Raw genomic sequence first — 277,144 nt, forward strand, 5'->3', positions numbered from 1 at the left:
CTGACGAGCTCACTCCCCAAATCTTACAAACTGCTATTACAACATTTCTGTGTTGTGCTAAGAATACAGTCGGAATGCTCAGAGATTAGGACTCGCCAGCCCCCCCGAGTCTGTGGCCGAGCGAGCAGCAGCACCCCTCTCACCCTGGGTCAGTGTGGCCGGCCACCTGCCCACGTCCCTCTTGGGCCCCTCCAGCCCTGCTGTGGGAATCCTCGGTGGCTGGGCCGTGTGCTTCACTTCCAGAAGCCAGCTGGGCAAGTGACCACACTGTCAGACACTGGTCTCTGAGACAGGAAGGCTTGCTCATGGTCTGCAGAGTGAGAAGTCCCAGGCAGGGGGAGGCGCGCCAACCGGCGGCCACCAGAAGCTCCGTTGCTCTGGCACAGCTCACGTGCCCACCAGACCCGGGACCCCTCCGAACCTGGCAGGCACATGCAGCAGCCCAGCAGTGGCACCCCGTCGTCTCCCTGCCCCGAGCGGCCATGCGAGTGGAGCCTCGCCCCACACAGGGCAGTAAACCTGCTCGCTCAGCGCCCACAGCGGGCAGGAGGGCTCCGTGGGACTTGCTGCTGTACACATGGCAGCACTCAGAGGTGCGTGTGGACACAACCCACGTGTCCAGTTGATTCCTTCTGCTGGTCCCTGGGGTTAGAGCAGGGTACACGAGTCTGGTAGACTTTCTTCTGAACCTAATCAGACTGGACCCCCCGTGAACTTGGCCTTCCAGCCGGGAGACTTACAAACACTGTAGATGGAGCCAGGCCCCGCATTTCTGTTTATCTCCACACACTCCCCCCGCAGACGACTGGTGTCAGGAACGATAAACCCAGACGACCCCCCCCCAGGAGGACCTCACAGTGCTGCGGCTGGGGCTGGGGCGCAGCCTTGCTGACCGGCGAGCCGTGGCCGGCATCCTCCAAGGGCAAACCAGCTCAGGACAGGGCAGTCCACCGACGGCAGAAGTGTCTGCCACAGCCTGCGTCCCAGGCCCACGTAAGTGACCTCACCCTGAGGAAGGGAAACACCTCGTGGCGTCGAGGCTCCCCCTGCCCGTGCACAGCACCACCGAGAACCACCGGTAGAGAGTGCCGCGGGACGGATGCCAAAAGGGCACTGCCACGTGGGGACAGTGATGGGAGGCTCTCCTGTCCTGTGTGCTAATCCCAAGAGGCCCATGTGTCCCAACGTCTGCATTCCACAGTGCCCTGCTCCCGCCCGCACTAGGGCCCTTCACTAGAAGGCACTGGACGCTGTCACTGCAGGTGTGTGTCAAGTGTCCTACACCTGCCTCTGTCCAGGAGGGCGATGACGCCCTGACAGCGTGGGAAGCACAGCCCCGATGGACGTGGGCACGAACACCCCAGCAAGAAGGACCTACGCTCGCTGCGGCCATCTCTCGACTTTGGATGTTTCAAGTTCAGCTCCCAGTCATGCAGTGGCTGGCCCAGAGAGCTCTTCCTGCACCAAAGTGAAACCTAAGTGCCAGAGCTCCAGAAACACGACACATTTCAAACCCCACACATGCACAGACACGCATGAGCGAGACCCAACAGTGCTGTCTGGAGAGGGCCCAGACAAAGCGAAGCGTGAGGGCCGTGAACGCCAAGCTCCCTCGCAGCCTCCAGTTCTCAATAGAAGTGTGGTGGTGTGGCGCTTAACTCTCACTCCTATTAAAATATCTTTATGGGAGGGAAAAAGAGCCTCCAGAACCACTCTGAGGGAAGCACGCAAACTTTTACTGTGAAGTTAAGAACAGGCAACAAAAGCAGGCTGCTTCAAATTTTCCAAGGTGCAGGAGGGGCAAGGCAGGGCCCACAGGCCGGGCACGGAGCTACAGCGTCCAAGGTGTGGAGGCACGACGTAGGCCATGGTGGTGCAGTTTATGTGACCGCCGTCCACTACACAACTGACCATAATCCGAAGCAGCAACACACATTGGTGACACAGAAACGTACCGACTGCACAAAACAACACACATGGCGTCAGAGCAACACCCATGAAACCTACCCTTGTCCTGGCTGACACCACGTGATGTCCTACGTCTGACTCAAGGTGTGAGGCCGGCAGGTACGCCCTCACTCTGGTTCTTCTGCACACTGGGACACGACAGACCGGAAGGGGTCCTGCTCACTAGCCCGACCGGCAACGTCTCTAACATAAAATGCCGCACGATTCTTTCTGAACCCTCTGGGTCTATCACTCCCCAGAACTAAGAGTGCACAGAGATAAGAAGAGACATCACAGCGCCTCACGCTGGTTAGCTCAGTTGGTTAGAGCGCGATGCTCGTAACACCAGAGTCGCTGGTTCGATCCCCGCATGGGCCACTGTGAGCTGCGCCTCCACAACTGGATTGAAACAGCTACCCGACTTGGAGCTGATGGGTCCTGGGAAAACACACTTAAAATAAGTAAAATTTAAACAACAACAACAAAACAATGTGTCCTCCACATCTTCTCTCTACGAGTCCCCACAACACAGGTCACATGTCCAGAGACCTCCATCTCAAGTGCCAGCGCTGACAAGCACGTGCCTCTTCCAGAACCTGGAAACCGTCATTCAAAAGCCAGAACGTACCAGTACTCACTGGCTTGGCAATAGTCCCTATGCTCTGGAAAGTTTCCAAACTCCGGGCTACTCCTCACATGACTCTGCTGTCAGGAACACAGAGAACCAGAATACTCAAGTTTTATTGATTTCAAGGCACTTGTCACAAGAAAGCATAAAGACAAGAAATAACTACCTCTGTAAAACGTTACATTTTAATAAACAGCGAGATCCAAACGAGACAAAACAGAACAATCAAATTATTCTTAACATTCATGGTCTTTAAAGTTTAGTTTGCTCCAAAAAAGTGACAAACGGGAAAAGACTACAAAGCCCTCTCCCTTCCCTCCTTGAAGGAGAGGTCCAGTCTGCTGCTAACAGGTAGGTCGTGGGAACAGTAACTCAACCTCTTAAGTAGAGCAAAAGAAAGCAAGACTAACATCTGAATTCTGTCTCGCCAGCACCTGGCTCACATTGGTCCAGCAATGGCTTATTAAGCCACACACTGACTGAAGTGGTAAATCAAATACCAACACTTGGTCTTGTAACCGCTTACTAACACATCAGGCACGTGACAAAGCCCGTTCAGGCCCCAAAGGTCTGTGGGTAACTCCTGCGTCAGGACTCCCATTACCACACCTCAGACCCTCTCATTTCAAGAGTATGTCAAATTGATTACATATTAATTATGCATGTAAACAATCATATATGTTAGTGACGAAAGATCAGGGATATGCTGAATTATCTGGTGGTTTTCCAAAAATGCAGTTTCATCGCCACCTCTCTCCTAATATTTGTCTTCCACTTTCTGTTGTATCTAAATATTAATTATCCGAAGATTAAAACCCCCTTTTCCCCTCACTTATTTTTATCCTCGTACCCAGAAGAAATCCTACGGGAAGGTCGCACCTGAGATGACTACTGAGACAGTCAGAGTTGAAACTTCACTTCTAGGGGGTAAGGAAAGGACCCCCCTTCACGTTCACAAAATCAAAGGGCCAGTGAGAGGCCAGAGGGTCTAGGAGGACCGCAGGTTTCACCAGCCAATGATGACTGAGTTCCACCAACCAACCCCCCAGGGAAAGGGAATGCTGCCAGAGCTCTACCCCCCGACGAGGGTCTCCCAGCCTCCAAGCGGCAGCGGAGAGCGAGCGTTAGGTGGAGAGCCGCTGGCACCACACACCCTTGATGATAAGTGCTCAAGATGATGGACGGGCTCGGGAGGAAGCTGGCCCTAGCCCACAGGGGTGGACTACCTGCCTGGCCTTGCTTGTCAAGACAAACACAGGCCCCAGATTCAGCTGCTACTGGCACTTGTCTCCATCGAGCCCCGGGAAACAGAACCAGCAATCTGCCAGGGCTGACTGAGTCCCAGCCACTCGCGCAGGTGTGCCGAGCTCTCGGGCACCTTTGTCATCACCTCCATGACACTGGCACTGAGTGGTCAGGAGCTCTGTAACAATCCACAAAATTGACTTCTCGCACCAGCGCTCAGGGGAGGCTGTTGGCACTCCGAGTTACACGGGACTCGTGTCTCACCAACTACACTGTCGTCACTTCCAAGCTGCCCATCCCTGGGCAGGGGACAAATGTGAGAGCACAGAATGAGGACATCTACAGAACTGACTGACAATGCAAGCCGATGAGAAAGCATGACAGGCTGAAGGGCAGGTTCCCCAAGGCTGAGCGCAGCCCAGGCACATGGGTGTCTGCCCTGCTGCCCGCTCCCAAGCACATGGACCGGGCACCGTGGCCTCCAGCTGGGGTACCAGGGAGGTGATGGCCACTGCCATCACCACGGGGAAGCCCCAAAAACGAAAGTTTGTGTGAGATGACTGAAACTTTCCAGAGGTCACTTTGGTCATTCTTGAAATCAAAGAGAAACCTTTATTTTCAATAAAACTGCCTAGAAGAGATGGCTTGTTGATTTACCAGGAAAGAATCTCTCACCACATACAGCACCAAAATATATATTTGAAAAATTAAAAAACACACAGCCCACCCCTCACACACATCCCCTAAAGCCGCACAGCCCAGACGGAAAGGGGAAAGAAATCAAACTCGATACCCTGACACGAAACAAGGCTTTGAGTTAGGATTTACAAATTTATAGTCTTTCCTATGAAAAAGCAGAACCAACAAAAGACCCAGGGGTAAGGACCAACTTCTAGACCAAGGCCTGACGAGGCTTCGGAGAATCAAGGGAATGCTGCTGCCTACAAGCTAACAGAAAGCGCAACAATGGTCAGTGCTTCTCGTCACCTCCGGCTGGGAGGCCGAACATGGACCGGATTCCCTCACAGCACAGCTCAGAGGCTGCCATCAAACCCTTCGGGAGCAGGGCCTCACGAGCGAGCGCTGGGTGACAACTGCCACGCCAACACCTCAGGACACGCCGTGGTGCAGTGGGCCGCCAGGCTTCCAAAGAGATGGACGCCGTCTCTCACCGCAAGCTTCCCAGCACTTACAAGGGCCAGTTTGCCCATTAAAAAGATGCTGGGTCAAAAAAACAAAGTAAAGGGGGGAAGAGTTCTCTACTGCAGTACAAATCTGTCAGTCACAGCGACAGGCCAGCAGGCCCGAGCGGGCGCAGTGCGGGGCCTGCTCCCAGGCCTACTTGGGCTCCTCGATCACACCTTTGCTGAGGTCTGTCATTTTGGGATATTTCACTTTCTTCTGGTCCAGCTCGTTCTGAGCCCAAAGGAGTAGTTTCAGTAATTTCGCCAGCTTGGGTGTGGACTCCCGATTTTCATAGTCTAGGACGGCTTGATTCACTTCGCTCCACACCTAGAAAAGAAACAGATTCAGTGACAACCGCCACACGCGCAGGGCACCCGCCGAAGACTCGAGCAGAGCATGCACTGGGAACCTCTTAGAGACCAATCTGACACAAGCAGCTTGTTACTCATCTAAACCGACGTGGAGCCTGTGACCTGAAGCACCCTGGACGACGCAGACGCATGTTCCCACCCAGGAGCTCACGGTCAGGGCGGGCAGTGTCACATCTGGCCTGGATGGCAGTTAAGTGCCACCAGCAGACTGGAGGGGGCTGTGTGTGAGAAAGACCGGAGCAGGCCGATACCAGCAGAACACCCGCCAGGGACCCGAAGGACGACACAGCTTCAGCACCGGGGGCGATGGGGGACGGAAGCTGCGTCTGGGGAAGTGATGAGCCCCACTGGCTGGCACACAGAAGCAGCAGTGAGAACGTCTCAGAAGCAAGAATGGGGTTTTCAGTAAAAAAATACTAAGCGTCTTCAAAGAACAGGAAGAAAATAAGATAGAGGAGAAAATGGGCAGAGGCCTGATACAGGGGACCCTCGAACCACACGGATTGGAACTGCAGGGGTCACCCTGGTGTGCGAGTTCTCAGTCAGGACACAGCCGGCCCTCCAAATGCCCGGGTTTCACCCCAGCGGTGGGGCCCTGCCATGCAGAGGGCCGACTACATGCTGTTCCACACGAGTTATACGGGACGTGAGCATTCGCAGGGGTCCTGGAACCAAGGCCCTGTGGGACCCAGGACGACTGTATAGTACTTCAGGCTTTGGGGTTTTCCGACTGTGCGCTTAAGCCCAGGGGGCTGATGCCGCCCCACGCGTGTCGCTCACTCTGTCACCTGCCGCAGCCCCGTGCAGGTGGGCGGGCAGGGTCCCGCTGCCGTACCTTCTGCCTCTGCATCATGTTCAGGAGGTCCCCGAAGGGGGACTCCTCGGGGTTGTCGAAGGCCAGCAGAGCCAGCGTGCGCTCCATCTCCGTCAGGCACTCGCGGCTCTCCTCCCCCTGCTCTGCCAGCTGGGTCTGCGCGAACTCCAGCGCGGCCTCCGTCTCCCGCTGCCGGATCAGCTCGATCAAGTGCTGTTGCTGGTCGGGGCCAAGATGGACGGGTCACAGGCTGCAGCCAGGCCCACGGGCATCCCCAAGGGCACGCTCCACACATCTCAGTTACTACGTTGGCACTCTTAAAGCACGAGCGCCTCTGAATACACACGACAGCTACCTCGACCCCTTGCCCACACGGGTGCAGCAGCACTCGTGCCGTGAGCTGAGCCATGGGCAGTCCCTGACGTGGCCGTGCCTGCCAGCCCACTCACCTGCAGGTGGAAGTACAGGTACCGGTTAGTGTCCAGCAGCTCGGGGTGCAGGCTGTTGATCAGGGCGATCGCCTCTTGAATCTGGCCTTTCAGGAGCATCTCACGGATTTTGATTCGCTCGTCAAGCGTTTCCAGGTCCACACTAGGCTCGATCCCGGACTCCATTCGAAACTTCTCCGCGGCTTCCTTGAAGCCCTCTGAAATGACAACTGCCCTCACTGCTCGGAAAGTCAGCAAGACACTGACACAAAACCTCTTCGTCGCCTGTAGGCCCATTCACCTCAAGTAAATAACCCCGACGTGTAACTTCCTCAGGAGTTTGTATTAATATAGCTGCCATTTCCCATTTATGCTCAGTTACATGCAAGAGGAGAGTGTACCCCATTCCTTTCCACATGCTCCCAAACCTCAGCCCCCAGCCAGAGGGGATAGAGAACGCTCGGAAGCCAATGTACTGCTGTGGGCTCCCCGAAGACACTGCAATCCCACGTCCCGGCGACGTGACATGCAGCACCACCTTCTAGGTGGCAGGGACCCGGCCACACCCACCTCAGGGAGGCTGCAGCCTCCACACACACAGGCACACGCACATGCATGCACGCATCTGCACACACCAACATTTCCTCCTTACTTTTCAAAAAACATCTCAACAGAGACTACGGGGGTGGGGAAGGTACTTAGAACTCGGGAAGGAGACATATCCCTTTGGCAACATCTGTGCTTTCTTATCACGTAGAGTCACCCTTTTCATTTTCAATACCCAGGAGGACAGAGTGTTAGCGACAAACCACTTTCGTCTCCCGCATGCTCTGCCCTTCCCCCTGTCCTCTTCTGAGTTGGGTACCTTCTAGAAACAGTCCAGAATAATGGACCAGACTGGCCAGAACAGACCGACGACTTGGACTTTAAATGTACTTCAGAACATTCTTAATTACCCTGATTAACTCCAACAGTGTCAACAAGCCAAGAAATGGTTTTTGCCTTCGGTCTCAGAGACCTGGAACAATGATTTTCCCTCCAGAAGAGGATGTCTTTCACATGATAATGTATGAAGTTATTAGTTAGCACTGCGTTTTTATAAAGCCTGAACAGCGTGTAAGTTGCCAGGGGACCTCAGCGTATAGTTCTGACCATGTGCACAAAGGGACGAGGAGTACGTAGCATCCTTGCTGCAAGCGGTTACCTGTGACCAGGTAGTTCATGATGAGACGATTCATGTCTGCTCGCTGGACATGTAAGTTATTGAGTTTTTCCATCCACTCATCTTTCGTGATTTCATCGGGTTTTTCTGCATAACTCATTCTGATTTATTTCTACAGGGGGAAAAAATATTTAACAATTGGTGAAGAATTGTTACAATTATAATCATTTCAGAAATAAACACAGAGACGTAGTAAGAAGATGGAGCGAGTAGGAAGACGCTTTAAATCTGAAGTACAGTGAGTGCAAAGGGCCTGAGACCCGAACGCAGGGCTAGGGACCAGGAAGGAGGAAGATGATGGAAGAAAGAGCCAAGGGTCTTAGAGCCAAGAGGTCAGGCGGCTGGCTGCGGTCAGACTGAATAAGGCCCTGTTGGCTGGGGAAAAGGCTTAGATGGCTTCTCCCCACGTGCAAAGGGCAGCCGCAGAGATGTAAGCCAAAGAATTACGTGCTATGATGTTCACGCTCAGAAGGCACTCACAATAGACCACCACACTTAGAAAAACAAAGGAGTCTGACGCTACCAGTGTAACAAAGACACAGAGTTCTCCGAAACTGTCACACCGCTGTCAGCACACACGGGCACTGCAAAAACATTTGGCATTCTCTGTACAGCTGAACACGTGTGCTCTGCACCGCCCAGCAATTCTCCTGCTAGACTGACCCCCTCGAAAACTCACATCGGGGCACCAAACACAAGACTGTTCAAAGAAAGTGTTCAAAATGGCAGAAATGTGGCAGCCACTGCCCCGGTGTCAAGAGCAGCACGGACCAAGAGCTGTGGTTCCTAGGCCCCAAACGCTTGGGCAGATGTTTGGGAATCCAGAATGTTTCAGGCTGCACAAAGACCGCACACAGCGCCATGTACAGTATATCACGTGTATACGACACCCTCCCCAGGTGTGGGGCAGAACCCATAACCACGTAGTATTCCCCTGTGAAATGTGACTTTTTGTGCTGAGTGGGACAGAGGCTATGATGCAGCCTTGGCCAGATCGGGCTTTGCTACCAAGTAAGTGAAAAACAAACACACACACTTTTGGTCTTCAGAGCGATTTGGATTTTAGGATTGCTGAGAAGGGGTGGTGATCACGTATGCACGCACGAGAACTTACTAAAGTAGTTAAGATAAATGAACACCACGAGGATGAGTCTTAGAGACCAGCCGGGTGAATAAAGCAAGTTGCAACGAAAGCCCAGATGTGGCAGACACTTTGGTAAAGAACAAAAACAAGAGAAACGACATAAAGTGCGCTTGGGCGGTCGGTACTGAGGAAACATGACACGTAGAAGGCGGTCATGGAGGGAACAGGGGCAGAGAGGTGCCGGCCCTGGGAATGCCAGCGGGCTCTTGAGATGGGTGGTGAGTCCACCACTGTCCACTGTGTCACTGGCAAACACGTCACGGACACTATATGTAGCAAACAAAGCATGTGCCAAATTGCTTCAATAAACTAAAAAAAGTTAAAAGACAGCAAAAGCGGGGTGGTGAGAGTTGAGCAGAAGACCAGTAAGGAGCCGCCCAAACAGGACGCAGGCAGCAGGAGAGCTGGAGACACAGCTGCCGGAGAGGCTGTGACGAGTGTCCTGCCGGCCCAAGGCGGGCGGATGCGGAGGACAGAGGACCGGAGGTTTCGGGCTCGAGAGCTGGAAGGACGGGGCCACAGACGAGGACGGCCCGGGGGAGGAACAGGCTGGGGAGCCGGCGGGTCGGGGCTGAGCGGGAGGCGCAGCTGGAGACGCCAGGCAGACACGGCCCACGGGGCCGCCCTCGGCGCGGGGCCCATCGGGAGCACCCGCCAGGACACTCGGCGCCGGGACGCGCGCGGCTGCGGGAGGGCGGGCGCGGGGAGGGACGGGGCGCAGGGGGGCACGAGACAAGTGCCCGGGGCCTGGGGGGGCCGGAGACGACACGCGCGGCGCACACACGCCGGCGCTCAAGCCACTCGGGTCACGTCGCCGTCCCTGGACAAGCGGAGGCGACGCGGTCACACGGGCGCTTTTCCGTCTCGCTCGCGGCTCAGCCGCCACGCGAGCACCAGTCCCGGCGGTGACAGCGCCGCGGGCCAGCGCCAGCTCTGGCGGGCCGGCCGGGGCTCCGGGCGGGCAGGACTCAGCAGCTGCACGTCCGGCAGGCGCCGCCCGCTCCAGCCGCCGTCGCACAAAGGGTCGCCGCACACGTGCGCGTCGTGCAGTGAGCCACGCGCGGAACCCGGGGCCGCCGCGCGCTCGGCCGGGGAGCGCCACGGGGCAGCGTGAGCCGCGAACGCGGGCGGCGCCGCCCGCAGCCGAGAACTCGCCCGGCTCCCGACACCTGCTCCGACCGTCGACGCCCGACGGCCCCGGCGCCGGCCCGGCCGGGCGCTCCGCGGCGGCACGGTAACCCGGGCTCGGCGCCCGCCCGGCCGCGACCCCCACCCGGGGCCTCGGCGCCCACGCCGGCCTCCTTCCCGCCCCGCCGCGCTCCCGCGGGGACGCTCGGCCCGCCCGCCTGGGCCCGCCGCGGCCATCTTACCGTGCGGATCCCGCCTCCCGCGCTGCGCGGTCTCCGCGGCCGCTCGGGGGGCCGGGCCGGGCCGGGCGGGGCGGGGGCGGCGGCGCCGGGGCGGGGGAGGCGGAGGCGGGGGCCGCGGCGGAGGCGGGGGCGGGGGCGGGGGCGGGGACCGGGGGGACAGACGCGCGGCGGCCGGCCCTCAGCCTCTTCCCGCGAGATCGCGAGCCGGCAGCCAATCAAGCGCTCCCTCAGGGGGCGGGGCGCGGCGGCCGCCCGGAAGCGCGGCAGCGCGGCTTCCGTCCCTGCGCGGAACGCCCTTCGCGGCGCGCCCGCTCTACGGGTTGGCGCGAGAGTCAAAAGGCGTCGTCCGCTGGGCAAGATGGCCGCCGCCGAGGCGTCGCTGTGGGGGAACTTCGCACCGGGACGGCGACGTCGACACTGATCCGAGGCGAAGGTCCAGCGTCCCTTCCGTCGTTTGTGTGAGCCCGGGGGGCGCGGGCCGGGGGCGGGAGGCAGGCGCGGGCGCGCGCGCTGCCCCGAGGCGGGCCCCTCCCGGGCGGTCGCCGGCGTCGCACAGGCCGGGCAGCCGCGCCGCGCGGCCCGCAGCAGCTGTCCGTTCCGTCGGTCGAGGCGGGCCCCGGGCTTACCCGGGCGTGTCGGGAGCGCGCTGCCGGCCGGGGGACCGCCAGGGCCGCCAGGGCACCTCGGGCCCCGCGTGCGGCCGCCGCGCCCGGGCCGTCGGGGCTGCCGGCGTGAGCGGCGCGGAGCCGCGGACGCGAAGGGGCCACACGCTGCTGCGCGAGGGCGCGCCGGGGGCCCTGCGCTGGCGGAGGAGGCAGCCGTCGGGGCGGCGGCGGAGCGCGGCGGCCTGCAGGGCCCGGTCCGGCGCGGCTCCTCCGAGGCCCCTACCCGCACTGCCAGTTGTCGGGGCCGCCTGCCGGTGCGTGCGGGGCTCGCAGCCCACGGCGCCCACGCCGGCGCCTCCCCGGCGGCCAGAGCCGCGGCGTCCAGCTCCTGCAGTCCGCCGGGGGGGGGCCGGGCCGCCGCGAGGCCGCGCCGCTGGCCCTCGGACCGTCGCTCCCGGGCCCCGCGCGGCCCGCCCTGCTCACAGCCCCGGCGGCCCCCGGCGCCGGCCCCCGGCCCCGCGCGGCCGGCAGGCTCGCTCCGCTGGGCCCCGTGAGCCGGGGAGCTTCCCGAGCGCACGCGGGGCCGGGCCTCGCCTCTGCTGGCGCGGAGCCTGAGCCGGCCTTGCCGGCTGTCGGCGGCCTTCGGTCCCTCGGCCAGACGGAAGGCTCGGTGCGCCGCAAGCCTGAGCTGGTGTCCAGCGCAGAGGGGCAGGGGAAGAGGAACAGGCCTGTGTTGGGGAACATGCGTTTCTCCAGGACCCAGGAGGCCAAGTCACGCCATTGTCCTCAGTCTCAGTTGTGGAGGGCGCAGCTCAGCTCCAGGTCCAGTTGCCGTTTTTTCTTTTTTGATTTTTTTTTCAATCTAGTCCTGGGGCGGCGCAGCCCACCATCCCATGCGGGAGTCAAACCGGCAGCCTTGTGGTTGAGAGCTCGCGCTCCAACCAACCGAGCCACTGGGCCGCCCCATACGTACTTGTTGAGAACGTGAAGGGATAAATGAGGGATGGACCTTGAGAAGGACCTTAGTAGAAGCAGTGTCCACAGAAATGGACAACGGGAGGCCTTCAGTGAGGCAGGAAATGAGTCCCTGGTCGTGGACACTTTGTAGAGCTCCAAGAGAGAAAGTCACGAGTGACACTCAGCTGTGTAGCCTGCTTGATGGCGGTGGCACCGACTGAAAGAACCCTCGTGATGCGGAGCGAGATAGAAGGAGGGGAAGCAAGATGATGAGTTCAGTGTGGCTCTCGTTGACTTCGAGATGCCTGCAGCTTAAGGGAAAGAGAAGCGCTTTGTGGCGACACCGTGTGAGAGCTGGTCTCCATAGTCAGGGAAAGGCCATAGGGAGGAGGAGGAGAGTGGAGCCCTGAATCCAAGGGGACAGCGACACATGGCCATTAGCCAAAGAAGGTGGCCATTAAGGCAGCAGAGAAGAAACAGCCAGAGAGTTTGACAAGGACCCAGCCGTTTAGCGGGCTCCCCAAGACTGGGGCACAGTTTCTAGATGTGATCAGCAGTGTCAAATGCAGCAGGGAGGTCCAGCATGACAGTCACCAAAAAGTGTCCATTTGGCAATTCCTGGTGCCGGAGCAAGTTCAGTGACATGGTGGGAACAGAAAGCACTAGCGCGCCATGAGTTGGGAGGAGAGGGGGGGTGAGGTGGAGACCACTATGTGTTGACACTTTCAGAAGTGACGCGGACCCTGCAGCAGGTGTGGGGAGAAGTGAGCAGGCAGAATTGATAGCAGTAAACACTAAAGCAGCAGGATTTGGTGGTGAGGGGGAGGAAAGCATGTCGGGAGACTCCAGGTTTATAGGGTGGGACCATCTGCTGAATAGGGACACGAGGGGCGGTGTGGATTGGTGCCGGGGCTCGGAAGTCAGGAGCTCATTTTGTGTGTGTGTGAGGTTCTGAGGGGCATTGGAGGCATCAAGTGGTGTTAGGGCAGCAGGTGAGTGGACGTCAGGAAAAGGTAAGCGCAGCCAGGTGTGCATGAGGCCCCGTGGAGAGGGGACTGATGATAGAGGCCTGGGCCAGAGTGCCGAAGACACGAGCTGTCCGGGGACTTGGAGCAAGGTGCAGGGCCACTTCGGTTATTCTGCGGCAGGTGACCAGGTTGACCAAAATTTCGGCCTGGTGGGATCACGAACTGGGCAACCTTCTCGTAGGAGAGCTGGGCAGGCCTGTGGAAGGGGAGCCGCCAGGTGGTCTGCCAGCCCACGTGTTGAGTCCCACGTGGGCAGATCAGCGGTTCTGTAAGGAGAAGTGCTGAAGGCGTATTCGTCTTAAGACTTAAGACCGGTTTCAGTGTCTCTGTGGATGTCTTTGTCTTACTCTCAAAATCCAAAACTCTAAAATCAAACTCCGACAGGCTGGAGCCCTGCTCTTAAAGAGACTTGCCGAAAGCAAAACCTGAGTCCTCGGGATAGTGTGTAAAGTGGTGGGTTGCTGTCGCCCAGTCATTAGCACAGGTAGGCAGCACACACCAGGAAAGCCCTTCCCATGCCCGAGCTGTACCAGTATTTCAGTCTCTTTGTGAAGACATTGAGGGATAAGGAAGAATCTATTACTCGTTCTGCACATTGAGACGTCATGTGCCTTAGCTGAATGGAGACCCCATAAAACATGTTTACGGGGGGGTTTGATATGCCCCCCACCTTTACCTGAGTGGATTTCCCGTTAAGGATTATGCCACTAAATCCAAAAGCACTGGTCACGGCCTTCGTTCCTCTGGGTGGGTAAAAGCAAGATTAGTCTTTTTCTTGCTTCCTCTAACTCCTGCTGAGGTTGTGACAGAATGCCCCCAGCATAGTGCTGCCTGAAACCCCCAGTGTGTTCACTTCCACAGCTGAAAGTCTTTTTTGAGAAAGGCTTTATCAGGCCATTGCTAGCCAAAAAGAAAAGAAGACCGGTATTGGGGCACGGAGTCTACACCACCAGCAGCATGGCTAGGTGGAAAGGGCAGACTAGCCATCGTCATCCGGAGTTTTGCAAGCGTTTTTTTATACATCAGGTTGTGGGAGAAGGATGTGAGACCTTCTGGAAGGATTCACATTGGCTGTAGGTAAAGGGTGAGGGAAGGGGAAGCGTGGCCAGTCCTGGGACAGAAGTGTCCGCTCTTGCGGATTAGCTGTGGGCAGCAGCAGATCTGCAAGTTCCTGTGCCAGTCAGGGGCTGAGGCTCCTGGGGTGCCATGGCCTCTGGCTACTCTTTTGGAAAATCATGGAAGCAGTCACCTGGAAATTAATCCTAAATTCCAACAGACATCCAGTGAGCAGTGTTTAGTCAGAGCTGGTCCACAGCTATTCACAGGCTAACTGTTCTGTCTCTCACTCTCTGGCTGCTGTAATTTTAATTTAGAACGTCTCAGAAATTTTTTCTTGTCATAGCATTGGTGACATGGTAGGACTGTGCAAGTGGGATTTACCTAAACTCAACTGTTAAAATTAGCTGGCCTTATACAGAGTAAAAGTGGTGAAAATTAGTGTTTCTCAAAAAAAAAAAAAAAAACCCCAAAACAGTGGTTGAAGCTTTTGTTAGCAGTAAATGACTAGATTTATCTGTTTCTGGGAATTTATATTCCATCCCCAAGGAATGGCAGAGGTATATTTTGTAACAACCTTTCATTCGCATATTTAATTCCACAAATGGTTAAGAACACAGCCTCTGGTGCCAGTACCCTGGGGCCCTGGACTAGGGTACCCCGCTGTGAGTGAGAGGTGGGCCCACATCTGCACCCCTTCCTTCCGTTGTCCAGCCTGGGGGCGGCCGCTGGATGACTGGGACACACGCAGGTAGTATGTCGATCTCCGGCCACAAAGTGCTGCCTGCTGTCTGTCCACCAAGCCCGGGGCCTGGGAGAGAGGCCTGAGCCCTGTAGCCCATGACCCTGGGTCACAGGGCACCAGTGGCGGTGTCCGTTCTGGAAGAATCCTCTGGGTTGTCCCAAACTGCTGACAGAGGCCGGGGAGGAGGAGCGAAGGGATCCGACCTTGCCCTTTCCCCTCCCCCTCTTTCTCCCCTCCCCCCTCCGCCTGGGCCAGGCCGGGTGGGGATCCTCTGGGCCTCAGGGAGGGTGCTGGGCTGCTCTGAGTCTTTGAATTTCAAATGAGAGTGACAATAAAACAACTTGATGCTGTCTCTCCTGGTTTTAAATTGTCCTCGGAAAAAGCCGGGACACTTTGTGCCTGGCCTCTCACGGCTGCAGTTGACCCCGAGAGCGGTGCTCTGCTTTAGGATTTCATTTGGGATTGGGGTCTTCTGCTCAGGACCCTGCTTCCCAACGGGCTTTAACATATGGGTGAGAAGAGTCTGAACGCCAGGAAGCAGTTTTTTAAAGGATTGGTGAGTTCCAGAGCCTCTTCCGTAAGGTGGGGGTAGGGGGTGCAGGACCAGTGTCCACATGTGCTGGTGATCTTATTTTTTCACTGACTCAAACCCACTTGAAGCCTATTAAGCTTCCTGCCCCTCCAGCCTGAGAGACTCCTGTCGTCCATCCACAGGGCTTTGGGATTTTTGTGCATTGGGGGTGTTTAGGGAACAAATTGTGACAACTGGAGATTCCTTTTTAAAATTTGGGTTAGCTATTAAAATAAGTGTTAGGAGGAAGTATCCCTTAGCTGGTAGGGTTCAACTGAAAAAAACCACAACAATCTAAATTGCAGAGATGCCTTTTTCACCAGTGAGAAGCAGCTTCCAGGAGTGGCGGGAACTGGAATTACCTGAAGAGTTCAGAGGGGGAGAGCCTCAGCCGCAGAGCCCGGTCAGAGCCAGCTCCTGCTGGGAGCCTTTAGAAGGCCAGGTGCAGGGGCCCTAGCGGTTCCATTTCCTGCTACTGCAGAAGAGGCCTCCCGAGGGTCACCCCATCCTGCAGTGGCAACCGGTGGGGGCTTCCTGTGGCTTCTCCATTTCCCTCTGCTTGGTTTTCCACTCTGGGCTTTCTTACGCCTCCCGCTCCATCCATAGTGCCTTTCATCGCTCCAAGCACCTGTCCTGAAACTGCACCTGAGAGTTAAGGCCTCACCTTGCAGAAAGACACTGCAGCTGGTCTTGCTTCATTGAAGGATCCTCAGCTAACAGGCTGGGCAGGCAGGTTCCCCCATTCCAGCTCCCACTTAGGGGCCCCTTTGTAGGTCGGCCTCATGTGACCTGCCCCAGCAGACCAGCCCCACTTTACAACTCGTCTGAGATCACACTGCTTGTTCAAGCCAGTTTCAACCCCATCTGTCTGGTCCGTAAACTTCCCACTACGCCTGCCTGGGAGCAAAAGGTAATGGAGAAGGAGGAGTAGAGCCCATCCCTGCAGGTTCAGTGAGGTGGTGGTCCTAAGGGAACCACGCCAGCACTGTTGTATTCTTCTGAAGAAAACTGGCGGGCCTTGTCCTGAGAGATGTCGATGAAAAAGCACCCCGCCCCAGGCCCCCGGTGCTCAGCGCGTGGAAGCATCTGGGCGCTGTCTAGGGTCAGAGGCCCAGCTTTGCTGCCCACAGGGCCGCCTTCCGCCTTCCGCCAGGCCCGTCCTGCTTCTAAGGACCACGGAGGCAAGTGAGGGGGAGGGCAGGGGCCCAGCAGTTCCTGCCGTCAGGCAAGTGTCCAGTGTCCACGGTGCCCGCAGGCGGCACCTGTGTGAGGTCGGCCGAGTATTTGGGGCCAGGCGAGTGCTGGGGTGTCCCCTCGTCAGCACTAAGTGAAGAAAATAGACGTGGAGGGGGGCGGCGGTTGGCTCGGTCGGTGGGAGCTGGTGCTAAGACCACCGGGGTGCTGGTTCCGTCCCGCACGGGCCGCTGAGCTGCGCCCTCCGTGGAAACAAGACACGTGGAGGGCCACGCCTCTGCCAGAGCCCTTTCTCTTTCTGGACAGTTACTGTGTCACCTTTCCCTCCAGCCCCTGGGGCACGTGTGTCCCCGCTGCGTGCCTGTGGGGGCGCCGCAGCGGGCTCGCTGTGCTCCTTGGCCTCGTGGGCTGCGCGCTCCATCCGGTCCAGGAGAAAGTGACAACGCAGCGTGGTGGGAAGGGGGCGTTGCGCCTTGCTCCTTTATCCTCGGGGCCGCCAGCCGACGGGAACCGGGCCGCGGCGCGCTTCCTCGGGGTAGCCAGTCCGCCGAGGCTCGCAGCCCGGGATCCCCGCCACTTCCGCCCTCAGCCGTGGGCCTTGAGAGGCGCGCAGGGGAGCATGCGCACAGGGCGGGGCCTGGACTTGGCCTCCTTCCGCTTGCCACGCGGGGGCGCCGCTCAGGGCGCGGGCGGCCCCTCTAGCCGAGGCCTCTCGATGGTCGGCGTCCTCCCAGCTTTGGGAGCGCGGGCGGGCCCTCTAGCCCCCGCGTCTCAGTGGCCGGCGTCGACCCCGCCCGCCCGCCCGCTCCGCGGCGCTCGGAGGAAATGGCCGCGAGACCCTAGAGGCCTGGGACCCGAGGTGAGTGGCGTCTGGCCGCCGGGCAGAGGGCTGGCCGCCGCGGGGGCGCATTCGGCGGCGGGCGGGCGGCAGGGACGGCGGCGGCTCCCGAGTCCCGCCCGCCCAGAGCCGCGGCGTCTGCGCCAGGCCGCGCTCCCGCCGCAAAGAGAAGATGGCGGCCCGGGGTGGCGGAGGGAGGAGGGCCGCGCGGGGCCGGGGCCGGGGCGGGCGGCGGGCGGCGGGCGGCGGGCCCCGCGGCCCGGTCGCAGTGCGGACGCCGCGAATGGCAGTGGCCGGAGGCCGAGCGGCCCGACGCCGGGCAGCGCCCTCCTCCTGCCCCGGGCCGGTGGTGTCTGCGTCGGGCCGAGGCCGATGCGAGTCACGTAACGGGTGGGACTGAGGTCCTGCGTAAAACAAAACGAAACCCAGCGCGTTCCCCGGACGTTTGGGAGGATCGTGAGGTTCGGGTCCCGGTGTTGTGACAAGTGTGGCTCCGTTCGCTGCCATTTAACGACGGTTCTCGTCGGGCGCCGGCCGCCCCTGTGAAGGACGGCGGGGCCGTCGTGCCGCGTGGTGCTGTCGGAGCCCACGCGCGTTCGGAAACCCGCTGTCACCGTCTTGCTGGGCGTGTGCGTCGTCGTCAAGCCCCGGAGTGGCGCGGCCGCGTCGCGCTGTGCCCTCCGGACTTGCCTGCGCGCGGTCTCCGGTGGCTCTCCGCCCCCCGTGGCTGCCTCGCCCCGGCCAGCCTGGCCCGCGGGGCTTCAAGGGAAGGGTTTCTGCGCCCCGTAAATGAGCTTAGAAGTGCGGCTGGAGGTGACACACGCTGTAGCTGCTTGCAGGTACTTTAATTCTTGCCTGGACTGTAGATAATGATGTCTTTGTCGTTTGCACACTGGTGGAATGAGATTTGAGCCTAACGTATAGTCAGCGGCGTTTTGTAGGAGGCAGAGGTGGATTTTAATGGGAAGGTGTTTGCGGTACATCCAGGTAACCCTTGTGCCCGTAGATGGGGGAGCTGAGCCTCTGAGTGGCACCAGTAGCTGCTCGGTGGGCGCTCCACCAAGGCGGACCCTACTGGGAACAGTTTGCACGAGTGCTGTCTCATTTATGAGTGGGGTGCTTTTTGTGCCCATTCTAATCTCGCTGAAGCTCAAGTCCAGGATCACAGAGCTGCGTTCTAATGGGGCTATGGGCCCACTCCCGACAAATGTTCCGTGGTGTTGCCAGAGCCACATGGCCCTGAGTGAAATAGGCTTCTGGAAAGGTGCTTCTAACTCTGCATTTTAAGGAAATAAGGTCTGTGACCTTTAGGGCGATGCCTTGATTTATTTGACGAATATTCATTGCGTCCTGTGTGCCCAGCACCAGGGCTGAAGCAGAGACCAGGAAGTTGGCCTTCGCAGGCCCTGGTGAGTTCATCCCAGTTCCTTCGTGAGAGTCCAGTGTTGCCAACCAAGCAGCCTGGATCCTAGCGCCCTTAGTGGCTCTTTGCGTTGGCATAGACGTATGTACGTCCCTATGACTAGTCCACTATTTTCCTGTTTTAAACGCAGCATAGACATTTCAGAAAGACACAGCCCCTGGCGGCCCTGCTGACAAACTTTCTGTCTGATGCATTTTCTCAGCATTGTTTCCTTCCAACGTGCTTGTGTTCTTGCAGACTTATTTTAACCACGTGGTTAGGAATAATGTGTAGCTTTCATTTACTTCTGATTTTCCAAGAGCCATTCCTTACTAGCATTTGATGAAATTCAGGCTATTTTAAGTAGAGTGAGTTGAGTTCTGTTCTCATAAGAAAGGCACAAATAAGAAGTTGTAATCGGCTGCCTCCCTGTGCTCCTTACTGTCTGCTAATACCCATGGTTTCCAATTTCTTTCCTGGCAAACAGTGGCACTCACAGCGTGTGTGTGCAGGTGTGAGCCTCACAATGGCTTGTTGCGGACATGTGTCACTGGGGCTTGGAGACCGGCCGCTCGTGCTTCAGGTGGGCCTCGGGCCGATGGGGTTGTCTCTGTGTGGGGAGGGGCGCTCGGGGTGGGCACTTGAGTGGAGTCTGCAGGTCCTGCAGTTGACACTGTAAGTCCTCCTGTGGCCACAGGGTGCCCCATTCACTAGGATTCGGTTCAGAGCAGCCAAGGGCCTGCTTCTTGTAGTCTCTGTGTGCAGAATGTTCCGAGTCTTGATTGTGTTATACTTTCTGTTAACATTGCTCCCAGGATACCCAGTGACTTCCATGTGGCTCTTGCAGAGCAGGGATTGAATATGTTCACAGGCAGCTCACTGGTGTCCTTGGGTCTCTGCAGTGTGGCACTGTGTCCCATGGAGGCCTGATTTGTCGTGTGCCTGGTACACTCAGGAAGTCATTCAGAAAGTTTCCTAAAACAGCCTCGCGTTTGCTGTTCTTCTTATTTTTAAATGGTGGGGTCACTTACAGTGGATATCTGATATTACCCTTTTTATGGTCAGTATCAAATGATGTGTGCTAATTAAGGCTTTGTGATTGACAGTGGAAATGCACTAATCAGGAAAGGAGGTGGGACACGGCCTGAGTGTAGCTCACATGGTCTCTGCCCACACTGACCTGGAGAATAGTCTCTCTTAGGCCTCAGTTTATTTTTTTGAGTAGTAGTTTTGAGGCTAAGTTGTTACATGAAGTTGAATAGGTTAATTGTACATATTTTAATAAGAATTCTTGTAGCCCGGACTGTAAAACATACTTCATCTTGGCCTTAATGTGTAATTTGTGGAGCAGGTATTTCTCTCTGGGCATCAAACTTAGACGCTGTGGTTTTATTTTTCATACAGACACTTAGGTGGCATTTAATACCCTTTTATAAGACCTTAAATGGGAGCCATTACAGCTTTCCTATGTTTTGGGTTACAAAGATACATACATGTTGGAAAACATTAAAATAATATCAAAAAATAAAGAAAGCAGAAACACCAGAGATGGCACTGTCCAGAAGCCCATGCCACAGCTGTTCGTGTGTTGGTGAGCATAGATGTCTACGTGTGGTGGGTTTGTTTAGGGAGTGTGGTCGCTGAGGGCTGACTCTGACCTGCTCTCTTCGCGCCGTGTGTGGGACGGGGGCGCGGGGACCCTTTGGAGGCGGAGAATTCGTTCTCTTTTTTGCAATCTTAATCCTGTTATATAGGATGTTTCTTGATTTTCTTTTTTTTTAAACCCGTCTTCTGATGGTGGACGTCAGTTTGTGTCCCTTTGTAAGTAAACATGGCTGGGAGCCCCTTATAGACACACCTGTACTTTCCAGTGATTTGCCAGGTCAAAATGAAGCGTGCTCACCTGGCCCCTGGGAACGGGTGTGGCCTGCTCTGCCCAGCACGTGAGGGGCTCTTGGTAAATACTTGTCAAATAGACTCTCCTGCAAGGGCCTGTTTTCCCAAAAGCTCACCGACACGGACGCTGCCGTTTGATAGATGACATCTACCATTTATTGCACGCTTGTCGCCTCGAATGCTGACGGGCACGTGACACGTTGTCATTTTAGATATCCTTTTGGAAACTGAGGTCACAGTTGTCTCCATTTCCCAGGCAGGAATGTACTGCCTGGTGAGAGAGGCACTTGCCCAGCATGCCCAGCTGTTAGGTTGGCATCAGGTTGAAGCCAGGGACATGTGACGTAAAAGCCATTGATTGAGGGCCCCTGGCCCCAGTCTGCTTATCAGAGGACTTGTCATGGGGGCATGTCTGCTGTAGTGGGGGGGGAGCGGGCGCTGCTGGCTGCTGTTGTCAGGACCAAGGAGGCTGAGTGGTCCCCCCTGAGACGCCCCCTGCGCCCCATGGAGACACGGGGCTAGGCTAGGTAGACGCCAGCCTTGGCCTCTGGGTTTGTTAGATTGAAACATGGGCAAGTTTCCCCCTTGGCGGAAGATAGCTTTCCTCTGCACTGCTCCACGCTTGAGCAGCAATGCCACGAGTGTGACATCATCTGTGGGTTCAGCTCTGCGTGGGTCTGTGACACGTGACACAGAAAAGCCTGGTAGTTATGTTTTAACTCCTTTATTTAGGCGTGGGCTGTTCCCACGACTCCCCAAAACAAAACTACAGTGGTCTCTGCTAATCTCGGGGGAGGAAAGGAAGATTCCAACCGAAATGCAGTTAATTCTTGACTTGCCTTGTTTCTGCCCCTTGGCCTGTACTTGAGGCCCTGAGACCTTTCTAAGGTGCAGCTCCCTGTGTGAGGAGGCTTTGGTTTTCTCCAGCCACGTTCTCTTTGAACTTGGATGGCAGCTGTGTGTGCTGCAGGCTCATAGATGGAAGGAGCTCCTTCTCAGTGGTCCCCTGGAACTGATGGAGGAAAGGCAGAGGTAGCTTCTGAAGACCAGTACTGAAGCAGAGCTGTCACGGTCCTCTCGTCTTCCTGGCCCGAAGGTCACAGGTGTTGCTTGTGGTCCCTTAAGCAATGGCCCTTTCAAGTCGCCCTGAGTGTAGTAGTAAAGTCAGTGCTGTGTCAGCCCTTCGCACGGTGTCAGAAGCCAAGGCCCTGCACACCTACAATGACCCCGGACACCAGGGAGCTTGCGTACATTCGCTAAGGTTATGTCGGTTGGTTCTTAACCATATTGGGCATTTACCAGGAGACCTTTATGTATTTATAATAATAAACTCTTGCATGTTAACACGAATAACATTTTGGAAACTTCCAAGACAGACGACTTCATGAGAAAGGTGGCAGTGTTTTACATTTTCTGCAAATCTCTTTAATGTCTGGCTTAACTGACAACAGCTGGGTTCTCACATCTGTTTCTGAACAACTACCATATACTCCTAAGAGAGAGTGACCAGTGACAAGGGCGCATAATGTCTTAGTGTTGTGAAAGTATCTTGATGGGGGAGGAGGGCAGAGAACCTCTGCTCTAGACAATAGTTAGAAATGCTCTTAATGTTCAGAAGTTCGAGTTTTAAAAATAGTAGACTTTAGCACCAGGAAATGGTTCACTTTGGAAGACAGACCCTGTCTTTGCCCTTTTTAAATTGGCTCGACCATGTGCTGCTTTTTGGGGGAAAGGCTGTTTTGTGGTCACAGGTGACAGTGGGCCACCATCTCCCTCAGAGAGGACCGCCTGACCCAAAGCCTGAGCCTCGCTGGTGGGAGGGGCCCAGACCACTTTTAGCTTCCAAACCTTCAGCCCTGGGGGGGAGGTGCCTGAATGGGAGCCGAACCGTGATTTTGTGTCGAATGACACTGCACTTACAGGGTGTCTTTTAATAATACACAGCCCTCTCACTGGCTCTGAAAGCATTCTTGCCACAATGAAAACGGGAGCAAGCGGCCTGTATTGGGGGCTGTGGAATAATGCAGGTCTCGGGTTGTGACCCCAGGAGACAAGAGCAGGGTGCAGGCACCCCTGGATGTGCCATAAGGGAGTAGCCAGTACACGTGCACTTGGCCTAACAGAGCAGTGTGGATATGAAAGCAATCGGGTGGCCATTGTGTGTGTGTGTGGGGGGGGGGGTTCCTGGGGGAACAGGGTTGTTAATTAACAGCTTCAGGACCTGGAGACTCGGGAAGCAGCCCCCGAAGTGCCCAACACTTTAGGGCCCACCCTAGGAGCCCACTTTAGGGCTCCTAGGGTCCTGGGAGGTGACGCTCAGTGCCTGGGTTCCCTGAGAGCACTATGAGCTGCCTGTCTGAGGAGGAGACGGGGCTCCGGTCCGGAATCGTGTCCCAGTGCTGTCCTCACAGGAGCCAAACTGTCCCGCATGACAGATTTCTTAAGAAACTGTAGCGGTCAAAGGGTCACTGGGAGTCAGGTGGTGGCCTCATCTTAGGAGCAGTGCCCTGAGCTGTAGGATTCGGATGGCCCCTTTCACAGTGTTTGGAGCCGTGTTTTCTTGTTTACGGAGCAATAAGAGGACGCCGGCTCCTCCACGTGGGCTGCTGTAACACGGCGCTGTGGACGGCTGTTTCTCAGACGCTTTTCCCTGGAGGCCCGAGATCAGGCTGTGGGCCTGACCGGGCGGGCCTGGGGAGGCCTCTTCTAGGCCACCACAGATGCCGAGCTCTCTGGGGTCCCTTTTATAAGGGCACTGATCCTGTTTGTGGGGGTCCACCCTCGTGACCTGAGCACCTCCCAGCAGCCCTGCCTCCTAGTCCCATGGCCTTAGGCACTAGGTTTCCACGTGAATTTCGAGGGACAAAGACACACAGACCACAGCTGCCTATCCAGGGTGGCAGCAGCTTGGGAGAGTGTCCACACCATTAAATGCATAGGCGAGAAGGCTCTGTTCTTTTCCGTCTTCCTAACTCGGACAAGCGCACATGGCTGCTCAGGTTCCTGACTCATTCTGCGAGTTGCCTGCTGAGGTCACAGCCAGAAAGTGGATAGAGAGAGAAACCAGAGGACCCACTGCACCCATGGCCAGGGAGTTGGACGCCCGGCCCCACCAGAGCCTGGCTAAGGTGGCAGCCAGTCAGTCCCTCAGATGGTTCTGAGGGACAAAGTTAGCTTTTCGCGTCCATGTATCTGTAAAGCAAAAATGCCCAAGACGCTGTCGGCAACAGAGTTGTTTCTAGATTTGTCTCTGCACCTCTGGAGAAACAGGCTGGGTTGTGGGCCATCTTTGCGTCATCAGAATAGTTTTAATAATAACGCTGTTATTTGCTCCGCTGCAAAACTTCGAAGGAGCATTTGAAGGGCTTAAATGCAATTTATACAGTTGATTCAGGTTCTGTGAGAGAGTCCAACAGAGGAAACTGCATTTCTTAGTTTACTTCACGGGCCCAAACCTCTCTTCTGTCTGTGTTCAGTGGTCAAGCGATGTGTTTGCTGCTGCAGACCCGTGGGGTCGGGGAGCGGAGCGAGAGCTTTTCTCCTCTTCTCACTCCCTCCTCATCCACAGCAAAGGATCAGTGGTCAGACCAGAGACCCTCCGTGCCGAATATAAATCACTGTAGACTTCGGCCTGGTGTGTCAGTTAAAAATCCCGAGTTAGCAAGAGTCCAAAACCATGAGGTGTTACAGCATCAGACTGTGACTTCTGACTGGCAGGTCCGAATTGTTTCAAAGTCGAAATCGTTCGTTTTGAATATTGTCCCAAGGGTAAGAGGTTTGAAGAAACACAGGCTTCTCCCACAGGTGGGGTTGGGACATGCCGTTTCTTGGTTGTCGTGCTGTGAAATCAGGAGCCTTGATGTGGTTGTAAGACACTCGATGTATTTTGGAGTGTCTCAGAGAGACGGGGCCACTTGGAATGGGCAGGTTGCAGGTAGTGTCCTTGAGACGCTTTGTGGAAGTGGCGCCTTCGGGTGGCCCCTAGTGCTCATGCTGCAGCACTGACCTTTACGGCAGTTTTTAAGGGGCACACACTACTTTGGGGAGGGTGTTTTGGGTTTTGTTTTAAAGAAATTCACCCTGGCAGGTTAACATTTTGAAGAGTTGGAGACACTGAGGGCAGGTTGAACGGTTGTTTAGGAATGGTTTTGTGGTAGGAAATGTTTCTTCTCCTAGCACTTGGTGTGTATGCGGTGTTTGTCCACTGATAGAAATGGCTTGTTACAGACGTTCTCGGCTTCCCCTGGGCCCCGGGGAGGTCCCCCAAAGCCTTCCTGGGGCTGAGAGGTCAGAACTCGCTCCGCCTGACATTGGCCGTTGTCAGCCTCTTTGCGGTGCAGCGGCGGAACCAAGCGGAGGGCGTGCTGTCTGCCTCTGCACCAGGGGCTAAGTGTGCGGGCTCCACTCCAGGGCGGCCTTGGTGCAGCCTCAGGACTGACTTTCAGTGACTCTCAGCCTCCACGCCCTCTGTTTGACACTCCCTGCGATGGAGTGGTAGGGACCCATCAGCACTTCCTCGGCACCCAGAGGCAGGGTGGCTGTCCCCAGGAAGAGCCCCTGGGGGTCACTTGTGACTGAGTAACATCCTTTGCACTTGAAAGGACAGCCGCCCTGCTGCAGTTTCCCTCAGTGGTTGGCAGGCACTTTCGTGCAGATGAAGGATGTGTCAAGGAAAGCAGCCTGCATATCTGTTGTCACAGTAATATCTGCGCTTTCACGTGGGCCTTAGAGTTTTGAAAAGCTTGTAGCTGCCATTGTGAGCGTGATGGCTTGCCAGTAATTAAAGCCGTGGGTGGACATGGGCGCTGTCTTCTGTGTTGTCTGATGGAACGTGCAGGGTCTGGACTCAGCACGAGTCAGCCAAGAGGGTTTCCGGGGAAGCCACGGGGACCAAGTGTGCAGGGCGGGCGCCAGGCAGGGGGGGGGGCGGCGAGCACGGTGTTCCAGTGTCGGGGTTTGATGTGATGTCACAGGACGTCCACAGTTACCCGGAAACCTTTCTCAGTTTTAATTTTGGAAATACCAGCATGTTCCACATAAATGAAAGCTCTTGGGGTCCTCATTGTTTAAAGGTGACAAGAGGCCCCGAGATCAAAGCCACTTTGAAGATGGGCCGGGTCCTGTTCAGCCGTTTGGTTGTACTGCAGGTCACCCCACAGACTCTGTTAACAGAGCCTGTTAACAGATTTTTAAACCTAAGATTTCATAGCATTATTCCTGTCTGGTTAGTGGGAAATGCCGCAGTTTTCAGTTGAGAAAACAAATTTGCACTTAGAAATGTAGAAATGTAATTTTAAATATTCCAGTACATTCAATGTTCACCTCCAGTTTTTTCACTTTCTCAGTTTCAGGGATGCCCACCTTTCTCTTCTTCTTCATAAACATAGTTATTAATACAAAGTGAGTGCGGTCTCCTGACCATACTCCTCATGAAATGTGCAGTAGTGTGTGGGCTTACACACATGTACGTGGCGTTAGGAACTTACCACCGGACTGCAGAGGTTTTGTTTCTCTTTTGTCTTTATATACACGCTTTTGTTTCATGAGCTACAGTTTAGTATTTGAATTTCTGTGTTGAAATTGTGAAAAGAAATCAATTTTGCCAAATATGAAAGTCCAGATAAAGGAAGCAAATTATCTAAAATGATCTGATCTATTCTGAATATGTACTTTATCTCGTTCCACTCAACAGAAATAACTAGATTTTTTTTTCCGATTAATTAGAACGTAGGTCAAATCCAAAAATTTTTCAGAATAACATAAATATTGCTTTCATTTCTGAGAATATCTTAATTTCTTTGCTCAGTGTTGTGAAATAAAAAAGTGAGGTTTGTTTCCAGTTTTTTTGTTTGTTTTTATCCAGTTTCTTCTGAAAAGTAAAGTTTGTGAACTGTTGAAGCCTCATTTTGAGATGGGTTCACCATATTTAAGAGGTTTGGTGGTGGTGGTGGTGATGAATTTAGCTAATCAGGGTGAAACGGTCAGTGTCTCTTTAAAAGGAGGTGTGACAGAATGTTTGTCTTTGTTCTGAGGTCACTAAGGAGACCACAGTTACACAGAAGGCAGTTGGAGTGAGACTTGGAAGAGGAGAGGTGAGGTGCAGGTCCGCTGGGCTCGGGGTTCCTCGGGGCTAGAATCTGAAATATGTTAAAAGATCGGTATTTAGGGCTCACCTCGGAACAGAGCCATAATTAGTGAGGCTTGAGCTAGGCATGGCTATTGAAAGCGATGTAGAAGAAGTGATTTTTAAATACACGTAGGTGGAATGTACCACGTCGATGTCGAGTGATCGTAAACAGTCATCTAAAATCTTCCTTAGGTTTTTAACTGATGGCATAGCTACAGTATTAAGAATTTTTACATAATTGCGTTCATAATTAATTTTGTTGTTCACCCTTTTCGCGTTTGTCTGTGTGTTGGGTTTTATCGAGCTGGGTCCATCTCCAAAATAGGGTTACAACTGGAAGGCAGCTGACATCTGACGCTGGTTTTGAAACCCTCTGTCCCTCCAGGACCTCTGCTCTCTTCCCACCAGTTTGCTCTGTCCCCATGTCGTCAGTATTTTTTCCTTTAAAAGTCTTCTAGGGAAGGGAACTATGTTGCGTGTTTTTCAGGTTTTTTCCCCCAAGTGTCTTTGTAGGTCACGTACAGTACAGATTACTTGCATTGAAGTTTGTTGTTTTAATGTGGTTTCAGTTATAGTTACTCAAGATCTATGAACTGTTGTTTTCCTTTCTTTTAGGAGCTCACTCCGTGGGAGCAGTTTCAAGATAATCCGAGTTGTTACTGGTGAGCAGTGACTGGTCGCAACAGTGTTTTGGGGCCTGGCTATTTACCTGGACGAGGTGATTGCGCCAGCCAGGATTTCTGTTGTATTTAGGACGTCCGTCCGTAAAGTGTCCAAGCTTTCGGTGTTGGGGCAGGTAATGTATCAGTAGTGTTAAATGTCAACAGGACAATTTTAACTTCATAGGTTTGAAGTTTCTCCACCTGTTTCTCAAGGGGCATTCATTGCATGTGAAGACAGTGATACAAGGTAACAGTCATATTTGTTTGAAATACTCTCAACTTCACCCATAAGGTTCTTAGATGAACCGTTGGGTAATGTGTTAAGAATTTGATTCAGAGTATGGTGGTGGTTTTGTTAGTACGTAGACCTTGACATTGTATATTCTGTCTGTGGTGAACGGTGCTTTGCAGAGGAGAGTTCTTCTGGCAGAAAACCATCCTGCTGTGGGGATCAGGCTTCTTTCCCAGCCCTGTGAGCTTTATGGGGTCCAGACCCGACCCTCTGAACTGGAGGGGCTGCACCCCCTGTACTTTCTGGCACAGGCTGGCTCAGGCCGCATCTTTAGTGCCCATGCCAAATGTGTGAAATGGGACTTCCCTTCGCCCAAGATGACTGTCAAATTTGCTACAAGTTGGTTTGCACGAGTAGCAACACTTTGGATAGGTAAACAGTTATGATGACTGGTTTAGTAACAACTCTCCCACGCACATGTGGAGGGAGCACAGCTGTCATCGAGGGTTCATGTTGTTCCTCACATTTCACGTTCCCAGCCAGTGGGAGTCAGCATTGCCTCGCGGAGAGTGGGTCCGTGCCACCAGCCAGAGCACTCTGAGTTGGAATCACCATTTGTACCCCATCTTAGCTCCCGTCACTTCAGGTGACCAGAGAAGTGGTGTGGTCCTCAGTGGCACGTGTGCTCATGCCACAGCCACTCTGGAAAGTTTGAGTGGCCTGAGACTGTGCAGGCCAAGTTTCATGGTGAAGGGTATAGAGCTGGCCAGGAAACAGGAGGTGACAATACTTAGTGAGAAGCAAAGAAAGAACTGGGTTGCATGTGATTTTCAGTTTTGTATGTTTGCTGTTCTGAAGGTTTTTCGTTCTGTCCCAGTCCTTCTCTGAGGATGGAGCACGACATAAGAGCTGAGTCGCCACTAGCATTTCAGTGTGATTAAAGCTGGACGGCTTGAAAAAGAATTCTCAAGGTATAAACTGAGTACAGTTTTCACAAATGTGGCCCTTTACTGCTCTATTAGGAAAGAAATGGGAGAAGAAATGCACATTCAAGCACTTGCCTGGGTCAGGAGTTCCTCAGTGTCGGGGTTACCTGTTGCTGCGTAACTACTGCCCCAGAGCTCGGCAGAACCCACAGCGCCCTTTCGTGTCTCCTGAGTGAGTGGGCAGGACTCAGCCAGGCGAGCCTTTTCCACAAGGCGTCCACAGGGTCACTGTGCACTCGGCCCGCAGCAGGGCCACGTGCAGGGCCCAACACCCCCTCTGCACGTGGCGTCAGGCAGAGTGGTCAGAGTTGTCACACGGCAGCTCGGGGCTCCTAGGCCTTGGCCTGGCACCGCGTTCTGTCCATGCAAGAGTGCCAGCGAGCCAGCGGCTACCTCCGCTCCGCTGCCGGTGCCATGGTGCGTTTGGCATTCCCCGCTGCCCGTGTTAAGTGGTGGGCTGAGCACCTCGCTGCCGGAATTCCAGGTTGGGAGCTGTGTTTTTCTTCTGAACATTACATACGTAACTAGGAACGTTTTCTGCAAGAATCGCCTTGAATTATGTCACGGACCACACTTGAGGAAACACTGGTCAGGATCACTTGCTTTAATAGACACCCACTTTCTGTAGGTGGAACACTGTTACATCTACCGTGTCCATGCCTCCTCCTCTGCTCACGAAGGGTGGTGCCCCCGTGGGAGCTCCCGCTGTGTATTCATGGCGGTCTGCGCCCGCTGATTCTTCTAGCTCTGGTGAATGGCTCCTTCGCCAGGACATGTGGCCTCACTAACGTTGGTTGTGGTTTGGTTGCATTTCACCATTAGGTATGGATGACAAAGGTGACCCCAGCAATGACGAAACGCCCAAGGTCATCAAACCCACCAGTAAAGAGTTCAGGAAAACATGGGGCTTCCGAAGAACCACCATTGCCAAGCGCGAGGGCGCTGGGGACGCAGAGCTGGACTGCGTGGAGCGGGCCCCGCCGCAGCAGCAGAGCCCGTCCTTACGGCGCAGTGGGAGGCAGCCCAAGCGGACTGAGCGCGTGGAGGAGTTCCTCACGCGAGTCCGGCGCCGCGGCCGGAGGATTGCGCCCACCTCCCTGGAGGACCCCAGCGAGCCAGCCTCGTGCCCAGCAACAGATGCCGAGACTGCTTCTGAGGGGAGCGTGGAGAGTGCCTCTGAGATGAAAAGTGGGCCCAGGGCCAGCTCCGCAGCGGGGAAGGAACGAGCGGCCTCGTCTGCCAAGGCCACGGGGGGTAACGATGAGGACGACACTTCCGATAGTGACAGTGATGGCTTGACTCTGAAGGAGCTTCAGAATCGCCTACGAAGAAAGCGAGAACAGGAGCCAGCCGACCGGCCCCTGAAAGGTGCCCAGAACCGCCTGAGGAAGAAGCGGCGAGAGGAGGACCCTGCAGAAGCTGTGGGCACAGAGGCGGGCAGCACTGTGGAGAGTTCCCCGCCCAGCAAGCAGGAGCCCACGGCTGCCCAGGCAACGAAAGAGGACCGGGAGAGGAAGTCGGAAGGGCCAGCGGCCGAGGAAGCCCCAGACGAAGAGCCCGGAGGCTCAGTCAGGCACAAGCCTGAGTGTGAGGTGTACGACCCCAACGCTCTGTACTGCATATGTCGCCAGCCGCATAACAACAGGTGGGTCTCGGGAGGAGCCGGAGCTGCCGACTCTCGCTCGGGGTCGGCCAGCTTGCCATCCACTTCGATCAGTCACAAAGCGGGGCCCGGGAGGAAGTGGGGTAGCTGAAAACCATGAGCCAGTCACTGAAAAGAAGGGGACTGTTGGCTGCATGGGGCTCTTCACTGCCTTGGTCACGTGAGCGTGTGCGGCCAGCAGCCAGTGCGAGGGGCACAGATGACTCATTCCTGTCACCCCAGAGGTCCCTCTTGGGTTGCACGGCTTTAGGCTGTCCCAGAGGGACACAGGCTGGTTGGCTCCCAGTATGGATGTTGGGGGCAGCTCTGAGCCTCCGGTGCTGTTATGGCAATAAAGGCACCGTTGTCCCTTCGTGCAGACGGGCACTCCGATCGCCAGGTGCTGTGGAGCCAGCAGTTCACTCTGAAAGCTCCACTCACGAAAAATAAAGTCGTCTGGTCAAATGTTAACATCGAGAGGGGGCCTCGGATGTGCCTCTGTTCTCTCCACTTTCTGTCCCTTTGCATTTTTTCATGGTAGCGTGTTGTTGAAACCAACTGGACATTAATAATGTGTCTCAGACGAGTGTTTACCTCTTCGTTTTCCATCCCTGGTTGTTTTCTAATTTCAGGTTTATGATTTGCTGTGACCGGTGTGAAGAGTGGTTTCATGGCGATTGTGTGGGCATTTCTGAGGCTCGAGGGCGGCTCCTGGAAAGGAACGGGGAGGATTACATCTGCCCCAACTGCACCATTCTGCAGGTGCAGGACGAACCTAACTCAGACAGCGCAAGCCAGCAGGCAGCAAGACTCCGACCAGCGGACGCCGACGGCACAGACTGCACGAGTATAGGGACTGTGGAGCAGAAGTGCAGCGAGGACCAAGGCATCAAGGGTAGGATCGAGAAGGCTGCAAACCCGAGTGGCAAGAAGAAGCTCAAGATATTCCAGCCTGTAAGTGCCAGCTCCGCGGTCGGCCATGCAGGGCGGCCCTACGGGGCCTCGGGGAGAAAGGCTGTCCTGCACTTGGCTCTCGGGCCTCCCACTCCTCCTGACACCTGTCTGCCTCCTATACTGTTACTGTGGGCGGATCATTTTCCAGTTTCTTTGTGTTACTGAAATGAGTGTGCACCTGTCTCACCTGGCACCATCTTGAGAACGAGGGGTCTTGTACCCGCCTCACTCAAGATGCCGAGGGTGGGGGTGGCAGCTGTCGCATGGCTCCAGGGGGTGATAAGGCGACCTCAGCCCGGGGCCACCCTCACACCTGCCGATCCAGCGTGCGACCCTCTGGTGGTCCTGGGCGCTCACTGTGCCTGAGCTGACTCCGTCTTCCTCCCTGGCTGGTTCTTAGGCCCCTTGAAGGCCACATTCTCCACGAGTCGTCAGCTTTGGCTGAGGGAGCTGTATCGGGCTCTGACAAGTGCCCCGCTTGGCCTTCCTGAGTCCCGACCGGCCAGCCTCGAATGGGGCAGCCCTGGCCGGATACTGCCCACGCAGGCTTTGGGGTGTGCCCGGTAGCCTGGAGTTGTATTAGCTGTGACGTGAGCGTGCTCTGGTGCTGGACCATTTCACTGTCTGTCCTGAGGTGTTCGGTGGCGCCCAGTGGACGTGTATTAACTGTTAACACACTTAGTCATTAGGAAAATTAACAGAAATGTCAGTGGGAAAATTGTCCTAATTTCTCGTCTTTATTGTCCATGTGTTTGGACTACATGAGTTTAAATTCTGTTGGATTCTATGGAGGAAAAATAGTTCTCAAACACTTAACGTGAGAAGTAAGATTTTGCTCAAGTACGATTTCACTGGCAGGACGTGGTCACGTGTGCTGGGTGTTGGCCTGCGAAACACCTGGGGGGCTATGAGCCAGCAGCCAGCCAGCTTGTAGTGTGTCAGTTCCTAAGCTGCGTGCCCAGTTACCAGACTTAGCTCAAAACCACACACATTTCTTAGCTCGGCTTGCAGAGTCAGAAGCCTGGGCCTGGCCTTGCCTCATCCCTCTCAGGGTCTTAGAGGAGAGGGCTGCATGCCAGGGTTGGCGGTCTCATCAGAGGCCCTGCTAGGGAGTAGCCACCTCCTAAAGCTCTGACACGGTTCGGTGTGTGGCTGTGTCCTATGCAGCTTTTGTGGCCTGTTGCTACTGAAGGCCATTGGCTGTGCGTCAGATTCTGGTGAAATTGGTGTCGCCCTCACACCAGAGCACAGCTGTGGAGGCCTCACAGCAGGGCTGCTTGCTTCACATCTTCAGAAGGCCAAGCCCTCTTGTAAAGGTTTTCGCCTAATTGAGTCAGGCCCTTTGGATTAATTCAGTCGTCTCATTTGGGGCCTTCATTACACCTGCAGATACCCCTGTCCATTTACCCTATCGGAACGTAATTGTGGGCGTGACACCACATTGTGTCCTGGGGGCGGGGTCCTAGGGTCCTCTTGGAGTTGTGCCCGCCCCGAGTGGCATGAAGACTGTGCAGGCCTTTGCCGGGGGCCGTAGGTCTGTGTGCTGGGAAAGAACAAAGATGAGTTTTTGTTCACTTTCAAGTACTGTTAGTGTCTCCTGATGAGAAACAGTAACCTCAGTGCTATAAAGTGATTTTGCAAAGTACCGTGACGCTACGGCTATGAGTGTTGTGTGCGGCACGTTTCGTTCTGCAGGTCTCAGAGGCGCCGGGCGCTGCCAAGTGTATCGGCCCCGGGTGTGCGAGCGTGGCGCAGCCGGACTCCGTCTACTGCAGCAACGACTGCATTCTCAAGCACGCTGCCGCCACCATGAAGTTTCTGAGTTCTGGGAAAGAAGCAAAACCCAAACCGAAAGAAAAGACCAAGCCGAAGCCAGAAAAGCTCATTCTTCCGAAGTGTAGCGTTCAGGTAAGCTGAGCAAGAGCAGCTATTTGAGCAGTTGAAGCGGAAAGTGTCCCCGTCGCAGACTTGGCTGGTTGTAGGGTGCAGGGCAGTGGCCGAGGCAAGAGGCACGCGCCGGCCCCTTTCCCTTGGTCCTCCCTCTCTCCACTGGCTCTGTTGTCAGTAACGGAGAAGCAAGTCCTGACGTTTTCTTTGTACCACACTCTAGCTGAGGGGGTAACGGATACAAACGCAGCAAAGCAAACCCAGGCTGCGGCTGCTGCGGGGAAGCTGAGCCCTCTCTCTGTCCACGAAACAGCGGTGACGACGGGGGAGTCGCGTGGGGAGGAGTTGGCAGGCAGCCAGCGGGGTGCGGAGGGGCCGTGGTCCACCTAGCACGCCCGTGGCCCCGTGTTTGTGCCCCGTGTGATTTGGGAAGGATCGAGGGTGCTTCAGAACTCAGGCCCTTGCCTTACACTTGAAGACCCTTCCTGAGGAGTTGGCTACAGTGGGTGTGCCTGTACTGCGACCCCTGTTAATGTCTGTGACAAGTGAGGCCTGAGTGCTGCTGGGATAGTTTTCTTGACCTTGACAGCGCTGTTTATCCTTTAGACGGCTTCATTTTTAAGGCTGGTCATTTTTAACCAGAACTGCCGAAGAAGCAGTTGTGTGCAGTCGGTGACGTGCAGCGTGCCTGGTGGGAGCCCGGGGAGCTCCCCTCGCCCAGCACATGCTCACCCCGAGGTCTTTCCCACCTGCTCTCACCTTGTGGCCCCCACCACGCTCAGAGCTCAGCCGCATTATAGGTCATTTCACGTTGGGCCTTCTCACCACTCAGACACTGGAATCCCGGCTTTTACAGTGGGTTGTGAGGATCAGCTGGTGTGTATGTGCCGGGTAGTGAGGGGGCCTGAAGTGACCACAAGCGTATCCTCTCTTCATTGAGAAGTGAGCTGAGCCAAGGTGAGGTCTGACCTTAATGATTGGGATTTTCCTGCTTATCCAGGCAGGCGTCAGAATCTCCTCCATGCACAAGAGACCGGCTCCAGACAAGAAAGAAAACACCGTGAAGAAGGCACTGGCGGCCCCTGCTAGGAGCGAGGTTCTTATTAAGGAAACGACTTGTGAGAGCAGCACGCCATCCTGGGCAAGCGACCACAATTACAATGCAGTGAAGCCAGAACCCACTGCTGCCCTCTGGCCGGCTCTGTTGTATAAATGTATGTATCACCTAGGGGTAGCGACTGGACCCTTCCCGGGCTTTCTGCCTGGCCCTGCACTCCGGCCTGGCCACAGCCAGGAGCTGTGGCCCTGTGTAGCGCTGCCCGTGAGCCCCGCACCCCTACCCCTAGCCGGTCCCCACAAAGCTGTACAAACCCCCTTGCGGTTGCTGTGTGTCTAATCTCTTCGGTTGTCAGGCTCTGGTAAGTATCTGTATTATGTTCAGCGAGGTCAGACTGAGCAGACACGCTCGCTGCCCAGTGCTCAAATGTATCAAAGTCCCAGCGTCAGTTGCCATTTTGTGACAACCCTGTTAGCTCGCTCATTTTTCCACATTGTCTGCTTTTAGCACATGCAGTCATCACTTCTTTTGTACACTGTGGGAATCTTTATACTGCAGATCACCGTTGATCTGATGTAAAAGACGATTTTCAGCAGCGTATGTTTGACAGGGCAGAAATTTTTTCATGTCCAGTCCATACACGACACACCCACATAGACACACACTCACGTTTGGAAGGCCCTTCCCTGCAGCTCTGTGTTCCACGGTAAGTGACGTGATGTGCTCCCTGAAGTGAATCTGCCCCAGCCTTTAAGTGCCCATAGATCTTTGAAGTCCTGGCTTCAGTTATGCAGCGTAAATTTAGTTTCTTCTTGCATTTCAGCCCAACTCTCCAAAATTAAAATTTGGAAATTTAAATAGAACTATTGGGCACATCTTACTTTATTAAGATTATTGTTAATTTGGTTTTTATGCTGTCTTTTAGACCATTTTGTGCCTCTCTTTACAGCACCAAAAGGTTAAATAGCCCTAAATTGCATGACTATAGACGTGTGCTGTGTTCTCCTGTTAGTCAGCCTCTTAGCAATCACCTGAGGGAGAGCACTCGTGGAGGCAGATGCCAGGTTAGTGTAGTTAGAAAACCTGTGTCTAGATGCTCATGATAGAATGTAAAGGGTCCAAGACCTAAGAAATGGAGTTGCAAGTAAATTGCAAAGCAATAATAGATTTTCTTATTTTAGGAATAAGTTATTAAATATAGAGATAACCAGTTGTATTAAAATAAGTCTGATACACCTTAGGTTGTTTGAGCTGAGAATTTCATGCTAACATCATACCTCAAATCTTCATCAAATTATAACCTCTACAAAGTAGCACTTCCACAGAGATCGTGAACGTACCTAAAAATCCATGTCACTTACGATTGCTGACGTGCCCTAAGTGGTTAGAGGCTTGGGACAGAGTAAGGAAAAGCATGGCCCAGCCTCCAAAGCCCTGGCAGTTGATTTCAAGTCAGTGTCACCCTCTCTGTGGACTAGAACTGGACAGCTGCCCTGAAGCTCCATGAGCTGAGTTGTGGGGTGCAGAGCGGAGTAGGGGTGTCGGTGGGAGGGTGGGACAGCATGGCTCTCCCTGGGCTCTTAACTTCTCACTCTTCTCGAGGGAGCGCAAGCTGGGGGGTGGGGGGTGGGGGGCGGGGGGCGGGGGGCGGGGGGGCGGGGGGCGGGGGGGCGGGCTTGCGCTTCCTGAGGAGGCCAGTCTCTGCTCAGACGGTTTTCTTCTCCACCTCTTTCTATACCAGCTTTTCACTGAAGCTCCGAGTGCTTCGGTTGACAGAAACTTGAAACAAATTAATGACTGATTGCCCTTCCTAGCACATTGACGCCTCAGAATTAAACTTGATGGATATTCGAAATTAATTGCATGCATAAGGGACATGTTTTTGAGCTAGTTGCATTTGATCTTATCCCAGAAATGTCATCTTCCCAAAAGTGATTGGGAGGACACTTAAAGGTTAGTAGCAAATACGACTTCGGCCTTGGTGAGTAGCAGCTGTGTCTCCACCGCTGTCCCCAGACGGTCCTTCACAGTTGTGATAGCGGGATGGTAGCAGAGCACAGTGCACACAGAAGGCTACACCCCATGAGGACCCCACCTGCCTCCCTGGCTGGCTGCGTGTGCTTTTCCGGGTGGGGGGTGGTGACTCTTAAGACGGGGCATTGTCTGCACTGACCTGGAGACGAGGATCCTCATTGAGCCCAGAGAGCCATGCACTGTTGGAGGTGCTCCAGGCTCCCCTGCCCCCCAGTCCACTGGTTTGCGGGTACCAGGGGTTTGGATTGTGGGGACAGGGACAACTTTTCAGTGAACACGGAGGGGACCTGTTAAGCGGGCATGGCCTCGCTGTGCATGGAGGCTTTTTCCTCTTCCTCCCACGCAAGTGTCCAGGAGGCCCTTGTTTTCTGGGTGATGCCAGTAACACAGTCTTCTGAGTAATTTTTAAATTGTTTTTGAGGGTGTCTGTAGTTTCTTTAACTTACAGAAACAATTGCCATTTTATTTCTCCCCAAAATCAATAGTGTTTATATTTTTATAGCCTTATTTTTTCTCTTTTGGTTTACCTTCCATTACTGTCAAGGTATGAAGAGAGCTGAAAATATTTTTCTAAAATTTGCCTGCTTTATTACAACTTGACAGTGGAATTCTGATAGGCATAGGCACAGGTTCTAGTATTTTGGACTCAAATAGCTCGTTAGGTGACTTAAAACACTGAACAGAGTCTGACTGGAAAATGAGGTTTCTACAGTGTCATGTAGCTCTGAGACTTACAGTGAAAACCCTGACAGAACCTGTCCACCCAAATCCAGGTGGCTGGTTAAGCCTCTTGCCAGATACTAGTCACGTGTGTGCCACACAGACTGTCCAAGCACTGTGGTGAGATGGATGGAGGAGGACGCGATTTGCACGAGGGTAACTAGTGGTGTGGACTCCAGAAGCACATTTCACCAATCATAAGAGGAAACAAGTTCCCAGTAATAAATGCCGGGGGAGGGGCGGAGGGACGATTCTGGAACCCAAGCATATTTTGTAGAAATTTAAAGCGGGCAGGCCAGGGGGTGTCTCAGTCAGCTGCATGAGCCATTTTTATCTGCCCCTTCCAGATTGTCTGGCAATAAAATGTGGTTGGCGACAAACCAGACGACCTACAAATTGGTTTCTTCCCCCCCAGTGAGAGGGAAGAAGCACTGTCCAGATATGGGACTTGGCTTGACGGTCGTTTTTAATGCTGTCCATGCAGCTTTTTCCTCGGCTCTCAGTGACGTTCTTTTGTATTCTCTTTATTTTACATTTTCAAGCTTAAAGAAATAGCCATCTGTTGAGAAAATTAGATTGGGGGTGGTTTCACATGAACAGACACTTGAGATAAAACCTTCGGCAGCAGCGTGTGCCTCCCCAGGCGGGGGGAAATGGGCTGCCAGTTCCCACAGGGTGGGTCCTGCTCACTTCACCTGCCTTTTGGTGAACTTGACGTGGCCTAGGCAGCTACGGCTCCACTCCCGTACTGTTGGAAGATGAGCACTAGAGGAAAGTGCCCTGGTGGCATCCCCCAGAGTCCGCAGGTCCACTATGAAGATGCTGTGCCATGCCTCCAGTATGGTCCACAAATCTGCCCTGTTGGTATAAAGTTGTAAAAATGCTTAATCTTGATTTTTGTGTGTTACACAAAACCATGGCACATAGTTATGTTCTTGGCTTCTGAGAATTAAAGAAGTAAACTTAGAAGATGGATAAGAAGTTTTGCCACTTTCATTTATTTAAATGAAGGTTGGGGCAGCTGTCTGCCGCAAGCCTGGAGGACGTCAGCAAGAAGAACGTAAAGGTAACTGCATATCCCGAACGCTGCTCGGCCGCCAGCCTGGGGGTCCACTGATGGGACCCTTTGTGACCAGGAGCTTACAGGGTGGGCAGGTGGACTCATCTGACATGCCCCGAACCCGTCATGTTGGTTGAAGTAAACAATTTGGGCACAAACGAATGATGTTGCTTAAAACGTAACCTTATTAAAGTGACGTGAGTGCCTCGTGCCTGGTTCGGAGACGGTGGGGAGGTGGTGGCTCACTGCCCTGGTGCCTGCTGAGCAGCGAGGCCGGGACTGTCAGTCCAGTGGGGTGACAGCCTTGGTCACATCTCATTCTAGTGGAGCATGTTGAAGTATAATTGGAAAAGTTCTTTTCCATGTTATTAACCCAACATGAATCAGCTTTGGGTGTAGATTGCAAAACACTACGTGAGACTGAAAATAAAGAAGGTGATTGATCTGACGTCCACTTGCTTCTTGCAAGTTTCCTGCGGAGAGTTCTGTGCCCCTCTCCATGTAGGGGGTCAGCCACTCAAATACCACATCAGAAACAAGCCACCTAGAAAAGCTGCGTGACCCAGCCCATGATGGGTTGTGGGCCCACATAGACACCCGGGTGGTCAGGAATTGAGAAACAGCATATGCTTGCTTGAGTGTTACTTGGGAATTTGTGTTTTCTGACGCAAAAGTAAATCAGTACTGGAAGAATACAAAATAAGCAAAAGCACAAAAACAAAATGGTTTCTTGCTATTTACTACCTTTATTTTCCACACATGGAAAGCTCTTGTCAGAAAACCAAGTTGAAATGGGAAACTACACGTGTCCCGCAGAACTGATACCACAGTGAACAAAACGCACCGCTTCTCCACTGTTGGCCTCCACGCCCTTGGGTTGGGTCCCGGTTACGGAGACAGCCCCCACAGTGGTAGCTGCCTCGCTCTTCCTGCTGAGTGGACTCGGGACCCAGTGGGGTGGGTGGTGCATGGAGCTCGTGGGGTGGCAGCGGGCAGTTGCAGGCGGACACCCCTGCCGAGGCCTTCTGGCCCTTGCCTGCTCCATGTGCTTTCACTCGCTCATTGTCAGCAGAAGCTCACTTGGCTTTTACAGCCAATCATTCAGTAGGCCTGCACAGGCGTCTGTGACTGAAGGGCTCCTTTCTGGGGTAAACATGCGTGCTGTGAGTAGGACGAGGTAGCAATTTCCAGCTGCTCTGAGGACCTTCCCCCAGGTCCTGTGCCTGCGCCGAGCTGTCCCCTGAGGCCCTCGCTAGACGTGGGTGTTGGGCAGACCGTCGCTACTGCCCACCCGCTGTAGCTTCCTTTGGGCATCTGCATAGCTTTTCCCCAGGGGCACAGCGCAGCACAGCTGCTGGAGGAGACCTGTGTCCTCCCAAGCTCCACTGAGGCCCGCCAGTGCCACCCAGTGGCCAGCGATGCCACAGCCACCTGGCCATGTGGCGAGGCCCTTAGTTTTATGCTTGTTGGAAATGAGCCAATTGGAGCGTGTTGCTGCTCACTTATCCCCGTGGACACCAGCCTGCTTTGCTCTCTGTTTGGCTTCACCCCAACGATTCATCTCCTTTACCAACGTGGTCATCGGGCAGAAGCAGGCCCATGGGCAGCTTGGCCTCCTAGAGCGACAGGTTTCCCCTGGCTCCCTGGGTCGAGACCTGGCCCGGAACCTGGCAACACTTTTCCCCCACAGCAAGTCTCCGGCGGGTAGAAGCTACCTACAGGCTGCCTTGCTGCCAGCAGCCCAGGCCTGGCACACACCCCTGCGGGGCCACCTCTGCCCACACCGCAGTCTGCTTAGTGCTGCCAGCAGAGTTCGGCAGCACTTGGGGGCGTCGGCTGTCCCCTGAAGCCACTCGGGCATGGGGTGTGCCGCTGCTGTTCTAGAATCGTTTTCTTCTGGCTGGTTACAAAGCTGGTCCTTGCCCTTCTGTAAATTTATCCACACGCTAATACAGTTAGAACTGAGTTTGGATGAAGGGTTTGCAGGCTTGATGTAGCTGTGCTTTAAAATGGTAGCATTTCTCTCACTGTCAGAACATTCCAGCACTGCCCCGAGGTCACTCGTTCAGCACGTGCCACATGCACCTTACAGTGGAGTCATAGGGACCAGTGTGGCTCTTGCTGGAAAGCACTTCCTGCATGTTTCCAGCATTCCCTGCCAAGTCAGTCCACTTCAGCATTTTACTAAAAATTTGTTGGCTTAATTAGACCTGTTTAGATACTCTGGGGAGCAGGTAAGGAAAAGTGGAGGTTGGTTTTAAAAGGTAGCAGCAGCTCATTTTATGAAATGTCCTCCTAGTTTAGAAAGCCATCCCCTCCCTGCTTTTTAAATAGATTACACGTGTTTACTGTTACCATGGATAATGGGTCATTTTACTCACAGGTATTGGGAATATCCTAAAAATCTCTCAGAAAATGTACCAGTTAGACCAGTAGAAGTATTGATCCATTAACAAATGTGTCACTTGAAACAATGAAAGCCACAAGCGACAATCTGTTTTAGGCCACATCACACAGATGTCCTGTATCTTACAATCAGGCATCTTTGTGAGGTTTCTGGAAGCACCTTAGGCCAGCTTTGAGAGTTACTGAAGTGCGCTACCAAAATGCTGTCCTAAAGTTTGTGTTTGTAAAAGGCTGACTGAACCGGCTCGAGGTCCCAGTTTTAATCCTCAGTGGCTCATGCCTCCATGGCTGCCAGTGGTTGGCCTCCCTGCCTGGTGGTGTTACCGCTCTCTGCTCAGGGTTACAGTGTTTTAGACAAGTGCAGCCACCCTCCCTTCCCCGTCCCACTTCCCTGCAAAGAGGTCCTTCTGTTCATCCTTCCGTTTGTCCGTCTCATTTACTGACCTGAGCTCCAGCCGTCCTGCAGACCTCCGTAGCCACATGTGACTCGAAGTCCACTAACTCCTTAGGTATCGGAAGACCTGATGAAATAATACATGGAGAAGTGTAGTTTCTGTTGCTTGTATGTCCCTATTTTTACTTTGTTGGACTTTATAGTGTACTTTACTTAGAAATCTAGCTCCTGAAGGAGTGAAGCTGTGAGGTGTGACTTGATGGTGATGGACATGGGTGGGACCAGCAGGCTGGGTGGCACGTGCAGTGGTCTTTGGAAACCTGGACAGCTTAGGCCTGGGCACGCATGGCATCTGGTAGACAGGCCACCTTAGGCAGAGGTGGGCAGGGAACGTGTGGTTGGGGGGCTTTGAGATGAAGTGATTTAAAGTCAGAATTGATGCTTGGTGACAGTATTTCTCACACTGTCCTAGCTTTTGGGTCCACGAAGTGCTGTTGCAAACTTTGTAAAATTAGATGACTGCGCTTACACTGCAAAGTGGGAAAAACATGAGGTCCCCATGGGCTTTTAGCACCCACCGTTGGAGGAGGAAGGCCTTGAGGGCAACGGTGACGGCTCTGGCTCTCTGCCAAGATGCCCGTGGCTGCTGGTGGTGGCCGCACTGGGGCCCTGGAGCTCACCTACAGGGAGGGCTGGGCCTGTAGGTGGACTCTCACCTCTGCCCAGATCTCAGACTCTCTCCCTTGTTCACTGCGACAGTTAAAAGGAACATGGTTGGCTGACTGGTGATTGACTTTTACTCCCTGGGTTATGTTGGGGTTGGGGGGGTTCACTACTGCAGGGGTAGTTTGAGAAAAACCCACCTCGGGGACGTATCTTCTCCCTGTGTGACTCGACCGCCTGCCCTATGTGGCATCCCCATGGTGTCTTGGCTCGTCTATGGGGCTCCCTGGTCCCCGCCATTCTGCTTGGTGTGCAGAGCACGGACCACCGAGAGTGTGCCATCTGCTCCGCCTTCACAGCTCCGACCTGGCCCTGGTCGGCAGCAGGTCACTGAACCGTGTTCAGAATTGTCTTCTTGCTTTCCTGAGACTTTAATTCTGACAGTCTGACCCAGGGTTCAGTGTAATCCTTTGGCGTATCTCAAAGAAAAGGTTACTGGCAACAGATTTTTGTGCACGTGGAGGTGTTTTGATGATATCTTTTAGTTGTCAACAATTCTTGCTCATTTATTGTCTTACACAATGATGAAATACAACTAGAGGGTTGTAAATGAGTCCATTTATATAACTGTTGAATACCGTATCTTGTCATGTCGTAGTATAAAAAATAATGGGTCTTTCACATGCTGGAGATCTGCCTGTGTTTTATTAGTCGTCTTAGTCACTTGGCTTTTGTCCAAAAGAATGATGAACACCTATGAACAACTGCCCCCCACCTCCCGAATGGACTCGGGGTAGTCCTCCTAAGGCCTGGGGGTGCACATGCATTTAAAATGTGAAGAGAATTTGTCAGTTTGACCCATCCTGAAAAGATCTTTTAAACTCATGTTTACAAAAAGGTTACACTTGAATTCTTAATGAGGTGCTCTTCTAAAATCTGCCTTTTCTTGATAATGTGAATTTGTCCTTCCGTTTTCAAGCCTAGCTGACGATTTATACCAAGCCTTTGATAAGTAGAGTTTGCTGGTTGAAGTAGCAGGTTTCAGTAATACTACAGTAGAACATTTCTTTCTGAAGTAAAGCACTCTGTGATCGTAAGTGCTGACGGAGGCCATAATTACACTCCTTTTCTGAATTCAGCATTAAAAACCCTTATCTCTAAATGAGTATCTCATGCAGTAAGGCCTGGAAAGTGTTTGCTAGTTTAAGCGTGAGCATACTTTTCAGGACACATGACAGCGCGCCTGGGTGTCGTCCTGCCCCACTAAGCGTGTGTGTCTCCTTTGCAGCCGTGAAGGAGGAAAGACAAGTGGAGGAGAGCCCAGCAGCAGCGTCTGTGGTACCCAAGAGAGTGGTCCCTCCAGGTTCGTCGGGGGGCGGCAAGCAGCCTCCAGCCAGAAGGCTCCTTCCAAACAAGGCTCCTTCCGGAAATGTGGCAGCGGCCAAGCCGGCCGTCAGAAAGGGGCCTTCGGGCTTCAAGGGCACCATACCCAAGAGGCCCTGGCTCTCGGCCTCCGTCTCAGGCAGTCCTCCTGCCGCCAAGCAGGCAGGGCTGGTGCCTGGCGCCACCACATCTGCTTCCAAAAAGTTACCGGGCTCTGCCGCCTTGCTGGGGGCCACCAGGAAGCCTGTGGCTGCCTCTGTGCCCGTGGTCTCTCCTGCCCCGGGACGCCTGGGGACCTCCATCGCTACTCCATCGCAGCCAAATTCACAGATTCGGCAAAATATACGACGCTCCTTGAAGGAGATTTTGTGGAAAAGGTGGGCTGTTGCGCTTCATTTCTTACCTGTTCTCCATTTCGAGTGGAATGGAACGTGCAGGTGCCGTGGTTTACACAGCAGCTCCTCTGTGCCTCCTAGGGTCAGCGATAGCGATGACCTGGTCATGACGGAGAATGACGTCGGGAAGATAGCCCTCCGGATTGAGAAGGAGATGTTCAGCCTGTTCCACGTCACGGACAATCGCTACAAGAGTAAATACCGCAGCCTCATGTTCAACCTCAAGGACCCCAAAAACCAGGTGTGCACCTCGGGGTTTGGGCTCGTGGCCTTGCCACAGAAGGAAACCTGCTCTCTGGTTTCTTTAGCTGAGGCACATTAAACACAGCATTCTGAACCATCGCTATCCTTTTAGTGGCAGCTAAAAGGCGCTTTTTATCCCCTTGGATGCTTGCCATAGGCCATTGGTGTGAGATCGTCACTCATCCTTCTGTTCCTTACCTTCATGGAGATCTGGGGGGTCTCACCCACTCCCTGGAGTCCATCTTTATCCTGCCAGCTTCATGTCTCGTAAGCATGGCTGTATAATTGCATCCTCGTCATCCCATTGGCTCCAGAGTCAAGTTCAAATCCTCTGTCCTCGTATGTGGGCATCTCCATGTCTATCTGGGCTGCTTCTGCCAGCCTTTCCTGCCTTGTCATTCCCCATCAGCTGAGCGAGCCTGTCCATTTGGGTTTCCTTAGATTAATAAACTGCCATGCTCACCGTCTGGACAGGTGCTGTGCACACCTGTTTTTGCAGCACTGTGGGTGGGCAGTGCTGTTCCCACAGGATCAAATGGGTTGGCTGCTTGCCTGGGCTCATGGTCGTCCAGCTTCCGGCCAGCCTTGTGGATGTTTACCTGTGTTAGATGCAGGGTCCCACGGAAGGCTCTGGCTTCCATCTCTCCACGTTAACCCCGGGCAGAAAAGGTCTTTTCCTACCTTTATTCCCAACACTGCCTTTTGGAGTTGATTGTTGATTTCTCTGAGGTCTTTTCAGCAGTTGGTGCAACATGGGCTTTGAGGTCAGCTGTGTGACCTTGGTGCCCATGTTTTCTGGGTGCATTTGCTATATTGCAGGTGTTTACTCCTGGGGGCTGTTGTCTGGAAGCCACAAGGCAGGCCCCTGCTGCTGTGTTGTCTCCAGATCCTTTCTAGGATCTTAGAAACAGTCACTCAGATGTTTTTGAACCAGTGAATGAAAGATGTTTGTTCATAGGGACTTTTCCATCGTGTTCTGCGTGAAGAAATTTCTTTGGCAAAACTTGTGAGAATGAAGCCAGAAGAACTTGTATCTAAAGAGCTTTCCATGTGGAAAGAGCGGCCCACGAAACCTGTGAGTACTGGTGGGCGTGGCTGCTGGGGGCGCTGGGCTTCTCCAGAAGCCTAGGCTGTTGGTGGGAGGGCGTCCGCCCAGAAAAGGTGTTGTAAGGCTCTGTGTGTGTCGTTTACACCTTAGGTGATGGAGTCCAGAGTTAGACTGCATAATGAAAGTAAGAGGACTGCCATTAAGCAGGAAGCCATTCCCGACATGGAAGACTCTCCACCCGTGTCAGACTCTGACGTAAGCACTTGGCTACCACTCTTGACAAGAAGCCACTAGATGGTTGGGGCAGACATGACTCTGCTAGTATATGCACTTGCACAGTCCTCGGGAACGTGCATTCGGTGGTCCTTTGGGGTGGCACTTAACCACGAGGTGTTTCTCACGTGTGCTGGGCTGGGAGGAACTGACCTTGGTGTTTTCTCTCTTCACCGGCAGGAACAGGAGTCGGTGCGAGCTGTCCCTGAGAGCAGTGCCGCGCCCCTCCTGGATGTCTTCAGCAGTATGCTGAAGGACACCACCAGCCAGCACCGGGCACATCTCTTTGATCTGAACTGTAAAATTTGTACAGGTGAGCAGGTTTGGGGCTGAAACTTTGGAAGGAACACTTGACTTGATTTCGTTTAAAGTTGTTGATCCTTCTAATGGCAGTGGTATTGACCCAAGTTTAAGAAATTCAAAGGCTAGGATGGTCTTCTGGAGTTTATAAAGTCAGCTCCGAGCTTTAGAGGGTTCTTTTTTATTCTTGCAAGAAATCACGACGTACTCGTAAACAGGCTTCGCCCTCACAAGTGTCAGATTTCTCACGAAGGCCTTCCTCTTTCCTTCAGGTCAAGTGCCATCATCAGAAGATGAACCCGCTCCAAAAAGACAGAAAGCGTCAGTTTCTGCTAAGAAGGAAGAGTCAAAACCCAAGCACGACAGCTCTCCCTCTGAGCCAGTTCTCAGCTCAGCTGATGAAGTGATGCCAGCTCTGCCTGAGAATGCCTCTGAGCCGGACCCAGAGAGCAACTCTCGGGCACCGTTGGAGCGGAAGGGCTTCCCCGGGCCTCCAGGGGACAGCCACCCCGAGCCCTCTGCCCTGGAAGGGCCCTCCTGCCCAGCCTCCTGTGGGGCCGCGGTGCTCACCACAGTCACCATGTCTGGCCGAGACCCCAGGACTGCACAGAGCGGGTCGAGCACAGTCACGACCCCTGCAGCAGCCCACCTGGACAGCGTCCACCCAGCAGAACCACGACCAGACGTCCTGAAGCCTGCTGTGCCCTCTGTGCTGGTGCCCAAGTCCATCCTGGCTAAGCCGTCCTCGTCCCCCGAGCCCAGATACGTCCTGGCGGCCCCACCATCACCGAGCATCAGGTACGGTGTCCGCGTGGAGCGCAGCACCGCTCGTTACTGGAGATGCAGGCGCAGTAGTGAGCGACCCAGTAGTTCAGCCCTGCAGGTACCCAGGAACTGCTGCTCTGCGGCTCGTGGAGGCGTGTAGAGGCCCCCGACTTAGGACCCCTGGCACCACCTCCAAATACCGATCAAAACAGACACCCAAGTCCACGGCCGTCTCACGTCCTTGCCTGTTCTGTCTTTGTCTTTGACTAGAGCACCTGTGTACGTCATTATGATTGAAGCAGTTAATTTGCAAAAGTAAACTACCGAAACCTGGCAGGAATTCACTTTCACTTTCGTCGATATGTAAAATCTTCATACGTGGGAAATTCTTTGTGCAGAGACTGACTTCTTTTCCATGGTTCTGTTTTACAGCATCACAGAGTCGCGGTCCCCTCCAGAAGGAGATACAGCCCAATTTTTGTCTCGACTCGGCACCATTTGGAAAGGATTTATTAACATGCAAAGCGTAGCAAAATTTGTCACTAAGGCATATCCTGTCTCTGGATGTTTTGATTATCTCAGTGAGGTTAGAACCGAGAGAAAGAGAGAGTGTGTGAGTGTATGTCTGTGGGCACACGTGCGTCTGTCACGGGGTTCTGGTCCTGCACCAGAGTCCACCATGGGATAGCCTTCCAACAAAGAGTCCGGATACGCAAGGAGGTTGGTTGGCATGGCGCTCATGAGTCTTCAGGGGACCAGTTTGGACAGCTGGCAGAAATTCCGATGCGAAACAGGACATCCCAGCTTTTGTGAAAAAGCCGAAGTTCATCTTCCTGCTTTCTCTGTTCAGCTCGGGCATTTACCCAGTGCATGCGTGCGCCCAGCCGGGGGTGGGGCCGGCCTGTGTGACCCACCTTGGTGTGGAGTGATACACACGACAGATCTTTTATTTTTCGCAATTAATGAAAACTGAGACCCAAGCAAGGAGCAGTCAGCCAGTCCTTTCTGGATAATACTGAGGCAGTACTGTGTATGGTGTTCACAAGAGATGGCACAAGCGTTTTGCCAGATGTCAGCCTGTCTGGCGGAAGCTTGTCACCACACCAGCCTTGGGTTTGGTGGTTTGGTAGCTCGCAGCCCTGAGTGTTAGCCGAGCAGCGTTCAGTACAGTTAAAGACCATTTGCTCTGGAATCGGTGTGGTTTTCTTGAATGTTGGGTAGCCAGTGCCCTAAATTGACTGCATCAGTCTCTGAACGCGTCCCACCGGTCGTTCATGCACGTGCGTTTTGTTTAGGACCTGCCCGACACGATTCACATTGGTGGAAGGATCGCACCGAGGACGGTTTGGGATTATGTCGGCAAACTCAAATCTTCTGTGTCTAAGGTACCTGCTTACAGTCTAATCTCCATACCCACGGAAGGTGTCTGGTTCTTTCTCTCACTTCTCACCTTCCTAGGTTAATATTCGAAATGTCAGCCTATTGCTTCTTAGATATTTCCAGGTGAATGTTTAAAATGAAGTTTGTAGCTGGATAACTGAGAGTTAGCATAATAACAGCGATGCGCTCCGTTGCTGCTTTATTATAACAGTGCACATGCAGTTCTCTGTTCATGAGAAGGGCTCATTTCCTGGTGTCTTTGTGAGTGAAGGGGTGGGGCTGGGAGGTGGTCGGGTCGCTGAGAACCTCATCTTGGCCGCGGCTGTGGGTCGTGACCTTGGTCAGGGGCTCAGGTTGTGTCAGGTCCGCAGAAGGGTTAGAGCCTGTCATCTGATGCAGCTCTCCCAGTGTCTCCTAACACAGGCGGCTTTTGTAGGTCACACAGCCGATCGGTCGTGACCACACTCACTGCATTTAGCAGAGGCCAGTGTCCCCGACATGGTACTAGGCTGGCACCCACGTGGCTCGACTCGCTGGCACCGAGCTGGGGGGCGGGGGCTGTGTGGAGGCCCCCGGGGCTGAGGAGACTTAGGTCGAAGTGGGAGCTTGGGAGCCTGTACGTGAGCCTGTGCCCCCCTGCACCCCATGACTTGGACGTGCTGGACAGCAAGATGAAAAGGCGACAGCCACTCGGTCTGGCTTGAGAGTGCTTCTGGGGCTGAGGCCCACAGTGAGAGCAGGCGCCTCTCCAGAACGGCCACAGGTCCATGTGTCTGTCCCCTGTGCTCTCACCGTAGGAGCTGTGTCTGATCCGCTTTCACCCTGCGACGGAGGAGGAGGAGGTGGCCTATATCTCTCTGTACTCCTATTTTAGCAGCCGCGGCCGCTTTGGCGTGGTCGCTAATAACAGCAGGCACGTCAAGGACCTCTACCTAATCCCGCTCAGCGCCGAGGACCCTATCCCGCCCAAGCTCCTGCCCTTTGAGGGACCAGGTAAGCCCCAGCTTTCTGGGTGGCGAGTAGGTGCCTCTGATCCCACACATCCCCTCCCCACACGTGTCCTCCTGAGCTGGTGGTGGGCAGGCGCTCATGCCGCCTCGGCACACGTGACTGGAGGACCAGGGGTAGGAGCCACACAGAGCAGCATTTAGCTCGAGGGCACGGCTTCCAGGAGACGGGGTAGGGGTGGGGGCACTAGGAGTACCCCTGCATCAGCATAATTGCCCAGAAGAGCTTGATGAAGCGAAGGGACCCACGGCGCCTCGCCCGCCTGTTTACGGCCTGAGTCGGTGGCCTGGGTCAGTCTGTGCACGGCCGGTGCCAGGAGCCTGCACAGGAGCCTGGGAGGAAAGGTAACGCCACCCTCGTCGGCCAGCACCTGCACTCGGCTTTCTAGTAATGCTCAGCCCGCAGCACAGAGGCAGGCAGGCTGCTCCCTCTAATGCCGACTCCCAGCACACAGGCCACGGCAGTGCAGGGGCAACTAAAGAGTTCCAGAAATAATGACTTAAGTCGACTGCTCAGATTTTCATAAGCTTTTTTCTCTTTTGCAAAATACTTTTTGTTTGCTCTTTCTTTATAAAGTGCTGCTTTTTAAGGATTACTTACAAATTAACCTTAAAAAAAACAGACTCGTCAAGGGGTTGAGGGTGAGTCCCGGGGGACGTGGTCTGTGAGTGCCAAGCTCTTTGTACCAAGAAGAAGTTGGCGAAAGATGCCTAAGCTGAAACATATCCGTGGCCACAAAGTGCCGAGGGTTAGAAATCCTAGAAGATGATGGGTCTAGCACACGGCATGTGCACCGAATGTTTTGTTCTAGCGGCAGTGGCCAAACGCCTCGGTCCATCGCTGGTGCTACCCAGACCCTGGCACCTCTGTGGCCGTGGCCTTGGCCCTGTCCTGCAGCCACATGCTGTGCTCACCCTGCCCCTAAACGACCGGGACCCAGTGGGGCGCCCTTGGCCGGCCCTGAGCCTGACTGGAGCCCACACTTGGCCCTGCAGGAGGGCTCGGTGCCTGTTTTCAGAATTGTGCCCAAAGAGGGATCGGCGTGCCCGTAATTGCAGGGTTGTTGTCACTGGCACGATGCATCCAATCATCTGAATGCTTCAGGGTGCCCTGTCATACTCCTGGGGGTGAAGAAGTACCACATGGTGGGTGGGGGTCTTGGTAAGGGCGCAGCTGGTGAAGCGGCTGGCCAGCTCCCTGGATGACTGTGAAGGGAAACGTCCGTGTCCCTGAAGGTGAGATGAAGAAACTGACGCCTCAGACACCTGTGAAAAGCCTCCGGTTAGTCACGAGTGTAGACACTGTGTGGGGTCTAATGAGCGGGGCATTCTCGTCAGACACACTCCTCCGCGCGTAGAGCACTTTGTGGAGACGTGAGTCGGTGGGTCCTGGAGTCACCCCTCTCGAACAATGAAAACACTTTCTTCCTGGTGTGAGCCCACCTCGCTGCTCCATCTGCCTCCCTGAGCCCAGCGGCTACATCTTGTCAGGTTGCGGGGTCCTCAGGGGTGGTGACCAGGCCAGCGTGCCAGGCCCTGCCGCTGGCACAGAGGGAAAGGGTGCAGCTTCAGGATTCAGCGGGGACGGGAGGGTCAAGGGAGGCCACAGAGCAGCCCCTCCCTTGGTTCTGTGGTGGGAGCTGGGGTCGTGTGCAGCCCTGCAGAGGAGAGGCGAGGGCCACACTGGGTGCTTCCAAGGTGACAAAGCCAGGAGGGCTGGGCTGGGCTGGGCTGGGCTGGGGGTGCGGGGCTCTCGCCTTCCCCACTAAGAGTGATGGGCACTGACCACCAGACACTCGGTAATGGCTGAGTGGACATCGCACTCTGGTCCATCCACATTCCTGAGGCTCTGACACTACCTAGGGGGACGCCTAAAGACTGGCAGATTTTCCTCCCCAATAAACAACAAACGTGTGTTGTTAAAACAGTAAGAAGGATTGTAGATACGTAATCAGTGATTTTTCATTCATGAGCTCTTAAAAGATTTTAATTTAAGGGCTTCTAAATCTAAGCCTGTTCAATTCAGTATACTGTTTCTCATTCTGTTGTCAGTGTTTTTACATACGTTAATATCTATGTTTTATATACGTCCACATCAGCCAAACAACCTTGATTCCAGGCCAGCTGTCTACCTGACCTGCAGCATGTGTTTATTGCGTGACTTAGCACACCCCAGATAACAATCTCCACCTGTCCTAGTGGCGTGTGTGTGCGCGTGTGTGCATTTGGGAGGCTGGGCGTGGGCACGCTGCTCCTGACCCAGGGGTCCCTGCCCCTGCCCCAGAGGGCTGGTCTCGGCATGGCATCCTGTGAAGGCCCAGTCACAGGGGGACAGTGACGTCCCTCAGCAGGGTCCCCAGCAGGCTTCAGCACTGGCCCCACCTCAGGTCAGAGCATTTGTTCTCCGAGGGGTGACGTGTGCTGTCCACAGCTGTCACTCCTGAGGTCACACACCCAGTAAATGGCTGAGCCAGGACTGGCCGCGCCCCCTCTTCATCCAGAGGCCTTGCTCAAAGCACGGGCCTCTGGGAACACAGAGCTCCCACTTGGGAGCTGCCAGCCCGTGTGGGGGCCGTGGAGACCGCTGTGGGAGTGTGAGAAGGTTATGTGGGAAAGGTCGTCACGGGGTAGTGACCGACACACACACCTTAGCTTACGGAGATAACACGAGCTGCGAGCTGGGGCCCCAGTAGATTTGGACCAGATGGTGTCCCCGAGCTCTTGCTGGTCGCACTTGAGAAGCAGGTGAGGATGCCGGCGGTGCTGAAACCGTCTTCTCACCTGTGGAAGCGGCGTGGCCGGCCCTGGTCAGCACTCGCTCGGGACAGTGAACGCCAGGCCCTGGGTCTGCACATCCCTCCCCGGCCCGCTTTGCCTTTGCCCATCCACGTCTCATCTCAGACACCCGCCAGAGAGGGACTTGTCCACAGACGTGCCAGGCCGTCTGGTGTTCCAGTGGCCTTGTGATGACGTGGCAGCAGTGTTTCCAAGGACAACTGCAAAACCTGGGTCCCTCTAATGCAGCTGCGCACCTTTCCCACTGCAGAGGTTAGCTCCGCTCAGTGCCGCCGACATGGATGGCGTCCCCACTGGGGACGTGGGGCTCACGTGGAAAACCAGGCCGACTGACGTTTGCTCGTGCGCGTCCCTGTGGGCCCTCTAGCACTGAACGTGGCAGGTCCACGCCTCCCAGGGGGCCGCAGGCTCAGGTGCTCGGGGGTTCTGAGACCTTGGGCAGGTGCCTTCGGAGGTGTTCCAGCTGACAGGGAGGGCCGTCTTCTTACGAGGTTGTTCACGTGCATGGTGTCCTCTTTCTGTGTTCCCTTTTTAACTTAGCTGGGAAGTTCTCTGCCTGAAATGCTGTCAGGTAAGGACTCGGGTCTCCAAGTGTACCGATAGCTGCAGACTGATCGCAGCGCCTGCTGCCGACTGTACCTTCCTCTTCCGAAACCAATAAAAGTTTTCCGTGGAAACCACTCATTGTTTGTTTGAATTGAACCGTTAGTAGCTCTCAGTACCTGTCCCAGTGTCCCCCGGTGCTTGTCATAGCCAGCACGCCTCCCGTCCAGTCGTGCCGCTCAGCCAAGGGCTGCAGGCCCTCTGGACCAAGATGACACTCGTTCCTGCTGGAGCATCGAGCCCTGTGGCTTTGTCAGGTCGTATGGGTTCAAAATGGGGAAGCGGGAGAGGTGTGTGTGTGTGTGTATGTGTGTGTGTGCGCGCGCGGAGTGCTGGGCGGGCCCACCACTGCCCGTGTTTGCAAGTCTTTCCTGCCCAGTCACACTTAAAGACTGTCACCTAGTAACTCCCACACCTTTTCTGTTCCAGCAGGTGGGAAAATTTTGTTTGCACAGACAGACCATAAGAGAGTTTTCATTTTAAATAACAGGTAGTGAGCATGCCAGACAGATTTAGAGGTGAAAGCAGTTTTGATAGTTTGGGGGTTAAGGAGTCAGCTTTCAGATGGTTTATTAAAAAGCTCTGTCCTGTGATGTGTCAGGTTTGAGATACGTGGGGGGCCCAGGGCTCCCTCCTCTTCCTGGCAATTCACCTTCCCTCACGTCCCTGTGGCTGACACACCTGGACGCGCATTTCGTCTTGTCTCAGGAAACCAGGTGGCACAGCCTCTTCAGATGACCCTGACCCTGGGCTTCCCGTGCCTCCCCTGTGTGTGGTTTAATGGGAACACTGAGCTGAGGCCCCTGCCCCCGTGACCACTCAGAAAGGATCCATGCAGCTAAAGGCTTGTTTTCACCCACAGTCCTTTCCGAGGGTAAACATTTGCTCCCGCGTTGCCTAGGGCGTCAGGTGGGAGTGCCCACACCCTTGTTCTCAGTCTGTCCGACCCTCCTTGTCTGGGATGGAGCAGGGGACCGCTGACACCAGTCCCACTCACCTCGTGCGTGTTTTCATCTGATGCGCCAATTACAAGCCTCTACAACCCTCAAAAGGGAGGTGGGTAAGTGAGCGCCCTGCTTCTAATGGAGAAAGGGAGGAATTTGCAAACTGGAGACGCAGCCCTGGGTTGGAGCCCTAGTTTTCCTTCCTGCAGCCAGCCTAGTCCCTGCGCTGCCCCTTCTCGGGGGCCAGGTCGCGGGGGCTTTGGGAGGGAGAGCTGGGTGACCTTCCCATGCAGACACCCCTTTATACTCTGCAGCATTCCCTCCTCTCTCGTCTCAGTAAGGATTGTGTCCAAGACCCAGCATAGCTCAGTGGACTTGACTTTTTCTCCTGTGAATGTAGGTTACCATTCAAACATGCAGCCATAACACCAACTTATCAGTCGGATGATAAGATTTGACTGCTTCAAAATAGGGATGTGCATTTTTGAGAGCCCCGTTTAAATTTAAAATCTTGGGGGAGATGAGTGGGGAAATTCAAAACAAACCCCCACCCAGCTAGAAGTTCTACTAGACGATCAAGTAATTTCACCATGACCTTTCCCACCATGAATATGACAAAGGTTAAAGTCTGAAGGGTTCTGCTGAGGCTGGGATACAGTCTTGTCTTGAGTAAGCATGTTAAGCCATTAAAAGTTGGAGTTGGCGTGGTACCCTTCACAAGGGCCGGAGACCGTGTCCTGGGTTTAACAGTCACTTCCCATTGCACACGGCTTAGTGACCTGATGCTTGATTCCTGCCTCAAGCCTTGTGCTTTAGAAGCTGGGCTCGTTTTCGTGTGGCATAGCCCCTCTGCATTGAGGTCAGTTTCTGGGGGACCTCCCCACACCAAGGCTCCCAGCCACCCATGTGGCTGCGCACATTCCCCTTCTGAAGTTGGGTCCTTTAGGGAGCAGAGGCCTGGGAGAAGCTCTCCTGCAGGCTCGAGGGCTACTGTCAACAGTTTGGTCCACACAGGCCATCAGAGCCAATTTAACAATTGACCAGACACAAACACTGGGTGTGACTATGCCATAAAACACTCAGGAAAGAGCTGGAGCACTGAGATGAGTACTGTTTCAAGTTAAAATACCCGTAATTCATGTTAATTAGAAAATGGACTTGGCTACCCCGCACATCTGAGCAGGGACACTTGGGCGTGAAACTCCAGACTGCCAGTCCCTGGGCCCTCTGCCCAGCTGCTCCTCTCCCTGGACACGGCTGTTAGCAGCAGGGTAGGGAGAGGACATTCTGGAAGCCATTCTCTAATGAAGGTGGTGGGGCCCTGGGGCATTAGGAGCGCAGGTCTTCAGTGGGCATCAGCTCGCACGCCAGCCTGTGGAGCAGGTCCCCTGTCTTGGCAGTCCGTGTGGTGCGGGGTCACCTGTGGTCCTCAGGTGGCTGGGACATCCAGCACCCTGGAGCTCAGCCTGTCAGCTCATGTCTGTTGGGATTTAGGGAGATTAACATTGCTGAAATCACAGAATAGGAAAAAAAACTGATTTTCTTTTTTAGTAAGTAGGGGAAAAAAAGAATATGAATATATACCACAGTAATGTTAAACTATAAATTGAATTTATACAATTTCATTACAAACTTTCTGTCCTTTGTGTAGCATTTCTCCCTAAATTACTGTTTGGTGACTTGGATTTTTTTTGTTCCCTTTGGCATTCCAGATTTATTAGGAGTGTGGGGGTGGGAGAGCATTACCGAAATACCAGCACTCCTGATACACTATACCACCGTTTGGAATACTGTCCTTTCTTAAGAAAGAGCCTTTAAGAACTGTACCGTGCCCTAAAACCCCCAGTGTGTTTTCTTTGCCACCAGCGTTCCGAAACTTCGACACTTGATTGACGCACCAGGTCCTGTGTTTACAAAGAGTGAGCATTAGGTGGCTCTTGATAAGTGAACTCTCACTGAGTTTTTCTTCTAAACCTGAAAATATTTACTTCAGCCATTTCAGTCAGCATCACTTTTCCCGTGAATTGTAATTTTGACACCAGCAGCTAATGGACTTACTTAGCTAATGGCATGCATTATATTGGTCATTCTAATTGTATTGATCGTTGCAGTTGAGTTGTGGAATTAGGTTCTAATCAAAGCTCTAATATTAGCTTATTTAGCTTAATTCAGGTGTTGGGACTCACAAGTTTAAGACCAGCAGGGCTGTTACCTTCGTGCTGTGCAACCAGAGGCAAATAAAAGCACAGCTAAGTGTCCTCGTATGTTCATGCCTTGTTCCCTGCAGGGTAAGAACGCTGGCCATGTGCACAGTGGCCTGCCTGCCCTGCCGCCTCCCCACCCCACCCCCACCCCCTATTGCTTGAGTATTTCATACCGTTTTGAAGTCTGTAATATCAACTCTGATGACTGGGGCGAATGCACTCACGAATCGGGGCCTTGGTTTCGTGGTTTATGAGCCGGGGATTAATTGCTTCCTGTCCAATGGCCCCTGTCGGCCTAGGCAGGCACATGGGTGTGTTCACGATCTTTTGCAGTAAGCTCTCCAAACACTTGGTTTTATTTTGCCACAGAATTTCTTCCTTCTACTTATTAAAACATTCCCTACTGCTGCCCTTGATCAAGTTCACCTCTGAAGGATAGAAGCTGAATTTAGAGTAAAATTCACACAGTGCTTTGTTTTGCAGGTCTTGAGTCACCTCGTCCAAACATCATCCTGGGGTTGGTAATCTGTCAAAAAATAAAACGGCCTTCAAATGCTGGAGAATTCGACAAGGTAGAGGAGAAGCGGTCCCGACTGCAGACCCAGGAAGAAATGGATGTTTCGGTCTACCCCAGAGTGCCTCCAGCCTCGCAGTCCGAGAAGAAGCCCCCCAAGTATCAGCTCTGCTCTGGGGACTCAGCTGTCGGCACCACTCCCCCGGGGTCACCCCCGCCGCCGCCCCCTCTTCCAGAGCCTCCTGTTGTGCCGGCTTCGTCGGCTTCGTCGTCATCGTCGGTGTTAAAAATACTGTCGTCCCTCAAACCGGGAGCCACGAGCACCGCCAGCACCGCCGAGGCACCCACTGCTTCAGCCACAGTCACAGCGGCCGCTTCCTCTGCATTGAAAACAGCTTCGCCCCTGGAGCACATCCTGCAGACTCTGTTTGGGAAGAAAAAGTCCTTTGACCCTCCTGCCAAGGAGCCTGTGGAATCCGTCCCTGCCGCCCAGCAAGACGCCAAGGCCAAGGCTGAGTGTGGGCTGCCGGCAGCGCCCTTGCTGGATCCGATTGTCCAGCAGTTTGGTCAGCTGTCAAAAGAGAAGGCTCTGGAGGAGGAGGAGGATGACAGGCCGTATGACCCCGAGGAAGAGTACGGTCCTGACAGAGCCTTCGACACGCAGCTCAGCGACCTGGGGCACCGGCCGGACGGCGAGAAGGCCCCTGAGAGTGCCGAGCGTGAGGAGGTGGCCTACGATCCAGAGGACGAGACGATTTTAGAAGAAGCCAAAGTGACCGTGGACGACCTGCCCAACCGGATGTGTGCAGACGTCCAAGGCGCTTCCGCGGACAGGCCGGCCACCTATGCTGCCGACAGCTCCACCCCATCTTTGGTCGAGCAGCAGAAGATGATAGAAGAACTCAACAAGCAGATCGAGGAGCAGAAGCGACAAGTGCAGGAGCAGGAGGAGGCGCTCCGGCTGCAGAGGGCCGCCGTGGGGGCCTCCATGGCTCACTTCTCTGTGTCCGATGCACTGATGTCGCCGCCCCCAAAGGCGGCGCTGCCTAAAGCTGAGCTCTTTCCACAGGAGCAGCCGGCTGCAGGCCGGGCAGCAGCGCCCCCCGCCAGTCAGGGGCCAGGCCCAGGCTCCGACCCGAGACAGAGCCAGAGCCAGAGCCAGAGCCGGGACCCGCGGCAGGCGCGGCGACTGGCCGAGAGCAGCGAGAGCGAGGCCTCCAAGGCCACCTGCACGCCCAGCGCCCCGCCCGGAGGGGCCGCTGCCGCCCAGGGGCCTGCGCCAGCCCCAGAAGAAAAGGAGTCGTGGGCTCCCCATGACGAGGCTGCGTTGCCGGCCCAGCAGGACAGCCCCGCGGGGGAGCCCTCGGAGAGTCCGGCCCAGCCGCCTGCTGAGAGCGGCCCCCCCACGGCCAGACCTGCTCGGAAGGTGCTGCTGCCCACGCCCCCGGGCGCTGCTTTCCCATCCACCTTCCCTTTGCAGAACGCCAGCCAGAATTTCAGTTCTGTGGGGAGGGATGTCTTCTCAAGCCCGGCGTTCACATCTCAGGAGAAATCCTTTGGTTCGTCCCAGTATGAGGACCCAAGAAATGCTCTGTTTGCTGAAAAAAGTGACCGTTCAGCAGTTGAAACTGAAGGAGACAGAGCCCCACAGTCCAGACCTGGCGAGGGGGCCGCTCCGTTTCCCCCACCTGGACAGAAAGGGGCCCCTCTGCCCCAGTTTCAGGGGCAGCGTGAGCCCACACCACGCACCTTCGGGATGTCGGGGCTTCATGGCCCCAATTTCCCAGGACCCAGGGGCCCAGTCCCTCCATTTCAGGAAGAGAATGTCATCTCCAACAGCGATGGGCCGAGGGGACCTCCACCGGCCAGGTTCGCAGCCCAGAAGGGTCCCATTCCTTCCTTATTCTCAGGGCCACATGGGCCACCTCCCTACGGGGACAACAGGGGTCCCTCCCCCTCTCACCCTGGGGGGCCCAGAGGGGCAGCACCACCCCAATTCGAAGAACGCAAGGATCCCCACGGGGAAAAAAGAGAGTTCCAGGACACTGCATACAACGAGATGGCCGGCCCTCCGTCTCAGTTCGAAGGACCAGAACAAGGCCAGTTCATGGGGAACAGGGGCGTGGCACCTTTCCAGTTTGGGGGCCCAAGGAGGCCTCTGCTGTCTCAGTTTAAAGGGCCCCGAGGAGGGCCTCCTCCCGCTCAATTTGGGGGTCAGAGAGGACCAGCCCCTGGCCATTTTGTGGGCCCAAGGGGGCCGCATCCTAGTCAGTTTGAAGGACCCAGAGGCCAAGCCCCAAATTTCATGCCAGGACCCAGAGGAATTCAGCCTCAGCAGTTTGAAGAGCAAAGGGTGAATTCGCCGCCGAGATTTGCAAATCAAAGGGCGCCAGCACCCCTGCAGTTTGGTGGACCAAGGGGTTCTTCTGCTCCTTTTCCTGAGAAAAATGAGCAGGCGCCTTCCCGCTTCCACTTTCAGGGCCAGCCCACCCCAGTGATGAAGCCGGTGCCCAGGCCACTGCTGGAGCTGCCCAGCCACCCCCCCCAGCACCGCAAGGACCGCTGGGACGAGGCTGGCCCACCTTCCGGGGCACCTGGACCAGGCCCCGAGGCTGACGCGCAGTGGGCCTCGCCCGACTTCCGAGAGGGCAAAGGCCACGAGTACAGAAACCAGACTTTGGAAGGGCGACAGAGGGAGCGGTTTGAAGCTGGGCCCAAAGAGAAACCACTGGACGAGCCTGAAGGGCAGCCCGAGGGACGGCAGGGTCGCACCTTCGATGAGAGGAGACGGGAGCGGGAGTACGGGAAGCCCTGGGATCGTGAGCGGAGCAGGAATTGGGGCCGAGAGCGGGACTGGGACCGGGGCCGCGAGTGGGACAGACACCGCGAGAAAGACTCCTGCCGAGAGTGGGACAAAAGCAAAGAGCGGAGCACAAACAGGGACAGAGAGCGGGAACGGAGCAGGAACCGGGACCGGAGGCGGGACAGGGAGAGGTCTCGAAGCAGAGACCGGGACCGTGAAAAGGCCCGGGAACGTGAGCGGGGCCGAGACCGCAAGGACCGCAGCAAAAGCAAGGAGAGCACGCGGGACCCAAAGGCCGACACCCCACGGGCCGCCGAGCCCGCCGCCCAGACCTAGCGGCCAGCCCAGGCCTGCGTTAAAGGCTTGGTGTCAGTCCCTGGCTGGCGTGGTCTCAGCTGGGCAACCATCCTTTTTAAAAGCCAAGTTCATAAAATGTGTCGAACAAATAGTTTTTCAAATAGGTATGAACTTAGATGCAGAATAGAGTAGAATATTCTGGACTTCAAAAATTACTGTAATTTTGTGTATAATGGTTTCTTACAAAATTTCACATCTTTACAATTCTGATGCTTTTTTAAAAAATAAGAACTCTTAATATTTCCATTTAAAATTACTGAAATGGGAAAATGTCTACAAAAGCATATTGCTTTTTTTCAGATTATAAAGTTATCTTTTCCAATAACTTGACTATGGTAAATTTTAAGGGAGTTTCAGTGGACCTTAGAGCCATACCTTGCTGACATCTCATCTGTATTTCTAGGCTTCCCAAGCTGTTTTTACAGGTTAACAGGCTCTCCCCAAAGCGTAGGGCCGAGGGCGAGCAGTATCAGCCGCCTCTGGAATGCTGAGAAACAAAGCTTGCCAGTGCATTTTCCTTTTGTCAAAGAAATTGGAATTAGGAATTTCAACTGGGAAACAAAACACATTTCTTAGTTTTGCTCAGTTTTTATATGTCACCTTATACTTTTTTTTGAAAACATGCTTAAAAGCAACATCTGAGTAGAATTTGTTACATTTTGAATAACAACTTATTGAAAACGGTTTAAATTTTAGCAGCCTAAACAAAGTGAGAAAATAAACCAATTAAGTGTACTTTAAAGGGGGGGGTGGGTTTCTTTGGTTCGAATAATCAGGAACATGTCGGTTGTTGAACTTCATCATCTGAGCAGTTCTTCCTGTATCCCAGGCAAAATGCACTCGCTCTAAACTTATATTTGTGAGGTGATAAATTTTAAAGTTTGTCTTTGAAAATGGAACAATATTTGTATAAAGTCTGAGATGACAAATAGTGATTTTAGTTCAAGAACTACAAACTAGAAAGCATTCACTGTGAAAGACAGTGTATTGCTTCTTGTCATGTATTTTTTGAGTTCTGAAGTGTGACGAAGAGAAAACCTTGCTAACTTATTTGTACAAATTCACTTTGGTAATTTTTTTATATTTTCATAAACTTACTTTTGCAAATGTAAAATTAGAGTTTCATTTGTTCTTTGGAGTCTGTTATTCCCTTGTACGTCACTACAGAGTTTTCACTTTCTAGCACAGATGTTTAAATTTGAAAGGATCGAGAACTCAGCAGTTGGGATGATTGGTATAATAAACCAAGTGGCATAGGCTAAATTACATTCAAGTGGTGTCAAGTTCCAACATCTAATACGATGTGAAGGGTTTTTTACACGTGAAACAAATTTTTCTAATTTAAATACACAAGTGTAAAAATCAAGTGTGTTTCTTTAGGTTTACTTGATAGGAATTTCTGTAAATTGTATTTTATATTGCAAAGTATTATATCACTGTACATTAAAACATGGAACTTCATAGGTTTTGTTACTTGAAGTAGAATAAACATCTACAGGTTTTCTGTCTCGTGTGTCATCACATCTCTTCCACGTGGGGAAGCTGGGGACCCCTTCACACCCAAGCTTGGGTGGACCCAACCGGCATGACCTGCTGACGACTGGATGCCTCTAGTCCGACCTGGAGGTGGTGACCCACACCTACCGCTGTTGTCTTCGGGTCTTGTTCTATCAGAACAGGAAGCCTGAAGCTGGTACAGGAAGAAGAGACAAGTGCGTGGTTAGACGATGACCAGTGATGTGGTCAACGCAGGTCCCCAGGGTCAGCAGGCACGCGGTGGGCCAAGCCTCACCTGACACCTGGTTTAAAGGAGCACGGGGCTGGTTGGGAAGCACGTGGTGAGGCAGCATTGGTAGCTCAGGGCGGTCCCTCGAGGGGAGTGGGGGGCAGTGAGCGCCCAGCACTGCTGGGAGCAGGAACACCTAGATGTTCTGGGCAGGACAGGTAGCCCCTGTTGCCCTGTTGGGTGAAGAGTCAGTACCAACTGCCGCCTCGTTTCCCAGCTGAGCGCACAGCAAACCAGGGCCAAGGCCCTGAGCCTAAGTGCATTTCACTGGGGCCCCGCCGTGGGCAGTCCCTGCCTCCTGCAGACCACTGTCCTCGAGCTGAGCATGCCTGACGACCCGCCAAGGCCAACGAGGGCATGCCGCTGCTTTACTCTTGGAGACAGCGCTACCAAGCCCCTGGTGGCTGAGGTACTGCTAAGCAGTAAAGCAGATTCTTTCAGGCTGGATGCTGAGAGTGCTGGCAGCTGCCCGCTTCCAGACGCCCCACCCACCAGAACAGTTCCCCCAGAACGTGACTGATATGCTCCACTGAGAAACCCTCAGTCCTGTGTGACTGCTTGGACTGGCTCTCACCTGCCTTCAGCCCAAAGCCTGCCCTTCACATGCTCCATGACACCCACCACCCTACTTTCCTCCAGCCTGTGACCCCACTTCGCATCAGGCACACACGGTACAGGGCGTGCTGTGCAGAGCTTGGCTCTAGGAACCTGACCAAGGAGGAGTCCGGCCAGCTGAGGACACAGGCCAGGCCCCAGAAGCCGTGTTCCGGTCGGGAATCCCCCCGGGGCTGGGGCTGCGACGCGGTTGTGTGGAACGAGCCCCTGCGCTTCAGCCGCCTTGGCAGAGGCAGCTGGGGGGGACGCAGGGAGCTGTTTCACCAGAAAACGCAAGACTCCGGGGCCTCCCACAGAGGGACACCAAAGGGGCAGGGTGCTGCCCCTCTCCCCTCCACCCCCAGCATCCAGGAACACAGGGAGGTAGTGTCCCTGGGGAGGGGCACAGCAGGGGGCCTGCGCTCTCCAAGGGGCCTGAGCCCCAGAACACAGCCTGCAGGCATGCCTGCCACATCGGCTCCCCCTTCTAAAATTTCTGGTTGTACCTTGTCCGGTCCGCCAGGCCGTGTCACACAGCTGCCCCTCCTGTAAGGGAGCTAATCAGGGTCTTAGTAAAAAAGAGGAGTTATGAAGCCGCACGGAGGGCTACCACCTTGTATGTCAGGCACTGCGTGTCAGAAAACTGACAGTAACCTGTGCTGGTGAGGACGCGGGGTGACTGGTATGTCCCTCACTGCAGGGAGGAGGGGGAGGTGGCTTGTTGAGTGCAACCCCACAGCCCAGCGATCCCCCTGCAAGACGTCTTCCCCAGACCGTGCATTATTGTGGGATAACATCTCCCAGAGGCCAAAGATTGGTTCTGGGGGCACATCTTGGGTATTGCACGGGGCCACAGCCCCCAAAGTACTCCTGTAGGATCGGAATGTCATGAGGGAGACGGCACTTAAGGAAAATAGGCTAGACAGGCCTCTTAGGGTGCAGTAATTTTTAAAAGATTGAGAAACTGCTCTAAACAAATGAAAACTTACTTTCACACAAGTCTGTAAGCAAATCTTTACAGTGATTTATTCAAAATTGCCCAAACAGGAACCCACCTACATGCCCTTCGATCAATGAAGATAAACGGTGGCCCCGCCACAAGTGGGGTGACAGAAAGGAACAGAATGCTAGGACAGTGAGTCTCAGACGCATGGAGAAAGGGAACGGCGCCACACCATAGGCCACCAGCCAAGGATCCTGTCACGTGACATGCCGATAAGGCAAAACTCTACCTCCAGTCTTGGTGATGGGGCGTCCTCCCTGAGAAGCTGGCAGAAACGCACATGCACACCTGGCCCGGGATGCGAGGGCTGAGCAGCCTGTCACCCACCCAGGTGAGTCACCAGGGGTGTGACCCACCTCAACCCTCAGGGCATAACTGGCAGTGTGTCTGTGCTTCTTTGCTGGCCTCCAGGTCTCATGCACAAAGGTCCCCTCGACCAGGAACACACAGGATTCCAGGAACAGTGGCCCAGCAGTCACACAGCCACACCAGCCACACCACCATGGGCCCAGCACCTCCACAGGCCTTGCTTGCAGCACCCTTTAAGCCATAGTTTCCAAACAAAGACAGTAGCAGTCATGCTCCCACCCAACATGACACACCGTCCCCAAAATGCGCCGCCGTCCCCAGGACACAGTCCCTCTCTGCCTCCAGCCATGTTTAATCTTCTGAGATTCACACTTCCGCATGCTGCCCTGTCCTGCAAACTCTGGGAATAAGGCCAACCACTCTTGACACAGGAAGTAAGAAGAAATGAAAACCAAAGTATGTGGTTAATAAGCAGACAAGCATATTCATATCAAAGTAGGAAGACAGTCATTTTTGCAGTCGATTATCTGGTCACGTCTAGTGTTTATGAAATCCTCCTTCCACTGCTCACACTATGCTCCTCTGGCCGTCAACCAGCCCGTGCTGGGCAGGTTCCGTGCCTGGTGGGACACCAAACCCCCTTCCTGCTGGTCTGTGCTATCAGTAGTCCTGCCTGAATTACAGCATTGTCATTGTTCTCCACTGACTGTAGTAAGAGGAGCTGGAGTGCTAAGAGATGCCCCAGTTCGCCTCCCCCTCACTGGGCAGCAGCAGCTGGCTTCCCCTGGACAGGCCCATCTCCCCAGCCAGTACAGCCTCTGTCTTTGCCCTGAGATTCATTGGTGTGAAGACTGCAAAGTGGCCGAGCAGAGTCTCAGCCACCCGCCCAATCCCAGTGAGTGGTCCCTGAGTCCTCTGGAGGACGCGCCACTGCCCTGGGATTGAGCCCTCTGGAATCCAAAGCTGCAGGAACAGGAGCACAGATTTTGCTGGTGGACCAGTAGAGATTATAGTGAGAGGAGCCACCCTCTTTCCCGGTTAATTCCCTGGTTCCTGAATCCTGGCTTTGGAGTGAGGGCAGCATATGTCAGTTGCTGACTCAGCAAATGTGTCCTGGAAAACATGCCAGGCCCTGCATGATGGTGCCATCTAGCTGGAGCTGTAACTGAGTCTACAGCAGGCCATGAAACCCATCCATCAGGACGGCCACGACCCCGAGCACCGACACCACACGCCGGCGGGGACGTGGGGCCACGGGAACCCTCAGTCACTGTGGGGAAAGCAAACGGGGCAGCCGCTTTGGAGGACAGTTTGGCGGTTTCTTACAGAGCTAAACATACTCCTAGGATCCAGCAATCAGGCTCCTTGGTATTTACCCGAAGGAGCTGGAAGCTTGTCCACACGAAACCTGCACACGGACGTTTACGGCAGCTTTATGCACAATCGCCAGAAGTTGGAAGCCACCAGGATGTCCTCCAGTGGGTGATGGATAAGCAAACTGTCCATCCAGACAGTGGAATGTTACTCAGCACTAACAAGAAATGTGCCGCCGGGCCATGAAAAGACACGGAGGGACCTTAAATGCACGTGACTAAGCGAGAGAAGCCAATCAGAAAAGGCTGCACCCGTGTGATTCCAACTACACGACCTTCTGGAAAAGACAAAACCAAGGAGACAGTGAAGACCGGTGGATTCCAGGGAGTGTGGGGGGGTGCGGGGGATGGACAGGGGGGCACAGGGCACGTTCAGGGCAGTGAACTACTGTGTCCGGACACTTTTCTCCCGTCCACTGTTAGGTCGCAGGGAGACGTCGTGACCCACAGCACACCCTGGCTCCGTGAGCTCGTGCTGGAACGCCACTCGGATAAGCACCTCGCGTACGCGCACCCGCCGGGCTCGGACGGCTTCCCGCGCCGCCCACACTGGGCCGGGGCGGCCGGGAACCTCCCCTCCCCTCCCCTCCATGCGCGCGCAGGCTGGGGGCGGCCGCCACGGGCGGGGGCGGGGCGGTGGGCGGTTGAAGGGCGGGGCCCGCGGGGAGGGCGGGAGCGCAGGGGGAGGAGCTGCCGTTGGGGGCGGGGCGGCGCAGGCGCACTGGGGCGGCGGTTTCCGGCGCGCCGCCCGCCGGAGCACGTCCGTCGCCGGCCCGCCCGCCGCCGCGCGACCCCCGCCGTTGGCGCCGGCATGTCGGGCCCCGGGCCGCGGGAGCCGCCGCAGGCGCAGGCGGGCGGGCCGGCGGGCCCCGAGGGCGCGGACGCGGCGCTGGGCGAGGCGGGGCTGAGCTTCACGACCACCGACCTGAGCCTGGTGGAGATGACGGAGATCGAGTACACGCAGCTGCAGCACATCCTGTACTCGCACATGGAGGCGGCGGCGGCCGACGGCGAGCTCGAGACGCGCCTCAACTCGGCCTTCCTGGCGGCCGCGGCGCCGGGCGCGGCGGCGGGGGGCTTCGCGGCGTCCGGGGCCGCGCCGCCCGTGTACCCGGTGCTGTGCCCGCCCGCGCTGGCCGACGGCGGCTTCGCGGGCGCCAGCCCGTGCCTGGGCCACATCGACTTCCAGGAGCTGCGCATGATGCTGCTGAGCGAGGCGGGCGCGCCCCCCGCCGGCGCCGCCGAGAAGACGCCGGGCGCCGACGGGCCCGGCCCGGGCGCCCCGCGGCCCAAGGCGCCCGACGGCGCCGGCAAGGAGAACGCGGCGGCCGGGGAGGGCGCGCCCGAGGCGCGGGCCAAGTCGGCCGTGCGCGTCCGCCTGGAGGACCGCTTCAACAGCATCCCCGCCGAGCCCCAGCCCGCGCCGCGCGGCGCCGAGCCCTCCGAGCCGGGCGTGGCGCTCAACAAGTGGGTGCCGCACGGCCGACGGGGCGCACGGGGCGGCCCGGCCGCCTGCGCGGGGTCTGGGCGTGGGCGGCGCCCGTGGCGAGGCCTCCCGGGGACACTGCGCGTCGCGGGCGGGCACTGCGGCCGAGGGGGCAGCGTCCGCCGCGGCGCCGCGTCACTTTGTCGGCCCCCTCCCTGCGCTTGTCCCCGGTTTACGGCGTGGCCCCTCGGTTTCGGAGGTTGGCCCCGCAGAAGAGACTGGTGCCGAGGGTGTGGTGGGCAGGGAGCCATAAGTAGCGGCGGCACCTTCCTCTGAGGAGGCTGGCAGCTTGTCCGCCGCGGCGCTGGCCGCCCAGTTTCTAGAGGTGGCCCCGACGGGGCGCTCAGCGGAACAGATGCGAGCCCCCTAGAAGGTGGGGTGTAGCCGTTACGCTGCCGTGGTCGATGGTCGCGGTGCTTCGCAGTGTTGGGAGCGGGACGTGGCTGTCCAAGGAGCAGTCCCACACACGTGCCTTCCCACAATGTCAGACTTCGTTAGAATGAAGCCCTGGCTCTGGTCCTACTGACTCGGTTTCCCACGGGCATTAACCAAGGCTCCAGCCAGAGCATAGCCTCCAATGGTCGAGGGACAGCAGTTTCACTCAGGAGGGTCACACAGATTTGCAAGCAGTAAGGTGAGGCAAGGTGAACCGTCTAAGGAACGAAGGAGGAGAGAGTCCAGTGTCCAGCGAGAGTCCCTTTGGCACCGGGGTGCTTAGCGTCCGGTGTCAGTCAGGCTGGGCTGGTGAGACGGTCAGGAGGCGAGGCTTCAAGCACTCGGTCTGGGACGAGTACAGGTGCGGCTGTCAGCTCGGCTGAGGCCTGAGCCATGAACCATCGGAGAGCTGTGATCTTACGCTCGAGACTGGGTGGGTGCGGTGCCCCCATCTGCAGTCCCAGAAAGCCATCAGATGGTCACACTCCAGCCTGCAAGTGGAGTTATCTGGTTAGAGCGTTCACTGGGTACCCCGTGCAGGGGGTGCTGTGGCATGACCTTCACTTTGTGACTGACAGCTGTCGGAATTATTAGTGTCCATTCTGTGTTCATAATGAATGCTCTGTACGAGGAGGCTGTCTGCCACACGTCATTCACGGTTCTGGGTTTGCTTTTGTCTCGGCAGTTTGGTGACTCTCATTCGACACCCATCTGAATTGATGAACGTGCCTCTTCAGCAACAAAACAAATGTACGACCTTAGTGAAGAATAAGACCGCAGCTGCCACCACTGCCCTGCAGTTCACCTACCCGTTGTTTACCACCAACGCCTGTACCAGCGGCGCGGGCACCAGTCTTGCACAGACACAGGTACTGGGGGATGCGCGTGGCCTCGCTCTTTGGTGTTCAATGAATTGAACTCACTAGGTCCCAAGGATTTGTTTTTTCATTGAGCGTAATAACCTTTTAAAATCGAGGTATTTAGTGGTTTGGGAATATTGAAAAGGCCTGAGGGCACCTACAGTTCTTCACATGGCATACTAATAGCAGCGACGTCACTTCTTTCCAGTGCATTTTGTTTGTGCAGTAAAGAGGAGAGCAAGTTGCATGTTGATAAAATTCCTTTTCTGCCTCATCTTTTCCAGAGTTCTAGTAACTCGTGTTCTATCCTTGACACTGCCAAGCAGCAGGATATCGGATTGCCGAGAGCGTTTTCTTTCTGTTATCAGCAAGAAATTGAATCCACTAAGCAGACTTTAGGCAGTAGAAACAGAGCTTTGCCTGAGCAAGTGTGGATTAAAGTGGGAGGTAAGCCACCAAGCGAAAGGAGATGCCATAAACAACATCTAAAGGCCAATAATAGATTAAGAAGAATATGTGGAAAGGGAGCACGTACTTCTGCTCCTGCCTGACCTTTGCCTGTCTGTCCTTGTGGCCTTAGGCCCTGGAGTGGGGAGAGGTGGTTTATAGACCTGAACAGGTCTTGAAAGTGTCTTTATATGTCGGCCCCTTCCACCCCTCCTAACCCAGTCTTCTCACTTTGAACATTCTTCTGAATTTTGAATGTCCTACTTACGCTTGGTATGGGGACATTGAGTTCAGGGGCTGCTTTTTAAAATTGTAAATTCCGTAAACAGAAAAATGATAAATTTACATAAATTTCCAGCTATCTTCAACTTAACCAAAGCACGTAGTTTTTTGTTTATTTATCTTTTTATATTTTGTGAGCAAGGCAGGAGTCTGAAATCTGCTAGAAGCTTTAGGAGACAATCTGCAGACGGGCGAAGGATTGAGTTGGGGGCACGAAGCTGTAATGTGATTCAGAAAGTCTTAGAAATAAAGAAACTGCTGAAGGCAAGCTTTGCTTACCTTGAAAGTTAACTCGCAGTCCCTCCCTCCCTGGAAGCAAAGTATTTTTCAAGTAGTCCAACAAAATAACAGCTCCCGGAGCTTTTCCAGAGCTAATGAGCCACAGGATGGGTGGGGGCTGCTGCTTTCTCCTGTGGCAATAATTCATTTTCTCCTTGTTTTTGTGACATTTTATGCAAAAGCATATGTTAATATTTGTCAGGTATAAAGGTTAATATTAAAATAGTCACTGTACTGAGCACTCAGCTTGAGGAATAAAATACTACGAGTGCTTGTGAACTCCCCTGTGTGTCTCCCTTGAAAAGTTACCACAAGAAATGTGCTGGGTGATTCTTTGGCTCTAGAGAACTTGGCTTTGTGTGGCTTCTTGGGCATGCACGCCACCACACATGCCATTTAGATGCCTGCTGTTCTGTATTTGGTGGAAATTTGACTTACGTATTTCTGTAGCATCAACAGAAGCTATGATGTGATTACTCCTTCTGTGGGGAGAATCACTTGGAAAGTGAGGGCGTATTCAATCCTAAACCACTTAGGTTTTGTCCTCTTCTGAGAATTGCGGTTAAAATATCAGTTGTCGCGGTAGAATACTTTCAGGGTTTTTTTGCACTCTGAGTATCAGAAAAATCAAACAACTTTTGGGTCTGTCTGTTCGTAGATGACAGTTAATGCCTGTTGGTCAATGAAAGGGCATGACGGGTATACTGATTACATGACCTTCAGTGTTTTAATTGAGTTAGGGATTTATGTCTAGTTTGTGGTTCGCCCCGTGGAGCTGCACTCACCGCGCCCACGGAATTGCTGTGGTGGACAGCTCTTCCTCTTCCTTTCTCTGTGCTCCTGACCCGCCCGTGTTTGTATCTTGGGTTGAAGATGCCAAAAAATAGATTCAGCATTAATGGGGATAAGAAGAATAAAATGGAAACACTGCTGTTCTCTTCTTTTGCAAAGAAGAAGCGCTCTGCAAGCAAGCGGTAAACAAGAGGAATCGGGGCAGGATGCGTCCGTTGGACACGAGTGTGGAGCGAAGAGCCCTCGGAGAGATTCAGAACGTGGGCGAGGGCACCGCCGCCCAGGGCACCTGGCAGCCCTTGGAGTCTGCGCCGTCACACCTCGGGGAGCAGGCTCAGAGTGGGCCCCCTGGGGGCAGGTCTCAGCGCAGGGAGCGGCACAATCGCATGGAGAGAGACAGAAGGTAACGCGTGGCACTGTCCAGCCCCCTGCAGACTGTGCTCTCGGGCACGCAGGTCTGTTCAGATGTTAGTGATGCTGGGCGGGTTGTCTAAAACAGTCGTGGATCGTTTCTGTGTTCAGAGAGAGGAAAAGTGGATAAGCGTAAGCACTGACTGTTTTGCTAGGTGGATCGGGAGCCCTGAGCCCCCAGGTTTGCTCGCTCATTAGGAGAACTCAGGCTTTGGTTTATTACAGAGAAAGCACATGGCAAAATCTGAAAGGTGTGTGGGGAGAAGCCAGGGCTACCAAGTGCAGGCCCCCACTGGCCTCCTGGGGGTGACGCGGGAACATCTAACTTCCCGCTCCGAGTTCTGAGCCGCTGAGACGCTGCTGGCACAGACTCAGTGTCCCAAGAGTTTGCAGGGGCTGATCGTGTGGGCACGCAGCCAGTTCCGGACCCCAGAGGGCAAGCCGGTGTTTAACACTATTTGCACAGTTTGGGCCCCGGGAGCCCCTCTTAGCCAATGGTGGGGGGAGCCCTCCAGAAGTGAACATTCCCAGATTCTAGTCGGGCCAGCCTCTCAGCAGGCCTTTGTGAGAAGAGGGTACGCCTGCTGGGCTACGTGCCCTGCACCCCAAGTCACTCGCTTGGTTCTTTTAAGAATGTTGGGGAAGGAGGAGGTTAAAACTGTTAAGTCCTTTCATCTGTAGATTTTATTGGTGCTACTCGATGTAGAGCTAAAAGGCGTTTGATTTTTCTCTTGCAACTGGGTTTTTATACGATTTTCCCTAATGTAAAATGAATTAACTTAGTCATTTATTGAGCACTTTGTACCAGTTTCTGTTATAGGCTCAGGAAATACAGCATGGAGCAAGACAAGTCATTCTACTCTGAAGCCCCAGTGTTGAGCTAAGGCAGTTTGTTTCTTGTTAAAGGGATACATTAAAGCTGGCAGCCAGTGGGATACCATTAAATATGTGACGCACACACTTGATCTAACTGAAGGACCTCCCTGAAGGCAGTGGGTGTTACAGAGGGTGTTGTTCCTGGTGACATTTATTTACCGTGTTTCCCTGAAAATAAGCCCCAGCATGAGTTTTCAGGGGGACATCCCCTGAACATAAGCCCTAATGAGTCTTTTGGAGCAAAACTTAATATATTAACACCCAGTCTTATTTTTGGGGAAACACAGTAATAAATATTTACTGAATACCTGCTACGTGAAAACCCTGTCCTGTGTGTTTACAGTAAAAGTTTCAGTTCTTACTCTGCCATTTCCTAGTTTAACAAACTAATGCAAATTCTTCCCATCTCGCCTCAAGTTTCTGTCTATAAAATAGAGATATTCTCTACCATGTAGACTGGAGACTAGAATTAGACGCGCTGATATGGCGCCAAGCCTGGACGGTAGAGAACACCTGGTAATGCCAGCTATTTCCCAGACCGAGTCCCCAAAGAATTCCGAGTGTTCACTGGGGAAGATGAGGGGCAAGGACCACCTTGTGTAAGTTGTCCAGTGTCAGCTGCACAGGACTTTGCGTACTACTGGGTGTGATGTGTGGAAGTTAAAATGGTCAAGTCATAAGACTCCAGGTGTGTTTTAAATGATCCTGAACAAGACCAAGTTTCCGGATATCATCAGGCTGGTAGACTGTGATTCCCTTTGAACCAGGGCCCCTTGGAGAATCAAAGCTGGGAATCCTAGTGGTGACTGAGTCCTGGGCACACAGAGGGCAGGTTTATAACTGTCGACTGAAACAAGGACCTGCCCAGAAAAAGCACACACACCGAATTGGGCTTCTGATTTCAGGGTCTTGGATCCATACTTGCCCTGGACACGTGACCCTGGCCTTGCTCCTGGCCCGTGAGAAGAAACTAGGGAACACTCCCCAGGGAGGGTGGCAGGACTGGACACGGAGGTCCTGAGAGGAGGGGGGCCCTTCCCAGGCACTTGGTGGCCAGACCCCTGAGTTCTGATCCTTCGAGGGCACAAAGTCTTGCTCTGCTCCTGCCTTGCTTTCAGCTTCTCCATGTCATTACTTTGGATTTTGACTGTAGGCGCAGAATCCGCATTTGTTGTGATGAGCTGAACCTTTTAGTCCCGTTTTGCAATGCCGAGACTGATAAGGCGACAACTCTCCAGTGGACCACAGCATTCCTGAAATACATTCAGGAAAGACACGGAGACTCTCTTAAGAAGGTTAGTATTTATCAACTTCTCAGTGTTCTTATATGTCATTTTTTCCTCCAAAGATATACCACATTGTCCTTTGTTTCATGAAATCTAATGTCACTCACTGGTCCAGTGTGAACAATGAGCTCTACTCATTAATGGTGTAATTGACACTTATTAGAAGAGTGTGAAACACAGCTTGGATTTATTCACTAAACTACAGCATAGATATGACTTGAGTACCCAGTGTCATAACAGATTGAGCGCCTGCTGTATGCAGTGGGTTATACTGGGGTTTGAAGGGGTCTCAGAGGATGTGATTTTTTTTTTGCCCTCAGAAAACTTTGTGAAAGAGATGAAGCAAGAATAGCAAAAAATAAAAATAAAAATAGGCAGATAAATTTCAAATAGTCTGGGCTTCAGTGCACTCAGAAGGCAGAGAAGAGAGACGCTTGCATGGGCTGGCTGATCGGGGACAACCCGGGGCTTGGGGCCCAAGCACCTCAGTTCCTCTGCAGCCACACGGCTTGGACCCTGTCTGATCTGTGCCCAGCGAGCGCTCTTCCTTCCGTAGGGCCGAGTGCTCAGGGTGACAGTCCCGTCCGCCCCTTTGGTGGCGGTAGCGCTGGCTTCTGCGCTCTGCCGGGGGGCCTCGGTCCCGGGTACTGGCCTCAGAACTCGTGCTCAGGCCATGAGGCCTCAGTGAGAGAGGCCTGAGCACTGGACGGTGTTTTTCGTCTCAGCTCTTGTGTGCCTACACCACGAGTCTGATTAGAGAACTGACCGGAGGCTGGTCTGATAAATGTGGGACCTTTTTTAAAAGAGCCTCCTGTGTCTCGATCCTGGATGGCTGAGAGAACTTGTCCCCCGCCGGCCGATTCTCGGGCTGTGTGCTCAGAGTTTGTCCTTTTCCCCTGTCTGTGTCACATGACAGTTACATCTTGTGAATTATATAATCTCGTTACTTTCCTTGTATATCGAGTTGCATTTTCAAGCAATACTTATGCCAGATTTGTTCTAATTGGATCGTTCATAGTTATTTATAATATAGCTAACTCTTTAATTCTCTTTGTTAGAGGTAGACTATTGGCTTATTTTAATAAAATAAAGCTTTTATATTTTTTAAACGATTGAGTGTTTGGCTCCCTGTACCTGAGTCAGTAATTGATATAATTCATTTAACTACAATGAAGGCATTACAAGAACAAAAACACCTTGCTAACTATATACATATGTATATGCAAAGATGAACTAGATTAAAAACTTATGGATATTATATTTTACATATATTATGCTTCCTGGATATTTCTGAAATTTAATTACATTGAATTTGTAGATTGTTTCTATGTCAGATTTTAGGACCCACCAAGAAACAGGCTGAAGTGATGTCAACTAGCAATTTGTTTGGGGGAATTATAAAGTAAACAGCTTAAACACGTGTATACTCTGCAGTTTTCCTCAGCAACTTTTCCTCCTCTTACTTGCATGAATATTTTTGTTCTTAAGCTACAGTACATGAGAGTCTGAAGTGCTTTTCCTGTTATTTTAGGACACATTTTATTCTACAAGTCTTTCCTACTCTCACCAGGCTTCTGCTCATTCAGGATGTGGGGGTACTTTGAATAAGCCAGAGACACGGGTGGCCTGCGGGCGGCATCTGGAGAAGGAGACGCCGCTGTGCGGTCCCTGCCTGCCGAGGGGCGTCTTAGGGTTTTTCTGGTGTCTTGAGTTGGAAGTTTACTTACTTATTTTCAGTCTTTCACGTTTTCTGGTCAGTGCATTTAAAGCTGATGGCTGTCTTGGTGCTTCTTTGAAAATATCCCACAGGTTGGGATGTAAAGCTTCATTGTCTCGAAATGTCTTTAATCGCCTTGGTTGCCTCTTCAACATAGGAATTCTGTGGAAGTCGGTTCTTAATTTTCCACAGATGTGGGGGCTTCTTTGTGTCCTTTTAAGAACAGCTTTTTGTCTGTTTCTCACATTTATTTATTGCATTGTGATCAGTGAAGATGGTCTATCTGTATAAAAAAGCAGTTTTTAAAAGTTTATTGAGACTTCCATTGTGACTTCTTATGTGGTCAATTTTTTAAAGTTCCGTGGACGGGTGGAGTGCTCCCACTACCCCAGACGATTCAGGAGTTAGACCAGTGACAGCAGAGTACTTACACTGCCCTTCCTGGACATGAATTAAATATAAACCTGCTACAGCCCAGCAACAAAAAGGCAAACAACCTGATTCAAAACTGGGCAAAGGACTCGAATAGACATTTCTCCGGAGAAGATAGGCGAATGGCCCACAAGCCCATGAAAAGACGCTCAGTGTCCCTGATCACCAGGGAAATGCAGATCAAATCCACAGTGATGACACCCCATGCCCATTAGTTGTGGCTACGAAAACCAGGAAAACAGGTGTTGGGAGGATGCGCAGAAATTGGAACCCTTGGGACTGCTGGTGGGGGTGGAAATGGTGCGGCCACATGGAAAACAGTCTGGGCTCCTCAGAAAGTTCAGCACAGAACTGCCACACGATCCTGCTTTTCCACTTGTGGGTACTTAGCCAGAGAATTGAAAACCAACGGATGCTTGTACCAGAATGTTCCAGCAGTATGATTCACGACAGCCCAAGGTGGAAGCGACCCGTGTGCATTGACAGACGATGGACAAGCAAAACGGACATACAGACAAGGGCACACAGTACGCAGCCTGAGAAACAAGTGGCGTTCTGGCACGCGCTCCAGTACAGACGGCCTGGAGGACACTGCTCAGGGAAAGAGACCCGTCACAAAGGACAAATCCTGTGCGACCCACTCATGTGAGGTCCCTAGAGTCGTCAGACTCATGAGACAAAGTAGATGGTAGGTGCCAGGGGCTGGGGAGAGGCGTGGGGACGTAGTGTTTAATGTGGACAGAGTGTCAGTTTTACAAGGTGCAAAAGCTTCGCAAGTAGACCGTGGTGATGGCCACGCAGCAGTGAAAGTGCCTAATGCCCGTGAATTAACTCTCAAATGGTTAATGGCAGATTTTCTGTGAATAACTATTGTACCGTAATAAAACATACATGAGCCTAGATTTGAGTGTATAAGCATGCTATGTTTTACGAAAAAGCACAAAATGGACAGACTGTCCCAGTGACCTCCCATGTCCCTGTCACGGCATCAGGCACACTTCTGTTCTGCCCCACCACCCCATCCCCCACCCTCGCTGAGCTCTTTTAGAGCAGGGTGGACCTGGACCGCTCAGCACTTCCTTCCCAAATGTATCCTGAGAAGAAAAGGGCTGTTGAGAAGCCTGACCACAGGCCCAGCGTCACTGCCCGCCTCCTATTCCTGTGCCAAGGGGAGCAGAGCCCAGGTCTGGGGAGCCGCAAGGCAGAGACCTGGGTGGGCACGGAGGTGCCCGCCTCTCCAGGTGGCTCCCAGCTGACCCACCTGAGCCAGGACCCAAGCACTGCATTTGGTTAGTAGCTCTTACGTACCGTTGAGTCTGGAATGTCCCCCCTTCCGTCCCTGCTTGCCACTTACTTAGTGATGAGTCGGAGGACGGTGTCCGGGAGGGGGTCCCTCAGCCTCTGCATCCTGCATGCCCGTCACCTTCGTCTCCTAGAGGCTGCCAAGAGTCGGGTTGTCTGCTTCCACTGGCTTCTCCTTCCGGGAGGCCGAGGCTGACCGAGCACTCAGCCATTAAAATTAAGGCCTTTTAAAACGTGGATGGAGGCGGACGAGCGCAAACGGAGCCGCCAGCAGGGCGCCTGGGGTCAGAGCCCAGCCCCCGGGCCACGCCTGCCACAGCACTCACCAGTGTGCGTGGAAAGCAAATGCTCACTGTGGGGCACGTAATGGCTACAGAGTCTGTGGAGTGGTGGAACGTTCTGGAGATGGACAGTGCTGATGGCTGTCCACAGTGACTGCCTAATGTGTCTGAATTTCACACTCACAAATGGGATGTATATTTTACCACAATAAAAATAACAAATGTAAATATGGCTGCTTTTTAAAATGTAAGACAGCTTTACTGTATAATTAGGCATTTGGACAATCTGTTGGAAAAGTGAATAAAAACACGTGCAAATGTAACTGAAAAAATGTTTGAATCCCTATTTTTATCATATATACATATATACGTATATGTATATGTATGCTCCCTTAAAAGATGTGACATAAGTATGTGAATGGCCCCTGATTTTGTCATATATTCTGGAGATAGGTCAGCTCTTAATTTCCACCTTTTGTGTTTTTGAAGACAGCAGTTTTCGTGTCTGAATTCGGCATTAATGATCATTTCTCGACTTTAGGAATTTGAGAGTGTATTTTGCGGTAAAACTGGCAGAAGGCTAAAGTTGACCAGACCAGACTCCTTGGTGACGTGCCCCACACAGGAGAGTCTACAGAGCAGCCCAGCTATGGAGATGAAGTGACCAGAACTGAATCCTGATTCCTGGGAAGCAGACGGTCATTCCTTCCGGCCCAGAAACATTTCCACAGCCCTGGGGCTCTGCTCTGACAGTCTCACTCTAAAGGGATATGACTCGAGTTGATGGGACTCCAGTGGGGACTCTGAAAGCACATTTTGTAAAAACATTTAGAACAAAATACTTATCCATTAATGTCCTCTTAGACCATTGAGGATGAAGACATCTTGACAATTAGTAAGTAATTTTTCAATTATCTGTCTGATTCCATCATGTTTTCTTAACATGATAACTTAAAAAATTAACATCCCTTGTAATTGCTTTAGTCATACAAGGTACATTACTTTTTATTTATTTTATTTACATTTTAAATATGCCCCCTTAGCAGCTGGAACAAGTTAAATTGTTCTTCCCTAGAAGCAGTTTGGAAATTTATTTCATTAGTTTATCAACTCCCCTTGTAACGACTTCCGATCACGTAGTACTGTATTGCTAAATGCAGTCCTACTTAAACCTTTTTGCTGGAAACTTGCCAGCGATGTCCTTTCTAGGATGTCCCTACTTTTGTCCATAAATGAAATATTGTCACAGTAGGTTGCTCGGTGCCCTCGCTTCCATATTGAGAGTCATTACTTTTTGTGGAATAAACTGTAGTGTTTGGAACAGTTTTTCACATGAGTGGCTTTATTTATTACAACAGATAATACCGATAGACTTTAGTGCAGTACAAAGTCCCCTTCAATAAATACTGTTCGTCAGACAGTTACAAGTTTGTACACGAAAGAAGCAGGTGAATCAGACTAGACCTTAGTGGGCAGAGGTACCATACATTAAGTTCTTTATTGTTTTGTTTCACTGTGGCCAGTTATTAATCTGAAGATTTAATCTATCGTTTTATTGGGATTATACCTTAGTCTTTACCCAAGTGCTATGTAAACAAGTTGCTGAATGTTTTGCAGCTCATGGAATTGTGCAAAACTTTGTATATGTACACCCTGTGTCCCTCGCAGATGGTGGGGCGACAGCTCTTCCACCAGGGCCTGGGTCTGAGGGACATGACAGCTGGATGGATTGTTGTCAATACAGGTAGCGACAGCAGGCAGCTCAGTGGAGTCTGCGCTCAGGGACCCAGTATCCAGTTGCTGCCACTGAGGACGCGGAGGGGCAGGCCAGGAAAGCCTGGCTGGACATCACGCTGTGGCGTGGAGTCCTGTCCTTAGAACAGAACGTGGCCAATCCCTGGCGTGTCCCTCCGGAGCCCACTGCTTGAATTGGCGTCACCTTCTCATCTCCTTAAGTTGTGTTTTAGGAGCTTCTAGCACCTGACTTTTCCCCGCCTCCTTCCATCACGGCTCCTTGGCAGGCCGACGTGTCACAGATGCCGGGGGTCCCCTGAGCACCAACATTCCCAGGAAGGCCAGGGTCGCCGGGGAGGCCGGGCTCGCCGTGGGCCCCGTCTTGGCCGTCCTTGCCAACGCCAGGCACGCCCTGCGGTCCTGGAGACAGAACAGGAAGGTGAGTGCAGAAGCCATAGGACGGCATCGTGGGATTCCACATGGGACACGGCGGGGCTGGCCTTGCTGCGGATAGCTCTTGACAAAGCACTTATATTCGGCATTAAAAATGTAAATGTTCAGGATACGTGTGGGTCAACTAAGAGAAAATTCTGTTAGAATTAAACCGAAATAGACACTGGATGGCTTTAGTTACATAGAATTTAACCAAATCCACTTAACTGAACTAGGACAGCGTGTTTATTGATGAAACGTTTACATATTGAAGTGGTTATTAAAACAATGCCTAACCTTGCCTCTAAGATGCTTTGCCGAGAGAAAGGAAGCGTTCCTTTAGAAATGAGATGTGTTCGTACCCCAACACTGCCCCGTACAAAATCATGAAGGTTTGGAATTTGGGGAAAGATGCCAAGGAACACAAGCTGCTAAAGACAATATGCTCGTACCTCGGAGTCCCTGGTCTCCGTCAGGCCCATCCAGGCCCACGCCAGTCGAGCCTTTGTCTCCTCGGTCCCCCTGGTTTCCTGTCAGAGGGGTTTGATATAAGTGCGTGTTTAGAACATGAAAAGCTTGTGGTGCGGCGTCATGGCCACAGGGCGCGGGGCGCCCACTTTTCACTGAAGTGGGATGCGTTTGGACGAGGACACAGCACGTGCGCAGGGCTCGTGGGGTCTGACACAGAGCTGGCCGTGTGACCCACTGGGCGGCAGCCACTCTTGTTGGTGTTTTCGTTTTGTTCAGACATACCTCTGCCTGTGAAACAGTTGAGTTTTGTTTGTGTTACTGTTTTGCATGTGGTTTTTGGCCCACGAGTTATGTAAAGGTGCTTTGAAGTGCTCCTGTAATTGTGTTCCTGTCTTCCGCCTGCCGCTGGTTTGGTTGGTCTCTGTAGCCCGTGTCACTCAGAGGTGTGTGTGTCCTGTGGGTCAGCCTGTGCTTTGTGTGACATTGGACGCATACAAGTTATTCTGGAATTAGGTTCCCTAAATGGAACCTTTTGTTGAGACGGTGCCACTCGTCAGCAAACGGCATGTGAGGCAGTCCGTCTGCCCATCACGCTGACAGGACCGACACCCACATTTGTCAGTCTATCTGTCGGTCCTGTTACTTCCACAGCTGACCAGCACCCTGGGGAGCGGCACGAGGCCCTGGGGCAGTCAGTGCTGGCCTGTTGTGTCCCCGGGGGACAGTGGCTTCTGCCTGAGGACCTACAGTGCACATTCTCAGTTAATCCCCATCCTGCTTTCCCGAGGGACTGGGTGCTAGGAGGTGAGACCATCCACCAGCCTCCCGGCAGAGAGGCCACAGGACACAGGTCCCAGAGAGCAGCCGGTGACCCACGCGTCTGTGTGGTGGCCTTCCGCTTAACATTGTCGTGCTGAGAGAACCAGGATAGGCGACTAATGCTATTTTTGAATCTTATTTTCAAAATTCTTAAAGGCATGCAGATCCCTGTATGAAGAAAGCCCCATTTGAAGACAGCACCTCATGTGCACTGAACTAGCACAGACGCCCCAGACTAAGTCTCCCCCAAAACACGGAGCTGTTGGGTGCTTAATCCGGGGCCCATTGTTCTGTTGGGGATGAGATGAACCCGACATGTTTGCCCTTTAGTGTTGCGATTGTTCGACAGAATCTGAGTATCTTAAAAAAAGAAGTGAAATGGGACCAGTGCCGCTGAATACTTCCACCGGCTAAAGTATTTAAATCTAACCTCACGGACGGAGAAAGGCAGAATTCAGTTTCCCTTGGAAACATTTTCCTTAAACTGCCTTTTAGAAACAAAATCATTTGGTCCACAAATTGGAACGAATTGGAATCGTGAGCTTCCAATCTTTGATTTGGGGCCACAAGGCGCCCTGACTGGAGGCAGGCCACCCGAGGTGGTGGACTGTGAGATTTTTGGAAAACGTCATGGTACCTGCAGGTGGAACAAGATGCTTACTGTGCTGGGCTCCGAAAGAGCCCCGAAAGCACGGAGCGCCCAGCTGGCCTCTTCCAGAGGCCGCTTCTGGCGGTAGCTCCACCTTTCACCGCATCGTGCAGCCATGTGGACCGAGAGGAAGGGGGAGGGTGGGGTGTCTGCTACGGATTTTCACGAGGCCAGTCAAGGCCAGCGCGCCCACCCTGGCTCACGTCCGGGTGACTTTGGGTCCTACTTTTCCCTGAGTTCCCTTCCCTCCCTCGTCCCCACAGTGGGGACATCTCTGCGTATAGGGGAGCAGGCTTCATGACGGGAATGCCTGGGAGTTCCATCATGTGGCTGAGAGGCTGTGGTGGGGCCGGCGGCACTCACCTCTGGGTCCGGGATCTCCCAGCTCTCCAGTGGGACCACGGTATCCAGGGGGCCCTCGAGCACCGGGGTGACCAGTGGAGCCTGGGGGCCCCGGGGGCCCCGGGGGGCCAGCTGGTCCGGGCCGACCGATGGATCCTGGTGTTAAAGGTTTCCTCAGGTGAGCAGCTAACTGTGCAATTTGTTCTTTTGGGAAACAAAGACGCCAGCAGTCACTCAAAGAGGATTATCAAAGGATTTCATGTGAAGCATCACGTATATACTGCGTTTCAGAGGAAGTTTGGTTTGTCGACTGAGGCTGGCTTGAACTGCTCTGGGCTGCTTGGTAAATGTGCTCAGATTCCCTCCACCGCCAACGAGGGAAACCTCATGTGCACTGAACTAGCGCAGAAAGGGGACTCGTGTTTTGGGATCTCCTTAAAAACCCTGGGAATCAGTGTGGCCACAAGACGTCCACTTGGTCTATCAAAGCCGAAAGGGCCCAATTCTTTGTCCCTTGTCACTTTCATTCAGTGGGTACTTGGAACACAGCCCGTGTGCCAGGCACTGTTAGACCCTGTGGAAGGGCCTCTTCCAGCTCAGACACCAACCCCCAGGGACCACAGGGCAGGCCCTGCGGGAAGCGAGCACTTACCGCTGACCATCCCCCCACACAGCTCTCTGATGTGCTGCTCAGTGGCTTCTTTCCCCTGAAATTTACCCCCAAAGTCGGTTAGCGTGCTTGGGGTCACCCTGGCACCCCCACTGTCATGCTGATGTGCACTGGCCTGCCGCAGGCAGCGTCTACATACCGGGATCCCGGGTTTCCCTGTGATGCCAGGCATGCCTTGTATACCCTGCAAGCCCACGGGCCCAGGGGGTCCCGGGACGCCCTCCACGCCACTGGTGCCGTTGGGACCCTGGATGCCTTTCGGGCCCAGCTCCCCACGACTGCCAGACTGCAGGGAGAGAGCGGGGTGAGGGTGGGTGGGAGGCTGGTCGCGTCCTGCAGCTGCCACCCCACACGCTGCCTCACGGCCGGCAACGGCCTGAGCACTTAGGACCTGCAGGCCGGCCTGGTGGCCCAGCGGTGGCCACCAGGGATACCAGTGGGCTCCTTCAGAGATGGTCATTGGACCTCTGCCCGCCACTCACCTCTCCTTTAGGTCCAACAGGGCCGCTGGGACCCTGCAAAAGAGAAGTGCATTTTCATGACACGTGTTGTTAGGTGGGTGGGAAATAGTTGCTATGGAACCAACCTTGTACATTGTTAGTTGGAGATGAAATAAAAAGTCAGGTCATACACGAAACTGCTATTAACTATGACAAAGTGTCACTTTTATTCTTCTAGGTAGTTTTTATATCACTGAGCCTGTTATGTCTACTGATGTTTTTGAACTTATTTTCCCTAAAGGTTTTTTACTAGCTGTGTGGTACTTTTTCACATACGTGCTTATTCATTTCCACTGTTTTTACTGTCACCCATACTGTTCAGGGCTCTGTGCCTCAAGCTCCTCTTCTCCAGCTGTGTCCTCAGGGACATGGTTCTAACCAGAAAGCAGATGGGCCAGGATCGACTCGTCTGTGTGGCTGTCTGGGTGACAGCCTGGACACACGCTCTGCTCAGGCCCAAGAGGCGACCGCCCCGTCGAGGTCTCAGTGAGGCTCCAGGAGGGAGCTTTTCAGCTCACACAGCCTGACCACAGTGGAAGGTTTCCCGGCTGGAAGCCGTGGCCCGGCTATGGGATTAACAGGTGTGGATTCCCAGGATCCTTTTTGTCAAGGTTGTATGGGAATTCGCCACAATTAACACACATGCGCACTCACACGCACACACTCACACTCACACACACCCCCGGGACTGTCTGGGCTGGAGACATAAAAAGTTTGCCTCGGCTACAAGGTCTGCCAGAGCCTTCCATCTGCCCCAGACACGAAGAAAGGCCGACAGAACTGGCCACTCGGGAGCCAGGAAGACCCTCCCCCTAAACTGCACAATTGCTCCAGTTCAGTTGCCTCCAAGAGAAACGTGAATCTCTCCAACTCAATCAAGGGTTTTGTTTTAGACTTAACCTGCGTCTTAGGTCTGCAGAAGCGGTTTTTCTTGAGTTAATCTTAGTTGTGACTAATTCATGCCAAAGGCCACAGATGGAGTGACTTTGCGGGAGGAGAAGACAGCACCCCATAGCCCGGCCTGCGTCCACTCCCCCCACAGGACAGCGCAGGCCCCGCCCTTCCACCTAAGGGTGCTGACCTTCTCCACAGGTGGGTCCCCACACTGGCCAGTCCGTTCCGCATTGTCAATGACAGTGAGGACGACATACCCACACTTACCAGTTCACCTTTATCCCCAGGAAGGCCATCAGAACCCGCGATACCCTGAAAACAAAACACCCCAGAGTTAAAAGACCTGTTCACCCCTGAGGCTGCCCCCAAACCTTGGGGGAGCTGGGGCCCGAGAGCCAGGCCCCAGCCGTCAGCAGTGGTGACATGATGAGGCTTTTCTTCCAAGAAGACCCTCAAGTGGGTTTACATCGTCCTGGGTCCTCAACCAGCATAAAAGGCCTGTGCTGCCTAGAGGTCAGAGGCAAGAGTCGCAGGGACACAGGCCCCGCCCACCTCAGCCTCCAGAGAGAAAAGTGAGACTCCATCCCTTCCCATGGTCACTCTCCCAAAATGTCCGCAGGGAGCACGCCCACCCTTGGGAGGGTCCCACAGGAGCTATCCCGGCCAGAGGTAGCTACTGTTCCCCAAGAGCCAGTGGCGATGACATGGGGCTGGCTGCCCTGTCCCAAGTCCCGGCTGTGGGGCTGAGTGACCAGAGCTGTTGTCACTGCTGGGAGGGAGGGAAGGAGGAAGGGAGCGAGCGAGTGATGAGAGATGAGAAATGAGGTGACAGCCCAGCAAGCGGGACAGCCCCACACTTGGCCTGGCAACCAGCCCACTCACCGGCTCTCCCTTAGGCCCTGTGGCTCCTCCCTGGCCCTGCGTGGAGGGAAGGGTCAGCATTAGAAGGGTTTCTGGAACCCCGAAGCTGCATGCTGCCCCCAGCCACTCAGCTCCCAACCCCTCCGTGCGTGTCCTGTGGCACTGCGCACGTCACCAGGCTGTTTAACAGGCGTCTCTAAATTTGCTCTTGTTTCTAATACCAGGAACTGGGGAGACCTTCGCATACGTGATCCTAGGACAATTCCACAGGTGGGGTTGCTGAATTGAGCCAGAAGCTCCTGTTTGTCATCATCCCACAGGCATGAGATTAAGGACCTGTCGGGGATTGCTGGGCTCACCCCTTAAGACATTAAAATACAAATGTCGTTTGCTCCAGTAGCAGCATGCGTGAGAACCTGCGCAAAGGGCACAGTGTGACACTGCCTGTGACTGGAGCTGCAGGCGAGGGCACGGGAAGTTCAGTGACCACCCCGTCACCCCAGGGACAATGGCCTCTCTCTCCATCCTCTCGGAGACCCTGGCGTTGGCATGTCCTGACCAACCCCTCAATTTCCCGCCTGGAAACCAATGAAGGGCCCACTGTCCTGCCACAGGCCAGTGTCTTCCACGGTCACCTCCCTGGGCCAGGAAGAAGGGGCGTCTGGAATGCCCGCTCCAGGGCCGCCCCGCCTGCGGGATGTCTGTGGCCTTGGCAGGACCACCCATCATGTGTGCACATCTGAAGAGGGTCTCTGTCGCTGCCCGGCAGAGCAGGGCGGGGCGGGCGCAGGCAGCCAAGGAAGGCTCTCAGCGTCCCCAAGTACCTGGTGTGGCACAGCTGGAGGCCCCTGGGCGCCTGGTCACCTGCTAACCATCACCCAGCCTGGGGCCCTCTGCGCCCTGACTGTCACAGGACGACAGGGACCCCCACAGCGAACCCAACAGCTCTCACAAGACCACTAGGAAAGTCTCGAAAAGTTAGACATCGTGACAGTTACAGAAGTTGAGAGCAATGGTTTCTACCCTTATTTTAAAGCAACGTGACCCTATGCCCAGAAACCCAATAGCTAAAGCCGCTGCCTCTCTCCTCGGCCCACGGGCCCCAGCAGAGCCAGGAGCCCAGCAGCTGGGCACCAACTCTGTGGGGCCTCTGTCTGTGTGTCCCATGGGGCTGCAGACGGGCGGGCGCAGGGGCAGGAACCTGCTGGGACAGCCACTTACCCGGTTGCCCATGACGCCTCGGAGACCTTGGGGGCCTGGCAGGCCAGGCTCCCCTATGCTGCCTTTCCGGCCCTGCGGACAGGAGCAGCTGGTCAGCGCCCACCACGGAGCACAGCAGGGACCCCTCCCCCACGCGGCTCACTGGGTGCAAACCCACCTGGAAGCCTCGGACGCCTGGGGCCCCGGGAGGGCCTTGCGGGCCCAGAGCCCCCTGAAAGTTAGAAGGAAAGTTTGAGTCCAGCTCTGCCAACGCCAGGGGCAGGTGGACATAGGAGCTGGCCCAGACGGAGGTGGGAGGGTGTCCTAGGGGGTAGTGGGGTGGTCCCAAAGGTCAGGTCTGGTACACCCTGAGACCTCATGCATTGGCCAGACTAGGTGGCAGGAACCAATGCCCAGGGCCTCTAGCCACTGTGGCTGGCTTTGTCATTATCTCCATCTGTGGGGACCCCGGCTTGGGGAGCTTCCGTAGTGCCTCCCGGGGCCCAGGGCTGGGCCACTCCCTCCGCCAGGGGCCGTGGCTTTGTTCCCTGAGCACAAACATCTCCAGGGCAGGACAACTCAGGCCCGGTCCTCACTACCTCCTAGATTTCACGGGCTCAGCCCACTGCTGCGTCCAAAACACCACCCCAGCCCACACAGAAACTGGGTCACATGGTGGTGGCGCCAGGCCAGTACCCGCCCCACATGTGTCCCCCACTCACCGCTGAGCCCCTCTGGCCAGCCTCGCCACGCTCCCCGGGCATGCCAACATCTCCCTATACACAGGGTAAGGGAGAGAGGGAGGGTGTCAGCAGGTTCTGTGCACTCGGGTAGTGGGGGTAAGGGCTGTGGATACTTACGGGGACACCTGGCTCTCCTGAGGGGCCAGCTTCGCCCAGCTCTCCAGCTCTGCCCTGCACAGAAGGGAGTGCCCTGAGTGCCCGCCCATCTAGGACCTGGCGCTGGTCTCCCCTTCCCCATGGGAAAGAAGCCACCTACCAGTTCTCCCTTCTCGCCCTTGGACCCTGCTCGTCCTGGGAGACCCTGCAGGACAGAGGTCACGGGTCAGAGCACGTGAAAGGGCCAGGGGCTCCGACAGCTTCCCTAGCCTCGATGCACAGGGTCCCACTCAAGGACCCCAGGACACGACCCTGCCCTGGCTCAGTCCCGGGGACGACCGCGGGATGCCCCATGCACTCACCGGTGGTCCATTGGGTCCCTTCTCTCCTGGGGCACCATTGCGACCAGCCTCTCCCTGCAGGAGATTCAGGGTGATAGGGTTTGAGGCCCGAGAGGCTGAACTCCCCACGGACCCTCTCTCCTGCAGGCTACCAGCCGTGTACAAACCTTCTCGCCGTCGAGTCCTGGCACACCGTCCATGCCGTCCTTGCCCGGCATGCCCTGGGGACAGGGGGCTGTGTGAGGCCCAGAGGGCAACGTGACCCCACTCCCCTTCCCAGTCCTGTCACCCTCTAGGCCACCCGCTCTGAGCAGCTCCCTTCCCCTCACTGCTCGGTGCCTCCAGAGTCAGCAGAGGCTGAACTGGTCTCACAGCTCAGTAACCACAGGGTAACCTGTGATGCCCTCGGACCACACAGGTGAGATGTGGGCAGGTGAGGTGGTGCAGGCAGGTGAGGGGGCGCAGGCAGGTGAGGGGGCACAGGCAGGTGAGGGGGCGCAGGCAGGTGAGGGGGCACGGGCAGGTGAGATGTGGGCAGGTGAGGGGGTGCAGGTAGGTGAGGGGGCGCAGGCAGGTGAGGGGGTGCAGGTGAGGGGGCACAGGCAGGTGAGGGGGCGCAGGCAGGTGAGGGGGTGCAGGTGAGATGTGGGCAGGTGAGGGGGCGCAGGCAGGTGAGGGGGCGCAGGCAGGTGAGATGTGGGCAGGTGAGGGGGCGCAGGCAGGTGAGGGGGTGCAGGTGATGGGGCACAGGCAGGTGATGGGGTGCAGGTGAGATGTGGGCAGGTGATGGGGCGCAGGCAGGTGAGGGGGTGCAGGTGAGATGTGGGCAGGTGAGGGGGCGCAGGCAGGTGAGGGGGCGCAGGCAGGTGAGATGTGGGCAGGTGAGGGGGCACGGGCAGGTGAGGGGACATGGGCACAGGGATTGCCCTGTGGGACCACGCATGGCCCCCCACCTCTGCCCAGATTGCTCCCCATGGGAGTTCCGTTTTACAGGAACGGAAGCTGATGCTTGGCAACCAGGATTTGGGCACAGGCTCATCTAACCCCACACTCAAAGCTAATTTGGAACTGAGGACACTGCTGAGTCCCGGGGGGGGCAGGATAGCAGAGCCTCCCCTCTTCCCTGCCCTCAGCCCTGCCTCCCCACTCCCAGGGGAGACCAACACCTGTCCTCTAGGACCAAGGTGGGAGGGGTCAGAGGGTTGGGGTGAGCCTGGCACACAGCAGGGACAAGGGGGCACAGGGCGGGTGACCCACACCTGTGCCCACCAGTCCTGCCCTCCCCATGGCTCTCGTGCCCCCAGAATACAGGTGAGCTCAACCAAAGACCCTCAGCGTCGCACGGCCGGTTGTGAAAGTGCAAGTGCAGAGGCCGCAGAGGTTACATGAGTGAGGAGCACCAGCTTTGAATCCCAGGACCCTGGGAGGAGAGCAGCTCTCCCGGAGACGCAGGCTGCAGTGGGTCAGCCTCCCCAGCAGCTGCCACCCAGCAGCTGCCCCAGAGACTCACCGGCTCTCCATCCGGCCCAGCCACTCCGGGGACTCCTTTGGGACCAGGTTTGCCCTAAAAGACACGCAAGCCACTGCAGTTGTGATGGTGAGGAATGGTCCAGATGACTTCACTAGCCCGGGCAGGCTCGGGCCAGGGGCTGAGCCTGCCCACACCATGCCCACCCTTCTAGACAGCAGGTGTTGTGCTCAGGTGGCGTGACAGCTGCGTTGGCCAATCCCAACTGCTGGGGACCTTATCTTCAGATCCTGTGGACACTGCAGGACTGCGTGGCCACCACGTGGGCCTCTGGCCACTGGGCTCAGTTCAGGGGAAGGACTGGTTGGTTTGGAGGTGTCCGCAGGCAAATGCCAGTTTGACGACAGTCACTGCAGTTGCTTAGCCACTCTCGGCTTTACCTGTGTTCGCTTGCTGTCATTCCGTGCACAGCTGGGCGACCTTGGACCAAGGTCAGGCATCACCGCCCAGGGCCTCTCCATAGATCCTGTGCATCAGTGGCCAGAGTTTGCCCCCAGGAGTCTGGTCCTACAGCCCCTGCCCGGCTGCTCCAGAGGGGAGCTTGTCAGATCACAAGGAGCCACTGGGGAAATGGGGGCGGAGGCCCCCACTCAGGCTGGGAGCACTGCCTGAGGCCAGGAACGTGCGCCGGGCCCTCCTGGCCAGGTCCCACACGTGTCCAGTGGCTCACCCCCACCCACCCGCAGGAAAGCGCAGCCACTCCACGCCCCCCGCATGTGCAAGCCACTGCAGTTGGGACCGTGTGTCTTCCCATCCCCATAGAGCAGGTTCTTCCAAGGAAGGACCTAGAGAAGCAAGGTTCTCTCACTTACCAGGTCACCCTTGGGGCCACGGAATCCCTCTGGGCCCCTCTCGCCTCTGTCACCCTGAAATGACAAGAGGGGACATGGACAGAGTTAACAACTTAAGAAGGTGGGAGAGCCAGACATGTGTGCTGGCCGGGCTCAGCCCCAGAAGTGGTCAGAGGTGGCAGGGCTGATGCTGCTGAGAGCGGCAAAGCCAGAGGGATGCTAATCACACCTCACTTCATGTCCAGAAAGAGAAAGAACACAAATCTCCCATGAAGGACAGACAGACTCCTTTGGTAAACTCACCCTCCAGGTGTGCCCACAGGTACCTGCCCAGATGTGTCCACAGGTACCTGCGCAGGTGTGCCCACTGGTTCCTGCCCAGGTGTGCCCACTGGTTCCTGCCCAGGTGTGCCCACTGGTCCCTGCCCAGGTGTGCCCACTGGTTCCTGCCCAGGCGTGCCTATGGTATGGCTCAGCGCAGCCCAGTAGGGCTGGGGAAGGCATCTGAGTGAGGACGAGGGAAGGGAACAGAAAGCCTGGGCCAGCGAGGGCCGCCCTCCACCCCCAGACTCACACATACCGCTTTCCCAGGGGGTCCTGGAACGCCAGCAGGCCCTCGGAACCCGATGGGACCCTGTGGAGGAGAGGGGTCCATCTGGGGCTCTCTTCTGAAGCCTGGCCAGTATCCCCAGAGAACCCCGTACCGTCTGGAGAAGCCCAGAGCACCCCCACTCGAGCGCCCCCAGCAGGCCCTTCCCAGTGGTCCCCAAGTCCCCCTCCCACATTTGCCAAGGCCTCCCCTCCTCTCCCCATTCTTGGCCTTGAGCACAGAAGCTTCCAGAGCCCCCAGCTAAGGGACGTACAAGGGAAGGATGGCCCAGAGACAGCTTTGCCAAGTCACACGGCCCATCGAGGGCTGCTGTGAGGACCAGTGCTCACAGGGCCCATCTGACGTCCGAAGGTGACCCCTAGCCATCTGGACTGACCCAGGGCAGGTCACAGCCCCCCAAGGTGTGGGCAGGTAGGGGCGGGCAGACTTACTCGGTCCCCTGGGGGCCCAAGCGGCCCTGGTAGTCCTCGGAGCCCCCGAGGGCCCTGTGGGGAGAGAGCTGGAGATGCAGGGTCTGGGCTCACAGCACCCAGGCCTGCACACCCCTGGGAGCCACTGAGGGGCCCTGAGGGGCCCGGTTCTTCCCTGAAGCCCTTCACCTCACTCAGGTCCTGGAGTGGGCAGGGCCCGTCCCCTGGGATCAGCAGCCTGGCAGAGGCAGGACCCGGCCCGGTTCCCGCTGTGGGAGTTGTGGAGCACCCCCTGCATCCCCGAGCCGTCCAAGGGGCCCCCATCCTGCATCTTCACCCCTGCCCAGCCCCTCCCCCCTCCTACCTGCAGCCCCACAGTGCCTGGGATGCCAGCAGACCCGGGGGGGCCAGGCTCACCCTGCAACGGAGGCAGAGAAAATGGTCGTGAGCAGGGTCGGCCCTGAGCTCTGTCAGCACCTTTCCATGCCCGCCAGTCTCCTGCCCCCACTTCACAGCCGAATCTCCAAGGCCAAGAGGGCACTGGTCCTCCAGAGAGGTCCCCAGTCATTCCCCATGCTTCCTCCTGGGGCTGGGTTCCTCTGCCACCCACATGGCAGTCTGGCCACTCTCACTCTGTCGTAGGGCACCCGGCCTCACCCCCAGCCTGTGGTGAGGATGGAAGGCACACTCCACGGGCAGTGGCTATGGGGGGGAAGGCGGCAGGACTCCTGGGGGAGACTTTGAGCTGAAGCCAACCTCTGGTCATCAGGGGGGCCCGCCGGAGCTGGTTGGGGTGGGGGTTTGCCCAGAGATCAGGGGTCTCTGACCAGCCAAGCCGCTGGGGAGGTGGCGCAGCAGCCACTCAGTAGGGGTGTGTCACCATAGATCCAGCACCTGCTCACTCACTGCCAGTGGCCGGAGTCCTAGCCACACCCCAGTGCCCTCCCTGCAGCTTCCACCGCCTGAGCTGGCAGCCCCGCCAGCCCCGCCGGCACCCACAATACCTTCTCCCCGTCTTTGCCAACTTCTCCTTGATCCCCTTTGTAGCCGGAGGGTCCCTGAAAGCCAGTGGTGGGTGACAAGTCACAGCCTGATCCCCCAAGCAGCCCTGAATGAGGGCCCCAAGGCCCCCCCAGCCGGGTGGGGAGACAGGCTCAGTGGCAGGGGAATGGCTGGGCCGACAGGGCTGGGAGCCTGAAGCCAGCTCTCCCAGCAGCCACACCCGCCTCCAGCAGACGAGCAGGGTTAAAGTGGGGAGGGGACAGAGCAAGAACCCCAGGTGGGGTGGGAGGCCAGACCCCTTTCTGCACCCCCATTGCTCCCTCCCACCTCAGGCCCCATGGGGCCAGGCTGCCTCCTGCAGGGCGTGGAGGTGGGCTCGGGTCTGACTCACCACGCAGCCACCACTCACCTTGAACCCTGGCATTCCTGGGGGCCCAGGGGGACCTGGTGGGCAGATGGCCGGGCACTGTTGGAAAACAGAGTGGTCAGACCCCTCCCAGACGACAGAGGCCCTGAGATGGGCCATTCCGTGAAAGGGACCTGGGGCCCACCGGGCCTCCCGGGGAACCCAGACAGGGCCTCATTCAGTGCGGATTGCAGGGTGTGGTGAGGCTGTGGGAGCCAGACGGCTGCCAGGCTGCCCGGCCGCCCCCTCCCGCCGGCTCCAGTGTCTCAGCCCCAGTGCACAGCCGCTCAAGGCAGCTATTCAGCCAGTGTCTGCCAGCTTCACAAAGCGGCCTTCATCTGGCCCGGCTCCCCACAGTGAACTTCAGGCCGGGCTCTCAGTGCACAAATGTGCTTCAGGAAGAAACGTGTGTCCCTCAGGCACAGACTGGATGCTCCAAATGGGGGGTGGGGTGGGGGGGAGGGCATGAGGATTCTAGATCATTCCATGGCTGATCTGGCACAGAGCCGGTGCCATCAGCCGCTCGCCTGCCCATCAGCGGCCCAGCCGTTGTCCCCATTCTGGATGATCCCTAAACCCCCCTCTGGGACAAGCGTGGGTTGAGCAGAGCGGGCAGGCAGCACCAGCGGGAGCCAGACCAGCCGCTCTTCTTTCAACAATGCGGCCCCTCCGTGGACGGGAGGCCGGATGCCCAGACCAGCTGCACAGAGCAGAGAAACGGGTCCAGGTACCAAGCCATGGCTTTCCTTTCCGCATGAGTGCAAAGCTCAAAGCGAGTCCCAGACTTTAGTCTGGAACCTTCTGCAATGGGGAATATTCTGTCTGCCCTGCCCAGGACAGCCAACCCTGGCCACATGTGGCCGAGAGCATCTGAAGTGTGGCTGAGCCGAGGGGTGCTGGCCTGTTTAATTTGATTTTGCTTAATTTGGATTCCCATGGCTGCACGTGGCCAATGCAGGCTGGGAGAGCACAGGGCAGCTGTGTCACAGCTGGTGGGCCTGCCCTGAGCTTTCCTGTAGGAAGGGAGCCAGCGGCTCTCCAGACAGGAACCCAGGTGGTGGATCAGGCCACAGCTCCTCCCACCACGACAGGCACCCCCAGTCCCCTTCACGAATGGCTGCCGGTGCCCACCTGAAGGTCAGCAGCGCCTTCGGGGAGGACCCCTGGGTGACCCTAGAACACAGAGAAGGCTGACTTTGACACCACCCACCAGCCCTACCCCTCCCGCCCCGCACCCACCCACTGGGAGACCCCCTGGGGACAGCAGCCCTTCATCCCCCACATGGTCTATGCTGGGCACTGCTGCTCCATGAGCAGGGCACATGACAATGACAAAAACCACCAGGCCTGAGCCCTGACTATCCGTGGGTCACTGCTTCAGCCCTGGACTCAGCCAGCTGTGTTTGGGGAGTGGCCAGGAGCCCATGTGGGCATGGCCCCCAGCATGGGGGCTCACCCAACTTGCAGCCCCCTGCCCAATACTTACAGGGGGTCCAGGGGGTCCTGGGGGGCCGGGCAGGCCGGGGAGTCCAGAGGGTCCCTGGGGGAGTGGGTTATGACTTAGATGGAGCAGAACCAGCCCCCAGCTGACGTAAGGTGACCAGCTACTTCCAGAGAGAAGCCTCACTCCATTGTGCCCTGATGGGGTCACTCCCAGCTCCACCCACCTCCCCCAGCCTGGCCCGTGCTCATGGCCTCTGTGGTCATGAGGTTTGGTCTGTCTGTCCCTCTCCCTGGATGTCAGCCAGGGCTTCCCTCAAAGCCCACCAAGAAAGGAAAGGGGGAGGGGAAGAGGGGATGGGGAGAGACTGGGAGGAGAGAAGGTGAAGCATCTCCTGCAGGTGAATTCAGGACTCCTGGCAGGCAGGGTGCCTGCTCCCAGCTGTGGGTGGAAAGTCTGCGGCAGCTACTCACCGGGGGGCCCCGGAGGCCGAATCCACCTGGGAGCCCACTCACTCCTGGCTCTCCCTGGGGGTAAAGAAGTGAGAGATGGGGTCTGCACCCAAGGAGCTGCCCCAGACCCCTGGACCCCCACGCAGGGCCGGCTTGCCCTCTCCAAAGTGGCAGAGACTCCAGGTAGGGGGTCAGGTCTCTGTCCTCCCCAGAAGCCCCGCCCCCAGCCATGGTTGGGACCTAGCAGCCAGGTTGGCCCTGGGTGTGGTGGGAACATGAGGGCTGTCGGTACTCACAGGGGGTCCAGGGAGGCCTTTGCCCTGCAAAGTCAAGCGTGGGTTAGAGCCTGCTTGGGACAGGATGGGGGTGCCCACCAGCCCTCCCCTTCCTTAGTTGGTCAGGTGGGTGTACGGAAGAGCACCCCAGGGTACGAGCGTCTGCTGCAGGAGAGCCACCCCCAGAGAGACCCAGGTCGCAGGAGAGGCTGCACAGGGCTGGTAGCCTCTTGGGGCTCCCGCAGGACCCCACCCTGGGCAGACGCTTTGGCACCTCAAACTTCCACCAGGAGAGATGGCACTCACCCCCAGCCCAGGTGGCCCCGCGGGTCCCAGGCTTCCCTGCAGGAGGAAAGTAAGTGTCAGGGGTAGGCTGGGCCAAGGTACCCACCTCTGTTGGCAAACCCATTCCCCTCCCTCCCCAGTCCATCCTACAGTTCTTCCGAGGAAGGGCCCATTTTACAGCAGCCCGAGGCCCCAGGAGTGGGGGGAGCCTCTGATGCCCCAGTGGCCTGAAACCAGTCCTTTGCAGCCCAACACGGCAGGATTAGCCAGAGGCCGCTGGAAATAGACCGGAAAGAAGGGCTGTGCAGCCCGGGTGGGCCACCAGGAAGGCAGGCACCACCTGAACCGCACAGAATGCTCCAGCCACATCTGCCCAAGGCTTCCTGAAGAAAGCTGGGGCTCGTCTACTCCCGCCCTCCCCTACCCGGGGCACCCAGGACCCACTGGCCGCAGCAGCCACTCCCTTCCCTCTGAGTCCGAGCACTCCTACAGCTGTGTGCTTGTATCCCCACGGCCTCCGCCCTCTGCACCCTAGGGAGGCGCTGGTCAGTCAGGAAGTGGGTTTCAGTGGACGATGGTCAGTCTCAGGGCACCGTCTAGGTGACCGGGGGCCTCAGGAGTGGGCACAGACAGAGGAGTGAGTGGTGGCTTCCCAGGGGAGGATGGGGGCCTGTGGGGCCTGTCACCCCTCAACCAAACCAACCTCCCCAACATGGCTGATGCCAGGACAACTCTGACCAGGGTGGGTGTGGGACGGCGGGCACCACGGGGGATGGCCACTTGCTACCCTGTGCCCACCTGTCCTGCTCCCTCCACCCCCCTGCAGGGTGGAGCCCAACCTTTCCAGTCATGGCAGCTGCCCTCCGAGCTGCCAGCCCCGCAGCCCTGTGCATGGAGGGTGCATGGCCTGGCCACCCTGGCTCCGTCCTTGCCCCTGAACTGCAGCTGCTCCAAGCGCTACAGGCACTTACCCGTTCTCCAGGGGCGCCCTTGGGCCCAGGAGGTCCATCCCTCCCGGTCAGACCCTAGGGAGGGGGCAAAGGAGGGCTTGAGTGTCACATGGAAAGGAACTGCCTCACCCCCACCCCCGTGTGTAGCAGGAGAACAAGCCATGGGTCCTGGGCCCTTCCCTAACTAGACCGAGTCCCGAGAGGCCAAGAAGACCCTTGGGCCTGGTACCTTCCTCTCCTGGCCCGTCCACTGCCTACCTGCCGTGATGAGAGGCTCTGGGGGGACGTGGGGGCCAGTGGGAAGCCAGCGCCTGTAGCTCGTGCTGGATTGGTGAGCCCAGCAGGCAGGAGAGTCCACTTCTCAGACCCCCTCCTCACCCCTCCAGCGATTCTGGGGCCTGGCCTGCGGCTTAGCGGGTTCTGGGTAGTAGACCTTTGTTCCCAGGTAAGTGAGAGCTGGTGGGACTTTCACCTCTTCAGTGGGCTGGCTCTGTCCTCTGCCGCCTGCCCACCCGCCTTGGCCAGACTAAGGACCCTGGCTCTGGGATAAAGGCCAAGGGACCCCCGCTGGGGACATCAGACTGGCTTTCCTGCTTGAGAAGGCCCAGCTGGAGAGCAGCTATTAACCATGACTCCTGGTACTGGGGAAGAACCCCTCCAGGCCTGGAGGGGAGTGGGGGCTCACGGGATGGGGCAGGGAGGGGCCATGGGGAGGCGAGGGCATACTCACGTCCACGCCAGGCAGTCCCGGCAGCCCGGCTTCTCCTGGTTTCCCTGGCTTTCCTGTAGCCCCTTTTGGTCCCTGTGGTGGGCAGAGGCGTGAGGAAAGGGCCAGCTGGGAGTGCTGGCTTTCACCAAAAAGAAAAGTGTTTTCCAGGCAGGGGCACGGCCCAGAAATCCAAGATGGCCCCTCTCCACCGAGGCCCAGCCCCGCCTGCAGTCCTGCAGACCCGCCACAGCTGGGGTAGCGCACCTGCCCACCCTTCGCTCACCCCAGGAGGGCTGCCCTCTCCAGCTGCCCCCTTACTTAGTCATATCTGTAGGACATTCCCCTGGACACTTCGGCCTGCCCAATAAGGGCCACAGCTCCTTCTGTGGGACCTTCAGTGAGCCCTGGGCCTGAGCAGCTCTGTGAGGTCTTATTTGTCAGACCCCTGACCAGCTACACTGCAGGGCTGTACTGACTGCCAGCCCCCACTCTCCATGCCTGCCTGGGCACTGGGCCAAAGAAAGCTTCAAAGCCAGAGCCTGGCCAGGGACACGGGAATCCCACACACTCCCTCCCACCCCCTTCCTGGCTTAGCCTCTGCTCTGAGCCCTCTGAGGCCTCCCCTTAGGTGACCCAGGCCCAGTGTGGTGGGAGGGGTGTCAATGCCCCCTCTGTTCTAGACTCATCCTCCTCTTCAGATTGGATTGGAAAGGGCCATCCCTCCCCCACCACAGCCAGGTCACTCACCGGGGGCCCAGGCAGACCTGGAGGACCAGCTTCTCCCTGCAGAGGAGAACACACCCATATGTGACCAAGGTCCCTTGAAAACCTTGCCCTAGGGGAGTAGAGCTGGGCCCAAGAGCCCCTCACCCACTCGTCCACACCTAGAGGCACCTTCCCTCTAGGACCAGGCACAAAGGCAGGCACTGGGGAGAAGGGTGAGCTGGACAGACGGACTCAGCCACTGCACGGCCCACACAGTTTTGGGGACCACTTTGTGGGCTGGGGACAGGACCCCCAGAAATGCAGGGAATGTGTCATGAAGCCCTACCTCTTCAGAAAGTGGGCTACAAACAACTGCGAGGCGTCCAGCCTCCACCTGGCCAGAGCGGGTAGCACCCAGACACTAGAGGCCCAGGAAGGCAGCCCAGGGCTCACGCCCATGACCACTGGGCCTGAAACACTTTATCTGAGGCTTCTAGGCCAGGTCTTAGGTGGAAGCATCCCAGAAGGAAGATTGGCTTGGCCTGGGAGCCCTGGCGCCAGGTGTGTAAGCCCAGTGGGAGGGGTGTGGGGAGGCTGGGCCCCGCAGGGATCAGGGTTCAGAGGAAGGCTCAGGGTCATAGGGTCAGGCAGGGCCTTGGGGATTCAGAGGGAGGCTGAGGACTGACCAAGGGGGCTCCACCTGGGGATTGAATGGGTGAGGAGAGGCCCTGGAGGGGCCCCTGCCTTTCATGGGATGGCTGGATGGTGGGAGACTCACCACAGTCGGCCCTGGGTGGGGGCAGGCTGCAGGATTTCAGCTGCCTTCCCACACTGCTGGCCTGGGGATGCCATCTCTGGGGCAGAGCAGGCCCCCAATCCCCTCCAAGGCAGGCTCCAGCCCCCAGCAGCCCAACAAGACTCACCCAGAGGGTCAGGCCCTGCCCTGCACCCCCAGAATACAAGAAGACAGCCCCTCCAGGGACCCAGAAACACACACCTCAGTGCCCACATTTCCAGTGCAAAGACTGCCATGCAGCCCCCACCATTTGCCATGGAGATGCAATCCCCGAGCGGTGTGCCCCATATAGGGAAGAGGATCATCTCTGTCCCATTTCACATGACATGAGGGGTGCTAGTTTATCACCCCAACTTCACCCAGCCCTGGGAAGTGAAGCTTAGTTTTCTCTCCATAAAGCCTGGGGTTCTGGTGCAGGTGGGGCCCGAGCTAGAGCCCCATAGAACACTCCCCTGCCCTTCCCACACCCCAAACTCACATCAATGCCATCCTTGCCTGGCTTCCCAGGTGACCCTTGGGGGCCAGGGGGGCCTCGAGGTCCCACTTTCTGAAATGGAGAAATGTTATTAGGCAGCTGGGAACTTCCACCCCTCTCCTGCATTGGGGGTCCCCCTGGTTGGCCCTCGGGTCAGCCTGACGGAGAGACCCCTCTTCCCGGGTCTGAAGCAGGACGGGGGTGGGGGGGGCTGTCACATGACCCTGGCCAGTTTCAGAGACCCCCAATATCCGCTGCTTCATTTCTTCAGCCAGGAGAGGCTGTGCCCAGCTCCACAGGGAGCCTCAGGGAACAAAGGCGACATTGTGTGTCTCTCGTGGCAGTGGCTGGACCAGGGCCTGGGGAGGACGCGGCGGCCTCCTGGGCTCATCAAGAAGTCCCGGTGTCCATGGGGGCTCAGCCCGGTGGCAGTGGCAAGGCTACCCCGGCTGTCCAAGTCCCAGGCTTGCTCATGGGCCCAGGGTGTGGTGTGTGGGGTGTGGGGTCGTTCCCTGGTCCCCTGGCTGTGCTGCTCCTCGAGGTCAAACATTGGAGCCCTGAATCCCCCACCCCACCCCACCCCCAGATCCTCCCTTTGCCGGTGGGAGCAGAGCTCGCCTGCGGTGCTCACCTGAGCCTCGGTCACGGTCACGACCAGCAGCTGTCCGAGCAGGAGCAGGGCCAGGGTGGGGGCTCCAGCCATGGCTGCACTCTCGCTCTGAGTGTCGCTGGTGGCGCGGGGCTGGGGCTCGGGGCTCGGCGGGCGGGGCAGGCGGTGGGCAGGTTGCCAGTTCCCGCCCCGCCGCTGGCTGCGCACAAGCCCCCCATTCAGCAGGGGCCCACCTGGGCAGGCGGGGGCTTCCGCATGGCCCGCCTGTCCCTGCCTAGCCAGCCAGGGGCAAAAAAGCAGCACAGTGGCAATTTTGGCCAGCCTCTGAGTTAAAATTATCCTGGACCAGTGAGTTACACACATACACCTTTTAGCAGGAAAGAAAGACACGCTTTCCTCCCCTTGCTCCTCACCCTGGGTGTGGACACCACACCGAAGGGGTCCCCTGGGGAGCGGGCAGTCCTCCTCTGAGAACCGAGGTGCAGAGGACACCTCCCCCTCCCCAGGCTGACTGGAAACCAGGAAGACCCCCAAGAGGGTGAATGCCCTGTACCAGGGGCCAGAGAGGCCCGCACAGCCCTGGTTCCTGCTATGGGGCCCCGTGAGCACCTCTCACCCCCAGGTCCCTTACCCCAAACTTTATCCTGAGTGGTCTGTCCCCAGCAGCCAGGACTGGCAAAGGCCGGCCTCACCCACACTCCCCGCCCCACCCCAGAGGGCCAAGGGGTGGCCCTGGCAGAGAGGGTCCTGGGGCCTGAGTGCAACTGTGACGGACGAACAGGAGCTGTCAGGCTTGTCAGCCGTCCTGGTTCTGACTGTCCTGGGGCACCTCAAGGTCTCCGGATTTGGGAGACTCTGCATCACCTGGGAGGGCAGGGAGTGCAGGGCTGAGGCAGCACCTGGGGCCTCTCAAACACCTGGGCCACACCCAGGGAGCTGCACCCTTAGGGGTCCCAGTGCGCTGTGCAGGCTACATTTCCGCAGGGGGGTGGGGGAGGGCTCAGGACTTCTGAGATGGCGCGGGTTCTTACAGGAGGGGTGGAGGCGCCGGGGAGGAGCCACAAGAAGCACCCGGCGCCCTTAAGAGCCTCGCTTCACTATTGGTCAGACCAAGGCTGCTCCTACAGGCCCGGCCACACCTCAAATGGGAGGGGGCACTGAATTAAATCCTGAAGGGCCTAGAGAAGCTGGAAGCTCCTGCCCTCCAGCAGTCTGAGCAATCCTAGGACGTCCAGAGACAGCAGGGGCGCTGGGGGCAGCCACCCTACCCATGCCAAGCCCAGGGCTTGGGGAGCAACCCCGGTTCCCCAACCAGCTCTCCCCAGAGCCTCCTGCCTGGCCCCGTGGCTCAGTTCCTGCACCCCTCAGAGGAGGCCCTGCCCATTGCTAGGTCCCCACTGCTGGGCACAGACCCCCCCACCCCAACCCAGGGCAACTCCAATGGGGTTTCCTTCTCGCTTCCAGCTTCTCCACTGAGCTTGAGCCCCAAAATGTTCCGAACTGCTGAAGACACTCAGGGTTTGACCATTACAACCCGTCTTAACGACACCCACCTCAGTGCGAGGTTCCTTCATGATGGAAACTCAAAGGACAGTGTGGGTGTTAACTCAGGGTCTCTCCCTCCCAAACGACTTCCGGTTTGTCTGCCACCCCCCAACAGACCAGGAGTGAGCTTTGCACGGAAAGGAACCCAGGCCACGTTGTTACCGTGCTTCCCGGAAAATAAGACACATTAGAGCTGATTGTCCGGCTAGGTCTTACTTTCTGGGAAACAAGGCAGCTCTCAGAATCCACTCTGCTCCCAGCTCCTCCTCCGGAAGCTGTGACCTCATCACTTCACTTGTGCAAAGTCCCCTCTGCCAGGGTCAGGAAGCCAGGCCCATTGGCTGGAAGCACACTGTGCCCAGCCCATGTTGGACCTGCCCAGGGGTCCTGGGGAAGGTGCGGGTTGCTATGGGAGGGTGAAAGGTGGGGGGCTGTGGCTGGCAGGGCAGGGACAGCTGCATTTGCTCCCCAAGACACATCACTCTACCCAGAACCAGGGCAAAGGCGTGGTCTGCTCCCTGGCCCTGCACCCCGCAGCCCACTCAAGGGAACTGTGCGTGAGTCCCCAAGCTTACTCTTAAACCGGTGACAAAACGCAGCCAAGGGACCAAGGCTTTGGGAGGCCATGTGGTCAGGGTGTGTTGGACAGGGAGTGTGCCCAGAAGGGCTGCAGCCCCGCTGCATGCCCACTCGTCACTTGGGCAACGTGGTGCCCAGGCCCGGCCAGAGTCTGGAGGGCAGTGTCAGGAAACCAGCCCCACTCCCACGCAGCCCCGGGCAGGACCAGCGTCCACACTCCAACACTCAAAGTCAAGTGACTTTATTCTGGAAAAGGCCAGACTAAGAAAGGGAGCCTCCACTCGCACACCCACACCCTTAAGGGCCAATTTACAAAGATGGGGCCTCGGCAGGGAGGAGGGAGGCAGGAAATGAGGTCAGGTAAGGGTCTGGAGCCCTTGGCCTTCCCAGGGTGGAGCCTGTGCTCACAGCAGCTGTAGTGGCCACCAGGGAGAGGCCAGCACGCAGGACGCTAGGACAGCTGGCAGCCTGGCTCCCCCACCAGGCTGTCCACTGGCGTCCACTGCCTGTTGCCTAAGGCGTTTGGGGTCTGGCAGGTGGCCCCGCCTCCACAGACTCCGCCCTCTCCTCGGGTCCAGCAGGTGCTGGACTCCTGGGGGCCCCCTGCTCCGGGCCCCCTTGGCCTCCTGCCTCCTCCTCGACCCCATTCTCACCTGCTCCGTCCTCAGAGCACCCTGAGGGGGCAGGGGACCAGGTGGGGGCTGATGTCTGGTTACCACCACCATCTGCCACAACTGAGCCCTCGCCCGAACAGGGGTCCACCTTCCTTCGCTTCCTCACCTCGTCGTTGGCCACCTTGGCCCCTGGGCCCGGGGGACAGGGCTCCTTAGTTTCCCCATGTTCCTGGCTGCCCATTTCCTGGGTCTCCGCACTGAGGCTCCCCTGGCTGAGAGCGCAGCCCTCCAGGTTCAGGGCAATCTTCTCCACCTCCGAGGGACTCTGGGGACCAGGCTCCGGGGGGGCCTGCTCCCGCCGGTTCCCCTCCAGCTTCCTCTTCTTGCTCTCCTTGGGACTGGAAGGCTCTGGGCTCTCCTCCCCCTGGATCCCAGCGGCCACCTCTCCCGGGTCCCTCTCCTGGGCTCCCACCTCCTGGGTCTCCGCGCTAGATGGCTGGGGACCCTCGGCCACAGTGTCCCCGCCTCCCTCCTTCCCCAGTCCGCAGGTCCGTCCCCGGGCACCGGCCTCGGCCTCGAGGGGGTGCTCAGGGCTGTCCTGGCCCTCCGCCGGCTGGGGGCCCGCTGGCAGGGGCGGGCGGGGCGGAGACTGCAGCCGGAGCCTGCGCAGCTTGTCGTGGGGCCCCCAGACGAACTTGCGGCGGGGCCGGAAGTGCTCCCAGGCGAAGCGCAGCAGCGCGCGGCGCTGGCGCCGGCAGCGCACGGTGAACACGAAGTAGTCCAGGGCGCTCTGCCGCACGCTCGGCAGCTCCTGGTGCACCAGCGTCTCCTCCAGGAAGAAGCGGACCAGCGGCGCCTGGTAGTGCTCCAGGCCCAGCTCGCCCAGCGACTTCAGGATGCGCGTGATGCGCAGGTTGTTGTGGCTGTGCCTGGGGCGGGAGAACAGAGCAGAGGGGGCGCTGGTGGGCGGTTCCCAGCCAAGGCCTGCGCTCCCCCCCCCCCCCCCCCCCCCGCCCCGGCCCTACCCCCTTCCAGGAGCCTGGTGTGGGGGGGATTGTGATGCAGCCTCCATCCTCCGGAAGGGTTACTGCCCCTGGTCCCAGGGAACCCCGCTCCCCCACTATGGCTGGAGGCGGCTTGGTGGAGCAGGACTTCCAGCAGGAGGTCCTCAGCCTACCAGGTAGGGGCAACCCCCACCCTGCCAGCAGAAAGGAGGGTGCTCAGAGCCTTTGTCACTTGTCCTTCCTTTCCAGAAACGCTCCCCCGACACCTGCCTGAAACCTAGCACAGCCCCCTTCCCCTGCACTAGAGACCAGGCTGTGCCAGCTGCTGGGGTGGGGCGGCCCTCACCAGTTGAGGTTCTGGAAGCGCTTCTCATAGTTCGGTGCTCGGCACACCTTGCCGGTGTCTCGGTTCTCAAGCTGGATCCCGTAGAACCCCAGCATGAGCTCGTAGGCCTGAACAAACCGCTCCCCGACCTCCTTGCAGCTTTTAAATGCCTGGGAAGCACCCGGAGGAGAGCGGGGAGCTCAGGGGACATCGCTGGCACAGATGGCGGGCTGCCTGGTGCCCCCCTCAGCCCAATTCATCTAGAGGCCTGGATTCAGACTGAAGGCGAAGTGACAGGTGAAGGAGCCGGACACACACCTGGCTGTGCCTGTGCTTTAGCCCTGAGGGGAATCCCTTGAGCCGCTGGGAGGAGCCCAGGAGGTTCCCAGAGCTGGGCGTGTGGCAGGAAAGGCCCACCATCTCATCAGAGCACCTGTTTCACCAGCTCCAGCCCCAACCAGGGGGCACAAAGGCTAGCCCTGCCCTGCGCACCCTGCTGCAGTCTGATTTCTCTAGAGGCCTGTGAGGAGCGCCAGGGGAAGAGGTGAAGACCCCTGTAGAGGGAAGATAATTAGGGGGGGTCTTCTGGTTCCTGGACTCCAAGTGGCTCCCTAAGGGCACACAAATGCCTGTGGCCAGACGTGGCCCCTCCCTGGCCAGGGGAAGCCCAAGAGCTCACCTCAACCTCCCGCTTTGTGAGGGGCTTGGCGTGCCAGTTCACTCCTGGCTCCCGGAGGGGAAACAGCCTGTGGGAGAAGAAATGACACAGTTCCCATCAGTAGCAGACTCAGTCCCCCAGCCAGCTGGGCAGCCTGGGGTGGCTCACTGCCTTCTCTGGGCTCACCATTCAAGCCTAAGACCAACACATGCCACAGGCTGTCACAATAAAGCTAAGGGGTGAGGGCAGGAGAGCTCCAGGGAGGGTGTCACAGGCCAGGGCAGAGGGCGGGCGCGTGCGTGCTCAGCAGCAAGGGTGGACCAGTCGGCCACTCCACCCAGGGCTGCGGGCTCTCCTTTTTATTCTTACTTCTTCTTTCCCTCCCGTCACTGATGCCGCAGAACTATTCTCGCGATACCCTGCGCCAAAGAGAGGACTTCGCAAACGTCCTCAAAGACACGCTGTGTAAATATGTCAAGGGTCACCTCAAGCCCGTAAGAACCCTGCCACCACATGTGTCAGAGCGGCTCCGTAGGACAGGCCAGCACCAGGCAGGCACCCTCTGGACCCACAAGGTCCCCTGGAAAGCCAGTGTGTCTGCTGCTCTTCTTGCCCCCACGTTCAGCGTCAGCTCCCAGCCAGCCACAGAGGCCGTTACAGCTAAAGAACCCACAGCCTGCGGGACAGCAGGGTCTTCCCTCAACGGCCATCAGCCTGCAGTGCTCGGCAGTGAGAGCAAAGGGCAGCTTGGGAAAGGACCCAGTGTGCCTGCTCCCTAAGCACGGACTAGAGGAAGAGGCCCGGGCTCGGCCTGAGCCAGGCCCTCCGGCCCCTGCTCTGGAGACCCTCCCCGGAGTCCCTGCAAGCCCATGTCCCAGCCCCGCCCCCTCTGCCTGGAGCCCCTCCCTGCTGCAGCCCTAACCCCGCCCCTTTCCACGCCCCTCCTCCCAGAGCCCCAACCGCCTCCAGGACCTCCCACTCACCACTGGATGTAGGAATGATTGTCCTCCAGGAGATCGTAGTCTTCCCTCCAGTTCTGAAGCATGTCCTCAATGAAATAGCCTAGGAGCCCCACGGGGAGGAGTCAGCGTGGACTCATTCAAAGCCCCACCCCCTCTTGCTTGAGGACCTTGGGGCTCTGCAGCTTCTGTACATCTCATGCGATTTTAACCCCCCAAATTTCTCAGCCCCTTTGCCATCTGGAAAGGAGAACCCCATTGCAGATTGAAGACACACAGGAGAGGAAGACCCCACCCCTGAGAGGGCCCAGAGGCCCCAGCAGAAGGACAAGTGGTCCCAGGCTTGCACCTGTCTTTGAAGAAGGGGGGCCTCACTGCCCCCCAAAACGATAGCCGGTTAGCCGGCACTCTGTCCTCACACAGAGCCTGCAGCTGAACCCCAGCTCATCGCCTGGTCTCCCACAGGAGAGCGGCCACTGTTTCTGCAAAGGGCCAGACACTGAATATTGAAGGCTCTGTGGCCCCACGGCCTCGGCTGCAGTTATGCTGTGTCGTAGGGAAGGCAGCCACAGACCATGCAGAAACGGACGGGCGTGGGGGTTCCAATAAAACGTCACTCATGGACACTGAAATTTGAATTTCATATAATTTTCACGTCACAAAATATAATTGTACCTTAAAACTTCCCAACCATTTGAAAACGTAAAAATTCCTCCTTACTCGTTAGTGGACATAGACAGCTTTCCCACTGTGGCAGAAGAGCCAAGTAGATGTGACAGAGACCTTGGGTCCTGCAATGCCACCAATATTTACTGTCCAGCCCCTTACACAGCAAGTTTGCTGCCAGGAGTCCGAGCCACAGGTTGGGGCCCTTGTGTCCCCTCAGCAGCCTCCAGGGGGCACCGTGGGGCTACCTGAAAGCCAAGGGCCCAACATGCAGCCCTCCCAAACTAGGTCCCAGCAGATGGCAGAGGGGACACACCAGCAGGATGGAACTACCTGCAATGAGTGGGCACGCACCGTTAGGCAGGAACCGGATCTTGTTTCTGTAGAAATTCAGGTTTGGCATGTCACCGTTGCTATCTTGTTCCACCAAATCCTGAAGGGCCATAAGAAGTGCCAATGAGGACATCACTGAAACAGGCTGCCCCCCAGGGTCCCTCAGACCAGTGTTCCTGGGGGAGGGGGCGTCTGCTCTTGGCCAGAAACCCTCCAGACATCCTGGAGCCAGAAAAGACCCCAAGCACCCAGCCTGGGCCCCTCACCCACAGTGGGGTCAGCACCTGCTTCTGACCACGTTGTTCACCTCCTCACCAGTGTGGGCCAGGGCTGGGACACCCCCTTCATCTATACCCCAACGTGGCCTAAGGGTTGCCCGAGACTCATGGTGCAGAGGGCAGGGGCTGAGGATGAGACCACCACAGTGGCCGGCGGGGCGGGGCCTCTCGTACTGCACCGTGACCAGGTTATACAGACTCGGGCACTGAGGCTCTTGGCGGCGGGGGCCGAGGGCCACATCGTCCTGCTGGCCTCCTCCAGGTGGAAGGTGGAGGGTTTGGACCCAGGGCTGCTGAGGGTGGAGGGCGCTGTCGGCAGCTACCTACCGGGTAGTGGTGCCGGTATCTGCGTGTGTCCCGCATGGCTCGCCAGTTTCGGGACTCTGTCATCCTAGACTGGGAAGAGAAGACGGGATGAGACCCCCATGGGAGCCCCTCCCCACTCCCTGAGGCCCCCTAGCAGGCAGGACCCACCCCCGGGAGCTCCCATCCTGGTGAGGGCAGCAAGGACCCGGGCCAGATGTCAACAAAACCAGAGGGGCCCGGAGTGGCAGGAGCCAGGCCTGCCCTCTTCTCAGCCCCTGCCACCCACAGGCCAACATGCACATTCTTGGGGTGCAGCCCTCCAAGCTCCAGCTTCACTTCCTCCTCCCGTGTTTGCTGGCTGCCCCTATTTGGGCCACAGCTGTCACCTCCCCCCGAGGAAACTCCACCTTCCCTAGTGCTCTCTCCTTGCACTGTGCTCTAAGTTGTCACCAGGGACGTATCCCCAAGGGCAGTGGCCTGCCACCTACAGCACTAGGAGGGGCCCCAAACACCTGTCGCAGTCTGATGAAGGAAAGAAAGACCAGTTCCATCCCGCCTAATCCCACTGCTCATTGATCAGACCCCTTATCTCCTGGCCACCAACCCCATCGAGGGTGGAGGTGGAGGGTTTCTTGGCAAGAAGTCAGAGGCTCCTTGCTGCCCTCCTGACCCCTGCAGCCCTCTCTCCACAGGCCTGGAAGGACGGGAGGTAACTGGTGACCAGGAAGCTAGGTAGACACAGCCTGCCCCACCTTCTTACAAGGGTAGCTGAGCCCAGCTGTCTGACTGAGGCTGGGTGATGTGATGGGCAGGGGGGCGGGGGGGGGGAACAGGGCAGGTACAGACCCTGGGCATGACAGGAAGGGACAACTCATCCTGGGGAAACACCTGGGTCCTAGCATCCGAGGAGTGAAGGCCAGGCCTCCCACTGCGTACCCTGGCGAGACCCCATCCTGAACCCCCAAGACCCTTCAATGGTTCTGAGCCCCAGCCAGGGTCTGGAGCTGCCTTTCTGCCTGATTCCTAAACCAGGGCCAGCTGCTGAGGTTCTCCCTGTCAGCCAAGGGCCAGTAAACAAAACTGAAACTCAGCAGAGGTCTGCCCCAGTTTCTATTTCTGCTAGCTGGGCAGAGGCCTCCCATCTGCTCCTCCTAAGAGGGTGGGGCCTGACTAGACACTGGCCCGGCCCCACAGGTACACACATGACAGCCCAGGACATGGCAACAACTGTGCCAGGACCCAGGGCAGGGCAGCTGGGGAGTGTCATGGGGGTCCTTGGGGGGAGGGGGTTGGGACTTTGTGGAGAGACAAAGCCGCGGCAGGAGGGAGATGGGGGTGCGGGCGGGGGGAGGTCAGATGATGGTGGGCATCTCACAGGGTGGTCAAGGCAGCAGAGTACACCTCCAGGAGCGTGGCCTGTGGAACTACGAGAACTGTCCTCTCACCTAATCCTTGCCAAACCTGTGGGTATCCGCCGGGAGACAGAACCAGATTCCTGACCTGTGACTCCAAGCCCATGACCCTGACCACTGCCCAGGGAACTGGCCCCACCCCGAACACTGGATGTGCCAAGGCCACTGGCATTGCAGGCAAGCACAGGAGCCTCTCAGGCTCCCTTTCAGTGACCCCTCAAGACACAGAGAGATAAACCTGCAAACCAGCGCTCTCCTCTGCTACAAGAAGAATCTAACCCAGAGACCACAAAGACTGGGGTTCGGGACTCTCCAGACACAGAGCCAAGATGCCTTCATCCAAAAACAACTGTGACACAGGGCAGTGCTACCATTCTGGGCCCTCCATGACTCCTGGAACCCCGGCTGGAACAAAGGCACACACACCCGTGTCCGTGTGAACAAGGAAAGGCTTTGCTGCTAAGGACAAGTAACCAGTGGCAACGAAAGTAACCACTGGTAACAATAAGTAACTGGTGGCAACAAAAGTAACTGGTGATAACAAAAGTAACCAGTGATAATGAAAGTAACTGATGAGGAAAAACCAATGGTAACCACTGGTAATCACAAGTAACCACTAGGCATGGCTCAGAAATGCAGCTTCCAAGGCCACCTCCAGGAGGGCAGGAGGGCAGCCCCAGCCCAAGAAGGTGGGTGCTGCACCCAGTGAGGAACATCAGGGGTGCGCAGACTGGGGGCTGGGGCCTGAGAGTGCAGGGGAGTCTTAAGTGGGCGGGGAGCAGGGCAAGGAGCTCCCTGAGGGGCATGGGGAGGTGGCCAGCGCAGAGGACAGAGCCACAGGCCTGGAGGAGGAGGAGGACAGAAGAGAGGCAGGTCTAGGATGTGTGGGGCATCCTCTTGAGGAAATGCCATCACGCAAATTCAGTTCTGGGGACACCGGTCTTAGGGTGGCCCTGGATCTCCATGCAAGGTCCCCTGGCTGAGCCCAAGTTGGGGCAGACCTTGGGGTGTCCTGGGGTTCATGAGGGGAGCACGATAAGGACGGGGGTCGGGAAAAGGGAAAGAGCTGGACAGGGAGAGTTGGGCCCCAAGTCGAGTCTCCAAGAGGTGCCTCCGCCCCCGGCCCCGAGGGGTGGGGGTGCAGTGAAGGGGACAGTATTCCCCGGAGCGCGGCTGCTTCCGCCATCCGCGGCGGCAGGGCAGGCCTCCCCAGGGGCGCGGGGCGCGGGGCGCGGGGCGCGGGGCGCGGGGCGCGGGGCGCGGGGCTGCACCTGCAGCGCGCTGGGCCGCGCCTCCTCCTCGTCCTCCGCGCCCCCCGGGGCGTCGGCCTCGCAGTTTTCATCGCCCCTGACGCTCGGGCCCGCGTCGTCCTCCTCCTCGTCCTCCTCCCAGGTCGAGTCGCAGTCCCGATCGTCCATGCTCGGGCGGCGGCGGGGAACCGCGCTCCGGCGGCGGAAGCGAAAGTGAAAGAGGAAGGAAGCGCGGGGGCGGGTCGGGGGCGGGTCGGGGGCGGGGCTGGGGCGGGCCCGGGGCGGGACTGGGGCGGGTCTGGGGCGGGCCGGGGGCGGGTCTGGGGCGGGCCTGGGGCGGGCCTGGGGCGGGTCTGGGGCGGGCCTGGGGCGGGTCTGGGGCGGGCCTGGGGCGGGCCTGGGGGCGGCCGCCCTGCGTCCCCGAGCTGCGTCCCCCACCGTGCGGCCGAGGATGCCCATACCCAGATTATCCCTTCTCTTGGAAGAACGTCCCGGCCAGAGGATGCGCTGGCGTGGAGCTTTCGGTCAGGGAGAAGTCCCCTCAAGGATGCCCCTTGGAGGTTGTCCAAAGAGGCTCTGCCCCAGAACCTCTCCCAGGTCACCCCCAACCCCGTGGATTTCCCTCAAGGTCCTCCCCTCCGAGAATCCCCCACCCTGGCGGATGCTCTCCCCAGAGGATGGTGACCCCTTCAAAATGTCCCTCCCCCCTCCCCCGAGAATTTCCTTGGAGGATGTCCCAAGGAGGATACTGCCTGGAAGCTGTGCCCCAGGTGAATGTCCCCCAGAAGGTGACCTTCCCAGGAAGTTCCCCCAGGACACCTCCTTTGGGAGACTTCCCAGTGTCACCTGGGTTGCAATCTCATCAGAGAGGCTTGTGTGGGGAGCAATCTGTCTCCAAGCTCCCTCAGATTGTTGGCAGAATTCATCTTGGGGCTACAGGACGGAGACCCCTGTGTCCCCTCCACAGGCCGCTCACACTGGGCATTTTGCTTCTTCAAGGCCAGCAGGAGACTCTCTCCAGCATGCTGATGGTCACCCCCTTGGGCCTGACCTCCCATCACTTTTGCGGAATTCTCAGGATGATGAGGAGGAGCCATTAGTACTGAGGGGTCGTGACTGCACAAAGGCCTGGGCGCCAGGGGGCAGGAGTGACTAGGGGTCACCCTGGGGGCTCTTCCCACAGGCCCACATCACTTAAGCGCCCCCTCAGGGGCCTCTCTGCGGGCTGGGAAGGGATGGTGGTGGCTGCCCCTTTACACGCATTGGCAGATTCCAGACAGCTGAAAATCACCAGCAGCTTCACACTTCCCAGTGCCTGTGGGTCCCCTCCTTAACCTCTGCCTCTGACATTTGCTGGGCGACACAGGACCTCCAGCACAGTTGGTGACCCTTGACATGGAGGTTGGGGGTGGCCACCCAGGTAAAATTCATCTTCTGTAGCTACTATACCATTTATCATTTCAAAGCAATTAGCTAAAACCCAAGTCTGGCTTTTCCACTCGGCCTACGGGGTGAGGGGGGTAAATAGGAGGCCACAGCCCAGCGCTGACAGGGTGCTCACTCCCCCTGGCCCCGCCAGCCTGTGCCTGGGGATGGCGACATGGCTTGCACTGTGCCGTTGGTGACAGCTGGACAGTCTTCCAGTCTTGGCTGTGAGCACCGTGCACGGCTTCCCTGGGTGCTGGGGCAGATCTTTCTTAATCAGGGCACGGTGTGACCTGGCTGGAACCTGCATACATGCTACCTCCCTTTCTAAAAGCACAGTGGTGACTCCCTTTAGGCATTTCTGCAAGTCGTCTGTCCCCAATGGCCACAGTAGATTTCCCGGGAACAGCTGCTGGGTACCTGGTGAGGCCAACCCACTGCAGCCACAGCCTGACCTTCTCAATAGCTGATTGCCACTTGCCTTGGAGCCCCTGGCTGTGATATCCAGGTAGACGGAGGGGTTGATGGGTGTGGGGCAGTGGTCTTCAGGGTTTGGCTGATCTGAGAGCACTAGCGTTGGCAGGCTCCACCCCTTCTCTCATGAGACAGCATGTGGTGCGGGTGGAGGGGGAGTCTCCTGGCTTCACCACCCAGCCCATCTGTGACCGTCCTGCCAGGGCCGGGGCTGCAGACGGCTCTCCCCGGCACTGTCCTTAAGACACTGCCCAACTTCTGCTTTACAAGTGAGAGTCACACCCAACTGCACCTTTTGTTGCTTTTGTGCACAGTTTGCACAGAGCTCATCTCAGAAGGGGTGTTAACCCAGGGACCCCAGATTCTGCAGCGGGAACAGCTTGAGTGCTGGGATGCCCTATGTGAGCTCAGCATTAGAGGGGCTTGCTGCCCAGGCTGGGCCAGGGGGCCAGGAAGGCAGCGCCGACCCTCACACATACCGTCATGCCTGCGTGGCCACGCAGGGAAGGGCCTTCCTCCTGCCCAGCAGTCACTGGTGCGCCCAGTGGCAGCGTTGTCCTGCCAGGGTCTTGTAGGAGCCTGGCTGAGGCAGGCTCAGGTTAGACCAGCCTGAACACTCTCCTCGGGCAAAAATCGTTGTGGTCACGTTGTTTGGGCACAGCCTGCCCATCCCCGCTCAGTCAGCCACGTGGGGGGCTGCTGCTGCTCAGTAATACTGAGGAGCCCACTCCGCTGCCCCACGTGGAGCAGGGAGTGCTGAGGCCACAGCCACCTGGTGACCCGGTTCCCACGTGCAGATGCAGCGCAGGTTTCAGTGCCCTTGGCATAAAGAGCCTCTGCAGGGGTTTCTAGTCTTATAGCAACAATCCGAGCTGCATAAGGACCACGTTTCTTCTTGTTCCGCAGTTGCAGGCCTTTGAGTCTCCATTCTCCTCCCTTCCAGCCCCATCCAAGCTGTTTTCTCATTCGGATGGTTTCCACTGGCGCCTTCTATGTTATGTGGTGGGTGCACAGAAGACCCCCTCAGCACAGGTTGGATCCCTACGCCACCAGAAGCGGTTACATGCCACAGGTGCCTGTGAACTTGGCCTGCACAGACCAACACACGTGGGAGCTGGACCCACCTGAAGGGAAGCGGAGCTCCTGTGAGCTGGTCAGGCTGAGGAGCTGGGGAGGCTGTGGGCGTCTGTGTTCTCCCAGGCAGGGAGGCTCGGTCGGCCTCGCCCCTGCTGAGGACTGAAGCCCCGAGGGTACCAGAGCATGGGAGACGGGCTGACCGGGACACCTGGATGCCCAGGGCTGGGGTCCACCTGCTCACCTGGCTGCCCTTCTCCTCGAAGAGCAGTACAGTGTTCATTGAAAGGAGACAGGCTTGTGTTATTGACAAGGCTTTCCAGCATGCTCTGAGGTCCCTGAAGACACTTTCACAGGGGGTTTACCAGTGAGCCCCGTTCTGCTCTTCTGACTCCAGGTGCTAGCCTAGTGCTCTCTGCCTATTTCTCTGCCAGTCTGTTGGACTCCCCAGGTTTCTCTCATATATCACAACTCCAGCAACAGGACCTGGCACAGAGTGGGCACTGAGTGAGGCCTGGTGGACACTGGCAGTGAAAGGGTGTGTCCCCCCCCACCGTTTGTTCTAGAAGTCTCTATTAGGCAAACCTCCGCTCTCTTTCCTTGAAGATTTGCTGCCTGTCTGTGATGAGGTGACAGAACCTAGCATGTCCAGGCAACTGGGGGTGGGTATGGTGCCTACAGCTTGGACAGCAGACCTCATAGGACTTCATCTCAGAAGTGCCAGTGGCAGGAGTACAGGGCAAAGGGTGGCCTCGAGCTCCACGCTGGGCTCTGTCCAGGTTCCTGCTGTGGTGGGTGTTCTGCTGGACACCCCCCACCCCCACGGGGCCCTCAAGACAGAGTGCAAGCTTCTGCTGTGGGTGCCAGCACAGGGTGACGGGCTGACCAGCTGCTGCTCTTGGTGAGCAGACCATGGGCAAGATGCTGGGCCTGCCCTGCGGGGAACTGGATGCCAGTTGCAGCACTGTCGTCAAGGCCCCGCAGTGACTGGTTTGGTGCAGGCCAGCCTGACCCCCGCTGGGGTCCTGGGCATCGCGGGCCTGGCCTGGGCTGGAGCTGCAGTTGACTTCCCACTGCTACTCCCGGGCGGACAGGAACTCAGTGACCTCAGCATTTGTCCAGATGAAGAGAGCGGGCGTGGTGGCTGGCCAGGAGGGAGTGCACGCGCTTCTTGGCTCACTGGGCATGGCTGGGCCTGGGCTCTGAGCAGGCCCAGATGCGGGCTCCGGGCCCATGGGGACAGCGCACCGGAAGGTGGCGCCAGCCCTGTCTCGGTGCTCCTCACCGGTTCTTATTCGAGGGCCTGTCACATCCACAGCTGAGACTCGCTTGTGTCTGCATTGTATCAAGTGAGTCAGGTACTTAATCTAAGTGTACGCGTCAGTTATAAATCTCAGGGGAAAAAAATCCCCCTGCTGCAGGCAAAGTGACTGATTTTGGCACCACAATCACACGACTCCGGGTTACTTTCTGTTGCTTTAATGTTCGGCAAATGGAGTGTATTCCTGTCAGCCCAGCAGCTGCCTGCCCCTCCCTCCACTCACTCACTCCTTGGTGTGCAAGTTACTCGGTGATACAAAAATAACCACTACAAATTCTCTGTATCTGGCATATAAAAACTGAGCAAAAAGGATCTCAGTGGTCGTTACCTTAAAAGAAAACATCTCAGAAAAAATACAACACAGGTTTTTCACTTCTGCAGTATGTTTTTCATATAAAACACTAGTAAAATAGGCTTCTTAAAAATTAAATAGTGAAATAGCAACCAAATTATATACATCATTACAGTACAAGTGAATGAGGCAACACATCCAGTCCCCAGTTTCTCTGGTGGTGACGAAGAGGCCACGGTGTGTGGCTCGATGGCCTGACTTTCTCCTGAGGTCGCAGTCAGTTGAGCAAGAGCGGCGCACAGACGGAGAGACGGACCCTGGGAAGACTCGCGGCCCTGGGAGGTGGCGATTTATTGCTTGCTGTTCTAGGCCTTCTCTGCTGCCTACGCCCTGGACCCTCAGCCCGTGTGGGCTGTAGGACAGGTGTGGCCTCTGGGACGTGCAGACAAGCTACGCAGATGAGCCTGGGTCACAAAGCTCTTGAGGCCTGGGCGGAGAAATCCTGGTCTTTGGGGTCCACCTGAGCCCCAGATGGTGAGTGGAGCCCCCGAGCCCCCGGGCAGGCAGCAAAGGCCAGAGCATCGGTCCGCAGGGGCCTGGTGACCACGGCCGTGACCGCCCGCCTGCACCCGTGCAAGTGTCTACGTTCGGCGCCGCTTAGCGGCACTGGGGCTGGAGGGGTTGCTGTTGGCGGTCAGGACCTTGTCGGTGACCCGGCTGCGTTTGCGCTTGTCTGCCCCTTCCTTGGCCCCCAAGTCGGAGGCGTTCTTCTCTTTGTCTTTGACAGACCTTTCGGTTGCTTTCCCCAAGCTTCCTGAAGATGAGAAAACTGGGAGACAAAATCATTTAGCTGAAAACAGAATATCCGGAATTTTATTTCATCTTCCTGTTCAGTTAAAACATTCTGTATCCACATACATGACACTCCGAACCCACAAGCTTCTCCTGAGCTGGGGAGGTCCTGACAAGGGCCCGGTCCTCCTGAGGACGTGCTTTGGGCAGCAATGGCTCAGGCTGCAGGACCCTGTCCCGCCCGGGGGAACCGGCTGCCACTCGGTCTGCCCTGTACTGAGACGACCCACACACTTTCACAGGGCCGGCCCGCCTGCCCTGCGTACTAGGTCTGCCTGACTGGGCCCCAGTGCCCGAGGCCGCCGCGGTGCGTTCATGGTGTCGGCCACACACGTGCTGTCCACAGGGCCAGGCTCCTGCCCAAGCACATGGAAGGTACTTTTCAACTGTGGGACCAGGCAGAGCAGCTCTGGCTGCCAGGGACCAGAAATCCAGGCCGGGATCTGCGGCTGCATCCTGTGGGGAGGCCCGGCCAGGGGTGGAGTGCCATGTCCCCCGGGGACCCCAGGGGAGGGACGGGGTGTTCCGTACTTACCATCGTCGGCCCCGTTGTGGGGGTCCACATCTTCCTTCATTTCCTCCTTCATTTCCTCTTCAATGATCACCTTTCCTGTGAGGGAGATGGCTGACATTTCCCTAAGGCCCACACTGGCGGGGGGCTCAGGCTGCCCGGCCTCTTCTAGAGAAGCCGACGGCTCTTGAACAAGTCCTCCAGCCCGGTGGGCCGAGCCTCAATGCCAGTCACCCTAACTCCTCCCCGAGGCTCACGACCTTCACCCTGACACCACATCCTGCCTTTCGAGCTCCCAAAGCTGGCCTCGCCTGAGTCTCACCTTCCCGGACTTCCTGGATGATTTCTTCTGGGAGGACGAAGTTCCTCTCTGGGTTCGGGAATGGAAGAATCTCAGACTCATGCTGGTGGCAAAGGCATTTTATTTTAAGAAACAAAAAAAGAAAAGGTGATTTTGGAAAGTGAGTAAAACTGCGTATGAGCCAATTCAGGAGTACCCCGGGGACGCACAGAGCCATCTTGGGGGGCTGCTGAGGTGGGCATGAAGGGGTGAAGACTGCTCACTCTTCTGCTGGCACAGTCGATGGGGCCAGAGAAGACACAAGTACAGTGCCAACACTGGCAGGAGTCAGGAGGGGGAAGAAAGACGGGCTAGTGTCACCTGAGACGACACTCAGGCCCTCAGGGGCAGAAGCGGGCAGCAGCTGTCGCCTTCAGAAAGCAGGGACAGCCCTGAGGTTGTCCATGTGGGAGCAGTCTGAAGACACTGAGGGTGTCGGCCGGGAGAGCCACCTGCAGACAGCAGGTAAGGAGAGCAGAGGGCGCCAGGCACCACTGAGAGCCTGTCAGGTTCCACCTGTCCTGCAGGGCACGCATGCCAGAAGGCAGAGTGACTCGGACACAGGGAGCGCCCGATGAAGGAAGGCGAGCTGCTGGGCGGGGATGGCACCCTGCTACTCTCTGAGGCCGTGTTACACCAGGCAGCCAGCCGGGAATGTGCCTGTCAGCAGCTCTGGGAGCTGCAAAACCCCACAGGGTCCTGGGTCCCCCGCTGGTCGCCCTGAGGGTGGGGTCCAGGGCACAGCGTCACCTTTATCCCATCTACCCACGACAAGGAGACCCAGATGATGCAAACGACTGTCCAAGGCCAGCAGGAAGCGAGCGGCGGCACGGGATCTGGACGCTCTCCATCTGTGCTGCACACCCAGGTCTAGGATGGACGGCTGGCGTGGCCCGGAGTCCAGCAGGGAGGCAGAGCTGTCCCGAAGCCCAGCCCAGGCCTGCACCCCCCCCCACCCCCGCCATGCACACGCTCCTATGAGCTCCTAGGCCCCCAACTGCTGCCGCCGGCCTGCGGCCTGACACCTGCCGTTCCTCCGCCAGGGAACACCCACCTGTCCCTGCTGACCATCCTGGTTACTAGGTAACCTGGCTAGCTGGGAGTTCCGTGAGGCCTGGGGCCCTGCCTGCCTGGTTCTCATCTGAACCTGCCTGGAATGCGGTCACCTCCTGCCCAGAGCTCTCTGGGACCAACCGTAAGACCCACGGTGGCCTGGGCTCCCAGGCTCTTCCTGGAGAGAGCCTCCACTGACCGCCCCTCAGGGTGGGCTGTATACAGGGAACCAGCTTCCATCACTAGGGTCGTGCTGCTTGGAGGGCCACTCGGAACGACCTTGTTTAGTGACAAGTGCCCATGGGCATGGCAGGCTCGAGGACAGGGCCGGGCACAGACCGGGGGCCTGGAGGGGCCACGCTCGCGGCCCGCTGGCCTAGGGAAGGCGGGTCTCGGCCCGGCCCGGGCCCGGGGGGCGCGGCCAGCTCACCAGCGCCTGCATGTCGTACATGGTGCTCAGGTGGTCCCAGATGACCTTGGACGGCACCTGCCGGCCGATGTTCTGGCTGAACTTGTCCCTGATACAGATCATGTGGAAGTGGCGGTTCACACCTACGGGAGAAGGGGTCAGGGGTCAGCGTGCGGGGGGCGAGGGGGGGGGCCGGGTGGCGTGGGGCGTGGGGGGGGGGGCCACGGCCGGGAGCAGCGTCCCGCGCGCAGGCGGGCGGCGCGGGAGGGCGCGGGCTCAGCGGGGAGGGGGTGGGCGGCCCCGCCCTGCGCGCGCCCCCGGCCGTTGCGCTGCCGCCCCGCCCCCACGCAGGTCCTCGGCGCTCCGCTCACCGACGGGCTTGTGGCCCAGCATGGCGTGGAACAGGCACACCTCCACCTCGGGGCTCCACACCACCGTCTCCTCGGCTGGGCTGGTGGCCGCCTCCCCCGGACCCTTGTCGCCCGCCGCGCCGCCGCCGCCCACCTCAGCCTCCCCCATAGCCCGGCAGCCCAGCGACGAGCCCGGGTGGGAGCGGGCGCGGCCACGGGCTCCGCGCAGGCGCAGTCGCGGGGGGAGCGCGCTCGGCGGGCTCGCGCTCGGGCTCGCCCGCGGCGCCGGCGCAGGCGCAGCGGAGGCTGGGTCCCGGCGGGCGCCCGCGGTGTCCCCTTGCGGCGCGGCGCCCCTGGCGGCCCGACCCCGAAGCGCAGTGCCGTCAGACCCCGCGGACCGCCGGAAATGGAGTGGCTTTCAGGGGAGGGACGGAAACGCTCTATATTAGGTGGTGGCGCTCGGGCTGCCCAAGTCTGGGTAAACCCCCCTGGCTGTAAATCGCGGAATTGCCGATTACACCCCAATAAAGCGGTAGAGAAAAAAAAGAACAGGCAACTGTCAATTCTGCGAGTGAAAAGGGCTTCGACTGTGTCTGTCTGACCTCTGGCCTGAGCGCCGCACAGAGGGCTCCTGCGCACCGCGGCAGGGGCGTAACGGGCCCGCCGGCCCCCGGGGTGAATGATTGGGGTTACGCCCGGCGGCGGATCGGCTTGGGCGGGGGCAGGGGTGGGGCCCGAGTGCGTGTCAATGGCTGGTCGGCACCGGGGGCGGCGCCGGGGCCGCGCCGCTAACTTGGGGCAGCCCAGTGACGAATTCAAGGCAGCGCCCAATCAAGGCCCGCCGGGGCCTCCGGCCCCGCCCCCAGCCCGCCTGTCCCCGCCCCGTGGCTGCAAAGCCACGCCCCCGCCGTGCCCTGGCGGAGAACGCCGGCCGGTGGTGTAGACGCTCGCTGGGGCTTCCGGTCCCTTCCTCTGGGGCCTGCCAGCTTGCGAGCCGAGCAGCGCGCTGCGCTTCCTTAGGCCTCAGTTTCCTCCTGCGTGCGATGGGACCAACAAGGGCGCGTTTCCCAGGTGTATTGTTGATGAGGGTGGGCTCCTGCTGTGTGGCCCGACGCAGCTCCGGCCTCTCAGTGAACAGCTGGAGGCACGCTGCGGAGCTGCCTCTTAGCCGTGCAGGCCGGAGCAGCCTGCCCGGACTGCCGGGCGGACTCAAGCTGGGCCAACTGGGCGGGGCCTGAATCTCGGCCTGCCACCGTGAAGGAGGCTGCTGGCAACGCTGGTCCCCACAGTGCCGGGTGGGAGAGGTGGCCCGGAGAGGACTCTGCAGTGGCCCGGGGCCGCTCGCTGTCATGGGAGCCGCGAGGTGGCGGGGATGAAGCTCGGCCCACGGCCACTTAACACAGGCTGCTCCCGCAGGAAAGCTCAAGGGGAGGGCCTCCGCATTGTTCATCGCCTTAGCGCGCCCGGGACACCTCGGGGGCCCGGTTCGTCTGCCAGGCTCACTCTCTGCTCTCCCCCACCCCATCCTTGCCTTCTCCCAGTGGGGAGCCTCTTCCCCCCAGGTTCCTGGGGACCCACCAAGCACTGCCAGCTTGGAGGTGAGATTTGTGCTCCAGCACCAGCCGGGGCTTGTAGGCCACACGTCTCACCTCTAGGGGGCGCCTCCCACCACTGTTGGGACCCAAACCAGCGCTTCGGGCTCAAAAATGTGCAGGCAGGAACCAAGTGCAGGCTCGTTCTCCTGGCACCTGGCCCACCCAGAGGTCGCCAGTCACAGCGTTCTGAAAAGGAAGTCCAATTCTTCCGAAGGGGCACGTGAGGAATCCCTGGGATGACCCCCGGGATGTGTGTCCCGCCCTGGGGGTGGGGGTGGGGGTCAGATCTGTGGTCGGTCAGTTCCCTTCATCCTCACAGCACTCCGTCCTGGTACTAGGGTACCACTGTCCCCACCACGTCACCTGTAGAGCTAAGCTGGGCCCAGGGGCGGTGGGGAGCCCTGGGATGCCAGGCTCAGTTGCTGGTCATTCCTGACTGGTATGTTTTGGGGGGGTGGCTTATTTTGCGGGGTTGCCAGAGTTAACATATAAAAATAGAGGATGCTCAGTTAAATTTGAATGTCAGATAAACAATGAATAATTTTGCAATATAAGTATGTCCCCCAAATTGCACGGGATACTCTTATATAAAAAAAGTATTCATTATTTAAAGTTAGGATTGAACTGGGCATGTTGTATTTATCTGATAATCATCCTCCAGAATTTGCCTGAATTGCCTTCTGGTCGGCAGCTGGATTTGTCCCAAAGCGGGGGGGCCTCCAGGTCTATAGCACCCCGCTTACCTCAGTGGGGTGACCTGTGTGAGTGAGGGACAGGGTGGCCCTGTCACTGCTTGGCACTATCAGGATTTGTACAGGGAGTGAGCAGCTCAGCTGTGATGGCCAAGGGGAGACCCCAGGCCCTGGCTCCCCAGGGCTGGTTTTGTGGGTGTCGAGGACCCCAGGTCAGGGTGCCTTGACTTCACCACCTCCTGCCTCGATGGGCAGTCTTTGTGCATTTGTGCTGGAAGCCTGTCTTCACGTGCACCTCCTGTGCCCGGGGGGTGGGATGGGCCAGGTGGAGGAGAAGGGTGCACGCTCTGCTGGGCCTGGGCTTCTCCGCCTGTGTGTGGCCAGCTCTCACACACCAGTCGGGCGAGGGTCAGAACTGCAGGTTCTCCCAGGCGCACATCTGCACGTGTGTACATGACATGTCAGCACACACACACAGCACCACTCTGCTGAGTCAGTTTGGGGGCGGGCAGCAGTCCTCCAGGGGTCTCGAGGTAAAGCTCACGGGGGGAGGGGCCGCCCAACTACCTCCAACGCTTTCCCTCGTTGCCTTGCAATGGGCAGGGAGGCCAGGCTGAGCTGCTTTTTATCGTCTTTTCATTTTCCAGTTTCTTGGGGGTATCCCAGCCTGCTGTGGGACGTGTGTGGTCCTCCAAATCCTTGGTCTCAGCCTTTTGCCATTAGAGCCAGGCCCTGCAGGAAGGACCTTTGTCCAGCTGGCAAATGGTGGCTGTGAAAGCTGATGGCCTCATCTTCACCTGCAGGGACCAAGCTATCAGGAAATAAGAGGGTCTCCTGGTTATTCTGTGCCGCTGCCTGTTATTATCCTCTTTGTGTTGGGGAAACTGAGGCACGGGAATGCAGGGTAACAGGTCCACTATGCCAGACAGGGGCCAAGCTTTGCACTCTGCCCGTGTGACCCCAGAGCACCAACCCCCACTCTTTCACCTTTTCTGAGAATGGGGTACCATAGGTCACCACTCATTTTTCCCTGCTGACTGACTGATCCAGCCCTTCCTCCCTCGCCTCCTGTGGCCCCCAGTTTGCAGGAAGCCCCTTCTTCAGGAGGGGTGTCAATGCTGAGGGTAGTGGAGAGCTGGGTGAGGTGCGGGAACCCACCCAATGAGGGGCCCTGCTGCAGCAGGTGCTCTGAGCAAGAGAGAGCACATGGGCCATGGGGACGATCCGGACAGAGTCTCAGCTTCTTGGCTCAATGCAGCCCCGTCCCGCAGGCCAAGGAGGGGTCCCTTGATCTCCAGAGGCTAGTGTTTTATTGAACTTGGCTTTGAAGACCCCTGTCCCCAAGATGACTCAAAGCCACCTCCAGCAATGCCCCTGCCCCACAGATGCGCTCCCCTCACCCTGTCCCCTGCCCCATTCTATTTATTTGAAGATGAAGCCTTTTACACGGTCATATGATGGCGGGTGCCATGCGTCATTTCCCACTGTTATTCTCATCTCCTTGGATCTCTTGGAAACCTGGGACAATTATGACTTCAAAATGCTGTAGGACGGCGATGTGACAGTTACAAAATGCCGCAGAGGTTGTGCCTGGGTTATTCATCCATTTCAGCTCTCAAGTCAGTTTCAAGGGCACTAACAAGGGGTTGAATTTATTTTAAAAAGATGGAATCTTTCCCCATTAATTCAGCTTCCAAAGGCCAGTTCTGCTTTCTTGTGCACATGCCACAAAAGGAACTGGTTCTTTGGGTCAGCGTGGAGACTGGCTAATGCTCTCTGGGAAGCGGGTATTTTTCTTACAGGCAGGAAAAGTCATTCTGAAATAGAATTCCTTTTGCCCTGCACTTCTGCTGAGCCAGGCTCTGTAGATCTGTAGTGTGCTGAACGTCTCCTTCTCCATCCATCATCCATCCATCTATCCATGCAGCCTACAGACATTTGCTGGGCACCCACTAGCTATGCGCCAGGGCCCGAAGTGTGAACACAGCATGGCTGCTGTGTTGGAGAGAAGGAAGACACATGATAAGAGCACAAGCCACTGCACTGATAGTGGAGAAAAGCAGACAGGGCCAAGGTGGGTGGGGTCGGTGGCCTAGAGGCCGCAGATGGTCACCTGCGGTTTTCTTTAGTCTGTTGCCGCACTCGTCTTTCTGCATGAGGGAGAGGGCTGCTTCTCTCCCTTAGACCTGTACTGTCTAGGTCTACCCGGTCTGCTCACCTCACAGCAGTCACACAAATGGTGCTAAGATTCCCCCATCTGTGTGCCGTGCTTTCCTCAGCCACCCGACTCTCGGCCATTGAGAAGTCTTGTTTCCTGTAAGAACCAACGCTTGAGTTTCCCACAGTCCTTTCTTTCCTACCGCCGCTGGCTTGTGGAGTCGGGCCCGTGCCCCTCTGTGCGGTCTGGGGGTCCACCGACAGCCAAATTGGGCAGGTCTCTGTGCAGCAAGCCCAGGAAACCTTGACTGAGGAGGGAGGACTCTGACCTCATGTCGTGGTGGACCCCCGGGCTACTTTGTTTGCCCTTTGACACCAGCTGCTCCATTTCAGAACTTGGGGTCCCTGCGTATCCGCCAGAGGAGGCCCTGTGTATTGAGAAAGTGCCTGGAACGTCTTCCTGCAAAGCAAACGCCTTTTCTCGAGCTTGAATAAGACATGGACCCAGAACATTCAGCCCATCGGAGCACAGACCTGGGCCTGTGTCCCAGCCGGGCCCTGGGGCTTATGAAGGTCCTTCCTGGGAAAGCCAAATGCTTGGCAGGGCTGGTCACCAGAAGAGGTGAGCACTAGTGGGCAGCAACCACAGCTCGCAGCAGGGGAAGGAAGGGCCTGGCAAGGCCCGGGGCCCGGCCGGGGGCCACTCTGCCCTGCAGTGCGTGTCCCTGTGTCCTGCACCTGTGTCCCCTCACTGCTGGCCACGCTGGCCCTGGCCCGTCCTGCCCACTGCATCTTTTTCCTCGTGAGCAGCACTTCGAACACCGTGAGGAGTGGGGACACGCTGATTCAGGAGCTCGGAGCTGTCCACTCCTTGCAGAGAGGTGACCAGGGGCCCCAGCCTGCCTCATCCATGGCCCCCAACTCAGATCCAGGACGCAGGCTGCTCAGGACGAGGCAGGGGACAACCACAGAACTCCCAGCATCTGATGGCATCTGCAGAATGGGCCTTGTGTGTTCCTAGCGCTGGCTGAGCCAGCTCCCCCGTCCTGTGGGTGGTGACCGTGTGTCACTCACTGGGCCACAGGAGAGGCCGAGCCCAGGGCTCACGTGTGGTTTGTCCTCTGCACACAGAAAAATATGCAGGGATAGAGCACAGAGCTATCAAAAGACGGAAAAGCCCGTGGGTACCAAGCCGTAGCAGTCTTCAGTCCGGGGGACACTGTATTGATTCCCTACAACCGCTGCAACAGATGAGCACAAATGTGGCAGTGCCGAAACGCACCGGCTCACTGTCTCGTGCGGGTGTGGTTGGGTCTCCGCGCAGAGGCTCACACGCCCAGATCGAGGTGTCACAGGTGAGTGCCTATGGGGCATCTCTGGAAGAAGCCGCTGCCCGCTCACCCCAGCTGTGCGCAGGATCCAGTTCCTCGCAGCTATAGGACTGAGTGTCCGTCCTTGCTGGCTGTGGCCCGCAGCTGTCCCCTTCTTCGCCGGCTCAGGGAAGCCAGTGAAGGCAGGTGGGGTCCTTCTTACACTCTGAGTCTCCCTGACTTTCCCTCCTGCTCCGGAGATGCCCGAGAAATTCCTCTGCTTTTAATGGTTCATGTGACTCTGTGGGACCACCTGGTAATCCAGGACACTCTGCCCCACAGTGTTTGTGGCCTTAATCACATCTGCAAAGTCTCTTTGCCCTGTCACATAACATGACACATATTCCAGGCCCTGGGAGTTGGGGCGTGGATGTTTGCCACCTTCCTGAGAACGGGGCGGCGGCCCTGTGAACCTGCCGTGGAAGGACCCAGAGCTGCCTTTGGAGGTGGAGGGTTCGGTGCTACTCACCCATGTCCCTGCCCAGGACAGAGATGCCCTCCTGTGGCTGCCTGTGGGACGACCTGAGGGGCAGAGCAGGGACAGGGACATTTCTGCGCATCAGCTTTGTACCTCTTTTGTGTTGTGCCATGTGCACACATTACCCATTTGGAAATTATGAGTACATATATTTGAAAATGATATGTTTTCAAAGCACAGAAAATGAAAAGACAAGATTTAGAATCAAGTCTGGGCTCACTCACAGCCTTGGACTGGGCAGCTGTTTTGGGCTCCTTGGCAAGTAATTAATAGAAAGTTGTTTACAGTCACTCACGGGCACTTGACTTTGAAGAACCTCGAGCTCAGCCTGGCGTTTGCAGGAAGCCAGCAGTGAGGCTGTCGGAGCTGTTCCCTGAGTCGTGTGGGGCTGGCTTTCTGGGCGGGTGGGGGAGGCGCACTGAATTGAGGCCACCAAGGCCACCCACCCTGACCCTGTTCTGCTCCTTGGCACACACACGAGATGAACAGTGGGGACAGTTGTGGAGACCCCAGCGGACTGCAGTCAGATATGGGGGCACTTTGTGGGTGAAGGGGACCTGGAGGGTGGCGCCCGGCCTGCTTTAGGTCTGGGGTCCAGCCTGTAGGACAGGACGGGGCCCTCTGCCCTGCTGTCAGGGAGCTCATGAAGGGGGCATTACTGGTCAGTGTCCTCTCTGAGGCCCATTGTGAGCGTCACTCGCTAATGTAGACGAATGATGGGGCTGCTCAGAAGGGCCTGCCTGCTGCCGGGGGAAGGAACTAGAAGGAACTAAGTGATTAAGGGTAATTTGGGCCCAACAGAGGTGATTGATGTGGACAAACAGAGTCACCAGCACTGGCCGCCATGCTGACCCAGCGTCCTGTCCCCAGGGCTGGGCCGACCCTGGGGCGCAGTGGCTCTCGGGGGCCTGCAATGTCAACACCTTATCCCCAAGGAGCTCGGAGTGAGACCATAACCGCATCATCCTGCCAGGCCCCCTGGTCCAGCTGGGTCCACCTGTCCTCCCACTGCCCTCGCTATCCGACTGCGGCCACTGCTGACGGAACCATGCCCCTCCCAGCCGCTCTCTCTGTCCTGATCTCTCACCCATGTCTGCCTCATCTCCTTGTCTTTTCTCCTGATTCCTGTTCCTCCCCCCACCCCCTTCCCACAGCCATGGGAGCCCCAGGGCCCTGCCCTGCTCCCCACGGTCCCCACACAACAGGGTCTGGCACTCACAGGGACTCAGGGAAATCTGACCATAGGAATCCACCTGCTCTGCAGGCGCTGGGGGAAGGAGGCTGAGTCCACCCCTCCCTGCCTCCTCCAAGCAGCCTCCCCGGATTAGAGGCACCGCTACCCTGGGGGTAAGTGGAGGGTCTGCTTCCTAACAGAGCTGGAGGCTCCATCCCCTGTAGGGGGCCCACTTTGGGGGTGTGTATGGGCAGAGGCCATGATGGGGCAGTGGGGTGGGAATTTGATGCTTTCTTGGGCTTCCCTCCCCTTCTCTGCTCCCTATGAGGCACCAAATGTGATGCAGCCGATTTTGAAATGGGGTTTCCATGTCTCCACCAGGCGCCTCCATGACTTCGGGCACGAGAGGTAGAAATGCATGTGCTCATTAGTAGTCCAGGGAAAAGTTTATCTGGAGGAATGAGGGACAGTAAAGTGACCCCTGCATGGGGCCCTGGTAGAGAGCCTGCGTGGGAGTTGGGAGACCCAGAGTGCCTTCTGCTCTGCCACTGACCTCGAGGACACGGGCAGGGCCCCTCCATGTCGCAGTTTCTTCATCCGTAAAAGAAACCATCCCCTTCCCTTTCTAACAGACAAGGAAACTGAGGCATGGAGAGCCCAGTGACTATTGGAGGTCACAAAACTCACGAGAGGGCAGTAGAGGTTTGCATGTGCCTTCCCTGATGTCCTCACCCTTTTCTAGCTGTTCCCACGTCACTGTCCCCCTGCTCTGTTCCTGTCCCCTCCCTGCTGGACCTGTCAGGCTCAACTGGGCTGCCTCTAGTGATGGCTTGATAGGGAAATGGGCGAAGCGCTTAAATGCCTGGCCCCCCGTCCGAGCCCCCCAAGACACCCCTGAAGGGCTGTCCCCATCCCTGAGCTCCCATGGGGTCAGCTGAGGCCTGTGCAGACATGGCATGTCTTCTGCGTGGACACTCCAGGGACGGAGGCCTGGAGACTGCACAGGACAGGCCATTTTGCTTTAGGAAACATCTGAATGTCAGGAATTTATTTTAAATTTTTGTCTAAAAAATGGCTTTGGGAGTGCGCACACAAAGCATGGAGGAGCACCATATGCCCATGTGCGTACACATGTGTGCATGTGTATGTGTGCACGTGTGTGCATGACCACATGTGCATGTACATGTGTGTGCGTATGCATGCATGTATGTGCATGTGTGCACGTGTCTCTGTGTTTCTCTGTTCATGTGTCTGTGTGTGTCTGTGAACATGTGTGTCTCTGTGTGTGTCTGTGTGCGCGCGCGCGGGATGGGTGTCTCTGTACAGCAGCAGCTGGCGGAGCGCACAGCGCCAGGCTGGATGCCCATCCATCTGCCGGCATGATCGTCTCTGGCGGGGCTACGTGGAGACTTCACTCTGTACCTATGCTCTTTCACATTATTTAAAACTTCACTAGAGAATGAATCACTTTTATAATAAAAGAAAAGGGAGTTGCGTCTTGAAAGGTGATGTGCACGCAGTGCGTTGGACAGGCCGGGGCAGTGGGTGGGGGCCAGATCCAGGGCCCCTGCTGCCCGGCCCCAGTCACACCCTCTCACATCCTGCTCGGAGACCCAGAGCCTGAGCTCACGTTCCTGGAAGAGTAAAGAGCAGGCAGGGAGGTGTGTGGACCAGTGGGCGTGCAGTAGGGGTTGCACCTGGCGAGAAGCTCGTCGTCCAGCGCGGCACTGAGATGACATGGTCACTACCCTGCTGGAAAGCCCAGTGCGGGGGCCAGGCACCAGGGCGTTCCTGTGACAGCCTTGGCTCCTCACAGGAATGCTCCCAAAGGTTCCACGCATGGTCATCTGCCTCCAGGGGACTCTGGCTCTGCCATCTGCTCTCCCTCTGCTCAGACGGGGGGCTTGCATTTTCTCATGTCCCCTGACACACTGGCCCCATGAAGATGCCCCCAATGTCTCCTGTTCAACACCTGCCTGAGCTGTGGGAGCGAGAGCCCTGTCTGGGGAACTGGATGGGACGCCTCGTGGCTGGCATGGGGCCTCCATCCAGCAGGTTCTAGAGCCACCCACTGACCCCCCAGGGGCCTTGTGCATGCTGAATGAGGCCCGGCCCCCTGAGGGGAGCAGAGACTGCGCTGGGGAGCATGTTCCAGGCCCTGGGGACTGGCCTTGGTTCTGGGTCCAGCTGGGGGTTCCCCAGCCCCCCATGTGTCCCTTCATCCCAAAAGGACCAGGGAGGTGGGACTGGAGAGCCCTGGGCAGTCAGGAGGGCGGTTTCCAGGCACCAGTGGTCTGCTGACCACCTCCTGAGCTGGACCACAGGCTGAGAACCAGCAACCTCTCAGAGCCCAGCCATGAGGCCCACTGGGGTGGGAGGCCAGAGCAGGCTGGGGGTGTGTGCGCATGTGCCCGTCAGAGCTGCTCGGCTTGCGGATCCATTCTCTCCATGCAGACTCCATTCCTTTCATAAATTCAGCCTGGACATGGCTTCCATGGTGTTTTGATAAAAATTGGAATTCAAATCATAATTGTGGGGAGTAGAGTGGGGCAGTGGGGGCAGGGAGGAAGTAGGAGGAGGGAGAGTGGAAGAAGGGAGGGAACGGGAGGAGGGGGCGTGGGAGAAAGGGAGTGGGGGAAGGGAGGAGGAGGGGAAGGAGCTTTTCCTGTAATCAGGATCCTGCAGCCAGCCAAAAGCTGTTTCTCCTTTTATTCCTTCAAATATATTGTCAAATGTATAGAATTGTCCTGCGAGCCCTCCTCCTGTTGCCTGGTGACGGCAATGGAATCAGAGGTGCCCTCCCTTTTGAGTGGCGATTCCTCTCCTGACCTCAGAAAACCTGCAGGAGCTGTGAAGGGGCTCTGGCCTCATGGCACAGGGCCGTTGAGCTGTGGCTAGTGTTCAGAACTGCCTCATCACTGTCCCCAAATGTCTTTCTCCATGCCTGGCTTAAAATTCCACCATTAGAGCTTCATTCCTTTGGATATTTTTGTAAACTGTCAGTGCACCTGTGGGAGCTTGCAGTGAGTCCCTTACACCTTGGAGTGAATGTGAGTCCTGAGGTTTCCCTGCTGATGGGGTGGCAGTGGGGGTGGTGACTCAAAAGCACAGAGCCTGGGAGCATTTGGACCCTTGCGCCTCCTCTCTGTGCCAATCAGAGTGGGGCCCATGTCAGCTTTGAGGAAGCCAGGCCCTGAGGAGCTCCTGGCAGGTGAACAGCTGGGTGGATGGGAAGGTGAGAGGGTGTGGGGTGGGGGTTCCTGCACTTCACTGGGCCTGCAACTTGCTGCACACATTGTCAAGGGTGCAGGTTCCAGGGCCACCGAAGCCTCTGCTCATGCAGGGCAGGCGGAGGCGTGGAAAGCCCGTCTGTACCAGCTCTGCTGGTGGTTCTGGTGCCAGCCAGCCCCCAGCAGAGCCCAGGCTGCCAGGAGTCTTGAAGGGGAAGTCAGAGGGCTCTCCTGGGGCCCTGTAGTCTGGAAAGATGCTTTCCTTTTTGTACCCCCAGGTCAGGGCCTCGGAGCAGGGGGAGTGGGAAAGGAGAGGAGGTGGGGACACCCCTATTCAGAAGGCACTTCCTATGAGGGTGTGCTGGCAGGCGGCTGTGTGAGGGGACAGGGTTAGCACTCCATCCGTCCCCAGGCCCCACCTGCTGACCCGTAGGGAAAGCCAGCTTTGTTCCCTCAGTTCCCTGGGTTGGTGGAGACCAGATTCAATGGTCGTGGGTCCCCACACCCCGGTTCATCAGCTCTCCTCTGTGCCCAGACCACAGATGAGGAAACTGAGTCTCAGGAAGGCCCCATGTGGGCCCAGAGCTCTCCAGCTCCAGGCCTTGAAGGGAACCCCTGGTTCACAGGGTCCTGCACAAGCTGCTCCCTCCTCTGATGCTGCTTGAAGCTCTGGAGGGGTGGACAGGACCTGAGAGGGGACATCATGGCCCCCAGCTCCCCAGCTCTGGGGGACGTAACCTAAGCCCATGTGCTTTTGGTTCCAGGGCCCCAGTGGAGGGCAGTCTACAGTGCCGGTAAATTGTGTTGAATGGGAGGTGAGTGAATGGCGGGGTGTGCGAATGGCTGGGGGAGAGAAGAGTGGGTACACACAGGCCCTCTGGCCCCTCAACACAAGAGTCCAGCCATGGGGGTCCAGAGTCTCCTTTATGGAGAGATTCAGGGGGTTCGTCCTTGTCCTCAGCCGTACATTGTGGTGGGGTGGGAAGCAACGTGGGGAATAGCATGATGGGGTTCTGCCATCCTAGTGACCAGTCACACAGGACACTGGACTCCAAGACCGGACCCGTGCACACAGCACGCAGAGCTGGCTTCTGGAGCAACAATGTGACGAGGCCAGGAGCTGACGATATTGCGCTGAGGTGGCACCAGGAGGGGAGGACACGGCACACGGACATGCGTCCCTACGTGCAATGACAACAGTGAAGTGGACTTGGGGTTGCAGCTATCGACGCACCCCGGCTGCGTCCAGCAGGGTCTGGGGAGGTGGGAGTCTCCATCCTGCGTCCACTCTGCCCCACCTCCGGAAACTGTCTGTCTGGATCCTCCAGGACAGTCACATCCAGCTCTGGCTGAGGACCAGCTCGTGGACCCGACTCCACAGGCCCTGTCCTCGGTGGACGGAATAGTGCTGTGGCTCAGAGAAGGACATGGTGGGGTCCAGGTGACACACAACGCCAGAGAGTGGCCAGATCCGAAGTGACAGAGCATCTGACTCACTGTGTTTACGGAGGGGAGACTGAGTCTGGGCCCCGGGCTACGCCGAGGGCCTGAGCACTGAGTCCTGGCTGCCCATCAGGCTATTTCCCTCCTGTGCACGGCAACCCCATGCCCCGGGAGCACCTACTGCACAGGCCTGCATCTTGCTTTCTGGGCCCTTTCTACCCCTTGAGGCCCCAGCTGGTCCAGGGTAGCTCCCTCGGGACCCACCTCCCCCTGGCTCTGGGGACCTTCTTGGGGCCAGACTGTCCTGTCCTGTTTGGAAACCGGCTCCTACAGACCAAGGAGGCGCCTGCCTTCCTGAGAGCCTGGAGCCTGGGCTGGGGACGCTGTCTGCCAGCTGGTGACAAACTAGTCTGGGAGTCACCCTGGCTGCCAGCCAGCGGGCGGCCTGGACCCATAGCTGCTCCTCCTCACCTGTGGTTGACTGAGTCCCGGGACTGGGAGCTCACCTGCACAGTGTGAGTGAGAGCATGGCCCGGTGCCAGCCTGGGCCACCTGGGCGTGGGGAGGCCAGGCCCTGTGGACGGAGCCTGAGCGGCCACGATGCAGGACTGGAGGCCAAGCCCTCAGTGTCCCTGCAGAGCCCAGCTGTCCCGGGCCCCATCCCCGGGATACCAGACTGACCGTCATTGTCCTTAGGGCTTGTCCAAGCTTCGCAGGACTGACCCTCGGAGAGGCAGGGCTCCCGGTGCCTGATGCACATGGGCGCCTCGCTCCTGAGCGGGGCCGGAGGCAGCAGCGACACAGGGCTTCTCCTTTGCTTGGTGTCCTCCAGCCTGGATCCTCCAGCACCCATCCTGGGAGTCTCCTCCCGAGGGCCCAGCTCTGACCCAAACCTTTCATTTCTCCTCTCTCTGAACATCCGTTAATCCAGGAACGAGACTGCCTTTCATCCAACACTAACTGTTCCTCATTAAAGGCCCTTTTTGGGTCTGGGAGAAGAATACTCTCTCTGACGTTCAAAGAGGAGAGAAGGGAGGGATAGAGAGGGATGGGGATGGAGGGGAGGGTAAGGGAGAGGAGGGGTGAAGGAGGAGGAGTGGAAAGAAATGGGGCCTCTAGGGTGTAGGTGCCAGGTCCTAGGCCTCAGATGCCCCTGTGCAGGCCTCCAACTGACCCCCATTCCTGCTCCCAGGTAGTGGGGAGGTGGGATGGAGGCCAAGCAGCAGGCCAGCCTCCTCTCTGCCCCGCCCAGCCTCTACCTAGACTCCTTCTAGCCCCACCCAGACTCCTTCTAGCCCCTCCCAGCCTCCCTCTAGCCCCTCCCAGCTCCCCCTTCCCCCTCCCAGCCTCCACCCATCCTCCTCGTGGCCCCCTCTGGCCCCATCCCTGGCACTGCAGTCCCCTGCCCGGCCCAGCCCTAATACAGTGTCTCTTTGGTGACATTGCTGGAGGTGTGGTTGCTGGACATGCTGTTGCTTTTCCTCGACAAGGCGGGCCTGCCCCTCCTGCGCCCCCACAGGGGACAGAGACAGGCCAGGGTAGACAGGAAGACCTGGCGGAAGTTGGCAGACACGAGGTTGTACAGAATGGGGTTGATGGTGGAACTCACGTAGAAGAGGGCGTTGGTCAGCATGTAGAAGTAGTGGTAGAAGTCGTAGAGGAACCTGGGGCGGGACAGGGGGCTCGGACCGTGCGCACAGCCACCGGCACATATGCTGGCTCGGGACAACGCTTTACAAACTACTCATACATTTTGGACCTGAAGACATTTTGTCACAAATGCCAGGTTCTGGCTTCTCTTGAGAAGTTGGAAGTCCTGACTGCTCCCGTCTGGCTCCGGTCAGCAGGGCTGAGTTACAAGGGGCCGCCCTCCTGGCCCCCTCCCCCGTCCTCATGTCTCCCTGAAGCACCCTGCTTGCCCCTCCCAGCAGAATCCCAGCCCCCAGGGCTGCAGGGCTTGGCTAGTCCCCGGGCCTCGACTGCACAGCCCGGGTCCCCCACCAAGCGGGCAGGACAGCTGTGCACCTCGCCCTGGCTTATTTGCCCCCACCCACAGGGATCTCATCCCTCTCAGGCAGCTCCCATCAGCACCAGGCAGCCCAGAGTCTCAGCCGCCCTGTATCTGGGGCTGTGCTCTGCTCTCTGTAACTTCTCGTCTGTCCTAGATTTGTCCTCAACTTTCCTCCTCACTTTGAAAACCTGTGACCCTTGGAGCTGGCAGCCCTGAAGAGAGGAAGAGCTCACACAGGGGGCCTGAGGCTGCCGTCTCAGAAGGCCCGCTGGCGAGGCTGCCTCACCCCACCTCCCAGCACCAGGGTCCCTGTACCCTGCCCCGTGGATTTCGGGGCTCCCCAACCCCCCCTGGGAGGAGGGGCTCCCTGGGCCTAAACTGCCTGCAAACAATGTGGTTTGTGCTGAGCGCCTGCTTCCCTCTGGGAGTCTGGAACTGGGTGCCTGCCAGGGAGGGGCGCCCACGTGACTGGCCCCCAGGAGAAAAAGCCTGGGTGCCGGGTCTCAGGCGAGCTTCCCGGGGTGCAGCGTTCTGGGGGAGTTAGCCGGGGAGGGTTCTGGAAGCTTGTGCCTGGTCTCCCGGACTCCTCTGCATGATTCTCCCTTTTAGGATTTTGGAGGGTGTCCTTTCACTGCAATGCGTCACTGCATGGGTGTGGCTCTCTCTAAGTCCTGGGAGTCCTCCTAGCTACTCCTCCAGCCCAGGGTGGTCTAGGGGACCCTCCAGCTGCCACCTCTCCTCCCACATCCAACAGAGCCAGGCCTTCCTCGTTGATCTCTGGACGTCTCTAACCTGTGTCAGCATGGACTCTCCTAGGTCCTGCTTTCCTTTCCTGCTGCCACCTGTCCCCGCAGAGCAGCTTCCCAGTGTCTGTTCCTACATGGACTCCTTTTCCAGCCCAGTCACAGCTGCCCCTGAGGGCGCTCTGGGGGACCCCTGACCTGCTCACAGCCCTGCCCTGAGCTGCCCCTCTCCAGGCTCCCGCCTCCCACGCCCACCTGTTTTGAGGGGCAGCCCCAGCACCGTAGGAGCCTTGCGCCCTCCATGCCAGCCCCCCAGTACTCACGGGGTCCATTGCTCATCCGAAATGTAGCAGAACATGAGGCGTCGCACGTGGTAGGGAAGCCAGCAGACCACGAAGGCAATTACCACAGCGCCTGGCACAGAGACACGGGCCTCAGAGGAGGCAGGGGAGACGTCCAGTGGCCGTGACTGGAAGACTTAACGCTGTTAAGATGTCAGTTCCACCCAACGTGACCCACACATTCAATGTACTTCCTATCAAAATCCTGATGACATTGTTTTGGTAAAAAACCCCATCCTAAAATTCGTACGGACTCTCAAGAGACCTGGAATAGCCAAAACAATCTTGAGAAAGAAGAACAAAGCTGGAGGACTCAACTTCCTGATTTCAAAACTTACTACAAAGCTAATCAAAACAGCATGGTGCTGGCAGAAAGACAGACACACAGCTCAATGGAACAGAATAGAGGACCCAATAATCTACCCTCTCATACACAGTCAGATGGTTTTGACCAGATGCCAAGACCACTCAATGGGGAAAGGACAGTCTTTTCAACAAATGGTGCAAGGACAACTGGACATCCACAGGCAAATGAAGTTGGACCCTTCCAGTATACAAAAATTACACAAAATGTGCAAAAATTAACTCAATGATCAAGCACCTAAATGTAAGATCTCATACTATAAACTTAGCAGAAAACACAGGACAGAAGCTTCATGACACAGGATTTGGCAATGACTTCTTAGATATGTTACCAAAGGCACGGGCACTAAAAGAAAAAATCAGACAAGCAGGACTTTATGAAACATTTTAAAATTTGTGCATCAATAACACACTCACCAAGAATAAAAAGGCAACCCACAGAATGGGAGAAAATATCTTAAAATCACATACCTGCTAATGGATTAATATCCAGAATATATAGAGAACTAAAACTCAACAACAAAACCAAAAGCCCACTTCAAACACAGGCAACAAAGGACTCGAATAGACATTTCACCAAAGAAGACACACGAATGGCCAATCAGCCCATGCAAAGACGCTCACCGTCACTGGTCACCAGGGAAATGCAGATCAAAACTACAAAGATCCCACCTCACACCCACCGGGACGGCCGCTATCCAGAGAAAGAAACCACACACACCCCACGGGGATGGGGAGAAATCAGCACCTTTATACACCGTGGGTGGGAACGTAAAATGGTGCAGCCGCTGTGGAAAACAGTACGGCCGTTGCCAGATCTAGTCACATGGCTTTATGTTCTTCTTCATGCTCCTTCATGTCTGAATGTGTGTGATGTGCGTTTGTTTCCTCTGGTGGAGCCTATGCTCCCAGTGGGATGTAGGGGTGATCCTAGCTCTGCTGCTTCTGGCTCTGTGAGCAAGCTGTGTGAGCCAGAGCCGGGGCTCAGGAGACTAGTGGGGTGGCTGAGTGGATGGATGAGCGAATAAGTGAAGGAATAGGTGAGGGAATGAGTGAGTGCGTGCGGGGATGGAGGGGTGAGTGAGTGAGTGAACCATGACTGGGTGGGTGAATGAATGAAGAGATGAATGAAGGCAGCAGGGCTCTCTGCTTTGCTGGCCCCTGGCCGCCCTCCTCCGCTCAGAGGGCCCAGCAGTTACGTACGTAAAACCCGGACTCCGTGACGCAGGGCCTGGACCCTGCCAGGCTCGATGGACATACTGAACGAGCTGTGCTGGTCCCCAACGGTGCACACCTGGCCCTGCTCGGCCGCCTGGCGGACCATGACGGTCAGCTTGTTGGCGATGATGGTGTTCAGGATGGAGATGAGCACCATGGGAAACACGAACGACATGAAGGTATTGATCTGTGGAGACACGGAAAAGGGCCGCTCATCAGACCCGTGTGCAGGGGACACCGTCGGGCTCCTGCCCCGCTGGCTGGGGGTCCAGGGCCCAGAGTGCAGGAGGCGCTCGGTCTATAGCGGTGGCCGGCAGACACAGGCCCCCATCTCCAGACTTGAATCAACATCTGCTGCCCTGGCCCTGCTCGGACGAGGTTGGAAGACTCTCCGGCACCTTGCGGAGCCGTCTGTACAGGGTCCAGCCTGTAGACGCTGTGTAGGCAGCAGAGTCTGGGGTGTCTGCCTGTGGCTAGCAGCCAGGCTCTCTGTGAGTGGATGGATGAGCGAATAAGTGAAGGAATAGATGAGTGAATGAGTGAGTGCATGCGAGGATGGAGGGGTGAGTGAGTGAGTGAACCGTGACTGGATGGGTGAATGAATGAAGAGATGAATGAAGGCAGCAGGGCTCTCTGCTTTGCTGGCCCCTGGCCGCCCTCCTCCGCTCAGAGGGCCCAGCAGTTACGTACGTAAAACCCGGACTCCGTGACGCAGGGCCTGGACCCTGCCAGGCTCGATGGACATACTGAACGAGCTGTGCTGGTCCCCATGGATACAGAGCGTCCATGGATACGGCCCCTGAACGCATGGCTACCTCCCCGACCTCTCTCTAGGATGGCTGAGCCCTGCATCCTCCACTCGGTTTGCAGTGAGTTCACATTTGGAAACTGCCTCTTGAAACATTGAAAGGTGCTTCTTATTGGCCCCTCTCATTCCATGTTATTCTGCATCTGGGGAAACCGAGTCTCAGAGAGGCCAAGGGGCTTGCCGAAGTCACCAGCTCAGAAGTGGCTGAACTTGGACTTGACCTTCGATGGCACCAGGCTGAGACCAGCCTTTGCTCCTGCTCAGCCCAGCAGCTGTGGGCTTCTGGAAGGGGCGGCCAGGCCTCGTCCTGGGAACGGCACAGCTCACGACAGGAACAGAACCGCGTCGGTGGATGGCTGAGCAATGAGCAGACATGGGCCTGCGGGAACCAGCCAGGTTACACGTGGCCCTGATCGGACTCCCACGTTGCTGCTCGTACGACCAGCATCACCACCACCTTCAGTGGGTCACAGACACGGTGACTTCATTCTTTCCTAACCGCTCTTCTCATCAAGGTGTGTGCTGGCGCCCTCGCTTGTCAGCACCTGCAGCTCTCGCCCCAGTGATGGGGATGGGCCAGCTGGTTCTCCTGATCCCCGCTCAGCTGCTCTTAATGCTCATTTTGAGCTTCAGATTCAGGGCAGCTTTTGGTTGCACCTGGAGAGATTGTCTGCACTGCCTGCAGCCTGGGCCGTCCCAGGGTGTCTGCACGTGGGGTCCCCCGGGCTCCAGGCTGCCCCTCCTGCTGCCTCCTCTTCCGGATTTTCCCACAGCCCTGAGAGCAGGGCCGAGGGTCCTGTGCTGAGGCGTCAACAACGTGGCCGTGACGCTGTCACCAGGCGAGGACAACCATAGCTCTGTGCTGTGAATGCGGGCAGTGGCCTCTGACACCAGACAGCCACCCAGCAGTGCCAGAGCTTCCGGAATGCGGTGGGGTCGCTCTAGGGCCTGTTCCCAGTGGGGCGTGTGTCCTGCCCACTGCCATGGTGCACCCGGCCCCACTCGGGAGGACTCGAGTCCTTCCAGGAGGCACAGCTTCAGCTCGTCTCTAGCTCCATTAGAACAAGGTTCTGATAAACTAGAGGGCAAACACTAGAGAGGGCCACCCAGTCCCTTGGGAGGACGGGCTTTTGCTCGCTGGCCGACCCCAGCACCCATCACTCATTGCCCACCCTCATGGTTCCTGAGAGCGGCCCCCACCAGGCACCCTATGTCCTGCGCCTGCCAGGCTGGGGAACAGGTCCAGAGGCTGGGGGCCGTCCCCCTTCTTTGCTTTCCATTTGGAGTCCACCTTCCGCAGGACAGTGAGCTGCTGATGTGTCTGAGGGGCAGCTCTGGGAAGGTTTCTGGGGCTCCCAGCCAGGCTGGGGGCTGGGTAGGGGCACAAGGGGACACCGGGCCTGGGTCCAGAAGACAAACTGATTCCCTGTGAGTCACCACAACCAGGTATTATTTAAACAGAACGAATGTATCCAACACAGATTTTAAATGTCAAAACATTTAAAATACCACACCTCGCTGAGTGCAGGCAGCAAAAATAGCTACTTCTAGGGGCCGGGCAGGGGCCGCAAGCCGTGGGCCAGAGCCCGGCCTGCAGGGCTGTGAGGTCTGCCCAAGGACCCCAGTGGCTCCCCAAGCTAGAAAAAATCCAGATCCTTGATCCTGAGGTCCTGGGTGCAGGTGGAGGGGGCCCCAGCCCTGCAGGCCTGCCTGCCCAGACACTGGAACCCTGGGCCTGGAGACAAGGCTCCCGCCAGTGCTGGCTTCCAGAGGGGGAGGTGCCTTCCCCCAACTCCCCCCAGCCCTCCAGCCTGGAGACCGAGACACAGCCTGGATTGGGTGGGTGATGGGGTGCCCGGCTGACTCTTGGGGTCACCTTCTCTTGACGAGGCTCACAGCTCAGCCTGCACTGTATTTTTTTCCCCTGTATTCTACCCCCTGCCTCTGGGAATAGGGAAGCAGCCCATCCCCCACGCTGGCAACAAGCAAAGTGGAATACATCTGATGAGCCATGTGCAACATCTCTGGGAAGTCCTGCTAATGTGACCCCAGGAGGGAAGAGGCTTGGCAGAGAGGAAGCCAGGGCCCCTGAGACAGAGAGCCCAGACTCGGAGAGGCTATGCCTGGTCTATGCGTTTGTCCCAATAAAACATGGAGTGACTTAGGAATACACCGCCTGATTCTAAAATTCAAATGGAAAAACACTAATCCAGGAATAGCCAGGGAAGTTCTGGAAAGGCAGAGTGACAAGTCAGTATGGGGACAAGGAGACATCAGCCTTAGCAGCTACTGGAGTGCCTGAAGAGAGACTTTAATGAGAGCAGTTTGATGGGCGAGAGTCCAGAAATGCCTTTATAAGTGGTAATGATGGCACCTAAACCAGGGGAGAAGGTGGTGACTGCTGCAAAGCCAGGAGGCTGGAGCCTCAACCCTCTGTCTCTGCCGTCCAGCATCCAGGGACCTCTCCTGTGCCTCCTGGGAACCGCCCACCTCTCCACCCATCTCCTCTCCAGACCTGGCCAATTGCACATTTGAAAAGGTCTGGGTGGGCCCTCATTGGACAAACGTAGGCCCCATATGTCATCCTGCACCAATCGCGTTCGTCCAATGTACCACGACATTGTTTTGGCCCCTGGATCCAGTTATGCCTGCAGCCTCCACTCCTGACCTTAGTTTTTCTTGAGCAAAATAAATATTCCTTTTTTCTCCTTACGACAACCTGAATTAATTCCTGGAACTTGTATCCTAACTCACAGAGATCTCACACCAAGAATATTCAGATAGAGCAAAGATGAAAACATAGAAACAAAAGCCATAAGGCGACTAGAAAAGGATGACCAGTTCACTTAGTGGTTAGAGGGCGAAGCTCGTAACACCAGGGTCGCCAGTTGGATCCCCGCGTGGGCTGCTCTGAGCTGCGCCTCCACAACTAGATTGAGACAGCTACTTGACTTGGAGCTGACGGGTCCTGGAAAAACACACTTAAAATAAATAAAAGTAAAAAAAAAAAGACTACTAGAAGAAATCATGGAAGTTTGACTTTTCACTATATGTATTACACTGTTGGGATTTTAAAAAAAGCGTAGTTCAGGTATTGCTGTAAAATTTTGCTATAAAATGTAGTGATGGAAAATAAATTCTTTCAGCCCTGGGAGAAATTCCTGTCTTACCCTCCAAATGTTCCTATGACTACGCCCCCCCCACCCCCAGGTCTCTTGTGAAAAAGACAGAATGAAATGATTAAATAATATGAAAGTGAGTGTTTAGGGGCAGCTGGATGGGCAGCAGTTCTGCCTGGAAGGGAGTGCTGACCCCGGGAACTATGCCATGCCTGCAAACAGGTGTGGTGGGCCTGGCAGGTGACGGGGGCCGAACTTGGACACAGCCTGGCTGGGCCCCTGGGCCTCCGGTCAGCCAGGGGTTTGCTGCCCCGTTCTATGTTTCTTCTGAAGAGCAATCGCTGGTTTTGTGCCTGGGCCATTCTTCTCTAATTAATCCTGTTGTGTTTAGGTAAAGAGACACACCCAGGACTCCCATAACTTCCCAGCTCCTCAATCAGCCGGCGGTGAGTGAGAAGGTACAAAATTCCACTCAGGGTGTTTGTAAAACCCAGTGGCTTCGTAAAACGGCATCTGAGATAAACAGCTTCCTGTACAAACCCTCCCGTGTAGCGAATGCTAAGAGCCCCTCAGCTGGCCTGGCAAGGGATTCCCCCATCAGATGACCAGCCCTAGATGCTGCTGGGACCCAGAATTCAGAGGTCTGCCACGTAGCAGAACACACACAGTCCACAGTGGACAAATATCTGGACAATAGGACAGACCAGCTCTGAGCGGCATGCTGCTCTGTGGGTGAGCTCTGACCACAGACCCGAATGTCTGAGAAGTCCAGTGTGTGGCTCAGAGGGGACCTGCACCCCCCCCCCCCCGGAACTGCCGGTGTTTCTGAGCTTCACATGGAGAATCAGGAGACAGAACGAGGTATGTGACCTGGAGGGGCTACGTGGGGCTTCTTTAGTGCCTGAAAGGCCACCACGGGGAGGGGGGTCCTCGCTCGATGGACGGTGTGCAGGTCAGGGCTGAGCTGAGCTGTGCCTGGCCACAGGTCTCAGCCCTTCCCAACAGCCCGGCCCACTACCAAGCAGCTCTAATACAGATTTTGGCTCAATTATAAAAAAGGACAACTGAGTGCCTCTAACTCCCACTTTCTAGTTGGTGCACAGCCTCTAGCTGTTAACAGAGTGCTTTCCGTGCGCCAGACGCCTTGCGCAGCACTCTGTGTGTCACTTCATTGAATACACACGTTAACTCCACGAGGTAGAAGCTGTTGGCGTCCTCACTTCATATAAGAAAACTCACCGACCCAGCCATGAGCCCAGGCCCAGTCTGACCCACAGCAGAGCGCTCATTTCAAACGTCACGGGGCCGGTCTACTGGCAGAAAGCAGAAGAAGGGAAGGAGTGTGCGCAGAGCACAGGCGAGAGCCAGGCAGGGGCAAGGACCTCGTCCTCATCCGCAAAACTTCTCAGGGCGTGTGCCCACCTCTAGCTTCCCAGAGGGAACACTTTTTGGGGGCAACTGCCGATTTTTGAGAATAACTTCCAGTCCAGAAGCCACGGCTTCTCGGTGGCCTCTCAGAGCTGAACCTGTCTATCTCCTTTCTTTGTTCTCCCCTCCGTTCTGCCCTGGCAGCCCTGCTCCTCTGCTCTGGCTCTCTGGGGGAGGCTGAACCAGTCTCAGGAGGCAGAGTAGAGAGAGTGTTCAGACCCCAGCAGCCTTGTGGTTCAGCACCTCGGACAGTGACCAGTGAAGCTGCCGGGGCACCTTGGTGGGGGGGGTCTTGAGTGAGGAAGGACCCGGTAGGACAAACCTGAGGTGGGCAGGGACCTGGGGTGGGGCCCCCCAAGCCATCCAGGGGCAGGGGCCATCAGGAACTCTCCACCCCGTCCCTAGACTGTTCCCGTCCTCTAATAAGGGGCAGGTGGACAGCCACCCCCTCTAATAAGGTGCAGGAGCCACCCCCCCCCCATCACCCAGGCCCTGTATGAGGGAGCCTTTCCCTCCTGGGGGATGGAGCCACAGAGGCCACAGTTTGAGAGTGAACTTGGAGGAACAGAAGCCCCTCTGGAGCCACATCCTGTCTACTCCAGGCTGCGCTGCAGTGCTGGCACCAGCCAGGCTGCTGGGAGACCCTCAATCAGATTAGGGAAATGGCCTTCCCAACATGCCTGCCTCCTCCACCTGTGCCGGGGGGAAGTGTACTTGTGGAGGGGCTGGAGGGGACCCCGCCCCTTGGCAGCACACAGGACAGGCCCTAGGGCCTGGCCTTGGCCAGGAGTTGGGGTGGGGGTCTTGTTAGCTGCTCCGGGCTCAGCAGCCGGGTGGTGAGCTCCTTTTTGCTTATGCTGCACGTCTCAAAACTGCATCGAAACCGTCGGCAGTGTGCAGCAGGCACCAGAGTGTGGGCTGAGGCCTGTTTTCAAATATCTGTTGGCTAAAAAGCCCACGAGAATGTTCATATCAGGGGGACGTAGGCTAAGTAGCAACAAACGGGGCTTTAAAAATCCTTGACAAGGACAGGTGGCAGAGCAGTGAGCATGTGGGTGGAGGTCTGACCCCAGGGCATGGCCCCCACCTCTGTGCCCGACAAGATTTGGGCAGGAAGACGCCTTAGTGGTCACCTAACACACAGAGACCCTGGCCCATATGAGATGTCCCAGCTCTTGTCCCACTCACACCTCACACTGTGACAGTGCCCGTTTCTTGCTCGTGGCAAAGTCTGTCTCGCAGGTGGCTCCCAGTGTGTGAGAACTGGCTGCTGCTCACCCCACTACGCAAATGAGCCGACTCGATCAGGTTCGCTAAGCCTTTTGTTTGCGTTTTTCTAAGGTGCAGGGCACATATTTGACTCTGAGGGATTAAAAGTGGTGCCAAATCACTCAGCACAGAGTGTTCCGTTGGCTTCACATGTGCCCTTGATGGCAGTCGAGCCATCAAAGAACGTTCTGTGCTCCACGCCAGGAAAACTTGAGGACCTGGTCCTGATCAGGACCCTTAGGGGCCACGCAGGTGCTGGGAGCAGATTTCTGGGGAGTTGTGCAAATCCCTCAGCTGTGGGACGGTGAACTCTTGCAAGTCTGGGACACGCTGTGCTGGTGGGTGAGAGTTCCAAGCAGGCACTGATGCTGTTTCAGAAAGCGTGTTTGGAAAAGAGCCCTGCTCCCAGCTGCAGCCAAAGCCACGCTCGGCCTGGGCACAGGTTCTCCCTGGGCGTGGCCGGCTGCCGTGTGTGTCCTCCATGTTCCCATCATTGCTGGCAGCTGAATTTCCAGCCCCACAATTTCGGTGTTTTCCTGCCATGTAATTGCATGGGCAGTTCAGCAAATGTCCTGCTCCTTCCCGATGGAGAATTACCGTCCGCTGGCAGAGCTGGTCCCTGTGCTCCCGGGATGTGGACGTCTGGCTCTGCAGCCTGCGTCTCGGCTCCTTTCAATAGAATTAGCGCCCTGTCCCCGCTTTTGGTAAAACCTGATTATGATGGATCCAGAGCCCAGTGGCCGACGTGAGGGAGGGCTGGGAGCAACCCCAGACCCCCTAGGGCCCCGTTGGAGGCTCGCACCCCAGCTCAGCCAGCATTTGGCTATTTCTTCCTAACCTGACCAGCTCCTGGGCTTGGAAGGGACTGTGTGCTCCGGGCTTAACCCCCAGGAAGTGACACTTTGTGCTCCTTTAACGAGGTCCCCTCCTGGGACTTGCTCCCCACAACGGCTGCAATTAGAAGTAAGCTCAGCCATAGAAACGACTCAGTGCCCTGTACCCCCCCCTCCCCACACTCAGCTCCCACTGTGCACGTGAGCCTGGCTGGCAGTTCTCTCTTAGAACAAAGTCAATCAACAAAGCAAGAGGGACTGGCATTGTCCCAAAACACGTCCCCCCACCCCCCACCGTATCAATCTTCTCTCCTTCCCGAGGGGCAGGTTCCATATGGCTTTTCTCTTTTACAGGACGCCTCTTTGCAGTGGGCCCCCAAGTGGTATGGGCCCAGTGGACTGCAGGCCGCTGTTGCCCACACACACATACATGGGGCAGACGAGTCACTGGGTGAAGGGCCTGGATTTCTAGACCTGGAGTGAAGGACAAGGCAGGCCAGCATTTGGGTCTTGCCAAGCGACCTGAGCACATCACCTTCTCACACTGGGCCTGTTTCCTGCCTGTAAAGGATGGGCTGCTCCACCTTGAAGACCCTGCCCCTCGGGAGGCAGGCAGCCTCTGTGCACGAAGACCAGGCTGGACGTGCTCCTGGCTCTGGTTTTTGCCCCTCTCGCCACAGGACCCTGGGCAGACTCAGGCCGTGTGGGTGCCTGGCAATGCTGACATTGGAGCCTGTGGGAGCCAGTAGTGGGCTGACTGGCTTTGAGGGGAGCCTGCCCTCTAGAGATGGCTCCCAGAGGCTGCCCAAATTGTTGATGTTTCTCCAGTCACTGAACCTCACTAGCCCTCCCGTGGGAACTCAGGGAACCAGGCTGTCTTCCCCTCCCCACCCCCACCCCGTCCCCAGGATTCAGGCCCTGGAGATGGCCCAGGGGCAGCCAGCTTCTCCCAGCCTGAGAGCTGCAGGCTTGAGCGGGAAGACTGTGCATCTCTTCTTGGAAAGTTCCCAGCTCTTACTGGCTACAGCCTCTCTCTGTCTTCCCGCCTGTCCTGGGCCTGCGGGCCCATCCTCCACACTCTGAATGTACCATGCACCCAGGCTCCCCTTGTCGAAACTTCACAAGCTTTTATTGAGCACCTGCTGTATGTGAGGCCTCTGCATGTAGACCAAGCTGAGTGTGGAGGACACGTAAACACATACGACACAGAGGTGGGCAGGAGACTTAGGCTGTGGGGACAAGGAGCCATTTTCTGTAGGACGGACCTTTGGGCAGAGACCGGAGGGAAAAGAGGTCCCCATGGGCTGGAGACAGGAGCGGGGCACATGAGACTTCAGGAGTGGGGGCCGGCCAGGCAGGGACCAGGTGGTGGAAGCAGGAGAAGGGGGTGAAGCAGGGGATGGCAGCCTGCATCAGGGTGGTGCCCATGGACCAGAGTGGATACAGTGGAGGGTTGGGAGGGAGGGGGCTGGGGCAGAGCTGGGGTCGGTGGACGTGAGGCGAGAGAGACGCCCGTGGACGACCCCAGCTGGCTCCCAAGCTCTCAGGGCCCCGGAGCCGTGCGTGGTGGTTGGTGCCCTGAGACGCCAACTCCTGTTTAGATAAACCTCCAACAGGTGTCTTTGCTGCTAATGAGCTAATGACCCCCCAGATCTGAGGTCCCTCCTTATATCTTTCCTCCGACAATGTGGTTTTCTTTCCCATGGAAACGTCTGTGGTCCAGGTCCATCTTCCTGGAGGCACCTGCACTCTAATTTCCACAATTTCCTCTGAGCCGCCCCAGCTGGCACCCCCACCCCCATAAGCACTCAGGGTTAAGGGCACAGCATTAATGGAAAGTGACACATCCCACTTCCCTGGACTTTTGGAGCTCCCTGCAGCGCGGGCGTCCTCCCAGCTGCCCTCCCTGCCACGTCTGGACAAGTGCAATCTCTCCGCACAGATGTGGGAGTCGTGGGGGGACAGCACGAGAACCCGCTGCCTCCATTTGCCATGGAGGTGGGTGCTGCACGCCTGACAGGCTGAGGCCACACAGAGGCCCGTTTGTCCTGTTGCTGTCACACGTCACCCGGAGCTCCGTGCAGCCCACTCACTGTCCCCACTCATGGTGACCTGGCTTTGTCTGCTGACTTTGAAACGGCCCCTTGAAGGTGCTCTAGGCCTTGGTCTCCTGGTGGGGGCTGCACCCTCCCCCTCAGGCTGAGACGGAGAAAAACAGCCAACGTCCCTGGGCGCTCTCTCTCACCTGCTTATTTTCTGTGTTACCATAGGAGGCGGCCACTCCTCACATGAGACGGAGGGGAGGGGCTCTGCTATGGACTGAACGTCTGGGTCCCAGAATTTCTACGCTGAATCCTAACTCCCCGTGTGACAGCGTCAGGAGGCGGGGCCTCTGGGAGGTGATTAGGTCACGAGGGTGGAGCCCCCATTGATGGGATCTGTGTCCTCCTAACAGAGACCCCAGAGAGCGCCCTCAGCCATTGCCCACCTGAGAAGACGCCCACTGTGAACAGGGAGCTGTTGGTGCCCTGCTCTTGGCCGTCCGGCCTCTGGAACCGAGAAAGGCCTGTCTAGTGTTTGCGAGCCCCAGTCTGGTGTTGTCAGAGCTGCCAAGGGACAGAGGTGGCTCCCAGGGGCTGTGCACTGTCACGCAGGGCCTCAGCTCCCGCTCCTCACATAAGAACGCAGGATGTGGGAGGCCAAAAAGGAACACCCGCGGAGCTATGGATAAGGGAGTCACACCGCTATATTCTCGATGGCGGCTGGTGGAGACACAGAAGCAAACATCCGCCAGTACCCCAACGAGGGGTCTTCTGCACCCCAGTCTCACTGGTGGCCGGGGGAGACACAGGAAGTAGGATCCACACGATCCACAATGTAATCCTCCTGCTAACGGCACTTGCTAGCCGCAATCTGCTTCTCTGCCAACCCACAACCCACCTCCTGGCGTAGCCACAGCAGTTATGTTAGTGGCTAATGGCTAACTGGTGACAGCAGATGGCCGTCTAATAACCAAGCCAGCACCTCCCCACGTGAGGCCGAGAGCATGGAAACTGCTCTCTGGGGCTCTGTCCCGACTGCACCTGAGGGAGCGAGTAGACTCCTCCCCACGGAGCGTGGAGGCCGCTCCCCGGGGCCAGGCATTTCGCCTGTCCCATTCCCCCACCCATGGAAGGGATTTAATCTCCCTCATAACAATAGTTTGTCACAAAGACATAATTGGTTCGTTTGTTAGACACAAAGTGCTTCAAGCCTAGAACGCTGGGGTTTTGTGGAGGTTTTGTTGATGACAGCGGTAATCTAGCTGAACCGCCACCAGCCTTTGAGGGAAGCAAATGAGGCATTCATTCTCTCCCTGCCAGGGCCCCACCTCTTCCGCCTGCTGCAATTACCGGCAATTTGAAAACTGCCTGGAGCTGGCCGGGGAGCTGGGCCTGTTGGGAGCTCCAGGTGGACAGGTGGACGCGGACTGCGTGGGGACAGGCTGACCTCTCAGGCGCAGATGAGGCAGGCATGCTGGCCCCCCTGAGTGTCCAGTGCTGCCCCTCTGCCTGGGCCCAGCGGGCCAGGTGTGGGCCCCGTGGGCCAGGTGTCAGCTGAGCGCCAGGGAGGGGGTGGAGCAGGGCCCCCACTTTCCCTTCAGTTGGCACATGGCCGTTTAGGACAGGTACATTTGTTCTCCTGGTTGCTGCCCCCACCCCCACCCACAGTTCGCTGTCTGGGGACAGGGCCTGCACCCCAGTCACTCAATGCTGCCTGAGTGAACAAATGAAGGAATGGCTGCCGTGTTCCCTCGGGCTGATGTAACAAACTGCCGTGGCTGGAGGGGATTACAAACAACAGAAAACTAATTCTCACAGCTCTGGAGGCTGTGTGCCCGTGGGGACGGGTTCTGTGAGGCCTCTTCTCGTTTCACACTGCCACTTGTTTGAGGCCCCAAAGGATTGAAAGAGGGCCTAGGACTCCACCCTCCGGAGCTCATCACCTCCCAAAGGCCATCACACAGTGGGGGTTAGGTTCCAACATATGCATTTGGGGGAACACCGACATTCAGACCATAACAGCTGGCAAAGGGAAGGCTGGGCTGACCCATCATGGGGGTGCCCCGACCCAGCGAAGCCTGGACAGGCTCTGGGAGACGGCGCAAAGCACGCATGGAATTCCAGGTGTCAGACAGGCACCCACCCTCTTCCCCTGGAGGCGGAGTCCAGGCCAGTACAACCCAATGGAAATAGCGCGCCAACAATACACAGGATCTAAAAATTTCCAGCAGCTACATTACAAAAGTTCAAACAGGTGATAATAATTTCAATAATATATTTTCTTTAACTCAATATATTCAAAATACCATCACTTCAACATGCAAGCCGTATGCAAGTTTTAGCAAGACGCTGCCCGTTCTTCCTTTCACACGGACGCTCTGGCATCACGGGCATTTCACCCGAAAGCCGCTCACGACTCAGACTGGCCACCGCCCTGGGCAGAGTGGTCCTGGCGGCTTCCAGGTGGCGCCCACCCCACGGCCCCACGTGGGTGGCACTAGGTGGGCACATTGGCACCGGCACTCCCCTGGTCCCACCTCTGGTCAGCAGAGGAGAGAGGGGCAGCTCCCGGCCCCCAGGTCACACCCAGAATTTGCACAAGGTCAAGGACGACTTATTCAATTGAAACGACCCAAGACAATAGTTGTGTTAAAAATGGAGCCCCTCTGTAAGAATGGTGGGGCAGGAAGGCCCCCCGGGGACGACGTGGTGAGGACATCAGGGGCCCCCAGGACAGCCTCCATCTGGGGCTACACCTTCCAGAAACTGCACCTGGGCTTCTCTGTGCCCCCATGACACACCCACCTGCACCAGAGCGTTAGTGGGCAGGGTACACTGAAGACCTCATGGGTGTGAGGACCTCAGCTCGCTCCAGGAACGGCACCCTCTTCTCTTGCCCCCATCGCCTGCCGAGCCTCTAAAATGGACCAGTCACCCCAGGGAGCTGAGGCTCAGGACTGGAGGCTGGGCAGGGGGTGGTACAGACTCGATGTCCACAGACCGGGTCCCATGGCCCCCCAGGCTGAGCAGGGGCCTCTCCAACCGCAGCCTCAGAGCCCCGTCTCCTCATCCATAAATGGGCACCTGAGCCCAGGGGTGACTGTGAGGGTCACAGTCAGTGGCTGAGCAATCCCATCAGCGGTCACAATGCTTCACTGAGTTAACATTAATCGCACAGCTCATCACTGTAATGGCTCCTTGTGTGGGCGATGTCCCTGCCCACTCTCTCCATGCCCAGAAGCCAGACCAGCACACCCTGCCCTCTGAGGCTCCCCACCCGGCATGTGAGCAAGTCAATTGCAGCCGAGCTTTCTAGAACTTCTCTTCTAGACCTAGAAAGCTGGAAGAGATGTGGGACTGACTCCACGTGGGGGGGCCACCAGCAGGGTCCCTGCACCAGGAAGTGCTTACAGCCCAGAGAGGAGGAAGGTGTGCAGGTCACTCAACTGCTTCAGGAGGGATACCCCCCCCACAGTTAGTGTTAGTTTTTGTCCCCCCAGAGCTGTGACTTGGGGCCTGGGGGGGGGGGCTTTGCCAGGACCGAGGAGGCTGCTTCTCTGGTAGGACTGGTAATCAAGATTCATTTTCTGACAAACCTCCTGAAAAAGTCCTTCACAGAGTTTACGACATTTAAATCACTTGAATTTGCAAGTCCAATGCTGACATGAATATTCATGTGCGTGCTACTCAGCGGGGGTTCTTTCTGTGGCTCCCAGGACCCAGACCGTCAGACTGAGGTGCCAGGCCTCTCTGCAGTGATGTCACAATTCTGACCAATGCACATGGTAGCTTCTCACTGAACCTTCTGGAACCTGAAAACTGCCATCTGCCAGAGGCCCTTCACCCAGATGCCAGCCAGGGCCACCCTACTGTGACCTCAACAGGCCAGGACAGAGACTGAGGAAGGGCAGGAGAGGAGCTCGCTCAGGGAACACAGGGTGGACGTGGGGAGGAGGGAGCGGGCCACTCACACCTTCCCTTTGATTGGCCTGCTTGTTTTAACCCCAGGTGGCTGTGTGGGCTCAGGCACAGCCCCAGGGCTCCCTTATCTGGCTCTGGGATGTCCCCTGGGAGGGGGATGAGGCTGTGGGTTCTCTGAGGACACACCACACCCACAAACCACACTCAGCACAATGGGGAGCAGCAGGGGTCCTCCCACCCTTGTCTGTGAGTGCTGGGCAGTCTGAGGGAGAAACGCCTAACTTTCTGCCACAGCTGCATGGCCTGGCCAGCCCCCAGCTGACCCTCAGCTGACCCGTCCTGTGATGGGCCCCATGGCAGCCCCACTCTGCCACTTAACCGGCCACCTTTATGAGCTGGAGTTGGGTGGGGAGGAGACCCCAAGAGCCACCAAAACCGCTCAGCTTCCCATGTGCACGAGCACGTGTGGCCCATCTCGGACCCCATGAGTGCAAGCAGCCACAGGACACCCCACTCCAGCCCCGTCACGTGGGACTGGCCCGCGTTCAGTCTCTGGTCAGACTGGGGTCAGTCACCAGGTTCCAAGGAGACGCCCCCCGAGGCCTCGGCCAGGTGCCCCCATAGGACAGAACTGAATCAGGAGTGGACTCCATGCGGACCATGTCCTCCTGTGACACGGGGACCTGGCCACCAAGAGGCCCCATCCCGTGCCGGGTCAAAGTGCCAAAGGCTTTCTGAGGAAGACGCTCTTGTGTCCCTCCGTCCGTGACAGCTGACAGTTCAGCTCCCTCTGCCATTCCTCAGCCCCATTCGTGTCTCTGCTCAGGGATCGCCAAGGTGCCAGGCTGCCGTCTGATCCGGGAAGCGCTTGTCCCTCTGCCCATGCGTGCTCAAGATGCAGCTGACACACCAGCCCCAGGCCCGGCCACTTGCTCCTGATTCCCCAAAGCCCATGGTGCCAGGTGCAATGGCACCTGGGAGAATCCCCAGGCCCCGGAGTGGGGTGAGGAGGAGGGGAGGTCTGTACGTGACGAGGGCACTCCCACTGGTGAGTAGCAGGCCACACTCAGCACCCATGTGTCCTCCAACCGGCCTGTGGGAAACAGGACTTAGGAGCAGGCCCTGCGGGCAGCCCTGGGTCAGGACCCCTGGGGCAGAGGCATGTGGGCCCAGCACATCACACCTGCTCAGGAAGTCCCCCCGTCCCAACCTCCTGTTTAACAGCGGACGACCGCGTCTTGTCCCCTAGGGTGACGATCCAGGGACCAGGCCTTGTCCCTCTGGGACAGTGTGGCCACTGCAGTGAGGGGTGGGCCGGCAGCCGCACTGTTTCCCAAGCCTGCCCCATCTATGGCCACCTGGAGGGCTTGTTCAGTTGAAACTGGAAACAGGAAATCAAAAGAGAAAACCAACGAAACCAAAAGCAGGTTCTTTCAAAAGATCAATAAAATCTACACATCTCTAGCCAGGCTAATCACGAAAAGAGAGAGAAGACACAAACGACCGCGTCCCCCGGAAATAAGCCCTCGCCGGACCATCAGTCCTAATGCGTATTTGGAGCAAAAATTAATATAAGACCTGGTCTTATTTTACTATAATATAATACCGGGTCTTTGTAATATCATATCATATCATACTGGGTCTTATACTAATTTTTGCTCCAAAAAGACGCATTAGAGCCAATTGTCCGGCTAGGGCTTATTTTCGGGGGAACAGATTAGTAACATTGGAAATGAAAGAGGGGCCATCATGACAGGTCCTGTGGACATTAAAAGGGCAATGAAAGAACAACTGTATGCCCGCAAATTTGATAACCAAGTTGAAATGGACCAGTTCCTTGAAAAACACACGCCAAAACTCACACAACTAGAAATGTATAATCTGAATATGCCTGTATCTAATAAAGCGATTGACTCCACAATGAATAACCTGACTGGCTACCCCACTGCTGCAGGAAGCCACTGTCCCCCTCCCGCCCCGGCCCCGGGCCTCCTGCCAGGGCTCCTCCTGGGGCTGCAGACACAGCACAGAACGCCACTGGGTCAGAGTGGGGCCAAGGAGGGGCGGTGAGTGGACGTCTGGGCACAACTGCATCTCGGTGTTGACTCCTGGCCAGCCACGAGCCACCCAGGTGTGGACGGACAGAGGCCGATTCATCTCTCCTAGGCTCCTGCAACCCGCTTTCTCTGTTGTTGAAAGGGACGGGGTGGGGACAGCAGACGGCTTTGGGGTCCCTCTCTGACTCAGCATCTCCGGAATAAAAGCCACCAAGACCGTTTCCTGCCTGAGGCGCCTCCACCCGGAGCCCAGGGCGGATGGTGGCTGCGTTAGGGCCATCCCAAGGGTCCTGGAGAGCACGTGGCTGGTGTGTCCAAGAGGGCCTGCTGGACACCCCTCCATGTGTAACGCGGAGCAGGTGTGACCCACAGAAGCAACTGCCTTACAATCTGCTCGGCAGTGAAGCACAGCCTCTCAGGTCAGCTCACCATTCACAGATATTCTTTCCTTTCTCTTTCTAAGCAAGACCACACACAGAAACACACTTGCACCATGCACACGTTACCTTCTGCAGGACACTTGTCCAGCCCGAGTGCAAATGGGGTTCTGGGGCGGGCGGGTGGTTAAAGCCACAAACGGCTTCAATTTTTACTGAAATGGACAGAGCTTTGCAGAGGGGATGTTGAGAAAGGAACTCTCTGCCATTTTTAGAAACCAAGCAGTAAAAACCCATGAGAGGGAGGGCGGTGCTGGAGACAGGCGCTCTGTGCACTCATGGCGGCCGCCCATTCTCCACCCCCAGGTGAGTGTGCCCACCCCTGCCAGGCACACAGGACATAGCTGCTCTGTCTCGTGGCCCATTTTGCTGGCCCTCACCCTTAACCAGACCTGGCCGGTCTGAGAGGACATCTCTTCTCTAAGCCCCGGGAAGGCTCCAGTGCCGTGGAAGTAACTCAGGGTGGCTTCTTGGGCACCCACGCCCACCTGCCTTCGGGCAGCGCCTCTCAGCTCCACACTGGCCCTCAGCAGCCTCCTGCAGACTGAGGTCCAGCCCCGGACTGCAGGGCACAGGCTGAGCAGGACATTACCCGCCCTGGGCTGTTTGCATGGATTCCCAAGGCCAGGGGCCATTTGCCATAAAAGCTTTCAGAGCCGAGACTACAACTGGTCCAGGGTCCACTACTTCCGGCCCGAGGCTCTCGCTCCAGCCACCCTGGACACATGTTCTGTGACATCCACGTCCAGCTACCCGGTCTGTGCTGCCCGCCGGGGGGTTAGAGCCACGGCCCAGTGGCCATCTCAGGGACACTCAGCAGAGCCACTTCTGTGCACGCCACCAGCCTCGCAGAGCACAGAAGTTGGCTCCAGACTCGCCTGCTGGATGGGCTCTGTCTCCAAGGGAAGACGCGGTTCAAGGCGCTGACAGCCTTGTTTATTTTCAATGGCAGAGACAAGCTGTTCACGCCACGTTGCACTCCAGCACTTGGACCACCTGATCCCCGGCAAACTCTGTGCTGGGCGTTGCAGGATCCTGTCTCCCCACCTCCCCTGCTGCTCCCCCTGCATGGAGATGGGGGTGGGGGCTGTGCCGAGCTGGCTGGGGAGAGCGCAGGGTCACTGCAAAGAGCCCACCACACACACTGGCTGCCCACAGTGACAATCTGGGGCCGCGGGGTGCAGGCAGAGGCCCTGTACCTGACTGGGCATTGGTGTGACTGAGCCGGTTTCACAGAGGGAACGTTTCCTGCTCAGATGAGATGGTCTCTGGGACTCCAGAAGCACCTGGAGCCTGTAGGCTCAGCGATCACAGGTGCGGCTCAGCCCTCCCCTTCTTGCAGGTTCTCTTGCCAGCACCACAGCCACCCCCAGCCCATCAGCATAGCCAGTTCCCCGTCCAGACGCAGAGGGCGAATGCAGGCACGGCCACGGGGCTTACAAGCAGCCCCACTCTGCACCGTGTGACATTCCAGTGCCGGCAAAGACTCGTGGGTTGTGAGCAGCTCCTCGCACCTGCAGCCACTGGCAGCCTTGAGGGCTGAGCAGGTGTCCTGGTTTTGTGCCTCAGGTGTCTGCTGTATGTGGACAGCAGCACAGCTTGACCGCAGACGAGCAGTGATGAGGACAGCCGTCCGTGTCTGTGAAGCACTGGCCTGTGCACCAGCCTGTTCAGAGCGTTCGGGTCCCCGGGACCCGCCTGTAAGGCGAGGGGTCCCAAGGGGCCTGTTTTCTGGCACTGCTCGTTTCCTGGGCTCACTCGTTCACGGCAGCCGTCTCTCCAGGGCAGGAGAAACGACAGCGAGTTTAATTTATTGGCAGTGGCAGCGGAAGTTCCCAGACAGCTGTGGCCCCGGCTGCCGGTTACTGGAAACTGGAGCCTCCCTGGAGCTCTGTCTGTGTCTGATTCCTGGCACGTTGGTGCTCGGGTTTAACTGTGACTCCCTCACTGCGTGACCCCAGAACGCCATTTCAGGGAGCATATGGGGAGGGGGAGAGTTGATCCATCTATTTTCTGAATTTGTTTAAAAAATCAGGGGAGGATTCCACTGAAACTCAGCAAGGCTTGGAATCGTTTTGGCTCTAAATGATTGAACGCCAACCGCACACACTCCCTCGCGGGCTGGGGGCACGTTGCCAGTGATTGCAGCTCCTGGGCTGCTGACCTGGCGAGTCTGGTGGGGGTGGGATGTGGCAGGTCCCAGGCCAGAGGCCCTGAGGCCTGTCAGGTGTCAGGTGAAGCCCTGGGGCTGGGACACGGCGAAGATCTCGAGCACTTTGGGACCACTGGGGCCAGGCGGTGGGTGGAGAGGGATTTCAGGGCTCCGGGCAGAGCTGCCTGGCGCCCTCCGGTGCTGAGGCCAGGGGGCTCCAGCACAGGCACCCCACGGTGGGCTGAGCACGCGGGCAATCCTTGGCCTGGCTTTGCTGCCCGGCACCCTCTCAGTTGGAAAGAAGTGTTTGTGGATGCAATTAAGGATCTCACGATGAGATCATCCTGGATTGGGGCGGGGGGGAGTGTGGGGGGGTAAATCCAAAGTCTGGTGTCCCTGGAAGAGACAGAAGAGGAGGGACTCAGACACAGAGAGGAAGACCACGTGAAGATGTAGGCAGAGGTTGGAGTGACGCAGCCACAAGCCCAGGGACGCCTGGGGCCCCCAGCAGCTGGAGGGGGCAGGAAGGAGCCTCCCCGGAGCCTCTGAGGGGAGCGCAGCCCTGCGAAGCCTTTATTGTGAACTTCTGGTGTTCAGATTTGTGCAGGAATAGATTTCTGTTGTTTGGAGCAGCCGGTGTGGCCCTTTGTTCTGGTGGCCCCAGGACACTTGTATATCCACCGGCTCGGGAGACCTGCAGCCTTTCTGTGGCCGTCATGACAGGCAGAAGCACAAAAGGTGTTTCAGGTCCCAGCGTTTTCAAAACGTGAGCACTCGCCCTGGTGTTTTAAACAGAAGCTTTCTGAGTGTCTTCTCGGAAAGAGATCTTCTCGAGATCACAGATCTCATACCAATGCAGGTATTTTTAATACATTAGATGGGCGTCTTTAAACAAGCTGTGTAATCATCGCGTCTGGTCTGCAGGCGAGTTTGAGGGGCGGGGGTGGGGGGACAACGACTAGAGCCTCTGCTCACAGGTTCTCCTTTCCTGCCTCTTGCCCTGGACACTGGTGCCTGTGCTCCTGAGCTGCTGCCATGGGGAGACGGACAGGCCACCTGGAGGCCACCAGAGAACGTTCGTCAGAAGTCCAAGGGCTTCTCCGTGGCTTGGCCCTGCCTCCCCCAGGTGCATCGCTGAAGGGGGAGTAAAGGGACAATGTCACGGGGCTCCCCAGAATGCGGACAATCCAGAGGGAGGTCTCCAGGCTGTGTGTCCAACAGGGTCCCAGGGCTGAAAGACCCTGCCCCCACTTGGTGCTCCCTCCATGGAAGGGTTCTCAGGAGCGGCCGGGGGCCACAGGAACGGCAGGTGAGCCCAGGTCCAGGGTCAGGGCCAATGTGACTGCTACTCCCTCACGCCGGGGAATAAATCGTGACCCTCGACAGCCGCTTCCGACTATGCACATCCTGCTGGGCAAAGGGCCAGAGCACACTGACTTACACCGAGCACAACCTTGATTTTGGCTCCAGACCAGCATGTGCTGGATGGTTTGACCCATGGGGCTCCCAAATGACATAACCCCAATGCCTTTTCACTCCCTCCTGACCGTCAGGAGCTGGAGGCTTTGCGGTCCTGCCAAACAACTGGGAAATTCTGCTCCGGATAACAGCACCCCGTGCCTGCTGTGAGCAGTTACAATCGAATAATTCCTAAACTGGGAGTATTCCCACACAGCCCCGAAACCCAGGAGGCTGGATGTGGAGTGTTTTTTAAATAGAAGAACCATTCAGGAGTTATAAGATCACAAAACTCTGAAGAATGCTCTTAACCTTTAAATATGTCAAGGGAGAGTTATTGAAATTTACAATAAGTTCACCTTTTAACAGACAATGAGCTAAAAATGTTTAAGTACAAATAATGTTGCTCTTCTTCATAACCCTCTGTTACATTTACTCAAACACAATGGCTACCTTCAACTTTGTTTCTGGGATAACTACGTTTCTTGTTATGTTTTCTTTTTCAACATTGTTTTAACAATTCCTTTGAGCCAAAGTCTTCTATCATAAACTGCCTCAGATAGTTTTGAAAGTAAGCAGTGTTTTAACTCCACGGAAGACTTCCCCTGGGGGTACTGGACTAGCTCTTCTGTCAGGAACAACCATAAAATTGTACAGAGTGTAGCAGGTGATTATTTATAGACACTGGACAAGCCGCAGTGCAAGACTGTGGTCCCTGAGAGCAGGGAAAACTCACGAGGTGAGCCCCACTTCTCTTCTTGGGGACATTTTCCTGATGGTGATGGTAAGAGCTGGGGTCTGGGCAGAGCGTGGCTATTCCAGCTGAGGAGGTAGAAACCAGAGACTGGGGCTGCAGAAGTGGCTTGAATCTGCAGAGTAAGGCACTGAAGACGGAGACCTGCATGGTGGGGGGTCTTCAGAAGCGTGCGAGGGGCTCTCCTATGGGTTCTGGGCTGGCAGGGGTGTGTGCACAGACCGAACCCTTGAAAGGCTTATGGGAGGGTGGCTGGCAGCCAGGCAGAGCTGGAGGGGAGAGGCCTCCTTCACATTGAGGACCCCACCGAGAGGCCAGCAAGCCCACACCGTAGGATGAGGACCATGCCCTGGGGGAAGCTTACTCTGGACTCGCCCTAAGTAAGCCCAAGACAAACTGACGAAACCTGCCGAGGAGACTGAGTGTGGATTTGAGTCCTCCCAAGTGACAGGGGCCGGGCTTTCCACAGAGCTGCACTAATGAGGCAGAAAGGCGAGTGTGCACAAGTTCAGGTCTGCAGCTGCTGAAACAAGAATCAGCCCTCTTTGAAGGAAGGTAAGCAGAATCCACAGTTGCTTCAACATGTCACTTACGATGTCCAGCATAAAGAACAGATTACTAGATGCAAAGCAATAGGAAAATGGGACCCCTTGATAAGAAAGAAAGCAGTCAGTGAAGAGACGTCTGCGTGAACAGTGAGAAGTGGGAAGCGTCGGGTGTGACCAAGAACTGCACGAGCTCTCACAGGACTTCGATAACTTAAGGATGCAAGCTATTACAAGAACAAACACAAAGGGGCATGTCCAAAAAAGTGAACTGAGGACATAGAACGACTACAGCAGCTCCCCCCTGCCTCCCCTCTGTGAGGATGGAAAGCCCTAGGGACGGATGGTGGTGCGGGTCACACTTAAAGACAGTTAACATGGTAAATTTCATGTTACCATATTTTGCCACAATAGAAGAAAGAAAGGTAGAGACTCCTTTCCCCCTCCTAACACAAACCACTAGGTACCGGGGGGAAAGTTTGGCTCCATTTTCCCTGGTGGAGAGAACGAGCCCCGCCCCAGGTGTGCACAGGTCTGACGTCCCCTCACAGGCCCCACCCGGCCTGGGCTTCCCGAGCCGGCCACAAGCCATCAGCCCGAGTCCTATCCCAGAGCTGAGACTGAGCTCTGTGATGAGAACAGCTCTGGGCTGCTGTCCCCGAGCTCATGAGCGTCTCCTGGGAATGAACCCCACATGGGGTCGCTGGGCCACTCACTGCCCAGGGCGCCACCCGAGCCTAGGACAGGGCGAGCTCTTCCCTAACTCCAGCGCAGTCCTCAAAACCCAGAAACCAAACTTAACTCTGATCCAGCAGCATCGTCTCACCGTGGACCGCGTCCGAGTTCAGTGACGGTGGTCCCTTCTGCCCCAGGGACCAATCGTGAGCAGGCACTGTGAGCAGTGGCCGCGCCCCCTGGTCTCCTTCAGTAAAGCCTGTCTCGGCCCCTCCTGGCCTGGGCACGTGGTGAGTGCAGGCCAGCTGATTTTGGAACGTCCCTCAACTAGGGGACTAAGGGATGGGATGGACGGTCCACATTCTGGGCGGGTTGCTGTGCTCTCAGTGCCTGGAGTGATGGCACCGGTTTGGGGGTGTTCACTTTGGTGTCACCACATAGTCCCAATATCATATTACTTCTGTGGGGACCCTGTGACTCGTCAAACTTCACCCATGAAGGACAGCATCACCGAGGCTGGGGGCTACGATCATTGAGCCCCTGGTTCATGGGCAGGTGAAGGCTGAGAATGAATGCGTGAACGGGGAGGACGGCTCTGGCCACAGCAAGTGGCACAGAAACACTGAGAAAAAGATCGATGGCCTGATTTCATGGGAACCAATTTTCTCCCACTTTGTGGAGACAGGTCGTGGCTGCCTGTGTCTCTGTGGGATCACATCAGCCTTGACAGCCTGGTGCTCACAACGCCGCCTTGGGCTGACATGCCCATGGACGGTGAGCAGGTGGGCACGGGACACGTACTCCTCCACACGCTGCGGCTGCCCCGGGGAGGGGGCACCCCCACCCCGCTGGCCCCCCGCAGCCAGGAGCGCTTCTGTTTGCAGTAAACATGAAAGAGGTTTTCTGCGAAAGCAAACGATGAGGCAGGGAGCCCCCAGGAGAGACCTGCTGTGAGACCCCCGGTAAATGGCAATAACAACTGATGACACAAAGAGTCCTCAGCCGGGGTCTCATGGGCTCCCGCTGTGTCAGGGTGGGGCAGGCAGCAAGTCTGGGGCTGAGTCCTGGGGGGGACTGAGGGGGGCGTCCTGGGATGAAAGGAGCCTGGACGAGCCCTTGGCCGAGTCTGTTCTGAGGGGACCCTAACTCTCCCCAGGCCTCTTTCTCTGCGGGTCTCAGCTCCCTGCTGCACACAGTGCTCAGTGGACAGTCACACACACACAGGCCCTGCCCCACCTGAAGCCAGCGACACCCAGCCTGGGACAGCAGGACCTGCCTCACGCCCGAGGTCAGAACAGGGGCTCGGCCTGAACTGCAGGAGACCAAGCACGGCTCAATGTCAGCCCACGCAGGTGGGTCACGTGTGGCCAGCTGCCGCCTCAGTGAGCCCCTGAGTGACGGTGGAGGCGCCCTGCTTTTCCGGGGGTTCCCGACAGTGTCTTCCTCTCCTGAAGTCGTCCCTGCGGCCGACTCTCCCTTTGGGAGGACTGGGGTTAGAGGAGAGACCGGCCCGAGGTCTGGGACATTGCTGGCCTAGAGACGACCCTGCCCTCCCCAGAGCTCTGCTCAGCCTGTTGTTGGCCCCCCCAGCCCCCACCAGTATACATAGTGAGTGTTCAAAGTTGCTCAGAAATCTCATCACCAAACCACCTCATTTCTAAACATGAACGAACTGTCTGCAAGTGCCCAGAACGGGCTCTCACACATGTGGAAGCTGGGAGAGGGCCTGTGGTGGAAAGGGGCCATTTTGATTGGCCAACACCTCCAAACGCGGCGGACAAGACAGAGACACACGGATGCAGGCTTCTAGCCCCTCTCTGGCCAGATGTCACTTTAAAAACAGTGGACATTTGCCCAGACCTGCCAAGTTGCCAAGAAGCCTGAGGGGGGAGCATAACCCCTGGGGAAATGTCTCCTGCGATGGCAGCTGGCCGAGCAGAAGAGAGAGAGGAAGGCGGCGGGCCAAGGCCAAGTCCCCGTAAGGAACAGTGCTGTGTGGGACCCCAGGAGCCCCTGGGAGCTGTCAGCATCACACAGACGAGCGTCTCTTATAATCAGCCCATCACTCGCTCCCAAGCACAGAGACGAGGCCTGTACAGAAAGATGGAAGCTCCGTTCTCTGAGGGCATCGGGCAGCCTGCAAGTATGTGGCAAACACAGGTGCCGAGGTTGGACCAGCCCGCAGTCCACACTCAAGAGACCATCGCTGAGTGGACGGACGGCTGGGACCGCCCCAGGCTGTGGGTGCCACAGCCTCCAGCATGAGGACTCAGAGGACGGCTCTTTGGGAGGTGGAGGTATGAGGATCACATGTCCATTCCGTGGGACCAACCGGGGGCCACGGGAGTGAGAGAGGGCGCTTTGGGGAGGCGAGGCCGCGCTCCCCCTGCTCCGTCGTTTCTGCTGATCGCAAACCCAGACGGCTTCTGGCCACGCCCTCGGGGGCCTGAGTGGAGGCGTCTCCTGTGTGGGCTGCAACTTGCAGACCCGAATCTGCCACGTCATAGCTTTGAAGGCAGGTGACATGGCTGCTGCCTCCCAACTCCCCAACGTGGGCCAGGAGAGGCCCCTGGGCAGAGCTGGTCTAAGGCAATTGGGGAAGAAGAGGCAGCAGAAAGTTGATTCCCGCTGTTCGCGGGAATCTGTCTGCCTCTGGCTCCGGGAAGATGGCCGCGGTGGCAGCCATGCCTGCGACTTATCTCCCCGCTACATGCGGCTGCTCGGAAAGGGGTGGCTCTTCGCGCAGGGGCACCTGTAGCCACAGTGCTCAGTGCAGGGGAGGGGGGCCCGCAGCTTAATTCTGCCCACGTGGCCACAGCCCAGGGATGGACGTGCTGACCCACACTCTGCGGACTCCCTGCCCTGCACACCGTCCCACTGCGCTTCTGACGCAGCCATAGGGGGCGGTTCTGCTGGGAGGCTGCCCTGGCTCGGCAGTGAGGGGGCAGCCAGACAGGGACAGCAGCTGCTCTGGCCCCTCCTCCCACCTCCCAGGCCCTCTGTCCCTGGCTTCCCTATGCCGCCCTGCCCTGCCATGGCTACCCACGTCCCAGGGCCACGACGCCATTCAAAGTGGCACTTCTACATACATTATATAAGACTAACCACCAGGCTATACAACTGAAACTAATATAAAATAACACTGAATGTCAATTGTAACTGAAAAAGAAATAATTTAAATAACAATAATGACAAAAGTGACATTTCTGTCAGAACTCCCCCTGTGGATGGCCCTGTCTGGTGGCCCCTGCCTGACAAGCCTTCTGCCCAGGGCCGGATTCTCCACCCAGCCAGGCTGCTTCCTCCAAACCAACTCCCAGGGTGGGCTCCCACCTGGGCTCTCCTGGTGCTTCACTCAGACCCGCAGAGGCAGCTGGCCACTCGGCCCGTCGTCCACCACACACAGGCTCACAGCTGCCACCACGCCCAACGCCACAGGGCCTTGCAGCAGAAACAACATTGTCACCACCAACAATGACAGTGCCACCGAGCTCTCCTCGGCACCAGGAACCAGGCCAGCGCTCCCCACAGCTCTCTCTGGAAGCTTCTATCTGCTGAGGTCGGGGCTATGATAGCCCCATGTCACAGATGGGGAAACCAAGTCTGAGGCAAGCATCAGACTCAGCTCCATCTGCCAAGTGTGGGCGGGGGCAGGGCAGCCAGGACGCACTGGGGAGCAGTCTGGGGGCACCTGCTGCAGTCTTGTGGGGACACCTAGTCTTGTGGGGACACAATGCTTTCTGAAAAGCTGATGAAAGGGACTCTTTCTAGGAAGAGGCCGGTACCAGCACGCAGGTTACCTGATATCTCAGGGAATCTGGACACAGCTGAGGCCCATCCATGGCCCCCCAGGGAGGTCATGATCTGATGTTCCCCCCCATTGATAGAATGAGGGGACGAGATATGGGGGCTGAGACCTGGCAAGCACGGAGTGAAAGGTGGGAAGAAGGGGGGTCAGGCTGCTCCCGAAGCCCCATCCCGTCCCCCCATCCTCTTCCCAGCTTCCCAGGAGTAAAATTTCTTGTTGGCGTTTCTCCTGCTCCCTGTATCCTGAGGTTACACAGATGGGGAACTACTTTTGGGGTGAAGGAGACAGACTTGCTGGGGCTTTCCTGAGGGTGTGCCTGCCAGCCTGGCCCCCAGGTGAGACCCCCGTTTTCTGCAGCCCTCTCCCCGGCTGCAGCTGCTCACCTGGATGACGATCTTGATGCTGGAAGTGCCCACGACGGGTGTGCACACCAGGCCGCCGGGATGCTGGCCGTCGGCGCTGCGGTTCTGCTGGCCCATGGTGAACAGCATGGGCACTGCCAGCAGGCCGGCGGCGAGCCAAATGGCGCCGATGAACTTCTTGGTGCGGCTGCGAGACATGAGGGTCTTGGCCTTGAAGGGGTGGCAGATGGCCAGGTAGCGCTCCACGCTCAGGCTGGCCACGTTGAGGGCTGTTGCGTAGGTGCAGGCGTCCCGGAGGAAGTAGTAGCCACGGCAGGCGGCGTCGCCGAAGGCCCAGGGGTGATGGACCCATATGAAGTTGTACAGCTCCACCGGCATGGCGAGCAGCAGGATGAGCAGGTCGGACAGCGCCAGGCTGCCCAGGTGGTAGTGCACCGTGCTCTGCAGCTGCTGCAGCGACTTCTTGCGCGCCAGCGTGAACGCCGTCACCGCGTTGCCCACCGTGCCCACCACGAACAGCGCCAGGTACAGGGCTGTCACCAGCGCCTTGGAGTAGATGTCCGTGTTCACGTCCAGGTCACTGCTGGGCGCAGTGGAGATGGGCTCGGATGCGTTGCCTGAGCCATTGCGGAAGCCCGGGGCCAGGAGAGCTGCCTCCAGCCCTGAAGGAGGCAGCGGGACGGCGGGGGCGCCCTGGGGGGCGCGCGCTGAGCTATTGAGGCTCATGGTGGGCGCGCCTGTGCCGGTCCGCGGTCTGTCCAGCGCCTCCGAGGCAGGAAGCCGGGTAGAAGGAACCCGAGGGGAGGGGCGCCAGGTGCCGGCCCAGACCGCGCCACCCCGGAGCGCTCCGCGCGTGTGCTCGCCTGCGGCTCGCGGTTCCCTCCTGCTCCGGACTCGGGGCTCCAGGCTCCGCGATGGCCCCGGCTTCCTCGGATCTCCGCACCTCGTGGTTCCTGGCCCCTCCGGCCGGCTGCGGCTACCGGACCAGCCCGTGGCGCCAGCGGAGCGCACGCACAGCTGCCCGGCGCGCTCACTCTCACCCTCGCGCTCTCCGCGCACTCCCGCCCGGCACACCTCCCCCCACGCCCGCGCCCTCCGGGGCTCCGCGCCTCTGCTGAGCTGGCGGCGGGCGTGCCCAGCCGTGGGGGGCGCTGGAGGGGGCAGGAGGCGGCCCCAGCCATTGTCCCCGCCCCGCCCGGGTGCAGGGCTGGCGGTCGCCCCCGCATGCTCCGAGGCAACCCGGGCTGGGGTGAGCGCCCCGGGAAGCCCGAGTTCCAGCAGGTGCGCCCCGGGTATTGGCGCTTTCCAGGCATCCTTCCCCAGGCAGCACGCCCTCCTTTCCTTGTTTTCTCTACTTTCCCGCCCCCAGGAACGGAGCTGCCTCCCCTCCCCCTCTGCTACACCAGCTCGCTCAGCGGGGGAGAGGGGGCAATGCGGGACTTCCCGCTGGGATGGCTGAGCCGCCCCTCCTGGGGTGCCCACGTGGTGCCAGAAGCTGGGCCCCCAGGAGCTCTAGCACAGGTGGGTGAAGTGAACGAGGGGGCAGAAAGCAGGGAACAAAGCAGCCCCTCTCTGTGAAGGCTGGGTACCTGCACCCAGCACCCTGGGGTGGACTTGTGCTGCTGTGGGTGCAACTGGGAAGCCTGGATTTGGTCATCAGGAGTCACCCTCAGAGCCAGTGCCAGCAAGGTTTGGGAGGGCCAGCCTGGAGTCACACCTCAGGGCCTGGACCTGGCTGTCTGCACCTGCTGTGCTGGGAATTAGACAGCGGGGGACTGAGAGGGGCCGGAAGAGGGTGAGGCTGAAGACCTGCCCAGCCCAGGGCCCAGCCCACCCAACGGGGGAGAAGTTTAGGCTCAGGAGCTGCTGGCCAGCATGGGTCCATATTTATTCTTCTGTTGTCAGCTTTCTTTGGGCTTGCCTGTTCCACCAAAACTTCATGGTCACCAGGGAGTCCTACCATGTGAAATTTCATGCTTAAAAATTTAGCCTTGAAAGCAAACACTAGCGCCTCTCTGCTGGAAACCAGCACAGCGGGCTCTGGGCAACTCGTGACTTACGCTAGGCACTGCTCCTCAGCAGCTGGGTGTGCGCTCGCTTCTCAGTGCCTCATTTAGTCCCCGGTTAAGTGGGAACAGTGGCTGAACAGACGGGTGCTCATGGGCCAAGGCTGTGACTGATGCCGCCCGGGCTGGCACACAGTAGGCCCTCAGTGAGCAGCTGTGCAGTGAACGCTGTGGGACGCGCTGGGCAGCACCTTCCGAGGATGGAGGGTGAAGTGCCCAGGCCAACAGAAGTTGCTTCAAACCCACCGGATTAGACCAGGTTTGTTCTCTGGGAGACGATACGTCCACCAGTTAAATAAACACATCTTGGCGTTGGGACCTGTGTCCATGTCACCAAAGGAAGTGATAGTGCCGGACAGTGTCAGACCCACGTGTGCTCACGGACGTCTCAGACCCCACGGGAATGCTAGGTTTGACCAGGAATGGTGCCCCCTGGCCACCTCTGTTGGGAGCTCCCTGAGGGAAAGGCACCTGCCGGTGGCCACTGGGCCTGTCCCTTTGCCAGCCAGTAGCTGTAGCTGCTCAGGACGATGGCAATGGCAACGTGGTCCCACCTGGCCGCCTAAGCTCATTGTTTGGTTTTCAAACCCCTGACCTTTCTGCTAAGCTGGGCTTCTTTTCAAAGATTTCTCTTTGAGCCAGCCTAGGAGCTTGGGAAATCATAAAAGGCAACCTAGAACAAATATTATGACAAGGCATTTGCTTAAAACCTCCAGGGAAATGTCACTTGGAGGCCTTGTCCTACAAAGTGGGCGGCAGGCCTGGTCCGGCTCCCTGGCGGCCGGCTGGGAGCTGCACTTCTGTGCACCCAGGAGCCTGGACGTTGCAGCAGCAGCGGCCAACTCCTCGGGGGCAGTTCTCATGGGCCTCTCTCTCCTGATCCCCCGACACCAACGTTTCCTAAACAGCCGGGGCCCTTTAAAGAAAGAGTTGGTGGTCACTCGGGAGGGCCGGGCACCGGATGGGGTGTGTCTGTTGGTGACTGGCATACCCTAGGCACTTGCAGGGCTTCAGGGGGGTCTGCCCCCTGTAGCTCTGTGGCCTGCGCTGCTCCAGGGCGGCTGCTGAGCTTTGGGGATCTGCTGCCCAGCCCTCCAACTGCTGCGTGTGACAGGAGCTGGCCTGGCCGTGTGCAGAGAGCTGAGATTCATTAACGAGGGTCTGCGTTTTGGGGCAAAGCAGGAGTTTTGGCTGAGAGGGCAGCAGGCACAGGGGATGGCCAGGATGGCTCCAGGTTTCCTTGAGTCCCTGTGCGATGCAGGCGATGTGGGGGCCTGTCTGTTGAGCAGGGGAATTACCTGTGTCCTGGGGTGGAGATCAAGTCCCAGAGCTGCCAAAGGAAAGATGCCTGGATGGCCATAGCCAGGGCCGGGTCCTTGTTTGCTGGCTACTTTGTTCCCTGGATGCTGCCTAGTGCGTGGGGTTTTTGCTGAGGTAGTAGAAGAGAGAAGACAATGGACAGCGTGGCAGGAATGTGCAATGCCTCAGTCGCTGCTTCCAAAGGTAGGGCTGCCATGCCGAGGGGCCTGAGACAGGTGGCCACATGCCACCCATGCTGCCCCCAGGCCCGCAGCTGTGGGAGGGGTGGATGGCCAGGGCGACGAGCAGTGGTTGTGATGAGGGCTTTACTTCTCTGGCTACGCGAATTCAGCCCTTGGAATCACAGTGCCAACGCGTCCCTTCCACCTTGGAGGTCCCTTTCTTTCCTCTGGTCCCTGTGTCACAGAACTCTTGCTAGCAAGAGTTTAACAAAATGTCACAATAATGCCTGTATCCCTCATCTATTTATCTACTGCTGCATAACAAAATACCCCAAACTGAGTCGGTCAAAATGACAAACGTTATTATCGCCATTACTGTTTCCTACAAGCCTACAGTAGGGCAGGGCCCTGTAGGTCTATTTACAGATGTCAAATTACTATGCATAATTTGTAGCATTTAGCTGTACGTTTTCCCACCTGCATAATGCAAACTGCCCATGTCCCAGAATGTGCAGTATCCCCAGGATGATTAAAAAATAGAACAACACACGTACACATGTAAGCAAAGTGTGAGGACCAGCGGCTGGAGGGAGGTGGCAGGGCCTCCTTCTAGCCTGGGTCCTCCTGGGCAGTTTTGGCTGTTGGTGCCCCTGAGGCCCAGCCCCCCTCTGTCGCATTTCCAGGGCCCCCCTTGGCCCTTGGTCACAAGGAGGAACCAGAAGAGGGACAGGCCTTGTCTGCCGAGAGTGCAGCCGGCTACTGTGGGGTCTGGAGTGGAGGTGCACGTGTCCAGTGTTCCCCAGTGCTCCGGCACAGGTGTGCGGGCTCTCAACTGGGCTGTCTCTCCGCTAACTGTGCATTAGAACAACTGTGGGGGCGGCTGGATGTCTCAGTTGGTTAGAGCACGTGCTCTGAGCAACGGGGTTGCCGGTTCAATCCCCACATGGGCCAGTGTGAACTGCACCCTCCACAGCTAGATTGAAACAACTGCTTGACTTGGAGCTGACGGGTCCTGGAAAAACACACTTAAATAAATAAAAGTTTAAAAAACAACAACTGTGGGCGCCTTCACAAAGGGGCACTGCCCAGGCTCCCAGGGCTGGTCACCCCTGTGTCTCTGGGGACAAACACTGAAGAAGAGACTGAGTTTCCATTGGCCGGAGGCTCTTGGTTCAGAAGTAGGGTCAGAAGGCCTGGCCGGCTGTGTGGGGGAACAAGAGAATGCTCAATGGATATTTGCTGAGTGAATGAATGAATGAATGAATGAATGATGCACAGGACAGGGCTGAGAAGATGAGAGGGCAGCACTGGAGTCTGGTGTGTGGCGTGTGCCCTTACGGAGTTGCCAAGCAGCAGACTCTCCCCTCTGGGCTGAGCTGAGGCCACAATGAGAGGCTCAGGCCCACCCAGCCCCCTGTCCACTGCAGGCAGAGGGGATCCCACCTTTGTTTCCAGGCAAAGCTCCAGACCATGGGTGAGCTCCGAGTGGGTTCCCTGGGCGGCTGAGAAGCACCCTCTGCTTGTCCTGAGGTTCCCATGGGAATGAGGTCAGAGGGAGGTCTCGGGCGACCGGCCAGCCTGGGACCGGACAAGGAGGCCAAGGTCCTGGTGGCTGCAGCTGTTTGGCACCTGGAGGCGTTAAAGGGAGACGTGGGGGGAGAGAAGGAGGTGCAGGCAGGAGAAAAGGTGCCCTGAGGTTCCATGGCCCTCCCCAGCCTGGACTGTGAACCGCAGTGAAGACCACTTCCCCACTGCCCACCCGGGGACGCAGCCCCGCCCCTGCTCAGGGCGTCCTGCCTGCGCAGCATCACCGCGCGTGCTCAGTGCCAGGGGATGCCGCTCTGCGTGCTGAGCTCACAGGCCACCGCGTGGGGCTCGTTTCAGGACGGAGCAGGGGTGTGGTGGGAGGAGGGCTGGGGCCGGCTGACACGGGGGCGGGGGCAGTCTGGGAAGAGCACGGATGGCCAGAGGTGAGGACGGAGAGGTGAGGCCAGAGGGGCTCAGCTCCTGGGACCCTGGCGCGTGCAGGCGTGGGTTTCATTCTCGTGCGTTGCAGGGTCTGTGTGGAGGACGATGTGTAGCACGCTGAGCTCCAGGCTGCAGGGGAAGGGCTGGCCTCGGGGACAGCCGTTCTCCAAAGCAGTTAGTGGTGTCTGGGAGGAGGGACAGACCACAGGGACACCATTGCCGTAGTCGTCCTTGCTTCTCCCACAGAAGCCCTGCCCTTTCTCCTAACCATCGAAGCAATCTTACCGAGCACTTTTCCAGAAGACTGGTTGAGCAGAGCCCTTCTGAGTAGAGTACGACGGCAGCCACTGGCACTCGCAGCAGAAAGAGGCTGGGGACAAGCTGGGCAGAGCTGCACAGGTGACCTCCACGGAGGCCCTGGAGAGCCGGCAGACACACGCAAGGGAATGGTGTCTTGGAGGAAATGGGCGATCAGACAGGGCATCTCCTAAGGAAACAGAAAATCTGACTTCCAAAACATGTTTCAGTGCAGCCCCCTTTCCTCCAACTTATTCTGGAGGAGGTTGTGCTGAGGCAGTCATTTCTGGCTGATGGGCACAGAGGTGCTTGTCAGAATTCCTTTTGAGGTGGTACAGGGCCTTCTCTGCCCCAGGTTTGAAACTGACAGAGAGCCCCCAAGGCCATGGCCTTCTGGTTACCCCACCCCAGGCCATGCTGGAAAGAGGGTCCCGAAGTGTCCGCCCCCGGGGAAGGCATTTTCTTTTGGAGATTTGCTCTTGAACAAATGACAAACACACAAACAGCACACGCAACGCAGAAGGACAAAAATTCCATCTGTTCAGTTTGTGAAGAAAAGCAGTATTTTGCCAGCTCTCACCCTGGGAAGCTGACAGTTTTTGCCTCTTATAAATTTACCAATTTGCGGTTAGGTTCCCCGGCATGCTCGTGAACACACTAGGTTCGGAAAGCTAAAGGGTCGCTCGCATTTGGCTGACATCCGTCTTCCACACACTGTCAGGAGCCACGCGGACGACAGGATGGCCGTGTTCGACAGCTGGGCAGAGGGTGGGAAGGTCCCAACAACCTGTGTGGGGCTGTGAGGGCCAGGACAGGGGCCCTCCCCACCTGGGACCTTTTCCTTGCAGCTTTGCCAGGCAGAAAGGGGCAGCGGGGTGTCATCATCTGTCCTCTGCCCTCCTAACCCCTCCCCTGCTGGGGAAGGTGGGGAGGGAGACGGAGTGTGCACCATGTGACTTCTGACTGTTCCAGCACTGCCCCCTTTGCCTGCAATCAAAAGCTCTATTTGCCTAGAAATATTTAAATCAGAAAAAGGTCTCTCATCTTCTAGTGACTTCATATGAGTCCCCCAAATAAAACCTGAATCGGTGCCTCTTCTTTCATTCTTGCCTTGGAGGTCTGTTGTTCCAGGCGACACCCACAGGCGAAACAAAGCCAGGCGCCAGTCGGGCCGAGGGCAGGAGACCAGGGCACCCCTGCAGAAGGACGGATGCACGGGCCCTCAGAGGTGCCCCAGCTGGCCAGGTGGACTGTGAATAACCAGGTGCCGTCCCGTCCCCCCAGCAAGTCTGGGACTCTAGCGAGTGATGGCCGGGCCGAGGGGGCTCACGTGGTCTCCCGGGTCCTCTCTCGCCTTCACCTGAGTCTCAGAGGTTGACTCAGTCCGTCTCCTGGCCTCCCGCTGGCACGCGAGCGCTGGCCAGGAGGTGTGCAGAGAAGGGGCGTCCACTCCAGCAGGCCCAGGTCCTCCTCTGGCCGCCACCGCCTGACAGGTGTTCATGGTGCTGGAACTCCAAGATGGGCACACTGAGCTCCCCGGGGGCTCAGGGACGTGGCTCCTCACTGGCACCCCACTTGCATACAGGGGTCTGCTTCTGGGGGCTGGGAGCTCAGAAGGCCACAGTGGGAAGTTGTTCGCAGTCTCACTCAGGGTGGGTGAAGGGCACTCTGGGCATTGGGGTGACAGCAGGACGGTCACATAGGATGGGGGGACTTCACTGGTTGGTTGAATCAAAATGTCTGAAGAGCCGGGACCCTCGGCAGAGACAGACCCCAAAGCAGACAGATACCTTCCAGATACTCAGACTCGTGGAGGGGTGGGTCGGGCGAAGCCAGCCAGCGCCCGGCCCAGTGGGGCTCCGAGGGGCTGCCCCGGACCTTCTGATTCTCGGAGAGGTCCTGGTTTCGGCCCTGTGAGTGCCCAGGGGCTGCTGGAACCGATGCCAGAGCCCAGGGGACACACCCTCTCAGTCTGAATGCAAGGCGTATGTAAAGCCAGCTGTTGCTCTGGGGGCACAACACCCCTGCAGAGGTGCCACACAGCCATGCCAGTCCCTGGTCACGGGTGGCCCTGAGGGCGCTCGGAGTGGGTGAGCGTGGACCTTGCCTCAGGCCCAGACCTGGGAAAGCCCTCACCTGGGGCAGGGGCTGTGCAAACACACAGTCCACCCCCTGGTGTGAGCGTGGGCATCGTGACTTCAGTACATGGAGCGTGTCTGGTTGTGTTCTCCTCGGAAATCCCACTCCACACGCGGGAGCAGCATCTCGGCAATCTGGTGTTAACATATCTTCACTGGGGAAGAAGGAGCAGTACTAGCACGCTCGGGGAAATGTGCTCTGGCACAACGAGCGTTATAATCAGGTTATGCGAGCCTGCCAGCAGGGTCTGCGGAGACCACACGCCTGCCCGTGTACGTAAACACACGGCCCCTTGCCTACCGTCGCCATAGGAGCCCCTGTGCTGGGCTCGTTCTGGGTGCTCGTACACGCAGGGGCTCCTTGAATCCACACGCTCCCTCTGTCTCTCTACAGACATGCACACATGTGCACACACACACACACACGTACACTCCTGCACAGACTGTATGTGAAATACACACCCACATACAATGGGTGTGATGGCTAGGAGAGATGGTATGTTTTTCTGCTTTTCTTTTGAAAAGAGCCGAGGCCGCTGGATGTCGCCAAGTGAATAATCTTGCTGTCGCTATCCTGAGCGGCCCGCGCATCTCAGAGTCTGGCTCCTTCAATCTTTCCCAAATGCCACTTTTGTGTAACAGCCTGTCCTCTGGCCGGGAAATCTGGGCTCCTTTGTTAGTCTTCACGACGGGTCTGCGGGGACAGCTGGCACTGACCCCAGAGGGGACATCTGTTGGTTTTGCTTGTCCAAATCAAAGGTGCCCCCACCCTCACGCCCCAGGCCTGCCCCCTCTGCTGGGTCACGCCGGTCTCTGTGCCTGAGACCAACCCGCATGGCCCGGGAGGGCCGGCCTCACCTGTCCTGCCCCTGGTCATCAGAGCCACCATTCCCACAGCCTGGGGATGGGTCCAAGGATATACGTCATCCAAGGTGGACACTCAAAGTCCTTCCCGCTTGTGGGGAAGGGCCAGCCCCTCCCACTGGCTGCTAAGCTGGTTCTAGACAGAGGTGAGATGGGAAGAGGCACAGAGCCCAGATGACGTGGCTTTAACCCCTGGTACCTGAAGCTCCAGCAGCCACACTGCTCTCTGTCAGAACTCTGCTTTGATCTGCGTTTCCATTGGCTGCACCCAAGTGCCATGATCACCTGTGAGGTTTAATGCCGCTTGGTCCCTAAGTCCTTTATATGTAGATGGAGAAATGGCAGAAAAGCATTGAGGGCGAGTCCACGGTTCCACTTTTCTGTAACCAGCTGGAAAACGGAAATGGTGTCACACACGAACAGGTTCTTATCTTTGAAATTTCAAGGCTTGATGCTGATGACAGGAGGTCCTGAGGCGTTTGGGTCTGGTGGGACCTGCGTGGAGATGATTTGCTGCTTCCTGTGACAGCCAGCCATCAGCCTCTGCAGCACATTGCTGACTCGCCTACAAGCCAAGTTTCTTCCGAAAACAATTGTTTGAGACAACAACTGCAGGCCCTAGTGCTGCTTCCTTAGAAACACAGCAGAACCGCTGCCCTCCACCCCGCCCCATGCTAGGCTGTGCCTGGGAGCTGGGAGCTCAGAGCTCAGAGCCGCCCCCCCATCCCCAGATCCCAGGCTTGTCACCCAGCACTGGGAGGTGTGCGGGGCTGGCAGCTCTCCCGAGGGTCTCCTTTCCAATAAGACTTGTGGGAACCTAGCTGACGTTGCTGTCCATCCTCAACCCTCCTGGCGCCCCAGGAGCCGTGCTGTTGCCGCCTGTGTCTCTGGGGTCTCCCCCAAACAGACTCGGGACAGGGAGTCACGTGCATGCAGCTCTGGGGGCTACAGGGGAGGCCAGGCGGGGTGGTGGCCGATGAGATGAGCTCTGGGCACAGTAGAGGAGGGTCTCTGGACCTGTGGACCCCACCTCGGCACAGGGCGGGAGAGGGGCCTCCTTTCTCCAAGGTCACCCAGGTTCTGGGGGCTGCCTCCTCACCTGCCCCTTCCTGGAGCATAGTAAGTACTCCCTTGGGGGACAGAGGAGGGGTGTCACCTCCCGCCCACCACACGGGCCTTTGTCTGCCCTAAGTGCCATAAGTTCCCTAAGTGCCCCTCACAGTCCTGGCCTGAACGTTCCTTTGCTCCCCTTCGCCTGTGCCCCCTCCCCAGGTGTCAGCTCACACGTCTCACATCACAGCACGGCCCCCCCCACGGAGCTCCTCCTCCTCAGCCCCACTCACGCTCACGGGGTAGGTGTGGGCATATACCCTGGGGCAGGTTGTGGACCACTGAGGGGGGAACTCTGTTGGTGGCTCTGTCCCTGGCAGCAGCACAGGGCCTGGTCTCTGGAAGACGCTCAGCAGGTGTTTGTTGACTGACCAAGTGCACTAAGCACGTAGTCTCATGTGGCTGCCTGGCCTTCTGCCACCTCCAGGGACCTCGGGGCTCAGGGGCCAGCAAGGTGAGCCAGAGGCTGCTCCAAATTAGGAAGTGAAATGAAGAATTGTCTTCAGAGGTTCCTAGCACCTGTTTGGGGGACTTTTCTTGCAGGTGGTGCCCTCTTCAGCCGCCTTTTCTCTGTGGCCCTGTGTCCTCGGGCCCCCTCCCCCTCCTACATGATCCCCCGGTGAAATAGTGACGCTAGTTCAGACTAAAGGGTCATTGACTGCCCCCTTTTTCTTTATATCTGACTACAAAGGATTCTTTTAAAAATTAGAATAGAATAGAAAAATGTGAGTGTGGAATGGTGGCCAGCTGGTGGGGACAGTGTGTTGGGGCCAGAGCTCCTGAGGGCTCAGAAATGGTGCTGGCTTTTCAGGCAGCGAGTGGCAGGCCCCTCCTACAGCTGTGAAGGCTGCACGGAGTCTCCCACCGCCTCTCGCCTCCACCCGCCGTGGAGCTGTTTTCTTCGTTCCTGAGCTGTGGAACATGACATTTAGTCACAGCTGGGACATGAGACGAGTAATAGACTCCGCGCCTCCACTGTTGTGCTTGGTAGACAGCGGGAGGCAGCAACTGCACTTCCCAGCTGGAGGGGAGGGGAGAAAAGCCTCATTCAGGCTGGTGCTTCGCAGAGTGTCAGACAGCTCTGTCCTCCCGAGCCGAGAAGCTCCTCCTGGGGCTTCATTCACAGAGACACTCAGCGCATTTCCCAGAAACAACGCAGGCACTCTCCCCACGCACAGATCGCTCTGCCCAGACAGATGTAACTGGATGACCACACCACTCTCAAGCCCGGAAGCCCACTGTGGGGACAGAGCCAGGAGGGCAGTGTCCAGGCTCTCGGCCTCACATGGGGAGGTGCTGGCTCGGGTAGTAAATGGCCATCAGCTGTGATTGGTTGGCCATCAACTGTGGCTAGTTGGCCGTCAGCTGTAACCCGTAAGCCATTGGCCACTAATATAACTGCCGTGGCTACGCTAGCAGAAAATGGGGGGCTGGCAAGAAGATGGTGGCTGGCAAGCGCGGATTGCAGTTAGGATGGCGTGTTGCGGACAGTGTGGCTCCTGATTCCTGGGTCTCCAACCCAGCCGCCAGCGAGAATATAGTGGTGTGACTCCCCTATCTATGGCTCCGTGGGTGTTCCCTTTTGGCCTCACCGTGTCCTGCATTCTTATGTGGGGAGCAGGAGCAGAGACCCTGCATGACGCCCCGCATGACACCCACCTGCTCAGAAGGACACCATCCCCCTCAGGGGAGGGGAGTGTGGGGGGCCACAGGCTTCCAGGAGGAGGAAACCTGGAGAAGCCCTCCCACAAGCCCTCCTTCCCGGCCAAGCTGCCAAGATTGGCTAAGGAAGGCCAAGCCATTATCCTCTTATAATGGACCAGGCTTATCGGCACGTGTTTTATAAAACCTGATGTTAAATGAACGTGCCTGGTGTCCCCAGGATAAAGCTTTAACCTCCACTGTCACTGTTTGTATCTGGCCCCTCTGTACGTTGGGTGTCGGAAACACATGCTATCCTTTCCAGAGGAGAAGGCAGGCAGTTCATCCTCCAGAGAAAGTGGCCTTGGAGTGGGCACGGGACACCGTCGTGGCCTGGGTGACCTCCCCTGGGGACAGGCTGAGTCTCAGGCTTTCTGGGCTCGCTCTCTTTCTCCTTCAGACGACCCACCGTCCCCACACGTCTGTCCTCGGCGGCACTCCCACCACCCCTGATTGATGATCTTAGACAGAAGAATGGTCACCCACAACCCGACCTTGTGTGACTGGCCTGACCACCCGCTGACCCTGTCACTCGGAGATTTTCTGGGGAAAGTGGGAGTAAATACACGAAGCAGTTGTCATTCTTGCTTTGCGAAGACACAGTCATTAGCTGCAAACCAAGTTCTTTGGGCCTTTGGGGTGAGCAGCGGAGGCTGGAGGCAGTTAGGGTGCTGCACACAAGCCCTATGGGTTCTGTTTCTCTGGAGAACCCCAATTGATACAGGCTTGTTACTCAGCTCTCTGTGCCTCAGTTTCCTTACCTCTCAAGCAAGGATGATGATTATTTTAATAATTTAAGGAACATCTATAGTGAATTGACTGTAGCCCAGGTACTCATCCAGAGTCCAGAAACCCCAGTGAAGTTCGCTTTGTGGTCCTCCCCTTGGAGGTGGAGAAGCTGAGGCACAGAAAGCTTAAGTGAAACGCCCAGGACCACACACGTCTGAACCCACATGCTCCGCCTCAGGCCTGAAAATCATGCTGTGCGGCTGGTCCCCTGCCTTGCAGGTGTGGACACACGTCACAGGCCGATTTATTAAACTACAGCTACAATGTATCTGATATTGTCTCTGCTTTCCCATCACTGCTAGTCACTGTTCCCACCGCCCGGCAGCCTCCTCAGCGGGCTTCTGTGCTCACTGAGTTAGGGACCACCTGCCGGGAGCCCCCACGAGAAGTCTGGGCCCGTGCCCTCCATGCACGGCCGGAGCGGAGGGCTGGGCCCTTGCAGCGGCAGCCCCCCCGAGCCTGCGGTGTCCAGCACCACTTGGAATGAACGATCAAGTTATGAATTAAACACAACGGAATGTAATTACCGTGGGAGCCAGCTGAGAATCAAATGCATTATACACACAACAGTCATTAAATGGTCATCACATGTGCCTTTCTAATGTGCTGCCGATTAGACTAAATCTAAGCAATTATCACTCGGAGCAATTGCTCCCCACAGTTCATCTCTGTGTCCCCAAGGAGCTGTACAGAGAGGAAGTGCCTCCAGCCCGGAGGCCTCACCCGCCAGCCAGCTGATCCGTTAGGGATTACAGGCCTCCAGCTTCAGACCAGACAGGGGCCACCTCGGGGTCCTGGGACAGCCCGAGGACGGCAGTCAGCACCGTGGTTCCTACGCATCCTCGGAGCTCTGCAGACTCATCTGCTCATCCTCACCTGCGCTCACACCTGCGACCATGTGAATGAGCCTCAGAACAGGTGCTCAGTGAGCACAGCCAGAGTCAAAGGCCATGTGGAGTGTGACCCCATTTATAGGAAAGATCCAGAGACAGGAGGTGGATAGGCGGTCGCCGGGGTGGGGGCAGGGGTGGGTGTTCTTTCTGCCGTGATGAAAACACTCTAGCTGACGGTGGTGGCCGTCACACAACTCTGAAGGCACTCAAACCCACTGACTGCACACACTAACAGGTGAGGTACACGGCGTGTGAGCTATGTTGCAATAATGCAGTTTGAACAAAATGTGAGCTTTAAATAAGCAATCATCCCAGCCTGCACCCTGTTCAACAGCAACGCCAGGAGAGGAGAAATCCAGAAGCACTGGCTTCTGCCAGGTACTGGGGTCCCACACCATGAAGGGGGCCGGGGGTCTTCCATCAGGGAGAGGGTGTCCAGGAGCTAAGAGGGTCGCCAGGCACAGTCTGTGGGTCAGTCCCAGCGACCCGCCGAGCTTCTGTCCCAGGTCCCCGCCGCCCTCCCGCTGGCCCAGGTTCCCTGTGTCTCAGTTCTGGGCCCAGACAGGCGCTCCATTAATTCTCGAATGTCATCCACAGGCCCGGGAGCCTGTCAGTTCCTGGCTCTCTGCTCAACCCCACACCCTGCCCAGTTCCTGTCAAATGGAGGTGGCTGGGTCAGGAGGCGTGGGCAGCTCAGTCACAGAAGTGTCACCCAAAGGAGTGGAAAGAAGAGAGCCAGCTGTGGCTTGTGTTCGTGGAGGAGGGAGAACAGCTGGGGGTGGGGACCTGGGTCCTGCCCACAGGGCCAGTGGGCTCTGGCTCCCTGGAATCCTGACACCCAGGACCTGCCTATGCTGCTCCCTGGTGCCCAGTGGCTGCAACTGCAGGTCCTCTGAGCCTCCTGGCACCGCGGAGAGGGCAGAGCTGGGGTGCTGAGCTCAGAGCTCACCCCAGAGGGGGTGCCTGGGGAGCCCAGGTCCGGGGCAGAATCAGAACACAACCAGCCGATTCCGCCCCGCCCTGCACTGGGGAAGGCGGGGTGCGCCTGGATCCCTGAGGCCATGGTCCCCCGCTTTCACTGTCCCCAGAGGACAAAGGGGCAGGAGTGCAATGAAATAGGGGGCCATTCGCACAGGACACCAGCTCTGGACACCCGAACTCACTGGGGGAGTGGGGGAATGAGGCCCCTGCCTTTGGCATCGTCGGGAAGGGTACCAGGCGTTGCCGACACCTTGAGACGCCTCCAGCTGGCGGTGCCCGAAACAAGGTCTTTGGTTTTGCTTAGATCTCGCTTCTTCTAAGAATGGTCTGCTGAGCACAGTCACGTCCTTACCCTCCAGGAGAAGAAGCTGACAGACTCACCTCCAAGGAGCCATAGGCGAGAGGACCCCCTGGAGAGCTGGGCCCTGCTCAGGGCCAAGTGGGACCTGGGGCGGAAAACACCCCCAAAGACTGACTCTGACCCGGGCATCTGAGGGTGTGGGGGACAGAAGACAGAAGGTATGGTCCAGACAGATGGTTCGTGGGTGGGAGGGAAGGTGTGGAGCCCAGGGGTTGTCGCCTCACTTGAGGGCTCCACGCATGTCCTGGCTGGAGCAAGACGGTGACATGGGAGCCAGGGGTGTGGCAGCTGGACCACTGGGCAGGTCCTGCGGTGGTGTGTGCCCAGGGCTGGGGGGAGGAGCCATTTAAGAGGAGCTTTGGGGTGAAATGGGGGCACAAGGACGCAGCATGGCCAAGGCACAGAGGTGTCACAAGGAGCAGGTGAGGAGGCAGAGGTGGTGAGGGAGGAGGTGCTCCTGGGAGAGGCTGGGGGGAGACGCCTGGCCCTGGGGCAGCCCAACCACGGGTGTGGGTGCAATGGTGGGAACATGAGATGCCAGGAGGGGAGGCCAGGATGGAGCTCCGGGGAGTCCACCATTAGTCTCTCACGTGCTTGCCTGGGTGGGGTGAGGCAGTGAGGAGCCTCCTGGGGGCAAAAACCCACCCCCGCACCTACTTCTCCATGTGACATCGTGTTGACAGCGAGCTCCCAAGCACGTACATTGACGCAGTGGACGTGGGAGTCGGTCATCGCCCAGCCTAGCTATATCTCCATCAGAACTGGACATGTCCGAAGAGTACCCAGTACCGGGCTCCTTTTGTCCTGTTTCTCGAAACACATGCACACACGCATGGGCACGCACGCACACGCACACACACACAGATTCTTCATGTGCCACTGGCAGTGTTTGGCCACCTGCCCTAAGTCCCATGCTCCCAGATGGAGTCCAGGTCATTCACAAAAGAGAAGTGGGACCTCACATTGAGTAGCCAGGTGGGCGCTAGACCCTGGAGGGAGGAGACTCTTGGTCACAACGGGGAGGGGGTCACTGCTGGGGGAGGGGACACCCACCCAGAGGCCCTGGGCTAAGCGAGGGCTTATTGACGCAGCCTGACGTACACTCACAAATACTCACATGAAGTATGTGCAGAACTACCAAAGTTTGCATATTCATAGAATAAAGCACACTGGGAGATGCTTTAAATATTAAAATATATTTACACACAATTTTAACTGAGGACATCCAGGAGCAAACATCCCAGAAAAGCCCGACAATGCCCTCCAGGTGCCTGCTGCATGTGCCCTCTGCCCACCACACGATCAGGTAAAAAACAATTCTATAAATAAGTATTTATGCAAAATATGGGTCCGTAAAGACACGCTTATGCAAGTTGCTCCCCTGCTGGGACAGGCGGTGACAGCAGGTTTGAAGGCTCCATGCTGGTCACAGGGTCACAGGAAATGGTCTCACGCCAGCTTCCCCTCCATCAGGACAAACACAGGAAGTCAAGGGCCGCAGCTGCAAAGCTGTGGACTCCATCAGAGGTACCACCGGGCCACCAGCGCCCCACGGTGGGCGACAGCGCTCTGTACTTTCCACCAAGTGGCACCACTAGTGTCTGCACCATCGGTGAGAACGTGTGCAAGCCCGGTGTGCACCAACCTCATAGCACAACTGATAAACTGTGGCACCGCCAGCCTCCCACAGCAGCCATTTACAAAGAATTGAGGGAGATGAGATGCGTCTCAGCTCGGTCTGTGCACATTTTATAGCTACCAACGGAGTTAAGTCAAGACTGCGCAGGCTTTTAAAATCTCGGCAGATGTAGCCAGGGCTCCTGAGTTCCATCGATGCTGTTTGGCTACGTCCGCTGAGGAAAAGCCACAGAGTGTGAAATGGCTGGGAAAAGGGAGGGGAGGGGAAGGCAGGGGAGGGGAAGGCAGGGGAGGGAAGAGAGGCAGCGCCATGTCCCTCAGGGAACGGGTCCAGTGGCAGGGTGGGCACCGCTGGCCCTGCTCCTTCTGAACCAGTCGCTCAGCCCGCTCCCTGCTGTGTGCATTTTGGATGTGTCTTGCATTCTTCCTCCTTGCTGCCTTTGAGGCTCAGACATGTGTGACCCCTGGTTTGGGCACCCCAGAATTCAATGGGAGATTTTCAAAGGGTCCTCAGTGCTGGGCGAGCCACTGGTGATGGCTCAGCCCTTCTGGGGTGAAATTGGATGGTGTTTCGGCCCAGACCTGGAGTGGCAGGTGGGCCATCAGACGTCACTCTGGAGCTGGAGGGCTGAGGAGGCATCCTGGAGGTCTGTGGGGTTGTCGGAAGCCGAGGACTGGCTGGGCAGAGAAGCTTCCAGGCCGTGGGAAGACCTCAAGGGGTGCTTGTACAGGAAGCAGGCAATGGCAAAGAAAAGGAAACCCAGCACCTGAAGAGAAAGGAGCTGCTGGATGGAGCTACTGGACCACGGGAGCTGCCCACCCGGGGGCCCCAACACTCGCAGTTCTGAGCCCCCACCTGACCTGGGCTCGTCTTGAGGTCCTGAGGACGCCTGCTCTGGCGAGAAGACCCGCCTTTCCTGCTTAGCCAGGCCCCAGCCTGGACACCGATACTGTTCATGAGGGAATGGAAATCAGCGTTTTGACTAAAACCAGAGGCACTGGGGGGGACTTGTTGTGGGCTGAACAGTGTCCCCCTAAAAGACATTTCCAAGTCCTGACCCCCAGAACCTGTGAACGGGACCTTTACTTGGAAGTCGGGTCTTTGTAGATAAGACTAAGTTAAGGATTTCGAGATGAGATCACTGGATGAGGGTGGGCGCCCAGTCCCATGGCTGGTGTCCTTGCAAGGAAGAAGAGAGTGATTTGACACAAATATGTACGGGGCCACATGAACATGGCGGCAGAGATGGGGCAATGTGTCCACAAGCCAAGGACTGCCAGCTGCCCCCCTGACGCCAGGGGAGAGGCTTGGGGTGGGTCCTCCCTCAGAGTCCCTCCCAGAAGGAACCAACCCGGTGACACCTTGATCTGAGACTCCTGACTCCTGCCTCCAGAACTAAGAAAATACTTTCCTGGTTTTAAGCCACCTGGTTTGTGGTCCTTCGTCACAGTGGCCCCAGGAACCTAGCTCAGAGGTGGTCAGCACCATCGCTCTGGGGTCACTGGTCATGACAGGGATCACATACGGGCTTGAAAAGGACTGTGGGAGCATGTGCACTGACCTCGGTATACATGTGCACACATTTAACACATAAATGCTGTTGTTAGCAGAAACACCCACCGTGCTTCCTGGAGCATCTTGGGGCTGACGGGCCTGAAGCTGCATTAATGGGTGAGACTATCTCCACTCTGCAAAGTGATCGAATTCCTGGGATGGTATTTAGGGGTGCACCTGTCTGCCCCCCTGCTAGGATTAGCCCACGCTGTACAAGCCCATCCTAACCACTGTGGCCCTGGTTAGCTGTGCCAAGGTCGCAGGTGTTTCCCTGGGCAGGCAGACACCCCGGCACCAGCCTGCTGCTTTGGGCAGGGGCCATGGAGCACAAACAGGAAAAGCGAGGGCCAGCTCCCCGGGAAGGCCTGCCTCTTTAAAACTGACCCAGTGCTGCTCTGTAGAGCCTCACGATCCCTTGTCACACTCGGCTATTTTTACCTAATGTGCAGGGAGATAAACCTGGCTCAGCTGCGACTCCTGTCTCTGAGGCCCCTCAGGAAAAGGCTCCTGCCAGGGGGCCATTCCTGAGTCCGCCCTCCGCCCAAGGAAGAAAGTGGAGACACTCTGGCCCTGGGATTTCATTTTATTTGGAAGGTGTTGTGCCTTCTCCTCCAGTGGGAGGGGCAGAATTCAAAACAAATTCTGTGCCTCACCCCAGGGGCATCTGCCAAGAGTTACACTGGAAGTTTCTCTACACAGCTTGAAACAGAGGCTCAGGCTAGAAACGGGATGGTGCCCAAGGCACATCAGTGTTCTGTTGCTCACAGACGTATCATGCTGACCTGGCCCAACGTGTGCCGGGCGGCCAGGCTGCTCTATGCAGGGGACCGGGGGTTACTTCTGCAAAGCCTCAGCTGCCCAGCGCCACCGGGTAAACCACCAGGCTGGAAGGCAGGGGAGGGGGCTGCTCCCCACGCCCGGAGCTGTGAGCTGTAGGCACTCATGACCCTGGCCTGCTCTCCTCCTGCCCCCTCTGCTGTCATCACTTCACCAGGGGCCCAACAACAGCTCTAAACGTGGAAAGACACCTCTTCTGCACAGGAGGCAGCAGGAGTGATGCCTTCGGCCCCTGGGATTGGGGGACTTAACTGTTGGAAGGTCCTGGTGGGGTGCCCGGACCCCCAGCCAGCGGAAGGAGACCCCGGACCCCTTCCTCTCACCTTATACACCAGCCCGGCGATGAGCATGTACCAGCTCATGGCCGCGTTCTGGTACACGAAGCAGGAGCCTTGCCGGCCGCACTGGTCCTGCCAGAGCAGGCACGCCTTGTCGATCACCCAGCCAAAGGCAATGGGCCCCGGGATGCTACCTGCAGAGAGAAGCCCACTCAGAACCCCAGCTCCCCAGGGCAAAGAGTGTGGTGGGCAGTGCCAGAGACCCGGAAGGCCCGGGCTCTCAGAAAGCTGATCTCGGCCATTGGTGTTCTCTGGGGGTGCAGGGGGGACTTAAATGTGCCTTCTCTGGGGACTTGGCATCTGGCCGGGCGATTCCCCATGCCCTCTGACCCCCATAGAGCCTTTGTGTTAATGAGGAAAAGGCACCCTCTGGGCAAAGAACCGGCCACAGGTCCCTCTAGTGGACGGTTAGGGAATGGCACCCTTCCCCAGGCGGGCACAGCCTCCCTCGTGCAGGGACGCACACCGGCTTGGTGAGGAGACACCTGCCAGATGCCCTTGTGCAGTGAACACCGGGAACCACTATCCAGGACTTCCTCACACTGCACAGTACCTAGAGTTCTAACCACAATCCACTGGATTCCCAGCGCGAAGGATCTCTGCTGGTCACAGACACACCTGAAATGGGGAAACACAGCGTCACGCACAGGGAAGTGCGGCTGCTCGCCAAGTCATACCCCCAAGCCACAGGCCACGTCCTGACGAGCCCCAGGCCGCATGATCGCCTCCCCAGGTGACAAGCACCTCACAGAGGCATGGTTCTTTCCTGCCACTGCTGTCGGGGGCCTGGCAGGCACCCCGCAGGATCTGCAGAGCTCCACCTTAGCACGCTGCAAGGGAAGGTTCTGGAGCGCAGTGAAACCCAGGCCCGAGGCTTACCGTAAAGTTGCCGTTAGCGCAGGAATGCTGCTGAGGAATGTAAAGATAATTACAACGAATATGAAAACCAGAAGGAGGGGCTTTCTTTGACAAGTTGAAGTGCATTTCCCTGCAGTAGCACTGCCAAAACCAGAGGAAAAATTCTGAGGGACACAGCTACAGTCTCGGTACACCTGAGGACCGCAACAACAGCACCGATTACAGGAGGAAGAAGCAGGGGCCCTCCCAGGGTCCGGGGCGCAATGGCCGGGACGTGGGCAGCGGCTGCACTCACCTTCTGGCCGCCCGGGCCAGCCACGGCCGCCTCGGAGCACCCCGCGTGGCAGGGTGAGTAGTACACGAGGTCGTCGGAGCCGCACACGGGGCTGTAGTGTTCTGGCCGGCAGCCACAGGCGGCGTTGCAGGGGGCTGTCAGGTCCAGGTGGCCCTCGGGCAGGAGGCTGCAGAAGGGAAGATTCGGGCGGTGGGCGCAGGCCAGAGCCAGGCGGGGCGCCCACGAACACAGGGACAGCCTCGGGTCTCGTCCCCACCGGCCCAGGTCTGCGGGTTTACATGGAATGGAGCTTCACACATTGCCTTTTGCTCCTAGGAGCCTTGGGAATTCTCCCAGCAGAGCAAACCCAGCCCCGCGCTGCTTTCCAACCACATGTGCAACGCACCCCCCAGCTGGCTTGTGTTTTGGACAGGCAGTGGATCCACACGGCTCCAAATGAGCGCGACAGGAAGTCCGCACGACACTGGCCCCGGCCGCACACGGGCAGATCGCTGACCCATGCACGTCAGTGATCACAGACACACACGCTTCCTCTTTTTACTCAGACCGACCACACTGTACGCACTGCCCTGCTCCTTTTCCCCGCTCAACACTGTGTCTTGGAGGTGGCCCACGTCCTCCCTTTGGTGGTGGCAGAGCCCTGCATGTGGGGACACTGGCCGTTTAGCCAGTCCACTCTCCGCTGACTTAGATGCTCCCGACCGTGGTTCCCTGACAGTCACCACGACCTCTGCTCTGCAGTCTCGCCATCACCTCCACCAGGAATTCCCGGGAGAGGACTGGCTGGGCCCTGGGGCACGTCCCCTGCTTCCATTTCAGATTATCCCAAATCAACACCTGACGGGCTGTTCCTCTCACATTCCCAGGACACAGTGACACATGGGGCTGATCCTTAGCCACTTTCTAGGTCAACACATAGATACAGACTGGGCTATTATTATCCCATTTTACAGGTGGAAAACTGAGGCTCAGAGCCGGGCCACAGCCCAGGGGCCCTTTATGAGTGACTGTCAATTGGTGTAATGTACACCCCACAGAGGGTACTGTCCTTGCTGCAAACAGTGGCCTCCCCGACCCCCTCGGACCACTGCGCCCAAAAGGTGTGCTGGTGGCCTTACCCCCCGCTGTAGCTGGCTGTCACACCCGCCATGGGCACGTTGGGGCAGTGTGTAAAGAAGACCAAGGTGGCCAGCAGGCTGGTCAGGGTGCAGAGCAGGCAGAACTTGATGATGCCCGAGCCACGGAGCTTGAACTTATTCACAAAAAAGCCACCCAGGAAGGTGCCACCGCCGCCTGCCGGTACCACCAAGTACCCTGTGGGAGAGAGCGAGGCTCAGGGAGGGGCTCGGAAGTGTCCTTAACCCATCATGTCTTATGATCCCCACTTTACAGATGGGAAACTGAGGCACAGACAGACTGACCCCCGTCCCTGCCCATGGCCCTGACTGGAGCTCTCAGCCACCACTCTGCTGCGGCGGAGCCTTGGCCCAGAACCAGGGCAGGAGCAGGAGGAGCAGAGGTCACCAGCACCCTGCCCAGCCCACAGCCTCTGCCCAGCCCAGCTGTGGGGGGACACCTGAAGCCTACAGCCATGGCCATTTTACTATGAAGTTGAGATTAGTTGGCATAGGGATCCCAGGATGGGAGTAGGGGCTCCAAGGGGCAGTGGGGCCATCTCCCCAGCAGTGACCAAAGCCAGCTCTGGGGGCAGAAGAGGGGGGAATCCAGGGGATGTAGCTATTCCAGGAGGGGGGCATTGCTGCAGGGAGAAGGGGCTGCTGTAGGAAAGGGGAGGCAGTTGTTGTTGGTGGGGTTCTGGGCATGTGGGGTCAGCTGAGAGGCCAGGCCAGGAGGGGTGTCCAGGGCCATTAGTCAGAGAAGGGGGGTGGGGCCTCCTGTGCAGGAAATGGAGCCCTGAGGGGTGGGCACAGCTGGATTGGCCTGGGTGCTGCTCACACACACCCCACCTTCCACACATGGCGTTGACCGCCGCGCTGTAACGACGCCCCCACCTCTTGCCAGGCATGTTCTCGGCGAGGCTATGGCTGCCCTGTGAGCAGTGGCAGATGGAGGGGTCTGACAGGGCCCTCACTCTTCTGGGAGGGCCAACCTCCTCGCCACAGAATGCCTGCAGCCAGGCAGGTCCAGGGTCTCCAGCCTCATGGTCCTGAGAGACCCTGGCTCACAGTGACGGTCAGGCCGAAGGGTCTGAGTGTCCACTGGGGTGCTGCCACCCAAACCTTTCCTGCAGTAAGCCAGGGGTGACGCAGGCCGAGGCCCTCGCTGGTGAGCCGGTGGCACAGGTGAGCTGGAGCCCACCACCGGCTCACCCCCCAAGCTAGAGCGCGGTCCCACTCGGAGGATCCTCAGAGAGACCGGTCAGCACGCCATGCAGGAAAAAGACAGCCCGCTCTTGTAAACATGATCAGGTCCGCGAGTGACATCGTTTGTATAAAAGCCTACATTCACTCTCCCGCCTGGGCTGGACCACACGTGCAGCAGTGCTGCCTAGGCCTTTCCAGAAGACACCCTCAAGGACCCCTTCTCGCCTGAGAACTAACAAGAAGAGAGGACCCCCAGGCTCTGGAGTTTTCTCACCAAACAAGGTGGCCGCTTCTGAGGCACTCAGGCTGAACTGAGACTCGAGGAACTTGGGGCCAAACGTAGACATGCCAGCGATGAGGGTGGCCTCGGTGGCCCCAGCCAGGCAGAGCAGGACGAAGGTGGGATTCTTCAGGAGGAGCCAGATGGAGCTGGATGGGGGGGAGGAGACCAGAGAGAAGAGACAGAGGGTCAGAGTGGGCCAGAGCCAGGGCATGAGCGAGCCACAGTGCCTGAGGCCATCGCCCCTCCCATCTGAGTATAAGGAGCCCCGGTTCTGAGAGAAGAGCTGAGTGGGGTGCCAGTGAGCTGAGAAGGGGACACCCCACATTCATTCTACAGAAACCAAGAGGGTGTGCAAGGCTGGGCCATGGCAGGTAAAAAACTGGCACCAGGATTCTGAGGCTGTGGCTTGTTGTAAAAACTGCTGTCACTGATTATGGAAAAACCACCTTGTCCAGAGTTTTGGCTTCAGCATGACGAGAGACCTTGAGTGACCGGCGACAGTGTTTAATCACCTCTGGGGACAGCTGTCACCAAGTCCCAGACTGGACAGGCCCCTGGGAAAGGGGAATGGGCGTTGAGGGGTGAGCCCCTCCTCAACCAATAGCCCGGGGAAGGGGAAGCCCTGCAGATTTGGATTGAGAGGCGCCTCCCAGGAGGCCTGGTGGGCATGGCTGGCTCCCCAGCTTTGCTTGTTGTGCACGGGGGTCAGGCTGATGCCAGCAGCCTGAGGAAGGGTCTTGGCATTGGTCGCTTGGACCTGGCCTGCTGATTCTTTGGTGGACCGTCCTGGACCCTCTTCGGAGGACTGAGTGGGCTCGGAGCCCTGGACGGCCCGGGCATATGGCCTCGGGTCCGGCTGCAGGGCCTAGGGGGAGAGGGTGTTCACTGGAGGAGATGGCTGACTCTGCAGAATGGTTTCGGGAGGGCTGGACGTGGGCTGTGAGCCTGGAGGTGTCCACGTCACACCCTGCAGCTTCGCTGGGGAGGTGGCCTTGACACTGTTTCATCAGTGTCACAGAGGGCGAGGCTCGGCCCCAGGCCACGGTCAGCTTGTGGCACGAGCACAAAGGCTCTTGAAGGCCAGTCACTCGGGGGGCCTGGGGTCCTGCCCTGTGTTAGGGGTTGGAGCTGTGCTTGTGCCTGAGCACGCTGTTTAAACGTGGAAGACGCTCAGAGTACGAAGATGTCATGTGTGACACAAAACCGACAAAGCCCTCCGGACAGTGCAGTAGGCAGAGCTCAAGATGGGAAACGCAGAAGTCACGGCCCTGGGGTCTGCAAATAAGAGGCGTGGCCTCCGAGGGCAGCCAGGCGCCCAGCACGCACACGGCTTTCCTCTGTCCCCGTCCCTCTCAGCCACCAGGCGTTAGGTGCCAGGCGCAGCACAGGTATTTGCTGATGGGTGGTGTCCCTGTCCCCAGAAGTGGTGAGGGACGTGGGTTGCATACAAGACGCTCTGAGCACCAACACAGCAGACCCTGTAATAAATGACTATCGTCTGGAGACAGTTGGAGCAGCTCTGACATGGGTCTGCTGCGCTTACAGTCTCGGTGTCGCCACCGTGGCAGCTGAGGGCTGTGACACAGGGAAGCAGTTGCTGTACGTGTCCTTACTGGTCTCCTCCCTCGAGACCCGGCTTCCACAGACCCATCCGTCGCCCTCACACCAGAGGGAACCCGCTTAGGTCAGAGATCAGTGCTGGACCTCTCAGCACTTGTCAAGGCAACTTTGAACACCGTGACACTCAAAGCTCCTCGTTTTGAGGACACAGGCCAACAATAAATTGGATTCTAAGGAGGAAGACCGTGCCATGGAGCCATTTGGCCTCGGAGCACGTCCCTCAGAGCAGGAGGCCTGGCGGGAGGTGACTAGCGAGGGACACGCCCCCTCGGTTTTTCAGACAGGGGACTCTTTCTGGTTAACTTTGGAGCGGGGCTCACAAGGCCTCGCTCCCCATCCTGATTCCAATGGGGGACTCAAGTCCTGAAACACTGACTTTCTAACTTGAGCGCTGGAAAGGCTTCTTCGGGTCAACTCCTTGGGTCCCACGCCCGTGAAGGACAGAAGGCGGCCGTGGAGGAAATACGAGTGGGTGTGGCTGCGGGGCCGGGGCAATGGGCCTCCCCAGCATCTTCCCTGGCCGGCACAGCTCTCGGGTCCTGTGTGCGTCTGTCAAGACACGTGCCCTGGGTGCGGCCGGTCCCTTCCTGGCCCTGCCCAGACCTGCCCAGGCGTTGGGGCCTTGGCTACACAGGGATGTGTCTCTCCCCAGTGGCATGCAAACTTCCTCATTTCTTCTTCTCGGCCTGCAGGTCGCTTGGCTGAGATTCTGTTGAATTTGCTCAGGGAACTAGTCATGACCTTCACAGAGGACACGTGTTCCGGGAGTTATTTTTACTACCAGCAACTGGTTTGGGGAATGAAGCCTGGGCATAAACTTCCTGGCCCGGCTCCGGGCTGTTCCCTGGGTTCCAGGGCTCGGCTGGTGATCTGTGGTGCCCCTGGCTTGCAGATGGTCCAGTCCGGTCTCTGCCCCCATCCTCACAGGGCATTGTTCCTGTGTGTGTCTGTGTCCAAACGTCCCCAACTCAAAAACAGGGTCCTCCTGGGTTAGGGTTAGACGCTGCCGTTTGCCGGCTCAGGGTGCCGCAGGGGCCGGTGGACACTCCGTGACGCCAAGGACTAGACAGGGGGGGGGGGGCCCACGGACGGCCCGGGCCTGTGAAGGTCCCTGGGCAGCCAGGAGCCTCAGGCCCCACGTCCCTCTGAGACCCCGGCAGCCAGGCTCTTTTTGTCCCAACACTGAAGGAGGAGAAGAATGAAAGGCCATGTCCTCCACACGGAGGAGGAAATGGAGGGAAGAAGACACACATGGTGCGGACACCGGGCTTGGGCCTGCTCCCTCGTGCTCCTCGGAGACCCTGAGGCAGGGAGGGCAGCACCGGCCTGGAGCCCCGTGAGCCGGGAGCAGCTGACACCTAATGGAATGCTCAGAGCGAGGGGCTGAGGCTGGGTAGGGGCAACTCGGGCAACAGTCTGAGGGTCAGACGCATGTCCCTGGGAACCAGGGGTCATGAAGGGGGTTTAGGAGCCGTGAGTTCACATTGTGCCCTGGAGGGTCATGTGGATACTCCTAGTTTGGGGCCAAGACTCAGCATATGTGGGGCCCCCAAAAGGTCTACAGGACACACAGGCGCAGATAAGAGGCACACGGCACGCGACCCATCCCCCCAAGGTCCTTACAGAGGTAAGTCTCTGATGGTTTTCCCAAAGTCGGGGTTTCTGGCCGCTGTGTGGCTGCTGTCCTTCAACTGGTGTGTTTCAGATGCTCTCATGACCACGTAGCGCTGGGAGCCTGGAAGGACAGAGGTGTCGGCGAGAGGCCGGGACCAAAGGCGCACCCAAGGCCCTGCCCTTCCCAGGTCTGCAGACGTCCAGCGGGAAGAGGGTGTGGAGCAGATATCCAGTGGGCATGCACCACAGTGGCCGGCTGGCAGGGAACAGGAGGGGGGACAGAGCCAGTGGCACAACCTGGAACCAGAGGGAAAAGAAAGGGGTGCTTCCCTCCCCCTGCTGAAATGGGCATCTTCTGTGGCCCCTGAGTGGGTGGGGCGGCACCACTGGATGAGACCTGGACCCTCAGTGTCCTGTGTCTCTCAGTGTCCCAAATGACCAGAAGGGAGGGAGGAGGAGGAGGGCTTGGCACACTTGGGGCAGGGTGCACTCACCTGGCAGCTGCCGCGGGTAGCCGAGGATGGGGACAGCGATGAGAGAGGCGGCAGCACCAGCACCCAGGAAGCCCACCCACCAGGCGCCAACCCACAGCGGGCTCTCGGTAGTCAGCTCCGTCCTGTGGGGACAGGCGCCCGGACTCAGTGTCCCAATCACACACAGCCAGGACAAAGGGCAGGGCGTCCCTCTGCCTGCTGGCTCACGCAGGCCCGGGGGAGAGGGTGGAGAGTGAGGGCACAAGCCCCACCTACCTCCTGCACTCTCTGCACAGAACGTGCACATTTGACACCCAATTTAGTCAACCTGAGGCCAGAGGTGGCATTTATACCAGGTCAGAGCACTAGAAACCTCGATGAGAGACAGGCCATCTGCAGAGAGAGCCCAAGGTGTAGCTGGCAGAGCCCAGCACGCGTCTCGGCAGACCTTAGGGAACCACCCCGATGGGTGACGCCCGTGGGGCGGGGGCCAGCCCCTGAGCCCGCTCGGCCGGGGGACACACTTCGTTCCTTCTTCCCTCCCTCTCAGCCTCTCCGTCTCTTTCTCTGTCTTTCTCTCTCCTGCTCAAATTTACAAGAACTAGTATCACGAACAAGAGATACAAGGAAATGGAAGAAGCACAACATGACAGAATAAGAAGTACAGATTTGTCTCTGCCACGGTTCTTGGCACAGAGCTCCGTAATTCCTTGCGATTTCCTGGGTGATAGGGGTGTCGTCTGTTCTAATGCCGCCAGAAAGACTGACCGTGATATTAGCGAGTTGGAACTTTTTGCCCCACTGCCGGGCCTCCAGGGAGGTCGTTGGCCACTGATGGCCAATGATTTAATTAATCACACCTATGGAATGAGGCCTCCGTAAAAGGGATTCAGAGAGGTTGGCACTGGGTTGGCACTGGGGACCCACGACTTGTGGCCGGCATCTTTAGTGGGGGCAGTCAGTGGGACTGAGCCCTTACCCTGTGGGCTCTGTGCTGATGCTGGATTGAATTTGGGACACCAGCTGGTGTCCAGGGAGAACTGGGGAATTGCTTAGTGTGGAAAAATGCATGCAAAAGAATCTGACGTTGGCAGCAGGAAAATCCACTCTCAGTTCAAGCCATCCGGCCGCACCGTCCCCTTCCCTAGGCCTGAGCTCAAAGACACCCACAGACCCTGCAGGCCTGCCAGAGCAAGGTCAGCTCTGGATGTCCTCCTGCTGGGGCCGCGGCCCTCGGCTGCTGAGGATCCTGCTCTGTGGGCACGCGGGGCCTCCTGCCTGGAGAGTGTGGCGACTTCTCTGTGAGGGCAGGACCTGCCCAGGTCACTCACCGTCGGCCTATTTCCGTGTAAATGTTCAGCAGGGCGCCTCCGATCAGGTAGCCAGCCGCGGGGCCGAGGATGGCCGCTGTGTAAAAGATGGCTGGAAGGGAAGCAGAGCTGTTGGGGAGCCGCCATGCCAGCTCCCTGTGTGGGACAGTCAGAATCTGCGCCTGTCTGCCCCCCACTGGGGAGAGACCCCTTTAAATCAGGGTTTTCATCCATGCACTGAATCTGAAATCCGACTCGTGTCAAATTTTTAAGGGGATTTAAAAAAATTTCCCTTAGAGCCAGCTGCTGGTGCCATTGGAACTCTGCCCTCGGAAGAGCAAAGGTCCGGAGACCCTGGCTGTGCAGGACGAGGGCACCATGGACCGCCCCCAGCCTCCGGGGAACGGGGCTGGATGTGCAGCAAGGGCCCTGGGAGGCTGGCTGGTGGGACATCTCCTCGCTGGAGCGATGTCGCCCCAATGCCCCCTTCGTCCCAGGATGGCAACCGCTAAGTGACTTAGACGGAAAGAGTGCGAGATGGAAGTAAGGAAGCTAAAGGTCAGCTAATAGTGTGGCTGGGCCGCTGGGATACCAGCCAGTCCCTGAGCGAGATCCTCGCCTGGCCTTGCCGGAGGGACGGGGGAAGCGGGCAGGGTGAGGCTAAAACCTTGGAAATCTCCTCCCCAGGTAGTTATGGGGGTGTGGGGGTGAAGGCGGTAGGCTCTGCACGAGGCCCTGTGGGCAGTCAGGCTGACGTGGTAGGAGCGGCCTTGTGACTAGTTACTCCGTGCACTCAGGGACCCTCAGGACGCACCTGGGGGGTCGGGCTGAGGTCAGCCAGCACCACTGTCCTCACCTGAGATGCTCCAGGCCAAACGCAGGCCTGCGCTCACTTGCCACCCCACCTGGGGCCACATGTGTCCATGTGTGGCCAACGGGGAAGTTGCCATAAGGGCTCAGACGGGGCCAGGCCAGTGTCGGCCATCACCATGCTGCCCCGTCCCGCCGGCCCCACTCACCAATGTAGACGGGTGAGTAGCTGGACTTGACGTTCTCGTCCAGGTAGGTGACGCCTAGCGTGTAGAGCGGCGTGGCGCCCATTCCGTGCAGGAACTGGCCCAGCATGAAGACCAGCCGGTAGCTGGACAAGCCCGAGGTGCTGTCCCCACACGCTACACTGCGGTTGGATGGGCATGTCCCGATGCCCTGGTCCAGCTCCACCTGGTAGGAGCCGGCGGTGAAGTGGGGCAAGGCGAACACCAAGGAGCCCGCCCCCATGACCAGCACGCCCCAGCCCAGCCAGCGGGGCTTGTGTCCACTGCCCCCGAAGTAGCTGACGAAGATGAGGCAGAGGCAGGCGGCCAGGTCGTAGCTACTGGCGATGAGGCCACTTTGGTAGCTGTGCAGGTCGAACCGTCGCTCGATGGAGGTGATGACCGTGTTGGTAAAGCCATTCACCGTCATGCCCTGCAGGAAGGAGGCCGCGCTCAGGAACAGCAGGAAGCCCCACGGCGTGTTGAAAGCCTGCAGGCATTTGGGGGCGAAGGTCCACCAGCCACACTCCATGCTCTGTGGCCCTGCCGACACGTAGCGCACCTCGCGGGCTGCCCGGGGGCTGCGCTTCTCAGCCGGTGGCTCACACAGAGGCTGGCTGCTGGAGCCCAGGGGGTTGTGGGCCACTGGATGCAGGTGGCCCAGGGGCGAGCCCAGAGATGCCCGCCTGCTGGGTGGGGTAAGGCCACATCCGTCCTCCAGGGCCAAGGGTGGGCTGGGGAAAACCAGCTGCGGCATCGAGGCAAGGGGCTTGTCCCCCATCGTGTGCTGGGGCATGGCCACCCAGGGCGTGACACTGACAGCAACGGAATTTGCCAAACGGTATTCCAGTGGACGGTTTGTTCTGCAAGAAAAATTTCTGGTGAGCGACCTTGCATTCATATCTCAGCGAGAATACGCTTGCAGTCCTGCCCAGTCCCTTGGGGCAGTCGATGGCTCTGGCTGCCTGGTACCCCGTCTGGCGGGGTTGAACCCTCCCTGACCAGCCCCCTCCCTGAATCCAGGGCCCCACCTGGACCCACACATTCAGGAAAGCACATCTGCAGCCAACAGCTTGGCTGGGGGTTGGGCACGTCCTCTCCTCACAGCAGAGCAGAGATGGCAGGACGGGCTCAGAGGCCGTGCGAGCGTCTGGATCAGCCTGACTGCACCAATGCCACCACCTCTGCCTCGCTGGCTGAGCTGTGCGTTCTGCCTTTGCAGCTGCCGGTGCCTGAGAGAAGACCCTGTGCAGGTACTCTGCCCACACAGCTCCGCCTGACTCCTCCCTCAAACTCACACCCTACTAGGTTTCTGAGCCCTTCAGTGTGAAAAAGAAATTCGTCTGAGTCCCGAGCTTGGAGGGGGTGGGTAATGAGGAAGGGCGGACATGGCAGGGCCTGTTCCCCAGAAGCATCGCAGCTCTGGGACCAGACCTGGTGGGGGTCTTCACAGACAAACTGGGAACCTGCCAACAGCAATGGGAGCAGAAGCCCAGGTGGGACCTCACCCAGGTCCAGGAGTCAGTGTTGCATTTGGAGACCCTGCCTGTCCCTGGCCCCCTCCTGAAGTGGCACAGTGACCCCCCACACCCTGTGGACTGAGCCTCAGAAGCTGGGGCTCTGGATCCTTCCATCATGACCTTCCTCTGCTCCTCAGCCCTGCCCGAGCAGCCATGTCACCAAGGCCGCAGACATCAGGCAAGTGGCCACCACCATGCTCCTCTGAGCTCTGGACTGTGCCCTCTTAGCTAAGTTAAGCCTCACCCAGGCTCCTCTCTGGCCTTCCCCAGGGACGGGCAGTGGGTGTAAATGCCAGTGGGCAGGGAGCACCCCACTTCACAGCTGTCTGAGCACCGTCCTCACGGTGACATCACACACTCCCAGGCCCTCTGTGCGTGTCACTCGTGTACACCTGGACATCGCCCATCTTCCAGGTAAGGGAAGTGGGCCCAGAGAGGTCAGCAATTTGCCCAGGGCCACACTGTCAGCCAGTGGCAAAGAGGACTCAGCCACAATCTGGCTTCAGACCCATGTGTGTGTAGCACAACTGTCCTTGCCATCATTTTACTGACAGAACCGTGATCAATGGAGTGGCATTTACACACAGGGCTTGCTGTTTACTTTGGAAACTGGTACTGCGAGGCTATCCGCAGCCGAATCTGGAAGGTGTGGGTAGACAGCAGAAACCACCAGCCATTCCCTAGGGCCTGTTCCTGGTGCCAGCATTTTATTTATAGTGCCACCGCCTCTGTGAACTGGTACTCCAGGCTGGGCTATGAGAGAGCTAGAAAGACAGGCCCAAAGAGAATAGTCAAAGCTTCCTAGAGGAAGACTCTACACAGGTCCTCACACAGCAGAGAGCTGCCCAAACTGGCCATCACTCGACGACATCCCGCACACACAGTGGATGGAAGCACTGGGACGGCTGTGGACGGCATGGAAAGTGACAGGCGCGAGCCCCGGGACAGGACGGCTGTGGCATGCCCCTGCCCCGAAACTCGATGGGCTGCTGAAGCAGAAACATGGAGAAATAGGCGGAGGGCGTGACCTACTGGAAATTCCCAGGCCCAGAGGCCACTCTGGGGAAATGAGGAGGTGCTCCCCTCTAGAATGTTTCCTCAATGCGTGTACACACATGCACACACACGTATCCATACATCAACTCATGTGCATACACACATGACCACCACACGTGCACACACAAACCCCAGGACACTGGAGAGTACCCAGGGAAGGAGCCCCAGCCAGGCTGAAGGCCCCCGGGCACTCAGAGAGGCCACCCAGTGGCAAGTGGGGTTTAGGGGTCAGTACTGGGACCTCAGGAATTATTGGTGGGGAGGGGGCATTCCCAGTAAGTGATCTGCACACCGAGGACCAAGATGCTGGCTGCCCACAGCGGCCCACACCCCTCCCCCTCAGCTCTGGGCTCTGGGCGCGGCTCGTACAGGGACAGAGGACTGGTTACAGAGGGCCAGCCCTTCCGCAGGGTTCAGGAGGCCGCCAGGCTGCTAGCTTTCATCATTAGGAATGGCCACAAAGAAACAGAACTTTCTAGTTGAAAACAAAGCCACTGCAAAGCAATACAGCACCAGTGGTGGGTGGTCCCAACAGCTCCAAGTCAGCGACAAAGCTTTACCTGAACTGAAAGCTGAGTCTCTGACGTACACAGATAAAGCTCAACCTAGAATCACACGCATCACAGACCTGTAAACCAGCAAATTGAAGATCCTATTTTAGACAGAAGACCCACTGCAGCGGAGGCGTGCCCTGGCTCCCACCTCATCTGTGAGCCCATTCCCCCCAACCCGGTACGCCTTCCCTCAGCCTGCAGCTGTGCTGCCCTGCTCCGAGGGCTGTTCCCGTCTGAAGGTGGAGCCCTTTCTCTAAAAGGTGTGGGGCCTTATCAGTGTGTCTGGATCAGAAAGGGGGTGCGGGGCCCTCGGAAGGAAACATGCCCAACCAGGGGATCCTGCGTGAGCACAGGGCTGTGTGACCAGAATCTCCAGCCACAAGGAGGGGCCCTTGCTCCTGAGCACCGTGGGGAATTCCTGCTCTCACACACGTGGCCTGTTTGGGCACCAGCTGAGCCTGTCCCACGTACACACAGACCATCTGGGGATGGGGTCCTTTGCCCCCACCTTATAGACCCATCCGGACGCGTGCTCCCCACAACCCTGTAGAGACAAAGTTTGCGGGGGCTCTGGCTACGGGGTCCCAACTGGTGGCTCTGCCTGGTGCCTCAGGGGCACCTGCCTATCCCCTCCTTGCCATTCTGCTGCCTTCATCCTCCAGGGAGGACAGCGGTCGGAAGATGGAGGAAGCCCTCATGAAGCCTGAGCTGGCTTAGCGAGCAGAATCCCTCCTTTGTGAAGGAGATATCTCCCTCCTCCAGCTGCAGAGAGCAGCACTGCAAGCTGGGGAGCCCACTGGGGGGTCAGTCACGTCCTCCAGCCAGTCCTACCCCAGTCAGGCGTCAGGCGGGAAGCCAGTCTCCCAGGTGAGGACAGTGAGCAGGGCGGGTGACGTGGACTCTGAGCCTGGGGCTTCGTGGGGTGGGCGAGGCTGTGTGTGCGTGCATGTGTGCTCACACATGTGTGCGCATGTGCTCACGTACGCAAGCTGTCTCAGGAGGAGAACACAGATCTCTTCCGAAGTCCACACACCGCCCTGGCCCATCAGCTGCACCTTGAGGGGTCTGCAGCCTGCTGTGAAGAGACCCAGGCCCGCACTCCTCCCCTCCCCCACACTTCCTCCTCCCCTCCTCCACCCTCCTCCTCACAAGGCCCCCAGCTGCACTCTGAGAAGTCAGGAGCCCCTGGGGGTGGCTCGCCATAGCCCAGCCTGTGAGAACTGGGCTCCCAGCTTCAGTAAAGGACTGAGTGGTTTTCACCGGCTCACTTATTTCCTTAGGTGCTTATGCAGGCCCTAATGCGGGCATCACTCCATCTCCTAGTCGGAGGCTGTCTGCAAAGTGGAGCAGGTAGGAAACAGAGTTCCTGGGAGGGCTATTTTAAGCCTCCCGGGAGGCCTGGGTCTGGGGCGGGGCGAGCCGTGCCCTTCACTTACAAGCACTCCAGGCTCCATCCTGAACCCTGCTGGGAACTTGGCTTCAGGGGAGACTCACAGGTTTCGTTTCTCCTTTTTTTTTAAAGTGCCAACCAGTAAATTCCCTCCTTGCTGCACCTGGTGGCTCTGAGGCTGGCAGCCACCATCTGTACCACTGTGACATGTCCCACGCAGATACGGCAGCCCTTGCCCCTGGCTCCCCTCGGCTGTCCCCACCCCCATTCCCTAGAACCTTCCGTCATTGCCCCCATCACCCATGGGACTCTCCAGGCGGCTGTCTTCTCTCCGCTTCTAGACCCACCCTGGTGTCTCTTCCTGAGTGGGTGACTGGAGGGGGTTTTCAGTTCTTGAAGTTGAGGCTCAAAGCTGCTTACAGAGCAGATGTGACATGGTGTGGCAGGAACTAGTGCCCAGTCCACCCTAATCTGCATACCTGGTGACCGCAGAGCTGCTTTGCATGGAGGTCAACAACGGAGGATTGTCTGGGAAAGAGCCGGAAAGGCCCTCAGGGAGTGTCCTGCTGTCAGCACGGACAGCCTTGCTCCCACCCTTGTCCCTTATCCTCCGAGAGCATGGGGAGGACGGAGGGGGGATGAGCTGGGAGGGGGGCCTGTGCCAGCTTACTGTCTTTCCAACTCATAACGTTTGATCCATGGAGGTGAAAACAAAACAAGCTGTCCTGTGCCACTCCAGGACAACAGGGAGGCAGAGAGGGGACGCAGAGAGGCTGCCTCGGAGCCAGGCAGGTACTCCCACCTCGGCCAGGCCTCCAGCCTCTCTGACCTCAGTTTCCCCACTGGAATGGTTGTGATGTCATGGGGAGGAGCCCTAGAGGTGAAGGACCGGCCCCTCTATTCAAAATGGGTCCGGGCACCACTTGAAGCTTGTGAGAAACACAGACTTACAGAAGGCCTTCATGGGATTTGGAGATGCTGGGGGAAGCAGGCTCTGTCTACACAACAGGCTTGCCCAGGCACAGGCTGGGCTCGGCCATTTCCAGGTGACCTCCTAGGCCACTAGTACCTGCCAACAACAAACGCATAAACCCCAGACAAGCCCAGGGTGGGGATAGGTGCTCTCTTCAGCCCAGCAGGTCCCAAGCCCTCTGGGGCTCAGGCCGAGTGGCGATGCTTGAGGTACCTCCAAGGTTTGCTGGATAAGAAAGCCACTCAGAAAAGGCAGCTCCCCTGGGTGAGGATCTCACATGGAGCCCGGCTCACATGGAGGAGAAGACCTGTTTGAAGCCCCATGCCCTAGGAGCCCACGACTCTCTGGACACCCATAAGTGGAGCCAGCTGGACCTTGGTCAGTAAGCCCCGCCCTATGCTTGGTCTTTGGTGGGCCTTGCCTGGACACACCGTGAGTGGCTTTTACAAAAGACACATGGTTTGTGAGAGTGCCCACCTGCCCCCAGAAAGGTGGTCCAAGAGGCTAATTCTGTGTAATGCTGGTGGAAACAGGGCAGCACCGTAGCCACCGAGGGGAAATGAGGACAGCAGGCTGAGGGCGGAGCCAGGGCCAGCAGCAGGAAGAGTCCTCACCATCAGCGCACCAGGGGTCCAGTGTGCAGGCAGCCAGGCCGGTTTCCTCTGCCCCCCAGCAGGGCCCTGCTCACCTGAGGCCTGAGCTGGTGCCCTCATACCCAGTGGAATCCCAGCGGGCCTGTCAGATCACCTACCATGGTGGAGGCCGGGTCCTGTCCCGTCAGCCCTCACACCCACCACGACCACACCAGGCCACATGAGTAGCTGAATGTCCCAGAACAAAAGCGGCCGCGAGGTTCTAAGGATTACTGAACATCCCCTTCCAAAAGCAGACACTGGGCTCTTTGCCATGCCACGTGACTGGAGAGAGGGGACATTTTCATGGGCTCTGTCCACAGCTCAGTGGGCCAAAGCAATGAGAAAGCAGGAGTATGGCCCCCGAGTCTCTGGGTCCCCTGAGAGGCCAGCTGGCCCGGCCCAGTCTCTCCTGTGTGCCAGCACCAAGCTCTCGTCTGCCCACGGGGGGCGGCTGAGGGACTCAACCACTAGCAGCCGCTCCTCCTGGGCACATGCGTCCATGAAACCATGACTGCTCAGCCAAGCTGACCTGGGGAATGAACACACACTCACGGAGACTTCCAGGTGGAGAGTATTGTAGAGACCGTGCTAAGCCCAATAAGTGAACTAGATTTCACAACGAGCAGAATAAACCTTAGCTGTTTCAAAGCCAGAGGTACGCAGCCTGGCTGAGAACCCACCCTGCATGGTGGGTTTTTCAAGTCCAGGACCCACCAAGGCCAGGAGAGCCGGGCTCTGGGAGTTGAGTCCCTGTAGATGAGGTGCTCTAACAGGAACAGGTCAGCCCCAAGAGCCCCCGCACCAGGCCATCATCCTGCCTGACTCCAGGTGCCCAGCCCCTCACAGTGGCAATACGGAGCGACTTGGTTGGGACCTGCCTGGCACCTGTTTCAGGAGCCACACTGAGGGAACCACAGATTAGGTCACAGACACCCGGGAGAGAAGCAGCCCCATGAAGAGTTTCCAGGTAGCGCCTGCGGCCCTGCCCAGCAGGAAAGCAGGACAGGTCCCCATGCGGGGCAGGAAGGAGTGTGGGGTCTGGCAAAAGTGCCCCTCCTGCCTCCCTCCAGCGGCACATAGGAAGCCTGGCTGTGCAGGCTCCCTCTCTGAGAGGCGTCCTCCCTGCTTCCACCAGCCAAAGGCTCTTGTCTGCTTAGCTGGGGGCCCACCTTTTGGGACCCTTCTCTGTCAGGCCTGCTCCCACACACCCCCAGGAACACAGCTGTAAACGTATGGAGTCACACAAACCTGGATTCAAACCTCTCCACCTTGGACTAGCAGTGTGACTGAGGGCAGGTCACTTAACCACTCATGCCTCAGTTTACTTATCGGCAAAATGGGAGCCATGGTGGCTGCCTCTGGCGGTTGTTAGATGCTGCTCAAAGCCCTTAGCACAGAGCCTGGCACATTCTAAGTGCTCAGTAGACAGCTGCTGTTGTCTTCATTATTATTGCTGTTGTAGGCTCATAAAAGGAGCTAGGTAAAACCAGGTGCTTTCTGTCCTGAGGTCCACTGCTCTGCCCTGCACAGAGTAAAATCCGCAGCGCCGCAGCTCACAGTTCACGGTCCCAGCCTGCTCCCCACTCAGTTTCTGATTAGACAGAGGAAACCCAAGTTCTAAATAGCAGGGGGGAGGAGCCGAGACTGGAAGCTGGCTTCTTGCCTGTGGAAAACTACTGAGGGTCCTACAGGCTCCGAGGACGCCAAGGACCACCGCCCCGCGAGGCAGCGCCAGGCACTCTGGGTTGGGAAGCCTGGGGGTCCAGGGCCAGCTGGCCGCCCCCCGCCAATCCTTCCCCAGCCCCGGCACTGCCCCCACTGCCCCAGCGGGCTCCCCCACCCCGTTCCGTCCGGCCGAAGCTGCCTCCTCCGAGTGCAGGTACCGGAGTATGCCTCGCAGTTCCCCGTCTGGGGCCCAGTGCGCCCACCCGGCCCCGGGGGTGGGGCCGCACCGTCGTCTCCATCCTTTCCCGCTCTCCGCCTGCACCCGGGCTCCGCGGCTCCGCGTGGGACCTCGCGTGATGGGGCGGGGACAGGGGCGCGGCCGGCGTCGCTGTAGCTGGGGACCAGACCCGTACGCCCGGGGGACAGCCCGGCCCAGGGGGACGCCTCCGCCCGCGCTCCGCTCGCTGATGGCGCTAACAAAGCCCGGCCGCCCGCGAGAAAGTTCTGTGACTTGACGGTTTCCTCCTTGACTCAGCGGCGGCGGCCGCGGCATCCACCGCAGGTGGGGGGCCTGCCGCAAGCAGGCAGCTCCGGGAAGCGCAGCTGTCCCTGGCCCGACCCACGTGGCCTGCGCCTGCGTGCGCGCGCGGCCACCCGCCCTGGCCGCTCCATCCATCCGCGCCTGAGCCCCTGCCACCCACCACCCCACCCGCCCCCTCCCCTCCGCCCGCCTCCTCAAAGGTTTCCCGCCTGGGGAGCCGGCGGCGAGAAGGGGTGCGTTTTGCATCGGACCCCGCGGAGGCAGCCGGGCTGTGGGGCGCTGGTCCGCGCTCGGTCCCGCCCTCCGGCCCGCGGAGGGTCTCGGGGCGCCCCGCAGACCCTGGGCCCCCGCCCCGCCCGCGCCCCGCCATCCCGCTAGCCCCCGCCCAAGGGCAGCGGGCACCTGCCGCGCTCCTGACGTCAGCAGGTCGGGGCCCGGCGCACCTGGGTGGCGCCTCCACGCCCCCCAGCCCGCCGCTGCCCGCGCTCCCGGGAGTACTCACCGTCCCGGTCCTGGCCGCCGCTCTGCGCACCACGCTCTGGCGGCCGCCCGCAGCTCACTCCCGCTTCATTCATCCGCTCTCGGGCCCGCCCCCGCCGTGGAGAGGCGGCCCCCGGCGCTCACCGACTCCCTCCAATGGCTGCGCCTGGCGGGTGGGCCGGCCCTCCCACTGAAGTGACAGCCGCTGGAGCACGCGGCGGGTGCGGAGCGCGCTGAGCCGGGGGGGGGCGCGGGACGGGGCCGGCTGCCGCGGGGGGGGGGGGCTGGAGACCGGGGGCGTGAGGGCGGGGGCCGGAGCGGGGCCCGGGATGGCGACGCCGCTCCATTCCCAGGTGGCCATCGCCCGGGAGCCCACCGCCCTCGGAACCCACCAAAGGCGCCCTCGCGGCTGCCGCTGACCAATCCCTCCGCGACCCCACACATGGGGCAACCGGCGGAAGGCTGGGAAGCGGACGCCGAGAGGGGAAGGCCGCGCCGCGACTCAGTTCCGAACTGACTCGCACTTGGAGCCCTGGCGTGTGGGGCCTAGGCGGTGGGAGAGGCCGTGGGAGGGAGTGAAGTTTCCTGCCCTAACCCTTTGGAAGGACGCAGGGGGCCGGATGGGGGCCGGGACGGAGGCGCAGGGGTCGCACTCACTGTCGGCTTTGGTTTGGCTCCCAGGCCCACCTGGGCGAGCCTCCTTAGGCTTGCCTGGGCCTACGCCTACCGTGGGCGTGGGCCACCTGGGGAATGCAGGGTTTCCCCGCCTGTTGCCCTTTGGGTAAAACGATCCTCCTCTTGACGTCAACGCTGATGTCAGACCACAGGGAGTACTAGGCACAGGGCCGGCGACAGGAGGCTGAACTACCACTATTCCTGCTGTGTGACCTGGAACACACTGCATCTCTCTGCGCCTCAGTTTCCTCATCTGTAAAATGGCACTACTGATAGTGCTTCCTGGAATGGCCATTGAAAAATGGGCTGAGGTCGGCCTACGGAGGAGCTCACAGGGGTTGCCAAGTTAAGGTGTTAACAGCTGATCACAATAGCACTCCACAATTTTTTCTTTTTCGGTTTCTGTAAAATGAGTTTATTTTAAAAGAAGTCTGCAAAATGTGTGTGTGTTTGGATCCTGAGATAAGTTGGGTAAGGAGGAAATGACCAACGTGTGACCTGAGGCTGGTAAGGGAACACACAGGCTAGGCTCTTGGGACCACAGAGGAGGTGTAGGGGGCAGGCCTCTTCCTATGTGGCTGGGGGAGGGGAGTCCCAGAGGAGAGGAGGAGGTGCTGGGCCTTATGGGAACATGTCCACATTCCCCGTTATTCAGAGGATGGGGTTGATGCCCATTCGCTCTGTCCTGGGCAGTCCCTGCTGATGTCCTTTGGCCCCAGGCTGTCTCCATGTGAGTCTCTCCTCCCGGAAGCTGGGGTGAGGTCCAGCTGCACCTAGAGTATTGGCCTCCATTCCTGGAACTGCCCTTTAAGAGAAAAAGACAACCAGCTGTAACTGGGGGTAGAGAAGGCGCCTCTGAGAGGATAAGGACCTGCTGGGGGTGGAAGGAGCACAGGCTGCCCCCCACTACCCCACGAGGAAAGGGAACTGAGACACTCTGCAGCCCTGGCCTCGGGTGTGGAACCTGCTGGGAGCAGCATTTCCCAGCCCACCGGGGATGCCTTCCATAGGGAGTGAGCTCCCCGTCAGGGGAGGCGTGTGAACGGGGCCAGCCAATCTTCTAATGGGGGTGCTCTGAAAGCATTTCAAATGTCGGAGCAGGATTGGACTCAGTGTTCCCAAACTTCGTTTTAGATTTGATTCCTTGAAACTGTTATTAACACCATGCTTTTCCTTTGAACAATTCATGTATTTTACTAAAAGGGTAAGCTCATTTTTAAAAAAAGGTAAATCTGTGTCATGACCATAGAGAGGTTACCATAAAAATAGATAAAAGAAAATAGAAAACGGTCTTAAATTCTAGCCTGCTGAGAGTGCTGAGCCTCAGTCCCACTTCCTCCCTGTTGGGAAGGACAGTGGCTGGTGCCAGCCAGGTGTGAGGGTGGCTGTGGGGAACAGAGCCGTCCCCTGGATGTGGTCAGCACAGTGGAATGAGAAGGGAGGAAGAAGCAGCTCTCGCTCTGTGATTCATCGCTGTTTACAGTTTTGTTTGGACACTGCCTCTCCTGCCCACATGTCACGGGGGCCCTCAACCTCTGGGAAACACTGGCCCCGGGCCACCCAAGGAGCCTGGGCTCATGGCCCTTCCCCGTCGGCCCCACCAAACCCGTCCTCTCTTTCAAGGGTCTCCCCACCTGGGATCCTCTTGCGAGACTCATGCACAGGCACAATCTGAAGGGTAGATCGAAAGCCAACATCCCAGCCCTGGGAGTGCCTGTGCCTGGAGACCCCACCCTGTGCAGCCTGCCCGCAGGGGCAGGGTTGAGACTTGGGGTACCCAGGGGGATGACAGATCTGGCCCAGGCTCCAGGCACCGACCGACACTGGGGTCAGCCTGGGTCTGCCCTCCATAGCTGACTCTTCCTCTTGGGATAGAGGAATTAGGAGGGGCAGGAGGACGCCGAAAATGGCACCCATGGCCGTGGCAGCCTTTGAGAATCAGGCAGCCTGATAAAGTGCCCTAGAACATTCTGAACTCAATAAGTTCTGTCTGGAGAGGAAACAATTAGAAGGAAAAGAACCCAAGTCCCAGTGGCTCCCCCGTGGCCCTCTGGGGGACACACTGCTGCCCGTCAGGGCACCCAGGGAGGCTCAGAACAGGTGCTTTCATTTCATGGTCCACCACTGTTCTCTGACATCATCTTTGGAGGCACCCCAATAAACGGAAGTGTGCAAGCTGTACTGACACACCCTTCTCTCTGCAGACTCTGGCTGGCTTCTTGGACAGCTCACCTCGGGGCAAAGTGCGTGTCCTCCTAAGGTCAGAAGAGAAGTGGAGAGAGAGACAGAAACTTTTTCCCGTTCCTGGGACAAGTCAATGGCCAAGCTGGAAGTGCCCCCGACACCCTATGCCCCAGTTTGGGGGTCTGGCACGACAAACAGGACACCAGGCATGGCATCCAAAAATGTCCTGTCTGCTGGCGAGGCTGTATTTGAAGAACACTTAACAACCCTGTGTTGATGTGCTGTCCTGGGGTCATTTCTATTTTGGTGACTTTTGCTTATCTGTTAGTTGAAGCGTTGGGAACGGCCAATGTTTTTCCTTTCGACTCCTCAAGATGGCCGTTTCAACCTAATGATAATTGATACCAAGTCTCGGAAATGATGAGCACATGTTAGGAGTAACGTCGAGGCTGCGAGCACGGTGGAGTTTCTGGGGAAATTAAAAACCAAAACACACAAACCCTTAAAGTTAGGCTGTTGCTGTCTTGCATGAGAAGGAGGGTGTTTCTGAAGGACATGAGGATCGGATGGCGCTTACGGCGCCACACAGCTTCACATGCTCAGTTGGAGAGAAGGTGTGGCAGCTGCTGTGGTCCCTTAGACGCTACGTTCAGGTAATGACTTATTATCATTGCAGTCCAGGTGTGGGCCGACCGCAGGTACATGGCTTCCCGAAGAAGAGAAGCGTGAGGTCGGAGTGGTCCCCGGCAGAGACTCAACTGGGAGTCCACACTTCCTGGAAGGAGGAGCTTCATGGGGATTGAGATTGTCAGGGCAGGGGAGGGCTTGGCCACTGGAAGGCTCTTTGGTAGCCAGAGTCCACAGATGGTAGAAAGCATGTTTGTCCTCAAAGTCACAATTCCACCCCCGGAGGGGAGCGCCCCTTTAGAGCAGGCTGTGGCTCTGGGGCCCTCCATGGCCACTCACTGCCTGTTGCTGGGGCATTTCATTCGCTTCCCTGGGCCTCAGTTTGCCCCTTCTCACAGCACATACTCCATGCTGGGCACACACATGCGTAAGCCGTGTGAGCCATCATCGTCCTCAGCAGCAATCTTAGTCCGTTCCACACTGATTTGCTAACCGTGATGTGAACTGAGACGGCGGCCTCCCTGGGCTGGGACCCTGGCCAGCTCTGCACAAAGGTCTGGGTGACAGTGACCTGCTAAGGGCGAGGAGCTGCCTCCGGGCCACAAAGGTCCCTGCTGTCCCTGCTTTGTCTCCCGCAGCAAGGTGGCTCTCGGGCACCAGGCTTTCAATTCCCTCTTTGTATTTTTCAGAGTGTCCGCTGCCTTGAGAAACAGTTACCCGGGAACCTGACTCCACTGCACGCATCCCGGCATTCTCCCACGTGCTGGTGGGCTGGGGAGACTATCCTGGGGTGACAGATGCCGAGATAACTCATACGGGGTACCACGCGTTCCACACGCCAGCTCAGGCGGCCCTGCTCGGCGGCAGTGATGGAGTTCTGGGCCTGGGATAGCAGCCTCATTCACAAGCATTTGGGGCTTCTTCCGCCGGGGAAGGCTCTGGCTTCAGGGTCTGGACAGGCAGAGGCGATACGTGTTAGAGGCCACCAACGAACTGGTCATTGCTTGGAGAACCTGGTGTTACACATTCGGTTTGGGGTAGATAAAGATGGAGTCTGGACTTCTCTGCCCGGACGAACAGCTCTGAGCTCTGAGGACACCATCCAAGGACAGCTGGGACGCCCTACGTTCCACGAAAGGCAGACCTGGCAGAGTGGGGAGAAGCCCCCTCTGTGTGGGTGGCCCCGCGGCACAGGCATCCAGGAGCTACGGGGAGACATGTGCCTGGCCCGGCGCCTGCAGAGCCCGCCCTGTCCAGACCTGGCTCTGCGCTCTGAGCAGCACTGTCACGTCATTGTGGGTCCTCTCGTGCACTCCAGTGCATCACATCTACAAAGAGGCAAATGTCTCTTCCAGCCAGAGGGCTTCCAGACTGCCCGGGCCTGCCCTGCCGGTCTGGGGTGGACGTGGGTCAGAAGGTCCACTTGGCACGACCTCACATTCCAGGAGGACCTCCCATTAGGTGAGTCCTTACAGTAGCTTCACACACAGCTCGGCACGGCCAGCTGCAGGACCCACTGGCAAGGCCGAGAGACAGGCCCGGTCAGGCCTTCCTCCTGGCTCCGGCGCCCGGCCCACCCACCTGCAATGCATAATGGAATTTGTAAATCCTGTAATTGCCTTGTGACTAGTCAGGTGATGGTGCATTGAGAGTGTTTTGTGTTAAAAACATTAAGCACAAACATTCAAGTCATCCACAGTTACTGTAAGCATTTCTTCGTGTCTTACTTTGGTGGGAACTTTTGGGGGCACCTTTGTCCCCAAGCTGCCAACTCTCTGGAGCCAGATGTCCCAGCTGCTACTCATGCCAACCAATACAAACAAACAGAAGGCCCCTGGCAGGGACAGAGGCCGGGGAGGCGTGGCCTCTGCTTCTCCCATGGAGCGAGGAGCGTGGAGCGGTGTGGTCTGACCTGCACTCGCCCTCCAGGTCCCCCATGCCCCTCTGGCCCTGACCCGCCCTTGTTCAGTGTCCTTTTCCTGGGTCTCCCACTGGCCTGGGACTGGAGCTCAACCCCTGCCTGCCCCGCCTGGCTCTTTGTCTGGCAGGCCTAAGCGCGCCCTGCCACTCCAGCCAGGATGTTCCTTGCACGACAAACACCCCATAAGTTGCTCCCCCACCCCTGTGCCTTTGCACTTGCAATGTTCTTAACATTTCCTCCTTTGCCAACTACGCAAATCTCAATCCTGCCCCCTTCAAGGAGTCCTCCAGAACCATGTGTCCTCTCTCCTCTCCTCCACTCCTGGAAGCCGAATAGCTGGGCTCTCTGTAGCTCTTCACTGTTTCGCAGGTGTAGGGCTCTCCCTGGCCCCTGCCACGCTGCATGGAGAAACTTCAAGCAACCTAGTCATCCAACTATCCCTGGGAAAGGTACTAGGAGTGGGAGGAAGGGGAACCACGCTCACGAGACATGATCCCAAGGGGCTACCTCAGTTTCCCCAGTCCTGGGAAACGTCCTGGACGTCCACAGCCTGGAGTCAGTCCCCAGTGTCCACTCTGCTCAGAATGGCCTTATCGTTGTCCCAGAACTGCTACCTGGGACGGCCCCTCCCTGCCGCTCCTGCTTACGAGTCACCAGGGTACCAGTCTGGCTGAGCCAGGTTGGGTGGTCCACCTTCCAACCTGAGTCCCCGGTCTACCTTCCTCCCCACCTTTGAGGGGCAGGCTTGGCAGGTGTCCTGGACAATCCCGCTCCACCCGATCCCTGACGAGCTGCAGGGGCCTGGGCCCCCCTCCCCTGAGGCAAGCTGCCAGGCCACCTGCCCTCCTGGAAAACGAGACACAAATTCCCAACCAAGGAACCGACTTCCGGGAGCTTCTACCTCAGAGGTAGAGCTTCCACAAGGCAGCGGCCGGCATCCCTCCTGCGGTTCTCAGTAAGCTCTGGGGGGTTGAAAGTGGGGGGAGGCCACATCTGGGAGGCCACCACCCCAAGATCTGAACAAGTCCTGTGTGTCTGTGGTCTTGAGGTGTGAGGTGGTGCTGGGGCAGTGGGAAAGGAGAGCTGGGCCGCTGACCGCCACGCAGCTGTGGTTAGAATCGGTGGGCGCTGTCCACAAGGGGCTGCAAGCATACAACAGGGTCCTGTCTCCTTGGGGGGACCGCTGAGTCTGGAGGACCAAGGAGCTTGTCAGGCGCGCACACGGACAGTAGACACTGCAGGCAGGGAGAAGACCCTGAGGGCTCGGGGCCACCCTCATGGGACAAGCTGAGACGTTGGGACTTTGCCCAAAGGGGTGTGTATCCCCAAAGAGCCATGCTTGGGTCAGAGTGAGCAACCTGGCCCTCTCCAAGCTCCCTGGCTGTGCGTAGGGAGCTGCCTGGCTGAGGCCACTGGAAGGGCTGCTGGGGGAAGTCAGGCAAGAGAGCCCAGGGATGCCCTGTGGTCCCCGCAATTCCTTCTGAGAAGTGTCTACTGTCTGCAAGGCCAGAAGCCCTGATGGCCACCAAGATGCTGTCCAGCTTGTGCCAACTTGCTGTGACCCGGACATTCTGATCCAGTGTGTCAGGCAGGCCAGGGGAGCCCTCAGAGGTGAGTGACAGCACTAAGTGCACCCCAGGGTGAGGAAACCTTTTCAAAGCTGTCTGACCACGTGGCCTGCAGCCCGTTCCCGGCAGGGTTGCTGAGCGCTCTCCCAATTAGCAGAATTTTTTATTTCTACCCTAGGGGACAAATGCGACTTTCTGGGTCAGCGGGAGGCCTGAATGTTCTACTAACCCCAGGAACATGGAGCCCCAGAGGGGATTTGGGAGCTGGTGCAATTTCCGGAGCCCAGATGGCTGCTGCTGTTGCAGGAAGTGGAGTGGCTCGTGGCTTTGGGGACCTGAGGGTGGGCATGTCTGCAGGCCCTGCCACGCCTCGGCCTTCAGCCACACCCTGCCTCCCCCCCTGGCATGTATTCCTTTGTCTGAAGCAATCCATTGGGGGTGCAGGGCTGGGTCCTCAGAGGGGGCCTACGCACCCCCAGAAGTCAAGTGCCCCAGCTTAGCACACTGGAAGTAGCCAGGAGAAGGGAGCTTCTCTGTGAACTGCTGAGCCCAGGAGGGTGTCCAGCCTGGGCCCGGGACATGGTGGTTCTGAAATGGGCTCCCGTCCTGAGGCAGGGGGCTATTTCTCCACAGGTGCCAGCTCCCTGGGGGGCCTCTTGCACCCAGCAGTTAGCCCCACAATCACCTCCCACGTTCATCACCATCCTGAGCCAGGCCAGCCTCGGGCCCTGGCCATCTCCCAGCATGGCCCTCAGTCAATACCCCCAGCCAGGGAAGAGGCTGGGCTCCCTTCTCCCAGCCCTTCCTGCTGAATCCTGCAGCCCCTCTCTCCCTCCCTCCCCCGGTTCTGTCTCCCCCCACTTCCTCCCTTACCCCCCAACCTTGCTCAGTGGCATCACCATCCAGCCTGTCATGGAGGCTCTACCTGGTGTGATCTGCCCCCCCCCATCCTAGTTCAGGTCTCCTCATCTCCTTTGGCCACAGCCTCCAACATGCTCCTGCCTCTCCCCAGCTCCAAGCCAGGCTCCACTTATCCCAGGAGGACGCTCTGTCCCCTCCGAGTCCCAGGCCTGGAACCCCCCAGAGAAGGTGCCCCCTTCCTACCCCATCCCCTCTGGGAGGCCCTGGTAGCTTCTGGATGGGTGGGGATACAACTCCCTGGTGGGGGGCTGCCCCAGGCAGACGGGGCAGCCCAGCCAAGCAACCGAGAGAGCAGTTTTAGGGAGAGACTCAAGCTGATGCCCCAGGAGCTGCATCTCTCAGGGTGAGAGGACAGAGGGGCTGCCCACCAGAGGTCCTGGGTCTGGGCTGGACACCCTCCCGGGCTCGGCTTCTCCTGGCTGAGTCCAGCATGCTAGGACTCAGCCCTTCACCTGGACCCCCTCCCACCCAGGTGGGGTCCTCCTACCCTCGCCTAACCTCCTGTCTGTGTTAGCAGGTAACGGAGGATCAGGCTTCTGAGAGGGCCTGAGAGGCTGGGGAGGCCCAGGCTTAGCGGGGACACCCATACCCTCCTCTGCCCTCTGGGGACTTCTTAAAAGCACGCCTGCATGCACTGTTGGTGGGAATGCAAATCGTGCAGCCGCTATGAAAAGCAGTGTGGAGGTCCTGCAGAAAACTAACACCAGAGCTGCCTTAGGACCCAGCAATCCCACTGCTGTCTCTATCTCCTCAAATTGAAAGCAGAGACTTGAAAAGATATTTGCACACCCATGTTCATAGCAGCATTAGTCACAACAGCTAAGAGACAGAGGAACCCGAATGCCCGCTGAGGGTTGAATGGATAAGTAGAAGGTGTGTGTCTATGGGATAGAACGCAGGCTCCCGGAGCCGCCGGCGTGGGGCCATTGTGCAGGGAGGAGTTCCGGACAGACGGCTTCACCCTTGGCTGAGTGAGGTGGGGGCTGCCCCAACTGGGTAACTCAACTTCTAATGATGAGTGACTCAGCCAGTTGCCTCAGATCAGGGAAATGGAAAAACCCCGAGTATTAATAAATATTTCCTCATAACCTTCTTTGTTTCTCCGTGGCCTGGGAGGTGTTAATTTCCTTTTGTCCAGGTCTCACATCACAGTGACAGAAGCACTGTCTGGGGTGTGCTTGCCTCCTGGGTCCCACTTATAGGGACACATGTATTCCCTTGCTTTGTAGCCAAACTAGGATGATGATGGTGATGGTCACAAGGACGTACGGAGGTCTCCCTCGTGCCAGCCCTCCTCCCAGTCCATGGCAGGGAGCTTGAACTTTATCTGAGGCATGATGGAGAGTCAGTGAGATGTTTTAACTGCACTGCGACATGACTCGAAGTGTGTTCTTAGGAGAGGTAGCGGTATGGCGTGAGACTGGTGGGGGCAGAGGATGAGAACGGAGGTCGGGCAAGAGGGACGAGGCTGAAGGGCTGCAGATAAGGCAGCAGACAGGTGAGGGAGTGCCAGGACTCGCTCTTGGGACAGACATGAGTGACAGAGGGTCCTCCATGAGGGGACAACGGAGACAGCAAATCTGGGTGGAAGTCAGTTTCCCCAGTTAGGCAGCTCTGAGATGCCTGCTGGACACGCAGAGGTGACAGTAAGTCAGCAGTTGGACATACAGCTCTGGGTTTCAGGGACATTCAGGCCTGGAGGTGAGATGTGGCATGTCATCTGTGGCAATCAGGTGGCATTTATCTGGGACCAAGGTTGGGGCTGTCTGAGTGGGGGCTGAAGGAGAGGGTGGCTGGGACATGGAGAGGGGAGGGAGTCTCAGCACGTTTCCCATGACCCTGGCAGCTGCCAGTAGCACCCGAGGAGCCCCCGGGAAGGCTGCCGTTCTGTTGGGGAGGTTAAACTACAGGCCAGCTCATGCCAGAGTCAGGAGGAAGCCCTGGGTCCCATCAAGCCTGAGGGCAGCCTGAGAGGACAGCAGGAGGGCAAAGGGGGCATGGTCTACCCTGCACCAGGACTGGGGCCAGGGGCCAGGCTGGAGTCTGGGAGCAGGTCTGATGGCACCAGCTGGCAGGTCACTTAGGAAGACACCTAAAGGTCAGGCTGCGAGGGTGCCAGTCCCTGCTCTTCATCAGGAGTCCTGAGAGGCCTTGGGCTGCTCACAAGCCTCCTCAGAGCCTCAGTTTCCCCACTTGTAAAGCGACAGAGCCGGACTCTTTTGAGGAACCTCAATGAATTAAGGCAGACAGGCAGAGTAGCTGTGGAGGACACAGGGATGGGCAATTACCTCACCCGCCGGCTGGCTCCCACCCCCCCAGACATACCTTCGGCTCTGCAGGACCCCCACCCTGGTCTGAGGCCTCAGTGGGCCCTGAGGAAGGGCACCCACCCGGAAAGGACCCGGGGAAGGAGGCACCACCCTGCTGTTCACTGCATCACCGTCAGCCGTCCTCCACCCAGCTCCGCACTCTGAAGACAGCACATACCCTGGGAACACCTCTGAGCAGCACCCGCATGTCCCAAATTTGGCTCAGCTGCTTCATGCACAAAGCCCGTTCACAAGACCCATCTTTCCCATCCTGACTTCCTTGTCACAACCGGTGTCTCAAGCCCAACTGCCCCGGCCACCCAGGGCCTTGGCTGGGTGGGGCCTCTCCTCCCTCCTCAGCCCTGCTTTCTAGTGCGGACACTCTGGGCAGGACCGGGTCACCAGGAATTGCATTCCTGCAGCTGCGGCCACAAACGGAGGGAGACTGGGTGGGTTTCTCGATGCTGTGCTTTGTCCTGTTGGGGTTTGGGGCAGCATTAACTTAAACCGAAGGATGAAAAACTGGGAATTTCAGTCTGCGTGGCGTTCCTATGAGAGCGGAGTTCCTTTGAGGGTGACAATCCTGGTCACTGGCCCATGGGACGGGGGCAGGGATGGGCCTGCTGTCACTCCCTGTCCCAGACACTGCCTCCTCTGCTGTGGCCATGCGGCTGAAGCTCTGACCTCTGCCTGCGACACTGGTCACAGGCAAATTCACAACCAGGAAATGGGGACACAGACAATCTTTAGTGAGAACCCAGCTCAGGAAACAGGGATGTGCATGTCCATTTCTTTGTCCCTCTATCATGCAGGGTCTCTGGTCCTGCTCCCCGTACAAGAACACAAGATATGGTGAGGCCAAAAAGAAACAACAACGGACCATAGACGGGGGTTCATACCACTATATTCTCGCTGGCGGCTGGTCGAGACACAAAAGCAAACATCTGCCAGTACCCCAATGAGGGGTCTTCCTGCACCAGTCTCGTTGGAAGCCAGACGAGACACAGGAAGTAGGATCCACACAATCCGCCATCCACTTTTCTGCCAACCAACCAACCTCACTTGCTAACTGCAATCCGCGCCTGCTAGCTCAGCCACGGCAGTTGTATCAGTGGCTAATGGCTGACCGGTAACAGCTGATGGCCAACTAGTCACAGCTGACGGCCATCCACTACCCGAGCCGGCACCTTCCCACATGAGGCCGAGAGCCTGGACACTGCTCTCTGGGGCTCTGTCCCCACACCCTCATCTCTGGGGAGGAAAGCAAAGGCTGGGGCCTGTGCAGGGAACTTCTGGAAGCTTGTGCCGGGCACTTCTGACCTGCGTGGACACAGTGCGCTTCTATTTAGATCCATCTGTAACTTTCGGTGGCTGGCAGGGATGCTGGAACTGGGGACTTGGGGACACGGGGTGTCACGCGGGGGACCCTGCTCGCAGCGCCATTTGTTGTGCAGAGTCTCAGCTCCCACTCCCCGCCCAAGAACGCAGGACAGGGTAAGGCCAAACAGGAACACCCATGGAGCCATAAGTAGGGGAGTAAAACCAATATATTCTCGCTGGCGGCTGGGCTGGAGACACAGGAAGCAGGATCTACATAATCTGCCTAACAGCAGTCCGCGCTTGCCAGCCACCATCTTCTTGCTAGCCCCCATTCCATTCCTGCTAGCGTAGCCACAACCGTTATATTAGTGGCCAATGGCTTACGGGTTATAGCTGACGGCCAACTAGCCACAGCTGATGGCATCTGATCACAGTTGATGGCCATTTACTACCCGAGCCAGCACCTTTCTATGTGAGGCCGAGAGCCTGAAAACTGCTTTTTGGGGTTTTGTCCCCACACGGGGACATGGGGACGCAGGGACAGTCTGCATTGTCCCCATTTTTGGTGTCCCTTGCAAAGACGCATGGCCAGAGACAGCAGTGTACTGTTCCCCTGGGACGCAGGACCTCGCTCCTCCCCCCGGACTGCAGGCTGTGCTGTGCCTCACGCTCCGGGTTCTGCAGAATTGCCCTATCTGGGGGAATCAGCAGCACTGTGGTTTAGGTGGACATTTCCCTCCTTGGCAGTGACATATTTCGGTAATAATAAAAACGAACTTCCCTTAAAAATATCAAACACAGAATTGCCCGGAAGTTACTTAGAAGGGGGGGCTCTGCTCTGATAAGGTCGCTCTGGGCTGAGCCTGGGCCCAAGGAGTGTCAGTCACACAGACAGACTGTCACTGTCAGCAGCAGGTCCAGGTCCTGGGGCTTGCGGTGGAGCCTGAGGGTGTCAGCTGCCAGGTCAGGGGAAGGAGCGGGCCCTGATGCTCCCACATGAATGGGAGACGTGTCATTTCCTGTCAGGGTCCACGTGGGACCTCAGGCAGGGAGATGACTTCCTGCTGTGGGCCCTGAGGGTGGAGAAGGACTAGTGCCATCGGCTCAGCATACCACTTGAGCCCTGTTTTGTTCGGGTCACTTTGGGGAGGCTGCACAGACGTGCGCAGCACAGCCTCTCTGTGGCTGGTTGGGGCATTTGTCTCATGTATGCAGTGAGTCGGAGCCCCGAGATCTCAGGGCTGACGGCGCCGCCACCACCTAAGGCTTCTCTCTCCCCAGATGTGCCCACCGCATGGGAACCAGCCTCAAGTTACCTCTGCAGCCCTGTCTCCCACCTTGGCCAGGACCTGGTGCTCCCCCACTAGGGCCTCCTTCCTCCTAATGTTCTGCGGGCAACGCCACTCGTGTGTGGGCAGAGATGCATGTGGTCTGAAAGGTGGGGCATGGCCGACCACTCAGCACCCCAGCGTGGCTCTTCCCCGTCACCGCTCTGCCTGGCTTGGCCTGCCTCCCTTGCCTGCTGAGTCACATCCCATCCTGCTCTAGCACTGTGACTTCTGGTCAGGCACAACAGTTTCTGGTTGAATTGTTTGTGGCTGAATGTCCTTTCTGCCCTGAGAGGAAAGTTTCTGCTCTGGAAAATCACCAGGTCAGAAAGCAGGGGAAGTTCCTGCCTCTGACAGTTCCGAGAGACATTTCATGGGCGGGTCTCAGCCAGTGACATTGGCTCCTGGTTGGTAACCTTGATTAGACCACTTTCCTGCTCTCTGCCAGCCAGGGGGCTGTGTTCCAGAGTGTCCCCGTGGGCACAGCCCTTCGTGACAGGTACAGACCTTAAGCTGTGTGTTCAGACACACAGACTGCTTCCAGAAAACACGGGACCCCACAACTGCCTGAAGTGACCGATATGTGCACAGGGGCCCTGTCACCGCCCAGCCCTCCTTAGGTAAGCTCCTTTTCAATGCCCCTGGAAGTCAGGTAAATACCGAGAATGGGCCAAGTATCAGTTAAATCATTAGAGCAGAAAACACATTGCCCGCCAGCCTGGAGGGGCGGGCCCAGAACTCACTGAGCTCCCGACCTGCACAGGTAAGTCTGTAGACAGCACTGATCTGAACATCTGGCTCTCCCCTCCTCCTCTCTGTGGCTGGTTGGGGCATTTGTCGTGCCTGCGTGGTGGGGTCACAGCAGCACACACAGTTAAACTCTGACAGTCCCAGTGCAGGCCCCCGAGCTCTCCAGAGAAGGCACTTGGCAGTTCCACATGGCTCCGCTCTGGACGGGCCACGTAAAGGTGACTGCAGGACCCGAGGACACCCCAGCAGCCTGACCGGGCTTCCCAAGGGGGGATTCAAGGCCACATTTGATACTAAATGGCATTCACAAAGGCATAGAAATATGTGGCGTGGTGGTCCTCTGGTTTCATCAGATCAGGGATTCCTGAGAGCACAAAGACTGGAAACAGGCCCTGGTCCTCACCACCCATTAGTGTGGTGACTGGGAGGGGGCACTGCCCAGGCTCAGCAGTGCCACACAGCTGTCCCCTTAGTGCCCCTTCTCCTCAGGTGGCCAAACACGACGCCTATGCTGCCGCCTTCTCGGCAGCACTCTGGGCCTCAGGCTGCCCATCTCTGAGATGAGGGAACCAGCAGGGCGGGAGGAAGGGTTAAAGAGACTGTCACAGGTGCCCAAGGCAGTGTGAGCTGTCAGTAGGGGCTGGCCCCCGGGGGCCATCCCACCAAGTGCTCGTATTTAAGGAACACGGATTAGACTGTCACTTTCCCTTTGCCTCCAGAGCCCCCCGGCCCTGAGTGACCTCACAATACTTACCTAGAGCACCCAGGGTCTGAGGATGAGGGTAAGCAATAGCCTGTGCAAAAGCCTGTGGCTGGAAGGAGCTGGGAATGAGGGAAGGCTGGCACCCAGGAGAGGGGTCTGTGCCAGGGTCAGGGCACACAGAGCCTCCTGCCCCAAGCTGTTATCGTAGAGCAGGGGGAGGGTGGGAGAGGGGATCGGACCTACAGTGTGCAGGGCGCCTCTGCTCCTCTCCCAAGTCCCTGAGGCCGTGGACGGGGCTGACCCACCAGTGGCAGAGGGTCTGGGCCTGGGCCTGGGGGTTGGGGGACGCGGAGTCGGGCTGTTGCCCTCGCAGCTGGTTCTGTGGTAGACATAGAAGAGGAGGTGATGGAAGAAGAGCAGGACTCTGGCTTCCTGCGCTGTCACTAGGGCTCCCTGGAAAGAAGGATTCGGGGAGCGAGTTTGGGGAGCCAGGCGCCTCGCTGCAGGACTTCTCAGTCCTTTGGGTGTCCCATTAGTATGGGTCTCTGAGGGTGGTCGCCCGCGGGTGCCCCAGCCCTTCCAGCCTCAGAGTCCTTGCTGGTCCCTCGCAAGGCTGGTAAGATCCTCCCGTGGCTGTTAACTCAGGTGTGCTGCCTGCAGGGGGCGCTGGCAACACGGCCTTGGAAACCCCAGGCCCACGCAGCAGCCTTGCAGCACCTTCACGCCCCTGTAAGTTAAATGGAAAATTTCAAAGGAAACCCAATTCACTTACTGAAAACCAAGCACGTTTGGAACAACTTAGGTAAATGAGAGTCCTTCTTTGACTATAACTTTTATGAAATGTCAGTACAATCAGTCATTTCTGATAAAAATTTAGTATCTGAATTCAGATGTGCTGTAAGCATGAAACACACAACGGATTTTGAAGACTTAGTAGAAAAAAGGAAAGATATTTCATTTATAGTTCTTGATATCCTTACAGGTTAAAACGATCATTTTTGCAATAGTGGATTAAATGAAAAGATATTATTAAAATTAATTTCACCTATTTCATGTAAAGGTACATCCATACCTCCATTATATTTTTACCGGATGGTGCTATCCAGACGCACACAACTTTAGCAAAACCTGAAGTTGTAATTCACCGCCTGGTGGAAACTTTGAAAGGGTGGCTCTGCCTGCACTTCGGTTACTGACAGAGCCTCTGCTTGGTGGACGTGTTTGCAAGTGTGTGGGTGTGAGAAGGTGTGCAAATGCTCGTGTGTGCATCTGAGTGTGAGGAGGGTGTCCATGTGTGTTCCTGCGGAGTTGGGCAGGAGAGCCAGGGTGCGTGAGGGGCCATCTGCCTGCAGGACGCAGACCGCCAAGCGGGGGCACTTCCCTGGGTGGGGGCATTTCCAAGGGACTCGGAGGCCCTCGTGGGGGCCAGGCTTCACTGGTTCCAAACTGCTCTTGGTTACCATCACATCAAGGCCACTTCCTGGGGAACTGTGTCCCAGAATTACTCAGAGCCCGCGCTTCCGTGCTCAGGAAATGTCAGGTCAGGCGGGTGTCACTGGGTTTCACGGTGACCCGTCATCGGGGGCTTGAGTGGAAATGTTTGACAAGACATAATTCTTTCTTTGGGAAACTGGGTCTTGTGTGGGCCGTGAGGTTCTCGGCAGCAGGTGGGGGTGTGGAGGGTTCTCTGCCCTTTGTCTGCTCATCTGTGAAGTGGGCCCAGCATTCCCTCCGGCTCCCTGGGTGGCTAAGGGCTAATGGAGACTGAGGGGGTGGGGGGAAAGGAGGGCTGGTGCAGGCCGTGTCACCCCCAGGCTATAAACAGGCACGGAGGGCGCAAAAGCCTGACCAAAGGCTGGACAGGAAATCTGTGAGGGCATCCGCCCATTTCCTCGCCCCTCCTCTCGAGGCAAGGCCACAGCAGAAAAGCACCGCCTGAGGCGGAACAACCCAGAGGAGCCACAGTGAGTGGGACTGGGGGCGGATGTGGGACTCTCCCCAAGCCGGGAACTCAGGAGGGCTGAGTGCGTTGGGGAGACAAGTGGGTGAAAGTGCCGGTGAGGGCACTTCCTTTCTTTTTTTCCCCTGATTTCTTTCCCCCGCTTTTTCTGCCTCCCCTCTCCCCCCACTCCGGTTCAAGTTGTTCTTTGTTGTTTCTCAGTCTAGTCGTGTAGGACACAACTCCCTGGCCCAGGCTGGTGTTAGGAGCCTTGTGCTCCCCCCGCCCCCCCCCATGAGGCAGTCGGTCTCAGGTCGTGGTTTGGCTGCTGACGGCAGCTCTCGCCGGCTGCTGGCCACTCATGGCGGCACACGGTAGCCCACGGCAGCCCAGCTCCAGTGTCCTGGTCCCCCACCTCGTGAAAGCCCCGAGGAGACACCCAGCAGCCCTCCTGATGGCCCCTGAGGGTGACAGAATGGGACTCGAGGCAAATAGAAGGAATGTAGCTTCACACCGCTGTGTGTTATGACCTGAAAGGGCCTGGATGGCGGCCATGGCTGTTCACAGGCCCACATACAGCTGCACACTAACCAGGACCACCCACCCAGCGCCTGGCAGGATTTGCAGCCACCTGTGTTTCCCTTTTATGTTTCATATACTTTTTGTTTCAAAAATTTAAGATTTGTATGTGCAGGAGAATATGGGCCGATGTGGGACTTACCAGCATGGTGGGGTGAGACCCCCCTGAAGCCCCACTGAGCCCACACATGCCTGGGCTGGATCCCGGCTGGAACAGAGTTCTGGATTTGGGTGGCCCCCAGGGGATCCAGGCTTCCATTCCATTCCCAGTGGGAGGGCGCTGCACCCTGTGGCCGGAAAACCGAGGTGCCAGGAAAGCTGACCCCTGGGGCCTGGGGTCATATCTGAGGTCGCCTCTGGCATAACACACGGGAGCAGGGGCACTGGCTTCCGACCTCAGATCCTAAAATTCAGGGAAGACAGAAATCGTGGCTGAGAGCTGGTGAGTGTGGGGCTGGGCCTGGGAGCGCGCACACTTCACACGTCCTGGGGTTTAAAGGCTGGGAGGCCCTGGCTCCACATGACCCCGAGGGGGTGTGGCTGGACGGTGTCCAGGACCCAGCACAGGACGGCCCGTAGCATGACTCCAGACGCAGCCCTGTCCCTCAGCTGTTCACCCGTGAGGCGGGTCCTGCAGCCCGTACAGGACCCTCGGTATAAGGGTGAACGGCATGTCTGGTCCCTGAGCTGACACTCCACTCCACCTATTTCTCCTTCCCCAGGACTAGAGCCTTTTACCAGCCTTTGCCGAGATTCCGTGCTTCTTTCAGCTTGTTTCCCATCTTGAAAATGAGAGAGCTAGATTCTAAAGTCTCATCGTCCTTTGAAAGTTTCCTCTTCTGTCCTAAGAACACAGGGTTCCAGCAGCACAGAGAGCACAACAGTGTGGCCCCTTGCTGCCTGGAACCCAGTCCGAGTCCCTTTGAGCAGTGCCTCGCTGGGCCAGGAGAGGGCGGCCGTGCCCCAGCTGAACCCAGGCTGAGCCCAGGCACCCAGAGACGCAGGGAGAAGAGGGCACATGTCCGACTCTTTGCACCACCTCGGGCACCGCCAGTGGCCTTCCCAGGACTCCCCTGCAGCCGACATCTCTCGGGAGGAGCAGGAGGCCTCAGACTCGCTGTGGCCCCCGCAGCTCTTGCTGCACCCCGAGAGGGGAAGCAGCAGGTTGGACGGGTGGGACCAGCAGCCTGGCATGCTAGGGCACCAGGGGGCATGGCCTCCGGGTTCACCTGCTGTTTGTAGTGAAACCTCTCTGTCTCTGGGGGACAAGTTCTCTGCGTCCTGCTGCCGGCCCCCAGGTCTCAGCTCTTTCTCCTTCTCTCAGCCCAAGTCAGCGGAATCCCTGTGGAGACTTTGCACCTCTGCCCCACACCCTGCCTCTCGGATCTGAGAAGGAGATGACACAGCTCAGGTCTGAGAAGGCAGACGACGCCCAGGGAGGTGAGGAACTCGGCTGGCTGCCCGTGCGTGGCAGGGTGCCCTGAAGCCCACGGAGGACAGGGGGCAGGCCGGGCAGTGTTCAGCCCGGGGCCACGCCCCTCCCTGTCCGCACCCCCCCCTCCCTTCCCTCCTGGAGCTGTGACTGCGAAGGAAGCCTGCCGGGCTGGGCCCCCAGGGCCTCTGCCGTCTGTCGGCCTCTGGAAGGCAGGCGCAGGCAGGCTGCTCTCTTCACTTCTAAATCACCTGCCTTAGCTTTTAAAAAATCCGTTTTAATTGCAGGGAAGATACTGTGCCCCTGCCCCCGCTGTTTTTTCCTTTGTTATTACAGTGATTGACTTGCTGGATGGGAGCCCGCTGAGAGGACGCTGGCGTCTTCCGCGTCCCGTTTGCTGGTCTAGTTCAAGTGCGTGCCTCTTTGCATAATGGTTCCAAACAACTCAATTGAAAGTGATTTATAGAACAAAATCAATGGAAACAGAAAGACGATTAGTCAGCATGTGAGCTAGAAAACTGACCGGTTTGTCATGTAATTTCTTCTGATTTACAGCAAGAAAGTTTATGAAGGTCCCTTGGTCACCTGCAAGCATGTGCAGGGACGACCGGTATCCACCCACGTGCCCTTGATGACCTATCTATTTAATTATTCACTCCATTCTTAGAAAACAGCATGTACGCGATGTCCTCTGCTTTTGTTACTCTCTTTTATTCCACTTAGCATGGTATCACGGGCACTATTCCAGGCCATCAATACTTGCTCGCATTTTCAGCGGCCACATACCATTCTACCGTAGTTTCTGTAACTTATGCAGACTGTCCCCAGCTTTGGGTCTGATACATAATGAGTATTCTTGCATGCAACTCTCCATGCAGGACCCTATTTCCTTAGGACATCTTGTTATGAATTTTGTTGGGATTTTGGTTTCACTGCACCATTGCCCCATCTCTCCACCCTCCAAAAAAAGACGCGCCAATTTACCCTTCTACCAAAGGGCGGGGCCCTCTTTTCTCTGTTCTTTGGTCGGAATAGGTTTGACAGTTTAAAACATTATTTGCCACTTTGATGGGAAATAAATTGAACGTCATCGATACTTTCAGTGCATTTCTTTGATTCAAGTGAAGTTTAGCATTTGTCACAAGCTTATTGGCTGGAGGGCAGTTTGTGACATGTCTGTTCCAGTCTTTCACCCATTTTTCTACAGGTCTGCTTGTCCTTTAAAAACCTCGTGAGAATGCTACTAACTGTTTGCCTGTCATATATATTGCACCACTTTCCCTTGGTTGGCCATTTGGGTTTACAGTATCTTTGACCATCCAGATGTTTTAAGTTTTCGTGCAGTCCAACGTATCAATCTTTCCCTCTGTGGTGTTTGGAAAGACCCCACCATCCCAGAGTAATAAAATGACTCATCTCTGCTCTCGCTGCCTTTGTCTGTCTGATAGATTTGTGTAGGTGGTGACATGAGGCTTCCAAACTGTGCTTCAACTCGCTATTGCAGTAATGAGCTGAGGGTCTCACCTGAGTGACCAGAGATTGCAGATGGAATGTAAGTCTGTGGTTTTGAGCGGGGAGAAGCTGATGTCACCCAGACATCTGCCCCAAACCCCCAGCTATGGATTTGTTAATCCCGGTCAGTGGAGCGGGGAGAATTGTTTTCCCTCAACGGGTCATCTTTTCACCTACTGGGCGGTGACCCCTGAGGTCAGGGTTCGTCTCAGGGCCACTGCTGACCCCAGTGGCACATGCAACGTCTCAGAGTGGTGAGCAGCAAATGCCAGTGATGGAAAGTACAGACAGTGCGCCCAGGCCATTGCTCTGGGCAGGGTTTCGGGGCAGGGCCCCTGCACCAGGCAGGGCTTCCTGAAAGGACAACACTGCTCATAACGCGGGCGTTGGAGAGAACTGACTTGTAGAATTTCATAAATCAAGACTATTTTCGTTTCTAGGGTTGAAAATTGATTAAAGTCTGAACCATCACGTATTGTATGGATCTGGGATGCCGTCTCCCTGCCGCTCTGTTTGCCAGGGCGTCCCGCGTGTCAGCAGTTTTCCGGGAAAGCAATCTTTTAATGTTTAGCATCCTGTCTGCCGATTACTGTAATGCTCTGTGGCCGGGGCCTGGCCAGGCCGGGGACAGAGGGAGGGCGCTCTGTGACTGGGGTTTGCACCCTTCCCTGTGCCTAGAACCCCTGGCCAATGGGAAGTCTCGTCCTTCTGACTCCGCTGGGAGAAAGCTGGGCAGGCGCCCTCCCGCGCCCTCTTAGCTGGGTGCAGGCTCAACGTCCTGTTTGCCCCGGCCTGGGGCGGGGGCTCTGGCTCAGCTGCTCTCACCAGCACTTCTTAGTTCATTTGGGTGGTGCTGCCATTTGACATACCTGGGGAGAGGGGGCTTTTGTAGATTATTCATTTTCCTAAGGACCATTTCCCCCATGAAATGATTTGATCATTCCACCTCAGTCCTCAGAACACGACTACTGAGCCGCGCGGAGCTGGGATTCGGGTGGGGCCACAGCTCCGGGAATCCTCATGGTGGTGAGGCGGACGCCAGGTTGCCAAGGCAGACTGTGATCACCCAAGCGAGGGGACGTGCTCGGGGTCAGCAGTTGATGCACGGGGAGTTTTGAGGTTTGAAGCTCTCATGGGTCTCGTCTACCTCTCAACCTCATCTTCCTGCCTGGGTTCCAAATTCTCACCGAAAGTGAGGGCTGGCGGCCAGCTGTGCGATGCCCTCTCCCTGGGCAGGGCCGGGGTAGGGGTGGTGTGAGCTCTGGGGGTGTGGAGGCCCCCGGGAGGCCCCACCCGGGGCATAGCCGCAAAGTGCTGTGTGGGGTACAGGGTCCAGGGTCCCACGTCCCACCCGCTGCACAGGCAGCCAGCGCGGTGCTGGGGCTCTGCCAGCCGGCTGAGTAAAACTGCTAATGAATAACACCAGTTAAAAAATGGGCCTGATCTGGGCTTCCAGAGTGCTTTGCTGGACCCCAGCCCAGCACTTCCCAGCGCAGGGTCAACCTGGGGGTCCTTGGAGAGCAGGAAGCGCTCGCGTCCCCCCTCCCCCCACCTTGCCTGGAGTGTGGTCACATTGCCATCGGGCCCTTGTCTTGACGGCAGGAATTTCATCAGCGTCAGGTCTCTCCTGCACTCTGGTCCCGCACTGTCTTTTTCTCCGTTTGCATTAACACCAACGGGTCAATCATCACATTTAAATAAAGGTGTCACTGTAGTGCTCTCTTCCTTGTCAAAGAAACGGTGGCCTGGAGGCTGTATTGGGCTTTATAATGCTCTTACACTCAGTGTGGGAAAGTCTGCATTTCCCTGGGAGGCCAGGCCGGGTCATTAATCAAGCCATGGAAGGACCTCAGAGTTCACAATAAATCACAGGCAACATTGCTCATCACGGCCTCTCTGGGCTCCTGGGTGGCTCATTCATACTCAGCATGATGCTCACACCTGCACCAATGACGCCACAGACCAGCCACCTGCAGGTAAAGCCGCTGTGAGCCGGCCTGTGGCCCTGCCAGGACCAGGACGGACCTTCAGGGCACCCTCCTCCCACCCCCAACTTCCTGGGCACTGCAGGCTTTCGTAGTGAACCACAGGCCATCTCCAAGAGAGGACGAAGCCAGCAGGCCTGGGGGGATCCCTGGGTCCTAGGGAGTCCCAGCTGGGAGCCTGATGGAGCTGCTGCACGTCTAGGGCCAAGGAGAGGTCCAGGCACCTCATCTTCTGAGTGGGGCCCCGCCTACTCCGCCTCTGCTGCCCTCCCAGCCCTGCCAGCCAGTGACAGTGACAGGAGTGCATGTCAGCCCGGAGCCTCTCCTAGCACCGGCCCATTCAGGGGACACTTCAACCAAAGGCCATTAAGCTGTCACAGCCCCTATGTGTCGTCCCCTCTTGCATGTTACTCTTGTGAGGTGCCTCTGCTTCCTGTCCCTTCCTCTCCACTGAGTCACCACCACCCAGCCAGGCCACCCTGCTGCCGGCTCTGAGCTCATTGGCTCTGCCAGCAATTATTTACCCCAGAACTGGGATGTGGGGTTGAAGAGACGTGGGACTGACAGGGACTTTGCCGTCCCAGGCAGCAGGACTGGTTCAAAGATTGCTTGGCGGGGCCCTTCTGCGCCCATCTCCTCTGTGTGGAGGGTAGGCGACGTGGTCCAAAGGCCCCAGCTCAGACTCAGAGCCTTGCCCTCCCCCCATGCCTGCACCGCTGCCTGTGTCTGAGGATGTTGGTCCGACTTTGACGCAGAAAAGGAAAGTGTTGCGTCAACATGCTGACACCACTCCCCACTCCACTGGACTGGGCTTCTGGCTACAGCGTCCCCAGCCAGACGCAGGATGGCTCCAGCCAGTACCCCAGATGAAGGTCTGCTCACGGGGTGTCCCCCGCCGCCCCCAGCTAATGGCACAGCTCAGGAGCCCGGCGCTCGGCCAGGTGCCCACACTCTCACCGGCAGCTTCACGGAGATCTCTCCACAAGGTTCATCATCAGGAAACCCTTGAAAGAAACAGGGAGGTGACGCCTCATGCCCAGCCCAAGGTACTGATTGGTGTGGGGCCCATCCCTCCACTATTATGACTAAAATCTGGATGAAATGCAAACAGCTGCTGAGGCCTCGGTGAGGCAGACAGACTGGGGGGACGTGGGGAGGCGCAAGTCCCCAACCAGCACAGCCATACAAGAGGCTCCAACTCTGATGGAAACCCCAACTTTCCAGCCAGAAGAACTGGGAAAGGGGCCCCTGCAGAAAACAGTGGGTCCCAGAAGACAGACAGCAGACAACAGGACCTCCTAATTCCGGGTATGATTCCGCACAAGCCTCAGAATCACCTGGAAGGTGACCAGAAGGCGGAGAGATGGACCTGCCATTAAACACCACCATCAGCTCCTCCGGAGGATGAAAACAGGACCCCGAGTCCATGCGGCATGGCACCCCAACATTCAGAATGCAAAACGAGATTACTCAACAGAAACCAGGAAAACGAGCAACCCTGGAGGGGAAGGGCAGTGACGGGATAGCCGTGACGGGATAGCATCACTGGTGCTGGCAGTAGGTACTGTCACTGCCTCATGCCATCTCACCCACACTGGCAGTGACTGACGTGTGAGCCGAATGGTAAGAATTCTCAGCGGAGACGCGGGACATCGAAGGAATAAACAGATGAGTATTTCAGAACCGAGAAACACTATGTCTGAAATAAAAAATTCACCGAGGGACCCAAGAGCAGAATAGAGGTGGAAGAGGAAAGTCAGTGAACTTGAAGATAAAGAGAAAATATCCAATCTGAAGAAAAGAGATAAAAAGAAAAAACTGAGCAGAGGCTCCGGGACTAGTGGGGACGACATCAAAAGGCCAGTACTTGCTCGGAGTTCCAGAAAGAGCTTGGAGTTGAGAAGTTATTTGAAGGAATAATGGCTGTAACATCCCAAGTTTGGTGAGAGACACACATGTAAACATTCAAGGAGCTCGGAGGACTCCAAAGAGGATAAACTAAAAAAAACAAACCAAAAAACAAAAAACCACCTCTGGAAACATTATAATCAAACGGCTGAAAACCAAAGAAAATGTCTTGAAAGCAGTTAGAGACAACAACATGTCGCACAGAAAGTGCTGACTGAGTGGCTGAAACGTTTCATGGGGACCGTGGAGGCCAGAGGCCGTGGGAAAGCAGCGTCCGAGAGCAGCGAGGGAAGGTGTGTTGTGAGCCCACCGAATGCGTCTGCAGGAACGCAGGTAAAATGAAGGTGTTCTCAGAGGCTGGAGTGGAGACAGGCTGTCTCAGCACCGACCTTCTTTACCAGAATGGCTGAGGGCAGAAGGGAGTGCCGCTAGAGAGAAGCACGTCTTCAGGAACGCGAGGAGGAGCCCCAGGAACGGTGACTAAATAATTAAATAACTGCTTCCTCCTGTATGTTCTTTAAAGCATACGTGACCATTTAAAACAGAAACAACCCGGTAATACTGTCTGGAGGACTTTCCAACCTACGTAGGTGGAATAGTGTGACAACTCCAGAATACAGGCCAGTGGTGGGGAGTCGTCCTAAATGGCTGCAAGCTTCTTCCCGGCTCCCCCTCGCTAATGCCACCCCAGCCTGGGTGGCCTGGCCTGCACGGGCTCCACCGGGAGACAGGGACCGCTCCCGGGCACCGGGCCCTGTAGAGAGCTGGCTCAGGCACCGCTCGTTCAGGCCGAGATGTGCCTGTCACCTGGGCTTTGGTTCCTTACCAAACCTCCTTGTCACCTGGCGCCAACAGCTACCTTTGTGTCCAAGGCCAGGGGTGCTGGCTGGTTTCCACATCACTGTGTGGGACATCGGATGACAGGTGGGTCAGGTCATTGTCCCGGATGAGCAGGGCCTGAACGGTGGGTGGCTGCCCTCGTTGGCCTGAGCCGAGGCCCGGAGTCTGACCCGGACGGCTGCACCTTCAGCCATGCCTCCAGCCTCTCCCCTGCTCTCCTGAGATGAGTGTTAATTACCGGGCGTGTGGGAAGGTGGCGTGGCCAGCCCAGCGAGGGCAATACTGTCTGTGGAGGACTTTAAAACACGAGCAAGGCCAAAGAGGAGCCGGTCTGCTTCTTGTGACTCCAGAGAGGCATCCGAAGAACAGCGAGGGAAACGCCACACAGCGGTGCCCCCGCCCTCGGTGCACTGCCAGCTGCAGGAGCATGAGAACAGCTTCTGCTCCAGGTCAGGAACCTCCTGGTGCACCCGCGGGAGGGTGGGGCGGGATCTGAGCCCAGTCTTGTCACATAGGGGCTTCTGCCATGCTCCAGCCACACCACAGACGGGGTGGTGGCCCTGGGAGTGGAGGCTGCTGCTGTGGGGTCCATGCCGGGCCTGTAAAAGCTCCAAGCAGCTGCCAGGGTCCAACAACACTCCTGCTGGGCTGAGCAAGGCGGGGCCTCCATAGGAAAGGGCGTTGGAGCAGGGCTGTGTCCTCACCAGCCAGGTGTTTGAGGGACCCATCAGGCGTGTCCAAGCCCAGGCCCAGGACCCGGCCTCAGGAGGCCCCCAGCCCCACCCCCTCCCTCTTGCCTGGCCCTGGAGACTATCTGGGCTTTAGGGGTGTTACACGTCTCCGAGGGGCTCAGGGTGTCCTCTAGCTAAGTCAGGGGCCAGTCAGAGGAGCTGTGGCCAGGGAAGAATGAAGCACCAATCTTCACTGAAACAGCACAGCTCTATTTAACCCCCCAGCCCATTGGGTCCCGGCCAGGCAGCTCCCAGGAAGTACACTGTGCTCCTGGGGCCATGGGCACCTGATGTGCAGCTGCTGCCAGCACACCTACAGGGAGCCTGCTCGCCTCCACGAGGCACTTTGCTCCGGCCACTGACAGAGCAGCCCTCCTGGGGCAGCCCAGGGGCTGCGTGGGGGAGCCCCATCGGCCTCAGTTTCCCCAACTCTAAACCAAGCACAGCCGTCTCCAGGGACATGGGCATGACACCGACCCCACAGAGCAGATGCACCCGTCCCACCTGGGCCCTGCTTGCCTTTGGCTGGACCGGCCTGGAGTCCAGCCTGCAGCCAGCCCTGCCCGCTGCCTGTCTGGGTCGGCCGCTGAATTACTCACTCGGCATGGGCAGGCCCTGGCAGGCCTGGCAGGGTGAGCGTCCTCCTGGACTGCGTCCATCCCTCGGCGCTCTTAGCCATCTCTGGCTCCAGCTCAGAGCCTTCGTCCGTGCTGTTAATGGAACCTCAGCACAGGCCCCTTCCCCCACGGCCACAGCCAGACCAGCGCCTCCCTTTCCTGCAGCCCAAGTGGGCCCGAGACCTGCCCTCTGCATGCTGGCTCTGGGAGAGAGGGCTCCATCCACTGCACCCGGCACAGCGTTACACACGGCCTCCCACCACTCACCCCACTGACCCCACACTCCACTGTCAACCAGGCCAGGACTCGGGACGAAACGGACTGTGAGTCTCCCAGGGCTGGAACTGTTGATGGTTTTGCCTTCTTTTCTCAAAGAGTGTTTCCCAGGGGCTTAGAAAGGACAATTGAAGGTTTGCTTTGGGGTGTGTGTGTGCACATGCGTTGTGTGTGTGCATTGTGTGTGCATATGTGTGTGTGAATGTACAAGTGCAAATGTGTGCATGTGTCATGTGTGCAATACTTTGCACCCAACCTGGCTTCCCTCACCCTAACTCCTGTGTGTGTGCACTTCCATGCATGTACACACGCACACGTGTGCAAAGGCCGCACTGGAGCAGGATTTGGAGCTCAGTTCTGTGTGCTGCAGTCTGGTCAGCCTTGGTACACCCAGGTTCGGTTTGGGGTTTATGTTCACTTGCCAGTTCCTTCTGGGTTTCCCAGATACCCCTGCCAGGGTCCCTGTAAGCCTTTGGCATCAGCTCAGCTGAGAGAAGGGCCCCCATACACCTTCAGCCCTTGCCAGCCCTGTGCTGCCCTGGTAAGCGAGAAGGTCTATCTGCCAAGAGAGCCATGGCACCCCTGCTAGAGGCCCTGCGGGACAGCTTGTCCCCACTCCAGTATGGGCCTGCCCAGGTATGTCTCAGGCTGGCAGGAGGGTGGGTGAGGGGACTCTGGGCAGACACAGAACAGCCTTTGGAGGCCTAGTCATGGGACCACGGCACCCCCAGAGGGAGAGCCCAGCTACAGGCTCCCCCACCCAGCCTGGGGCTGTCTCCGTCTTGGGCTGCTCACAGATGTTCTGTGAAAGGAAACCTCATGTGGACGCTCTGCAGGGAGAACCCCCCCTCATCTGTGAGTTGAGGTTCCCTGAAACAGAACGACAAGGGGGAGCACAGGAGGAGAGGAGCCCCTCCTGGCCTCTCAGAGGCCTTAGGCTGCTGCTGGGTGGCTCTCGAGTGGTGCAGGGGCTGCAGTGGGCAAGGATGAGGGCCTGGATGGGGTCCCGGGCCACCCCCACCTGCACAGTGGAGGCAGGTGCTGCTGTGGAGTCTGAGTCCTGGCTGTGTCCTCGTCCGATCAGCCGTCCCAGGCACTGGATTGTGTGTGGCAAATACTCCCTTACATGGCCCCTGACCTCTGGCCATTTTCCCACTGGCTAGACGTGCTCGGAACCCCACCAGGTCTGACCCCGGGGAGCTGGCTCTCTGCCGTCCACTCGTGAGAGACGAGGCCAGGAGACCACCTGCTCTATGGTCCCTTTCCCAGTGTGGTGGACGCGATTGAAGAATCCTAATGGTCACCTGTGCAGCTGCTTGCTGGCCACGCCCCCTCAAGCCCTCGCTGCTGACTGTGGACTGAGCCACAAGAATCCTGCCACTTCTCTTGCTGTGTGACCGGGCCCCATCAATGTCCCTCCCTCTGCCTCCCTTTCCCCATCTGTGAGGTGAGGGTAGAGGGGGCGCCCACCCAGAGGCCTGTGCTGGGATAATGTGAGTGGCATGTGGTGCTGAGAACAGCAGACGGCCCTACCAGAACCAGGACCCCTGAGGCTCCCACACCCTTTCTCTGAGCCCAGCAGACCCAGGTACCCACCTGAGGCTCCTGACGTCACAAGGCCACCTGTGCCGGACCCACAGTCGGAGTTCAGACCCCAGCTTTGCCTCCGACGTGCTGTGTGGCCCTTAGAAGCTGCCCAATTTCTCTGAGCCATTACTTCCATCTGTGGTTTGGGGAAGCTGACCTAATACAGTGGGGCCATGGGGAGGATGAAGTGAGGTGATTGTTGGCACACGCCAGGTTTGGGGTCACCTCTCCACCAGCAGAGCCAGAGACCCAAGCCATAAAAGCCAGTATACAAACAGCCAGCCACTGAGTGCCGAGCTTCGCCATGACAGGAGCACGAAGAAAGGGCTTTGGGAGCCCAAGGAAGTGCTATACGATACACAAGGCTTCACAGAGGGGGTGACCTCAAGCCTGAACTTGATTGTGATAAGAGAGGGGGGTGTGGGGGCAGGGAGGGCATTCAGGACAGCAGGGAGCCCCAGACACCTAAAAGCAGCTCATCCCTCGGCCCGCCCCTGATTCCCTAATAAACAGGTGCCAGGTAGAGACTGCGAGCCACCCCCACACTTGCATGGCAGGAACCACCTTCTGCCCCTGCCCCTCTACCAGGCCCCCCACACTGACCTCTGCAGACCCATCTCCCCCACTTCTGGTGATAGCTAGGGACTCAGGACCCCTGGGACACAGACGCACACTGGGAGGGGGCTCGAGTGTTTGAGGCTGGGCTGCATGGTGGGTTCTCCGAGGTGGGGCCATGTCCCATGAGCTGCCTCCCTCCCCCAGCTCCAGGGAGCCCACTCGGGTGCCTACAGCGTCAACCCCACACCACTAATGGCAGTGAGAGTCCCTCTAAAAGGCCCAGAAGATAGATTTGGTTTGGTCATTCTTAGTGGGAAATCTGACTCAAAAGACCTGGCAAATTTGTAGGAAATTGGTTATTCATGCCCAAAAGGAAAGTAAATCTTGCCTCCACATAAGTCACTGCCTGAGAAGCTGTTACCCGCGGTGGCAGCAGCACGTTCTGCCTGGCAGGTCAGCGGCATAAAACTCTGCCTTCTGAGTGATTTACAAACCCAGGCTGGGCCAGCCGCTGCCCGCCTGGGGGTGGCGGGGGAAACACAGACCCCAGTGTGGGACCAGCCGCTGGCCCGGAGGCCGCTGTCCTCGGTGCTGAAAGCGACCGAGGAGAGGTTTCAAGCAAGGAGAGGGGACAGTGGATCTCCCCATGACCCCCCCAGAGGCCACCTCAGACAGTCCTGGCATCTGCTGCCCGAGAACATTTCTGGCCATGAGTGGATGGCGTGTGGGGCAGGCTGAGGGTGTGGAAGTCCACACCTCCAAGACAGGCCCCCAACCAGGGAGACAAGATTGGTAGACACCTAGCGTCTCCCACTCGGGGGGCAGCTCCGAGTATGTTGAACAGCGCGTCACAAGGTCCTCTGCAGACCTGAGCCCAGGTGCCCAAGGTGGTCACCGCTCACTAACTCGCCCTTTGTTGCCTTTCCTCCCCTCTAGTTTCACCTCTCAGCTCCGCACCACACTTGCTGACATCTCCTCCAACTGACTATGTGCCCCCAACCTTTGTCCCAGGGACCCCCGACAGTGCTGCCCCTGTGGCAACCTGGTTCCAGACCAGGCTTTGGACGGTATCACACTGAGTGTTGCGTGCAGAAGACGCCCCCCTTTGCCTGCAGGCTCACAGTCCCCACGGCTCCGCCGACATTGCCAGTGGGGCGCCAAGCCCGTTTTTCCCACGGTCAAAGTCTCGTGGAAGCAGCTATTTCCAGACTGTGTCCCCAGGACACTTGGTCCCACCAGAGGCACCAACAGCTGTGTGGTCAGATCCCTGGCACATTGCTTCCCAGAGATGCCCCTGCCAGCTCAGGTGCAAGGTGCCCAGTGCAAGGAGCCGTGTGATTTTAGTGCCAGGTGTTTCCCGGACAAACTCACCAGGAAACCCTGCTTCTGCTCACACCTGTCAGCCCGTCACCCAGAGCCTGGGCTTCCCAGCAGCTCTCTGCTCACCAAAGGATTGATTGGATGTACTCTCGGAGGTGGATTTCCTTAGTGCACTTAAATAGTGTGAAGTCACCAAATTCAATTTCCACACTCAGTCCCGGGAACACGTAGTTCACACATCCGTGAAATCCTGGGAGCAGGAGTAATGCGTCACCCTTATTTGTGTTCTCAGAGTCACCCCGAGCAACCCAATTTGTGTCGGCTGCAAGGGTGGTGTGTGTAGTGCCAGGTCCTACCTGGATGGCTAGACCCTGGGTGGGCAGGATCAGAGGGGCACTGGCCTTGGTCATCTCTCCACTCAGCACTGGCTGGACCACGGCTGGCCATCATCATGGAGCTCACAGTTGCTGAGTGTGCTCCATGCTCCAATGGAGTGCTGCTGCTCTGCCACCCCATGTTGCAGATGAGAAAACTGAGGCCCGGGGAGAGGTATCAACTTGCCCAGGTCGCACAGTACAAGCAAGGTCCATCTGAGTCCTCAGGCCCTCAGCCCCAGACCAGTCCTTTCACTCTGCCTTTGAGAGTCTGGCTGAGCTGAGCTTGAGACACAGCTCTGGGCAGGCCACCTGCTGGCCACCTTGGGCCAGGAAAAGTCTGGATGTCCACAGACTCTGGTCCCATTGACACTGCACTAGACCCACCCACAGTCAATTCTGGCTGGACAGCCAGCCACCTTGTTGCTGTGGCTGACCCGTCACCTACAGGGGACATGTGTGTGTGGTGTGTGCATTTAGGGTGTGGGCTCTGCTGTGGGCTCCCCACGTGCCCTGACCCCGCTGGACTATGAGTCTCAGGGCAGCAGGTCTTCTCTCTGTGGGTGTTTCCTGGGTGAGTTAAGGTGAGGGTGTGTGTAGAGCTGGGCAGTATCCATGCCTGCAGGCTCCCCTGGGACAAATGAATGGACAGACGATAAATAGACCGACAGACTTGTATATGCAGATACCGACACTCACGTCTGTTTCTCCTGAGAGCCTTGTCCCCAGCTTTGCAAACCTCAGTTTCCTTGGGTCCCAAAAAGCACCACAGGAATTTGGAGGGAGAAAAGAGCTGAGAGCTGGCTCACAGGCAGGCCCTTCTCATCCCACCTGTCCTTGGAGATGGGGGCTTGGAAGCCTGAAGGGCACTGTCCTGTCGGTTGGCCACTCACAGCAGCTCACGGCAGTTTCCGCTGGCCACTGGCTGCTCAGGGCAGCACATGGCAGCCAGGGAGCACCATTGTTCACGATCTTAGCTGTGCGTGGAGGGCGCAGCTCACCGGCCCATGTGGGAATCAAATCGGTGACCTCCGCGTTAGGAGCACGGCGCTCCAACCACCTGAGCCCAAGGCTGGCCCCCCACCTCCCTTTTCTCCCAGATCACAGACCTACAATGTCTGGAATTTCTCAACATCCCGCTGCCCCACCCCCGACCGCTCCCCTCCATGGTGCTTGTCAAGGCGCCGCTCCACTTCTCTCCCGCAGCAAACCCCACCTGCTCACATATCCACTTCCCAGCATGGTTGCTGAGCCCCAGGGGAGGTGCCACCAAACAGGGCCTTTGCCAGCCAGTCCTGTGGTCACTGTGGTGCCAGCACAGCTCGAGGCTTGCAGCAGCCATGCAGGTGGATGGACGCTGCCCGTGGGCCCTTCCTTGGAGCACTCTGGGCAGAAGCCCCACCCTCGTATGGGCTCAGCGGATTTCCTGGCTGGGCTAAGAGCGAGCCTCCAAGGAGACGTTCTTCTCTAACTGAGCCCCTCTCTGTCCTCATGGCGTCCTTGATGATCCTGCCCCAAGGGGACACTGTTGGGTGAGAAGCCCGTGCTGGGATAAGTTGCCAAAAGCAAGTTCCGTGGCTTTTGTTCATGTACCCAGCTCTGGTCCAAGTCACACTGTCCCAGGGGAGCCAGCTTTGAAGGTCAAGGACAAGAGAATAGGGCAGGGTGGGGGCTGCTGAGCACCCCATATGTGCTGAGGGCCATGCCTTGTACATGCCCCATTAGAGAAGACAGGGAAGGCTTCACATGCTCAGGGCCAGTCTCCTTAGCCATCCTGAAACCATCATTATAGAGCGGAGAGAGACGCAGGAGGGGAGAGGAAGGAGGGGGGGAGGGAGAGGGAGAGAGGGGGAGAGAGAAAGAGAGAGAGAGAGAGAGAGAGAGGCGGAGAAGGAGGGTGGAAGGGACGGGAGGCTGGGGGCATCAGGACAGCCCACTGTGCCAGCCTCTCCAACTGTAGGACCCCGGGGCTGTGCTCTCTGGCTCTGGAATTTCCTGCCTGTGGGGGAAACCTGTTTGGCTGTTCCATGGACAATGACCTTGGCGAGTCACTTAACTTGCCCGCCCTATAAAATGGGGCGAATGACAGAGGTCTGGGTGGTGTGGCCGTGAAGGTGATGGACACCACGGGTGTCAGGAGGACCCCTGGCACCTGCCTGGGCCTGGGCCATGGGAACCTGGATTTTTATGGTTCCCCTGGTGTTTCCAGCGGGACTATCGTGTGTTCTCCAAACAGCCTCCAGACCTTTACTTTTAAAACAAACCTACCGTGTTTCCCCGAAAATAAGACCTAGCCAGACCATCAGCTCTAATGTGTCTTTTGGAGCAAAAATTAATATAAGACCCAGTCTATTACATTATATTATATTATATTATATTATATTATATTATATTAATATTATATTATATTATATTATATTATAGAGCCAGTATTACATTATAGTAAAATAAAACCGGGTCTTACATTAATTTTTGCTCCAAAAGACACATTAGAGCTGATGGTCCGGCGAGGTCTTATTTTTGGGGAAACACTGTATGCATCTGCCCTCACCCCCTTTCCCAGCCAGGAGGGGGTAGTGATGCTGGGAAATGTCGCAATTTCTAAAATTTACTCTAGTGCTTTCCAAGGAAAGAAATTAGGCAGAACCCTCAGGGGCTACTACAGCTAAGTGCCTGCTTCTGCCAGCTGGTGGCCGCGGCTGGGTCTGAACCCTCCACAAGGTGACACAACTACTACACCAGTCCTGCAGGTGGCCAAGCAGAGACTTGGGGAGCAGAAGAGTCCTGCTCCAGTCTCGTGGCCAGGAGGAGAGGAGCTGATGGGACCCGGGCTCTCCGGGAGCTCGTCCCCCCCCCCCCCCCCCGGGCCTGCCCTGACTGCATGGAGCTCACAGCTGAAGGTGGGACATCTGTGCAAACGGTCTTTGCGGCCCCTGGTTCTCTGCTCAGGGCGACACTCCTTGGACTGTGCCTTGGACTCCCTCCTGGACATGCCCTCAGCAGGGCCCAGTCATGATGCCATCGGTGCTTTCTCTGCACCGCTCCTGCGGGTGGCCCTGTTCAGTGACTTGCCCTTCAGCGAGTTACCAGCCCCTTGGAGCTGTACTGCCCTCATCCTGGGGCAGGACAGCGGGGGAGGATTTGAGTGAGTAGGCTAGCCGCAACGGCGGTTATTAGCGTGTTGTTATTAATTATTAATATATCAATACAATTAATCCAGCGCTGCATGAATAATCCATGTGCTGGAGCTCTGGGCTGCGGACAGCACGTTGGAAGCTTGTCAGGCCTGTGCTCAGACCAGGGAGTCCCCAAACCTACGGAGTCTGTGCTAACACTCTCCTTCCAAGCTGTGCTGGGAACTATTAGCAAAGCATTTTAATTAACTTGCCGAGACGCACATTAGTGGCCTTCGTCTTCTAGCTCCAGGGTTCGTCAGAGGCTCCTTTCCTGGGGACCAGGACACAAGGAGGGCAGCCTTACCTGTGGCCGCCAGGTGCCGTCGGTCGGGGTTCCTGCAAGCCTGCCTTTCTGGGGTGCGCACATAGGGTGTCCCTGCACCTCTGTCCTGCCTGCCACCAGCACAAGGCTGACCTGGGAGCTGGCAGCGGGGTGGCTGCAGGGAGCTGTCCACACACAGGTCCTGAAAGGCACTTTCGGTTGCATTTTTACTGCTCTGTTTAACACAGCGTTATGCCTCCTTCCCTGTCCCAACTCGGGCTGGCCTTCTTGGGCAGGGTTCGCACAGGTGCAGATGGCTAATCAGGTACCCAGGGTCCCTAGGCGAACCACTAGCCTGTTCTGAAACAGACGGTCACCAGCCTTCCCGCCCGGAGCCTTCATCAGTGCCCCATCCAGTCCGTGAGCAGTCTCTTCCCATGCCAGGGCTCCTGGTGGAGCGGTGGGAGGACTTCCCACTCGGGGGCGCCGACACACGTGACATACAAATGCAGCTGCTGTTTCTGTGTGATTATTATGACAGCCAGGGTTGATTAGAAACTGTGCCAAATTAACAGCAGACGTGACCTTCACCGAGAGTGGCCAGAAGGTCGGTGCTGTGGGTGGGGAAGGGGTCACCCAGGGATGGCTGCAGTCATTGAGAGACTTGGTGGGGGACAGATAGAGGTGCTTAAAGCTTAGGTGGCCTCCAGGCAGGCAGGAGCAAGGCACGCTCAAGAGACCAAGGTCAGTGTTCAGGTAGTGAGAGAACCATGTCCACAGGGCTCTTTGGGACTCAAGTCCCAAGGGGAATCTGAGTATGGGAGATAGCACGTCCTGACCCCAAGGGCTCCCCAACTCCCTCTGCTCCCAGACTCCTCAATGACTGCTGCATGTCAGTCTGCGTAGGACAGAGCAGGGATGGGAAACGGAGGTGACCCACACAGGGATACAGGCTGTGTACCCCAGACGCTGCACCTTTGCTCCCTTTACTCTCTCGTAAGGAGGCGTACAAGGTGGCCCCGATTTACAGATAAGAACAGACTTGGGGACATCTTCCCCAAGTTCTCAGACCAGGACTTTGCTAGAGACCTTCACACGCCCAGGAGGCTTCAGGGCTGCACAAGCCTCCCTTACAAGTGGAGGCTGGGCAGGCTCATGGCTCTGCCCTGAGTCTCAGTTTTATTGGACACGCACCGTGAATGGGCCGCCTCTGCACTGAGACTCACGCCGGAGGTCCAGCCTGCAGCTCCTGGGGTGGACAAGGTGGGCAATCATTGCAGCACCCCACCCCATGAGCTCTTGCTGGCTCTCAGGCTCCAATTTGTGCGATTCATGCCAGAGAGGGTTCCCACTATCCGAGGCCCACAGAGGCACAAATAAGTGAGGACGCGAGAAACCCGCTCTTTGGGGCAACTTCCCCTCTTCTTGTTTCCAGGAATTCAAACAACTCTCCGAGGGGATGCTGGTTTGCGGTGTGGGCAGCCCCACGAACAACCAGCCTCCCTGAGCAAACTGAGCTGGGGAACCAGCGCCCTTCACTCTGTTTTGTGACAAAGGTCAGGTGTCCTTGGCGCTCCGTTTTTGCAGTGGACACCAGCCTGGCCTGCCCCCCGCCCTGCCAGCCCCACCACCACTGCTGACATCAGTGCACCTTTGTCTTTCTTGTCTCCCTCAAATGAGGGGGATGGAGGAGGGCCCAGGGGCTGGACCTGGAGTCCTCACTGGCCCCCTTCCCCTGTGTACTGGCCGCTTTCTCCAACCAAGGCTTCCAGCCCCTCAGAGACACCATCCCCATGTCTTCAAGCAGAGCTGTGATCCATCTGCCTCATTCCCCTCTGTCCCACCGACCAACTTGGGGAGCTGTCTCCTGCCTGTTCTCACACCCCACTGCCACCCTCAGGAGGATGGGGACCCTGGAAAGGGACCCTGGTTGAAACTATTTCCTGAGTAATGGGGTGACTGTAAACCTCCTCCCCAGGAAAGCATGTTGCTTGTGGATGAACCTCGTCCACAGGCAGCTCTGGGAGGTCTGGCTCCTCCAGAGGTGCTCAGCCCCCCACCTCGCCTCGGAGAGACCCCTGAGGGGCTGTCCTGGCCTTGTGAAAGCTAGGTGGGTGAGGTGCTTCCATTCAGCAAAGTTTACCACGCAGCTAACAGCTGTGACACACAAGTCCTCTGCCACACTGTCTGTGGGCACTGAGCACGTGTCTGCTGCTCACTCACCCACTCAAGCTGGCCCAGGGGGCAAACTCCTACCCAAGGGCCAGATTCCAGCCAGCTGTTTTATGCTGCCAGAGAGCTGAGAATGGCTTCTACTTCCAAATGACTGGGGGGGGGGGAATCAAAGGAAGAATGATAGATTGCCACCTGTGGAGATTTTATGGGATTCAAATCCCAGGTGAACTGCACCCCCTGCTCCAGCCCATTTGTTCATGGATGGCCTGTGGTCCTCGGCCAGCCCTCGGGTCCCTCACTGCCTACCAGGCACACTTTGGGTTTTGTGTTTTCACTCACTGAACCCACAGCATCTGTGTGGTTGCTGTGGTGAACAGAGCAGAAAGACCACTGGACCTCACTGGGGACCTGACAAAAGGCCCCAGGTGGGCGGTCCTTCCCGGTAACTCAGGAGCTGATGTCCACGGCCTGGGTGGAGGTCTCAGGTGGGGTCATGCTTCATGTACAGGGGGAGCTGAGGCCAGGAACAGGGAGGCCTCGGGCACCCAGCTAGTTTGGGCAGAGGCGAGGGCCCCCTTTCTGCCCTAAGCATCATGGGAAGCTCGGAGGCCCTGCCTGCTGGGCAGAGTCCCCTTTCAGCCACCCAGCCATCCCCTGACAAGTATCCACGCTGGTCAGGATCAGGACCACAGGTGCCAAGCTGGAGCTGGGCTGCATGGGGCATGGACAAGGTGGAAGGGGCAGACTAGGCCCGAGGGGGCAGGTGTCCCTGTCCTCGGTCATGTCTTGACTCAAACCATAAGCTCATATTTGAAGGGCCTCTGCCAGTTTCAGGGCTTCGTGCTGGCTGCTCAGCCAGAACTGGCCCTGGTCTGGGGGTGGTATTTGCACAAAAGCACCCTCAGGGACAGGTCCTGGTGCCTGGGCTGTGACAGCTCTGGCCACCATGTGAGATGGATGTGAACTGCATCTAATCAATTGGAAAGCTAATTGATCAGCTTCCAGTGGAGACGAGCTTGGGACGGGGGGGTGGGGTGGGGGGGGAGCACACTGTCAAAAGGGCGGGGTTCTCCTTTCCTGAGGACCAGAGGGGGGTTGGGCCGAGATCAGCCAGGTGCCACATTTCACACAAGACCGGAGGTGGGAGGCTGGGCAGACCAGGCCTCCCCCAGCTCCTGGTTTAGGAGACTCTCACATGCTCCCTCGGGGACAGGCCTAGGTTCCCCACAGGACAGATGTCCCCAGTGGCAGACCTCAAGATGGACAGTGGTCCTGGGGGTTTGCTCTCCCCTAGTGCTGGTGGCAGCGGCAGCAGGGCGGTGCTGTGAGAGCTGGTGATCCCAGGGGTAAGGGACTCTGACCCCACCATTCCTGGAGGAAATTGGGGTCACGCCTGGCAGGCCTCAGACCCCTAGGCCTAGAGGCTGCCCACGGGGACCCCGCGAGCTTCAGCCGCCCTGCCCTCGGTGCCACCCTCTGCGTAGGATGGGGACAGGTGTGTCAGGGGTCCCCATTCACAAGTTCAATGTCCCCTGCTCATGCCTGCAGCTGCCTCTTAAAGCTCAGCTGATTACAGAGCGCTGGCTGGTACCATTTCCAGCCACATGGGACCCCAGCACATAATGGCCTTCTCTGGATCCTCCCCCACCGAGGGGCCATGGCCAGGGCTCCTGTTTGCTGGTGCTTCATAAGGGTGTCCTTCAAGCCCAGCACCCCAAAACTGAGAACATGGAGGCCACCTTGTCTTCTGTGAGGCCTGTTTTCCCAGTGGCCCTCTCATGACCACTTAACAGCACATGGCTGTTCCCTCACAGAAACCCACCCTGGCCTCCCCATGCGGCTCTGTGGGTGGGTGCCCGAGAGGCCTAGGTCCTGCTTCTCCTGTCCATCCGGGGAGCCCCACCCGCCAGCCGTCCCAGGACCCGGCTGGCTGAGGTGACACAGACATACCTGCCTGAGCCTCCCAGCCACCACATGGAGACCCTGTGACATTCCCTAGGGCATCCGCATGACGTCATGCCCATCCCTGTGGAGGGCTCCTGGGGCCAAGGTCACTCTGAAGGACAAAGCACAGCAAAGGTGGGAGGGGCGAGGGCCGACCTCTTGGGCACAGGCAGGTGCAGGCCCCTCCCAGGACCCTGCCTGCTGGGTGTCGGCTCCAGGACACTCTCCAGTAACGCTCTGGTGTGAAAACGAACGTTTATTTTCTCCATAAGCTGGTGAGGACGTGGGGAGGGAGTTTCTGAGGGGGGCAGGCGGCTGTCCAGGTCCTGCAGTCACCGGTCAGGGGCCTGGGGGGGCGGGGTTCGCTTACTTGGAGCTGACCTGGCCCTGCTGGGCCTCCGTGTGGCCTCGCGTGGCCCCCGCGAGCCCGCCAGCTCCTCCAGCCGGGCGTCGGTGCAATCAATGCGCAGCTACAGCTGGTTGAAGGGGACCAAATCCATTGAACAGTTGATTTGGTTCCATTTTACCAGCTTTAGCAAAGCATTTGGCTCCCGGATCCACAGGAAACAGCGCTGCTGACGATGAAGAGGGCTTCGGTGTGACAGCAAGTGACCTCAGGGAGGTGCCTAGGCAACGTACACCCGCTCCCCTGCGGAGCCCACCTGCAGGGCGGCCCCTGGAGTTCTGCAGGAACTGGCGGGAGAGGGGGCGCCCAGTGTGGGGGTGCAAGGGGTCACACACCAGGGACACACACGCGCTCACAGACACACACACACGCGCTCACAGACACACATATTCCCAGGACCATCCCTCTGCCCCACTGGACTCAGCCCTGGATGTGTGTGGGGGGGAGGGGTGGGGGGCAGACGCCCCGCCCCCTGGCATTGGCGCCCCGCCCACCCTGCCTGTCACTTGCTCTCCACCGATGCTTCAACAGCCCTGCCTTCTGTCAGGTGCTCGCTGCACCCGCTAGTCTCAGCCCCAGGGCACAGCCAAGACCATGAGGTCCTGCCCTCAAGGGTCTGCACCCTGGTGGCGTGGGAACCTCCAGCTGTGCGCCCTTGCACCCCCCTCCAGCCTGATCATATTTCAGCTGGAGCTGGGGCAGGACAGTCCCCCTGAGTGCCACCTCCGGCCCTGGCTGGCTGTGAGCCCAGCTTGCAGTGGCCTCAACCCAGCCATCCCAGAGGGGGACAGGGCTCTGACACGCTGTGGCGGCTCTGGGTGGGCAGAGGCCAGAATATTGTGGGAAAGCCCCCTGTGTGGCTGCGGGAGGTGAAGCAGGAGGGGGTCTGGGGCCCTGTCCCCTAAACCTACAGGGAATGTGAGGACGGTCCCCTCGGCTCGCAGGAGTGACCCTGCGGTCACTGTGGTAACAGCATGGCTCTGGTGGAGGTCACATCTGCCTGATCACCCTCACTGACTCAGAGGGAACACACTCCTTTTTAGAGAATTAGCTTTGCTGCCAACACCCAATTCATCAGGAGTAAGGACAAGGGGGACGGAAGCTTTAGCAAGGCGGGGACACAATGTCCTGAGTGTGGACGTCCCTCTGAGCCAGATAGGCCTGCCCAGCGAGGGGCAACCGCACAGAGTGGGGGCAGCACTCTCCGCGAGGCATCACCCCTCTGCTTGCTGTTCTCTGTCCCGCCCTGCGGAGGCTGTGGGGACAGACCCTCGGGCACAGGACACCACAGCACAGCCTCCGCCCACCCTCCACAGCTGCTGCAGGAATGACCTCGGCTCCCTGCGTTCCCCACCTGGCCCACTGCGGTGCCCTCTCCGCAAGGAGCTGAGCTGGGCTGCACCACAGGGTTCCCCTCTGGGGGTGGCCTTTTACCTCAAGACCAGCTTCCCAAAGTTCCCCAGGAGCCAAGCCCTCCCAGCCTCACATCCCTCGACCAGCCAGGTGGCCCAGCAGGACAGAGGGGGCGGCTGGACCCAGCTCTGCAAACACCTCTCTTGTTTTGACCCTGGGACCACAGACGGAGGAGGGCAGACCTGACACCCCAGAGCTGGCCCCTCTCAGCACCCACTGAAGACAGTGAGATGGGTGACTGGATACCACCTATCACTTTCTTAACGAAGCAGAAGATTTCACAGCACACGAACTGCCTCACGTTGAACCTGTCCCCGGGCAGCTGCACCCGGTACCGTCATTCCCAAACCCAACCTCAGCCAACACCAACTTGGGCAGCGTGGCTCACTGACTGGCGCTGCCACTCCCCTCTGACCCCTCACTGCTCTTTGATGCCACAGGTCCCCACGCCTGGAGGAGCTGCTCCCAGATTGCAGACCTTTGCTTCCTCATCAAGACTGTTTTCCTGGGACTGTCCTAACACGCTCTTGGACGTTCCCGTCCACCTACAGCCCGGCTGGGTCCTGCTCAAGGCCATCTGGAAACCAAAGCAAAAGGAGGCGGCTCACTGGGCGGGGGCTGGAGTCCAGGTCCAGTGAGTCTCCCGTGAGGCGCTGGAGGGTCGGCGCTGCCCAGGTGTGCAGCGAGCGGTTAGGGCGTTTCAGCCACGGACCCCGCACAAGTGGTTCGGCTGCAGAACTCGGAGGTGTGGCCATGTGGCCTCTGAGGATGGCAGTGAGCCGTGGCCAAGCTCACACCGAGCCCTGAGGACCAGGCAGGGGTCTTTGCACTGAGGGCGCTGTCGCCTGCAACCCCATGTCACCCAGTCAGCGGGGCATGAGGGCTTGGGTGGCGTCGCCTGCCCCAGCCCAGGGCACAGCACGTCTGTCAGCCCCGGGGACAGTGGATGTCCAGCTTCTTGCTCCTCTCGCCCCACAGCCCTTGCCCAGCAAGGGCTCGGGAGGTTCTAGCAATTCCTTGCCAAATAAATGGTCACCACACTCAACTGTGGGCTTGAAGGGCACATGGACCTGTGTCCACAGTGGGGTCCACTGGCTGTGGCGCCCCCAGCTCCTGAGTAGCCCCGGAGCACCAAGGCCAGATGCCTCCCAGCAGCTCTCAGGCCCTGCACTCACCTCCCCAAGGGCCTCGGGCTGTCCTGCCCCCACCTCGGCCACTCCTGTCTGCTCCCAGGGCCTCTGACCCGAAGGCCAGAAAAAAGCGCAAAGGGGGCTGAGCATAGAGCGCTCTGGAGAAAGTAGCAGGGCCACCTCAGGCCTCACTGTGACTCGCAAGCCTGTCACAAAGTCTGCACTTACAGGAAGGGCAGCTGGCCCAGGGCAGGCCTACTCCTGGCTGCTCTCCGCTGGCCGCGTGGTTCCTGCAAACCTCTCCCCCATCCCCCCGCCTGTCTTCTCACTCAAGTACGAAGAAGTGAGGCTGCAGCAAATATAGTTTGTGCATTTCATGAACCAAACAATTAACTAGGTTTGAAAACATCTGCTGATGGAATCACCCCACATGGGAAGTACACTCAGCATTTTTAAACAGCAACTGATACTAGACGCAGAGACTCGCTGCCGAAAACACCAGCCGCCCTGTTAAAATCGATAGAAAATTAGATGCTATGAAAATGCAATATGTGTCCAATTAGTTATAATTGGAGAAAACAGTGATTGTAGATAAAGCCGGAGCAGGAGGCGTTCTCCCAGACACCCGCCTGCAGACGACAGTTCTGGGCCCTTCCGCCACCATCACCCTGAGAGGCCCCCACGCTGGCACGGGGGCCAGAAGGCCATGGTGCTGCTGGTGCTGGCCCCAAACACCCCTGGGGCCCGAGCTGCCAGCAGCACCACCACATCCAGGAAGCCCTCCTACATTTGATAAGGGCCCCAGAGCCAAAATTCAGACACAACGAGAAGACTCTAAACTCAACACAACCTGGCCAGGCGACCTTTCACCCCTGCTTGTCCCCAGGTTTTACCTTTGGTGGAGCAGAGGGTGACCCAGGTTCTGGAGCACCACACACCCAGCGGGGGACTCTTGGGGGCTTCCTTGGCCCGAGCCTCAGTTTCCTGCATGGGAGTGCCAGCCTCATGCAGCCTTTGGTGGCTGTCACTCCATGCCCCTGTTGCCACTGTCCCAGCTCAGCAGGGAGCCCCTAGCCACTTGCCCCTCAAGGGCAGCGGGCAGCATGTCACCCAGGACCTCAGGGAACGCCATCTGCTTTGGGCAAAAACTACCCAGGGGAAAGTGTCACTGAGCCTGGCACTGTGGGCACCACGACCAGCATGTACCACCTTCTGCTCAAGGACAACCAACAGCCTGGACACACGTACAGCAGAACACATGCCTTCTGAGACCACGGGGTAGGGACGAAGCTGCACGTGCACCAGCCATCACAGACACAGTCCCCAAGACAAAGGCCAGGGAGTGCCAGCGGGTGCACCCCTCCCCCACCCAGCCCCACTCACACACGCAGTGCCCATCCCGGTGACAGGTTCCCTTGTCCTCCCTAGGAGAGTGCCACCAACTCACATCTGGGTGCCTTTTGTGTTTTACGACAGAGCTTTTAAAATTTAAACATCAATAACCCAATATTTCTCCAGCAGCAAGATTACCTATTAGCACTCAGAATCACCACCAAATTAATTTTTAATTCTAGATTTTGCTTAATTATTAAAATAAACAGCAAGGAATTATGGTTAGCCCCGGGAGCATGAGCAGCTCTGGCCAGGGCCCCACGGAAGGAGCCTTCCTGGGGTCTGCTCGGGGGTCTCAAGGGAAACCCCATTAAGAGGTTAAAGGAGCACCCCCAAAACAACCCTGTTTCTTATTGCCGCCCACGCTGACCCAGCCAGATGCCGAGCAGGACCCGCTCAGCCCAACGCCGTGACTTTCCTGACTATTCAGAACAAAAGTATATTATTTCTCAACACTGATAAAAGTTTAATACAGAGTTGCAAAGGTTTTTAATAAACTTGTCAACAAAGGAGTATGCCAAATTGATGGGGACCCCTCCTAGAGATAAATTCCATTTCAAATAGACCCAAAGAGCAGAGGGACAGGGCAAGGGGGTGGTGGGGGCGGGAGGGGGCACCCGATTGTTTTGCTGTTCTTTGCAAAAAAGGCAAGATAGATTTTCGTGTCTTATTATCTCAAAGACAGGGCCGGGGCAGAAGCTGGTCTAATCTGACGACAGAACGCTGCTTGGCTGAGGACCAGATCAGAGAGCCAGGAGGTCAGGGTAGGGGATGGCAGCTTGGGAACAATTAATGGCTGATGGACCCAGAGATAAGGAAAAGCCACTAGGCACCGCAACCACCAGCAGAGAAGCAGGTCAGAGCGCAGAGGTGTCACCGCATGAGGTAAATTAGCAGGGGACCTGGTGAGGCCACCACAGGGCGGCCAGAGGTGCACACACAGACAGGATGCACTGACCTGTCCCTAGAGTCCCCTGCTCTCCAGCTCAGTGAGGTCTTCAGTACACAGAGGCATAAAGAGCATAGCCACCCGCCTCCAGGCCCTGGCCTGGCACCGGGGCCTGGGGGCTGCTCAGGCCTTTTATTCTCTGCTTCAACACCTGCTCTCAGGCCTTGGTGGCAGTTTGAAATTCCACCATTAGAGATTCACTTGTTAGTTCCCCTGCAAAGTGGGTGACAAACTGCTGTTCTACGGCTGTGTGACCTCTGGAACAAAGTGCTGTGTCCAGCACAGAAGCAATGGCCAGGGACAGCAAGGAGGCACTGAGAGGAGGGGGACAGGGGACCCTGGTGACAGCGTTCACTATAAGACTGAGCCGGTGGGGGAGCGCACACACAGTCCTCAACCCCGGCTTGGGGTCCTGGCGCTCTTCACCTCTTCGGTGGGCAAAGTCCATGCCATGCCCTTGGCAGTGGACAGCAGGTCTCCAGGTCCCTCCTGTCATTGCCCTCGCAGCTGTGATTATGGGCGGTCTGGTGGCAGGCAGGGAGTGAGGGGGCTGTCCCTGGGCCTTCCCCAGCCCAGAGTCATCCAACTTCAGCCTCTCCAACAGGACAGCTGAGAATGTGGACTATTTGTACCGGCCGCGGCGTCAGGCAGCCGGAGAGACAGCAGCCCGGTCGCCATATGTGGGCCTGACCAACGGCAGGCAGGCCTGCCAGGGGCACAAGGCCCAAAACATGCGTCTGGCCTGGGTGTCCTTCAATGTCACAAGTCTCCACTGACAGCCCCTCCCCGCCCCCCCGCCCCGCGACAGGTTCAGGAGCAGCTGCCTTCTCCCCTCCCTGCTGTTTAAAAATACTCTGGGTCATGGTCCCTCGCATCCCTCACCTGCCTTCCGTGCATGGGCACACTTGCACGCACACACGCACTCTGACCCCAGAGTTGTCACTGGCTCTGCCTCACTGACCCCATGGTGGGGGACCCCACACTCTCAACCAGCAGGTCCTTTGGGTATCTGCCCTCTGGATGGGACCAGCCGCGACCTTTCCACTCAGCACTGTGCAGTGGGGCCTTCCGTCCTTTGTTGTCTCTGGGCTGGACACTGGGGGTCTGGGCGATGCCTCTGTACCGTGTCGCTGGCCCTCACCATCATATGCACCTCACTGAAGCCCTTCCCCCTTAGCGCAGGAAGCAGACCTGGCCTGAGACTCAGTTGAGCATCTGAGAATGAGAGTGAGCAGGCCGAGGTGCAAGTGCCCACGGAGACCGCCCCTCTGCGGTGCCCACCCTGCTGACCCTGCCGCCCTGAGTCCCTACCTAAGGAGCAGCTGCCAGGCTGTCCGAGGTGGCCCTCTGGTCCCTGCCCTTGAGACTCTGCACCTGCACTGCAGGGCCCCAGGCAGCAGCCTGCAGAGCCTGCACTGCTCCACCCCCCCTGCAGCCCCCCTCCCTCTCCCTGCTCCCCACTGGTGGCTCAGCCTTCCCAGGGCCAAAGCCCGCCTGCAACCCTGAGCACTAAAGGCAGTCACCGTTGGGACACAGTCCAGGAGCAGCCCCAAGCTCCGGCCAGCCAGAGCCTGGGCCTTGCAGGGCAGCTGAGAGGCCCAGAGTAAGACATGGAGGCGGGGAGCAGACAGCCAGAGCTTCTGGGACCTGCTGACGCAGTGCTGCGGGCCCCTCCCTTCCCCAAAGCCATGCCTGCCTCTTCCCACCTGGAAAGCTGGCTGCTGGTGGGCCAGGGACCCTAAGAAAGCCATGTGTTCCCGTCCCAGAGCTTCCAGGCCACACTGTCCCCAGGCATGGCCACCCCAGAGAAGCAGTACGCCAAAGGCAGGCAGCAGAGCCACAGGGAGCGCAGAGGCCCCCTGCAGCACTGACCAAGCCAGGCTGAGTCAGCACAAAGCTCCTCAGACTGAGGACCCTGGTGACCCCTTATGCTAAAGTGGCTGCATTAATTAATGCAACTCCACTGGCCCCGCCCACTCCTGCTGGCCCCGCCCACTCCCATCCCTGCCCATCAAACAGACCCTCTGCGCCCACCCTTCGTGCCACGCCCTGCTCCTAAAGATTACTCAGGTTCCCTCGTTTTTTCTTTTCATTTAGGGCATTTGGGGGCGGATATTTGCAATTCAAGCAGTGTTCCCCTTGATTGGGCTATGGTGGCTGAAACATCTGTCCTGAGGGTCAATACGACATTTCTCACACAAAGTGGACAGTTTTAAAAGATCACAAATGCCCCCTTTACAATGCTTTCACCAGGCCTCCCCCCTTTGAAAGCCTCGTACAATAAAATGCTCTCTTGGACTCGAATGCAACACCAAACCCAGGTCACAGGAACCCCTCTTCAGAAGCAGGGGGCCACACCGTACTTGACTATGGAGATGAAAGACAACTCGACATTGACACACACTTGCGCACACAGTGTGACGGCTCCCCTCCCGCTGACCCTCACTCCTGACTCGGAGCTGGTCTCCCTTGAGCGTGCAAGTTTCATTTGGAGCGTGGCTAAATTTTCTGTACTGCAACACAGAATTTTAACTAACTTGGCACACTGAAATTACGAGCTCCACCATTCTCAGAGCTGCCATTTCCACCAGCGGAACCTGGGCCTATCATCAGGCTACCTGGGGGCAAACGTTCCGGACTATTCCACCCAGCAGCCTCCCTGCTCCCAGAGCTCAGAGAATAGGGTACCTGCCACCTTGCTCAACCACAGACACAGAAAACCTGGGTCCCCAGCTTGGCAGGCAAGCCCCAGAGGGTGAGGCAGTTCCGCTTTGACTCCACCCGTCCACACCCCAGGATCCTTTCCTCTGCATGTCTCGGTCCCTGTGTCATGCAGTACTGGAAAAGCCCGCCTCTCCCCTCCTCCACAGGGAAAGGCCCAAACATCCCAAGCTTGCCTTAGGCCTCCCCCCCCAACCCCCTCCCCCCCCCCCCCCCCCCCCGCACTCCTCCCTCTGGAAAGCCTGCGTTGGAGCTTTGAGTCCAGAAGACTCCAGGCCCAGTCAGTGTCACCAGGAAGCAACAGGCCCTAGGGTGAGGGGCACTGCCGGGGAAGGGGCTCTGCCTTCCATAAGGAGGCATCTGAGTGGTGCCTGCTTTGAATTCGGCAGATGGAGAGACTAAGGTGAGCAGCTGAGGCAGCCACGGCTTTCTCCCTGCACACACCAGTTTCACTGCTCTGTCAAACCTAACTCCAAAACACTAAGGCTTTTATTTAAACACCACATCCTGCAATAAAGCCCTAATGTGCGGTAGGACACATCCAGGGGAAGGGAGGCCGTCTGCGGCCGGCCTTGGTGGCCGCACACTCAACTACTTTCCTCCCTGTGGCCGGAGCTGGAAGCTAGCAGGGCACAGATGACCTTCCCAGGAACGCTGGGCACTGACCCCTCCAGGCCCGGTGGCCGGAAGGAAGGCACTACCCAAGGACAGTGCTACCTCGCCATGCCAATGCCAGTGGAGCCAGAGGTGGAGAGGCTTGAAAATCGGGAAGGGGCCCAGACCGCCGAGCCCTTCTCGACCTCCCTGGGCAGAGGAGCCGAGTGCCAGCTTGGAACTGCCCTTGTGTCCTTGCCCCTGGCTCCTTGGCAGGGCCTCAGAGGCTCAGGGGACCTGGCTACCCCAGACCTAACGCTTCCAGCAGCTGGAGGAGGGGGCCCACTCGCTCCTCCCCCAGCTGAGAGACAGCACTGCTGCCCAAGGTCGGGGTGTGGGAGGAGCTGGGGCACCTGCTGTGAGCCCCAGTAGCAATGCCAGGACACAGGAAAGCAGAGATGGCACACACCTTAGAAAACAGCCCTGAGCCCATGGAGGACGTGCCCTGGGCTGCAGATGTCTCCACTCCGAGGGCCAGAGATGGGAGCCAGGCACAGACACACCTCCCTCCACAGCCCAACTGCCTGCTGCCCCCGGTGCCCAATGCCCTTTGCTCCCACAGAAGGACCAGCACTGTAGAGACTGGCTACCCAGACCAGACGCAGCATCCACACTCAACCCCTGGGCAGTTACGGCCCAGCTGTGGGATCCACAGGGTGTCACCCCAGCCCCTTTCCCAACCGGGACCTGGCAGCAAAGCAGGCAGAAGGGCCAGGGTCACACACACTGTTGGCACCAAGCAGGCCAGTGAGAGCTCCGTGTCCTTGACAGTGAAAAGCGCTTCAAGCTGAGGCGGTAAAAACAGAGAATTGTAGTGTTGGGGCTTTGGCTGGGGTGGGGGTGGGGTGGGACGCAGGAAGAGCTGGGGGGACAGCAGGATGGGCTCCAGCTCCTGCTCTGGCTCAGACCTCTGTTTCTTGTCCTATCACCAGGGCACCCGAGGTGCCCTCAGATACTGGGCTCCAGTATTTCAGAGCAGGGGGCCTGGGGCTACAGGTGCCTGTGACCTTGTGTGGGGGTTGCTGCCCTCACTGGACTCCCCGGGGAGACCGAGCCATGTCCCAAGCCAAGGAATGGCTTTCCCTCAAGACTCCTCTTACATGAGGCACAAGAGTCGTCCTGCTCCCCTCCCCGTCCAGCTGGCCCGTCCATTTGGAAACAGGCGGCTTTCCTGTGCCTGTGAGCAGTTGTCTGCCCCAATCACACAAACAGCCTGTTCTGCTGGTGAATGACCCCTTTTAAGGTGTCAAGAAGTGACACCCGCAGAGCCACGCCACTCTATGTCCCCAAGCCAAGGTGCCCACACACAACTCCCAGCCCCTCGCGCCCCCACGTGGACCCTGCCTGCCACAGGGCCGCCTTTCCTCTGCCGCAGTCAGCACGTTGAATATTTAATGTCTGATGAACGCTTCCACCTGCTGACACAGGCAAAGTGACAGAACAATACCGGCAGGGGACAGGGCCCTCACCAGCACCCAGGCAGCCTGCCACCCAGGCCTCTCCCCGCCCCAGCCACTGTCTGCCTGTCTGTCCCCTCGGGAGGCCCCTTGAGCGTGGACTGCCCCCTTACTTCGGCGACGAAGTCCCCGACCTGAAATACATACTTCTTTACATTCCATAGCTTAGCAGGTCATATGGGCATATAAAGAAGTATGTCTCCCAGGCAGGTAGTTCGGTGTGCACAGTGGGTGCTGCCGGGCCCCACCTTGGGGTGGAGAAGGCAGCCCAGGGGCCCTGGAATTGCTGCTTGTCCACACCCCGGAGCCCTCCCAACTCCAATCATCACAGGGACACTAAGCCCCTGTGCCCTTTGACCCCAGTGGCCCTCCTTCCCTCTCCCTCAAACACATCACAGAGTAGGGAAGCCAGAAGCAGACCATGCGCCCCAGAAAGTCTCAAGTATCCCTTTAATCACTGTAACAGTCATGTAGTTTTGCATCAATGAAACAAGAAAGGACCCAGGCTGCCTCCTTTCACCCTCACCGCAGAGAAAGGACATGCCTGCCCTTCCCCAAGACAGTGCCGAGACTTCGCCAGCACCCTCCATGTCTATCTGGGGCCCTTGTCCCAGCCAAGTGCACAGGGAGGACCCTCCCCCTGAGCAGTCTGGGAGCAGGGTGGCTGGAGCCAGCAAGAAGCACCCCTCACTGTAGGCCCCGGCAGGGGAGACGGCGCCAGGAGACCTGAGAAACGGACAGGCCTTACCTGGGTAGCTGGGCAACTCCCGGGCAGGTCTCTGGTGATCTGTGTCCAGGAACGGGCACCCAAGGGGGGCTCGGTGCGTCTGTCTTTGAAGAAGTGCGTGAGAAGGGCAGTTGCAGGCGGACCCCGAGTCCCCACAGGGCAGCTAGGAGCTGCTGGGAGGCAGCCCATGCCTCAGCCTGCTCACAGAGCGGACGCCCATCCAGAGGGCCTGGGGCCGGCTCCTGCCCACCCCCACGCCCCCTCGCCCTCCTCTGGCTCTCTCCCTCCGCTCTTCTTCACCCTCTCTCCCTCTCCACTCCTGGCGCCACCACCTCTGTGGAGGGCCCTGAGCCGATGCTTGCGCAAGCAGCCAGCTCACACGGGCACCAGGGGCCGGTCCCCACCTGGCTCTTTGTGGCCTGCGCCCAGCCTCCGCCGGGCCCGATCAATACCAATTTACAGGCAAACGCAGGGGCCGCCTTCCTGTTAATGAATTTCCCCTGTGCTCACCGGCTTCTAATAAACCCGTTAAAGAGGGTTTAAGTAAACTGAGCAAGCGGCAAACTAAGCACTTTTGAGTACTTAACTGTGTCGATATGCCCTCCACTGCATTTCCAAACTTCCCTGCGATGGACAAGCAGTGGCCCCTCTCCCCCACCAGATTCGACAGCCACCTGAAGCCAGAAGGAAGGAGAGCGGAACCCATGGGCATCAGGAGCAGCGTGGGATGGAGGCCGCGGCCTGGCCCAGGACAGGCTCGCAGGTGAGGCTGGGACGTGGGAGGAGGCTGTCACTCATGGAGGGTGCCTGCAGAGGAAGAGAGCAGGGAAGATGCTGCTGGGGGAGCCCGGTGCAGGACGGGGTCACTGGGCCCCAGTCCTAGGTGGCTGGGAGCTGACTCTGGCCTGAACGCACTTCCAGTATTTCTTCTGCCAGCAAGACAAGGTCCAGGTGACCTGCCCCTCCCCACCTGTCCCTGTCCTGTGAGGATGGGCCCAGACATGGTGTCTGGATGCTGTTACTGGGCAGGGCAGTGTCTCTGCAGAGCCTGCGTTGTGCAGAGGCAGCTAAGCGGTTTCTGAAGTCCCCGGGCTGTGGCAGCTGCACCAGGCACGGCCAGGCTGGAGTTGAACATGGGGGTGCGTGATCTGGGCTCTGAGAGGCACCCCACTAGTAGGAAGAGCCACTCGGCAAAGATACCGTGTGGTTACTGTCATACATCATGTTTGTGTCACCAAGGGTATAAAAGGGCTACAGCCGCCAGGGCCCCACTTCTCCTCTGCCCTGGAATGTGCCCTCCAGAGAACCAGTCTGAGATCTAAATTTGCCAGGCCACCTCTGACAAAGGAGACCTCAGAAGCTGGGAGACCTGTCACTGCTCGGGCCTGGGATCCTCCCTCGCCCCTGCCTCCCGGGAGCCCATAGCCATGGTGTCTGGAGGTCAGGGGAAAGTTGGGGGCCCCAAAGGGCAGGAGAGTCACCCCTGGTCCAGCAAGAGCCCTCGTGAGCTTGAGCTTGTGCCCGCTCACAAATGAACCACAGCTACTTTGCAAAAGTTTCCCATCTTGATAAGAAAAGAAGCGTTGAGCCACCTCTGAGGGGCCACGAGGGACAGTGAGCTGGCACCATGCCCTGGACCTCCTCCAGCAGCTTTAGCTGTGACCGTCCCCAGCCCCCCCATGTCCCCAGCTGTGTGGAGGTCACCCTCTCCTCCAGAGACCACTGGGCTGCTCCCCCTTCAGGCTCCCAGTCTGCACCCACGTGCGCGCCCAGCACGGGGACCCTCCCGACCCCGATGGGGAAGCCACCAGAGTGCAGAGTCCCAACCTGAGGCAGCCTGGCCGCCCTGCTCCCAGACCCCTGCCCACCATCTGTACGGTCAAGGCTGCAAGTTCCAAGGTAACTTCAGCCACATTCCTGTCTGGGCGTGGCTCTGTTGCCGGGCAGGTCCACCCCTCCGTCCCTCAGCCCCCACGCCCCCACCTCGGCGCCCCGACCCCGTGCACCCCGCGTCGGGAGGCGGCTGCTTCCTCGCAAAAGGCTCGCGTGTCAAAGTTCGCGCATCCCAGCTGGACGCGCCCTCCCGGCCCTGCTGGCTGCTGGCTCTGCAGTTTTGCAAATGCGGACTATGCGGCCAAGAGAGAACTCCGAGGCGCCGCCGCCGAGCCACGCGGCCGGCTCCCACCTCGCCGGGCACACCCCCGCCGCGGCGCCTGCGAGTGTGCGGGGGCGGCGGGGCGGGCTGAGCGGGACTCACCGCGGGGCCCCTCCAGCCGGGCTGGCGACGGCGGCTGCGGGCGCAGGGTCGCGGCTCTCGGGTACGATGCGCCCCGCGCGGCTCTCCGGGAGGTGCTGCAGCCGCGGCAGCGCCATCCACCTTCTCCCGGAGCCAATCGCGAATGCAGGGGTGGGGGAGGCCGGAGCTCCCGACGCGTCCGCACTTGGGGGTGGGGGAGGCAGAGAGAAAGAAGACACCAAGCACCCCCCCTCCGCACCCCTGCCCTTCCCCCAGCCCTCCTGCAGCAGCGCAGACTTAGCAGCGAGGGACATCTTGAGAGAGAGGGCGAGAAAGGGAACGAGAGAGGAGAGAGGCGCAGGAGTGGCGGGCGGGCGGGCGGCGCAGAGTTAGAGAAGCGACCTCGCAGCCCGCACACCTTGAGCCCCTCCCTGCCCTGGGCTGTGTCTGCAGGGCGCTCCTGCACCCCCAGCTGGGGTCAGCGCAAGGTAGAGGTCAGGCTGGAACAAAAGGGGCTGGTTGGGGAGTGCAGCCTCACACTTGCGCGAAAGCGGGGGAGGGGAGGAAGAGGAGGGCTGACCTGAGGGCCGGAGCGGGTGTGGGGGCCCCCCTAGTATCAGGAGCCGGCCTCACCTTTGCAGTCCTTATATACCCGGCCAAGCATCCCAAACACGCAGCCGGCCAAGTGGCCCCCTCGGGCTGTGCTCCCTGACCATATTTAGTCAAGCAGGGGAAAAATAGCCTGTCAGCTGGGCCGTGGCTGGCCGGCCACCGGGAACAGGGTGGGTGCGCCAGCACCATTGACGGCCGGTCCTGGGCCCAGGCTGCCATCCGATGCCCCCTCCCGGCCCCTCCCCAGGAGCCTCCCACCGGCTGTCCCTGCCCTGCCATCCCCCTGCTATTTTTAGCCCAGCCCAGTACAGAGGCTCTCTCAGCAGGCGGCAGCCGGGCGCAGCCTCTCAGGCCATGCAGCCTGTTCCCAGGGGTGCCCTGGGGAGACCCAGGTGACTCCCAGGGCATGCGTTGGGCAGGGGAGCCAGTGCCTCCTCCCTGCTCTTGTCCTCCAGTGGGCTGGGCCCTACCCAGGCCATCTAGGGCCCCACCCAGTACCTCTGGGCTTTGCCCTTTTGCCCAGAATTGGGGCCCAGATCAAGTGTTGACGAGTCACCTGGGTCTCCGGAAGCTCCCAAGCCAGCCCTGAGTAATGACGCCCGCAGGTCACCTTGGACAGGGAGCCAGGCCAATGAGCTGCCACACTCCATCCAGGCCTACAACCGGGGGGTATGTGTGTGGGAGACACCCACGTCCACGCACTGGTCACTTGGGGCACCCCCATCCTAGGTTCACGCCTGAACGATGTAATGGGCGTGTCCTTGCAGGGCCAACTGCCCCCACAACTTTGTGAGCTGGGCAGGTCTCTTTTCCTCTGGGGTCCCCCAGGACACAGGACAGGGGGCTGCAATAGTAGGGTGGATCCACTTCCCAGAAGGCCGGGTGCAGGGCCCATGTGGGTGGGGGTGGCGGGGAGTTAGCTTCCCTGTTTGTCCTGACCAGCGTGCGGCAGCCAGAGGCCCTGTTGGTCTGGAAAGGACTTCAGAAACCTCCCCATCTCCTGTGCCTTGCAGGCCTGGCCCAGCTGGGCCCACGGGGAAAGGGTGTCTGTGCCTGATCCCTCCATGACACCCCAGGTGAGGCCCCAGAGCCACAAGGTGATAGCCTTGGGACACAGGGTGTGGTGGGGGTTCTCTGTGGCTCACCCGGGCATCCAGCCCACTCCCCATGCCAGGCCCAGGAGAGCAAGGCGGGCAGTGGGGACTCAGGTGCTTCCTGAAGAAGGCCCTGGAAACTGAGTTTGGCTGGGGATCGGCAGGTGAACAAGGTGGGCCAGCACTCTGGGAACGCTCTGAATGGCTGGGGGGCTGAGATGGGAGAGGCCCACAGGCCCAGCCCAGGGCCCTCACTTGGTTCACCCCAAGGGAGGTGGGAACCCTGAGACGTTTCAAGCTGCCCCTGTCCAAGCACTTTTTTGGAAACCAAAGCGCCACTCAGCCTCCAGCTGACAGTGAGAGAGCAACCAGTGGGAGGGGCCACATTCGAACTCCCCCACACACCCCCTGTCCCTGTGCCCCGCCCTCCTCCTGTCCCCTCTGCCTTCCCTCTCAGGGCAGGGGGTGGGGAGAGGAGGGTGAGGGCAGCCAGGGCCCTGTGGCTGGGCCTGCAGGTGGGCGGGGCAGGGGCAGAAACTGCAGTGATGGACAGTGGGAGTGTGGCATTGGCCAGGCCTGTCCCTGAGGCTGGCTCCTGTAAATGGTGCTCCAAGGTGGTGAGGCAGGGTGTGGAGCAGGCCGTGCTATAAATCACCTCTGTAATCACCCTGTCATGGCAGCCAGCACTCACAGAGAGGGGCAGGGGACTGGTGTGGGTGTCTGGTTCCCAGAGGTCCCCAAGGCCCCTAGGACAAAGGCAGATGACAGAGCTCTCCATTCATTTATCCACAACACCAGCATTTATGGGTATTTCAGAAGTGCCTATTTATGTTATCTGTTGGTCTTCAAAGTATCATTAAGAGGTGGTTATCCTGTTACCTCACTTTACTGAGGGGAGCAGGGCTCAGAGGGGAGCTGAATTGCCCCATGTTATATGGCTGGTGGCAGAACTGGGTAGTGGCTAATGGTCTGGCCCCTGTTGCCTTCCAGAACCCCCTCTGCAAGGTGGCAAAGACAGAACCAGCGTCCCCTGCTTTGGACGCTGATCAAACTACCCAGGGAGACCACCAAGTTTTGAAGAGACGCAGAAAACACCAAGGCCCCAGCCTGGCTTCCTGGGTGTTCTCAGGAAGGTGGAGGCGACGTGACCCCGTTTCATGGGTGCAGATGAATAAAGCACAGTCAGAAGCCCCAATAGCCTTCCTTCCTCATTCACTCACCACCAAAGACCGTCTCACTGTCACAGCCACGTGGGGACCAGTCTGCCCCGGTGGGAGGCGCTGCACCCAACTGGGCTGCCATGGCCACGTGTGGCTGCTGAGATCTGGAAATGAGGCTAGCCTGGCCGCACACCGGATCTTTGATTTGCTTTAATTTAGTCAATTTTGGTTTTAGTAGCCACATGTGAGCTACTGCGCTGGGCACTGAGGGAGAGGCGTGGGACTCAACAAGGGCTGTTCGCAGGGCTGCGTGGGAGGAGCTCTAGAAGGACCATGTTGGGGACGGGATGGACAGGGTGGCGGTAAAGGTCAGAGGGCAAGCGACACCTCTGTGGGGGATGAAGGGTGGCCCAGTGATGTCAGAAGAGCGGCAGGCCAGCGTCTGGGGAGGAGCACATAGCCTGGAGGTGGGATCCCGGTCTGTCCGGGGCCAGCAAGGAGGCCAGGGGCTGTGGAGAGGGTGGCAGACCGATGGCCAGCTGGACAAGGACATAGTCACTCTGGCGGGAATGCTCCGGGGCTGAGGGTGGAGCTGGGTGAGCTGTCAGGAGCCCCAGGCCAGCAGGCTGTGGTGTGGGACCGCTGGGTCTCTGGCTGGCGTCAGTTTGCCAGTTTGCCCACAGGATCTGCTGACTGAGGAGGTGGTTATGAGAAAGAAGGGCATCGGGTGGGGGGACCCCAGGGGGGCAGGGTGCCTTTCCTGCAAAGGAGGAGTGGGGTGGGAAAAAGAGCTTTCACAGAGGAGAGGAGACTCCAGCCTCCAGGAGGAGCGGCCCTCCACCCTGCGTGGCATGGAAATGTCCCTGCCCCCTGGAGCAGGAGGGACCTGAACGGTGAGAAAGATGGCTCTGCTCAGAGCTGCTGCAAGTCCGGAGGGACCCCCAGGAATTGGCCTGCACTGGGAGTCGGGTAAGTGGAGGCACGTGTGGTTTGTGGGTCGCACGGCACGTTGCCCGGGATGGACCCTGTGAGCTGGGCAGGGGCGGAGTGGCCGCCGGAGAGCAGCGCTTCCTGGAAGCGTGAGGACAGTAATGGAGTAGTGAGTGCACCCCTGGGAGCAGTGGCTTCTGGCTGAGAGCATTTCCTGAAGCACTGTCTCCAGGGTGCAGGCAGGGCGGGTGGGCCAAGCCAGGCTGGGACCGAGCAGGCAGCCCTTACACCTTCCAGCCGGAAGACAGAAGGGTGCAGTGCCCAGAAGGGTGCAGTGCCCAGAAAGGCCCCACTGGAGTCTGGTTCCAGCCTCACTCAGTGATCCCTTGGAGGTCTGAGCCCCAGTCATGGTGGAGGAGGGGGCCCTTTGGAGCCCTGGGCCACGTGCAATGGGGCCAGTGAGAGGTGACTATAAGGTCCCCGAGCCTGAGCTCCCTCATCTGGGAGGTGGGGCCATGGCCCCTCCCAGGAGGTGATGAGGCAGAGCCCTGGCCGAGGGCTCAGCGTAGGTGTCAGCTCAGAGATGGGGGCCACCCCAGGATCGCTCTCTGTCTCAGGATCGCTCTTCCGGTCTCTTCACGCAGACATCCAGCGAATGAGGGAGTGAGTGAATGAATGCCTCAGTTGACTGTTAGCTCAGGACCCTCTCTGGGGAGACAAGCCCAGCTCACGTAGAGAAACAATGGGCAGCGACTCAAGGGAGCATCTCTCCAAAGGAGACTTGCAGACGCCAACAGTCCCACAAAGAGCATCACTGGTCACCGGGGAAACGCTAACCAGCACCATGGTGAGACACCAACCCACACCCACCAGGACGGCAGTGGAACACCCAATGCCAGAAACCGGGAAAGAACAAGTGTTGGCGCAATGTGGGGACATTGGAATCGCTCTTGTGGCTGGTGGGGTGTGAACCCGTGGGAAACGCTCTGGCCGCTCCTCAAACAGTTAAGCCGGCAGGGCCAGCGATTCCACCCCAAGTATGTGCCCCAAGGAAAGGAGACCAGGACTCACACAGACACTTGTGCCCAAGTGCAAGGTAGAAATCACCCAAACGTCCATGTGCTGATGACCGGGTAGCCCTGTACCCGTGTGGCGGAGGGAAGGGCGCACGACACCGACTACTGCGTGGATGACCCTGGAAAACACGAGCGAGCCAAGCCAGACCCAGGAGGCCACCCACAGTGATTCCATTTCATGAAGCGTCCAGAATAGGCAGACCCGCAGGGACAGATGCAGATAGCGGGGGCCAGGGCTGGGGGGAGGGGACAGAGACTGACCACATGATGGGAACCAGGCCTCCTTCGGGGGGCATGAAATGTCCTGGAACGAGATAGAGGTGTTGGATGCACAGCACCGTGAATGTGCTAAATGGCAATGAATGGTGCGCTTTAAAATGGCTAATCTTGTATGAATTTCACCTCAGTAAAAAAACTGCAGATTAAGATGAAGGGGGCTCGAGGCCAGCTTCTCCCCCTCTTCCCACTGACCCTCACTGCCTGGCCTGAGGGCCACCCGGACCCTGGGCACAGGACCCGCCGGCCGTGTGGGCCACGCTCCCGCTCTCTTGGGGACCAAAACTATGCAGAGGACTGGACCCCAACTTTGCCTCTGCTGACACCGTGTAGCCCAGCTTTACTCGGGCAGGGAGAACGGGGGTGGGGGATAGGAGACGGCCACCCCAGAACCACAGTCACAGCTCTGCTGAGGAGGAGGCTGTAATGGGGCTCCCACAGGCAGCCCCGTCTGCTGCTGGAATGTTCCCTGTGGAGTGGACAGAATGATGCCCTTCCCCACAGAGGTCACATCCTGGTCCCCAGAACCTGTGAATGTGGAACATGTCACCTGATGTGGCAACGGGGACCTTGCAGGTGTGACTCAGTGAAGGGTCTTGAGATGGGAGATGACCCTGGTTATCTGGCTGAGCCCTAAATGGAGTCCCAGGGTCCTCGCAGGAGGGAGGCAGGAGGGAGAGTCGGGTGACGCGAGGGTGAAGCATAGGTCGGGGACAGAGGGACTGGAAGGTGCTGGGCTGCTGCAGATGGAGGCGGGGCCACGAGCACGGGCCTCTGGGAGCTGGAGAAGGAGGAAGCCGCCTGCTGGGGCCTCCGGGACCAGTTCGGCCGACACCTTTGCCTCAGCCCTGGATTAGAGTCCTGACTCCCAGAACAGCGAGAGAACAAATGTGTGTTGTTTGAAACAATGAAGTGTGTGGCCATTTGTCCCAGCAGCTCCAGGAAGCTCCGTCCAGTAGGGCCTCCCAGGCCTGGAGAGGACGGAACCAGCACTGAGGGCGAGCAGGGCTGGGGGCACTCATGGGGCCCCTCCCCGCCGAGGCCTGGCAGAGGCAGCTTCTCCCCTGCCTGGGTGGCAGGACCGCAGGCCCTGAGGCAGAAGACTCCTCAAGTGACATCCCCGGGTGGTTCCCTGTGTTCAGCAGTGGGGAGCACATCCGCCTGTGGGACTTCTCGGAGCCTTTGTGAGGCCCCAGCAGCCCAGTCGCAGTTCACCCCCCCCCCGACCCCCCCCACACACACACACAGGTACAGCTTGGAGGCGGCTGTGCCATGTGTGAGGCCTGTGGAGCACAGCCGGGTGTGAAAGGCCGTGGCACCACGCACACCATCACACTGCAAGAGGGCTCTCCACTCGCCTGCCTGGGAGGTCGCCTGCTGCCAGGCCACAACGCTCAAGCACACGCATGCACATGCACACACAGACGCACACACAGGCACACAGGCACATACCTAGCGCGTGTGCACAAATTACCGTAATGGCGGCGGGAAAGCCTCCCTGGCGGCTCATAGAAAAAGTAACATTTCGCTGCCCTGATGCCGGCAGAGAGCAATTTGTTTCCAGAGACGCCCCATCCAGAATGGCGACAGCTTTACTGTCATCCAGAGGCAGGGAACTTCCCAGGGGGCCTGGCCCATGGGGTCCCACTCCCTCTGAGAGGCTTGGCGCAGCTTTAGGTCAATGCTGGGGGGCCTCAGACCCGCCCCCCAGAGAGCTTTTACCACCCCAGAGCTGGCTGGGGAAAGTCCCAGCAAGGGGGAGACGGGAGGGGCGCTGCGGTCACCCCTGGCGCTGGGGTCACCCCTGGCCTTTTTAAAGCACTTGGGAGGGGCTAAGCTGGCAGGTGTGGACATGCAGAGCAGACGGGTCTGGGTCCCTGGACGGGCACACGGCAGGAAGCCCGCCTTGCTGCGACGCCCGCCTTGCTTTGCATTCTCAGCCGAGTGGCGCTCCCTGGGGTTCTGCTCCCTGTCCCCATCCTCGCTACGCAAAGGAGAGTCTACCAGGTGTGGAGAGTTGAGAGAACCACAGACCTTAACCCACTTAGCTTCAAACCATTTAGCCCCCAAACATTATGCCTTGATATTGTTGTGGGAGGGGGACAGGATGTCCATCCAGGTGAGCGAGCGTCCCTTCACCTGTGCACAGGTTCTGGAGAAGTTGTGCAGAGCACACGCTTTGCTAAGTGGACTCCTCGTGTGCAACGCCGGACGCTCCCTGTGAACCACCCTTCCCAGCCTGCTCCAGGCAAATAAGGGGTGATAGCTGAGGGAGAATCCGCTCCCTGCACCCCCTCCCTGGGGCTCTGCCGAAGGGGATAGAAGGAGGCATCTCAGAGAACTTCTCCCCTTCAACGTGGACCCAGGGGTCCGGGGCTGCACAATTCAAGCTGCTCTGATGGACGCCTGCGGGGCCCAGCCGGGCCCTGACTCCTGGTCATTGCCCTGTGGACGAAGGTAACGTGGCTGTCAGCACAGGCTGCCGATGGGACACGACCTCCCAAAGGGCCTGTTCCTGACAGCATCCCGAGAGTCCTGGAGTCTCCTTGGACATTAGCACCGGGTTGCGGGTTGCAATCTGCTGAGGTCAGAGCTTTCTCTGTGTCCCTGCCCTCCCTCCACCAGGAGCCCAGCGGGCCCTGGGTAAAGGCAGTGGCTTTTCCTCCCTCTATGGTGTCCTCTGGGAGCCCAGGAGTGTTGATCCAACAGGATCTCAGCCACAATTAGCCGGTTCCCTCATCCCTGCCCTATACATATTCATTTAGGGATTGTTACAAAGGTGCTTTGAAAAAAAGAACATCCCAACCCATGCTGATGAGATGGAAAGCTGCCACCAGCGTGGCTTTCTCAGTGGCCCATGCCGGTGTCCTCTGGGGTGTTTTTGTTCCTTGCATGTAACACTTACAAATGTCACAGCATGCTCGGGATATGTGTGTGGGGGTGATGTCCTCCGGAGGATGGTCACCTGGGTCCTGCAGACACAGGGAAGGTGACGGCTGCCCTCGGGGGACACCTCACACTGTTCCTGCTCCTACTGGGAGCTCACTCTGCAAATGAATCTCCTCATGGGGCCTGAGCCCTGCCCACTTTGCCGGATTTTTTGGTGTTGACCTTGATGACCTTGATGGGGTCGAGGCCTGGTTGAGCATATGGACATGCCCCGTGACAGTCTGTGCCAAAGGAGGCACCAGGATTGGATCTGGGACTCAGCTGGAGGTCTTCCAGCCTGGCCTTCCCATTGCTGGGAGGTACCTGGATGCCTGTGTTAGATGCTTCCGGTGATGGGGCACTCACTACCCCAAAGGTGTTCTCCTTCCTCAAATGTAGTGCCCACTTGACCTCGGGGAAGCCAAGAGATGAGGGCAATGGTCTCACAGCAATGATGCAGGATTGACTGAGTGGGTCATTGAAGCCAGTGGGTGCCAAGCTCAGAGTGCATGCACTTAACTGCTATCGCCCCAACAGCCAGCCCCAAGCAAGGATCAGCCCCTTCGCAGACACAGACCCCAGGGAAGGTGTGACCCTGGCCTGGCTGCAGGCACAACTTGAGCCCCGGCCTCCCTGTCCCTCCACCTGCCCTGCCCGGCACGGCAGCTATTCTGCCCTCCAGCCCCTCTCTGGGGCCATGGTGGACATGGCCATCGTGGACAGTGAGAAATTGTGGCCATAGCAGTGGTCCCTCCACCCCTGGCTCTGCCGCTGATGATGGCCAAGGGGGTGTCCGTGGAGGGGTCCAGCATAGTCCCAGGTCTGTCAGAAAGGAGCTGTCCTGCTGGCCAGAGTGGAGCCAACAGCCACGTGGCAGAGTCTGCAGGTGCCCCAGACAACACAGACCTCACCTACAGCCCAACAAACTGAAAGGGCTTGGAGAGGCCCTGAGCCTCAGGATGACCCCTGCCCAGCCTCCCCTGACTTCAGCCCCGTGAGACCCTGTGTAGAGGAGCCCTCCCTGCCGTGAGGACGCCTGAGACGATAAGTGAGTGATGTTCCAAACTGTTAAATGCGTAGTAATTTGTTACACATGGAAAACTGATACAAAACTGAAACCCAAACTCAAAATGTCAGCTCGCACAGTTGGAGTCACATTGCCTGGCACCTCTACCCAGTATGGGGGCAGCCGGTTCCCCCGCCCTCCACATTTCCCCTCTTCGTGTGGCTGCTGGGCCATGTTGAGAAGGATTCTAAGCCTGTGCCCAGGCTCTGTGGGATGGGCACTGTTGTGGGGCAGTGATGCCCTGTGGATGTTGGCTGGGGAGAATGGCAGGTGGTTCATGCTGAAGGCTCCCAGTTTGAGGGCTCGTAGCAGAGTCTGCTGGGAGACCCCCCGCCAGGCGCTGCTTCTCTACCTCGCAGCCCCAAGGCGATAGACCCCAGGCTGGCTTTTTGGCTGACATCACAGAGAATGTCTGGCCTGCTCCAGTCAGCATGAGCACCCGGCGATTCTGCCCACGGTGGCATCAGGAACACACAGGTACCCCCATTCCTGTACCCACAGGCCTCCTGACTCTGAAGTTCTCCCTGGTCCTACTGCCTCCCTCCCCCAAGACCCTTCTGCAAGACCCATCCTCACCCTCCACAATGACACTCCAGCCTCCCACTAAGCTAATCCACCTAGATTGGAGGGAGTGAGACTGTCAACCAGCTAAGTGCCGCTAAAGGAATTGCCTGGCGAGGCCCATTCCCAGAGCCGTGGTGGGGTGCTCTGCCCAGGGCTAACGGACACCCCCCCTGGCCTGCCTGTGTTTCGTCTCAGCCTGGGAGCTGTCCCCGGCAGCCTCTGGGAGCCCTGCAGTGACCTTCGCCAAGGTTCGAAGCCTGCAGCTGGCTCTGCCGAAGCACCAAGTGTTCACAATTATGAGTGATGTTATTGCCCAGTCAGTAAAGCCTTCTGATTATGTCATTGCAGAGGCAGTCAGATGCCAGAAAAAATAAATTTCCTTCTGTCCACTACTGACCCTGCCGTCTCCACGTCAGCCTCTGTTCTGGTTCCTTTTCCTGGGCTTCCGTTCATTAGTGAGACCTGGTGACTGTGCCAGCTGCCTCGGGGCCTGAGGGCTCCTTCCGGGGGGTTGGGGCACCTGCGGGCCAGTCTTTGGACGCTGGTGTCTCAGAACAAAAGGTGCAGGCACAGGAGTGGCCCCGAGCTGAAGGTTGCACCCTCTGGACCCCGGGCCCCTCCCTCCCTGGGAACCAGTGTCCTCAGAAGCAGGACCAGTCCCTTACAATGGGTCCTTTGTGACCCTTGACCCAGATCGCAGCTGACTGGGAGCACTTGCATTCCTTGGTTGGGTCAGGACGTGCTGCATGCTGGCACAGCCAGCCTCTTGGGGCTCTGACATCGTGTGGTCCCCGTGCTCCCCCGCGGGGAGGGGGTCTAGCGCGGGGCTGGGCCTAGAGTTGTACCCAAATGCCAGCGCAGACACAGCCGAGGTCTCCCAGCTCAGAACTAGCAATGACACAGTGACAGGACGGGACGGGGGCGGGGGGGGGGGCAGGGAACGCTTCCTGGGGGAGGAGGCATCTATCCCCACGTTAGGGTCTCGGGCCCTCTCTCTAGCCCTTGAGTGGAGTCTGGGAGCGGCAGACTGAGGACGCCAGCCGAGGCCTGGAGCCCTCCCCGCAAAGCCAGCCAAGGGGGCACTTGTCCAGCCGGCACCCACCCTGTACATTGCGGGCAGCTGGCATCAGCGCAGACTCGAGCTCCACGCTGGGCACCTGTTGGGCAGACCCAAGAATAGCCTTTTCCAAGAAGCCCAGTGGAGTTGGGTGATGGGATGGGGTGGGCTAGGGGAGGAGGGGCCGCTGGAGTCACTTTCCCCTTTAGGCCGCGGGGGCCAGTGCCTGACCCAGAACCGCAGGCCTGCCGTTCGTGCCAGCCTGAGCCCTTCCGCATGGCTGAGGCAAGTGGCCTTCACTTCCCCACCTGGAAACCCAATAGGCTCCCCCATCTCTATCCTAGGAGTGGTGAGCTGGCAGAACCAGTACAGTGGACAAGCACGACAGAGCTTTCAAAGACCTGTGACCTCTGATGGCCTCAGCCACCTAAATTGTAATGGGTCAGCTGTCAGACCCTCCAGGGACCGTCCCCTAGAGCCCGCACGTGCAGGTCATTCCCAGCACGTGCCTCACCTCCCCGAGGATGAGGACCAATGCATCCGGGACAAACCTGCTCCCTGGCACACAGTAGGTGCTCAGTAAACCCTCACAGGCCTCACACGGCAGCTCCCACCCCAGCTCCCCTGACCAGGGGCTTCCCCTCCTTACCACCTTTTCCCCCAGAACCCTTCCCCGGGGCCTGGCCCCGCAAGTCCCTGCAGGGTCTCTCTCTGGCAGAGACAAAGGTGAGGAAGGAGCTTCCCAGGGACAGAGACCAGTCCTCCCTCTGAGTGACAGCCTGGCCAGCCCTGGAGGAGGAGCTGCACCCCAGTGAGGGACCTAGAATTCTCCCAAGTGCCAGTCCCTCCCCATCCACCCCACCAGAGCCCCCTCCTCCCCAGACAGTGGCACCACTTTTCTAGTAATTTCTAATCACAAGCTTGTGGTTTCTAGAGGTGTAATTAAATATGATGACAACACTGGCTCCCCTTACCCCCCAACATCAGGTAGGGCTTTTTAATTAATACCACCAATAAATATGTCACAATTGCCCTTAAAAATATATGTCTGAGACCAATCTGAGTGACAAAATAAATAGGGGCTTAAAAACCAGGCATCGTGGCCTCAAACTTCCCACACCGATGACATTGCCTACAACATAGACGGCCACCGCCCGGCTCAGCCCCGAGAGGCCTGAGTGCATGGTGGTCACTGGGCCCCCATCTCTGCCCAGGACGCTGGGGAAGCGGAGAGCCATGGCTGGCAGGCTGAAGGCATCTGTTTCTGCAGCCGCTCTGCCTAGCCCTTGGGATCCTGGCTGCCTGGGGCCCAGAGAGGCAGGTGGGTGCCGGGGTCACAAACCCCTGCTCTACCAGGCAGCAGTTTGCTTGGTGTCCGCCCTCAGCCTCTGTCCCATGTCTTAGGCCTCCTGGTGTCCTAGGGGAGGGTCCTTTCTCCTATCCAAGTCTCTCAGAGCTCACAGCGGGCTGTGAGCACGTCTCTCCAGGCCCCAGCCGCCAGTGGACACCGCCATCACACTGGGCCAGTGAGGGATCACAGGAGGAACAAGATGCACAAGTCCACGTTCAGAACCGTGTTCACCCTGACTGTCTGGCCCTGCGGCCTGGGGGTGAGGCTCACTTGTTGGCAGACTGACTTGGAGTCCCCCCGGGGTAATTCCAGAACCCCCCACCTGCTGTCCCCACAGCCTCGCCTGGTGCCAAGCCCACGTCCAGCTCGGCACCTGGCTGAGGGTCACTGGCCACTGGACAGCACCCCTACTCAGCCCTCGAGACCTGTCCTCCTCCCTGTCTTCAGCCCAGGGCTCCCCCGAAACACTCAGCTTTCCTCAGTCTGGGCAGCTCCATCCACACCCTCCCCTGCATCTCCTCTCCAGCCCCAGCCCCCAATGTCTCCCAGGCCAGTCCCCTCCACTCAACCCATCCCCTGGAGCTGCGCACACGTGACCCCACGTGAGCCCCACGACCTCTGGGTTGGGTCTCAGCAGGAAAGGGTGGCCCCTCTTTGGGCCCACTGCCTACTCTTGGCCTCTCCCCCTCTGCTGTTGCACCTGGCCCCTGCTGAGGGGCTCCAAGATGGACCCTCACAGAAGTGTCAGCACCACCTACAAGGAGAGGACAGAGTGCCCTCGGTCCCCTGGGCTGTCCCTTGGTCACCGTAGACTAGAGTCCCCATGATTGGCTGATGGGAATCTGTCCAGAAGCCCACTGAGGAACCCCCCCCCCACTCCACCCGGTTTGAGGGCCCGCTGTCTGGCTTTGCAAACCCAGGACTGTGAGACCTGCCCCTGAGTGTCTGCTCCCCACCTTCAGGGGTGGTTGTGAAGATGGCGGCGCTCGCTGGGGCCTGTGTGCCCACATGTGCTTCAGCCGGAAGGCTCAGGGCGCACTGCCTTGGGCTGTCTTGCCTCGCACAGCACCCCAATGGGGCACAGGGTGAGTGGCTACAACCCTTCATCGCCAACCCCAAGCTGCCCTGTCCCCACCTGGCCGGGTCCTCTGCCCCTCCACACAGCCGCCAAACCCCTGACAAATCACTGGTCATCCTGGCCTTGCTGCTTCAGCGGCGGAGTCCTGCACAAGGGCCACAGCCAGCCTGGGCTCGAGCTCCAGGACCCATTGGAGCGCTGGGTCCCTGAGACTGGCACATGGCAGGTGTTGAGTGGGTGAATGAGTGAACGAGTGAATGCATGAATGAATGAATGAATGAATGGACAGATGAGCGCCTGGGGGCTGGCCTCTTGTCGTGGCAGCCGGTGGTGCTCAGAAGCTCTGCCCGGTCTTTCCTTGACACCCCACCCTTCTTTCTCTGAGTGGCTCCAGGAAGCGCCTCTGACGCCTTCCTCAGTCACTTGGGAAGGAGGCTGTGACTCGCCCTGGGGGTTAACGAGGGAGCTCAGGGGGGGACTGTCTGCACCTGCCCTCAGCTCCTCATGTAAGAAGAGGAGAAAAAGGCAGAGGAGGCAAATTCCCGGAGTGGGCAAACCCCCCTCCCCGCCCCCAGCACACCTGGGGAGGGCCGAGGCCCAGAGCCACCACGGCACCCGGATTCCACGCCCTCTGAGCCCAGTGAGTGGATGCAGAGGGAGGCAGTGCTGCCGACACCCACCGAGCTCTGGCTGTGTGCCGGGCACTCAGCCCCGCACGGCATCTTCACCGCAAGCCCGTGACTCATCCGAGGGGGTGGCGTGGAGCCGAGGTGCAGCGCTGAGGGGCATCCCCTACGGCTCTGGCTTCCCGCTGCCCCCAAGTGGGCCCTCCTACTGGCTCCCTTAGCACCAGAGAGCCTGGTATTGACCCACACAGACTGGGCATTGATTGGCTGAAAGGTGAAACCTGAAATAGTCCCCATTGCCGGTAAACAGGATTCTTAATTGTTTTGGCAGCTGTATTCTGGTCGCCTCCCAGGAAGCTGGGGGTGGGGGTCTGATCTGTCCACAACCGGGACCGGGGCAGTTGCAGGGACCAACAGCCACCCAGTGCTCTGTGCAGGCCCAGCGGGAAGCCAGGGGGTCTCGGGCCCTCGGTCAGGATGGCAGGTGTGAGACGCGGTCCCCAAGGCAGCTGCAGGAAGGGATGCCAGCTCTGAGTCCTGATGTTTGCCCCCGGCGCTGCCCTTTTCTCACTGGGAGTCCCTGGAAAGGTTGCCTAGGCCTCTGTGCCTCAGTTTCCTCGTCTGTAAATAAAGTACCAATCATGATGATATCGGCTGGGTTAAGGCAGCTCTGCCCAGAGGAGCGCCTGGCTTGGACGTCTGCTCAGTTAAGGGAGGTGTTACTTTGAAAATACACATCCAACAGAATTCACAGAAGCCATTGAGACTGTTCACGTCTCTCCAGGTTTGCTGAGAGAAGCCCACTGGCCTCCTTGGGCGGCCCCACTCCAGACACCGAACCTCCAGGAGCACTTCTGTGTGGCTCCACCTGAAGTCCCTCTGCCAGGCGGCATCCACGTTCCCCCAATAGACGTGTTCACACCTCTGCCAATGGATCATTCTAAGTGTACTCAGTGCCACCAACAGTGAGGCAGCCCAGGCTTGGGCAAGCCCCACCCCACCCCCCAAAGCCTTCATCCAGGGGCTACAGACAACAAACTACAATGCTGAGGGAGCAAACGATGGGAAGGGTGGCCAGGTAAGGTTGGAGGCCTGGTAAGAACTCCGATTTTATTCTATACTGCGGGGACCCATGGGGTTTACAGAGCTAGGGGCCAGCCCAGGGTAGGGGCTGTATTGCAGCTGAGAGGAAGGGAGGTGCGTGCAGGGTTGGGGGAGCTTTTGCTGCATGCCAGGTGCCAAGGTTAAGTGACCTCCCTCTTCCTCACCACTCACCAAGTCCACCAAGACCTGGCGTGGTGATAGTGGGAAAGGGGAGCTTCAAACCCCAAGTGCCCACAGAGGTGCCAGGAGTAGAACCTGGAACATGTTTACTACACCCAGCACCTTGCGCCCCCCAAAGCCCCCCAAGTGCCCAGCATGCCAGGGAGCAGCTCTGCCAGTACACCTCAAACTCATTAGGACCGGCTGACATTTCTCCCTGAAATAATTAACTTTGACCTCACAAAGGGCACTTCCTGTGGCCAAGGTCATCCCAAGGTCATCACAGGGCCCCTCTGTCCCCATGGTCCCTCATCAGCCCGAAGCGTTGACGAATGGGGTTTCAGAGACCGAGCTGCATAATTGAGGGAATGAAGAGGGAACTAAAGCTGCTTTTCTTGCAGAAATAACTGCTGGTGCCTCGTCAGCTGCAAACCACAGGCTGGGGCGGCCACAGCCAGGCTGGGGCCAGTTAGCCAGGCTGCCTCCAGCTCCAAATCCCCAAGAGGCTGCAGGAGAGCTACGGGTGTGGGGTCTCCTCAGGGTCCAGCTAACTTACAAGTGGACTAATGTCAGTGTCCCATGCTTCAAGCACAAACATGGTCCCCAACAGCTGGAGCACAGGCTGCGGGGAGCCAGCCATGAGTGGGGTGAAGGGAGAAACCGAGGGCTGGGGCTGCCCGCCTGGGAGCTCCTGCACACCTATCTTCAACTGCAAACGGGACGACAGCGCAGTGGCCTCAGGCTGCCCAAGGCTGTCATAACAGCGTGTGCGGCACTCACGCGTCGCCCATTTCACTCACGGACTCACTAGGTGTGGGAAGGTCCCTGGGCCACTGGGACAAAGCCCCACAGACTGGGGACTTCAACAGCAGAAATTGGTCTTCTCCCAGTGCTAGGAGGCTGTAAATCCCAGACGAAGGTGTCGGCAGGGCTGGCTTCTTCAGGAGAACCTGTCCCAGGCCTCCGGCCAGCTTCTGCTGGTTGCTGGCACCTCTGGGGTCCCTTGGCTTATACACACATCACCCCGTGTGGGCCTCTATTTCACACGGCACTCTCCCTGTGTGTGTCTGTCTCAGGGTCCCTTCTCATACGGACGCCGCTCGTGTTTGATTAGGGCCCACCCTACACCAGCGTGACCCCCTCTTAGCTAATTACAACTGCAACAATGCTATTTCTAAACAAGGTCATAATCTGAGGTCCTGGGGGTTAGGACTTCAAAATGTGTATTTTCGGGGACCCAGGTCACCCCACAACACTAAGACTAAGAGTAATGAAAAGTTAAAGTTCACTACCACACGAAACCTGCACACGGACGTTTACGGCAGCTTTATGCACAATCGCCAGAAGTTGGAAGCCACCAGGATGTCCTCCAGTGGGTGATGGATAAGCAAACTGTCCATCCAGACAGTGGAATGTTACTCAGCACTAACAAGAAATGAGCTGTCGGGCCATGAAAAGACACGGAGGAACCTTAAATGCACGTGACTAAGCGAGAGAAGCCAATCAGAAAAGGCTGCACCGGTGTGATTCCAACTACACGACCTTCTGGAAAAGACAAAACCAAGGGGACAGTGAAGACCGGTGGATTCCAGGGGGTGGGGGGGGGATGGACAGGGGGGCACAGGGCACGTTCAGGGCAGTGAACTACTGTGTGTGCCACTGTAGTGGTGGGGACATGACATCACACGTGTCCAAACCCACAGAACGTCCAACACCGAGAGGTCCCCTAATGTCACCTACAAGCTTTGGGTGATAGTGACGTACCAGCAGTGGCTCATCAATTGTGACAAACAGCCCACCAATGCAATTGTCAATACATATGGTAACTTTCTCTACACTCAATTTTTCTGTAAACCTAAAAGTGCTCAAAAATATTAAACCTAAAAGTGCTAAAAAAATATAGTCTATTAATTATATTTTCAAAATCCAGCTACTGTAGCAATTGTTTTCATGGGAACTTCTGTACTGTATATACTTGAGATCACTGTGGTTCCACGGTGTGGAATCCAGGAAGCCATAGTTGTAATAAAGAACAAAGAAATAAAGAATAAAGAATATATGTAATAAAGAATAAAGAAATGTGGTGGAGGAAATCACAGCCTTGAGGCCCCGCATGTCCCTGCACCACCCGGAAAGCCCCCTTTTTGCCTTGGGCCTGGTTGAGGGACCTGGATTCTTGGGCACTGAGGGGACCCGGAAAGAGTTCCCTGACTGGGCTCTGTGTGACAGACATTCCTGACAAAGGTGACCTCTGTGAAATCCAGAGTCAGCTGCCTGTACGTGGGCCTATACGAGGGAGTCTGGGGGAGCCAGCAGAGCTCGAGGGGCCAGTGGGGGAGGCAGCAGCTCCAGTGAGACAGGCCCAGAGTAAGTGTGCCCCCTGCTCCTTCAAGCTCAGGGTTAAGTGACTCCTCTTCCGCGAAGCCTCCCCGTCACCCCAGACTCAGCTGCCTCCTTCTTTGTGGGTTGGTTATGTAAAAATATAATAAACGGAGCCCCTTCAGGATGGAGTGGGAGCTGCCATCCCAGAGGAACTGCCATGGTCGTCTCATGCCTCAAACCTTGGAATGTCCCCAGGGCAAAGATCCTTTGGACTGGGCCCAGGGCAACATTGTATCTCAAACAACTGCTTGCAAATATAACAAGAAAACCAGTATTATGAGTACCAGCCCCCAAATTTAAAACATTGTTTAGAATTAGCGTCACTATGTTACCTTTTCTGCACCAGTGGCCACGCCTTCCTTCTGTGGATGTACTGTCCTCTTCCCTTTATCCTAAATAGCCCATTGCCTTTGCTGTGGTTATTAGGTTTGTATTTTCATTGTCTTCAAAGACAGTAGATGCCCTGTTTTGTTTTGTTTTTTATCTCACAGTTCAGAAGGCTATATTACAAACAGTGGTCTCCCTTTCACCCACCAGAGGCCCTCGGGCCCCTCCCCAGCTGCCCTGCCATTTCCAGCCTCTGAGCCCATGGGGGTGTCGCCCCACACCTGCTGCATCTGCTGACGGGTCCTTTCCTCTGTGTTCTCCACCCCACCGAGCTGTGTCCACCACTGTGGGTGATTCAGCGTTTATTAGGAAAAGCAATGTCGCAAAAGGGGCCGTCTTCCCCCAGGAGAGCAGAAGGTGTCTGCCCTCCCAGAAAAGTTACTCGAGCTTCCAAGTTCCTCACGACATCGTGTGGTATGTCACAGTCACACACAGAAGGCACGATTTACCCGCCTGACTGGCCTTTTCCAGGGGAGCTCAGGGAGGACCGTGGCGGGACCCGAGCGCCCCTCCTGGCTGGTGCCACCCATTGACAGGGGAACACAGTGTAAGGCACTCTCCCTTCTGCACTGGCCCCCTCCTCCACAGAGCCCCCGTCACAACAACAGAGGCACAGAGGGCTCCCCCAGGCTCCCTGACACCCCCACACAACTCCCACCCAGCGTTCTGAATGTGCTTCTCTCCTTTCACCCAACATCTCTGCTCTCCCTCCTGGTCGTGGGCCGTGGTCCAACAGAGAGCAAAGAGCCTGAGTGTTGTGTGCAGAAGCATGGAAGCCGTGTGCCCTCCCTGGCCGTAATGACCACCAAGGCGCGCATACACACACACACACACACACACACACACACACACACCTTTCTCAGCTGAGGCCACTAAGACGGGGGCAGGCATGCTTGTTACTGAAGCCTAACCCAGCCTGTCTTGACTGAGACACCAGCACTTCTCCTTCTGGCACATTCTACAGGTATTTGCTGAGCTGCTCCTCTGTCCCTGGCATTGATCCAGACACTGAGGCCACCTCCATGAGTGAATGACGGGGTCCCTAGCCTGGCTGGGTTCCCATTCTAGAGGGAGGAGACAGGCAACAAGCAAATAAAGCATGAGTAGCAATTACACCTGGTGGTGATCTGATAGAAAAATGAAGACAGAAGGAAGGGTGGGAATGCCGATGGGGCCCGTGACAAACAAGGTGGTCTGGGAGGGCTTCGAGGCACTACACGTGGGACCTGGGACCTCAGACTGGGCTCTCCCAGCCGAGAGTCCTTTGATGGTTCCACGGAAGCACTCGTTCTCTCCCCAAAGTCAGCCATGGGCTCAGATGCCTCGAGGGGGGTCGTGGCCCCACAATGAGCCCAGCTCCAGCCTGGCACCCCCTCCCAACGCCTCATGGGCCAGTGAGGGCACGGCTCTCGTCACTGAGGGCGAGTCCTGGTCCCACACTCGGAGGCGGTGGGTTCTCTCAGGCACATCACTGCCCTCAGTGGCTGGGGTCCCAGCCCCGAGCCCTCGCCCACCAGCACGCCGGGTACCAGGAGTGACTTCAGAGTTATATTAAGGACCGACAGTGGTGGTGTGGACGGGTGTCTGTAACCAGATAAGACCAGCAGGACGCAGTTGTCGGAGGAGCTGGATTTATCCTGCCCGGTCAGCTGGCGGGATTCGGTTACAGCCCTCAGCGCTGGCCAGAGTGTGAGCTCAGTGTCCAGGCCTGGCCACTGCAGCCACTGAGCAGCAGAGAGGTTTTTCTATAGAAATGCACTCACCACACTCGGGTTAAAAATAACCATGGGCCAGAGCACTGATGTGCCGTGGCCGGAGCGCGGCCCTGGGCAGCTCTGTCCCGGCTCGGGGACAGCCAGGGAGAATGGTTGCACCAGACAGGCCTGGGCCCAGCCGGCACGCCCTCCACCCACTGCCAGACCAGACCTGGAGCAGGAGAGCTCAGGGAACTTCCTACCCAGGGCTCTGCAGCCACACCACCAGCAGCCTGTGCACAGAAGGGGCTTGAATGGCCACAGCCTTTGGGGGGAGGAGGGGCCGGCCCAGGAGGGGTAGGGGCTGCTGCCCAGGGCCCAGTCCCGGGTGTCGTGGACGGGCCACCCCATGGCTGCAGGAGCTACCACCCTCGGCCCAGCCTGTGTTCTCCTCTCTGAGGTCACAGCACGCTGAGACCAGTGTGGCCTGGGACCCAGGCATCCTGCTTCTCCAGCCCACCAACTCGGAATGTCCTCTGGCTGTTTTCCTGCTGGGCCCTGGGGCTGGTCAGCCTGCCCACGGGCAGGGAGGAGGGGCGGCCTTTCTGGGAAAGTGTGTGTCGTGTGTGCTGGCCCCACAGAGCAGGGAGGGCTGGAGTATCTCGTCACTGCTATTTAAAGCAGGAATGGACAGGTGCAGGGAGGAGAGGAGATCTGCGTGGGACGCAGGGAGGGGCTGGCATGTGAGGCTCCTGCCTGGGGCAGAGGCTGCCCCAAGGCTCGGACACCGTCCTGCACGCCCACTTAGGGGCCCAAGTGGTTGCGGGGCTGTGGCGGGATGGGGGATCCCTGGTGCCCCCGTGAGCATGCCTGAGGTGGGTGGGGGAGGGGCCGGGGATGCGGCAACCAGGTCAGCTCGTCCCTGACCGTCCCTTCCGGGTCGGCACCGCACAGGAAGCTGAGTCAGGCCTGCAGGCCCAGAGGCTGTTTCCAGGCCCTGAAAAGGGCAGAAACACTTGCTCCCTGTCGGAAACAGGACCCAAGCCTTTATGTCATTCCGGGTGGACTTTCCACTAAAACAATCACCTGCGTCATGGTGGTCAGAGGTGCCCTCAGACCCTCCTGGGCAAGGGCCTAGCCCCACCACACTCACAGTAAGACCCTGGGTACATTCATTGACCTGAGCCTCAGTTTCCTCAGCCCTACAATGGGGGGAAGAGCACCCCTGCACGCAGCCAGGGCCGGAACCCAACAGGCACATGGCAAACGGTGTTTGCTACAGGCCCCGGGAAAGACAAAGCAGGCTGGCCTAAGTCTCAGTAAAGTGTAAAGACTGCTAGCACCCTCCCCTCAGGAAAAGGCTGCTGGAGAGGGAGCGAAAGAGTGGGAGGGACAATAGGGGAGGCTGAAGGGAGGGCCTCGCCCAGCCCTGACCCTAACTCCACTGGGATCCTGGACCCACTCTCATCTCTGACCCTGCCAGTCGGGCTGGGGCAGTGAGCGGAGCTGAGGCCACCCCCCTCAGGTCCCTGGTGGTGACTGAGCAGCACCCGTGTCTGCTGACAGTGTCCTGTAGCTGCGGGAGGTGCTTGGAAAGCCCCCTTGTCCCAGGGCTCTTCCAGGGTGCTGAGCAGAGCAGAGCTGGCTGGTGGGGAAATAGCTCTAGGCTGGCTCCCTGAAGACAGGTAGGGGCACCCTCCGCCCTTCCCACCATGTCCTGGGACCACACGGCACTGTCTGCAGGCAGCCCTTCTGTCACTGGGACGCTCTCTGTGCCTCTCACCTTGCGGGCTCCATTTCTCTGCAGATCAAACACAGCCCCAGGCTGGAGTAGGAGCTTCCTTCCAGCCCACAGGGAGCTCAGTGCCATAAAGTGTGTCTCACCCAAAGGCTGCCCCCACGGCCCCCTGCTGTCCCCAGAAGCCCACCATAAGTCACTCCCACACTCCTGGGAACCCTCATGGCCCACGGGCCAAGAGGGCAGGGCCACGTTCCTGGCAGCCCCCCCCCACTCAATGCCATGTCCCTGCTGTCCGCCTCCTGTGCCCTCCACAAGCCCCGAGGGCATCCAGCCACTCTTCCACCTCCATTCTGCCGTGGTCAGTCTAAGGCCATCCTGCAAGGACGTGCTGGGGCTGGACCCGCAGGACAGACGGCCAAAGGGGAGAGGCTGAGAAGAAGGGAGGGTCGGTGACTCTGGGGTCTCCTGACCCCGGTGAGCACCAGGGGGCCCCCTTCACCTCCGAGCTCTGAGGGGCTCAGTGCCTGTGGTGTCCCTGCTGGAAATGGCTCATCCGCCACCAGCAGAGACCCCAGAGGGGGCGAGGGGTTACCTGTTTCCACAGGGAGTAGGGGGGTCAGGGGACCATGTTTGGATGGAGCAAGGACGAGGTGAAAAGTGGAGAAGGGAGAATACAGAGAGCTAGAGAAGGGGGAGAAAAAAGATAAAAAGAAAACAAGCATGAAACAGAAAAAAGAAAGGAGAGGCAAGCATGGAGAGGACGGGGAAGGGCTGGCACCCTCCGGGCAGCGGGTGTGGGTGGTGCCAGCCTGCTCCACTGCAGTGTCGTTAAAATGCCAGCACTCCTGTGACAAGCACTGCGGGCTGCGTGCAGATGGCCGAACACGGCTCGGCCTGGCACCCCACATCATCAGGGCATGCGTCCCCTGAGAGCAGACCTCAGGGTGACCACCAGTCTGGGCCCAGTTGGAGCCCAGAGGCAACTGGGGTAGGGCAGAGAAGCCCCCACGTTTCACCAGGGCACAACTCGGCCAGGGAGGGAAAAGATGTGCCCAAGATCACCAGGTAGATGGGCACCTGCCCCTCGCCCCTTTAACCATGATTTCCTGCCCAGCAGGGCAGGACCAGTTCTTAGGACGCCTCCCACAGCCCAGTCCTCCCACTGGACCCACAGCTGCTGAGAGGGGTGGGCCAGGGGGCCAGGCAGTGCCACTTTACAGGCCGCACGTCCCAGGCAGTGCCCAATGGCCCACCTGCCCGCCTCAGGGAGCCATGTGTCCAACGCCCTGGCCCAGCCAAGAGAGCCCCACCATCCTGCCTGAGCCTGTGGGGCCAGCTCTGGTCTCAGCCTGGCTGCTGTCTTCTTACCAAGCCCCCAGGCACGGCCTCCTCACCAGGCTGGAAATGGAGGTACCCAGCAGTGAGAGGCTCCGGGCCAAGGACACAGCTCAACGTCCCCAGACTTTGCTAAGAGGACACGTGTGGGAGACGCAGAACCAAGCAGTCACATGGGTCTCTCAGCAGCAGTGAGGACCGCCGTCTGAGTTACCTGTCAGAGGGCTGGGGCTTCGGGCTCACCTGCCACCCCCAGTCCCCCTCCCCTACTGGCTTGCTGGACTGCTGTGTCCAGAAGACCCCGAGGCTGTGTCTGGGCTGAGCAGTAAAGAGCGTTGATTGATTAGTGATGTCTGATGGGGGCACAGAAAGACGTGGGACGTCAGCACTGGCACTCGCCATCCCCACATTAACAGGTTTGTCGCCCTGACGTGGGCTCTGGCTCTCGGCTGAGCAAGTGTCCCGGGGGCCCCGGAGGGCAGCCCGTGCTCACACGTGCTCTGGAGCACAGCAGACAGCGGCCCCTCCTCAGAGCAGCAGCAGCCTGTGCCTGCAGTTGCTTTGTCTCTGTTCCATTTGGGGTCACGTGCTCCTGTAAACTCGTCCTCTGCTTCTCCCATTGAGACACCGGCTTCTCCACTGATGGGCTGAGAGCCAGTCCATCAGCTTCAGGCTTTTCCCATCTATGTCCCCTCTCCTGCCACCGTCAGATGGCAGCGGTTCCCAATAGACGTCAGAATGCACGGTGCAGGGCTGGGCCAACACAGCGACCTGAGCGAACCCCAGCCCCAGAGCACACCTGTGACCCCCACCCTTGGGGTAGGGCAGTGACAGCCACCAGCTGCACATGAGGTCTTCCAGGGCCTGGGAGCCTTCTCTGAGCACAGGTGACCGTGGCCTGTGACCGTTGAAGCTGGAGTGGGGGGGGCAGGGCCCCCTCCCGCTCTGTCTTACCCCCACTTTCCCCAGTGCTCAAAGAGAACAGGAGGCCATCCATGGAAACAATCAGAAAACATGAATCAAGTCACTCCTGAGGTTGCAGGTGATGGCGGCCTCTCCGAGGGTGGGGGGACGTGCTGGGGTCAAGGTCAGCACCCACAGCCGTGAGTCCTGTGGACGGCAGGTGCCCGACGTGAGGGGCTGAGAAGGGCACCTGCCCTCTGCGGTCCTTCCAAAGACCCCTCGCCCCTGTAACCATGAGAAAATCACGAGACTGACCCACTGGAGGGAGCTCCTCCCAAATGCCTGGACAGTTGTCCTCACAAGTGCCAAGATCATCAGAGACAAGGGGAGCCGGAGACACTGTCTCAGAGCAGAGGAGCAGAAGGCAACGTGACGACAGTTGTCACGTGGGTCCTGGATGGGATCCTCAGACAGGAAAGGGGTGTGGGGGAAACTGAGGAAATCTGAATCAGTTACGACCTTCTGAAGAAAAGCCACACCATCGTGCTTCATTTATCGCAACACGCATGCCACACTAATGTGAAGTGTTAGTGTAAAAAGCTACTGCTGAACTCCTTCTCACACGCTGTTTTTTAATTAGTTGTCAATTTAAAAAATCAGGGGATTGCCCGTGAAGACCTGGATTTCTGACTTCTCTTAAAAATCTGGGAGACCAGCCCCAAGGGGCCATGTTCCTAGGGAACCTTCCCAGCCCACGTGGCCCCACCCACTCCTGGTCAGTCTGCCCGGCCTCTCCAGGGTTGGCGGCCTCTGCACTTGTCCATCTCCCACTGGACAAATGGGGAAACTGAAGCCTGAAGAAGGGCAGGGACAGGAGTGGTGGGGGGTGGAGGGACAGAGGAAGAAGGCAGAGGGTACCCCACCCCATCCTCCCCATCGTGCCCAGGCTCTGGCTCCATTTCTCCCACGTGGGACACTGGCCAGTCCGGCCGGCTCTCAGGCAAGTTGAATGCCCCGAAGGCCGGTGGAGGGAGACATGGAGGGCCCCTGGGCAGTGCTGAGCCTGGGCTGGCCGCTCTTCCCTACGAGGCATCTGTTGCCAACAGGAGTGGTGACCGGGCGGCAGACACGGACACTGCGGGCTTTGCCTGGAACCGCTGTGTCAACAAGTCCCAGGGCCACCCAGCAGGCCCAAGTGGCAGCTGCCGCCAGCAATCTGTGGCCCAGTGTCCCCTCGAGGTGTGGCGAGGACACGCGCCTGCCCAGTGCTCTAATGGCCTCACTCACTGCCTGGGGGTGAACTGGGGTCCCAGGCCCAGCCTCCATCAGAGGACGCGGGCACTCTCAGCCAAGAGAGCCCCTGGCTGGCATTAGATGCCCCAGTGTGCGCTCACTATGTCCCTACCCAGCGCTGCCTGCAGGGGTCTCTGAGCAGGTCTGTGACATCCCCCCACAAGTGTGCTCCTGAGCTTGAGGACCGCCAGTGTGCACCCCAGCCCAGCTCTCCAGAGGGACCTTCCAAGCCGTGTGCCCCCACTGCCCCCCCTCGGTCTTGGGGGGTTCTGATTTGAGGCTCAGGGTGGGGGTGACCCTTCATTGACTGCTTGCCCTCCCTGCCCAGGAGGGGCTGACTTGACAAAGCTCCAGAGACACAGAACAGCTCCGTGGTGGCCGGGTGCTATGACGGCGGGGAGGAAGGTGAAGTGGGAGAGCCCAGGTGACGCGGTGGAGACCCCGTGGCCACGGGCAGCTCTGGATCCTGGGTGCAGTTACACGAAGCCACAGGTGTGGTCCGTGGCAGAGAGCTGGACACACGTGCCTGTGTTTCAGTCTCTGGCAGGCCTGCTCCCCAAGTATTAAATCCTACAAGATCTTCCTTGGGCACAGCCGACCACGCAGGGTGAGTGAGGGCCGCTGCTGGTCCCCAGGGGCCTGACATTGCAGCCACTTCTGTGGTGGCCGGGATTCAGCAGTGACTGTGGGGACCACAGCAGTGAGCTGGTGGCCCCACCATGAACCCCAAAGAGCTCTCACATTGGGGTGAGGGCCAGGACCCCAACCCAACCCAAACCCATCCCTTTCCAAAGCATCAGACAGAGCCCTGAGCCCCCACCAGCCCCATCGGGGTGAGGGAGGACGGTGGGGCAGCTCAGGCCAGTCTCCCCAGTTCCCTCCACCCCCATCACTGAGGTGGCTGCATCGTAATTTCTCTTCGGTTCATATAAAGTAAATGCGCCTTTGTGTCTCTGCGAGCTGTGGTGTTGCCAGAATCTAATTTGGCAGCAAGGGAGGCCAACTGCGGACCCATCTCTGTTCAGAACACACTTTACAAAGAAACGCATCTTTGAGGGCCAGATGTGGACGCTCCAAATATGGGCACTGAGCTGGGGTCCCCTAAACCTCTGGGGCCTAAAGCCCTCAGCCTGGCCGGGCTCGGCCTCCCGCCCCACGTGGCCACCAGGGGGCACCCGCTGCCCGCACGACTGCCACTCGACTGCGGCGGACACCCCAGCCAGGACAGACTCGGACTCGGAGCCATGGGAATAAGGCCCCAGAGAGGTTGGCGAGACCAGGAGCAGGGCCTCCTTGGCTTTGAATCTGAGGGGACAGAACGAGCCGCGCAGCCCAGGCCTCCCCCAGTGACCCTCTACCTACGTCCAGCCTTGAGATGTGACCTGTAAGGTGCGTGCCCAGAGCCCGGGTGCAGCAAGGAACCTGCCCACCACCCACCATCCGGAAGAAGGCCGGCTCCCGGAGGTGGGTGCATGCTCAGGCCAGGACAGCCATCCAGATGCGCCGGGCTCCTCTGCAGCCCTGAGCCAGCCAGCCCAGGTCCCCTCAGAGATCATCGCTGCTGAGCCAGGCCACAGAGATGCTTGTCACCAAGCCCTCCAGCAGGAGGGAAGGGAGTGAGGGGAGGAGGGGCAGCTCCAGGACCCAGGGAGCCCACCTGCTCTGCATCTTGGACATGGAGGTGAGAGCGGCCTCATACCGCGCCCCTCCCTTCCAGCCCGCCCCCCCACCAGTGACACATGGCCTTACCAGGCAGAAGCAGCAATCACCTCTCCTAGGGGCCAGGGGAACAGAGACTGGACAGCACAGCCTGGGGTGGTTTGGATGGGGGAACCCCTCGCTGGTAGGGTCTTGGAGGTCCCTGCATGGTCACCCCTTTTCCAAAAGGCTCCTGTTTATCTGTCATCCATAACTGCCTGTTAGCACACTTCCTGGGCAGCTCCAGGGTAGGCAGCAAGGAAGACCAAATGGGACCTGCCCTTGGCGGTCCACTGTCGGCTTGAGAAATGTGAAAGACAATCAGCCAGATGGGGATTGGGAAGGGATCTGTAGGGGGCAGTGTAGGCAAGGAATACTTCCTGGAGGAGGTGACACCTGGCCGAGATGGCCCCACCAGCTTCCCTGGGGCGCTGACACACCTTTCTACACTCCCTACAGCGGCTGTAGAAGATTCTGGACAACGGGGCGGGGTAGGACAGGTGGTGGTGGCAGGGGGTGTCCCATCATCCTCCCTCAACCTTGGCCACGGTCAGGCCACCCCAGGGGCCTGAAGCCATGCTCTCCAGAGTCTGCCCACTGCACACGACCACCAGGGACCTGCATGGGTACCCCACATACCCCCAGGCCACTCTGGGTGCAGCTTGTCGCTGAGCGCTGGTGGCTGAGCAGGGACCCTCCTGCCCTCCCATTGGACATGTAGGGTGGGCTTGGCCTTTTTGGCAGATGCTGTGCATTGTGGAGCATTAATATTGGACACTGGGTGTGATGTGTTCCGGGAAGTCCCACATACATTTAGCCGCTGGTTTCTACACCTCTACAGGACGGCCAGGCCTCTTATCCACGCCCGAAGGCCAGGGCCAGGGGCCAGGAGCAGCGCCCACACACCACAGACCTGGTGTGGCCTTGGCTTTCCTATCTGTAAGGTAGGAACCCCACTTCAGATGAAACACCATTATGAACCCCACTTGTAGATGAGGAAACTGAGGCACAGAGAGGCTCAGTGGGTGGCCTGAGGCCAAGGGGAGGAAGTGCGAAGCAAGCTGGTCACTGTGACTGCTGAGACCAATGATCTTGTTCTATCCTCTTAGCCCTCCAGGAGAGTGGTGGGGTTCTGGAGTGGGACCCCAACCCTGGCAGGAGCAGAGAGAGCCTGCTTCCTCTCGGAGAAGCACCCAGTGCCTGGATGTCTGTGTCCCTGAGCTGGGCATCCACACCAGGCTCCCTTCTCTCCCCCCACCCTATAAAATGGGGGGCAGGGGCAGATGACCAAGGGATCCTGCAACCACGTCAGTTCTCCATGCTATACTGCCCCCCACCCTGGGACTCAGTTTCCCCAGCAGCAGCAGCAATGAGCAGCATCACTCTCTGGGATGTGAGTGATGGTCCCAGAGAGAGCCTAGGCTGCCTTGTGGGGAGGCAGCCCTACTCGGCTTGGGCTGCAGGGAGGAGGGGTTGCGGCTGGGGCAAGGGCTGCAGGGAGCACGGTGTGGGTGCTGAGCCCGTCACCCCAAATTTATGGCTAGGTGACTGAGTCACTGCTGGTTATAGGCTGTGCCATGCACCACCTCCCTGGTGTGCCCGCAACTGCCAGGGCAAGCACTCCAACCCCCACCCCGTCTGCAGTTGGGGCGCTGCCAAAGGTCAGGGCGGTCTGTATTAGGAGGCACCCTCTCTGGGCTCCACAGGCCCAGGCTCAAAGTCCAGTGCCGTCTGCTCGCCGGGCCACGGCGTCTGCCCCAGAGGCACTCAGGGGGGCCAGGAGGGGCTGGGAGCCTGTCACTGACGCTGGGCAGGAACCAGAGAGGCCCAAGAAAACCCCAGTGGCCAGGCCACTCTGGAACAGCAGATGTCGGGCTCCCTCTCTCCCGGTCTGAGGTACATACCTCAGCCACCCAAAGGGACAAAAGTTAACACTGAGAGCCTTGGGCAGTGAGGGGAGGAAGAGCCCTAAGAGCAGGGTTGCTTCTGAGGGGACCTGGAGCCCTGACTAACCCAACACGGCTCAGAGCCATCCAGCAAGCCCTCGTGTGGGAGTTGATGCAGGTTCCGGTTTGTGCCAGCCGGCCGCTTGGCACAGCGATGTACATGAGCCGAGCAATAAGCCTGGACATACCTGAGCATGCGTCTCTGTCTGCAGGGTCTGGCTGATCCCCCGTCACACGCCCCACCACAAATACCTTGCAGTTGTTGAAAAGACATGCTCAGGTGTGAGGGTTCTACCTGCACTGTTCTGGAAAGAACTAAAACCAGTGGTAGGAGAATCTCAGATTCAATCTCAGGTCAAGTGAGCAGCCTTTTCCACAGACAATGTCTGTGTTCTTGCATGAGAGGCGGGTGTCGGGAGGGAGGCAGATGGGGTGCCCAGGGCCTTTGGGGAGGGGGAAGGGAGATCATCGGTTTTCGTTCAGAAATGCTGTGCCCTCTAAACCATTGCTTGAACATGACTTATGTTTGTGAAGAAAGGCTGAAAGGAAATCCTATGGAGGGCAGTGCCTCGACCAAAAACATTTAAAAGAACTCAGTCTTCCTGCCTTGGCTCGCGTGTTCTCCAAATACAACCCCAGCCCCTCCTCCTGGCGCACCTGACCCCCAGTTGTCTTCCCACCCTCAGCCACCCCACTTCCAACTACTCACTTGGAGCCGTCATGTGCCACGTGCCTCAGGACCCTTCTGACCACCCCCATCTGTTCCCTCTGCCCTGCAAGTCCTTTCCTGTCACCTCCTACTCATGTCTCAAACTCCTACTCATGTCTCAAAGCCCTGCCCCAATGCCTTCTCCTCTGTGAGGCCAACAGAAGCTCCTGGCTCGAGGGGCCACCCCACTCTTCCTTGCTGAGCCCTGCACTGACCTCCAGCTGCGAAATGGGGCAGCTGGGCCTCCTGGCAAAGGTGTTTCCAGGACTGATAGAGGCGGTCATCCATCAGGCTCTCAGTGTTTGATGATGATGACAATGAAGGATGTGAGAGCTGGGAGCCAGGCCAGGCTGAGCTCATTCTGCACCCCTGCCCCAAGAGGCTGGGCCCATCACCCACACCCCCTAGACGAGGAGACCGTGGTCACAGGAACCCGACTTGCCTGAGATGAATAAAACGAAGGAAGTGCTGGATTTCCCTCCAGGTGGCCTCTTTTTGAAATGTAAACAACAAACACTGGTGGGCTGGGGTCCCAAACTCACTTCCTAATGACCCCCAGGGTCTCCTCGTCAACTGGTGAGTGGCCACAGGGTCAGTGCAGCTCAGGGCCATAGCTGGGAAGTGGACGGTCCAAGGAGGAAGGTGTCTGGTGGAGCAATGCCGGGTGGACAAAGGTTTGCTTCTTCCAAGGCTGCAGTTTCATCCACAGTGTTCACGTCTCAGAAGGCTGGCGCTAACCTTGGGACACACCTGGAGTCGGGCAGGGAACAGAACTCAGGGCTAAGGGTCAGGCGGCTGGAGACAGCTGTACCTCCTTGTGGAAACTCGGACCAGTTCATCTCCTCTCCGGAGTCAGTTTCCCCATCTGTAAGATGGGGGGCTGTGCCAGCTTGTCTTTCTGTGGATCCAGGCAGGATGACCCCTTCTCAGAAGCAAAATACCACTGCAAATGGGGTTCCACAGGCACAGGGGTTGTCTCTAGCAGAGAGGTTGTAGTGTGTGGGTATCTGGGAGCTGGGGGACCAACACAGACAGGACCCGTGCCCCCGGATGAGATGTCCCTCCCCAGAGGGGCCTCCTCACCTCCTGTGGCCCCAAGTTGAGTTGAGAGAGGAGAGAGGAGGAAGACAGGGATTTTCCCACCCTCTATCTCCTTCCACTTCCATTCCCAGCTGCCCACAGGGGCCAGGATAGGGGCGGGGGGGAGGTGCTGTTGTTCTCCAGCCAAGGCCAGACGATTACTCGGTTAGATAAGCCCCTGAAAAGGCTCTGGCCAGAGCAGGCACAGTTATCAGACCCGGGCAAAACCAACAGAGGAAAATGCCAGAGCAGGGCTGGGCAAACCCCCCGCTCCACCCCTCCACTCAGTACAGCCCTCGGCAGCGTCTTTGCTGCTCCTTGTCCCAGCAAGGGGACTAGCCCTGACTTCACAGGCTTATCTCCACAAAAAATATTCTCCTCCTTGAATCAACGGAGCAAATGCTGCCAGCTGTCAGCTGCGTGACTTATCAGTCCCACAAGTGGAGAAAATGTGAACAGCCTTTGGGGAGAAATCAGGAGTCAAACAGGCTGCTTATGGACAAACATGGGGAGCCGAACACATCTGTCCACCTGCGGCCAGTGAACAGAAGAGGTGCCAGAGGCAGGGGACGCCCCCGCTCCTCCCACCCTCCTGTCCTGGGACATGACCTCCTTGTCCAGGGAAGGTCTCTGTGAACATGACTTACGATTGTGAAGAAAGGCCAAAAGGAAATGCTATGGAGGGCCATGCCTTGAAAACATTTTGAAAGAACTGATTCTTCCTGCCTCGGCTCCTCACTCCCTAAGCTATAAGCAAACACCTCTTCCGTAACAGACCCACAGAGAAAAACAAGACCCTGCCCCTCCTGACAGCAGGGAGCAGGGCAGAGGGTGTGACAGACATGCAAGTAACAAATGCTTAACAAAAGTGTTGTGCGTGTCATATCACTTAGTCCAGCATCACTTAAAGAGTGTTTTGGGAACCTTAGTCCTGTGAAATGCCTCTCAAAGAGGAATTCCTTGGTCAATATATTTGGAAAATGCTGTGTGCTAGCTCTCTCCCAGCCCCATCCAGCTGCTCATTAGCAAATGAAAGGGGAGGGTAGAAAGTCCTCCCAAATGTCATCTTTTTAGGCCTATTTCACTTTGTTTCAGCTTTGGTCTTTTAACCCCAGGATCCTTTTCAGTGCCTATGAAGTCTCACACTCTTGTTTCAGGAAACCTGCTCCACATCTTCCATTTGTCCAAACCTGTAACGGGCTGAGAGAAGGTGACTCTCAGGTCAGTCCCCATGAAGAAGGAGCTAATACAGGCCCACAAGTCCGAGGGCTCTCCAAGTCACCTCAAATCTTTCAATTTCAGGACTGCCTGTTGATGTTGAAGCCGTCAGGAATCCTGACTGCCAAGAGAGGGGCCACACATTTAGCATATACTGATTGAGAAAATGCTTAATGACCTGAAGTTACAGCCGATCTGGCCACTGTCAAAGGGGGGTGTATTTCCTGTGTCCCTTTAGCATCACAGGCACAGGACACAAGCGCACATGGGCACAAACTCTCCCGTTGCAGTGGGAGCCGAGCACATGTGGGGACTGTGAGCCGCAGGTGCCAGCTCTGGGCCCACCACCAGGCCATGCGGCTATGAGTCAGCACTGCCAAACTTCAGAAGACCCCCCTTGATACAGACATTAGCCCCTCTTACAGATGAAGAAACCAAGGCTCGGGGAGGTACAGGGTCCTGCTCAAATCAATCAGCAAGTCAGTGACGAGTGTCCAGTCTCCTGCATCCAGGTCAAGTGACCTTCCTGCAAACAGTGACCTCCCTGTGGGAGGTCTGCTCTTTCAATGAAATGATATCTGAACCAGGAGTCACAGGAAGGGGCCATGCAGAGAACGGACGGGACAACATGGAGATGCGCGGTCTGTGGCAGCGGGAACGCCCCTGCCTAGTTTAGAGGAGGACCCCGTGCCTGGTGGAAATGTGTCCCGTGTTGCCACAGCTGGCTGTGATTTTTTTTTTCAAGAGAAAAGAAATCTGGATTTTCATACTTAAATTGGTCCCATTCTTAAGACACGGCAGGGCAACCCCCACGCTGCCTGTGTGCAGCCTCTACTCTCCGAGTTCCCAGACAGGAAGGCATGTTGGGCAGGCTGCACTGTGGTACCTGAGCCCCCCCCCCCAGCCTCTGTCAGAACCCCTGGACCTCTGCACATGGCCCCGGTCCTGGGGGCCTCCCTCATCACCTGTGCGCTTCTCCATGTCGGGCACACTCGCTCAGGCGGGCGGGCCACGTCTGCTTCTCAGCCTGTGCGCCCAGGCCTGGCCTCACACACTCGGCAAGGGAGTCAGAGCACGTATGATCTCCTTAGCCGTGTCCAGCTCCAGCAGCTCCGACAGCAGACGTCAGCCCCCAGGAATGAGCACGTCTGGGTGCCAGACACCCCTCCAAGCACTTCGCCCCAGGCTGGCGCTGTGGGCCACCAGGTACAGATACCCCCAGATGTGGGCCTTGCCCTCCCCCCGGGGAGCTTCTTTCTGCAGCCCCAGAGGCCAGAGGAGGG

The 277,144-nt window shown here is 57.8% G+C and overlaps 8 protein-coding genes across 27 annotated transcripts; 2 read left to right on the forward strand and 6 right to left on the reverse strand.

Moving 5' to 3' along the window:
- Nucleotides 1-4,401: 4,401 nt before the first annotated feature.
- GID8 (GID complex subunit 8 homolog) lies at nt 4,402-10,555 on the reverse strand. Its single transcript, XM_081034127.1, has 5 exons — nt 10,355-10,555; nt 7,823-7,952; nt 6,640-6,836; nt 6,212-6,409; nt 4,402-5,332 (listed from the first exon to the last, which is right to left on the reverse strand). The coding sequence occupies exons 2-5, from the start codon at nt 7,938-7,940 to the stop codon at nt 5,159-5,161; spliced, it is 687 nt and encodes a 228-aa protein (XP_080890253.1). The 5' UTR covers nt 7,941-7,952; nt 10,355-10,555; the 3' UTR covers nt 4,402-5,158.
- Nucleotides 10,556-10,692: 137 nt separating this feature from the next.
- Nucleotides 10,693-59,987, forward strand: DIDO1 (death inducer-obliterator 1). 15 transcript variants are annotated; one of them, XM_081034122.1, is made up of 18 exons: nt 10,741-10,812; nt 27,389-27,435; nt 27,620-27,682; nt 28,545-28,638; nt 29,476-30,298; nt 30,928-31,249; nt 32,945-33,157; nt 34,137-34,350; nt 42,759-43,230; nt 43,330-43,489; nt 44,450-44,566; nt 44,690-44,794; nt 44,993-45,125; nt 45,385-45,910; nt 46,310-46,463; nt 47,173-47,262; nt 48,055-48,250; nt 55,295-59,987. In XM_081034122.1, exons 5-18 carry the CDS (start codon nt 29,478-29,480, stop codon nt 58,462-58,464), a joined length of 6,693 nt encoding a protein of 2,230 aa, XP_080890248.1. In that variant the 5' UTR covers nt 10,741-10,812; nt 27,389-27,435; nt 27,620-27,682; nt 28,545-28,638; nt 29,476-29,477; the 3' UTR covers nt 58,465-59,987. The 15 variants fall into 15 exon arrangements, with proteins under 15 accessions (XP_080890245.1, XP_080890243.1, XP_080890248.1 ...); XM_081034120.1 differs by lacking the exon at nt 10,741-10,812 and adding an exon at nt 17,302-17,369 and having other exon boundaries at nt 28,526-28,638; XM_081034121.1 differs by lacking the exon at nt 10,741-10,812 and adding an exon at nt 17,302-17,369.
- A 4,364-nt stretch (nt 59,988-64,351) lies between these two features.
- TCFL5 (transcription factor like 5) lies at nt 64,352-75,757 on the forward strand. Of its 4 annotated transcripts, none has more exons than XR_013992248.1 (7): nt 64,352-65,017; nt 66,157-66,340; nt 66,616-66,778; nt 68,291-68,534; nt 70,572-70,713; nt 72,779-73,541; nt 74,978-75,757. XR_013992248.1 is itself a non-coding variant. In XM_081033204.1 (6 exons), exons 1-6 carry the CDS (start codon nt 64,362-64,364, stop codon nt 75,098-75,100), a joined length of 1,512 nt encoding a protein of 503 aa, XP_080889330.1. In that variant the 5' UTR covers nt 64,352-64,361; the 3' UTR covers nt 75,101-75,757. The 4 variants fall into 4 exon arrangements, 2 of the variants coding, with proteins under 2 accessions (XP_080889330.1, XP_080889331.1); XR_013992249.1 differs by having other exon boundaries at nt 68,294-68,534; XM_081033204.1 differs by lacking the exon at nt 72,779-73,541.
- Nucleotides 75,758-75,879: 122 nt separating this feature from the next.
- On the reverse strand, nt 75,880-96,785 carry COL9A3 (collagen type IX alpha 3 chain). The gene is made up of 32 exons (XM_081033203.1): nt 95,655-96,785; nt 95,027-95,095; nt 93,795-93,830; nt 93,069-93,140; nt 92,360-92,413; nt 91,410-91,445; nt 91,125-91,148; nt 90,850-90,903; nt 90,422-90,475; nt 90,067-90,108; nt 88,939-88,995; nt 88,532-88,585; nt 87,892-87,945; nt 87,549-87,602; nt 87,088-87,141; nt 86,529-86,582; nt 85,699-85,752; nt 84,356-84,409; nt 84,210-84,263; nt 84,008-84,052; nt 83,869-83,922; nt 83,731-83,784; nt 83,187-83,240; nt 83,030-83,101; nt 81,830-81,865; nt 81,215-81,259; nt 80,036-80,068; nt 79,693-79,839; nt 79,536-79,590; nt 78,905-79,087; nt 77,055-77,132; nt 75,880-76,590 (listed from the first exon to the last, which is right to left on the reverse strand). Exons 1-32 carry the CDS (start codon nt 95,994-95,996, stop codon nt 76,400-76,402), a joined length of 2,319 nt encoding a protein of 772 aa, XP_080889329.1. The 5' UTR covers nt 95,997-96,785; the 3' UTR covers nt 75,880-76,399.
- Nucleotides 96,786-97,982: 1,197 nt separating this feature from the next.
- Nucleotides 97,983-105,759, reverse strand: OGFR (opioid growth factor receptor). Of its 2 annotated transcripts, none has more exons than XM_081033988.1 (7): nt 105,584-105,759; nt 102,922-102,990; nt 102,338-102,416; nt 101,342-101,420; nt 100,380-100,446; nt 99,722-99,870; nt 97,983-99,300 (listed from the first exon to the last, which is right to left on the reverse strand). In XM_081033988.1, exons 1-7 carry the CDS (start codon nt 105,728-105,730, stop codon nt 98,271-98,273), a joined length of 1,620 nt encoding a protein of 539 aa, XP_080890114.1. In that variant the 5' UTR covers nt 105,731-105,759; the 3' UTR covers nt 97,983-98,270. The 2 variants fall into 2 exon arrangements, with proteins under 2 accessions (XP_080890114.1, XP_080890115.1); XM_081033989.1 differs by having other exon boundaries at nt 102,922-102,985; nt 105,584-105,754.
- A 4,234-nt stretch (nt 105,760-109,993) lies between these two features.
- MRGBP (MRG domain binding protein) lies at nt 109,994-113,936 on the reverse strand. The gene is made up of 5 exons (XM_081034465.1): nt 113,685-113,936; nt 113,335-113,456; nt 111,834-111,915; nt 111,536-111,610; nt 109,994-110,977 (listed from the first exon to the last, which is right to left on the reverse strand). Exons 1-5 carry the CDS (start codon nt 113,830-113,832, stop codon nt 110,790-110,792), a joined length of 615 nt encoding a protein of 204 aa, XP_080890591.1. The 5' UTR covers nt 113,833-113,936; the 3' UTR covers nt 109,994-110,789.
- Nucleotides 113,937-127,187: 13,251 nt separating this feature from the next.
- On the reverse strand, nt 127,188-157,309 carry NTSR1 (neurotensin receptor 1). Its single transcript, XM_081033793.1, has 4 exons — nt 156,168-157,309; nt 130,464-130,665; nt 128,880-128,970; nt 127,188-127,466 (listed from the first exon to the last, which is right to left on the reverse strand). The coding sequence occupies exons 1-4, from the start codon at nt 156,870-156,872 to the stop codon at nt 127,220-127,222; spliced, it is 1,245 nt and encodes a 414-aa protein (XP_080889919.1). The 5' UTR covers nt 156,873-157,309; the 3' UTR covers nt 127,188-127,219.
- A 14,664-nt stretch (nt 157,310-171,973) lies between these two features.
- SLCO4A1 (solute carrier organic anion transporter family member 4A1) lies at nt 171,974-193,883 on the reverse strand (the record flags this gene model as incomplete). 2 transcript variants are annotated; one of them, XM_081033974.1, is made up of 12 exons in its annotated part: nt 171,974-173,200; nt 175,149-175,297; nt 175,717-175,781; nt 176,043-176,215; nt 176,317-176,482; nt 177,435-177,630; nt 178,915-179,069; nt 182,167-182,278; nt 182,652-182,773; nt 183,962-184,052; nt 184,960-185,837; nt 193,807-193,883. In XM_081033974.1, the coding sequence occupies 12 exons, from the start codon at nt 193,881-193,883 to the stop codon at nt 173,036-173,038; spliced, it is 2,349 nt and encodes a 782-aa protein (XP_080890100.1). In that variant the 3' UTR covers nt 171,974-173,035. The 2 variants fall into 2 exon arrangements, with proteins under 2 accessions (XP_080890100.1, XP_080890099.1); XM_081033973.1 differs by having other exon boundaries at nt 193,811-193,842.
- Nucleotides 193,884-277,144: the final 83,261 nt, after the last annotated feature.

The sequence above is a fragment of the Rhinolophus hipposideros genome, assembly GCF_964194185.1.
Source record: "Rhinolophus hipposideros genome assembly, chromosome: 22".
NCBI lineage: Eukaryota > Metazoa > Chordata > Mammalia > Chiroptera > Rhinolophidae > Rhinolophus > Rhinolophus hipposideros.

Coding starts and splice junctions, on each gene's coding strand:
- NTSR1 (XM_081033793.1), bottom strand. CDS start 156,872: ATGAGCCTCAATAGCTCAGCGCGCGCCCCCCAGGGCGCCCCCGCCGTC. Junction 130,666..156,167: donor GCATCAAGATCGTCATCCAG/GTGAGCAGCTGC, acceptor GTGTCTCCACAG/ATCAATACCTTCATGTCGTT. Junction 128,971..130,463: donor TCACGGAGTCCGGGTTTTAC/GTACGTAACTGC, acceptor TCTCTGTGCCAG/GCGCTGTGGTAATTGCCTTC.
- GID8 (XM_081034127.1), bottom strand. CDS start 7,940: ATGAGTTATGCAGAAAAACCCGATGAAATCACGAAAGATGAGTGGATG. Junction 6,837..7,822: donor CATGAACTACCTGGTCACAG/GTAACCGCTTGC, acceptor TTGTCATTTCAG/AGGGCTTCAAGGAAGCCGCG. Junction 6,410..6,639: donor ACCTGTACTTCCACCTGCAG/GTGAGTGGGCTG, acceptor GGCCCCGACCAG/CAACAGCACTTGATCGAGCT.
- MRGBP (XM_081034465.1), bottom strand. CDS start 113,832: ATGGGGGAGGCTGAGGTGGGCGGCGGCGGCGCGGCGGGCGACAAGGGT. Junction 113,457..113,684: donor GCTGGGCCACAAGCCCGTCG/GTGAGCGGAGCG, acceptor CTTCTCCCGTAG/GTGTGAACCGCCACTTCCAC. Junction 111,611..111,833: donor CATCCAGGAAGTCCGGGAAG/GTGAGACTCAGG, acceptor TCTCCCTCACAG/GAAAGGTGATCATTGAAGAG.
- DIDO1 (XM_081034109.1), top strand. CDS start 18,138: ATGAGCTTAGAAGTGCGGCTGGAGGTGACACACGCTGTAGCTGCTTGC. Junction 18,188..27,388: donor CACGCTGTAGCTGCTTGCAG/GTACTTTAATTC, acceptor CCTTTCTTTTAG/GAGCTCACTCCGTGGGAGCA. Junction 44,567..44,689: donor AAGAGCGGCCCACGAAACCT/GTGAGTACTGGT, acceptor TTTACACCTTAG/GTGATGGAGTCCAGAGTTAG.
- TCFL5 (XM_081033204.1), top strand. CDS start 64,362: ATGTCGGGCCCCGGGCCGCGGGAGCCGCCGCAGGCGCAGGCGGGCGGG. Junction 66,779..68,290: donor AGTGTGGATTAAAGTGGGAG/GTAAGCCACCAA, acceptor TCTTTTGCAAAG/AAGAAGCGCTCTGCAAGCAA. Junction 70,714..74,977: donor ACGGAGACTCTCTTAAGAAG/GTTAGTATTTAT, acceptor TCTCGACTTTAG/GAATTTGAGAGTGTATTTTG.
- OGFR (XM_081033988.1), bottom strand. CDS start 105,730: ATGGACGATCGGGACTGCGACTCGACCTGGGAGGAGGACGAGGAGGAG. Junction 101,421..102,337: donor GATCCGGTTCCTGCCTAACG/GTGCGTGCCCAC, acceptor TGGGGCTCCTAG/GCTATTTCATTGAGGACATG. Junction 100,447..101,341: donor AATCATTCCTACATCCAGTG/GTGAGTGGGAGG, acceptor CTTCTCCCACAG/GCTGTTTCCCCTCCGGGAGC.
- COL9A3 (XM_081033203.1), bottom strand. CDS start 95,996: ATGTGTGTAACTCACTGGTCCAGGATAATTTTAACTCAGAGGCTGGCC. Junction 88,996..90,066: donor AAGGCGCTGCTGACCTTCAG/GTGGGCACCGGC, acceptor GTTTTCCAACAG/TGCCCGGCCATCTGCCCACC. Junction 83,785..83,868: donor CAGGAGAGCCAGGTGTCCCC/GTAAGTATCCAC, acceptor CCCTGTGTATAG/GGAGATGTTGGCATGCCCGG.